Below are 288,358 nucleotides of genomic sequence, written 5' to 3'. Positions count from 1 at the left end.
ATAATACAATCATTAGAAGCTAGAGAGTGAAATACTAAAAAGGACTGAGACCAAAAGAATGCTAAATGGTTTGATTGGGTAGAAGCCTAATTTTTAGTCAAGTTGAAAAAGTGCAGATTGAGTAGGAGTTACATGAAAGGGAGTAATAACTAAAAAATGACTTGAAGAATCTACAAAACACCTTGGATCAGGAGTAGATAAAGTCTAGAGAAGGCATTTAAGGAGTTCAATTTAGTATTAATACAACTTTTAGATTGATCACTTGTACGTAAACTACTAGCTCTAGGAAGTGTTAGATAACTGAGGCAAGGGGTGAATCAGTTATGTCTAGTTATCACATAGTCCCTTCAAAACATTTTAGTACTAGCTAAACACCATAAACATCAACAGAAATCACTTGGTGTAGTCATCCAACTTAACAATTAACTCTTTCATTCACTTTATCCCAAAATATTAACTTTTTTTTTCTTGCAATACTGACTGACAATAAACTTTTAGTTATTACCTAGTGATTACTTAGTTATTACCAAGTTATACTAAATTGTAAAACATATAAAACAACTTGCAACACAAATAACATTCACACATTTGACACCAATATTTTAATGTGGAAATCTTATGAAGGGAAAAATCACCTAGGACTGGCAACCCAAAAATTTCACACTTCTGAAGTGAGCTTTGCTAGGATCCAACCTTGTTAAATGCTACATACACATTTTTAATGTGACCTTGTTAGAGGATTTCAACAAAAGATCATCTAGACCTCATCACTCCCTATTCTTGACTAAAAAGAGTGGCCTGATTTAAAGGACTTACAAATACCACTAATTTATGTTACCATATAGGATTTCATAGACTTGTTATGTCCACTTGGTACTTTTGAGATTTCTACTACAATTGTTAAATAGTAATAGTATAAATGATCTGTTAAGAATAGAAACTACCCCTTCTTGTTTAGATCTTTGTTCTTGCTCTTGTCTTTGAATGATCTCTCTGTTGGATCTTCTTTCACTTTGTTCTTTGACTTGGTAGAATAAAACTTTCTCTCTCCTTCCACTGCTCATTTCACCTAGCTCAACAATATTCTTTCACCTTCTTCACCTTCATACTTTGATCTCCTCTTAGCGATATGATCATAAAAAAACACAACAACATCAACTAGTAGCCCAAAACTATCTTGTTCTCCTCCTTAAATAATTTTCTCAATGCTTCCAAATCCTTCCATCTTCTGTCATTTGATCACCATCATCAATCTTAGGTTTACAACAAATTTCCTCTATACAATGAATTTAGACACTCAAAAAATATAAATTGCATAGAACTTTTTGCTCATCCTTATCTTCATTCAATTTCCATAATTAGATCCTTCTTGAACTTTCTCATCCATATATCTTGTAATAGATTTTGACTCGTGTCATAGACCATCTCAAACTTTCCATATTTTCATCAAATGTTGGCCTCAAATTCCAATTTTTCAAGTAACATATAAAGATAAAGATAATATTTACTCAAGCAACATATCACTCAGTTAATACTGACTCACTCAGGAAACATTGTGTTCCACTTTACTTTGGTCATCACTTGGATAATACTATAGTCACTCGGTGATTATAGTCTCCCTTAATTAACCTTGTATTCTTCAATCAATTGCAACAATATATGATTATAAAATAATCAAACCAATAATAAATTATCACTGTCCAACTCATTCAAGTACCCATTGAATACCTTACATATCACTTATATCTTCATCAAATATAATGATATAGTACTTTATTGAGTTAGAATAATATCTAGCCAAATAAGAATTTGACATCAATGAAAATATAACAATTGATATGACTCTCTTACATACATACATAGAATCATTAGCTAACGATCTCCCACTTATCAATTACATTATTAGTTGGGGCTAACAATCTCCCCCTTTGGCATTGATGGCAACACATAACATAAGATTTTACACTACAAAATATTACATAAGATAATCAAATGTATGCATTTTTAACAATATAACTTTAGAGTTTTGTGTCTTCAATTGCACAAACTTTGTAACTCAGAGTACACCTTCAGTAGCAACAATTTCTTCAATATAGCATTTCTCCGCTTGATATGATTTCTTCTAAAAGTAGCTTGCTCTAGGTATGTTCTCTCCCCCTTGGGTATACTTCTTTTCCTTTACTATTTCTCATACAACCTTTTCTTTTACTCATTCTCTCCAATATTCAATCTCTTTTTTGTACAGCTTCTTCTCCTTTAACATACATTTATCTTAATTGTTCTCTCCTTTCTACACTTCTCTCCACATTTGACAACAATGCCAAAGGTCTGTTAGAATATTTATAATAAATGAGAGGGGGCTGAATCATTTATCCTCAAGTTCAAATCTACCAATTCAACTTTTAACAACTTCAAACAACTTATTCAGACTCATAAAGTCACTCAACCAATATAGCAATTTATCAACAACTTAACTTATTCACTCATCACTAGCTCTTTGGTTAGTATATGTCAACTAATAGAAATAAACAATAGTAAATAACATGCATCACAAAATAACATTTATACATATATGACACCATGATTTAACATGGAAATCCAATTTGGGAAAAACCACCAAGTAACGTGCTACTTCTTTCCACTCTTCTGAAGTGAGCTTGATTAAGAACCAACATTGTTAAAGGTTACAAAACACATTTTTAGGTGTGATCCTGTTAAAGGATTTAATCACCCTATTAGGAGTGGTTTGGTAAGAGGACTTTGGATCATTCTATTAGAATATCACCTTGATCAAAGGATTTACAAATGATTGTTAGGTCAACCTTGATTAAAGGATTGTACTACCACAATGGTTAAAAAATAACAACTAGGTTTGGTTTGTCAAGATACAATCACTTTTAAAATTAAAATCTCCATTTGTCTCATTTTTTGGCTCATTGACTGGACTTTATTATACTCTCCATCTCTAATCTACTTAGCAACCCTTCAAACAATCATACTTCATCAATCTTCTAACTTTTCCTCTGCTACTCTATTCTTCATAGGTTCCTTACAAAATTTCCAATCAACAAAGAACCAACCCTAATGAATATCCCTTATGCATCCTTAAATATGTAGTAGTTTTGATCTTTTTCCACTTAAACATCACCGAATATCTTAGGGTTTGATCAAATTCATTGAATCTATCCATCATTTTTTCCTTCTTAGCCTTTCTTTAAATTACTAGAAACTTCACCTTAAATCTTTGCCTTTGATCACTTAAGAAGATCAATTCATGCATTAAATATGTCATCTCATCAATCCTTATCATTCTAACATTTTAACCAATCTAAAAATTCAATTATGTCAGCCTCAAAAACTTGATTCTTCACAAACTATCAAAATGTTGAGACTCGATCATCACTATGTTCTTTTTCTCAGTCATCACTTGATAGCTCGATCTCTATTATTATATCTTACTCATCTTACATTAGCCCACTTATTCTTCACTATGCTTAGTTGCTACTACATTTTTCCTTCTTCATATTTATTTTCCATAATTAACACTCAGCTAATACTATTTGCTTGACTATCTCTTAAGTTCCTTAATCTTAGGCTTCATTGACCTAGTGAAACTTTCACTCAATCAAGCTTAGTGCTTTACTTCACTTCTTTTCTTCTCTTTTATACATCAACTCAACTATCTTCTTCACTTAATATAATTATTAAACAACACATTATCTTATCAAAGACTAACTGATCAAGTGTCCATTGTAATTCCAACATATTTCCTCCTCTTTACTCAAAAACTTCACTAGTTCATCTAGTTATCTCTCTTTTCAAATCCTTTTCATCAATTAACTAATATGGTACTCTAAACTATTATAAAATGTCTCACTAGTAAGGTTTGACATCAATGACAACATAATAATTGTTCCAATTATAGTTTCCAACAATCTCCCTCTCTGGCATTGATGGAAACACCTCTAGTTACCATGCAAATGAAAAGGAATTTCACATGATTTGTCATTAACAACTCCCTATGTAATATATTAGATGTTCATTAATATCTTTAGTTTCATTATGATTCTCATCTTTGACACCAATTGTATTACCAATTATATTAGCTCCCTCTTTGACATCTCTCCTTGTAATTCAGCTTCTCCCTCTTTCACTGGATGGTAACTACATTCATATTCTCCCTCTTTGAAAATAATGCAAAATATATCATACTTTACATATACAAAATCCTCTTTTTCACTATCTTGATTGATCTTTCAATATCACTCCCTCTTTCATATTTTCATTGACTCCTTGCAACTTCATTTGCTCATGCTTCTTGTTCATCTTTTCACAACTTTAGGTAGCTCCTAAAGTGTGACCTTCTGCATCAATGTGTAATATATTCTAATCATAAAATTTGATTCAATGTTGCATCTCTTCTCATCTTTCTTTAGATAAGGGAATGGCCCTTAATTTACCTCTTAGATACTCAAATTCATCCTTAGGTAATACCTTAGTGAATATATCAGTTATCTACTCCTTTGTGTTCACATATTCTAATCTGACTTCTTTGTCTTGTACTAACTCTCTCAAATAATGATACTTGATTGCAATGTGCTTGGTCTTTTTATGCATCAAATTATTCTTAGATATATTTATATAACTTGTGTTATCACAATATATCAACATAGGTTCAGTAATCTCTTCCTTCATACCTATCAACAATTGCTTGATCCACACAATGTTTGAACAATTAATGCTGCAACAACATACTTAGCCTCTATTATAGATTAAGAAATACAATTTTTCTTCTTGTCTCTCCATGAAATAATTTTTTTTTCCTAGAAAGAAAACTCCTCCACTTGTACTCTTTATGTCATCAAAGTTTCCAACCCAATCAACATCTACATCTATGTAAACTTTCAGCTCAAACTTGTCATTCTTCTTGTACCATAATCCATAGTCTTTTGTTCCCTTTAGATATCTCAGTATCCATTTCACAACAATCATACGATTCTCCTTAGGATTAGAAAAAAATCTTGCAACAATACTAATAGCTAATACAATTTCAGGTCTTCTATGAACAACATATTGCAATTTTCCAATCATTGACTTGTACAATATTTGATTTATTTCAAAAAAGTCATTATTCTTTGAAAGTTTGTGACCATAGGTTTTCCAACTAGTCTTGAGTCTTCCATTCAAACATTCTTCAATATCTCCTTGATATATGTTGAGTGTGTTAGGATATATAGTCCACCAATATAACTAAGAGGGGGGGTGACTCAGTTATCCAACTATTATCACAAATATCAACCTTAATAGAACTTAACCATGTGAACAATATAATCAAAAGCCATAACAAGATACTCATGGACAATAACACTAGATATGTTAACTATGGAAACCCTTCATCAGAGGGAAAACCTCGATGGGGATGGTACCCACAAGATGATGTATTAATATAAATATTCCTTGTTAGAGGATGGACCCTATTAGGAGTCTATAATAATATTTAGTACATATTAGTCCCTATTAGGAGATTTTGAATTCTTGTTAGGAGATTCCAACCTAGTTGGGAGTTGTGCCAACCTTATTAGGAGTTATGGAAGGTAGATGGACCCACTGTTCAAACATCTTCAGGAGAAAGACCAATGAACCCACTATCCTAATGATCTCTATTTATTCATTTTAGAATAATAGAATTGAATTGCACTTCTTTCCTCTTTCTTTGTCCTATCAATCGGACCTCTACTCCTAATCTTAATACCAGATCACAAACTTTGCATCCAATAATCCCTTAGATCTCTTACTCACATTTATGGCCACAACATTTTGCTCTAATTCACACTTTCTTGATCACTTCGCATACTCCATTCACATTTCTTCTTTTACAAACAAAGAAAACATCTTTCCTTTATACCGTATCTTAAAAATAATTCCTTGAGTTGGTCTTCAGGCTTTCCCAATTAATTATAATAAGATAATTAATTAATTTGTAATTACAATAGCACTGTCAACTCACAGTCTATACAAAATTTTATATGTGTGACTTCAAGACCTATGCACTCACTGACATCACCATCAGACTATCCTCGATCATTGTCTAATTGTGTATCACAAAATTATATCTTTGATAGAAGATATAATAGGATCATCAAAAAATTCTTTCCATACACTATGTCTTTGCACTACTCTCTATAAATAACTTATAGCTTTCATACATCTTTGACTTAGACTCCACACATTTAACCTCATCATTAGGACACATAGTAAAACATGTCCTTAACCGTGCTTCACTTGTACATCAAAACATTGTATGTACAAGTATGATCTGTGTCTACTATTGTACCAATCTTCATAGAATTACTATCATGTTGACATCAATGACAAACATAGTCATTAATGCAACATGTCAATGCCCTCCAATGCTTAGGATACTCCCCCAAAGGAATACCATTAGCATTCATGCTAATCGAGTGATAATTTTGCACGATTCTAAAGACAAAAATTCTTTCAAATCTCTCTCTTGAAAAGTTGATCAATGACCAACTCCAAGGTTTCAGATGGTTTTTTTTAAACTTGTTGGGTAACTCAATTTAAGATAAATGAGAATGTTCACAAGAAGCCCTTTTCTGGTATCTACCAGTTCTACACAAGTTTGTTGAATCGTAACCACAAAAGCAACATATTTTTGTATTTTTTATTTTATGATGAATCCAATTTCTAATCAATGCAACTATATGAATTCCTATTTTAACCAAGTGTTTGAAAAGAAAATAACAAAGATAGAGTAACGAGAGATTTAAAGAAAAATGCTAAAAGGGAAATTCCTAACAAATATAAGCCAAAGTAAGAACATGTCTATGAATTAAATTATCAAAATGATTAGGTAGGAAACTAATGAAATTAGGAGAAGAACTTCCTTAACTCCATTGATGCAATTGTTGATGGGAACTTTAATGAAAATATAAAGGTGTTTCATGATTCATAAAATCATGTGGCCACAGAAAGTGTACTCACACAAGACAAAATGTTATGTAAGAACAATAGCGATCCTTTCTCCAATTCATTACCATAGCAAAAAAATTTAACATAAGAAAAACACCAAAATTAAAAGATCGCACCATTATAATAGTGCAATAAAACCATTAGCTACATTATCATTCATGAAAATTAATTTACAAAAATAACAAATTCTAGAAAGATTTACTACACTCAAAATGATAGCACCAATAGCATTTTTTATTGCATCAAAATATCAGCTTCTAGTACATTTTACATCCACATAGTTAAAAGAAATCCTCTCCTCCTTTTTTTGTTAGAAGTGAGAGCTCTTCTAATGCAAACATTATGCTAAAAACTAATAAAATAAAGTTAATTACATACAACTGACTCTCTAAATGGTGCTAGTAGGTCTCCACCTTTGTTTATATCAATTAATGGGTGCATGAGCCTTTACATGTCTTAAAAAAATAAAAGAAGAAGAAGATAAGAAACTATCATCAAAACATGTTTCTAGTGCATGAAATGCTCAAAAATAGAAACTAGTAGTTAACTATCGACACCCTACTTCATCTTCAAAATTGTCAGCACACCTCTTGATTTGGTACACCTTTTGAAAAGTGCACCTTGTAAAAAGCACACCCTCTGGAAAGCACACCTTCTAAAAAGTTTTCCTTTGGGCGAGAGGATCAAAATTGACAAAAAAATTCTAATTCCACAATTTTCCATGGTGAGAATTTTTCTAACTCAACAATTTTTCAAAGTGAGATTTTTTCTAACTCCACAATTTTCAGTTTCCATCATTTGGGACTTGTTGACCTTTAACCAAAATGATGTGTGGATGTCCCCCTTTGAACTTTTGGATGGAAGAGTTGATTTCTTGAGGAGCTACCAAGTATAAAGCTTCATAATTTTCCCTCACATCCCTATGTAAATCATGAAGTGTGACTCCTTGGGCATTCCTTGGAACTTGAAAGTCATGGGTTTGAGTGTGATCATAGTTGCTACAGAAGACGAGGAAATCATGGTAATGTTGGGGACCTTTGGGGCATTTGGATGTTTTAGATATGTGCACTTGTGCACCTTTAGAGATAATTCATTCACCAAATCTTCAAAATGTACACCTGCGCACTTGCGTAGCTTCAGGGAAGTGCGCAAGGTGCTCAATTCACCAAAAAACCAACCTTCTTAGTTTTGAAAATAGTTTCTAGGTTTTTCTCAAATGGGGTTTTAGACCACTTTTATATAATTATTTCTAATATTTTCAATGGTTTAGTCTCATTTGTGCACTTTTCCCACTTGTGCACCTTGCACTTATGTATATTCAAAATTGCAATGCGTAGCTACGTACCTTTAAGAGTCCTTCAACTTAGGAATTTTTAAACTTACAATGCACACCTTGTGCACTTGGACACCTTTTGAATAGTGCACCTTGTTAAAATAACACATTCTAAAAAGTGCACCTTGCACACTTACGCACCTTTGAGAAGTGTGCAAGGTGCTCAATTCACCCAAAAATCAAAGTTCCCAGTTTTGAAAATGGTTAGTTGGTTTTTCTCAAATGGGGTCTCTAAGCTCTCTGCTATACTTATTTCTAATTATTTTTATGATTCATTCCCTCTTTATAGTCCAACATTTTCATAGACTTGAACTCCTTCTGCTTCTTGTATATGAAATCCCAAGCTGCCTATTTTGAAAATGCACATGCAATACCATGGTAACTTTTTGTGCTATCGATTATGAAGATGCCATGATGACATATAAAAAAGATAAACATCAGAATACTAGTGCTAGGGGTTTAAAATGACACTAACTAACCAGTCTCCTAAACTTGAACTACAAAATTTCTACTCCCCGAGGCACCTTGGAAGATAACTTATTCTAAGGAACAAAATTTTGTTAACCAAAAAAAGGGGTCCCCATTTTTGAATTCAAAAATAGGGCATGTGTTCTGGAATCACAAAATTATTTTTTTATTATGTAATTTAAATACCTTTCTTCATCTTATAAACTTGTAAACCAACAAAGAATTTAATCTCTCCAAACATTGACATCTCAAATTCTTTATTCATCTCATTAGAAAATGATTTACATAAAAAATCGTGTCCTCAAATATGATATCAACAAAAAATATTTCAACTAGCAATATCTTGTTCTCAAATTCACTTTTCAAGTACATATTGCCATTGTCATTAATTCTTGCAAAACCAATTTTTACTAAATAAGTGTGTAGCCTTTCATATCATGCTCTAGGGGCTTGTTCCAAACCATATAATACTTTGTGTAGTTTTCATACCATGTTCCTCTTATCAAGGTCAACAAATCCTCCAAGTTGTTCAATGGAGACTTCTTCTTCTAAGATTTCATTCACAAATGTAGATTTCACATCCATTTGGTATAGCTTAAATCCTTTGTAAGTATTATATAAAAGAAAAGTTCTTACTCCTTCCAAACTTGCAACTAGGGAAAAAGTCTCTCCATAGTCAACTCATTCTTCTTGTGCATATCCCTTACAAACTAGTCTTGCTTTGTTCCTTGTGACTTCACCTTTCTCATTCAGCTTGTTTCTAAATACCCACATTGTTCCAATCACATACTTGTCCTTTAGCCTTGGTACCAATTTCCATGTCTTGTTCTTATCTATTTGATCAATTTCCTCATTCATTGCTTTAATCCAGTCTTCATTCTCTTGGGTATCTTTAAAAGATCTAGGTTCAAACTCACATAGTAAACATGTATCCTTTTTCAAATTTTTTATTTCCATGACTCCTGAATCTTTGTCTCCAATGATTTCATCTAGTGTATGGTGTCTTCTAACATATTTTTCTAAGATAGCTTGAAATCTTCTTTGCTCTTGTGGTAATTCACTTGGACATGCTTTCTCGTCTTCTTCAGGTATCCCTTGTTGTAACTTGGCATTGTCTATCTATTCATTAGCCTCCACTCTCTAACATTTGCTTCTTCTTTGTGTGACTCAGCTCCTACAACTTGATTCTCAAAATACTCTTTCTTTGGTTCAAGTAATGTACTAGGTTCTCCTTCATAAATGTAGAAAAAATTGTTAGAATTACTTTAGAATAACTAAGAAGGGCGGGGGGGTGGCGGGGGGCGGGGTAAATCAATTATTCAAGGTCTAGATGTCCTATTCAAACTTTTCTCTTGATATAGTGAACTAATCCAAGCATTCACTCTTCCAAACTTTAACTTGTCTAATTAGCAAGTTACTGTAAATTAACATGTAAGCACAATACATAAGAAATCAACACATAACACTGTGATTTATGTGGAAACCCAATTTGGGAAAAACTACCAGTAACATGCTACTCAATTCTCACCCTTCTGAAGTGATGCCCTATGAAATGCATGCCTTTTTAAAGGCTTATAGCACACACTACTAAATGTGACCTCGTTAGAGGATTCAACCACCCTATTAGAAGTGGGCCTGGTAAAAGGACTTTAGAACATTCACTTGGAATGTCACCATGTTAAAGGATTTACAAATGGCTATTAAGCCAACCTAAGTCCATAGGATTTTCATATCTAATACAATTGCTAGAGAGTATTAGAAAATCTTGACCTGACTACAACATACAACTTATCTTGTAGATTTCAAATCGCTTCTCAGCTCATATACTTGTCTGGCCTTCTATCTCTGTAACTCTTAACTGCTTGCCTTTTCTTTCAAGCTTTGTCTTTTGAGTCTCCATACTCAATGTACTAGTGAAATCATCTCTTCCTGACTACTCTTATAAGCAGAGCCTCTGTGCTCTTCCTTCTCCTAGATGTCTCCTTCTTGACACCCTTTTAATCACTTCACAAATTTTTGGCACTTCTGTAGCAACAGGATCAGCAGTTCTTTGCTTCTTGGTCTATGACTTCTTAAATAGAAGTCTTAGAGTTCCTTTTCCCACTCAATTCTTCCAATTTTCAATTTCAATTCACATGGATTAGGTAGGATACATTGTATCTATTCCATATTCTATTTCCTTTAGAAACTTCTTGAATAATCCTTTAGAATTCGCCCAAAAATGGTTCACATAAGATTTTGTGCCAACAACTCATCATCCTTATCTTCCAACTTGTTCAAAAAATTCAATGCAACCACTATCTCAGCTTAGATTTGGAAAATCTTCATCATTTGAAATAATGCAGCAACTCGGCACTATTGAAATACTGGTGCTCGGCACATACTATGTTACTCGGCATTAACTATGTTTTTCCTGATGCTTTGGACCTAAAGATTGCTCAGCACATACTAAAAAAAAATTTGATGCTTGGCACTTGATCTTTTACTTGGCACTTGAAGATCACTCAACATCAACTAAGAATTTTGTTACTCGGTTTCAACTGATTTGCTCGGCACCTTTTGATGATCGAAGTTAAAGCTTTGTAGTCAACATTGTTACAACTTCTTCCTCCAATTTATCTAAGTGTGACCAACTTTTATATCTTTGAATTTTTCATCAATACGTTACTTGACCATTGTCTTAATTGATTCTTGCATTTCATTACAATATCATAACTCAACCTTTCCCTTAGGTGCTCTTGTTACATCTTGTTGATCAAATCCTCTTCATCAATCAACTAAGTGATAGTGCATGAATCTTTTAAGTGAATATCATCCCTACATATATTAGGTTTGACATCAATGGAAAAACAATGATTAAAAACAATCTTTTACAACAATCTCCCTCTTTGATTTTCAACAACAATGAGCTTTTCAATCAAATTTCTAACAATCTCCCTCTTTGGCATTCATTGCAAACTAAACTGATCAGCCATCAGACTAAACTATTCTACCAAAAGCTTACTAGGTTAGAACAGCAAATCAAATGCCAAAAAGTAAGTTGTAACATCAAATCTTTATTTTACTTCTCCCTCTTTGTTGTTGTATCTTTTATCTTTATCTTTCTTCCTCTATATTATTCCTCTTTTGCTGTTATGATCAACCTCTAAAATCTCCCTCTTCTTCTTTGATCCTTTTTCTTCAACAATCTTGTTGATTAGTTATTCACTTCTCCCTCTTTGACAACAATGCCAAAGACATATTGGCATCTTTAATATACGGATGTAGCTCTTTGCAGATTTAGTCAATCTCTCCCTCTATTACTTCTATTACTCTAGGCATGAATCCCAAAGTAAACATCCTCTACATCAATGTGTAAAATCTTCAACATTTTGCTTATCTCATGCAAGGCATACTTTCTTTTTAGTTCATGTAGCTTTAGCTAAGGATATCACCCCTAACGTACCTCTAAGATACTCAAAAGCATCTTTAGGTAATGCTTGTGTGAAAATATCAGCAATCTATTCCTTTGAGCTGACATATTCTATCTTCACTTATTTGTCTTCCACCAATTCTCTTACATAATGATACTTGATTGCAATGTGCTTAGTTTTAGCATTCATAACTGGGTTCTTTGATATATTGATAGCACTTTTATTATCACAATAAAGTGTCACTGGCTCAATTACCTCTTCCTTCATACCTTGCAGTAAGTGTTTAATCCACAAAATATTAGTGCAATTTATAGTAGCTTCCACATATTCAGCTTCAGTAGTAGATCGCGAGGTGCAACTTTTTTTTTTCCCTGTCCATGTGATCAACCTCTTTCCTAAGAAAAGTGCTCCTCCACTGGTGCTTTTTCTATCATCAATGTTACCTCCCTAGTTTGCATCAGTATAAGCTCTCAATTCAAATTTCTCATTCCTTTTATAGTACAAGCCAAAGTCATCAGTTCCTTTTAGGTATCTCAATATTCCCTTTACTTCCATTAAGTGGTTTTCTCTTGGATTGGCAGAAAATCTAGCCACTTTTCCAACAATTAATGCAATATCTGGTCTACTATGTACAAAATATTGCAATTTTCCAATCATTGACATGTACAATGTCTTATTTACTTCAATAGATTCATCATTCTTTGATAGTTTATGACCTATTGCCATTGGTGTGTTGATTGGTTTTGAGTCTTCTAGCCCAAATGTTTTGAGTATTTCCTTGATGTATTTAGATTGGGTCACAAATATGCCATGCTTCAACTGATTTACTTGTAATCCAACAAAGAATTTGATTTCTCCAAACATTGACATCTCGAATTCATGCTTCATTTGGTCAGCAAAATCTTTTCATAAAACATCTTTTCCTCCAAATATTATGTCATCAATGAAGATTTCTGAAATAAAAATGTTTTTACCTTCTTCAGCTTTGATGTACAAGTTGTTGTTGTCATATGTTCTTTCAAATCCTATCTTCATAAGGTATTTGTGCAACCTTTCATACCATGCTTTGGGTGCTTGCTTCAATCCATAAAGTGCTTTATGTAGCTTGCAGACCATATCCTTGTTCTTTTCATCAAAAAATCCCTCTAGTTGTTCTATATAGACTTCCTCCTCTAGTATACCATTCAAAAAATTTGACTTCATGTCCATCTAATAGACTTTGAAACCTTTATATGTAGTATATGCAAGTAATGTTCTTACTCCTTCTATTCTTGCAACAAGAGCAAATGTCTCTCCATAATCCAATCATTCTTCTTATGCATAGCCTTTGCAAACTAATCTAGCTTTGTTTCTTATTATTTCACCGTTCTCATCAAGTTTTTTTCTAAACACCCACTTGGTACCAATTACATTCTTATCAGCTAGTCTAGGGACTAGAGACCAAGTTTTGTTCTTCTCAATCTAATCTATCTCTTCTTTCATGGCCTTATACCAGTCATCATCTTGCAGTGCATCTTTGACTATTTTGGGTTCAACCTTGCTTTGTAGAAATGATTCATTCCTGATTCAACTCCTTGTCATTGGTCCAACATCCTTATCACCAATGATTTGATTTGCAGGGTGATGTCTTCTTACATACTTAGCTAATCTAGGTTCAGTCTTTCTTTCTACATTTGATCCTTCAACTTCAAAGTCATTTCATTCTTCTTCATCAAGTAATTCATCATTCCTTTGATGTATACTATTTTCAAAATTAGAAAGTACATGTTCCATATTCTACAGCTCAACTTCTAAATGCAACTTGGCATTCACTGGTTGAGACTCAGTAGATACTAAAGTTTGTTGCTGATTCCTAACTTGGTTTGTAGTATTGTCTTCAAATGTCATTCCTTCATAGGAGTATACAAAGGATCTATAATCCTCTACTCGCTTTGACTCATCAATCTGAACTTTTGCATGCTTATCAAAATTTACATTTGCACTCTTCACAATTTTCTTAGTGTTAGTATTCAAACACTTATATGCTTTACTTCTAGTGGAGTATCCAAGAAATATACCTTCATTTCTTTTTGCATCAAACTTTCCATTTCTAGTGTCTTTTAGAATATAGAATTTACAACCAAACACTTTGAAATGTTTAACATTAGGTGAATGACCATACCATAATTCAAAAGGTGTTACATTTATACGTTTCTTGACTTGAACTCTATTTAGTGTGTAGACTGTAGTGCTTACAACTTCCCTCCAGTACTTAAGTGCAACATTTTTCTTCATCATCAAGGTTCTGGAATAGTCAATCACTGACCTATTTCTCCTTTCAGTAATACCATTCTATGGTGGAGTTCTTGGTGCTAACATTTGCCTTTTGATACCTCTGTCATTGCAAAATATTTCAAATTCTCTTGATGTAAACTCACCTCCTCTGTTTGACCTTAGGCATTTCAGGTTCTTTTTTGTTTCCTTCTCAACTCTAGCCAAATACCACTTGAACATTTGAAATGCATCAGATTTTTTTTTTAAGAACATAGCAGTCATCATTCTAGAATAATCATCTACAAATAGTATTATGTATCTATCTCCTATGTAGCTGTGTACTTCTATTGGACCACATAAATCTATATGAACTAACTCTAGAACTTCATCTAAGGTGTATGCTTTTCTTTTGAAACTAGATTTAGTCACTTTCCCTAGTTGACATTGTTCACACATTGTGTTTTTAGGTTTCTTTAACTTGGGTAGTCCTCTGACTTTGTTCTTTCTGCTAATACAAATCAGATTATCAAAATTAACATGACACAACCTTTTATGCCACAACCACATATCATCAAGTCTAACAACAAGACATGTTGCTTCTTCAATGTCTAGGTAAAATAGATTACTCCTAGTTTGTTTGCCTTTTCCTATCAAATTTCCATCAATATCATAGATCTTGGTTGTTTTGTTTCCAAATTCCACTTTGCAACCTACATTTCCTAACTGAGATACACCCAACAAGTTGTAGTTCAATCCTTGAACATAGTATGCAATTTCACATGAAATTTTCTCTGTAAATTTGATCAAGCATTTTCTTTTGATTTGACATGGGGCATCATTACCAAATCTAACACTATTTCCATTGTATTGAGTAAAGGTAATGAACTTACTTTTATCTCTTGTCATGTGATGTGAGCATCCACTGTCTATGATCCACTTTTCATTCTTGTTTACACAAGTAACCAATGTTGTTGCTTCATCTTCATATTTGTTTGATTCATCTTTCATGGCTACATAGATTACTTCATCATCATTTTCATCAAAATCTTCTTCAACAATGTAGCATCTCTTGCCTTTCTTGTTATAATCTTTGCTATCATCTTCTCTTTTGTTCTTGAACTTGCTTCCTTGTTTGAAGTTTTTCTTCTAAGGGCATCTTGCAACTATATGACCTACTTTATTGCAATTGAAACATATTATAGGAAGCTTACCTTTGAATTTACCTTTACCTCTATGAAATCTCATAGCAGGTAGTGCTTCTAACTCTTCCACATCTTCCTCATTTGAGCTGCTATCACTAGATGCATGTTTTCCTTTTCTTCTTCTTTTGCTTGATGTGTCCTCCTCAGTATCTTTTATTGACATTTTGGCCTTGAAAGAAGATTCAAATTTCTCAGGTCTATAGTTGTCAAAATTAGATAGATCAAATGTAGTCAGTCTTCCAACTATTCCTTCAAAATTTAGTGTGTTTCCTTGTACATACCTCAGATCTTGAATGGCTAAAACTCTTATAGCATAGATAGGAAGCAAAGTTCTCAAGTATTTGTTGATGGATGTTTCTTCTTCTAGTTGACCACCTAGACTCCTTATTGTACTCACTACTTCTTTTATTCTTGTAGCACACTAGGTAGCATTCTCACCTTCCTCCATCTTCATGTCATCAAACTTTCATCTTAAACTTTCTCTTTTTGTTTTCTGGACATTATGATCTCCTCCATAGATTTTTGATAGGGTTCTCCACATCTTGAATGTAGTGTCATAGTTTTTGACATCATCATATTCATCATAGCTAAGTACAGAGGCAATCTCCAACATTGCTCGATTCTGTTCCTTCTTCTTTTTTAAGTCATTTGTAGTAAGGGTTCTTGCTAGAGTTACATGCTTTGTTCCAATGGAAGTTTGTGCATAGTCACCTATTGATCCAAAGTGAAATTTCATCAAACTCTTCCATGCAGAATAGTTGTTTTTTTTAAGCTTGGGAACTTCTCTCTTGGACATCAATACCTCAAAACTAAATCAGCAACCTGGCTCTGATACCGATTGTTAGAATTTCTTTAGAATAACTGGGGGGGGTTTGAATCAGTTATTCAAGGTCTAGATGTCCTATTCAAACTTCTCTCTTGATACAGTGAACTAATCCAAGAATTCACTCTTCCAAACTTTAACTTGTCTAATTAGCAAGTTACTATAAATTAACATGCAAGCATGACACATAAGAAATCAACACATAACATAGTGATTTATGTGGAAACCCAATTTGAGAAAAACCACCAGTAACATGCTACTCAATTCTCACCCTTCTGAAGTGATGCCCTATGAAAGGCCTACCCTATTAAAGGCTTACAACACACACTATTAAATGTGACCTCATTAGAGGATTTAACCACCTTGTTAGAAGTGGGCCTAGTAAAAGGACTTTAGAACATTCACTTGGAATGTCACCCTGTTAAAGGATTTACAAATGGCTGTTAGGCCAACCTAAGTCCATAGGATTTTCAGATCTAATACAATTGCTAGAGAGTATTAGAAAATCTTGACCTGACTACAACATACAACTTATCTTGTAGATTTCAGATCACTTCTTAGCTCATATCCTTGCTTGGCCTTCTACCTCTACAACTCTTAACTACTTGTCTTTTCTTTCAAGCTTTGTCTTTTGAGTTTCCATACTCAATGTACTAGTGCAATCATCTCTTCATGACTACTCTTACAAGTAGAGCCTCTGTTCTCTTCCTTCTCCTAGATGTCTCCTTCTTGACACCCTTTTAATCACTTCATAGATTTTTGGCACTTCTGTAGCAACAAGATTAGTAGCTCTTTGGTTCTTGGTCTATGACTTCTTAAATAGAAGTCTTGGAGTTCCTTTTCCCACTCAATTCTTCCAATTTTCAATTTCAATTTGCATGGATTAGGTAGGATACATTATATCTATTCCATATTCTATCTCCTCTAGAAACTTCTTGAATAATCCTTTAGAATTCATCCAAAAATGGTTCACATAAGATTCTGTGCCAACAACTCATCATCCTTATCTTCCAACTTGTTCACAAATTTCAATGCAACCACTATATCAGCTCATATTTGGCAAATCTTCATCATTTGAAATAATGCAGTAGATCAGCTCTATTGAAATATTGGTGCTCAGCACATACTGTGTTACTCGGCATTAACTATGTTTTTCTTGATGCTCAGCACCTGAAGATTACTCGGCACATACTAAAAAAATTCTTGATGCTCAGAACTTGATCTTTTACTCGACACTTGAAGATCACTCGACATCAACTAAGAATTTTGTTACTCAAATTCAACTAACTTGCTTGGCACCTTCTGATGATCAAAGTTAAAGCTTTGCAGTCAACCTTGTTACAACTTCTTCCTCTAATTTATCTAAGTGTGACCAACCTTTATATCTTTAAATTTTTCATCAATACATTACTTAACCATTGTCTTCACTGATTCTTGCACTTCATTACAATATCATAACTCAACCTTTCCCTTAGGTGCTCTTGTTACATCTTGTTGATCAAATCCTCTTCATCAATCAACTAAGTGATAGTGCATGAATCTTTTAAGTGAATATCATCCCTACATATAGAAGGTTTGACATCAATGGAAAAATAATGATTGAAAACAATCTTTTACATCAATCTCCCTCTTTTATTTTCAACAACAATGATCTTTTCAATCAGATTTCCAACAAAAAAATTGTAATCTTCAGGTTCTTTCTTGCATTCCTCTTCATTCTTTTCTATAAATTCATGAACTCTAATATTTGTACTTTCCACAATTTTGTTACTTTCAGAATTCAAACACTTGTATGCCTTACTTTTGGTGGAATGTCCTAGGAATATGCCTACATCACTCTTTGCATCAAGCTTTCATCTCCTTGAATCTTTCAATATGTAAAAATTGCTTCCAAAGACTTTGAAATAATTTGCATTAGGTGCATAGCCATACCAAAGTTTAAATTGGGTTTTATTTGTACTTTTATTAACTTAAAATCCATTCATTATATAAACAACAATACTTACTACTTCTCTCCATTAATTTTGTGAGGCATCATTTTTCATCATTAGTGTTCTTTCATAATACATGATTGATATATTCCTTCTTTCAACTATCTCATCACAACAACATTTGGGGTCAAATTGAGATGGAAATTGTCAATTATTGAACTTTTTTTTCTTTATGTAATTGATAGATGGCTTAGAGAGTTCTTGGTTACACATACATTACCAACATTATCCAAGAATATATGTCCTTGGTCAATAATTAAATGAGCCTCTCTAGTTCAATGGGTAAGTGTAGGACTTTGAACTGCATTAAGCATGTGTACTAATATCTTTATTTATTTTTGGGAAGTATTATGATCAATGAGATTACATTTATAAAAAATGTCTTATTTTTACAATTCATGGTTTCGTGCTACAACATTTCTAGGTTAGATTGTCTAGAATTTTTTGCATCAATATTTTGTATCACACTTATGCTATACCATCATTAATATTATATCTCTTTAGGATGTCTTGTTTGAATAGTTTAGATACCATTATTCTTGTTCATGTCTATGTCTCTACACTTTGAGTACAAATCTATCAGGTCCATTTTTTTAGGATGTTCATTCATTGATTTAGAGCTTTCATGTCTTCTCTTTTGTATTTTCAAGCATGTCTTCTAGCCTTCTTGCAAGTATTAATTCTGAAAGTAGTTATAATAATTATTATATTGATTTACTTTTAGTTCATAGAAGATAGTATTTATTCTCAAAGTAGTTATAATAACTACTATCAAATCTCTAGCCATGGAACACAACTCATAACCTCACAAGTAGATTACAATTTCCTTTCATTGACATTTCAATGGAGTTAATAACTAACATCTGAGTACTTGGAATACTAGCATACCAATATCATTGATATTTTTATTGTGGTTATCAACTTCATTGAAAGGACCAATTAATGCTAAAGTAAACTTCGTTGTTAACTTGTGGAAAATTAATAACCACTACAAATTGTTCCCTATATTTTGATGATTAACCTTTTCTTCCATTCTTATTTCCTTGCATCTTGATTATAAAATCTATTTTCTTCATATTGAAGTTCAAAAGTTTTGCTACTTCCTCAAGCTTTGTGCATATACTAGAAAATTATTGAGTAGATGTAAAGCACTTCTCACTTTTCATTATCTTTTTCTCAAGGTACTCACACTTTTTCTCAGACATCTTTATAAATATCTCTAACATGAATCTCATACATCTATTCAATATATTGATTGACAGAAGGCAGGCAGGCCTATTAATTTGACATAAAGGGCCTACCCTTATCGTCCTTTCTCTTTTGTTGAAAGAGAACCACTTGAACATTCCATGTTATCTTTAATGTCTCCAACAATGTTTCATCTTGGGTTACAATTCTTTCTTTACCCCACTTTGAAAATTCATAGAAAATGAGGCATGGTCTCCTATAAACACCCAAGTCTCTACAAGAGTGGAATCACAAAGAGAATTTAAGCCATTTCTGAGTTGTTCAGCTCCATTCATGTTCTCTAACAAGGAAGATAAACACCACTAGTTTTTTTTTTTTTGTTCTTTGCCTTCTTTCCTCACCATAATATGGCCCAAACTTTTTTTTCTTCCTATTGTTGCTTGTTTTGTGACTTTGCTTCTCCTCAAAAATCTTCTCAATAGCAACAATCCATCTCTATTTCTTCACCTCCTCTCCAACAAAACATTACTGGCCATTCCCCCACCTCCTCACCTTCCAAAGAACCCACTAAAAATTTATAAATGTCTATAATAAAACTAATTGTTAGAGCCACTTTTCAAGTATGAATATTTATCTATCTAGCTTTATCTTTAGAGATGACATAGAAAGCAGCTTCACAATTTGAACTAGGGTAACAAAGAGTCTTAGATCGTGAGACAACAATATTAATGTTGACACTTGAAATATAAAACTGCACTTTCCTTGAATAGGGAAAAGCAAACTTCTAAAAGAAAAATGAAAAAGTTACTCAGATATACTTCAAAAAATTTTGCATGTGACCATATCTATTTATTTATACTTATAGATTGCATCTCAGATAGGAGTGAATGCCTCTAACAACTAGGATAGTCACTGGGATTGATGTAATAATGTGGTTTTGCATATTGTAGTTAGGCAAGAATAAACATCTCTAGTAGTTAGTTTAGTTTAAGGACTAGTGTTTAGTTTAATTTTAAAAATTATTATGCTAAACACTTTAGGTTTAAACTATATTAGATGTTAAGAGGATGTTGTAGAAAGATTTGTGTAATGTTTGCTTCAATTTTATGTTAAGAGGGTGTTGTAGAAAGATTCATGTAATACTTCAACTTTATGTTAAGAGGGTGTTGTAGAGACATTTGTGTAATACTTTCTTTAATTATATAGGGTTTGACTATTTTGTAATGTGGAAATGTGGATCGTGTTATAAATAGTTCCTAGGATGTTCATAAGAAAGCCCATTCAGGGCATTTGAGATGTTTTTCGAGGGAAACATTGAAGATATAGGCTCTAGAAAGAATATGGTTGTGTGTCAATCAAAAAAAAATACATGCACAAATAAATGAATATCTCTATGCTTCAGGAATGATGTCAATATTAATATATTGAATGACATGTGTATTAATAGGCTGAAATAAAACATTGTTTGGCTTTTCTTTTACCTACAATTTTCCTATATAAAGACAACCCAAATTGAGGGAATATTTCTATTTTTAGAAGTCCATATTATTTTCACAGTTTAAGTAAATAGGGAACATAATGTGTATGGTTTGTGATCATTTGGATCATTTGGGTTTGTTTTGAGATATGTCACTTGTATAGACTTTAGTATTGAATTTAATAGAGAAAATTAGCTAAAAAAATTTGAGATATTAATATACTAAATGACATGTGTATTAATAGGCTGAAATAAAACATTGTTTGGCTTTTCTTTTACCTACAGTTTTCTTATATAAAGACAACCCAAATTGAGGGAATATTTCTAATTTTAGAAGTCCATATTATTTTCACAATTTAAGTAAATAAGGAAGAGAATGTGTATGGCTTGTGATCATTTGGATCATTTGGGTTTGTTTTGAGAAATGTCACTTGTATAGACTTCAGTATTGAATTTAATAGAGAAAATTAGTTGAATTTGTTTCGAGATATGTCACTTCAACTTTAGTATTGATTTTAATAGAATTAAATAGTTGGTTAATGGAAAGGAAAATAAATATTTTAAAAATGATGATAAATAACTTTATTAATAGAAGTAGAAATGTAAAAATTTTACATGTAGATTTTAGTATTCTTTTAATAGAATAAATTCCTCATGTAATGGGTAGGAAAATTAATAAGTTATTTCATATAAATAAAAATAAAAATAGAAATTATTTATTATTTTATAATAATAATCAATTCATATTATATACGTGAGCACATGTTAATGTGTGTGTTTGTGTGTGTGTGCGTGTGTGTGTGTGTGTGTGCGTGCGCACGTGCGTGCATGCGTGCGTGCGTGCGTGTGTGTGTGTGTGTGCATGTATATTTCATATATTTATTTACTTATTGGCCCACAAGCTATTAATATTTATATGATTTGTAATCGAAGATAGCCACAAAGGCTGTCATTGAGAACCTTCCATCCATCTAAATGATTTAGACCTATATTTCATTCTTATCCATTAGATGTCAACCATAAAGTTTACTAGTCCAATAATCCACATATAATTAAGAGTTAGCATGTATCATTTAATTGAAAGGTTGAAACAAAGAAAAAGAAACATAAAAAATTGTCATGAAAGGCTCTCTCAAGGGGAAATGGAGATTAAAAGTCAAGTGTAAGTTCTAAAATCCCTTGTATCAGCTACTATTTTGGAAGATTTAAATGGAGTTCACAAATATCCAAAGTTAACAAGAGTACACCTACTTGGATAGCTCAATTTGGAGAGAGGGGAATGTGGATATTAATGTGGGGTTAGTGATTAAATTATAGAGAAAAAGAACTGAATAGAATAGTACTCACATAGTCCCATCTGTAGACACCTAAAAATCCTTTAAAAAATAAAGTATTTTTATTTTTTGAAAAAAATACCTGATGACATCATCATTTATTAATTAATTATTTAATTAATTAATTAATTAATTTTTATGCCATTAAATCCCTTTATCTTAATTAAAAATATTTAATTAAGGAATCCCTCCCAAAAATGTTTAAATCTTATTTAAACATTATTTCCTTATTTATTAATTATTTAATTAATAAATTGACCAAAAATCTTAAAATAAATAAAAAAAAAATTTTTGCCCAAAACTTGGCCAATTTCCTTATGACCAATAACCTCTTCCAAAATCTTCTAATCCTTGTTTAATTTTGATTAAAGGCTAATCCCATCATTTCCTACCCCTAATCCCAACTCAAAATATTTAATTAAGATTAAATATTAATCCTCATGTTTATTAAAAAAGTTTTAATAAATATCTCCTCAACCCAAACCCTTGAAATAAATACAACTTTATTTATTTCCTAAAAATCTAATTTATCCTCATCCTAAGAAGTTCTAGACTCTTCTAGAAAGTCTTCATCCTCATCCTAAGAAATTCTAGACTATTCTAGAAAGTCTTTATCCTCATCCAAAGTCTAGACTCTTCTAGAAGATGTCTTTAAACCTAATCCTAATCCCCTCCTAACCTTGTCAATTTCCCTAAACATGGGTTAAGACTTACTAACCCAAGCCAAAGTTAACAAATATCTCCTCCTTCACCCACCCTCATTAAATGCCATCCACTTGTCTATCCCTAAGCTAATCCTAAACCATCCTAATCCATCCTCTAATCATTTGCACAAGCCTAAGCAAGCTTAAAACCTTCCTAATCAAGTCCAAGTCGAAATTGCTCTCATCACCCTCAAAATATCTCAACCATAAAACTTTATGAAGTCCACTAGGCCATAAATGACTCTTCCAAGCCCTTTTATTGCTCTTACAAGTCATTATGAGGGTCTTTATGAAGATTTTATCCCTTGAACCTCCTTTGTTGACGCATCCTTCCCCTTTCTTCCATCCTCTCACCATGTGACATGTGTCACTCCTTGATTGGCTATAAGGAAGCACAATCCATGTGCTCTCTTCTCATGCAATCTGAGCCCTCCATGAGCTTTTTCTCATCCTTGCATCTTAGCCCTCAATCTCTCAAGCCTCTTGCCTATAAATTGGATCTTTCCCCTTTTCAAAAAAACACAATCCATGAAGTAAAGTCATAATGCCATTTTGAGAAGCCATTTTACATCAAAACCATACACTCACACCCAAATTCCAACTCCACTTGAAGCCCTTTTTGAAGCATAAGCTTGAGCATACATCCTATCTATTTAGACAAAGCTACTCAACAAGAGAGCTTCTCATTGAGAGAGCCCATTAATGGCTCATATTCTCAATTGAGAGCTCATCTTAGTCTATCTTGAAGTTTATGAATTTTTTTTAGTTTGTAGAAGCTTTATTTAAATTTGGTTTCTATTAGCATACTAACATTGCTCATATACATTTTGGCACGCCCGGTGGGACCCCGCATGGGTCATCTTCATTAGCTTTTTTAGTCAAGTTTTGTATGTCATTTTCTGATTTTGGCTAATTTTACTTGTTTTTGTGATTGGTAGGATTGTATAAATTGGTTTTGTAGATCCACATGAGCATGAAGAAGACAAAGGAACTCATAATCTATCTCATAGTGTTTGCAGATATTTCAAGCTTATAGGTGGACAAAGAACTTAAAATTCTTCTTCCTTTTCTTGTCTATATTCTTCTTATTCCATCTACTTCTTCTTCTTCTTCTTGTGGGAGATCTTGGCCACTTTTTTTAAGGAAGCAAAATCATACACACTTCTTTTTAGTGCTTAAAATGAACCCCCAAATCATACTTAAATCTATTGAAAAATTAAAAATTTGCAAAAAAGAAAAAATCTTTTAACAAGTGAAACTAAACCAATCTAATCATTTGCATCCTTGCAACATCAAGGTTTTAGATGCATTCATGCAAAATTAGGAATACTTCATTTTTGGGAATTTAAAAAGAACTTCAAGTTTCCATTTCAAAAGGTTCAAAATCAACACTAAGTGCACACTAAAGTTCTTTTTAAAAAATTTCATGAAAACTAAGAGTCCTAAATGGTTTCCAAAAATTTTCCTAAAAGCTTTGTTATTTGTTCCAAACAAATGTCTTATTGCAAAATCTTGAATGTTTCTTAGGTTTTTCATGCATCAAAACAATCTAGAAATATCATTTTTGGGCTTAAAATATGCAAACTAGAACACAAAATCTTGAATGAAAACCAAAGTCCAAAGAGTAATTTTTACTTTTGAATCAAAAAAAATCTTGAATGATCTAAGGTTAAAACAAAGCACTTCAAAGTTCTTAAAACAACACACAAAATCTCAATCTTGAATGCTCAAAAGAAAATACTTGAATGTTTAACCACTTGTCTTTGAATGCATGTTGCTAAAATCACTCTTGAATGCCATGGATTAAAATCAAATTTTCCTTGAATGCATGATTAAAACAAAAAATCCAATCTTGAATTCTAAGGATCAATTAACCATTGCAATATCAAACACTTCATTTGGAGCTTCTAAAAATTGAACAAAACAAATCTCTTTTCCACATGCAATCTAGGTAAAGTTTGATTTTTGGACATTTAAGAAACTTTGTTAAGTTAAAATACAAATTTGCAAAAATCAATTTGAGTAGTTCCTTGGACTCACCTCTTTTCTAATCACCCATCAAATATTAACCATTGGTTTCAATCTCAGCGCCATTTATGGGGATGGGTCTACTTGAAAAAGGTGTTAAATTTTCCACAATCTAACTCACTCACTTGGTCTTTGAATGTTTGCTTTAACTTTATCAAAATTCTTAAATGATCAAAACTCTAGATTAAATCGATCACACTTCAAGTTTGGGCACTAAAATTGAACAACAACTGACGTGGAGAGCCTCCGGGCACGTGCTTGAAATCGAATCTCACACACTTTTGTTTTGGGCTTAAAACAAACTCACACTCAATCTTGAATGCGTTAAAGAAAATTAATCGATACTTGACGTGGAGGGCCTCTGGGCACGCGAGTTTGCTTTTGTTGACACTAACTCTTCTTATTGTTTGCATTCTTCAATCAATTTACTTTTGTTGGCGCTTCAAGTTGGAATTGAACATTGTCTCTTAAACATGAGTGCTTGCAAAGTCTAGATTAGCACACATAAGAGTCATTTGGTAAAAGAACAAGCGTGTTTTTTAGCCCAAGGTCATCCAAGTCTTCTCTCCCATTGTCGTCTTTTGAGGCCATCTTGGGTGCATAAGATTAGGATCCAAAACCTTGTTTGTTTTTAGGAGGCCTGCTTGGGGATTTCATCACCCCTTGGACGACCTCAACTCCAGCGTTCTGGCGGAGTATAAGAATTAGGAGGTGAATCGAAAGACACCTCTCTTGGGATCAAGATTTTGTCACTCGGGCTAAGCCTCAAGGAACTTTATACCCTTGAGAAGTGAAAGAGGAGAAGTGGGTTACCGCTCCTCTCGGCTGTGTGACATCTTTTTGGTCTCATCTATAGATTTGGACCTCACGTACCTTGGGTATATCGAGGACTCCTTAGCTAAACCAACTATCAGCCTTGTAGACAACCATCTAGGATGTTAATGTGTTTGAGGTGACTGATCGAAACATTTTTAGAACATACACACTCCTTGGCACAAGTATCACTTTCTGAGAATCAAAAACTTCTATCTGGTTGTTTCTATCTATTGCTTGATCTTTTATTTGTTGAATGAATGTTTGCCAAACTTGATCAATCCTAGCTTAGGGCATACTTAGCGTAGTCACTGCCTATTCCAGAAGTTGAACGAGTTGAAGCAAAACAACCAAGATCTCTCAAAGCCAAGTAGATTCAGGAATTGATGTCAGAGCAACCTAAACCCAAACAGAAGTTCCACAAAGTTAAACTCAAACCATCTCTAGCATACCAAGAACTTTCAGCCAAGAGAAAAGAAATAACACCAAGCCCACGAATTGCCAAACTCCACAAAGCAGAGGACAAAGCTACCGACGAAGCACTTCAAGAGGCCTAGTTAGAGTGCAACATCAAATTTAGCCAACATCCAGGAGTTAATCCTACTTATGTCTTACCAACTAGGCATGATTTCTATGATTAGACACCCTTGTTTCTCCACATCTTCTTGGATAAGCTTCACTTTAGAGTCATATTTTTAGAAAAGCCAGCCATCTTAGGTTATCCCCTTAAGCATTATTAGCTCATCCATCTCATTTAGAATCAAACCATCTAGCCAGCAATCAAAACCTCACATCCAAGCTTTCAAAATTGTTGTCACTTTTGCCAAAAGTTTGCCACTCCTAAAATCTTCCAAATCCATCAATCTCACCAAGGTTATCCCTTTGACAGAGCTTTGTCTAGGGTAATCTAGCTTTGTCACTTGTTATCCCTCATCACCTTGAGCTAAAGGTTGGGATCCACAAGTGGTCAATCTCGTGTTCTTCCCAAAGGATCATCAGTCTATCCTTAAGTTGACACAATCACCACCAAGCTTGCACATAGGAAAGAAGACCTTTCATGCTTTGGCAACATATCTTTGAAGTTAGAATCTCCAACCCAATCCTCCTTAGGTTTTTTATATAGCTTTGCCTTAACCTAGGAAATCATTTGCATAGAGAAGCCTTCCCCCTTTTGCATCCATCAGCATTATTGCATCTCATCCCTAGGAGCATTTTTCATGCCACCCGTCACTCGCTTAGCCAAGAAGAAAGAAACAATGGAGCCCTATCATTTGGATCGAACAACCTCACCCCCCTTGAGCACTCAGCCATCCTTCAGCCCAGAGAAAGCTATGCCATCATGTACTGACATTGAAGCTTTCATGAACCAACCAGGAAATGCAGTATTGGTAAATGCCATTATAGACAAGAACAAAGAGACAATCATGGCTAATTTTTGAAGGGAAAATGTAGGAACCTTTGACTTTGGAAGACCCCCTCCATTATCAGATCCATCTCACCCATTGTTTGGGCAGCTACCACCACCCATAGGCTCTTATGATCCAAATTATCCTCAATATATGCCAAAAGAAGAGCCTCCAGCCAATCCATATGATCCAACAAACCCAAACATACCATCATCCACCCAAGTTGAAATCTCCATGCCGCAAGCCAACCCAGCCACCACCACTCCATCCTTGGTTCATACCTCTCCGCTCCAAACCCCATTTACCCAAAATAGCTCACCGTTCACCCCCTTCACTATTGCTATTGCTGCTCCCCAACCCAGCCTTCCAAATCCACCCATCTCCCAAATCAGTGCTAGCATCTTTGGCCAGCCTCAGCAATATACAATAGGGATGCCACCCATGGGGCCAAGTTATCAACCTTTCATCACCCCCAACTTGTTCACTGCAGCCCAAAGCACAATCCCATCATTTCCATTAGGTCTTGGGAGCTCAATACCATTAGCCACAAATCTACAAGCTACTACCCTCACTCCATAAAGCTATCAAATCCCACAAGCTACTACCAATTTTCTACCAAGTTCCCAAGTGACCCCAGCCCCTGCCACCACTCTACCAAGCTTCCAAATCCAACCACAAAGCTATCAAACCCCATCAGTTCCATTTCCAAGCTTTCAATTCCCACCACCTCCACCACCAATTAATCCATTACCTCCAATTAGCAACTACTTTTCAATTCCACTTCTAGGAGGTAATCCACCACCCCAGCCAACCACCAATTATTTGCAGATACCATCCCAAATGGGGGCACAACCCACATATATTGGTCAAACCCCACAAGCCCCCCGATCCTTTCCCCAAGCCTCTCAACCATCTTATACCTTACCTCCACAAAGCAATCCATTTATCCCACAGCCAGCTTATGTTCCTCAATCCCAACCTCAAATCCCATATCAATAGCAAGCCTTGCAGCACATGCAGCAATATGTGCCACCTCCCCCTCAACAACCTGTCATCCACCATGTAGCTGCCCAAACAATGTACAATCCCTATCAGAAAATCTCTCATATCCATCCATATTCAGTGGCCCCATCCAGCACATACCTACCTCAAGGCACTCCTACATTGGGGGCACCCCAGCCATCACCTATCAATTCAAAATGGGAGCAAATGAAGATAGCTCTGAAAGCCATCCAAGAAGGGAATGATCCGAAGGCATTCAAGTTTGAGAATGTGTGTCCTTACCCATTTGATAGAGCCATTACCATGACACCATTTCCCAAACACTTTGAGGTACCCAAATTTGACAAATTCAGAGGAAAAGGAGACCCTGTCACACATATCAAAGAATTTTACATGCACTGCCAGGACGTAGCATACAATGATGTCTTCCTCTTGTGCCTTTTTCCCAAAAGCTTGGCTGGACCAGCTCTTGAATGGTTTTATAGAATCCCCTATGGCACAATTAAAAACTTTTATGAATTATCTAAGGCATTTGTAGCCCAATATGCCCATCTTGTTGAAACAGAGCTATCAATAGTTGATCTTGTCCACACCAAGCAAAAAGGTGGAGAAAGCATTGTCGAATACCTACAAAGATGGCAAACCCTTACCACCCGCATATCCTGCACCTTGCCAGAACGCCATGTGGTGAAAATGTTTATTGATAATGCCCATCCTAGCTTGGCTCACCACATGACCATGAACTGTTTGCAGACCTACAAAGATATCAAAGAGAAAGGAATGATCCTTGAGCAAGGACTCATTAAAGATGGTGTGGTCAAGATTTACAAGGAAGCCAACCAAAATCAATCACATTCCAATGACAAGTCTAGGTATTGGAACAAAAACAATCATGTTGCAACAGATGGCGTCACTGACACTAGACATGTGAATATTGTTGGTCCTTCTCACAACCAGTCCAACCCACCATATCAACCAAACAATCAACAAGCTATCAACTACCAACAACAGAATAACCAAAGCTATCAAAACCACAATCCAAGACCCAACTTCCAAGGGTCTAGCAATCAAGCTAATGCCATCAATGTAGCTGCAGGACAAAAGCCTAGATTCCAACCTACACCTAGAAACTATACACCCCTTGGTGAGCCATTGGATGTCATTTTTGAGAAACTAGTCAAGGAAAACCTCATCAAATTTCCTCCTACCTAGCAAATTGACCCAAGCCAATCCAAAGCTGCATGGTACAAAGATAATGAGTACTACAAATTTCATAGGGTAAAAGGTCACACTACCCTCAGATGCATGAAACTGAAAGACTATGTGCAGGACCTCATTGATCGGAAGGAAATCACTGTTGGTGCCCAAACCTCTCCCTATGCAGGCTTACAGATCTATCAAAATGCTTTTCCTCCACACCACAACCAAAATCCTGGAAAAGCACCTATCCAAACCAACAACAACAACACCAACAACCGTCAGCCAAACCAACAACATGGGAAGAACAATTACCACACTTCATCCTATATAGACTATGGTATCCTTATAGGTTGTATATCCGAGAAAGAGACTTCTGTCAATGTTATCAATATCCAAGGACCAAACAATGAGTGTGCAGTCACCACTCGAAGAGAACGATTTAACATCGCAGGCCCACCTGTTACACCAACACCATCAGCTCCATCAAAAAGCCAGTACAATATCTTGGAACACCTTGGGAACATGCCAGCCCAAATCTCCATTTTAGACCTTCTTCGCACTAGTCCTATGTACAAGAACAACCTTGACAGTGCTCTCATAGAATCCTGTGTCCCTTCTGATATCAATGCTACTAATTTTTGTAATCTTGTTGGACACCTCTCATCCTCATGTGCCCTATCGTTCAAACCCACCGACATACCCGTGGTCGAGCCAAATCACACCCTTCCGCTTTGCATAGCCATCATGGTATCCAACTTTTCTATGAAAAGAGTAATGATAGATAATGGATCAGCCTTGAATATTTGCACCCTAAAATTCATAAAACAAGCTAGGTATACTGAGGCAAATATCATCAGTGAGGTTATCACCATCAAAGCTTATGACAACTTGGAAAGAACCACAGAAGGAACTATTTTGCTGCCAATCAAGGTTGGGCCAGTCATCCAAGAGACACTCTGCCATGTTATTGATCTAAACCTACCATTTAACATCCTCCTTGGTCACCCATGGATTCATGCCATGAAAGCCATTCCATCCACTTACCATCAGTGCGTCAAATTTTTTCATCAAGGCACTGAGGTAACCATCCATGCCGATCCAGAACCCTTTGCTTACTGCAATGCGGTTGAAGCTTCATATACAAACCATTCCCTTGGAATTGATATCGTCACATCCATTGCCAGCTCATCCCACACTTATAATGACCCAGAAACCATCCTTGCCTCTACCCTGTCTACCGTGAAGATCAATAACAAAGGTTGTGGAGAGTATAGTCTGTCAGATGCATTTGCTATCGGGGCACTCCCACTTGATCCACATGCCCATGGACGACCGACATATCACAAAGCTAAGGAGAGTCCACCTCCTCAATACAAATAGTTTGGCCCAACAACCTTTGTATCCTCGAAAATCCCTCTTCATGAGGAGCTCACTCCAGATATCAACAAATGGTTACATAAGGATGCACCTCAAAGAAATCAAGCACGCCTTGATCACTTCAGCCAAAAGTATCCCCAAGAACATAAGCTCATCACTGACAAATGGAACTATCAAGGTGGTGGTCTAGGACTAGAATAAAGAGGCATGCAGTGCCCCATCGACGCACAAAAGTGGGAATCAAAGTTAGGTCTTGGCTTTGGCATACCCACAACTGGGGGCACCAATGAGAACGGTCACGCTTTTTCGAACATTCACCGCAACCTTGTCGAAATCGAAGACATTCCTGAGGAAGTTAAAAAGAGAGCCTACGACGATATCCTAGACCAAATCTCCCTCAGAGATCCTGTTCTCCAAGAACTATCCATCCACCTCATTGACCTACCACTTGCCCATCCACAACTCATAGATTGGGACCAACCAAGTGTCATACACATCGATGAGTTCACATCAAAGGAGGCACTTCTAAGATTCATGGGAGCTGAAACTCCTCACAAGAAAACAAAGCTAGATTCTGCCTATATCTACAAGCTAGATCCCAAGGGGTATTTTGGAGAAAATCCCCAACCTAGTTTTGATACACCCAAAACTAGAACTAAGGTGAATCTGAGACTAGCTAAGGCAATGAAGAGAACCCCTCAGCAAGAAAATCCAGAGCCACAAGAAGAACATGAGGATTTAGCATTGCCTCCTCAAGATAATCAACCAGAGGTGTCTTCTATTCTAATTGAGGATACAGGAGAAGTCAACATTGGTTCTTCAGAGATCCCCAGACTTGTTCACATTGTTGCATCCCTATCACAAGACCAAGCTAACCTCCTCTTTGAGGTCTTAAGAGAGAACATTGGCCGATTTGCATGGTCATATCAGGACATGCCAGGACTTGATCCAAAGCTTGTAGTTCATCATCTTGCAGTTGATCCAAAGATCAAGCCCGTCAGACAAAAGCTTAGAAAAATGCACACCAAGGTGGCATTATTGGTCAAAGTTGAATTAGAAAGAATGTTAGTTGCTAAGGTTATCCGAACTATTGACTACTCAGAGTGGATCTCCAACATGGTCCTTGTCACTAAACCTTCTGGTGACATCAGAATCTGCACTGATTTTAGAGATCTTAACAAAGCTTGTCCAAAAGATGATTTTCCCTTGCCCAACATAGATATGATTGTAGATCTTATAGCTAGACATGAAATTTTGTCCCTCATGGATGGATTTTCTGGGTATAATCAAATCAAGATTGCAGAAGAGGATCAACATAAGACAGCATTCACTACCCCTTGGGGAACCTTTTGCTACAACATGATGCCTTTTGGCCTAAAGAATGCTGGGGCTACCTATCAAAGAGCTATGATAGCCATTTTTCATGATCTCATCCATAACATTTTGGAGGATTATGTGGATGATATCTTGGTCAAGTCTCATACCTTCCTGGATCATCTTGCTGACCTGGAGAAAGTCTTTGATAGGTTAGCCAAATATCATCTCATGCTGAATCCCAAGAAATGTGTCTTTGGGGTCACATCTGGCAAGCTTCTAGGCTTCATAGTTTCGAAACGAGGTATAAAGATCGACCCCAAGAAGGTTAAGGCTATCTTAGACATGCCTCCTCCCCAGACACTGCAACAACTTTGCTCTCTTCAAGGAAAGCTCCAATTTGTTCAGCGCTTCATCTCCCAGCTTGTAGATAAGTGTACACCATTTTCACATTTACTGAAGAAGGATGAGAACTTCAAGTGAGATCCTTTATGTCAGCACAGCTTTGACCATCTCAAGCAGTATCTCATCAATCCCCCTATCTTGGTTCCACCAGTTCCTGGTCATCCCCTGATTTTGTACATATCAGCAACACCTACTGCTCTAGGGGCACTTCTAGCATAGCTTGATGACTACAACAGAGAAAGAGCCATCTACTACATCAGTAGAACCCTAGTTGGTTATGAACTCAATTACACTCCTATGGAAAAAGCTTGTTTGGTAGTTTTTTTCTCAACTCAAAAGCTTCGCCATTACATGCTAAGTCATACCATCCAACTAGTCTCCAAGATTGACCCTCTCAAGTATATGCTCTCTAGAACAGCACTTACAAGCCGTTTGGCCAAATGGGTTATGCTCCTTAGTGAATTTGACATCCAGTATGTGGATAGAAAGGAAATCAAAGGGAAAGCTATAGCAGATCACCTAGTTGATGCACCTCTAATAGATGCTTATCCAATGATCACAGAATTTCCAAATGAGCATATTTGTCTAATTGAAGAACAACCCCCATGGAAACTTTATTTTGATGGCTCATACACATCTCATGGATCAGGGGCAGGAATATTGTTGGTCACACCTCAAGGAGATTACATTCCAAAAGCCTTCAAGCTACAATTCCCTAGCACCAACAATATAGCTGAATATGAGGCCCTCATAGCAGGATTAAAGATAGCTGCAGAATGGAACATTGTTGAGCTACAAATCTTTGGTGATTCTCAGCTCATCATCAAGCAAGCCCTAAATGAATATCAAACCAAAGATGAAAATCTATTACCCTACAAAGAGCTAGTTGATCAGCTAACCCAACATTTTACAAAGCTTCAGTTTACACAAGTGCCTCAAATACAGAACAAAGCAGCAGATGCTATGGCTACTATAGGCTCGCTCTTGGAAATTCCCCAAGTAGCTACACAGTATGAGTTTTTAGTGGAGCAGCTCCTCACACCCGCCTATGCGAATGAGAATTCAAACCATGTTTGTATCTTGGTTGGTCCCCAATCCCCTTGGTACCATGAGATTTATGCTTACCTTAACGATGGTATCATATCCCCTCACCTCACACGTACCCAACGCTAAAACCTCATCCGAAAATCATCCTACTATGTTATCATAGCCAATACCCTATATCGTTGGGGTTATCACGATACTCTCTCTCAATGTTTAGACCAAAATGAGGCCGCAATGGTGTTAAAGGAAGTACACTCTAGACTTTGCGGTGCCCACACGAGTGGTATTGTCCTAGCGCGACAAATCCTTAGAGTAGGCTACTATTGGCCTACCATTGAAGAAGACTCTTGTGACTTTGTCAGAAAGTGTCTCCCACGTTAGCAGCATGCAAATCTTGTGCACGCTCTAGCACAGGATCTACAGCCTATTGCACCACCTTGGCCTTTCGCTTGTTGGGGCCTTGATCTAGTTAGAACTATCACACCCCTCTCATCTGATGGACATAAATGGATAATAACAGCAACAGACTATTTCACTAAATGGGTGGAAGCAGTCCCCCTAGTCTCAGCTACAGGAGTTCAGGTCTCCAAGTTCATCTTGTACCACATTGTTTGCCGCTTCGACATCCCATCCACCATCTTCACCGACCACGGAGGTAACTTTGAAAATCTCAACATGGAAGAATTATGCACTTCCCTCCGCATCCATCACCACTTTTCTAGCCCATATTTCCCACAAGGTAACGGCCAGGCAGAGGCAACTAACAAAACCCTCCTCAAAATTCTAAAGAAAGTTGTCAATGATTTCGGCCGTGATTGGCACCTACAAATAAATCCAGCCCTATGGGCCTATCGAACTTCCTTTCATACATCCACAGGCACAACTTTATACTCCCTAGTCTATGGTGCCGAAGTAGTACTACCTATAGAGGTTGAACTTCCCTCCTTGCGCATATCTTTGCAAGGGAAAATATCAGATGAAGAATATAGAGTAGCTCGACTCACCCAGATAGATCTCTTAGACGAGAAGAGACAACAAGCCTATGATCATCTCACAGTCTATCAAACTTGTCTCAAAAGAAATTTCAACAAGAAGGTGCTTCCATGACACTTTCAACCAGGTGACATGGTCCTCAAAGAAAACATGAAAGTCCAAGTAGATTGAGAAAAGAAAGGAAAGTTTGAACCTACATGGCTTGGTCCTTATGTTGTCACTGCTTCCTTTGGCTCCGGAGCTTATCAGCTATCTACACTAGAAGGAGAACTCTTGAATGATCCTACTAACATCATTCATCTCAAGAAGTTCTATGCTTGAAGATCCTTGGTATACCCAACTTTTGAAAAATACAAAAGAAAAAAATAGTAAAGAAAAATAAGCATCCAATGGTGAAAACTTGGCAGTTCAAGCACCTTGGATAGGTACCTTGGTGAAAACCTAGTAATTTAGGCACCTTGTGTACTAAAGACTAATCCATTATCTATCACTATCATATCCCTCATCCATTCATCCACCATCCCATAAGACACACTTGCTTGTTCCCTTGGTGTTCCAACCAAATATCCAAAATCTGATGAAGCTTGTAAATACCTCCTGTACAGCTTGTAAATCTTGTACCAAAGCTTGTATTATACCTTGTAAATCTTGTACCATACCTTGTCTATCCGAATCTTGTCCAAGGTTTGTACCATATTCTAGCCTATAAATAATCCTATATCCTAGCTTGTACATCCTCTTAGCTTAGTACCATTGTATCTATCTAGTGTTCGTGTCAGTTCATCCTTGATCAGCATCTTGCACCCATCACACATCTTGGTTAGCTATTCCAACGCATCCTTTAGCTAGATTTCCTATCACCAAAGTGTTATCTTTCTTAGTTCAGCTTGCCAGATGCATCACTCATCCAGATCCACCAGCTTCGGTGCTCTTCGATAGGTCCTTGCAGGATATAGCTTTCCTCATGTCTGATCTTGGTCTGTTAGTACCTTGTCCTACCCATCTCGTTGGCAAATGGCTCTCTTTTGGATTTTCACTTTCTTTTGATTTGGGATCTTCCCTTTTGGGTCTTGAAGTATCTTTTCCAAGCAATCTCCTTGTTCCCTCCTCAAGGTTGCCACAATCTTCCATATCATGGTATGCTGCGAATGGGGCAATTAGAGTGTAAGGTCTTGATCAGGTCTTTCGTTTTTTTTTCTTTTCTGCTTGTGGGTTCTCCAGTGTCGTTTCCACGTTGCTTCCTCTAGGATTCATGTGTGATGTTGGGGCAATCCTTGTGTGTTTGTTTTGAGTTAGTTTGTCAGTCCTTTGGACGGTTGGTGAAAAGGCCATGATGTTCTTGGTAACCTTGGCAATTAACCAATAGTCCTATAGCAAATCTAGTGCTCAACTACATGGTGGTACTTCTCTTTGAAGTATCCCCCCACTCAAAAAGCTTCAATGATTTTCCTTCATCTCCATTATCCCCCATCCATATCCAGCATCCGTCTCTCCTACCCCAGCTGATGCATCAGTATCTCTTTGAATCACTCATCACTCTTAGCTTTAGGGATCCATAATCCCTAATCCAAATAAACCCACCAAGCCTCATCTTTAGAGATCCACAATCCTAGTCCTAGGGATCTCCGAAACCCATCTTCTGCCAATATAACTCTTTGAAATCCTGTTGCATCAGCTTTATAATCCCCTCATCCATCTCCCTATCCTAGATTCTTTTTTATAGCGCTCCACTCCTTCATCCTCTGCAATCCCTGAGGTCTTAAGCTTGCTTCCTCTTGTGCATCTGATTCTCCTTTATCATTCTCCCATAGTGAGAGTTTAAGTTAATTTAACCCCTTCTCTTTGCCAATCTGAGTTTGCTTGCTCATCTGAGATTCTTGTACTTTTCAAGAAGCCACCGAGCCTCACTTTCTCTCCCCGCTGCCTTCTTGAGGGGGCATCTCACAGTCCATTCTCTCCTCTTCTGCTCTAGCCTTGGGCATCTTATTTTCTTATCTTTGATGCCATGCCACTTGCGGTATCACATCAAAGAGGGGCAAAATGTAGACACCTAAAAATCTTTTTAAAAATAAAGTATTTTTATTTTTTGAAAAAAAACCTGATGACATCATCATTTATTAATTAATTATTTAATTAATTAATTAATTAATTTTTATGCCATTAAATCCCTTTATCTTAATTAAAAATATTTAATTAAGGAATCCCTCCCAAAAATGTTTAAATCTTATTTAAACATTATTTCCTTATTTATTAATTATTTAATTAATAAATTGACCAAAAATCCTAAAATAAATTAAAAATTTATTTTTTGCCCAAAACTTGGCCAATTTCCTTATGACCAATAACCTCTTCCAAAATCTTCTAATCCTTCTTTAATTTTGATTAAAGGCTAATCCCATCATTTCCTACCCCTAATCCCAACTCAAAATATTTAATTAAGATTAAATATTAATCCTCATGTTTATTAAAAAAGTTTTAATAAATATCTCCTCAACCCAAACCCTTGAAATAAATTCAACTTTATTTATTTCCTAAAAATCTAATTTATCCTCATCCTACGAAGTTCTAGACTCTTCTAGAAAGTCTTCATCCTCATCCTAGGAAATTCTAGACTATTCTAGAAAGTCTTTATCCTCATCCAAAGTCTAGACTCTTCTAGAAGATGTCTTTAAACCTAATCCTAATCCCCTCCTAACCTTGTCACATTCCCTAAACATGGGTTAAGACTTACTAACCCAAGCCAAAGTTAACAAATATCTCCTCCTTCACACACCCTCATTAAATGTCATCCACTTGCCTATCCCTAAGCTAATCCTAAACCATCCTAATCCATCCTCTAATCATTTGCACAAGCCTAAGCAAGCTTAAAACCTTCCTAATCAATTCCAAGTCGAAATTGCTCTCATCACCCTCAAAATATCTCAACCATAAAACTTTATGAAGTCCACTAGGCCATAAATGACTCTTCCAAGCCCTTTTATTGCTCTTACAAGTCATTATGAGGGTCTTTATGAAGATTTTATCCCTTGAGCCTCCTTTGTTGACTCATCCTTCCCCTTTCCTCCATCCTCTCACCATGTGACATGTGTCACTCCTTGATTGGCTATAAGGAAGCACAATCCATGTGCTCTCTTCTCATGCAATCTGAGCCCTCCATGAGCTTTTTCCCATCCTTGCATCTTAGCCCTCAATCTCTCAAGCCTCTTGCCTATAAATTGGATCCTTCCCCTTTGCAAAAAAACACAATCCATGAAGTAAAGTCATAATGCCATTTTGAGAAGCCATTTTACATCAAAACCATACACTCACACCCAAATTCCAACTCCACTTGAAGCCCTTTTTGAAGCATAAGCTTGAGCATACATCCTATCTATTTAGACAAAGCTACTCAACAAGAGAGCTTCTCATTGAGAGAGCCCATTAATGGCTCATATTCTCAATTGAGAGCTCATCTTAGTCTATCTTGAAGTTTATTAATTTTGTTTAGTTTTTAGAAGCTTTATTTAAATTTGGTTTCTATTAGCATACTAACATTGCTCATATACACCATCAAGGGAGGAAATTTCACAAGCTTTGCATGGATTATTCCCTACATGAATCATGATAGATAAATACATTTAGCATACTAAAATTGAGAAACGCAAGCACACTAAGATACTCACACAAAGAACTTCCAACACAAAATCTCTTATGATTCTATGAATGATTTGCACATTCAAAATCTCCAACAATAGAATTGAATAAGACCTTCCTCAAGAATAGAAGAAGGAATCAAATATTTTATTTTCTCAAATTATCAAATGTGTGAGGGGATATGAATGGGAGAAAGATAGTCCAAATAAGTAATCAATATGAAATGAGAGTTGTGTTGTGTTGGAATTATTTAGAATAACTAAGAGGGGGGTGAATCAGTTATCCAAGGTTCAGATGTACAAATAAAACTTTTCAAAGATTAGTGAACCAATATCCATAAAACATATCCATGCATGCACCCATTACATCATACAATCACTTAAACTTTTTAGGTTACTATCAATTCAACTTTGCAGAAATGTAAGCATGAAACATAACAAATTCAATAACATGTTTGACACAATGATTTTATGTGGAAATCCAATTTGGGAAAAACCACCAATAACATGCTACTCATTCTCACTCTTCTAAAGTAATACATTGTAAAAGTCCAACCCTATTAAAGGTTACAATGCACACTGTTAAATGTGACCTGGTTAGAGGATTTCAATCACTCTGTTAGGAGTGAGCCTTGTTAGAGGACTTTAGATCATTCACTTGGGATGTCACCAGATTAAAGGATTTACAAATGACAATTAGGTCAACCTTAATCCAAAGGATTTACCCCAGATCGGTACAATGATTAGAAAGTAATAGTAAGGCTTGATTTGATAACAACTTACAACACACTTGTAGATTACAAATCTTTGTTTTAGTCCTCCATTTTTTTTAGCTTTCACACACTTCATCTTTGATAGCTTGTTCACCCTTCAAGCATCCATACCCTTAAGCCTTCTTTCTTTTCTTTCCAATAGTAGTCTCTTATGTTTGGTCTATGAATGAAGCAATACCCTAGACTCCTTGTCTTCCTTAGGTTCTCGCACATGATGACTTTTACTTCTAACCAACCATCTCTATAAATATAAAATTAAGATATTTTGGCATTCATCCTCTATCATCCATTTTAGGGTTAGGTAGGATTAGGTAGGATTCAATGAATCTACCCATCTTTTCATTTTAGTCCCTTCTAAAAACTTATCCTTCAATCATCTTTGAATTTTCCTCAAAAATGGTTTACTATTAATTATGTGCCACCAACTCATCATAGTTATCTTCCACACCCTTCAAAAATTTTAAGAAAACAAAATAGTTGGCTTAGATTCATCAAATCTACAATTTAACATGAATACTGGCACTCGGCATCAATATGTTGTCACTCGGCTTCCATATTATTGTTTTACTCAGCATCAACTAGATAACTTGGAAAATACTAAAGTTTATTGGTGCTCAGCATCAACTAAACTTTACTTGGCTTACACTATATCACTTAGCATACACTAAAATTTGGCTTTGCTTGGATTTCACTACCTTTTCTCAGCACCTACTATCCACTCAGTCAAGCTTGGTAGACTCAATTCTTCTTACTTGTTCTTCTAGACTTAATTAGTGTATATCATCACTATCTTAACTTATCTTTGTACTCCTTTTCATACCATAACTCAACCTTTCCTCTAGGTGTTTTTGTTATATCATTTGACCAAAGCCTCCTTATCAATTAAACAAATGATAGTACTCAAGTCAACTAGGTAGTTATCTTACCAGCAAGTAGTAGGTTTGACATCAGTGATAAAAAAATGATTGAAACACATTCCCATACTTGTATCAATCTGTTTCCAACAATCTTTCTCTTTTGTATTGATGGAAAACTAGTACAAACCACAATAATACCAAAAAGAAAATAATTCCTTAAATTGAAATATCTCCTCTATCAGCAACTTTAATCTTCTATATAGGTTACAAAATTCTATTTTGGTCAACAAATAATCAATTCATCCTTATGACTCCCTCTTGATCACTTCTTCTTTACTAGATAGATGTAATCTTTTAACCATTTCTCTCTAGCAATCATTAGGTACACTATCTCCCTCTAAGTAGATATTCCATGTTTCGTCCTTTCTAAATTGTTAGATTTCTCCCTTTCTTTATCTTTCTCCCTCTTTGACAAAAATGCTAAAGAGTTGTCATCTTAATTTGCAGATATGAACTTTTTTAGTTTCTCCCTCTATTACCTAGCTTGTGACTGATCTATAATGCCAGCTCTTTGATTACTTTAGGTGGCTCTTGTTACCTATTTTTGCCCAGCCAAAATTTGAATTCAGACATTTGAGCCCATCCAATGGCCGTCTTCCATATTTAAGTATTATTTTTAATGTCCGAGAAATATCAAAAAAAAATGATAAAACCTTATGTTATTTTTTTATTTCCTAATTTATTCTACTTCCCCGCAACTTTCTGCACCATCAGATCTTGCACAGATCTATGGTGGGTGCTTCCCCACATTTTGAAAATGCACTACCTTTATGTAATGCAAGAAAGCCCCTTTGTGACATGTGGATCGATGGGTCCTTGTTGTTCTTGTTGGCCACAGAAGGGAGAGCTACAGGGTGAGTTGGTAGTTTGATTGGCGCCCGCTTTCCCACATTGTTTATTTTGTCAGACTTCCTGACAATGTAGGCAAGCGCCTTGGTGAAACTTGTCCCATGATGTCACATGTTCCCAGTTGTGCCTTCCACCATCAGATCTCCCAAGATTAATGGCTACCACATGCCTGCATTATAAAGTTGCAAGGAAATTAAGCAATGTAGGCATGCCCCTTTGTGACACGTGGCTAGAGTGATGTCATGGGCTCGCTTTTCTCAGAAGGTGATGATGGCTCATCCTTGGTGGTAGTTGTTAGGTGAGTCAGAGTATAATGAAGGCACCTCATTGGTCCGTCCAGCTAACCAAGTATATGGTCACATAAGATTTTTGATCGCCATAGATTCAAATGAAATTGAGGGTTGGTGCTTCCATATATTATGAAGATGCAAGGATTTTAAGGAATGCAGGAAAGCACCTTGTTACCACATGTCCTTGTGGGGCCAAGCTTGTTTCATATACCACAAGATGGTACCAATTGGATGCCAAGGTGTATGCTAAGTGTTTCATGGGCCCAAACTTTTTGAAGGGGCAAGTGCAGTATTATAAGGATCTTTCCCAATTGTTGATCTTGCAAAGATCAATGATCGGGGCTTTCCCGCAAGATGAAGATGCGAATAAATCAAACATTGCGAGGAAGTGCCTAAATAACACGTGTCCTACTGGGTTCATCTAAGGCATTAACTATTAGGGCTGATGGTTGGTAGTTACATCGCAGTCATGGTTTTGAGGAGGTGCTACAGTTAGTTGAAAAGATATGGTCAACCATATGGAGACTCTGCGGAGTGAGAAAAAAAAAATCATTGCTCTATGTGGTCTATTCTGGTTGTAGGATTTAGTTGACTTGCTGACCCTTCTGATTCATGAGCCAAAAATGAAGGGGGTCAAATTTTCTTGTGTGATCTAATCCCTATGATCAATGCCAACCACTCTTGGGTGAATGTTTAACTCAATGAACGAAGGGGAATGCTCCACCTCTAATCCTATGCATCTACCTCTGATCCTATGCATCTACCTAGTTAGAATAAGTTTAATGGCGTTGTTTCTATCTTCTCAGGGCCCTGTTTCAATAGAATATCAAATTTCATTGTACTTAGGTCTACACCAAGGTTGGATTTTCCCTAAATCTGCATAATTATTCTCTATAGGACTTAATGGCAGTGGTTGTGGAGTAACTTTAGTGAGAAAATATCTTAGTTATGCTTGAACTATAAAGGCATTTTTTGTAGATTTTGCACCGGTTGACTCTTATCTGACTTCTTTGATATTGCTCTACAATTTCACTGTAAATTTCTTTTGCCTCTGAAGTGTATGACATTCTGCCTTATCTCCTTTAGCCATGGATGTAAAGTGCAAGAGCTATTTGCCTCTCATTAGTGTTTTGTGGATATCTACAATCTTGGATGACTATATCTCTTTTGGCCTATGAATGGTATATAAGTGAATCCTTTCTTTCCTTGTGTCATTCATTTGGTTTTTCTGATCTGCATGTGGTTGTTAGATTAAAACAAGTCTGGATGTGTATATCTTTTGATGTCATGATGGTTCAATAGCACATGTATGGGTAGAGATTGGTTTGAACACTCTATTTTGGTGCAACACCCCTTTAGGTTAGAGTAGGTAGATTTTTTTTTCATGCATTCCTTCTCCCTTTTCCTCACTAAGAGTAGTTAGGTGCACCCTGATAGTAAAGGAAGTTGGCCTTCTCCAAAGACTCAACCTCATGGTTCAAGTCCCATAGCTTGGAGGTTGTTTCCATGCTTCACAAGGTTTTCCTTAGGTAAAAACTTTGAACGAGGGTGCAAAATTTTGTGACAACAGTTTTTGGCACACCCAGTGGGACACTATTCAAAAAATTTCAAGTCTACTAGTGTCAAAAGGAACATTTCAAGATTAACACTGAGGAGAAAGTACTGGATTTGGTGTCCAAGCCTTCAAGAGGCTCATTTTTCAAGAACTTGGTGACTTCGAGCTTCAAATACATCTGGTTCCAAACCAAAGTTGTAGTAATTCATGTCCAAAGCTAAAACAAGGGCATCTTCTAAAGGTAAATTTCAATACCAAGAGCTTTCATTTTCAAATCCCAGAAGAAGGAAGACTATAGTATCTTTATCACTAGTTAGGAGTGCAACAGCAACAAATACACCTGCAATATCTATCTCTACTCCTCCTGCTATTAGATCTCAATCTAGATTGCCATCAACACATATCAATAGATCACTTGTCTATATGGCACAGCCTAGAGCCCATGCTTTTGCCACCTTTAATGGTGGAAGTCCTATTTTATTGGCCCGAAGACATGACATACCAATAGCTGCACTCAAAAGTATACCAAAGTTTACTGGTGAAACTTCTATCTCTCCCTTAGAACACATTCAAGAAGTTGCAAACATCTACAATATCCATGGTATTACAGAGGATGATGTTGTAGTTAGGCTTCTAGCCTCATCCTTGAAAGGAAAAGCCCTACAATGGTATAGAGGTTTAGCTCATGGTTCTATAAAAAATTGGGATGGATTAGGAGCAGGACTATGTAAACACTTTGAGGACAAAAGTGACCATTTGTCACTTTTAGAACTTACCACTATAAAAAAGAGCCTCCCATGAATGTATGACTTATTTCATCTATATATTTCAAAAGACATGGGATAGAATACCTACTTTAGTAAAACCTACCCCTGGTAATGCCTTCTTGCATTACCTTAAAGCTTTTAACAGTGACATTGCCACTACAATCCAAACTATGGGAGGAGATACCTTACCTAATGCTTATGACATAGCAATAAAATCAAAAAATATCCTAATACAAGGAGGCAAGCTAGCTCCAAGGCCTCTCATGCCTTTCTTTCCTGATGTTCCAAATCATCAACCAGAAATGGCTCCTCTTCCCACAACTTCCACATCACAATCCTTTTCTCTAGTCCCTCAACCTTCCACATCTTCAAATGGAATAGATGAAATCAAGGAAATGATGCAATCTATGATGCTAAGCATAGATAAAAGATTGCAAGGCCAAGAGAAGAAGCTGGAGGATAGCTTCTCTATGATGCAAAAAGTGAGCAACAAGGTGGTGACTTTAGAGAGACAACAAGCTCAAGGTATTAAGGCTCATCAATTGCAACATCAAACTCTAAACAGTGGTAGGTCCCCAAATCAAAATTATGGGAACAATTCTTTTGATCAGAATAGGCAGAATAGCTACGCTTCAACCTCAAATTTAAACCAAAGTAGGGGCATAGTCCTCAAAACAACATGGCCCAAGATTAGGATTTCTATTCCTCCTATAACTACTCCTATGCTTGTTGCATGTGTTAGAAGGCTAAATCCTACTTGGCTTTGACCATCCAAGAGCCTGCAGCAGGACAATCATACAATGAGGACCAATTTAAAGAGGCCTCATATATGCAAGGACAAGGTGATTGCTCCTTTATGAATCATCAAGTGGAGGGACATTGTAATGTAAACTAGGATTCCATTGCTCACAATAGTAGGATCAAAAGAAGAGCTATCGAAGATGCTACCTCTCCTCCTCCCAATTAGGCCTCAGCTTCAAATGTAATACCTGGTGAACAAGCAGTAAATGATCAATCAAATACCTTCTAGCAGCAAAGGCAGAATAATGGTAGAAAGGATGTAAATGATCCTCAGGTTGCCCCACCTCAACCTCCTACAAGTGCAGCTCCCAAGGCTCCTACTAAAGCACCTACTACACCATTCAGTGTGGTAGAACAAATGAAGAAGACAAATGTGAATATTTCCATGTGGGATGATGTTGCTACTATACCCATGCAAAAGAGGTTGCTGCAGCAAGAATTGGAAAGTATTGAACCCAAGGATCAGCCACCTAGCATGGAAAGTGTCACAAGCCTAGTACAACCATCAAGGGAGGAAGAAATAAGTAAAAAGGTTAGACCCCCTCCATTTTATGTTTCTTTAATTATAGGGGATAAACTAGTCCACAATTGCATGATTGATTTAGGGGATAGTAGTTTAGTGATGCCTAGGTGTGTTGCCAATGCTTTGGGAATGAAATATGAGCCCATTGTTAGGGATGTGTTATAGTTGGATGGTAGTATAGTCAAGACTATAGGGATCCTTAGGAATGTGGAATTGGCCCTACATGCATGCCTTGGTTGTACTATAACTCAAGATATATCCATTGCTGAAGTCAAGCCACATTTTGCCATCTTTCTATCAAGAGACTTCACTACCCAAATTGGTGGTCACATATCTTCTAATTGGTCATATATGTTTGTTATAACAAGATATGGGGCCAAAGCTTCAATCAAAGTAGACCCTCTAGCCCTCCATCATACTGAACCCTATACCCCTAATCTCATCAACATGAATTGCACTATCCTATAAATGGATGAGAATGAGATAGTGAATGAGCCTACTACTTCCCTAGTTGAGATACCTAATTTTCTCTTAGATGAATGGGCTAATGCATATCAATTTGACTCTATGTCAAAAACCCTTGAGACAGGCCTCAGTACATATTGTATATTAGAGAAAGATGCTCTAGTTCCCAATCTTATGGAGACTAAGGAGGATGTGAATGGGATATGGAGTATGTACTTTGATGGCTCAAGCAATAAGAATGGATCAGGGACTAGTGTGATGTTGATTTCTCCTACACAAGTGAGGTACTACTTCTCCTTTAGGCTCCAGTTTAGTTGCACTAATAATGTGGCCGAGTATGAATCCTTGATTCAGGGTCTCCTACTTGCTCAAAAAAGAGGAATTCAAGCCTTAAGTGTATATGGAGCTAGTGATTTGGTGATTAATCAAGTGAGAAATCAGAATATCACAAAGAATAGTTTCCTCGAGTCTTATAAACATAGGGTATGGGATTTTCTTGAGGGTTTCAATGCATTTAATATTCAAAGTATCCCTAGAAAATAAAATAGACATGCTGATAGACTTGTAGCAATAGGTGTGTCTCATGATGTGTCAAGGGATCTTGAGGAGAAGAAGGAGCAAAAAATCAAAATGGTAGTAAGGCCTGCCATCCCTGACAACAACATCCATTGGCAAGTGTTTGAATCCAATGAATAAATTGTAAGCTTCTTGCAAAATGAAGAAAAATTTTCAGATAGAAACCAATCAAGACTGCAAGATCAGTATGGTGATCAAATCATTAACCTCAGTTCCAAGAAATTTCCTAAAGATCTCATTACCTTAGAGAGTTCTTTTAATCCTGATGACCAAGAAAGAGGCAGAATCATGAACTTGGTTGCTAACGAGGATGATCATACCCCAGTCACAATTGCTAATGGAAAATCCTTAAACATGGGGAAGGTATGTTCTGAGATTGAGGAAGAAAGTTTTATTCATCTATGTCAATAATTTAATGATATATTTTCCTAGACATATGATGATCTAAAGCGTTTTGACCCAAGGTTGTTTCAGCATACCATAGATTTAATTAATAGTGTCAAACCAGTAAGATAAAAAAAAAAGGCCTGTGAATCCCAAAATTGAACCCTTAACGAGGAAAGAACTATCCAAATTGATTGAGGCCAATATAATTTTCCCCATCAAGCACTGATCATGGGTAGCAAACCTTGTAATTAGATTATGTGTGGACTTTAGGGACCTTGACCAAGATTCCCTTAAGGATCACCATCCTCTCCCTTCCATGGAGCATATTTTTTCCAAGGTCAGTGGGTCAAAGAGGTTTTCATTTCTTGATGGATTTTCTAGCTATAATCAAGTGCTGGTCAAAGAGTCTGATAGGTACAAGAGTGCATTCACTACCAAATGGGGTACCTATGCTTATTGTAAGATGCCATTTGGGCTAACCAATGTAGGTGCTACATTTCAGAAGGCAATGGAGATGGCCTTTAAAAACATGATTGAAAAGTTGGTATTAGTTTACCTTGATGATATCATAGTATATTCAAAGAGTGTAGAAGATCATTTTGATCATTTAAGACAGATGTTCTCAAGGTGTAGAGAGTTTTGGGTATCCCTTAACTTGAGCAAGTGTGTCTTTGCTACCAATCAAGGAAAATTATTAGGACACATTATATCTGGGGATGGTTTAACCATTGATCCAGAAATTAAAAAAGCAATACTTGCTCTCCCTCTTCCTAAACATAAGAAAGGGTTGCAAAATTTCCTTGGTAAGATAAATTTTGTGAGCAGATTTATCCCTAATCTTGCTACCATGGTAAAACCCCTTATAGCTATGCTCAAGAAAAGTATGGTTTTTGCATGGACCAAGGAAGGGAAGGGAAGTTTTGAAGAGATCAAGGTAGCCATAGCCTCAGCCCCCACTCTCATTAATCCAAATTTTGAAAAGGATTTCATCCTTTATACCCTAGGTGGTGAGTCAAGCATTTCTACTATCTTGACTCAAAAAAATGATAAAGATGAAGAGAAACCCATAGCCTTCTTTAATGAAGGTCTTAAAGAGTATGAAGACAAATACAACTATGTAGAGAAGCAAGCCCTTGCAATCATCAGAGCTTTAAAGAAATTTAGACACCTCTGTCTCATAATAAAGTTCATTTGTTAGTACCCCATGCCAATGTGAAAGATTTCCTTTTGAGCAAAAATATTAGTGAGAAGAGAGCTGGTTGGATTACTAAAGTAATGGAATATGATATTGACATCCAAATCACTATGCTGGTAAGAGGGAGGGGGTTGTGTAAACAGATGATATCACCTCAAGGATCAGATGGGGAAGTTGCTATGATACTAATAGAGAAACAAGAAGCAAGAAATGATGACCCAACGAATTGGATGGATGATATGAAGAATTTCTTATTAGGCAATGGATATCCTCAAGGGTTAGATAGAACTAAAAAGAGACAGTATAGATTATAGTCAATCCCTTATGTCATAGTTGACGGTATCCTTTTCAAGAGAGATTTTAATGGAGCCCTATTAAGATGCATTAACATAGAACAAGCTGAAAGAACAATCAAAGGGCTTCATGATGGTCCTGATGGTGGTCACTTCTCAGCAAGGATAACTACAATGAAGGTTATGAGGGCTAGTTAATACTGGTCGTCCCTATTCCATGATTGTCATAGGTATGTGAGGAAATGTGAAAAATGTGCTTTCTTTTTTGGTAAGTAGAAGCTTGTCGCTATTCCTCTTCATCCCATTCAAGTGGACCAACCTTTTTCTCAATGGGGATTAGATTTCATAAGCCCTATCAATCCTCCTAGTTTTGGTCACAAATGGATTTTAGCTACTACAGATTACCTTACTAGATGAACAAAGGTGGTTGCATTAAAGGATGCCATAGAATCTTCAATTGTTGAGTTCCTTGATAGAATTGTGACTAGGTTTGATGCCCCTTCAACCATTATTTCAGATAATGCAAAATCTTTTGTGGGAGCTCAAACTTGTGCATGGGCAGTTGACCATTATATCTACTTGAGCACATCCTCAAACTACTATCCTCAAGGAAATGGTTTGGTTGAATCCTTCAACAAAAACCTTATTGGGATCATGAAAAGAACTATAGAGGATAACCAGAGGTGTTGGCATCAAAAGTTAAGGACTGCACTATGGGCTAACAGAATAACACCTAAGAGATCAATAGGAAATTCACCATTTATGTTGATATATGGAAGAGAAGCAAGGCTTCCAATATCATTAGAATTCCCATCCCTAGAACTAGCTCATTAGCTGGAGCTAATTGAAAATGATGCCATGACAGTGAGAATGGCAAAGCTGATGGAGTTGGAAGAGAAAATAGGTTAGACAATGCAAACCCTAGGAACACATCAGCAACAGGTGAAAAGGAGCTTTGACAGGAAGTCTAGGGTCAGAATCTTCAAGGAGGGTGATTTGGTTTTGAAATGGGATGCAGACAGGGAAAAACTAGGGAGGCACTCAAAATTTGATGCGCTGTGAAGTGGTCCCTATTTGATTATTAGTTGCAAGCAGGCCAATGATTTTCAATTAAGAAGGCTAGTCAATGGGATCTATCTCAAACCATGTTTCTGACAGGGCTTGAAGTTTCTTGTACATATTAGAGTAGTGTTCTTTCTGTTGGTTTCTTGCTTTCCAAGAAGTACATGAGCACATATGTTTTGTTGAGGTTGTAGAGTTACAAAGATAGAGTTTTGGTGTTTTGCTATTGTAGAGGTAGGGTTAGGGTTTCACGATACACTAATCCACATTGTTTCAACTCTGTAACCCAATGGATGCATAGGGTCACTAGTCATATGCATAGCTAGATTGCATCCCCTCTGAGTCACCAGAAATGTTACCTATTTTTGCCCTGCCAAGATTTGAATTTAGACATTTGAGCCCATCCAACAGTCATCTTCCATATTTAAGTATTATTTTTAATGTCTAAGAAATATCAAAAAAATAAAAATGATAAAACCTTATGGTATTTCTTTATTTCCTAATTTATTCTACTTCCCCACAACTTTTTGCGTCGTCAAATCTTGAACAGATCTATGGTGGGTGCTTCTCCACATTTTTAAAATGCACTAACTTTATGTAATGTGGGAAAGCCCCTTTGCGACATGTGGATCAGTGGGTCCTTGTTGTTCTTGTGGGCCGTAGAAGGGAGAGCTACAGGGTGAGTTGGCAATTTGATTGGCACCCACTTTCCCACATTATTTATTTTGTTAGACTTCCTTATAATGTAGGCAAGCACCCCAGTAACACTTGTCTCAGGATGTCACATGTTCTTAGTTGTGCCTTCCACCATTAGATCTCCCAAGATCAATGGCTGGCACATGCCTGCATTATAAAGTTGCAAGGAAATTAAGCAATGCGGGCATGCTCCTTTGTGACACATGGCTAGAGTGACATCATGGGCCCACCTTTCTTAGAAGGTGATGATGGCTCATCCTTAGTGGCAGTTGTCAAGCGAGTTAGGGTATAATGAAGGAACCTCATTAGTCCATCTAGGTGACTAGGTATATGTCATGTAAGATTTTTGATCGCCGTAGATTCAAATGAAATCGAGGGCTAGTGCTTCCTCACATTATGAAGATGCAAGGATTTTAAGGAATGTAGGAAAGCACCTTGTTTTTGTGTGTCCTTGTGGGGCCAAGATTGTTTCATATATCGCAAGATGGTGCTAGTTAGATGTTGAGGTGTATGCTAAGTGTTTTGTGGGCCCAAAATTTTCAAAGGGGCAAGTGCAATAGTATAAGGATCTTTCCCAATCGTTGATCTTGTGAAAATCAACGATTGGCAATTTTTGGCAAGATGAAGATGCAAAGAAATTAAACATTGTAGGGAAGCATCTAAACAACACATGTCCCAGTGGGTTCAACTAAGGCATTACTAGTTAGGGCTGACAGTTGGCAGTTACATCACGGTCAGGGTTTTGAGGAGGTGGCGCAGTTAGTTGAAAAGATATGGTTAATCGCGTGGAGACTATGCAGAGTGGAAAAATGAAATAAAATCATTGGTCCACATGGTCTATTCTGGTTGCAAGGTTTAGTTGACTTGCTAACCCTACTGATTCATGAGCCAAAAACGAAGGGATTCAAATTTTCCTGTATGATCTGATCCCTGTGATCAATGCCAGCCACTCTTGGGTGAATGCTGAACTCGGTGAACAAAGGGGAACACTCCACCATCTCTGATCCTATCCATCTACCTGGTCAAAATAAGTTTAATGGCATTGTTTCTATCTTCTTAGGGCCCTATTTCAACAGAATATCAGATTTCATTGTACTTAGGTCTGCGCCAAGGTTGGATTTGCCCTAAATATGCATAATTATTCTCTGTAAGACTTAATGGTAGTGGTTGTGGATTAACTTCAATGAGAAAATATCTTAGTTATTCTTGAACTATAAAGGCAATTTTTGTAGATTTTGTACCGGTTGAATCTTCTCTAACTTCTCTGATATTGCACTGCAATTTCACTGTAAATTCCTTTTCCCTCTAAACTATATCACATTCTTCCTTATCTCCTTTAGCCATGGATGTAAAGTGCAAGAGCTATTTGCCTCTCATTGGTGTTTTGTGGATATCTGCAATCTTGCATGATTGTATCTCTTTTGGCCTATGAATGGTATATAAGTGAATCCTTTCTTTCCTTGTTTCATTCATTTTGGTTTTCTAATCTACATGTGGTTGTTAGATTAAAATAAGTCTAGATGTGTATATCTTTTGATTTCATGATGATTCAATAGTGCATGTATGGGCAGAGATTGGTTTGAACACTCTATTTTGGTGCATCACCCCTTTAGGTTAGAGTAGGTAGATTTTCTTTTCATGCATTCCTTCTCCCTTTTCCTCTCCAAGAGTAGTTAGGTGCACCTTGATAGTAAAGGAAGTTGGCCTTCTCTAGAGACTCAACCTCACAGTTCAAGTCCCATAGCTTGGAGGTTGTTTCCATGTTTCACAAGGTTATCGTTAGGTAAAAACTTTGGACGAGAGTGCAAACTTTTGTGACAACAGCTCCTAAAATAAGATCCACTGTATCAATGTGTAGCATATGTTAATCATCTCATTTGATGCAGGGCACTTTTGATGATTCTTAATGTTGGTCAAATAAACAGTATTGACAAATGAGTGTCAACACACTTAACCATTTTCACTATGTATACTGAGTACACAATAGATTTCTTACCAAAATTTTAATAGGTGTTGAGTCATAGTTAGTGCCAAGCAAACCACAGTGTAGTATGTGCTCAGAAATATAGGAAATCTTCATGTGCCGAGTGATCCAGAATTGTTCATGTGCTGAGTAACAGAATCATTTAGATGCTAACCAATTCAGAACAACATATGCCAAGCAATACAGGATATAACAGGTGTGGAGCAAACCAAAAAATGTAGTTGATGCTAAGCATCAATAATTCTTCATGTGCCAAGCAATGTAGGATCAGCATAATAGTTTGTATTTGCACAAACTAAGATGTGAACCATTTTTGGAGCTAACTTTGAGAAATTTTGAAGGATAAAAAGGATAAGGATGAATCATTTACATTCCCTATGCAATCTACATGAAACCAATTAGAAAAATGGTGAAGGCATGCAACCAATAAGAAAAATGCAGAGTATGAGTGGGAATTTGAGATTCAATATGGATCATAGTTCCATACCTAACCCTAAGTCTTCACATTCTTTATAACGAGAATGAATGCACCATTGCATGTGTGGAAAAAAACCACATAAGGGGAGATTATAGAAAAAATTTAGTGTGAAGAGAAAAGACTTAAAGGAACAGAGCAGTAGTTTCATATTAAGTTGATCAGAATAGCACAAGGGACAAAGAGTACATATAGAGATCAAATCAAGCAAGGATTAGAACAAGAAGAGAAGATCTAGTACCTCAACCCAATAATTTGAGGTTGCATTCAATTAGGTAAAATGTTCTAATACTCTCTCACAATTGTATTAGAGGTTGAAATCATATGGTGATAGGTTAGCTTAATAGCTAGGTAGGAAAGCCTTTGGAGAAGGTCATGAAAATCCTATGTGTTAGGTGGGTTTAACAACCTATTGTAAATCCTTTAACAGGGTGACACTTCATGTAAGTGTTTGTAAATCCTCTAACCAGGTCACTATTAACACAGTGTAAAGCCTTTGACAGGGTAGGCCTTTAATAGGGAAAACCATTAGAAGTGGTTGAACTCATTGCTATAGTAATTTTTTGTAGGTGTCATCCCCATGCCAGTTTTACCTTCTTATTCCTGGAGGGTTTTTGGGTTACCAAATATTTGTGTTATGTGTTGATGCATGTTTTCATTTCATGATTTTTTATATGTTTACATGTATGTAAATTGTTTTTCAGATGTGTTAATAAGGGTTTGAAAGGATTAAAAAATTGGTCTCTTTTGATTCACCCCTCAGCCCCCCCCCCCCCAACCTCTCAAAAGAACTATTCCCATTTGGACATTCCAACAATTGGTATCAGAGCCAAGTTCTCTCAAGAAGAAGCCTAACAGCTTGGAGAAAAAGGTTAGAAGATGGAAGTTTCCAAACTCTGGAAGATTATTGACAATCAAGTGATTGATGTGCAACTAGCTCTACACAAAGTAGAGGAAACGAGGGAGGAACTGAGAAAATATTTGAGAAGAAGAAAGGAGATAGTCATAGCTAAAAATGACATACACTACAAGGAGAATAACACCTCACAAGGGTTTTCCAATGGAGATTGCAAGGAGTTTGATGCAGCAATAGCAAAATTAATCTGAAGAAATTATATTACTCGAGCTTGAACAAGAATCACAAGCCATAATGCTTTGTGAAATGACTAAAAAAAAGAAAAGAGCTATTGAATACAAGGACATGGTAGAAGAAAACAACAGAAATCTCATCAATAGGCTGGAAGAGAAGACAATTGAATTTGAAAAGATTTCAAACATGCAATTAGACACCTTAAGCTAGATGATGAGTGCTCATCATGAGCTAAACATGAAGGATATTGAGATCTCCGCCTTGAAGATACAGAATGAACAATTGTAAAATGAATTGAAGAGAGAAAAGGAAATAGAAAAAAGTTACAATAAACCCAATGAGGCCATCAAGTACTTTGAGCAATTGCTGAAATCACCAAGGGCTAGTAATGATACTTCAGGACTTGGCTACATCAGCACTGAACAAGGAGAATCATCCAAGGCTGCAGAAGAAAGAAGCAACAAAGGTAAGAACACTAAACCTACTTTTCATTTCTATGGTAAAAAGGGACATTCCTCTAATGTGTGCAGAAGCAATAATAGTGATTAGCATGATAAGCCTACAAATGCAAATATCCATCACAAGTGAAAAAAGTAAGGACATTTAACATAAGACTATAGAAACAAGACCATGAGGACACCAAGATTTGAGGGTCACTACTACAACTACAAAAAATATGGACATAGAGAATTTGAATGTAGATCAAAGCCTATGTGGACACCTAATTAGCTTGCAAAAGGAATCAATCATGCACACCACTACAATTGGGACTGCAATACCAGGTATAGCTATCACTATTGTCAAGAGTATGGACAAATCCCTAAAAATTGCGTAAGGACACATTTCAAGGGAAGTTACAGTAGGTGGCTAAACCAAACCACATGTTAGTTGCTTGAAGATTGGACATGTTAGCAGGAATTATCCAACAAAGGTCAAGGCACCCAAGATTGAAGTTAACACAGGCAAAGAAAAAGTTGATGTGGAACACATCAAGGAAGATATGAAGAAGACATGGCAAAAGAAAGGTGAGTGCAGCACATCAAATGGAGAGATCACTTCATCCAAGAGGTCAAGTGATCACACCTCATCAAATTAAGCACTAGAAAGGCACATGGGGCAGATACATATAGAGATGTATCATAGATCAGCCCAAAAGAACATAGGAACACTGCAAAGAAGAAATTTGCATAATTTAAGATGTAAAGATAAGAGTTGGAAGATGATGTCAAGTTACCTTTGGTTGCTTAGTAAAACTCTGGTACATGCTGAGTTGAACAGTCTAGTAGTTGCCAAGTAAGACTTAATAGTGGCTACTAAGCAATTAACAAGGTCAGTAGATGCCGAGTGAAACAAGATAGTAGCTATCGAGTGAATGAAATAGAGTTGATGTCAAGTTGGAAAATCCTTTAGAAGTTGAGTGTATAGCTGTAAGATTGAATGAAATAAATGCTAGGTTTCAAGCCTAATAAAAGTGAAAATCATTCTTTTTTTTTATCATTTGAATAAAGAACAAAGGTGAGTAGAGAAATTGAGCGATTTCCTAGCGATCAAAAGAAAATTTGTAGTGATTCAACAACAATCCAACTCAGTTTCATCAATTTACTAGGTATTTCATTCAAGTGCCAAGTTACATAGTTTGAAAAGTTTGTTTAAACAGTAAACCCTAGTTCAATTAGAAATGACATCTGGTTCTAAGTTTGCAAAGGGAAAGGAAGGTTTGGAAATTCAATTAGTTACCAATGAAGTTAAACAACTTGAGTTCAAGCCAATCGCAGAGGTTGTCTACAAAAATGATCCCATCGATGCCCTATCCGTGATTCCTTATAAAGTAGTAATGGTTTAGGATGTACACAAATGCTACAATTGTAAGATATGAGCAATAGGAGATTTGGAAATTTTTAATTCATTTGATAAACTCTATGAAAATGGGAAACTTAAAGATGAATTCTCCATAGTTGAGAAGAAGGGTCTAACCAAAGCCCTAGTTTTCCCTATTGTCTTCAAAATAGAATGGATACGCATTGTCGTGAGCAGAATCCATGATGGAGCTTTTTGGTTAGAAATAGGACTAGTAAAGTTTACAAAGAAAATTATACATAGGGTTGCTGGTATTCCAACCCTAGATCAGCCAAAGACCTTTAGAAGTGACAAAAAGGAAGCCATAAAGAAGAATACAGGGGCAAAATGGAATAATAAGGGAATGACAATAGACAGCATCACAAAACCCCTACTAGATTTTTCTATGAGAGTCATATCACACAAATTATATCAGTCAAGTAGGTTGAATAGTGTACCTTGCATAGCAGTAGATGTTGCCTATAAGCTAGTGAAAAAGGATCATACTTATGATCTTGTAGAGTTGATGATGCAGCAAATTAATGAAAACTTGGGAGCCATAAGGAAATCAAAAAGGGCTCAATGAAAATTTGGCTCAGTTTTGGTTTGCATATTTTTCTACATTATGAAAGAATTCCCTTCAATAGGCAAGGTGAGATGGGATCCAAATGAGACAATTGTTGACCAAATAGATGGATTCAATGATCAAATGGGTGAAAATTTTGATGCCCAAATGACCAGTTATTTTGAGGACTTCAAACAATCCATGAAACAAAGAATGAGAATTTCAGTCTTATTGGTGGAGCAACATGAAAAAGACATTTGTTTTCTAGTGGATATTGACTATACTTACATACAAGCACTCATCGCTAGAGTCAAATGGCTTAGACCACTGGGCTATAAACTTGATGTGGATCAGGCTTTAGCAGCTATTACAACATTGCATGCAGAGCAAACTGATAAAACTATAAATCACTTTGGGACATATGATGTTGTCAAATCAAGCATGGTTATAGACCTTAAGATAGCAACAGTAGTCAAGAAGAAGGAAAAGCTTGTAAAGAAGCTTAAGAAGAAATTTGGGGAAGATATTGGAGAGACAAGTACTACAGAAGAAGCAAAGGAAATAAGTGATGATGAAGAAGAGGATGACAATGAGAAAGATGGGGATGAGCTAGAGCAAGGGCCACTTTAGTAAACCCAAGGCCTAGGTGAAGATGAGGATGAGAGTTCCAAGGAAGAAAAAGCTAAGGAAACATCCATTCAAACTAAGGTCACCAAAAGAAAGTCAAAAGCACCACTTGCTCCTTAGCCCAAGCCAAAGAAAGTGGTAGAGCCTACACCTAAGAAGCCTACTACTAGAGCTACTACACAAAAGGCAAATGAAGAGGTAGCAAAGAGGAAGAAATCCACTGAGAAGATTGTAGATGAGCCAAAGAAAAGAAGAAAATTTGTGGCTCAACCTAATTCAGATGAAGAAAGGACAAAATTAGAAGACAGTAGTCAGTTTAAAGTGGTAATTTTTCGACCTAAGTCTTCAATTGATAGATTATGTGCTAAGATTAGGAATGGTGACTTGAATGATTTAAAGAATGTAGATTTTACAAAGCTCATAAAGGATGAGTAAAATGAAATAGAGAAATCTGTCTATAGTATGATGGCAGAATATAAACATACACCTCTTGAATTGGATAGCTCATTGCCAAAGGAATTATATAAGATTGTAGAAGATAAATGGTATTTTTGTCTACAAACTGAGAAGGAAATAAGGGACTCTACCTTAGCAAGAATGTTTCCTGATTTGACTAAAAGCCAAATAAAAAATGCAGTGAAGAGGTACAACAATAAATTTACTCCCAAATATAGGGCATTTAGTATTCTACAAAACAAAATTGAAGAGGTTGTGAGAAAATCCACAAAAGTGTGGAAGATTGTTTACAAGAAAATTAATGATGTATATGATGAAGAATACAAGATAGAAGCAAGTGACAAAACAAAGGAAATAAAAGAAGGAAGAAGGAAGAAAGTAGAGGAGAAGAAGCTAGAAGAGAAGAAAGTGGAGGAAGAAAAGAAGGATGAAGAAGAAAAGGAGGAGGAAATGAGTAAAGAAGAGGAGAAGGGGATAAATGAGCAACAAGAATAGAGTGTACAAGACACACAACTGCCACCTCCTAGCCCTCCTCATTCTACCATCACACCTACAGAGATAATCAAGATAAAGGATGTTGTTGACACTTCTTTTCAAAACATTAATCCATTAACTATAGAGGATCTAACAAAGATCCTTGACCAATCAACACAAGTAGCTAGACTATGTTCAAGTCCAATACTAGTCAATGTTGATGAGTTGCAAAAGGTAGTAGTGAAATCAAAAGAAGTCAAGGTGCAAACACAAGAACCACCTATGACCACACAATCTATTGGACTTCTACTCCTTCCACCTCCATCTCCACCAAAAGAAATCTCTCAAGAACTTCAGGAGCTGAGTGCAGTAGCAAGGGATGATAAAGGAAAATTAGTTCAATCAACAAGTATACCCCTAGCCAAAATGATAGTAGAAGTTAAACAAGCTGAAGAGAAAGAAGAGACAAAAGATAAGGAGCAATTTTCAATACAAACTTTGGTTAAACTACCCAAAATAGGTACTCCTACAAAAACTCTTTAGCAGCTGAGCCCTAAAATGCTAGCATTGCAAATTAGAACACTAGGCTCGAGCTCAACTAGGGTAGCTAGGATAATTCATTATGGAATTCTTGAGCTTGATGAAGAAATAAAGATACCCTATTATGAATCCAGTACTCTCACAAAAGAAAAGATGAATGAGATACAAAGTGAATTGGATAGAAGAAGGAGACAAGAGGCACTTAGAAAGGATTATAAATATAGGAAAGCATTAAATGAAATCAAAGACATATTCATGGATGCCTTTAGCCTATAGTCTCTAGATGAGTCAAGACTAATTATAGAGAAACTATCAAATATAATTGATCAGGTGACAAATGAGGACCATGACACCAATGCCAAACTAATGGAATGGTTAGAGAAGAAGTTCCAAGGTAAGGCCAATTAGAAGATATCAAATGACACCTTTTTGGGACAAGTTGACCTGGCTAAGAAAATAGATAAAGTCAAAATTGTACTTGGGAATATATTCTCCCTTTAAAATAAATTATGTGATTTTTCCAATTTCACACAAGAAATTGGCCAGAAGATATTGAGCTTGGAAAGAAATCTAAAGATTTCTAGCATGCAGCTTCCAACCAGTCCAGCTCAAAGTGAGAAGCATTTTGCTCAGATGCTTCACACTCAAAGGGAATTAATTGTATTAACAGTAGAGGAGGCTAATATAAAATCCAAGCTAATGCAAATTCAATCCCCCATCACCCCTCACTTGGAGGTACTCCATAAGGAGCAGATGTATGCAAAGATAGTTCTAAAGAAAGATCCCAATCTTTCTACACATGAAGAACTTGTAGACCTAGCAGCAGAGCTTGCAATCCAACACAAGTCATTGGATATTACATTAAACAACTAGGATGCAGCTCTCAAGATACTACTAGAAGTTAACAGCTCATTTTTGGTTAAACATGGTATTACTCCATAGAACCCTTTGACATCAATGTTGAAAAGGGGGAGATATATTATAGGGGGAGTAATAAGAAAAGGAGGAGATATGTAGATACTATGGATAATTACCAAATTTTGACAAATTTTGATCATTTTGATTACATTCTTTCACTCCATTCTCTCATTCATTTTGAGAATAAAGTGGAATGATTGTAAATAGCCAAAAAGGGGGAGACAAGGAATAAAGGAGTGAAGGAGAGATGTGAAATTTTGGTAATCACATGGCACATAGGGACATCACATAGATCAAATATAGCATACAGGCTCAGAATGCATAAACAAGTCAAAGGACAGAGAGGATTAGGCACATTAGCACAGAATTTCAATTTCAATAAGGTATATTGCTACTCACAATTTTTGAAATTTTGCGTGTAAGCTGAGAAAGTAAAGAATGTACTCAATAAGGTTAGGATCACCAATGCTTAGTTAAGTGTTTTTGACACTCATGTCAAAGGGGGAGATTGTTGGTCAAATAAATAGTATTGACAAATGAGTGTCAACACACTTAACCATTTTCACTATGTATGTCGAGTACTCAATAGATGCTAAGCCAGAATTTTAATAGGTGTTGAGTCACAGTTAGTACTAAGCAGATCATAGTGTAGTATGTGCCGAGCAATATAGGAAATGTTCATGTGCCGAGTGATCCAGAATTGTTCATATGTCAAGTAATAGAATCATTCAGATGCCAAACAATATAAGATATAATAGGTGTCGAGAAAACTAGAAAACATAGTTGATGCTGAGCAATCTAGAAATAGTTTGTGTCAAGTATCAGTAATACTTCATGTGCCAAGCAACGCAGGATCAACATAAGAGTTTGTATTTGCACAAACTAAGATGTGAACCATTTTTGGAGCTGAATTTGAGAAATTTTGAAGGAGAAAAAGGATAAGGAAAAATCATTTACATTCCCTATATAATCTACATGCAACCAATCAGAACAATGGTGAAGGCATGCAACCAATAAGAAAAATGCAGAGTATGAGTGGGAATTTGAGATTCACTATGGATCATAGATCCATACCTAACCTTAAGTCTTCACATTCTTTATAAGGAGAATGAATGCACCATTGCATGTGTGGAACAAAATAGCATAAGGGGAGATTATAGCAAAATTTCAGTGTGAAGAGAAAAGACTTAGAGGAACAGAGCAACAATTTCATATTAAGTTGATCAAAATAGCACAAGGGACAAATAGCACATACAAAGATCAGATCAAGCAAGGATCAAAATAGGAAGAGCAAATCTAGTACCCCAACCCAGAAATTTGAGATTGTATTCAATTAGGTCAAATTTTCTAATACTCTCTCACAATTGTATTAGAGGTTGAAATCCTATGGTGATAGGTTAGCTTAATAGGTAGGTAGGAGAGCCTTTGGAGAAGGTCATGAAAATCCTATGTATTAGGTGGGTTTAACAACCTATTGTAAATCCTTTAATAGGGTGACACTTCATGTAAGTGTTCTTAAATCTTCTAACCAGGTCACTATTGACATAGTGTAAAGCCTTTAATAGGGTAGGTCTTTAACAGGGCAAAACATCAAAAGTGGTTGAACTCATTGCTGCAGTAATTTTTTGTGGGTGTCATCCCCATCCCAGTTTTACCTTCTTATTCTTGGAGGGTTTCTAGGTTACCAAATTTTTGTGTTATGTGTTGATGCATGCTTTCATTTCATATTTGTTTATATGTTTGCATGCATGCAAATTGTTTTTCAGATATGTGTTAATAAGGGTTTATAAGGATAAAAAAAGTGGTTTCTTCTGATTCACCCCTCCCCCCCCCCCCCCCTCAGAAGAACTCTTCCCATTTGTACATTCCAATAGTTAAATAGTTGTGGATAAGGGTATCACCCCTAGTTTATCTCTTACATACTCATGAGCATCCTTATGTAATGATTTTGTGAAGATATCAGCTATTTTTTGTTTTGTATTCAAATGTTCATCTTGATCTAACTCTCTCAAGTAATGATACTTGATTGCAATGTGCTTAGTCTCTATATGCATCATAGGGTTCTTTGATATATTTATAGCACTTGTATTATCACAATAAAGTATCATAGGTTCAATGATTTCCTCCTTCATACCTTTGAGTAGTTGTTTGATCCATACAATGTTTGTACAATTTACTACAATAGCAACATATTCAACTTCAGTAGTAGATTGAGATATACATTTTTATTTTCTTGTTAGTCCATGTAACTAGCCTTTTTCCTAAGAAAAATGTTCCTGTACTAGTTCTCTTTTTTTCATCAATATTTCAAGCCCAATCAGCATCAGTGTAGGCTCTTAACTCAAACTTCTCATTTTTCTTGTAGTATAGGCCATAGTCTTCTATTCCTTTCAAATATCTCATTATTCTCTTAATAGCCATCAAATGATTCTCCCTAGGATTAGCAAAGAATCTTGCAACTATCCCAATAGATAATGCAATATCAATTCTACTATGTACTACATATTTTAGTTTGCCAGTCATAGACCTATACAGTGTTTGATTCACCTCGATCGAATCATCATTCTTAGACAATTTGTGCCTTGTCATCATAGGTGTGCTTATTGGCTTGGAATCTTCCAATCTAAAAAATTTGAGTGTCTCCTTTATATATTTTGACAGAGTGATGTATATACCATATTTCAACTAATGTACTTGCAAACCCACAAAGAACTTGATCTCTCCAAACATAGACATCTCAAATTCTTTCTTCATTTCATTTGAAAAAGCTTTACATAAGTATCTTGATCTCAAAATATGATATCATCAACAAAAATTTCAAATAGTAAAATACCTTTTCCTTTTTATGTTTTCAAGTACAGATTGTTGTTATCATTAGTCCTCTCAAATCCAATTTTCACATGATAATTATGAAGCCTTTCAAGCACCCATACTCTTAAGCCTTCTTGATTTTATTGCCAATAGCAGTCTCTTTTGTTTGGTCTCTGAATGAAGCAATACCCTAGACTCCTTGTCTTCCTTAGGTTCACACACATGACAACCTTTGCTTCTAACTAGCCATCTCTATAAATAGAAAATTAAGATCTTTTGTCATTCATCCTCTATCATCCATTTTAGGGCTAGGTAGGATTAGGTAGGATTCAATGAATCTACTCATCTTTTCATTTTAGTCCCTTCTAGAAACTTCTCCTTCAATCCTCTTTGAATTCACCTAAAAAATGGTTTACCATAAATTCTGTACCACCAACTCATCATAGTTATCTTCCACATGCTTCACAAAATTCAAGAAAATAAAATAGCAAAATTAGATTCATCAAATCCATGATTTAACATGAATATTGGTACTTAGCATATTTTGTTGTCACTCAGCTTCCATAGTATTCTTTCACTTGGCATCAACTAGATAACTCAGCAAATACTAAAGTTTACTTGTGCTCAACATCAACTAAACTTTACTCGGCTTACACTATATCACTCGGCATACACTGAACTTTGAATTTTCTTAGCTCTAACTGATTTTTTTCTCGGCTTGCACTAACTTTTCTTAGTACCTAGTGTCTATTTTTTCAAGCTTGGAAGACTCAATTCTTCTTACTTATTCTTCTAGACTTAATCAGTGTATCCAACCATTGCAGCCTTAAGTAGATAATCAATGAACTATATTATCACTGTCTTTACTTATCTTTGTACTCCTTTTTCATACCATAACTCAACCTTTCCTCTAAGTTCTTTTGTTATCTCATTTGATCAAAACCTCCTCATCAATCAAACAAATGATAGTACTCAAATCAACTAGGTAGTTGTCTTACCGGAAAGTAGTAGGTTTGACATTAGTGACAAAACAATGATTGAAACACATTCTCATACTTGTATCAATCTGTTTTCAATAGTGTTGATGTAATAGATGGAGATATAAATGGAGCATATTTATAGGGGTGAGATGGGATCATTGGGTGAGAAATGTGAAGAAAAAAGAGTGATAAAATAGATAATTCTTTGTGTTTGATCACACTCTATGATCAGGAAGAAAGAGTTCTTAAGAAGAAGAAAAATGAAAAATGATAGTTTTTCTAGTTATCATTTATTTATTGCAAACAATGTATATAGTGTTTACACAAAATATATTTCATCTTTATATCAAGTTTTCTAAGTTACTTATTGGGATTCACAAAAATAGCATATATTTAGAACAAAAAGTACTCAAATGATATCGTATGGTTCAATTGTATTTATATGTCAGGTGCTCTACAACCCGTAGGCACATTTTAATGCAATTTACTAAAGAAATACATGGTGATTACCATATGTGTAGATATAAACATTTGTAAGGAAACTCAAGTACGAAAATAGCTTCCTACACTAATCCCTTAAGGAAAGTATTGAGAAAATTCTATTTAAATCCTTACAATTTTAGATTCAATATTATGTAAACAACAATATTGCAGTAAACCATGAATACAGAAAATAGATAGAGAAAGAAAACACAAACACAAAGATATTTCAGTGGGGAAAATCCTTTTGGTAAAACAAGCCCACCCCTCCAAAACCTACACAATGTATTATCTTCAACATAAACGTTACAACACACTTGCAATGCAAGTTCTTTCAAGACACAGAAGACAAATTCAGTCGCAAAAAAAACTAGCAACAATACACTTTCACTCTCACCTATCTACAACGATAAAGTTGTTCATATCATGCATTTTCCATTTTAGGGCAACTTCCAAAGAAGAACCATATTAGGGTTTTACCATTCTCTAGAAAAGTAGGAACCCAAGAAAAATTTTAGGGTGATGCCCCTGACCCTGCGTACTAGATGGAGACTTGAGTGTATAGTACTCAATGATCAATTACCACATGTCTTCATATCTTCACCCATCATCATATCTTTCAAAGATAGCTCTTACACATCATAGGAATCCATCATAACTAGTTTAGTCATGATCTCCTTACATACAATTCAAGATGCCAACACATGCAAGTGGAGTGACACATCAACGTGCCAACTAGACATGTACACTCACACTTAATTACATTATTTGCAAAAAATACATTTACAAAAAAAAAAAATAAGAATAGGAATTATCCAATATTGAGACACCTTATTCCTAACAACATTAAGTACAACATGTCCAATATTTTTGAAGATATACACATTAATTACACCAATTTTGTCTTTCAAAACCATATGTGCAGATATAAACATTAAGTAGGTGTCCAATATTTTTGTAGATATACACATTAGTTACACCATTTTTTTCTTTAAAAACCATATGTGCATATATAAACACTAAGTACAACATGTCCAATATTTTTGCAGATATACACATTAATTACACCAATTTTGTCTTTCAAAACCATATGTGCTGATATAAACATTAAATACAACATGTCCAATATTTTTGCAGATATACACATTAATTACACCAATTTTTTCTTTCAAAACCATATGTGCATATATAAACACTAAGTACAACATGTCCAATATTTTTGTAGATATACACATTAACTACACCAATTTTTTCTTTCAAAACCATATGTGCAAATATCAACATTAACTACAACATGTCTAATATTTTTGCAGATATACATATTAATTACACCAATTTTTTCTTTCAAAACCATATGTGCAAATATAAACATTAAGTACAATATCTCCAATTTTTTTGCAGATATACACCTTAAGTACACCAAAAAATTTCTTTCAAAACCAACTCAATAAGGGTACAAGCATAAGTTATTCCTGTAAAGAAGGATCATGTCATATAATACAAGGTAATTTGGTCAAAATAAGGAAAAAATTACTAGATTGTTGTCTAACTTTCAAAGAGAAGGCGATGACAAATGATTTTATCCTTGCAAGAGTTGTAACAACTTAAAGACAAGAAGAATCAAAATCAAAATAGCTAAGAGACATTGTAGGGAGAATGGTCACATTGAAGGGGGGTTTGATTATCATCCATTGTTATGTTGTTTGTTATATTATTTTCAAAATTAATAAACATATGAACCATAGAATGGGGGTTTGATTATCACATTGAAGGTGGGTTTGATTGTTAAGATTTTTATATAGGTTGATCTCCCCAAGGTAGTACATGATATGGACCACCATATCTCAGAGGAACATGGAGGTGTGAATATGGAGGAACATGGAGGTGTGATTATAGAGGAACATGGAGGTGTGAGTATTGAAAGATAATATCATAATCCCATAAAAGATGAATATCATGATCCCATGGAAGATGATGATCATGCACCAGAAAACACATTTGAAGATGATGGTATGAATGCATTGATCCATGACACATTTGGTATTGGTGTTGTTGCTATTGATAATGATGATGATGAAAATTATGATGAGGATAACATTGAGATTGTCCATGATATACCTCTACTTGAGAAGGAAAACATGGCCCTTTACGAAGGATCCCAATCAACTATTCTCTTCATTGTATTGTTGTTGGTGAATTTGAAGATTATGAATGGTTTATCCAACATAACAATGGCACATATACTAAGGTTTTTCATATACATCATTATAGTCTATAAAAGGTGAAACATGTAACATTAAAATTGTTTATAATAAAGAATTATATTTTTTCTGGTAGATTGATAGGTGATTATTTGTGACCACCATCAAATGTTCTCCCTCACTGATACCAGGAATTATGTACCACTATGAAACATATTGGAATGGAGTATCAAGCAATAGATGCTTATCCTGAAAATCATGTTATTTATCATAAAGAACATGAAAATGCAATAGAATGCCCCAAATGTCATATGAATAGATATCAAGATGATCAAGTGACGTAAAAGGTGCCTCACAAGGTTCCTTATTATATCCCCATTATTCCACATCTTATATGATTATTTTGGTGTAGTAGCTTGGCACAATTTATGGATTACCATGCACGAAATAGAAGATGAGATGAAATTATTAGAATTCCTTCAAATGGGTTAGCATTTATGGACATAGAGGAAAAGTAGCCACACTTTAAAGAAGAACCTTGAAATCTTACACTTTCTCTGGCAACTAACAGTGTCAATCCATTTGGAGAGATGAGATATGTTTCCTTGGTGTAACTTTTTTTTGTTATCAACAATAACCTTCCTCCATGAATGTCAATAAAGAGGGAGCACATTATGTTGGAAATGATTTTTCTAGGTATCTTATGAATTTATTTTTATCTACATGTAATTATAAGTCTTGGAGTGAAATGACCATAATACTTATCTAATGTTGTTCATTCAACTAAGTACCAAGTGAAAGATATGAATGTATATATTGTGCCTCTTATCAATGAGTTGTTGGTGTTATGGAATGGTTTCACTATGTATGATATCTCTAGACCAATTGGACAAAATTAATTTCAATTCCATGCAATGCTTGTGTGGACAATTCATGACGCCCCAAGGTTGACACATTTCTGTGGTATATTGATCTGGGGGATACTTTCGTCAAAATTGAAGTATCTCCAAAACTCCAACAATCAGCATTAGATTAAACTCCTTGAAATTCTGGACCCAACGCAATTTGAACGGGTGAGAAAGGAGTCCGTACACAAAAGTTACGACCAGTCAAAGGTTGGTCAAATTCAGGTACAGAGGCTATTAAAAAGAAAAAAAATCAAACTCTCCAAATTTGGTCAAATTTGGCATCAAATCAAAGGTCTCGTCAAGAGCTCTCCAACGATGTTCGTTTTGTCAAAAACGGAGATCGTATGTGAAAATGGCACTCGATTGAAGTCCAAGGTGGTGTGGCATTAAATATAAATATATTTTTTAAAAAAAAATTAAAAATGCCATTCAAAAAAAAAATAGGTGATGGTCGGGGGGGTCGAACCCGTGACTTTCTAGTCCTAAGACTCCACCGATGACCGTTGGAGCGTTCATTGCGTTTGAAATATATAAAGCGCAGTTTTTATATAGCCCCTTCCCGCCGGAAATTGGGGAGAAAGGAAGCCGCCGGCGGGCTTGGAACCCCGACCGGCGCCTTTTTTAAAATGTTCAACTGCCAATGCACTATTTTGGCGCTTTAACATATATTTAGCGCAGTTTTTAATTATCCTTTATCTCACCCGCCAGCCTTATGTTAAATAAGGTATATAGTTAATTTGTTACCCTTAAATTGCCATAAAGCCAAATTTAAAAAATGGCTAAAGGGGGATAATCGAATATGGATCAGTTAAGGGTCCTATATTTATATCATTTTGTTATAGCCTTATTTTGGCTAATTTTGTGTATAAAATGGGGGGGTTAGGAGGCTATAAGGCATTCAGAAAGTGGAGAGAACGTCCAAGTGCTGAGAGTAAGGGAGATGTGATCAGTCCTGTACTTTGGAATAGCGTTATGCTGTTGTACTTGAAAGGAGTGATTTTGTAAACAATTGTACCTGATATTGGAGTTAATCGGATCGGTCCCCCTATTGGAGCAGGACCCGGAGATGTAGTCCATACGGATGAACTCCGAGATCAAATTGTTTGCGTCTTCTTTCTCTCATTGTCTCTTTTATCAGCTTAATCTTGATGTTCTTTTATTTCATTTATGTTAATTTGATTCGTTAAAAGTTTTAAATTAATTCTATGTGATAAATTAGCATTCCTCTGTAATAGTCCTAGATCCTAATCAGATCATATATTATGTTGAAATCTAATTCCAAAAATGAATATATTTAATCCAATTGTATCATTATCTTTTAGGTCTTCAAAAAAAGGAAAAATTTGCATGTCCAATGTGTGGTCCAAGGATGAAATCTCATTATTCCAAAATTTTAACAAAGTACGTGCTTGATGAGTATAGGCATTTCCTCCATAGAAATCATAAGTATCAAAGTGTCGAAAAAGATCTTTTCAATGAGAAAGAAGAGACTACATCAAAGCCATGAAGAATGACACCTCACCTATGAAAGTTGGAATATAACAAAATTTGAGGTACTATCTCTCCACCTAATGGTTTATGTTTGAAAATTATATATTTTGATTGTGTTTTGTTGGCTAATTATATAATTGATGATCGTGAAGGTCATTAAGGTAGCACTAACTATTGGAATTACAAGTGGGAAAGAAGTAAACTTCTAAGAGGAGGGTGATGAATCAAGAGTTTGAACTTGGACCCATAAAACTTTTCACCTCACATCCACTTTATGCATTCAATAGATAAACTGAAATAACATGTAAAGTAAATACATCTAAAAAATGTAAGCAATTAAACACACACACTTTGACACCAGATATGATTACCTAGAAACCCTCCAAATGAGAAGGTAAAATTGGGGTGGGGATGACACCCATAAATCTTTACTACTGCAGCAATAAAGTGTAGCCAATTAAGTTTATAATGGTTTGACCATGAATCATGATCTTCCCTATGAAAGGTTTGCCCTGTTAAAGGATTAAAAAGACTATTAAGTCCCACCTCATTAGAGGATTTCAACACCCTGTTAGAAGTGTGCCTGGTTAAAGGACTTTAGAACATCCACTTGGAATGTCACCCTATTAAAGGATTTGATAAGGGCTATTAGGACCACTTTTCTTAGGAGATTTAACTAAAATCACCTATTAAGATGTTTCAGCATAGATCTTGTGATTAGCTCTAGTTGCCTAATTAAAGATTAAATTTGTACAATTTCCTTGATCCTCTTTGATTCGATATAACAATTGTTGTATCCTTCTATTCTTTGTTCTCCTCCAATTGATTCAACAATTCACTCGCACTACTAAGTCGCCTTGAATGCTCTATGAACAAATTTGATTATTCACCCCTTGTTACCTCTTGTAACATGATCTTTTTCACTCTCTTGATTCTTCTTAATTTTTGGGGCTTCATCTTCTTTATAAAGACTTTGGTCATTTAGGGTTAGGTATGAATCTACGGCTGAGATTCATCCTTTTTTCCACTTAATCCTTCCTATTTTCTGATTGGTTGCATGCAAATACATATGGGTTCTACAAATAGATTCATCCTTATTTCTAAAGAATCAAAATCTATCCTTAAGTCATCTAGGAAACAGTTTACATAGTTGTTTGTGTAATTAAAAATGAGTATGTCAAATCTGTGTTACTCAGCACTTGAAGTTACTGGTGCTCGGCACATACTGTAATTTTTGTTTTTGACTCGACACCTAAACTACTCAACATCTACTTTTTACTCGACACTTGAATCACTCAACATGGTCTATCTACTTGACACTTGAGTGACTCGTCACTTATTGCAACTTGGCATGGTCTTGTATTTACATATTATACTCAACATGCATTACAAGTTCACCATGAACTAAGTAAATGTCTTAAGTGTGTTGACACTCAATTGTCAAAACCAATCTGAGATCAACACTAACCACCTTTCAAAGGGACTAAAATGTTATCCCAAAGAATTTAGTAGGTTTCCCTGATACAAGCAGTTACAAATTGTGCATTTGTTTTATACTATGCATATTGGAAAGAATGTAATAGAGACACTATGGAAAATATTAGATGGAAGATGTGACAAAGAAAAACTTTCCAAAATTTGTAGTGACATTCATGATTCCAATCATGCAATGAAAAATTTCATTGAATCAAATATCAATTGAGACTGGATTAATGTAAGTGCCCTTCCTTGTTTATTAATGAAGTAGCAAAGTAATGTCATAAAAGAATTCATACAAAAAAATTGATTCCTATAGGATTTTCTATGAATATAAGAAATCTCTTATCAAAGAAAAGTGAATTTGGGCCAAGGCTGAAAATGCATGATTGGCATACCTTCATCAATATAAGTCATTGTCTTTTGTATTTACAATATATTTGTGAAACTGCATTCAATTTTCATTGTATTACATTAGAAATAATGAAATGATCAGTTGACAATTGTTGCAGTATATGCTACCCCTATCACTCCCAAACAACTTTGACAATAATATCAAACAAGTGATATGTGATCTTGAAAAATTCATGAGGTAAGCAATGATATTTGTTCAATATATCAAGTAAGTAATATATTGTAAAGTCTTGTATTTAAATTTTTTTGTGTCTTCAATCCCTTGTAGGTGGTTCTCATCTAAAGAAATCCATAAAGAAGATATAAAATATTGGAAGAAAAGAATTCATCTACTAATGTGTGAAATGGAAAAGTATTTACCTTTAACTTTTTTCAATGCACAAGAACACTACCTCATTCACCAATTTGAGGAAATTGAATTGTATGGACCTATATAGCTTAGTCAATGTGGATGGTTGAGAGACACTTGAAATTTTTGATGGGTTTGGTTTGACAAAGAGCATGTCCTAAGGGATCTATAGTTGAGGGATATATGGTATACCATATGATGGCTACTCAATATCTTCCTAATCTTGCAGCAAAGACCTATATTGGTTGCATTTGGGATCTCGACTCCATTAAAAAATTGAAGGGGAGTACTTGGTGGGGAATAATAGATTTAGGAAAGTGAATGGTAATAAATTATGAGATATAATTCTATTAAATTAATTCATAATCTTCAAAATAAATTTGTTGTAAGTTGTCTATTTAATTTTTTACAGTTGCTAAAGATTGGGATGCAATACATTTGTTTATTGCAAACAATCGAGATTGGATGATGGTATGGATTGAATGATGTCAACATTTTGGTCATATATTAAAATGGGAAATTGTTTCTTCATTGATTATAAAAGATCATTGTAATGGAGATCCCAATGTTACACAAAAGGAAATAGACTTAACATATGGTTGAATTAACCATATGCTTCTGAACTCGTGTTGCAATAATTTATACATGTTTGACACTATTGTAGGTGAAACACCACAAGACTATGTTATGTAATGGTTATAATTTTTGCATCAAATATTTTGATGACATGAAGAGAACTTGTGATTCTAGGATAAGTGTAGTATTCCAAGTGACCAATATTTTATCTAGAAATGACTTACATCCTTGAGAATATCAAAATTGATACTATGGCATTTTGGTTGATATACTTGACTGTGACTTTAATTCCTTCAAATTAGTTCTCTTCATCATCAAATGGTATAGACTATGACTTAATTAAAATGATCCTAATAGAACTATTATTAAGTATGAGAATGGATTTCCAATGATTAATACAAGGTTGTTTGAGCTAGTTGGGGATGAGCCCTATATTCTTCCAAGATAATGTGAGTAGGTATTTTACTCAAAGGTTCCACATAAATTGGGTTGGTCATTTTTTTTATATGTGATCCAGTAGGAAGGTTGATAAAGTATAATTTGATGGAAGAAGAAGATACTGATGAAGAAGAAGAAGTGGATCATGATCATGAGTTAGTCGATGATTCTCCTAATACAAATGGTGTTGCTACTGATCATGATGATGATATTTATACTGATCATGAGGAGGAGGAGGAGGAGGATGGTGATGATGATGATGATGATGATAATAATGACCATGAACATGATAGTGGTGTTGATGATGTCGATGATGATGATGATCCTGATGATGAGATGGATGAAGAATAATATCAATGATGGGGGGGGGGGGGGGGGGGGTTGATTATCAGTAACAAGAATGAAATGTATAGTTATGTGATCAATGCCTATGCTATTCAATATTGAGTTCTTGATAGATCAATGATTAATTTGATTAAATTATCATGTACCTTTTACTACTTATAATTCATATGTATATGTATCATGAATTTTTTAGCTAACATAAGACAAATGATTTACATATGCAAAAACCTAAAGCCCTTTCACAAGCATCCCACACAATCTCATGGATCATCAGGTATAAGTCAATACACCCCATAGAGATTAATGTCTTTTACCATTTATAAAATATCTCTCTCATTGCCACCTATCTCTCTTATTTTGTGGAGTGCAGGTACCATCGAATAGGTATTTGTCTTCCTTGAGTGAGGAAAATGTAGGAATGGAAGAAGGAAGTGAGACATTTAGTATGTCTAAATCAAGGAGATTAACTCGAGGTCAAAATATCATAAAGTTAGTCATTAAGCGCATGAATTTTTTCCTTTCTCAAGAGGGCTCATGTTCTTGTGATGATGAGAGTGAAGGAGACTCTAATGTGCCCTTCAAACATCTACAAAAATAATGGGTCCCCAATGAGCTTCCTCCAATAAACACTAATTTTTGTGTTGGAGAGAGAATATATCACCTAGCACCATCCTTATTACATGGTTTGGGCCTATTTTCCATGGATGGCACAAAATTCTCTTACAACAAGGTTGTTGAATTGATGGAGGATGTCAAACCTTGCTATGATTATAGTAGTTGGACACATATTATTATTATTATTATTATTATTATTATTATTATTATATAGATATATATATATATATATATATATATACATACATACATACATACATACATACATACATACATATAAAGTATGTGTAGGTATGCACTCATGGAAAATTATATACAGCAAAAAGTTAGTGAACAAAGTAAAACAATAGCTATATACATTGATGGAACGCGAAAAGCATCAGGGAATATTGAAAGTTTTATAAATAGTACACAACCTGTGTCAACTAAGAAGTGACCCAATTGCTTATTTGAGGTGTATGAGGGAAATCATGTATTGGTATGTGTGATAAAAAAAATACGTGCAGGTGAAGAGCTTCTTATTGATTACAATTTGAATTGCATAGATACAAATAAAGCCACTATCATGGGCGAGCTGGTATGTACTATGCACATTTAAAATCAACTATAATCAATGAATCTAACACACAATTTAATTTTTTATATTTTTTTGCTAACTTAGAATAATAACACATGTGTTTTAAAATATCTCAATGATTAATATTGCAAATACAAGGCTATAGTATGGATCCACAACCATAGGATATACACGATGGTGATGTTTCTCACAGGACTTCTTCCCGATAGGTAAAACTCATTGTTGTTGTACAAATTAGATACAATAAATATGTTAATGTGTATTTTTTATTATGTTTTATTCTTCACTACTAATTTGGATTGATTTTAAATGCAGTGCTAATTGTTCTCACAAACGAGTGTTGATCATGAAAAGGGAAAGGAAAAAGTAGTCCACAAGGATTCGCACAATGAGCATGATGAATTCATTATTGATTTTTCCTCATTCAATAATCCTATGGCTGTAGTGCAAAAGGTGCTTCATGATTTAGCAAGAAGGTTAAAGAAATTGGCATCAATTCGACCTCAGACTCCTGAAATACAACAAAGGGAGGATGAGTTGACACACTTAGTTGAGACATATAAAGTAAGTATTAATGTAGATTTTTATTATAACAAAAGTTCAATAATGGTTTTTATAGTATACTCTTTTATTTATGTCATTAAATAAAATGCATATGTGTTATTTTTACAGAGGCTGTTGAAGAGATTCAAGGGTGATGCCCCAAAGGATGATACTTCAGGTGGTTCAAGTACATCACATGTTCTATCCTACACTTGTGTTTTGCTTGAACAATATTTTTTTTAATAGCTCTAATAATTTTGTTTTATTGTTCTATAAAAATCTCATTTTTTAGCTCCTACCATTGATCCTATGTTCACTATGTTTCCTGTGACAAGGAATAGAACCGAAGAGGTAATGTCAACTACAAATTTGGCGACACGTAGCATGGCCACAGATGCAATGACAAGATTCCTCTTTTCCTCTCTCACTTTTCATGTATTTATTTCACTTGAACTATTATTTCTTAGGGGGCATTTCGTAATATTGGATTCATTTTATGCAGGAGGTGATGAAGACATTCCTGGGTGTACTAGTGTTAGATGTACGAGAACACTAAAGAATTATGATCAATTTCTCATGAGCAATGAAGATGGTCTTTCCCTAAGAGTGGCCCAACTTCTAGGTACTTTAAAGATTGATCATTTATTTTACTAGACAATCCTATACTTATAATCAAATGCACTAACCTCACGTTTAGTTCCTTGCAATAACTACTAATCTCATTATTATTTTGTAGGGACTAATCTATCTTATGGAAAACTTAATGATGAGTGTTTGTGCATATTTGGGCCAACCATACGCACAGGGTATTATATTTTGATTTCATTCCTAGATCATGTTTCCTTTGATCAATTTCTTCAAGTAAATTAAAATGTAGCTTCAATTCATTTATGAATCTAACAATTTTTTTCTTTTATTAAAAGGTGGAATTTACAAACTAAAGAGTTAAAGGATAAACTCATTGATGCCATGACAACACTTTTTGGACCCAGCGTCTTTCAAAGACTTAGGATCCTTGAGAAAGTAGGCCAAGCTTTGAAGTATATTAGGTACAACTATAGGACCCAAATGAAAAACAATCCTTTTTATGAGCGGCCCCCTATATTCCTATTATTGAGTGAGAGAATCTTAAAAAGGATGTCACTGAGAAAAAAGAAATACATGGTGGAGAAATAGTACCACTAAAGAAGGTATGTCATAATATTAAGAATGGAATTATATACTAATTACTCTTAATACTTATGTGATCTAACATATTTCAAACTTTTCATAGGCTTCCTAACACATCAAAGACAACCGAAGCAAGAAAATAGAAGCATGGCCAGCACAAGCTCGGCTTAGGTGGATATTCAAAAGTTGTTGCATGAATTATAAGTATAAGTAAATGAAAAATTATGTGAAAATATTTATAAATTGTAAAAAGAATGGTCATGATGAAATTTATTACAAAAATAATTCATGATACAAAGCAAAAATGTAGGTCATGGAGTTTTAAAAAACAACTTCTTAAGAGGACAAGAAATTAGCCTACAAATGAGGCTATACAACTATGGTTGAATGACACTAAGAAATGAGTGCGCAAGGTTCTTTTTTTGGATCTATCAATGAGATAAATAAGTCAATTTTTATTTAAAATTGAATACTTTAGCAATAATTGTATTTGATATTAAGTTCCAAAAATATAAGTCATTATATTTGTTTTAAGTAAGGAAACAATGATTATATATTTGTTTAAGACTTTAAAGTGAATATATTTATATGTATTCAAATGAATGATTAATATTTCTTAGTATTTTTCTTGTATTTATATGTATATATTATTGATATATGCACTAATAATTTACATTGGATTGCAACTTGCCAATGCTAATACACTAATCGAGCACCATGGAAGCGTCGATTCAAATGTGGATCATAGTACTGAAGCTATATATTTTCCATTTGATTTTTATTTCTAAATTATTAATACAAGTAAAAAATTTTAATTGAATTTGGTGTAGTAATACAAATTTAACTACGATATGTGTTGGGATTAAGAAAACATCTTGTATTACTATTGCAGGGGATATATAGGTTGTTCCTGATGAGTGTGTTGAGGTTCAAGTTGGTGGACAAGATGATGTGGTTGGACAAGGTAAAGAGCACTATTGTAATGTTCTTTAAAATCTTTAAAGTCTCAAATCTTTTAAATTTAACCCTTTTATATTTTATTGCAGAGGACCCACCTTTGCAAAGGACAACAAGATCACATCCATGGGTGAGAAGAAATATCGATGATGACATGGATATGCCTCTGTAACAATATAAAGAAGGGAAAAAAAAGAAAAAAAGAAAAAAGAAATGATTCATTTGAACTTATGTAACTTATTTGATAATGATTGATGTTTATGTCTAGATGTTTTATTTATATTCTATTGAATGTTCATGTAAATATTCTAATGAATCTTATGTTTTGATGTTAATGTGAATTTTCTAATGAAAATTATGTGTTAATGAATGTTATCATGTGATAATTCATGAATGTTGTATTTTATTAATAGAATGAATGAATTTTAGATGTTAATGGGGAATTTAGATGTTGGGGGGTGGGGAGGTGGGTGGGGCCTAATGAGCTTCCACCTTCATGTGGTTGGCGCTAATTAGTAGAGAATATTAAACTATTCATGAAACCAAGTGAAGATCAACATTAACCTATGATTGCATGACAACTAACTATGTGAATCTCTTGGTTTTAGGCAATGTAGAAGGAGGCCATAGCTCAATATGAAATCTCAATTCATATGCATACAACATCAGGTGGAGCTGAAAAAATGCAAGAGCTTTGCATTTTTGTTAGAGGTCTTTAATTAGGTATTTAATTCTAAAATTCATGATGGTCTATAATTTTACAAACTTAATAGATCTATTAAATAAATGTAAACATGGTGGATTTTTTCAGCTCCACCTATTGTCCATGCATATAGATCATAGTTGAGCGTACATTCTGGATTCAGAGTGGCATTTAGAGTAGGGTGGGCACCTACAACTTGACATATGATCCCTCTATGGGGGATATGGTATTATTGGTTGAACCCTAAAGCTTGGACACTCTATGGCCTTTTTTATTTGCAATACAAAGATGTGGAGACCAATTTAAGCATGACTTGAAAAAGAAATGGTTAAGTGTATACATTTTCTATAACCTATGTCAACTTTTTTAATTATGGAAGTTTTCTAACATTAGATTTTGCTACTCCAGTGCTTATTGATGATGTTAAATGGATTGTGCTTGCCAGATATAATGTAAACAAGTTTACTAGGATTGCATCAAAATATTAAGTGAGGTATGTAGTATTTGGTACTTTTCTAATCTATATAGATAATGAAAGCTATAGATAGAATTTAAGAGTTCATTATGTTGAAATATGGGTTACTTTAGCTAAGAGATCATAAGGTTATTGCTTTCAAGCGAGGTCTTGAATGTTTGGTAAACTATACTTATGACTTATGGTATATGTGTATTCTAGTCTAAATAACTTAAGGAAGATTATTTTTCCTTCCACAAGAATCTCTAATTACATAAATAAGGGACTAGAATAATCAATTTAGCACATATGGACAACTCATAAGTTTTAAGACCTCCATCTTTGCAATATATTTATGAAGATTTATATTTAGTTCTAGTCTACCATTGAAAATCAGATTTTTCTGCTCCAGTACTTGTTCATGGGGATAAATGGATTGTGCTTGCCAAATTTAATGAAATTTTTTTTACTAGGATTGCATCAAAATATGAAGTGAGGTATGTAGTATTTTTTACTCTCGTAATCTATATAGATGATGAATTCTATAGATAGAATTCAAGAGTTCATTATGTTGAAAATAAGAAAGATTAGATTTTGGTAATTTGTTGAATCAGTACATGTCTTTATTCTTATCTAATTGGTTGTGTCCCTTTGGAAAATAGCCTTAACACCTTATAAAGCTTACAAATAACCAAGTTGACACAAGGAACAAACTAAGTGAATCCATCAAGACTAGATATCACTTTCAATTCTTTGATTGTAGTTCTGTCCCAACAATGATGATGAAGAAACATCAAAAGATTTGAGATCTAAATGTATGATTTAAAGATATTTTATCAATTAAGAATCTAAGATGTGAGACCTTTTGTCACATTGGTAGAAGTTACATTCCCTGAAGCATACAAATATCATTAAATGCAAGAGGTAAGAAGGTTTTAAATATCAACCAATGCACATGTGATATGCTTAAATTTTGCATATTTTTTTTATTAGCTAAGATGTTCTACTACTATCTACTGTGTACTATTTCAGTGAATGACTTGATGATGTGTTAATGTTACTTGTGATTCTAAGGTTATATCTCCTTAAGAAATGACCACTTGAGGCAATGCAATTCTCTTGTAGTTAGTTTCATTTAATTAAGCAATAGTTAGAATTTTTATTTTCTTCCATTAAATAACTAGTATACTTATGATTCTTAAGTGATATAATTTAGTAATGAAGTTAGTGGTTAGAATTAGAGATTAACTATAATACATTCATTTTCTCATCTCTACTTGTAGCCACTATTGTGTAGACAGACTTCATATTTTAACATTTTTCTATCTTAGTCAACTATTGAACTTGGTTTTCTTTATGTAATTGATAGGTGGCTTAAAGAGTTATTAGTTGCACATACAATACCAACATCATCCAAGAATATATGTCCTTGGTCAATAATTAAATGAGCCTCTCTAGTTCATTGGGTAAGTGTAGGACTTTTAACCACATTAAGCATGTGTACTAATGTCTTTATTTATTTTTTGGGAAGTATTATGATCAATGAGATTAAATTTCTTAAAAATATCTAATTTTTTAAATTCATGGTTTTGTGCTACAACATTTTTGGGTTAGATTGTCTAGAAGTTTTTGCATCAATATTATGTATCACACTTCATGTTATATCGTCATTAATATTACATCTCTTTAGGGTGTCTTGTTTGAATAGTTTAGATACCATTATTCTTGTTCATGTCTACGTCTCTATACTTTGAGTACAAATCTATCAAGTCCATTTTTTTAGGATGTCCATTCATTGATTCAAAGCTTTCATGTCTTCTCTTTTGTATTTGCAAGAATGTGTTCTAGCCTTCTTGAAAGTATTAATTATGAAAGTAGTTATAATTATTATTATATTAATTTACTTTCAGCTCTTAGAAGATAGTATTTATTCTTAAAGTAGTTATAATAACTACTATCAAATCTCTAGCCATGGAATACAATTCATAACCTCACAAGTAGATTACAATTTCTCTTCATTAACATTTTAGTGGAGTTAATAACTAACATCTAAGTACTAGGAATACTAGCACACCAATATCATCGATATTTTTATTGTGGTTATCAACTTCTTTGAAAGGGCCATTTAATGTTAAAGTAAACTTCATTGTTAACTAGTGAAACATTAATAACCACTACCGCTATGATTTTGATGATTAACCTTTTCTTCCATTTATATTTCCTTGCGTCTTAATTAAAAAGTCTATTTTCTTCATATTGAAGTTCAAAAGTTTAGTTGCTTCCTCAAGCTTTGTGCATATACTAGAAAATGATTGAGTAGATGTAAAACGCTTCTCACTTTTTGCTATGTTTTTTTCTCAAGGCACTCACTCTTTTTCTCAGACATCTTTATAAATCTCTCCAACATGGACCCCATACATCTATTCAATATATTGATTAACAGAAGGCAAGTGGGCCTAGTAATTTGATATAAGGGTATGCCCTTATCATCCTTTCTCTTTTGTTGAAGAAGAACCACTTGAACATTCCATGTTATCTTTAATGTTTCCAACAAAATTTTGTCTTGGGTTCAATTCTATCTTTACACCACTTTAATAATTAATAGAAAATGAGGCTTGGTCTCCTATAAACAACCAAGTCTCTACAAGATTGGAATCACAGAGAGAATTTAAACCATTTCTTTTTTTTTTAGCTCCATTCAGCTTCTCTAATGAGGAAGATAAAAATTACTAGGATTTCTTATGTTCTTTTCCTTCTTTCCTAACCATAATATGGCCCAAGAATTTTGTGCTTCTTATTGTTTCTCATTCTACGGCTCTGATTCTCCTGAACAATCTTCACAATAGCAATAACCCATCTCTATTTCTACACCTCCTCCCCAAAAAATCATTACTACCCATTTCCCCACCTCCTCACCTTCAAAAGAACTCACTCCCAATATCACTAATTTTAGGAAATTATTACACAAGTTTAATTATATAAGTTATATAGACACACTAATTTCATTTTTAGAAGAGCTTGTGAAGATCGCTATAAGTTATATGCACCTATGTTTTATTTATGCAGTTCATATAATAACTCTTTATTGCCTTCTATAAATTTAAGGCTATACTAAATATAGATATGTTCTTGTCCAATACAGTCAAGGTAGAAGAGTGATGAAGGATCTAATTCAGTGGTAGCATCTCATATCAATGATGGTCAGACAATCCTGGAGATGCTCAATACATGCTTTTGAAAGCATCCTATAACAGTATACTTTCCCATTTCCATTTCAGAACTATATGAAATTAATAAATAATGACAATATTATTCCTCTATCATTTACTCTAGCCAATTATTGAATGTCATATCTTATATATTCTTTGATAATTTGTGTACAACAAAACTTTGTGAATAGCACAATTTTAGAGATTGAAAAAGTTTGTATAGAACAATTGAAAGGCTCTAAGAAAATTTCTCAAGTAGGAATAGCACTTTGTATGTTGGGATCTGTGTTGGAGAGATTTATAAAAATGTCTAAGAAAAAGAGTGAGTTCCTTGATGTTGGGATGCTTGACCAATCTAATCCTAATGTATGACTTTTCATTTTTCTTGTAAGTATATTTAAAAGAGTTGTTTTACATGACTAGTAGATGATAAAATGAAGTGTTAAAATGAATAGTGATAATTTTGTTATCATAGTCACGAGTCATGGAAGACTATGAGCAGCAGTAGAGAAGGACAACCAAATAATGAGAAAGATTATGATTTTTCTAGTTACAAAATGAAGTGACAATGTAAATAAAACTAAAAATGGTGATCAATCACTATTGCAGGATAGCAGTATCACATGAAGTTCAAAGCTAAATTAGAAAATGATTTCAAATAAGGGCATGTAAGTGATTCAAAGGAATCCCTGTTACACTAAGAGAAGTCAACAATTAATGGAAAAGATATTTTATTCAATGCATTAAAAATAGTGAATGCATATGATAAAACACAAACTACTTTCTTAGAATCTGACAAGATTTTACCTATTATAACTTATGTCACTGCTTGTTTTTTATGAACTAATGGAATAAATTATTTCACATTGCATAATATTTTATTTGGTTTCTAAATTATCCTTGGTGAAATTTGGCTTGCAAAGTTGCTACCAATTCTCACATTGGGTGTTTTTAAATCCTTCTTTCTAACTGGTGAACCATATTTGTTGTGTAACTCACTTATATTTTCCTTTACAAAGGCCTGCCCTCCAAGATTTTTAGAATTAATAACTCACTTATATTTTCCTTTACAGAGGCCTACCCTCCAAGATTTGTAGAATTAAATTTGGGGCTTGCCAAAGCTTTCGTTTTTAACAAATCTAGTATTTTTTCTATGGGGCTGGTGACAATCCTTTTAAAGAAACTTCCAATTGGAGGAGTACCTATGCATGAATTATGTTTTGTTGAGTCTATTAGAATACTCTTGGTACTAAGAACATTTTTTTTATTTAGTGAGCTAAATCCTTTTTGAGTTGCATTCATTACAGTATGATAATCCATATTCTCCTCCTTAATTAGGTTTTCCTCCTCAATACGAGAACTCTGAGACATAGTTCCATGTGAGAAAGAGCTTGAAGCCTCTCTAAAAATAGAATTAGCCTAGGCATTACAAGAAAAAAACAAAAAATTAATAATTAGACTAGTCATCATAATAGCAACAGCTTGTTTTGATAGCTAGCCATCACTTGTACAACACAGCTATCATAAGAGTGTCACAACTATGATGGCTAGTCCCAATGGATGGAGATTGCTTCCACAACATAGTTATTAGATTGATATCACAATTGTGATGGAAAAGTGGAACCTTATGATGTCACAATTATGACAAAGTATTGTCACAATTTTTTTGCTTAACAATTTGTTCTCCTATTAGATTTGATAATCTTGACTCTTTGATACCCAATGTTTGGAGAAACAAAAAGATGTTTACCAATGGGTCAATGTATATACTCTATCACTGCCCTCAAAATTGGATTAGGTACAACTCCCTATGATATGCAATGAATATGTTTTTATTAGATCAAAAGTCTTGACATTATAAGCTCTTAACCTGATAGTAGTAGAGGATAACCAAGTTGTTTGTAGGCACAAACAACTCAGGAAAGATGTATATGAATAACCTTTCAAACCCAATGGAATGATTGTAGTAGATTATCTTGATGTCTTTTGACTTTTAATTATGTTCTAAATGCAAATTACTCATCTAAATGCAGAAGCAAGAAAGAAAAGATCATACATATGAGGGCAAGTGGAATTGCATTGGCTATTAGCCTTGACTAAAATGGAATTCAACAAGTATCTAATAGATTTGCATACATTATCCTCTAATTCCCAATGAATTATCTAACATATATGAAACTATCTAGAGAAGAAACAGAACCATATATGAAGTAGCAAATGGAATTATTGTACTGCAAATATCAAAACGAAGTGCAATCCATCTTATTATTTATAGGATCACACGCAATTGTCTTTCAACTCTAAGTGCAATGATATCTAATGCATGGACCACAAAACATGAAAAGAAAATAATGCAAAAGGAATTATATAACCATTCATTCTCAAGTTTTTTGACCCTTGTTATGTCAAATGAGATTACATTTATAGTTTATTGTTATCTTTTTCTAATTCTAGTAGAGCAACAATCATAATATAAAAGAGAATAAATGTGAAAATATTTAGTCATATGAACACATAGCATCTTCTCCATAAGTGATTTTGGATCCATGGTGTTTCTAAAAAACTTGACAACCATTTGTCCTCCTACAATATCATAAAAATTTGTGAAATATCATGACATTATGACTTTCCTTTATAACTTCCTTCATGGGTCCACCATTCCACATGTTGAATTTTTGCTTTCCTGCATTGTCTAAACTTCATGCAACTTTGAAAAGTGGGCAAGCACCCACTGTGGATCTTACAAGATCTGATGATTGTGATTACTCTAATGAGTGAGTTTTAGAGTAGATCCATTTTCTAGCTAGATACATCATTGCATACATGTGACATCATTTCATTGCATGAAGGATCTGACATGGACTAACTTTGGTTTGTGGTTAAGTTCTGACTATACCTTATGAAAGGTGATGGCCCACCAGACACGTCCCTCATTGTCACTTGCCCACGTTGTTTATTTCTCAAGAACTTCTAGAATGCGAGGAAGTATCATGCATTGATCTTTCAAGATATGACAATTGGGAACATGCATGATCTTATGTTTAAAAAAAGGGGGCCCAACTGATACACAATACTATGACATTTTCAATGACCAATGAAATGCATTATTTTGCTTGTTTGACTTGTCAATTTTAGTCTTCGCCACCTTTGACCATGTTCTTCGCCATTTCTACATTCCTGAACATTCATTTTGTATTGAATTGAATTGATCTTCCTTTTGATTTGTGTGTGTGATCTTTATATTAATCCTTGTCCTCAATCTTTGATGTCCTCTACTATATTTTCTCTATATATGCTTGTGATAATGTATCCTTCTTTAGATATAGATCTTTGACCATAGAATTTGGAAAATTTTAGAAACAAAGAACTACTTCTCAACATGAATCTTTGTCTTAGACATAATTAGGAGTGAGGAATTATGAATCATTAGAAACATCTGGAACTTCTTCTCATCACAAAAATTTTTAACATACCCTCCCAAAACCTAATCACCTAGCCAAGAAATAATGTATTTATCATATGATTTCTAACATTAGGTTAACTCAAAGGTAGATGAGAAGAAAGACCATCCTAAGGGAAATCTAGACCTAGACTCAAGACTTTAACCTTTGACTTGACTGAAAAACCCTAGAGCAAGGATATAGAATGAAACTTGGGAAAAAATTTGTTCTATTTAGGGATTAAGCATGATAATGCTTGAAAGAATCCAAGCAATCTCTGGTTTTGCAAAAAGGGTGACAACTTGGAAACAAAAAGAATAGGCTAAACTAAGAAAGTAGCAAGGAACTACCTAAGGAAAACAAGAAACTAAACTAAGAAAATACATGAAAAGGAAAATCTACCTAGTTAAAACCTATGCAGGGGTTACCTGCTTCCAATTTTGCATTTGATACAACTACAAATCCTATCAATTATAAGAACATGGTAGGATTTCTCCAGTAGGATATGCCAATTTGAAAGAATTATTTTGGTTCACCAGTATGATCTGAAAAGGTCCTTTCCATAAATACTAGAACTTGGAATGCATACATCTTGGCTCATGTATCTTATCCCATAACAACACCAAGTCACCTTCCATAAATTTTCTAGGCCTTACTCTTCTATCAAACATTTTTTTTATCCTTCCCTAATGTTCAGTAATCTTCTCAACCATCTCTTCTCTCTCTTCTTGTAGTTTAGTAAGATACAAGATCCTCTTCACTAACCCCTCTTGGAAGACATCATCTTCAATTATAGTTTTCAATTTACAAGCAGCTAGTTCTAATAGCAGTGGCAAATTAGCTTCTACTCCATATACCAATTCAAAAGGTGATATCCCAATAGCCCTTTTAGGTGTGGCCCTATCAGCTCATAAAGCATCATGAATTTTCTTATGCCAGCCTTTCTAATTGTTTGAGACCAATTTCTACAAAATATTAATTAGGTTATTATTACTTGACTCAACTTGCCCATTTCCTTGAGGGAAATAATCAGAAGAATGCCCAACTTGAATACCATGATCATAACAAAATTCAAAGATCTCTAAGGAGGAAAAGTAAGATGCACTATCCATTACTAACTTCATAGGGACTCCAAACCTTACTAGACTATGTTCTTTGATAAATTCACATACCACTTGTGAGGAAGTCTTCTTCATTAGCTTTGTCTCTATCCATTTGCTGAAATAATCTATGGCAGTCAGTATATAAGAGTGTCCTTGACTAGAAGGAGGATTAATTGGGCCTATAAAATCTAAACCCCATTGATGAAAAGGAGCTTCAATTACCACCAGTCTAAGAGGTAAGGTAGTAAGTTGAGGTTTACTCGTAAACATCTTACACTTCTCACAATTAGCTACTCACTTATATGCATCTTTAAACATACTGGTCCAATAATAATATTGTCTCAAAATTTTGAAAGCAGTAATAGTAGAAGAAAAGTGCCCTCCACATGCTTCATAATGAAAAGATGTCAACAACTTTACCTACTGCTCTTTATCTACACATCGCATAAATGTTTCATCAATGGATCTTTTTTATAAGACATCATCATGGATCACATATTTCAAGGCCTTTGTTTTGAGATCCCTTCTTTGTTTAGTAGTCAATCCTTCAGGGTACTCACCATATGTTAGAAAATAGGCAATGTTTGAGAACCAGGGATCTTGAAGACTTACCATAAGAACCTTTAGAGTATATTCTTCTTTGCATTGTTGATCCTCTACTAATAAGTCTTTAAAAAGTGCATTCCTCTCACAAGTTTGGTTGGCTTAATCTCTATATCATATTCTTGAACTTTGGCTATCCACACTCCTCTATTATTGCAACCAACATCTTGTTGTTTCAAAATACTTTTCACTCTAGGATCTGACACATATATTATTGAATGAGAATGTAATACATAAAATCTAAAATTCTTGATGGCTCTCACCACTACATATGCATGTTTTTTCATTTGAGAGTATCTCAATTCTTGATATTTCAATGGTATACTGATGAAAGCTATTGGAGCTTTTATTTTCTCTTTGTTCTCTTGCATCAATGTAGCTGGCATGGTATATTCTAAGGCATAACAGTAAATGATGAATTCCTTAGTGTAATCAGGATGGACAAGTACAAGGGCTTTATCAATGGCATCCTTGATATCTTGAAAAGCCCTTTTCCCAACATCACTCCATTTGAAATTTTTATTTCCTTTCATCATATCAACTATGCATTTCACTATTTTAGATAAATCAAGAAATTTAACTGATCAAAGAAGGACTTCACTCTAGTTTTTCTCAATGGTGGGCTTAATTATTGAATAGCTTTAACCCTATCTAGATCAATCTTTACTCCTTGAGATACAATATGACCAAGCAACTTGCCTTCTTTAAAAATCTTCTCAAGAAATTTACCTGGCCAAAGAAGGACTTCACTCCAATTTTCTCAATGGTGGGCTTAATTGTTGAATAGCTTTAACCCTATCTAGATCAATCTGTACTCCTTCTTGAGATACAATATGACCAAGCAACTTGCCTTCTGTAACACAAAATACTAATTTCTTTGGGTTCAAAGCAATACCATGCTCTTTGCATCTTTGTAACACCTTTTCTAGATCTCTAATATGATATTTTCTCTTCTTGGAAAAGACTATCAAATAATCAAGATATATGACAATAATTCTATCTTTTAAACCTTCAAAAGCCAAATTTATTCCATGCTAAAAATTTGCTCCTACATTGATTAGACCAAAAGGCATTCTATTGTATGCAACTGTGCCCAATGGTGTGGTAAATGTAGTCTTGAACTAATCTTCTTCATTTACCTAAATTTGGTTGTACCTAAAAATACATCCAACATGGACATCATTTTTTATCCTGCAATAGTCTACAAAAGATAATCCATTTTAGGGAGAGAAAAGTTATCCTTCAGTGAGGCTTCATTCAAGTTTCTAGAATCTACACAAACTCTTATTTCTCCATTCTTCCTTACTGGTACAATAATGGCCACCCAAGTGGAATGATGAATAGGATATATAATCCTAGCCTACAACATTTTATCAATTTCCTTGAAGATTCCCCCTTCAAATATAGGATTATAATTTCTCTACTTCTATCTAAATGATGTTGCATCAAGTTTAAGAGGGATTTCATGCTTAAACCTCCCACCCATGAAATTCTTTAGGGCTTCATAACTCCAAGCAAAAACATCCTAAAATTCAATAAGTAATTTCTTGATCTCTACCCTCTCTTCTGGTGTACAACATTTTCCTATGTTTATCATCTTGGGTCCAACTTATGTCCCTATGTTAATTCCATCATATTCACCATAGGTCTTTCCCTTCTTATCTCTTTCCCTATTTATGTATGCATCGTGCCTATCAAAAAAAAAAAATCTAAGGAGACTAGATGAGGTGGAATCATGTTACCTTTCAACTGAATCACATTAGATCTTGTCTTCTTTTTATCTCCTACCACTAAATCATCACCTTCTGCATTAGTGCTTCCTTCAAAAATAAAAATATTCAAAAGGATCTTCTCCTTCAATGAATTTGAGTATTTCTTTATCATCTTCAATACTTGCCACATGTGAACTTTCATTATCAAGGACATTAGGCCTGAATAGAACTTTTACGTTATAAGTTTGATCTTTAAAATCAAGGTGTAGTAAGAGAAATGATGCAGAGACTGCCAAATAATCAGCTCTTGAATTGAATTCTCTAAGTACCGATGTAATTGAGAAGGCATAAAAATCCTCAATTTCATAGCACACTTTATTACGGTAGCTTCTCAATCTTGAGTTCTTGACTGCATACTGATTTCGAACTTGTCTTACCACCAACTCTACATCTCCTTGAGATTTAAGCATCTTAACATCTTTTTGTTTTGCTTCCATTAAACCAAGGAGAAGGGCTTCATACTCTACAATATTGTCAGTATTCTTAAAATCTAACCTATAAGACAAGCAAGTCATCTCCCCACTAGGTGATGTCAACACTACCCCTACACCTGAACCAGCATTAGCACAACTACTCTCAAACTCTAAGGTCCATAACTGATCACCTTTTATTTATTCTAATTATTCTAAAATATCAAGGGTAGTGGAGAATAACATATAATTTTCAATTTTCATTTCATGATACAAGATTTGAGATCTAGGATCATCTGATTTCAAAATAGCTAATTTTGCTTTCACTTTTGGTTCTAGTTTCACCATCTTATCTCCCACTTGGATGGTAGCACAAGACCAATCTAGTTTAATCTCCCCACCATGTCTTTGCAAAAACTTCTACTTAGGAGCATTCCATAGCTTGCAAGGATGTCTACCACTAGAATAGTGAGTTTTAATCTTTTGGAAGGATAAGCAGCAAGGGCAACTTGAGCATCTTTTATCTATCCAAGCAAGGGCACCTTTTTTGCATCCATCGAGTAGCATCTACCAAAAGTTTTAGTCAATGGAAGGCCTAAAGCTTTGGCTACAGAGGTGGGAATTACATTGTCTGAAGCTCTCAAATCTATAATGCACTTACTCAATCTATTTCCATTAATGAACAAAGAAATATAGAAGGGATCTAGATTTTGATTTGGGTAGGTAGTTAAAATAGTAGATTCTTCTTCTTGAAACAATCTAGGAATTGCAAAATCTTCATTTTCCAAAGAAGCTTCTCTAGCCTTATTATGATGTTCAACATTGACATTAATATTAATATGACTTGGATCTTTATTACTATAATGTTCAACTAATCTTTGAAGTTGATCAGGATTAGACTTCAAGTAATCTGATGGAGATATCTGAATTCTTACTTCTTCACAATATTATATTATGTCAAAGGAATTAGTAGACTTACCTTTGTACTCCTTTTGTGAAGTTGAAGTTACTATGCCATTGTCTTTATCAACTTTATTTGATGGTGATATTCTTTACAAGAATTGAGTTGTTGTTATGATTTCTATTTTTTTGACCTCTAGTCGTTATTGTTAACTGAGTTCCATCTAGAGTAGAAAAACAATCACCTCCTGCTTTTGAATTTGACTCATACTCTAAGAAATAACTTTCAAATTCACCATGAGGAGCGTAGCCATCCTCACTTTCAGGATATTCAATTGTTTATTCTTTATTATCCACCATCTGTCTATATCTTATCATATCAATACATGTATCTCCATCATGATCTTCTCTTAGGTGAAAAGCACACAAATTTTGTCTTTTTGGAGCAAGTTCAATTGCTAATCTCTATTGAATAGGTGGCATTTGCAATTATTTACCTCCATTTTTATTTCCATAACCTTCTTGATGAGGTTGATAAGTAGGCCTATTGATTTTTTTCTCAATGACATGAGCTCATTAGACAACTTTTGAAGCATGGATTTTGTAGCATTGGAAGTACTAGTTGTACTACTCATAGTTCCAGATTGAAACTCTCTTTTCCACTTACCAGAGGTTAACATGTCATCTTCCATCTCTTTAGCTAGTGTTTGAGAAGATTGCAAGTTGGCTACATTTTTTCTTCTAATCAGGTATCCTAGATCAATTGGCATGGAGATAATGTAGAAAAAAAAATTATTATCATCAGTAGGTGCACTTGCAACAGGAATTCTTTTGAGAATTTTGCACTAAAATCTATCAAAGAAACTGAGGATTTTTTCTTTATTTGTGTCAATTGTAACAACAAGGTTTGTGCATCTTCTATGCGTTTGTATCTTTCCTCAAACCTTTTTTTCATGGTGTTCCAATTTGTGATGCATCCTATAGGTTAGTCTTGAAACCAATTAGTAGCATTATCCACCAATGTGTCAACAAACATTCTGATAGCTACATCCTCATGTTGAGGATTTACTACACCACAAGCCTTATGGAAAGCACCAAGTGTTGTTCTATAGAATTAGATCCATCTCCATTGACTCTTGGAAATTTCTTCCTTGATGCTCTTGGAAAATCATTATTAGCTCCAAGGGCAAGAGGACCAAGAGCATTTTCTCATGGTTGTGCCATAGCTAGTGGTACAATGATTTTATTTGTCTAAAAAGTAACAGAAAGTGGAATTATTGCACCAATCAATAGCAAAGCATCAAAAATAGGAGGAATAGAATTTTTGACAATAGGAGGAGCATAAGATTGACTTATTTGTATTCTATTTGGAGGTAGAATTATAGACAATAGAGTATCCTAAAGTTATTTGGTTATAAATTCCCTTGTACGTGTACTTCCTATTTAGCAAAGGTCTTCTAGGATAGGAAAGTTAGCCTTCTTGAGCTCTTCGTATATTGGGTCAATCTTTCCTTTCTCCTTGGCACTCCTAGTATATTTGGAATCCAGAGTGTATCAAATGTTCAAATAAATAGTGTTTTTCAAATTTAACTTACCAATCTTCAACTTTGAATTTGCTACACTTCTTCAACAGGTTGAGGCTGTGAACTGGTATTAAGTTCTTATGGAAAACACTTAAATACCACAAGTCTTTTCTTGCAACTCAAATATATACTTAGAGTGTAACTAATTATGAAGGGAAATTCTTCAAAACTTTCATTTGAATTCTTCCCAGCAGAGTCGCCAAAACTTTTTGCTTAACAATTTGTTCTCCTATTAGATTTGATAATCTTGACACTTTGATACCCAATGTTTCGAGAAACAAAAGGATGTTTACCAAAAAATGGGTTAGTGTATGTACTCTATCACTACCCTTTGAATTATATTAGGTGCATCTCCCAATGATTTGTAATGATATGCAATGAATATGTTTTTATGAGATCAGAAGTCTTGACATTATAAGCTCTTAACTTGAGATCAGTAAAGGATAACCAAGTTGTTTTTCGGCACAAACAACTCAAGTAATATGTATATGAATAACCTATCACACTCAATGGAATGATTTTAGTAGATTATCTTGATACCTTCTAACTTTTAATTCTATTCTAAATACAAATTACTCATCTAAATGCAGAAGCAGGAAAGAAAGGATTATACATATGTGGGCCAGTCGAATTGCTTTGGCTATTAGCCTTGACTAAAATGGAATTCAACAAGTATCTAATAGATTCACATACATTATCCTTTAATTCCCAATGAATTATCTAACATGTATGAAACTATCAAAAGAAGAAATAGAACCATATATGAAGCAACAAATGGAATTATTGTACTGCAAATATCAATATGAAGTGGAATCTATTTGATTATTTATAGGATCATACACAACTATCTTTCAACTCTAAGTCCAAATCTATCTAATGCATGGACCACAGAAAATGAAAATAAAATACTGCAAATGGAATTACAAAACCATTCACTTTCAAGTTTTTCGACCCTTGTTATGTTAAATGAAATTACATTTATAGTCTATTGTTATCTTTTTATAATTATGGCAAAGAAAAAATCATAATATAAAAGAGAATAAATGTAAAAATATTCAATCATATGGACACATAGCATCTTCTCCATAAGTGATTATGGATCCATGGTGTTTCTAAACTCGATGAATATTTGGCTTCCTACAATATCAAAAAACTCTACGAAATATCACTATTCTTGCATCTTTTGTTATTTCATACCAAATCCATATATTTCATATTGTAACAGTCACCGCATTTTCAAATTCTAGCCATCAATCTTAAATCAACAATTATGATTAAAATTTCATGACTTTCCTTTATAACTTCCTCCATGGGTCCACCATTCCACATGTTGAATTGTTGATTTCCCACATTTTCTAAACTTCATGCAACTTCAGAAAGTGGGCAAGTGCCCACCATGGATCTTATAAGATCTAATGACTATGATTAATTTAGTGATTGAGTTGTAGAGTGGGTCCATTTTCTAGCTAGATACATCATGGCAATCATGTGACATCATTTCATTGTGTGAAGGATCTGACATGGACTAGTTTTGGTTTGCAGCTAAGTTCTAACTATACCTTATGAAAGGTGATGGCCCACTAGACACGTGCCTCATTTTCGCTTGCCTATATTGTTAATTTCTTGAGCACTTCTAAAATTTGAGGAAGTGTCATGCATTGATATTTCAAGATTTGACGGCTGGGAAAATCGACCTTATGTTATAGAAAAAGGGGGGCCAGCTGACACACAAGACTATGACTTTTTCAACTAACCAATGAAATGCATTATTTCACTCATTTGACTTTTCAATTTTAGTCTTTTCCACCTTCGACCATGTTCTTTTCCATCTCCTCATTCATGAACTTTCATTCTGTATTAAATTGAACTGATCTTGCTTTTGATTTGTGTGCATGATCTGTATATTAATCCTTGGCCTTAGTCTTCGATGTCCTCTACTATATTTTCTCTATATATGCTCATGATAATGTATCATTCTTTAGATATAGATCTTTGACCATGGAATTTAGAAACTTTTAGAGATGAATAATTGTTTCTCAACATGAATCTTTATCTTAGACATGATTAGGAGCAAGGAATTATCAATCATTAGAAATATCCAGATCTTCTCATTAGGAAAATGCATAACAAACCCTCTCAAAACCTAATCACCTAGCTAAGAAATAATGTATTGCTCATATGATTTCCCACATTAGGCTAACTCAAAGGGAGATGAGAAGAAATACCATCCTAAGGGAAATCTAGATTCAAACTCAAGATTTTAACTATTGACTTGACTCAAAAACCCTAGAGCAAAGATATAGATTGAAACTTGGGCAACCAATTGCGACATCATGAAGATGAACTCTTGTCCCTTCCTTCTTCCAAGTTACAACAATTTGTTCCATCACTATTGTGATAAATATCCTCACCATTTCAATTTTCAATAACAAAATTCTGACAACCATCTGACGGGAGCCAATTCATGGTTATGTCACTTGGTTGATGGGTAGATTTTGCAATTGCAATGGGTAGACATGGCGATTGTGATGTCCTACCATCGCAATTTGGGTCCAAATGTAGTAGTGCATTTTATGGTGGAGTCCTTGATGAACTCATTTTTCTCTTGATTCCTTTTTCATTGCAAAATATATTAAACTCATCTTATATGGATTCACCTCCTCTATCTAATCTCAAGAACTTTATACTATTACCTATTTCTTAAATGCCACTTAAACTTTTGAGATGCATCAGATTTCTCTCTAGGAAACATCACAGTCATCATTCTAGAGAAATCATCAAAAAATAGAATAAAATATTTTTCATGACCATTATATCTTTACACTCCAATAGGACCACATAAATCAGTATGAGCCAACTTTAAAATATCATAAGAAGAATAGGTCTTTCTCTTGAAACTAGATTTTATCATTTTTCCCATTTGACATTGTTTGCACATCACTTTATCAAGTTTTCTCAATCTTGGTAATCTTCTTACTATTTTCATCTTACTAATGCTTACCAAATTATCAAAATTCACGTGACATAGCCTCTTATGCCATAACCAAACATCTTCAAATTGTGAAAATAGAAAAGTATCTTCAGGTCTTGATAAAATAAGTTACCTCTTGTTTGCTCTCTACTTCTAGTTAGTTCACTAGTAGTATCATAAATCTTTTCCTTCTTGTTTTGGAATTCAACTCGATAGTCTAAACTATTTAACTATGACACACTCAACAAGTTATATTTCAAACCATCAACCCAATATGCATTGTCACATCTTGTCTTTTCATTCAATATTATTGATCCTTTACATTTCACATAACATGGTGCATCATTTCAAAACTTAACACTACTCCCATTATAATGTTCTATATTTTCAAACTTACTTGTATTACTAGTCATATGATGTGAACAACCACTATCAATTATCCATCTATCATTCTTATTCACATGTGAAATTAAAAAATTTTTCTCATCTTCATTAGATTCATCTTTCATTGCAACATAAACAAATTCTTCATCATTCTCATTAGTATCACTATCAGAACCATCTTCTTTAGCAATGTAACTAAATTTCTTACATTTTCCTTTGTAGTCTTTGTTACCTTGGTTGTCTCTGTTGGCTCTCCTTCCTTGGTACTCTTTGCCTTTCCTTTCTTCTTTCGCATCTCTGTTAGGACATCTTGCAGCAATATGACCAACTTTTTTACATGTAAAACAAATAATAGGAAGTTTACCTTTGTATTTTCCCTTTCCTCTAGGTAGCCTTCTTGCTAATAATACTTAAAGATCATCAAGATCATCATCTGATTCACTATCTCTATCCATAGGCTTATTTATTTATTTTATTTAAGATATATCAAGGGTTAGTTGAGACTTGAAAGTACTTTCAATAGTAGAAGGTGTATAGTCTTCAAAATTTGACCATTCAAATGTAGTGAGTCTACCAATCAGACTATCGAAGGTCAGATCATTACCAGGTGTACATCTCATTTCTTGAATTGTAGATACTCTAATTGCATAGATAGGATGTAAATTCATCAATACATTGCTTATCACAATCTTATCATATATTTCTACTCTAGCATCTCCTCTAATAGTATTCACAACCTCCTTGATTTGGCCATAATAATATGCAATAGTCTCTCCTCCTTTCATTCTCATATCATCAAACTTGCCTCTCAAACTTTATGCTTTAGCCCTTAACACATTGTTGTCCCCTCCATGGATTTGTTTCAACTTATTCCACATTTTCTTTGTAGTAGTGCAATCTTTCACATCATCAAATTTAACATAACTCAAGGAAGATGCCAAATCTATCATCATTTGATTGTGCTCTCGCTTATCCTTTATTTATTCAATAGTCATGGGTCTAGGTACTTCAATATATTCCTTTTCCAGGTAGTATAGTGCAGAATCTCCAACTCCAAAGAGATGCAATCTCACTAATCATTTCCATGCTAGGAAGTTCTCTTTGTTTAGATTAGGTACCTCTCTCTTGTACATCTTTATCTTCAGCTTAAGCCTCTTCAAAATTTCCTTACAAAAACAAAAGCTCTGATACCAATTGTTAGAATATTTAAGATAATTGAGAGGGGTATTGAATCAGTTATCCTCAGGTTTAGATGTACCAATTCAACTTTTAACAACTTATTCAAACTCATAAATTCACTCAGCCAATATAGCAACTTATCAACAACTTAACTTATTCGCTCATCACTAGCTCTTTGTTCAGTAAATCTTGACTAACAAAAATTAACAATAGTAAATAGCATGCATCACAAAAAAAAAAAAAATCATGCATATATGACACCAAGATTTAATAGGGAAACCCAATTTGGGAAAAACCACCAAGTAACATGCTACCACTTTTCACTCTAAAGTGAGCTCGGTTAAGAGCCAACCCTATTAAAGGTTACAAAACACACTATTAGGTGTGACCCTATTAAAGGATTTAATCACCTAGTTAAGAGCGGCTTGATTAGAGGACTTTGGATCATTCCATTAGAATGTCACCTTGATTAAAGGATTTACAAATGATTTTTAGGTCAACCTTGATTAAGAAATTTTGCTGCCACAATGGTTAGAAAGTAACAAATAAGTTTGATCTATCAAAATAAAACTCACTTTGAAAATTTTGATCTCCATTTGGTTCATTTGTTGGTTCATTGACTAGACTTCATTATACTCTCCATCTATAATTAGCTTGAAAACCTTTCAAGCAATTGCACTTCACCAATCTTCTCATTTTTCCTCTACTACTTTTTTTCTTTACAAGTTCTTTAGAAAATCACCAATCAACAAAGAACCAACTCTAATAAACATCCCTTCTGCCTCCTTAAATATGTAGCTTTGATATTTTTCTACTTAAAAATAATCGTAGATCTTAGGGTTTATCAAATTCATTGAATCTATCCATCATTTTTTCCTTCTCCTTTCTTGAAATTACTAGAAACTTCTCTTTAAATCCTTGCCTTTGATCACTTAACAAACTCAATTCACACATTAAATATGTGATCTCATCAATCCTTGTCATTCACATGGTTTGAGAAATCTAAAAATTCAACTATGTCAGCCTCAAAAACTTGATTCTTCACAAATTGTTAAAATAATGACACTTGACCATCACTATGTTCTTTTGCTTGATTATCAGTCAGTAGCTTGGTCTCTACTATTTTATCTCACTCAACTTACACTGGACTGCTTGATCTTCACTATGCTCATTCGCTACTACATTTTTCCTTCTTCATCTTTCTTTTTCATAACTAACACTTGGATAATACTATTTTCTTGGTTATCTCTTAAGTTCCTTAATATTCAACTTCATTGACCTAGTGAGACTGTCACACAGTCAAGCTTAGTGCTTTACTCAACTTCTTCTCTTCTCTTCTATACATCAACTCAGTTGTCTTCTTCACTTCATATAATGATTAAATAACACATTATCTTGTCAAAGACTAACTAATTGAATGCCCATTGTAACTCCAACATACTTGCTCCTCTTTACTTAATAACTTTACTAGTTCATCTAGTTATCTCTCTTTTCAAATCCTCTTCATCAATCAACTGATATGGAACTCTACACTATTAGCACATGTCTCACTAGTAAGGTTTGATATCAATGACAACATAACAATTGTTCCAATTGTAGTTTCCAACAAGGCCATAATAAATTTCATCATGGAGCTTATAAAACCTTGTAGTTATCTATGTACCTTGCATGTATTGTATACATCAATTTCATCACAGTCAACTTCACAACTTCAGAAATGCTCCTAAAGTGTGAACAATTCTACATGAACTCCATAAATATATTATAATTCAATCCATGAATTCATGGAGCATGCATCTTCACCTAGTGAATTTGAGATAGGGGAAGGACCCTCGATTTACCTCTTAGATACTCAAAAGAATCCTTAGGTAATGGCTTAGTAAATATGTCAACAGTTTGTTCCTTAGACTTCACATATTCAAGCCTCACTTGTTTCTCTTGTACTTGCTCCCTCAAATAATGATATTTGATTGATATATGCTTTACTTTTGCATGCATCACCAGATTTTTTGAAATATTTATGGTACTTGTATTATCATAGTAAATAGTAATAGGTTGGGTTACCTATTTTTGCATTCCTTCCAACAATTTTTTGATCCATAAAATATTTGAATAGTTGATTGTAGCATAAACATATTTAGCTTTAGCAGTAGATTGTGAAATACAACTTTGGTTCTTTCTTATCCATGTTATCATTCTTTCTCTTAGAAACAAAGCTCCACCACTTGTTCTTTTTTGTCATCAATATTAGCATCCCAATCAACATCAATGTAGACTTTAATATTAAATTCATCATATTGTTTATTCCATAGGCCATAATCTTCAATTCACTTAAGATATCTGAATATCCTTTTCACAACAATAATATGAGTCTCCTTTGAATTAGATGATAACCTTGCAACAATTCCAATAGCTAGTGTAATATCCAATCTACCATGTACAACATATTGTATCTTTCCAATCGTAGATCTATATTGTGTTTGATCAACCTCATTAGTAGTGTCTTCTTTTGATAATTTCACTTCAGTTAACATAGGTGTACCAACTGACTTAGACTCATCCATCACAAATGTCTTCAATATTTCTTCCACATACTTAGACTAGGTGACATAGATACCTTTCTTTGTTTGGTAGACTTGCAATCCAACGAAAAAAATTATCTCTCCAAACATTGACATTTCAAATTTAGTACTCATTTGTTCAACAAATGTCTTACTCAACATATCATTCTACCAAATATTATAATAGCAACAAATATTTCAAAAATCAACGCCATATTTTCATATTCATTCTTTAAACACAAATTATTATTTTTTAGTTTTTTCTAGAAAATCCAATCTTAATCATATAAGAGTGTAATCTTTCATACCATACTCTAGGACTTGTTTTAGTCAATATAATTTTTGTTTAACTCGCAAACCATGTTCTTTTTTCATCAATATAATTTTTTGTTTAACTCGTAGACCATGTTCTTTTTTCAAGTTTAATGAATCCTTTAGTTTGTTCAATATAGACTTCTTCAAATATTTCATTCATAAAAGAATATTTTACATCCATTTAATCACTACAACATTTGGGGTCAAATTGCAATGGTGGTGTAATTTGTGGTGATTTTCATTTTTATTTTATTTTTACAATTTTCTCCAACACCGTTGCAATACCAACTTTGATATCATAATTGTGATGTCCATGTAAGCATTAAAAAAAAAAAAAAAAACATGACATAAATCATTCCCCTTTTTTTATTGTGGAGAGTTGCCCGTGAAAGAGGTGGAGAGCTCTAAACGAGGGTGGAGAGCTATGAATTTTATCGTACCCTTGTGATCAGTGCATTTCGTTGTTGTGCCCTTGTGATCTTTGCATTTTGTTGTCATGCCCTTGATGTGTGATTTCATTGTCATGTCATGCTCTTGTGATCTATGTGGCCTTTCTCTATGATTTTCATCAAAGGAAAGAAGAGGTCCTATGAAAATTTTCTTTTCTTTTCCTTCTAAACATGTATGTCTTTATATTTCCTTCTAAACATGTATCTCTTTATATATTTAGAGATATTTGTTTTAAGGTGCTTATTACATATTAGCTCACAATGGAAAAATTGATCTAGTTGCATAAATATTTCAAAATCCAAATAATAAAACAATAAAACTCACTCAACCCATGCTAAGTGACTTACCTCAAGATCTTGTACAAAAATAAAGTAGACCACAAAAAATGGGCAAAGTTTGCTAGAAATTTTACAAAAATGTGTCAAAGAAAATATTTTTAAAAAGAAACAAGACATAACCCAGTTAAATTGGTCTAGTTGTTGATTAGCTAGGTTGATTACAAATTCTTCTAGAATTGTCATCAGATTAGGTACAATAAAATGAACAATCAATTGTTCCCACCTAGCAGGATCAAATACAGTTTTTAAAGGTGATAAAATTGCATATGTAGATGCATCACTTGCATTCTAGGCATGAAGTACATTCCCCAACTTATAGCGAATGGTTGGATATAAAGGCTCCATACACTAGCCCAACAATGGAAGCCAAGGATGTAACCATGCATGTATTGGAGTCTCCCTGCAAGGATCCCAAGTATCTATTGTTGCTATTAATTTGGGCATCGCTATATTATCACGAATGTTATGAAGTACTAAAGCCTATAGTAACTTCTCCCATGTCTCCAAAAAATTTAACATAGGTTCAGGGTCCCTTAGCTCCCAAGAATTTGTAGCAGCTATTGTCACTGCTAGAAGAATAACTTTAGTGAAGATTTGAGTGTAAGGAGTTGAATAAGCAAGTTATGCTTATGTGTATAAATCTCATAATCATGAGGCTCATTCCCTTGTAGAAGCCTCTTCCAAAATGACATTACCTATAAATCATGCAAAGGATGTTGAATTGGTGCCCAACCTTGAAACACTCTTATAAGCAATGGCAAAGAAAATGCAGATGTAATACATGACAAATTGCACAACTTGTAGTATTTATATATAGAGAGAGATCTTTTTGAAGGTGCTTATTACATATTAGCATAATAGAAAAATTGATGCAGCTGCATACATATTCTAGAATCTAAATAATAAAACAATAAAACTCACTCAACCTATGCTAAGTGACTTACTCAAGATCCTACAAAAAAAATATTGCAGACCACAAAAAATGGGTAGAGTTTACAAGAAATTTTACAAAAACATATCATAGTAGATATTTTTAGAAATAAACAAGAAATAACCTAGATAAATTGATCTAGTTTCTGATTAGTTGGGTTGATTACAAATTCTTATAGAATTGTCATCAGATTAGGTACAATAAAATGAACAATCAGCTATTCCTAGCTAGCAAGATCAAATACAGTTTTTCAAGGTGATAAAATTGCATATGTAGATGCATCACTTGCATGTCAGGCATGAAGTACATTTCCCAACTTATAATGAATGGTTGGATATAAAGGCTCCTTTATGTTGGCCCAATAATAGAAGCCAAGGATGTAACCATGCATGTATTGGCATAGTCTCCCTGCGAGGATCCCAAATATCTATTGTTTCTATTAATTTGGGCATCACTATATGATCTAGAATGTTATGAAGTATTGAATTTGGTAGTAACTTCTCTCGTGTCTCCAAAAAATGTAGCATAGGTTCAAGGTCCTTTGGCTCCCAGGAATTTGTAGCATCTATTCTCACTACTAGAAGAATAACTTTAGTGAAGAGTTGAGTCAAAGAAGTTGAAGAAGCAAGTTTTTCTTTTGTGTAAATGCCATAATCATGAGGCTCATTCCCTTGTAGAAGCCTCAACCACAATGACATTACCTTTAAACCATGCAAAGGATGTTGAAGTGGTTCCCAACCTTGAAACACTCTTATAAGAAATAGCAAAGCAAATACAGATGCAATACATGACAAATTCCAAGGTGATCAGATGTCATTTCCAAGGTGATCATGATAAATCCTAATAGCTTAATATCTTAAATGCAATGAATTAGAGGGTAAAAATCTTGTGAGAAGTGTATTTTCTTTAAAAATCCTATGCATGCAAAATTTTAAAGGAGAAACCAAATAAAGAATGTACACAAAAACCAGCAAAATGTTTCAAATGAACAAATTTGACCATACCTCTCTCTAACTAGAGAAAAACTTCATGAGTTGGGTAAGGGAAGGTAGGGCATATTAAAATAGAATAATATGGAAAAATCAAACTATAGACTTGAGACCAAGCTTACACACATATTTTTCTCTTGTCATGCATCTATCTATATAGTCATATTTTCTTTATAAAAAAATTGTAGATGAGAGAATGCAAAAGATTAGCCTAAAAAGCCATTGCTTTCAGGAATTTTTGCTGAATTTTTTTGTGTAGAAAATGAAAATGATCCCTAGGAAAATACCCAGTACATAGGACATTGCAGAAACTTATGTAGCTATGTACACTGATATTTTTCTAATATTTTGAAATGGTGGATAGATGAGACCCTCCTCTAAATGATCTTTATTAACCTATTGAGCTAAAGCCTCATTTGTTAAATAATAAAATACCAATGTCAATATTTATGCTATTCATATGAGAAATGTATAGAAAAATCATGGTTATAATTTATATAAAATGAAAAAAGGCTTACAAGGTGCTAATGGCATATCATCATAGACGCAGATTGTCCCTACATGATCAAGCCCAAGCCAAATCCAAGAAAGAGCATTGTTTGACTACAAATAATTAGAGAACACATATAAGTTCAAAATTTTCAAGAGAGTATGTTAACAATTAGTATGAATGAAAGTAGTGGTCAACTATAGAAGCAACTCATATAGTTGAATTACTATACCCTCCAATTTATTGCATTTAAGATATTAGGATATGCTAGTTTAAGTAAATATAGATGTTATTTCCAAGGTGATCATGACACAACAAGAAAGAATGTAATTCCTACTATAGATTGGTCGAACAAAGATGAAGTTTGAAGATGCATATTCTGGATTTGATTGTGTGCCATATTTTTGCATCAATGTTTCGAATCACACTCTGTGATCCATTTTTCTCCTCCAACTATTCATATCTTGATGATGGATCACAGAGTGTGAATCAAAATGTTGATGCAAAAATATGGCACGCAATCGAATCCAGAATACGCATCTTCATACTTTATCTGATTGTGGAAATCTATTCTTGTCAAAGATGAAGTTTTGACACAATAATGATTCATGTTTAACACCATTCATTGGCACATGGATAATCCAATAGATGGCTAAGTTGAAGGGGAAAAAATTCCATTGAAATATGAACTAATGAAAGATGTAGAAGAACCAAATGAGCAATCATCTGAAAAAATCCTTTAATGTTCAAGAAAATAAGAAGGCCAAATCAAGAAGAAGAATGGAGGGAGTGACAAGGAGTTACAAACAAGAGGAATGAAGAGGAAGGGGATAGAGGACAAGGATCCACCTCAAAAGAAGAAAAGGTCACCCTTATGTCCAAGAAAGCAAGAGACAAATTCCCCCTCTAATGAAAATAAAAAATAACATATTGAGAGACATTTTATAGCCAACAGTGAGGCCCTTTTAAATGATGATCAAATAGGGCCCTAAGATGCAAATGTCTTGGACATTAATTTGAGCACCCGAGATCATAGTTAAGAAATTCAAAGTCATGAGGATGAACTAGGTGAGATCACCTCCCTAACATGGTTATCAAATTGAATGCGATGGGGACAAATAATAATAGCCCAACCCATTAGGAGTTAGCAAGGTAGATCTAATATCTACCTTTGGATTTGGTTTTCTTCACACAATCGTGTTTACTACAATACTTTCATGGATTCTATCTAGTGCTCCCATAATATCCTCTATGTTGTCTAGTTGTTTATTGTGTCATGCAGTCTCTTTTTGAAGTTGCTCCTTCTCCTTTTGGTATATTGCCACAGACTCTCTCTTGTGCCTTAAATTTTGATCAAACTTTCGAATATCTACCTCTACCATATCTAAAATCAATTTCATATTGTGTTGTAATGCTGGCATAGGTGTTTGATCCTCGATAACTTTAATTTCAGCATTCAAGTTTTTAAGATTGGTCAACACCCTCACTTGCAGACCTCTCATGTGAAGCACTTTAAGTATTTTTTAAACACCATGTTCTTGCTTCTAACCTAATAGCTCTTTAGGTGCATTTTCTTGTAAAACATTAATTTTAAAAAAAAGTTGTAAACTCTTAGAAAATGCATTATTTTTTTCTATTACCATTGATGGGCTTCCCTTGAAAAAAATAAAAATGAAGAAGCATAAATACATAAAAAATTCTTTCAAAACCATATGTGCAGATATAAACATTAAGTACAACATGCCCAATATTTTTGTAGATATACACATTAATTACACCAAATTTTTCTTTTGAAACCATATGTATAGATATAAACATTAAGTACAACCAACTAAATAAGGGTACAAGAATAAATTGTTCTCGTGAAGAAGGATCATGTTAGATAATACAAGGGAATTTGATCAAAATAGGGAGACAATCACTAGACAACACTTTTTGGACCCAATGTCTTTCAAAGACTTAGGCTCCTTGAGAAAGCGGGCTAAGATTTGAAGTATATTAGGTGCAACTATAGGACCTAAATTAATAACAATCCTTGTTATGAGTGTCCCCCTTATATTCATATTATTGGGTGGGAGAATCTTAATAAGGATGCCACTGAGAAAAAAGCAATAGCTAATGGAGAAATGGTACCACCCGAGGAAAGAAGGTATGTCATAATATTAAGAATGAAATTATGTATTGATTTCTCTTAATACTTATGTGATCTAACATATTTAAAACTTTACATAGGTTTCCTGAAACATAAAAGGTAACTAAAGCAAGAAAATAGAAGCCTGGCCAACACAAGCTTGGGTCAAGTGGATATTCAAAACTTGCTACACAAATGGTAAGTAGAGTAAATGAAAAATTATATGCAAATGTTTATAAATTATAAAAAAATTGGTATTCATGAAATTGATTAGAAAAAAAATTCATGATACCAAGCAAAAATGTAGGCCATGGAGTTTTAAAAAACAACTTCTCAAGAGGACAAGAAATTAGGCTACACAAAAGGCTATACAATCATGGCTGAACAACTCCGAGCAATGAGTGTGCAAGATTCTTCTGTTGGATCTATCGATGAGGTAAATAATTCAATTGATTTTTATTTCAAATTTCATACATTAACAATTATTATATTTCATATTAAGTTCCAAAAATATAAGTCATTATATTTTTTTTACGTAAGGAAACAATGATTATATATTTGTTTAAAACTTTAAAGTGAATATATTTATATGTATTCAAATGAATGATTAACATTTCTCAGTATTTTTCTTGTATTTATATGTATATATTTTTTATAAATGCACTAATTATTTACATTGGATTGCACCCTGCCAATCTTAATACATCAACCAAGCACTGTGGAGGTGGCAATTCGAACGTGGATCTTAGTACTTGAGGTATATATTTTCTATTTGATTTTTTATTTCTGAATTATTAACACAAGTAAACATTTTAAATTCAATTTGGTGTAGTAATACAAATTTAACTATAACATGTGTTGGGATTAAGAAAACATCTTGTATTGTAGCTGCAGGAGATGCAGAGGTTGTTCCTGATGAGCGTGTTGAGGTCCAAGCTAACGAGCAAGATAATGTGGTTGGACAAGGTAAAGAGCGCCACAATGTTCTTTAAAAAATTTCAATTATCATTTTTTTTCCTTTAACCCTTTTATTTGTTATTGCAAATGACTTTCCTCCGCAAAGGACAACAAGTACACGTCCATGGATGAGAAGAAATATCAATGACGAAATGGATATGCCTCGTCGACAATATAGGGAAAGAAAAAAAAAGGAAAAAAGAAAAAGAAAAAAGAAATGATTCATGTGAACTTATGTAACTTATTTGATAATGACTAATATTTATGTCTAGATGTTTTATTTATGTTCTATTGAATGTTCATGTGAATATTCTAATGAATCTTATGTTTTAATGTTAACGTGAATGTTGTAATGAAACTTATGTGTTAATTAATGTTATCATGTGATAATTCATGAATGTTACATTTTATTAATAGAATGAATGGATTTTAGATGTTAATGGGGAATTTATATTGTGGGGGAGGGGGTGCCAAATGATCTTCCACCTTCACATGGTTGGCCATAATTAGTAGAGAATATTAAACTATTCTCGAAACCAAGTGAAGCTCAGCATTAAACTATAATTGCATGACAACTAATTGTGTGAATCTCTTGGTTTCAGGAAATGCAAAAGGATGCCATAGTCAAACTCATTGATTTATGAAATTTAGTTGCAGTGTATGAATTATTCAAAAGAATGGCTTTCTTTGGGATTGGCTTAAATTATTCCTCTCTAAGGTATTCTATTATTTCTATTTATCTGCAATCATGTTTGATTGTGTTGTTATTTTTGCATCAACATCTTGGATCACATTCTATGATAAATCATATAAATAAGAGAAAGATATTAGAAATCATAATCCAATGTAAATAACATAATTAAAGTATTCAGCTTGATTTCTTCTAAATTGCTTGCAAAATTGATGTTGTTGGGATTTATCTCACTTCTACTTATTGTTGGGCAAACAAGAATTCCAAAGATTTGCATATCTAAGAGCTTAGGAGACTCTTTCCTTCCATGTCCAAAGGAGGAGGCCTCAGAAGAAGAAGATAGTAGTGTTGAGGAGACTGAAAAATTTTCAATACATATAAATCTCATGTTTGTAGCTTCTCATGAAACACCATTAAGGCAAAGCTTGGCAACAGATGAGGTTGCAACTAGTCATTGTGCTTCAAAGGTAGAATCTTTTTGTTTTCTATTCATATCGAAATGAGCTATTTTTCTAATGGAAAGAAAATTAAATGATCTTGGCCTTTGTTATTTTGATGTAGGGGAAGGTTCCTTTTATAACACAAGATGGACTCCATCAACTACATATCTTCATTTTTGTATTGGAAGTTTATCATGTCTTGTCTTGCATTTAATTATGACACTAGGATGGGCAAAGGTATGAGTCACTAGGTTTTCCTCCTCTTATTGTTATATGCAAAAGAAATTTGTGATCATGGTTAAATATTAAAATACTTTGTAGATGAAGAAATGGAAATCATGGGAGGAAGAGATTAAAACGTTGGGTTGTGAATTTTCAACTGGTTAGTCTAATATTTTTCATTTTCTCGTTGAATGATTGCATTTGATAAGTTTTGTTGTAAATTGGGAGATGTGAAGAAGAATTTGAATAGTGGAAACAAATTATAGTAGATCAGTCTAAAGTATACATTGATTCATGATATATTTTTTTAATTCTTAAATGAATCTTGTCATATAAATTGACTTGATATGTTGGGAGGTAGTAGACTTAAAGGATGAAACAAATATTCTAGGGTATATGGATACACCATAATTAATGTGCTTGTGCATTCTATTGTTTCACAGTGTTCTCATAAACTATTCTCATTATTTCTTTTGAGTGTGGTGATATGTTGAATAATATTACAGGGAGGAAGCAAAGGATCCTAAAGTTTGGTCAAAGATTTGTCTTCAAAGCATGGTAAAATTAGCAAAGGAGGCCACCACAATACGATGTGTACTTGAACCTATGTTTCATTTTTTTGATAGTGGGAAACACTACTCCCTTCATAATGGACTTGCACTATGTGTTCTATATGACATGCAATGATTATGGAGAAAGCAGGTAACATTTATAATTTCATAATTTATAATCCTTGTTATAAATTACAATATGCAAAAGTCAAACTTCATTGGCTACATCTCTAGGTTTATATATGATATCTACTAATTTGAATTTTGAATTTTACTTTCAAAATACTTTGGTTAAATTATAATTTATACATGAATATTTCAGTTACTATTTCCAAATGCCAAGTTCACCTTTTCATTTTAATATTTTATGATATTTCATGTTTTTTTGTTAGTTAATTTGCAGGTCATTCTACTTATTTTCTATTATCCATGCTCATTAAACATGTTGATCACAAGAATGTGGTGCAGCAACCTCAAATGCAAATTAATATAATTGAAATTTATAATATCCTTGCACAATAGTCAAGATCACAAGCTTCTATAGCAATGGTTGGTGTCATGTCTAATCTAGCAAGGAATTTGCACAAGAGCATGCATTGTACTTATGAGGCTTTTGATCTTAGTGATGATATAAACAATTGGAACATGTCTTTTTAGGTTGCAATTGAAGAATGTTTGGTGCAATTTGCAAAAAAGGTGATAAATTTAATAGTTCTTTTCCATTCTTGAATGCACATGATGTTAGACATTTATGAAATTAGTATTAAATATCAACTAATATGTAAAGTTGGTCAATATAATTGCAAAGTTTAGCTTGTTTAGATACAATCCTAAAGAGGTGCCAAGAAATTGTCTAAAATAATAAGAAATGCCTATAGACAAGGAAAGTGGAGCTTTTCCTAGCAAAACATAGATGTTAGATAGTAAAGGAGTTTCATCACAATAAATTATTGCATTTTTTCTCAACACGAACCTACCATGACATCTTTGATTAACTTTTGGGTTTTTAGGTTGGTGATGTTGGTCCAATTCTTAACAAGATGGTTGTCTCATTGGAAAATCTTTCTACAACCACTATCATAGCCAGAACAACAATTGCAGAAACATATCTTATTTCATATATCATATCATCTATACCAAATTATTCATATTATACTAAGGCATTTTTTTGTTCCTTATATTCCTCACTATTGCTAGCATCACTAGATAATTACTCAAATTTTTGGGCTTTTCTTTTTTTAGCATTTGACACTAGTAGATTTAAGCTCAATTTTCAACCTTTATTGGTCAAAATTTTGACCTAGGTTGGTCAAAATTTGGACCAACCAATTGGTCAAAAAAATTTGCGTCAAAATTTCAACCAACATACTAGTTGGTCAAAAACCTTCCAGAGCCATGGTGTAAGTTCTACCAGGCAGTGGTCAAAATTTTGACCAATGATGGTAGAAAACACCCAGGCTTTGGTCAAAATTTTGACTAATGAAGGTAGCAAACACCCAAGCATTGGTCAAAATTTTGATCAATGAAGGTAGAAATTTCAACCAATGAAGGTAGAAATTTTGACCAATAAAGGTAGAAAACACCCAGGCATTGGTCAACATTTTGACCAATGAAGGTAGAAATTTTGACCAATGCCTAGGTGTAAATTTTTTTCAAGCATTCTATAAAACAGTTCACATGCCTTGTGTATTATTTGGCATTTTGCATGCATCTTGCACTCTCTCATCTGCTTGATGACATGCATAAGTTGTAATTGTCCTATAGACATGCATCCAAAATTAACAATATCAGATTTCCACAATCCATTTGTAATGCAAGTTCATTTTGGATTTGATTGTGTGTGTTTTGTAGCATCATGGTTTCAGATCACTCTCTGTAATCCATCATCAGCCAGATGAGAGAGTGTAGGATGCATGCAAAATGTCAAATCTTACACAAGGCAGGTGAACTATTTTATAGAATGCCTGAAAAACACTGGCAGTAACTAATCAAACTATCTTAAACATTGACAGTAACTAATATGCTTCTTCATTAATATGCTCGATACAATAAGTGAACTCGGCAACTATGCACAGCAAGTTATATGCTAAAAGGAAAACATTTAGGAGATATAGAATATGGGGAGAGTGGGACAATCCCTATCTGACACTTGCTCCGGAGTATGAAGCTACACAGATTGAAGTATTTGGGGAAATATTTTTTCAGAACCACATTTATAGAGGTTGGAAATTGATTCATTAGAGTCCCTCATTTGGCATGGCTTTGGCTAAGGTTGAGTTGGACTATCTAGAGGGACACATATCAAGAAGTGTTGTGGGTGGAGATTACATAATGATAGAATCTAGAACAAGGTCGGTTCATACTGCTCTAGGCCATAGCCAAGAAGATTTTTTGACTAGCATGAAATATAAGCTCCCCATCTCTTGTCACAACAAGACAGGGACTATCTCCACATGCTATTTGCTTGATCTTGAGTCCAAATAATAACTTGATTGAATGTGGAATAAATAAATTAGTGGAGTTTCCATGTCCAAGTCTTCCAAAATCTCCCCTAAAGACAAGGTACAAAATAAAAATATTTATCAAATAATGTTACAATTAATTCATAAGTCAAATTTAGTCTGGTTGAAGGCACTCATGACTTGATTTAAATTTATTTGTCATATTCTACTAATTACATTTTCAGTCGAAAGCCTTACCAACCCCAACTGTAAACAATAAAATTTTCAATGGGTGGATTTTACTAAATAATGATACAATTAATTCATATATCATGTCTTCAGCCTGGCTGAAGACACTCATGACTTGATTCAAATGTATTTATCATATTCTAGCAACTATATTTCTGGTCTAAAGCCTTACCAACCCCAACTATAAACCACTAGCTTGGTATCTGAATATGTTGTTGTATGATCAGCACTACAAATTACATATGTTATTTCACAACCATCAAGATCACTTATTATTGTTGGCTTATTGTGATCCTCTGCATCCTCATGGCCTAACTGTCCATCTTCTCCACGACCCCAAGAGCACACAACATTTCTAGCTGCATCTCCATAAAACAAAATAGCACAGTAAGAGCAGCATTACACATGAAAATCTAACATAAGAAAGACATTGAATCTAATTAAAGTATAAGGTTCATTAGGGAAGCTCTCAGCAATTTACACAAAATGTGGTACAAAAGAAAAAGTAACCATTACTCAATATCCCATAGCTCTGAAGATTATATATCCCACATAATATATCAGGGAGCATTTCAATTGGGGCATCATTAAAAGTAAATAATCAAGTGAAGAATCATTAGGACAAAAAACTTAGAAGATTGGCGTCCTTCTAAATGAATGAGATGGCTAGAACTAAATTTCCAGTGTACAATCTCTTCAAAAATACAATGCCCTCCAGAAACAATTGATGCAACCAAATTGAATGAATTTCCATACTAATCAAGACAAGCCTTTTTAAATGATAAATGTTGTTACAACCAGTAGAAAATTAAAAATTCAATTCACCAACAGAGTTAATCATCATTTTAAGTGTTCAATATCAAAGCATTCAACTTTACATCTATCTAGATTCTACAGTAATAGTTCAACATTTCTAATTGTTAACAATTATTTTCTTATCCCAAGCATCAAAATAGCATGATTCGAAACTATTTTCATTGCAAGCCTCAAAAGAACAATCATTCATCAAAAAAGTAGAGAAAATATCTAAAGAATCACATAAAGTACACCAAAAGGCTATACAAGGTTTCACATATGCTGAAAAGAACTAAATATGACATAATTTCTCTTAAACAAGTAACTTGTATAGTAAATTGAAAGAAGCTTTGAGAAAACACCTAACCAAACCGTTCAAATTATTTCCAATGCAGTTTCTCTAGCAAACATTAAACATTTTTTCATGAGATCAATAAAAAAATGTCAAATGCATTTGAGGTACAGAACATGATCAACAAACCAAAGGATTGATGAGGATATGTTGATGTAATAATTTACACTAATCTCTTTTCTTTATGTTTATCAAAATAAGTTTTATAGTAGGCAGCTAAAATACATATGTACTTCCTTAATTGAAAGCATTAGGTATCACCACAACTACTTCAAGTGCACCGCTCACCTTTGTTGTCAAGTTAGCACTTTCCCTACATTGTTACACCTCTTATTTTCATTAACTCATCTCCTCTTGGGCACCAATCACAATGAAAAATTTGTGCAAGAGGCTATATAATTGTGTGTTCTTAATACTTATTGACAATTAGCAATGAGAGAATTGATTTCTAAGATTGTATATATAAATAGAAAATTAATAAATAGCCTGATTACCAAAACCCTAAGTAAAGAAAGCATCTTTCACGTTGCTTATTTTCTCATTCACTTTAATTTGCAATTTCATGACATCTCCACAGGTGGGATTACCCACCAAGCCTGTGCCTACATCTGGATTGTTTTTTGTTGAAAGAGATCATGTTTCGTGGACTGTTATAAAGATTGACCACTCTCTTGTGGTATGCTTGAACACCAACAGTCAGATGTCCTTCACTCAATGCCCCTTCACCATTGCTTCCACAGAGAACCCTCCCCACGTTTCCAAAAACATTGCTCAACATGATTAAACAATGTGCAATATTGAGTCCATACAATCACCTTGCTTCTACCAATCTAAGCATTGTTCATATTCTTAGCATCTTAGTCAAGCCAGAATAGTGCTAATCAACCACCTAAATAGAAAATTCAAAATATTGTTCTACTTTACCTCTAAATTACTACATCATAACAATGAAAATAGAATAGCCAAAGCATCAAGAAGGATTTTTAATTTTTTTTAATCAGGAAAGATTTACTTCAATTTGAATAACCATATGTTAAGATTCTACATTTTGTATCACTTGCCTGAGTCTGACAGTTGAGAATAAGTTCATCACCCTCCCTAAAGTATGTTTTGATGGCCTACACATCCACAAAAGTTCCAATGTCTCGAATTTGTAAAATATGAATTGTTTGTTAGCGAATTGAAATGATTGACAATAAATTTGGATGAATTTTAGAGGCATATTAGCTCAATAAGTTTAAAGAATCATACTAAAGAGAAAAGGGACTATGCCCAAAAGGGCTTGATGAAATCATATATCCAAATTCAACTCCATGTACATTATGTTTAAACATTCAACACACCGAAAAATAGTATCTCTATAGAACCCATTAACATATTCAATAGCAAACTGAAAGATAAAACATGTTTCAATACCAACGAGATCAAACAAGTAAATATGATGCCACTACATCTATAATGTTGACTTTCCAATGGTTTTCTTTTTTGTTTTGCAAGTAACTTCCTAACAACTATAATCAACAATTTTAAATTTTAAAAACATAAGAAGATAGTTCACAAAAAAAAAAGATGAGCATCTCCATATAAGACTCACTCAAAGCTCGTTTCAGCAAAGAACATACCAGTATCATAAATGTTGCAATACCAAGGTTTTTACTCTACAATAATTATACACATGCCTGTGTAGCAGATGTTGTTTCCACCACAATAAAGTCAAGCCCTCCACAAGCAATGGATATAGCAACACCATATTTCGCTGCAAACCAGACCAAATATTTGTTAATCTGGTATTCCTTTAATGTCGTACAAACAATAATTATTGAACCAAATTTAGACAACATAGAAATAAAAGATCAACAACATTTTTTTTAAATGGACCAAAAATTATCAACTATTGCAATAGAAACAGAAACATCATATTTTTTTGCAAATAAACATTCAGTTTGTCAATCTAGAATTCATGTAGCTATCAAACAAGAAAGGATTCAAGAGCCAGCAATTACATGGAAATAAATGGGGATCTGACAAGATTGATACCATATAAATACTGCAAACAGATCTGTGGCCTACTGCTAAAGAGGAAATGCACCATCAGACCAAAGAGAGTGGATTCCATGTGGAATCATCCAAGGAGAACTAGGCGGATTTCCTAAAGCGTCTAAGTGCATTCAAGAAATGTGCAACAAGGATGTCTCTTTAGGATAGATGAAGGAGCTATGGCACTTGCGTACCTTTACATAGCATAAAATGCACCACTAGATTGCCAATTCAAAGCACAACAATCAATACATTTTGCAGCATATGGATAATTAACAAAGTAGTCAGCAACTACAAAAATAATGAAATATGAAGACTGGAATTTGGAATTTGACAAGCTAACCTCAATGAGTGAGACAAAAGTAGCAGCCATCATTGAAAATGCTTGTCTATGCACTAGATACCTCTCCCATGGAAAGTATTTCAAGAGCCTCTTTATATTGTGACTTTTCAATTAAATGTTGACCTTTTGCATGAAGCATTAGTCCCATCATAGCAGCCCTGTTCAAGGAAAAACATCCTTTAATTCAATATGGTTCACAAGAAAAGACTTATACAAGTTTATACAATTAGGATGAAAAACATTAGTAATGGACATTGATTGCGAGCACAACAAATATATTGTTCACAGAAATGGTAGTGAAACTGACATTTGTATTTGTGCCAAGTACAATTAATTATGTTATGTATCACCACATGGGTACCATATGCAAAAGAAACATTAAAAGCCATCATAAAATACTAAATTTGATCAGTCTCTGAAATAGATGACATCTTTTCCCCATGCTGATTCTCGAGTTTCCTCGAGTTTGATACTGAACTAATCAATTGGGAATGAATCATTAGTGTGTCTCTTGGTCATTTCATCTACTGCAGCTCTATACAACACATAAGAAATATATGTTTTTCAAGCAAACCAATGACAAAACTTGAATCCTAAATAAACTTGTACAAGCTAGCACTTACAAATCTATGACAAACAATATTTGAATCCCACTTGTAGGAGACATATTGATTTGAAATATACAACTTTATCTTCCCACATAGTATTTAGTTGGTCCTAAATGTTGCAGATAAGCTATGCAAGTTTTTCCACTTGGGAAAGTATTGTTTTGCATTTGATATTAAGGGAAATATAGCATAGCATGACAGTTATCAATATAATCATTTCTTCCAAGGGTCCCTTAGAGAAAAATATTCTTTTACTGAATGAACACTTTTAGTCAAAATATCGCTAAATCACCCTAATTGGGGTTGGTATGCACCAATCTAATATAGTAATTGCTCTCTTTTGTTTAGGGAAGAATTGTCCGAAATCTAAACTTTGAAGGTGTGTTTATTTTGAAGTAATATGTTAAAACTTAAGACACATAAATCATTGATAATTAGGAAATATTTTCCACATCAAGTCAAATTCTAATATTGCTATCAAGATTCAATAGTGTAGTTTTTGAGTCAAACTCATTGAACCATGATTCATGCATAGTAGTTCACACAAACTCATTTCTCATGAGAATGAATGGAACACTTAGAACTCATTGCATCTAGGTAGTGCTCACAAAGGTGAAGCACCACGACTTCCTCAAAGGTTCACCCATTCTAGTACCACTCCAGCTCAAGAAGGCTTAACTATGGAGTTTCCTCCATGGTTTAAACTACTCTACTTGAAATCCCATTTGCAAAACCTACAACAAGTGTTGTGCTTTATGAACCATTCATTAGAAATCCCCTTGAGCTCATCAATAGATAAGCCTAAGATATTTTCCACAGCAAGTCAAATTGTGATATTGTTATCAGAATTCAACTGTACATTTTTTGAGTCAAACTCATTGACCCATGAATATATAATATATGACCCAAGAAAGAGGGTGAAATTTTAAATGTAATGGGTGCTAGACATACAATCATAAGTTCTAATTTCTTAGAGGGTGTGTCACTAGTATAACACCAATCCAAATGTTCATCTGATACACTACAGATTATAGAGGACCGCCCTATTCCTACAATCTTTTAAAAATAAATTAACTAGATCATATATCAATACTCAAATTCCTAATAGCCAGTACAGGAAACATAGCTCTCTCCATAAATGACCACCAATGCTTATTCGTCACATGAAAACTGCTTGTACATTTTTGAGATTGGAGGAAAAGGCAGCCATTAGTTTCCCTGCATATGACCAAAAGAAATATCAGTGCTATAGTTCCAAATCTTATATTTCATTACATTATTGTGCAATAATCAGAAAGCTATGTCAGTTATGTAGTTGCTAAAAGCAATACTATGATTACTTATGTTAATCAGTTTCATCCAAGGTAAAGCCAGAGATTGAAACCCCTATAACTAAATGTAGTATCATAAGAAAATGTATATCCCAATGCTGAATGGTATTTTTAGGTAATCATTAACAGTCAGTCCCAATCTGTAACTTAAAGCAAATTGTCATGGTATAAGAGATACATGTGGAAACTATACCACATCTAAGCCTAGCTAAGCTAGGAGCCCAAGTAGTTTATAGAATGGCTGATATGATAAGAAATATAAGTGATAGCTGAAATAAAGATTTACTAATCCTATCAAGCCAGTAGCTCCCTCGATAGAGCACTCTAGCAACAACAAAAGATTCTAGATTCAAATCTTAACCATTCCATAAAAAACTCAAACTCTAATTTGATAAGACATTCAGCTATCAAACTACTATAAATCTATACTATCGAGTAATGAACGTGCATATGAAGTTGGATAGACCCAAATGTGCTCTTTTTCAATTTTCATTCCTCAAAGTACTATGGTTAAAAAACTTAAGTCATTGGGATTGTGAAATTAAGGCATTGTCAGAAATTTATCATGGGATTTTGGAGTTCTACTTTGATTTCTGCTCTTACAGAATCTAATTTTCATTCATGTTAATGTAGCTAGATCAAAAGGGTACTTATCAAACAAATATTTTTGGAATTTGAAAGGGGTTTCAATACATCAAAAGTCATTACTCTGGGGGTGTATTGGACATGAATTTCTGGGTTCCTGTTTTCAAGAAGAAGCAGGCAAAATCACTCGTCTTTTCCTATTGAAAAATGCCCAGATAGTTTAGTAGTAGTTTTGGTACTAAGAATTGATCAGAGACCTGCAGTAGCACCAAATTGAATGTAATTTTTTTCTTTTCTTCTCCAGAATAGATCAAGAACACGATCAGTACTGCTGACATATTAAATTAGTAATTCAAAGTGAAGCATTTTAGCCATGCCCATGCAGATGGATATGATTGCTGAAAGATAAAACTAAATATCTCTATACGTCAAGAAACATCTGGTTCCTTCAAAATGTTTGTAATCTGCTAACTATATTGTGATATGAATCTAAACAATTTACATTGATCCATTCAAAGCTAAATTTCATATGGACTTAGCCGAAACAATTTGCAAAGTACTACAAGAACATGATCTGAACTATGTTTCTCCTCAAAATAAGACATTTCCAGTGATTTTTGTAGATAGGTCAATGTTAGAATGTTAAATGAAGACTAGCATACGTGATTTATCACTAGTGATTCGTAGGATGTATCAGATAGGCACCTGATTTTCTGAGCATAATGTTTCCACTACCAAAGAAGCTTGAAATTTGGTTTCTAAAGACTTGCCACTTGAGAAAAGTATATATTTTGCAGACTAGAAGCTTCAATACAAAAGACTAAGAATTGAGACTAAGACTAGCATAGCTGTAGGTTTAAAAATTAAAAGCAGCAATCCACCTCCTAAACAACAATTGATTAAAGACTTCAAGCTTCTGAGATCTATAATAAAGAAAGAATCTTATAGAGGAATGCAATAAGAATTCAAAGAATCAACAATGCAAACCAAAAAACAATAGAATAATTGATAAAACACTAGGACTAGCATAGATGTACAATTTAAAATTTAAAGCATAACCCTCCACCTCCTAAATAGTAAATAATTAGAGACTTCAAGACTGTGCGGACCAAAAGAGTTAAAAGCACACTGACAAAAACTAAATTACAGGTAGTAATTCAAAAGAGACACTTTGGACTGCAAAGAAAGAGTAAGTGACATTTAGTCTCGAATTAGTATACAACTTAGAAGAAACCATGCACCTCATAAACAATAAATGGTTAAGGTTTAAAATTTTTGCAATCCGCAATGTTATATTAAAAATCTTCCTTAAGAATTCCTTCATTGGCATAAATACAGAAAGAAAGAAAATCAATTAACTTTAACCCGGGGTAGCTGTGCAGAGATAAGGAATTAGTCAAAAGAGTTCGTAGAAAATAGAATTGAGAGATATAAAAACTAATTAAAAAAGAAATGGTCAATAAAAAACACAATTTGGTAAAATAATCAGACAAAATATGAAAATAGAGGACAAATTTTAAATAAAAATAGCAATTACAAACATTCTCAACTATATTGGGAAAAATTTAAGTAGAAATGGCAATTACCGAAAAACTTTGAACGGGAAGTATTTTGAGTGATTCTATTGAAAAAATTAAATTATAACAAAAATTCTTAAGAAAATTTGGCAATAACATTAAAAAATCTGAGCTATGAAGAAAGAAGAATTGGCAATCATTTGAAAAATCTAAATTATGGGGAAAATCTTGAGCAGAATTAGCAATTTAGTAGAAATTCCAAATTAAAGTCATCAGCTAAAATATGAAAATAGAGGACAAATTTTATATAAAAATAGCAATTACAAACATTCTCAGCTATATTGGGAAAAAATTAAGCAGAAATGGCAATTACCTGAAAACTCTGAACTGGAAGAATTTTGAGCAATTCTATTGAAAAAAATTGAATTAGTATAAAAATTCTTAAGCAAATTTGGCAATAACATTAAAAAATATGAGCTATGAAGAAAGAAGAATTGGCAATCATATGAAAAATCTAAATTATGGGGAAAACCTTGAGCAAAATTGGCAATCATATGAAAAAACTAAATTATGGGGAAAACCTTGAGCAAAATTGGCAATCATATGAAAAATCTAAATTATGGTTATGTAAAAGCAGGTTTGGAGTTTCAAAGGATAGTTTCTATGGCCTATAGGGAGTCGGATTCCAGCCTTGTGGCACTTGTTGGAGCCATTGATACCTTGTTTAAATTCATGGTGGATTGTAGGGAGGGTTTCTTCCCCAGCTTTAATTTGGTTAATGTCTAGCAAACATTTAGAGCACCTTCCCTGCATTTTGATAGGGAGAAGGCAGAAAGAGAAAAGTAGGTTGTGAAATACCTCCATTATACTAGCTTAGATGGTGTTGACAGTGGGGCTGCCAATTCACACACTATTCAAGGAACTAAGGAAATGCTTGTGTTGGGTGATAAGTAGTGGTTTTCTATTGTTATTCATTCATGTTTTAGTTTCAGAGCGGGCTACTCAATTAGGACCTCTGATTTTCAAGCAGAGCCCTTTAGGTCAAGTTTTCCAGTGTTGTTTATCAGCTTTCCTATTCAAGGGGTGCTTTCATACTTCAAACATAATTTTTTTTTTTGAAATAAATACAAAGAGATGGGCTCAAGTTTTTTAATTTACATAATGAAAAAAAAAAACTATCTCTATACTCCAACAAACATCCAGTTCCTTCAAAATGTTTGTTAATCTGGTAACTATATTGTGATATGAATCTAAACAATTTACATCAATCCATTCAAAGCTAAATTTCATATGGACTTAGCCGAAACAATTTGCAAAGTACTACAAGAACATTAGTTGAACTATGTTTATCCTCAAAATAAGACATTTGTAGTAATTGCTACAGATAGCTCAGTGTTAGAATGTTAAATGAAGACTAGCATATGTGATTTATCACCAGTGATTCGTAGGATGTATTAGATAGGTACCTGATTTTTCGAAAATAATATTTCCACTACTAAAGAATCTTGAAATTAGGTTTCTAAAGACTTGCCACTTGAGAAAAGTTTATGTTTTGTAGATTAAAAGCTTCAATACAAAAGACTAAGAATTGAGACTAAGACTAACATAGTTGTAGGTTTAAAAGTTAAAAGCAACGATCCACCTCCTAAACAACAATTGATTAAAGACTTCAAGCTTTTGAGATCTATAATAAGGAAAGAATCTTTCAAAGGAATGCAATAAGAATTCAAAGAATCAACAATACAGACCACAAAACAATAGAATAATTGATAAAACACTAGGACTAGCATAGATGTACAGTTTAAAATGTAAAGCATAACCCTCCACCTCCTAAATAGTAAATAATTAGAGACTTCAAGATTGTGCAGACAATTAAAAGCACACTGACAAGGATAAATCATAGGTAGTAATTCAAAAGAGACACTTCAGACTGCAAAGAAAGAGTAAGTGACATTTAGTCTCAAATTAGTATACAACTTAGAAGAAACCATGCATGTCATAAACAAAAAAGAGTTAAGGCTTAAAATTTCTACAATCCACAATGTTATATTAAAAATCTTCCTTAAGAATTCCTTCATTGGCATAAATAAAGAAAGAAAGAAAATCAATTAACTTTAACCTGGGGTAGCTATATGAAGAGTATTTAGATTTGACAAAATCCCTTTGTCTCATATGAAGATTATTTTTGCTTGTCTGCACTGGCCCAGTAGGTGGGTGAAGTGATCACATCCCATTTTAAGGCCAAATCAAGCATATATGATTAGATGCATATGATTAAAGGGTTGGTCTAATGTTCAACTCTTGTAAGAGGGTATTTCTTCTCAGGCCATTGGCTGCTTTCATGAAACAGGTAACACTTCAAAATCTCAGGTGGGTTTATCACATTTTCATCTAAATAACGAATTCTTGAACTTACAAACTAAAAACTCACCTAGAGAAGAAAGCTTGTAATGCCCCTGTTAGGCTATGAAAAACCCATCTACTCGAACCCAAGACAATAGGAAATTTCTTCATTCAACTGGTTGAACTGGTCCCTTCTTAACCCATGCAGTGGGAGCTCCTATCCCCATCTTTGTTCCTAAGTTACATACCCCTTTCACCTATTCCTCCTCCCCGATCGAGAAGCAGCAAAAATTTGTATGAGAAAACAACCCAAACATTTTACCTCAAAATTTTCTCTTTTTTTTTGTTATCCGACTTGGTCAAAATTTTGACCAACTTGGGCATAAAACCCTAGTTTGGTCAAAATTTTGACCAACACGGGGATAAAAAAAATTTAAAAATGAAATCATAGGCCAATATGGCCTTTGGTCAAAAATTGTGGTAGAAAAATAGGGGTAAATGTACTAGTGTGAGGTACAAGGGTTCTCAAGACATAGGATCACTCTTATCTAGGATTTTCCAGAGGCTCTATTTCATCAGGTATTGCAAGCTATGGCACATCCAGATAATGAAAAAATGGTTGGAGCCCATCAAAATCTTTCAATTATCCTTGTGCCATCTTCTACTTGTCCTCAACTTGAGTCTCATGTCAAGGTAATCTATGTTTTAACTTTTGAGTTATATGCCTAACTTGCTCTTTAATTGCATCAGTGCTTTATTTGAGGAATATTGCTTACTTAAAATGCTCATGTAATCCTTTACAAGTTATTGCCTTGGTATATTATGCATTTCTTTACTTGGACATAAAATTTAGATTGTGGAAAATGCTTTCCTTAGGAGTTACATTATTTATCACAACCTTGTAAAGGCAAGATCAAATTTGGCAAGTCGAAGAAAATGGATATCTATTTTTTTATGCTAATTGATGGTAGATTCTAAATGTGTGACAATGATTACAATGGGTGGGATTCATTAATAAAGCTATACTTATGTTCTTGTTTACTTGTAACTTCAGTACAACATATATGTATAAGCATGAAGAAGAGATGCACATCATTGTACTTGTGCCCTTTCCATGTGATAATTTAGACTTTTTCAGTCCTTGGGATACCACTTTCTCCATCGGCACAATTAAGTATTGAAATAAGAGTACTACATTCTGTTTAATTTTTGTGATTTGATTTCAATTAACCTCTATTGAATATTAGTTTGACCTGTGTTCATTCACTAGGGCAAAGACATTTTTTATATTTTATTAATGAGGTGTGGATGTAGATGGAACTATTTTGAAGAGGGTAGGATTCCTTATTTGTCAACATGACTGTTGCATCTTATCAATGAGCCTTGACACAACATACTAATTCAAAGATGGAATATACATGCTTGCAAAGTTCAAATCATAGTACACTAATTTGAAGTTTCCAGCCTGCTTTCACATTAAGGAGCATTTCTCTTGATCATGAAAGTAATTATTTATTTCTAAACTAGTTTAGTTATTTGAGGACCTTCTGTATGAACCTAATACATGTCATTTCCAATGGACTTAATCAGCACAAATAATTGTCTATGATATGTTTGACATGTTTATCTCAAAGTATGTCATCCAATGGCTTAGTGAACAGAAATAGCATGCAACTCCAAATACATTTATGATCTATGTATTAAATATGTGTTTTTTAATTCAAAAAAAATACAAAAATTATGTTTGGCTTTATTTGAGAAATCTTGTATGTTTAAGTGGTAGACAATGTGATCCAAAGGATGTGATCATTGCACTGATGTGGTCCTTGTTTTGCTTAAGACTTAAGTCACCCTTTTCTTTTTAAAATGTTGACGTAATTTTGTTAGGCATTGTTTGAATCTCCAATATGATCCATATTGTTTCAATGACTTCAATCATGCTCTAAAAGATATTAAAATTTTGATTCAAGGCTTGTCCTTTGGCCCATGGGTTGGAAGGAGATTTAGGATATATCTGCCTACATGGAGACCTCAACCAAGGTGGAGAAAATGTAAGAGGTGGTAGGATAAAACTTTATTCACTTTGTGCACTTTCCTATAATTTAGCCTTGCATCTAAAATAACTGCTCACAAGACACTTTATCAAACAGTCTAGTACCTCGTTCCTACCGCAACTAGAATGGAGAGAAGACATTTTAAGTGAGAGATCTACATATGCTGCACACATGGTATTTATAATTTGTTCTACCAACTTCTTCATTTTGTCACTACCAAAAACTTACAATTGAAGCCCACGATGATAGATGAAATAGAAAATTGAAACCATGTGGAAGTATGTTAAAGATGGTTGTGTCAATTTGGGGTATTCAACTAAAATGGTATGCAAGCCAAATTTATGATTCCATATTTTGGATGAATGCCTACAAGAACACAATCATGAGGTACTGGCTCAAATAATTCACATACAATCTTTAAATGGGTACATTGATCATAGTTTTTCCATCCTGACCAATGGGATTATAAACATTTGCAAAGCTCAACGATACTTGGTCATTCATCCCATGTGCACATTTAAATCTTTCATCCATTGTTGATCGTACCTGAACATGCAGAGCATCCACTCTTTGTCTCGGGATGCCTACACCTCTAGAGTTCTCTGTCATGGTAGGAACTAACAATAGAATACCAAAATGACCAATTTTTTTAATATAATTTAGCAAGTCTCACAATTGCAATAGATTATCCAATGGGTAGTCGTCACTCCAATGACATTATCGTCACATACCATTGTAGTTGTGATGGCCACTTTTGACAGATGACCTTCACTCCAACACCATTTTCATTGCATACTATCATCGTTGTGATGTCCCCATCCATTGAATGGTCATCACACTTGTGAAAGTGTACTAAAAATGTAAGTCATTGTAATTACAACAGTAGACCATCGCAATATCTACGGTGTGAAGAAGAACTCTTTCCCTTGCTTTCTTCCAAATTATAATGGCTTTAGGCATCCCAATTGTGATGGAAGATCTTTTCATCACAATTTGCAACTACAAAAGTCTGACGCCCATTCGATGGGAGCCAATTTGTGGTACTATTGCTTGGGTGATGGGTTGTTGTCGCAATTGTGATGGCATGCCATCACAATTAGAGCCCAAATGTAGTAGTGAATATGTAAGGAAACTTGCAAGAAATAATATAACCATTTCCACGTAACCCATAAAAGATATGAAATAAACATGAAATTAAAATCTACATGCAAGAGAATAGACAACATACCCATAAAAATGTGACACAAGATATACCCTAGGAAACCCTCATTGAGGAAAAAAACCCAGCCTCTAAAAGCATCCATCACCATGTATTATTCAACAAAAAACACCATTACAATACAACCATGGAAGCCATCAAATCCATAGCCACAATTGAGCAATCTATGTGAACAAGCAAGAATCCACACATCCCATGTCATGCTTCCAACCTTTACAAATGCTCCTTTGGCTAACCTATCAAGCCTTGTACCGCTTGACCCTTTCTATTTTTTTTCTTCTCACTCATACCAAAAAACTACCCTTGTGGCTACTTATATAGTAGCAAGTCCCAAAAAACCACCAAGTGGTATTACATAAACCATGTGCTACCTAACCCATTGAGCCTACATTTAATATTGAAAATTTAATTATTTTCTCCAATATTAAATAATTACATAAAATATTATCACAATGTTACAATACAACTCATCAAGTATATCCCATGGGAATCTTTACATGTTGCACATCCATCTAGGTGCAACATTACATAATAATATAAAATAATACAATATAATAATATTATGCAATGTGTGCAACACCCATTATCTCAACAATCTCCCACTTGTTATATAAATTGCATAGGGTCAATCTGTAGCCACATAAATGAATAAGGAAACAATCCCTCCCAGTACATCCACCCTTATGAATCAAAGTATATGAAGTACTCCATCCTGGTACCCACAACAAAATCAAATTATCTAGCGTCTCAAACATGAATGATCTCACCTCCTATTATTTCACTATCACTAGACATACATAGAAGCCATCCAAAGAGAAGGCCACCCAACCTGTCGCATTAGAAGATCATAAAATCTTGTACCAACTAAAAAATGGCAAGCACAAAAAACTTGATCCAAAGGTAATCACATGTATCTATAGTTGTCAAAACATCCATAGCTGAAATAACACCCACAGCAAATGCCAAACTCATCCAACTATTCATACCTCCAATGGTATACTAAGGGAATCTCACATCATCAACATATCCAATCTATAACCTACAATCACAAGCCTCAAGAGCAACACTTGCCACATATATACCAAGAAGCTCCCACTACAAAAGATAATGTCAAATCTATAACCAATCCACTCACAACATCTCAAAGTGTAAGGAAACTTGGCAATAAAGAATATAACCGTTTCCACATAACCCATAATAGATTTGAAATAAACACAGAATTAAAAATCCACATGCAAGAGAATAGAAAACATACCCATAAAATGTGACACAAGATATACCCTGGGAAACCCTCATTGAGGGAAAAACCCAACCTCCAAAAGCATCCATCATCATGTATTATTCAGCAAAAATACCATTGTCATACAACCATGGCAGCCTTCATGGCCATAGCCACAACCGAGCAAACTATGTGAACAAGCATGAATCCACACATCCCATGCCATGCTTTCAACCTTCACAAACGCTCCCTTGGCTAACCTGTCAAGCCTTGTCCCACTCGAATCTTGCCTTTTGTCTTCTCCTTGTCACTCTCTTTCACTCTATACAAAAACTACCCTTGTGGCTGCTTATATAGTAGCAAGTCCCACAAAACCACCAAGTGGTATTACATAAACCATGTGCTACCTAACCCACTGACCCCACATTTAATATTGGGCATTTAATTCTTTTCCCCCAATATTAAATAATTACATCAAATATTATCACAATGTTACAATACAACTCATCAAGAATATTTCATGGGAATCTTTACATTTTGCACGTCCATCTAGGTACAACATTACATAATAAAATAAAATAATAAAATAATAATATTATGCAATGTGTGCAACACCCATTATCTCAACACAAAGAAGTGAATCCATGTAGTATCAAAGACATCCACAACACATAAACCAATAACCTACAAGAACAATTCTCATAACAAGTCTACAATGCTCTCCCAAGTTCTCCACAACCAACAAAGGAAAGAGATAAAGGAATAACCATGTCATCTCTCACATGACATACATGAGAAAAAACCAGTGATCATAATCTCTAACCAATATCAAATCCAGTGTAAGAAAAATTGAACATCCAGGAAGATAACCAAGACCAAAGAGAAACCATGCAAATCATAACATGTATCATGTCCTTCTACACATACCTCTAGATGTAAATTGTGCAAGTATGATCTCCTCCATAAAAATCCAACAAGAAGCCACAATAACACCCAAAACATACCATATAATTAATAATGGATGTAAGCCTCTCACAAGAAGATCAAACTCATAAACCATTCCTAATCTAAGGAATATGCCCAATATAAAACCATCTCCCAAACTTAACCAACATAACAACATATGCATATGGAGATAACCAATGCTAAACCATCTCTCAAATGAACCCTCCAAAACTAACTCATTTACCATAGCTCAAGATCCATATCCATGAAAGACAAGCATAAACATAATGCACTTGAGAGAAAGAGTGAGATATACCTCTAGAGTAGCAAACCACCGAGTAGACCAAGAGTGGGGAATTAGAATGCTCATCAAGATATCCAATTCTTCAACCAAGAATCATCTAAGAACAATCTCCTCTTAAGTCCATATCAGGTGAATGCCCCTTGGAATTCTTGCTAAAACCATCAACCATCCCAACAAATATTTCTCTAATCCAAGATAAATCAGCATCACCACCATCTTTAAGTATCCATGAGCACCTGTAACCAATCAATCCATGTCAACTCTAAATGAAACATAGCAATATCATGAAGTATTTAGCTTTTGATAAATGTACTCAATACCAAGAAACTAAACCAAGATCAATGTCAAAGTTCCAACCATGGCCTTAGGAACATAAATATGACAACATGATCTTACCATCTCAACCAAAAAGATAACATACTCCATATGAACATACTATAACATGTCAAAACTCTAAATGCATATCAAGATTATACCATGACATAGTAATGAAACCATCCTCACACCAAGGATAATATGTCAAATGGAAGCATAAACCACACTTTTACCAAGAACCCCATAAGTCCTCAAGATGCAACCATCTCCACACACCATGAAGAAAATCATCTCCACACATCATGAAGAACCATCTCCACACACCATGAAGATAACCAAGAACACCATGAGTTTTCAAGATCTAACCATGCAAATGTCAAAGACACTTCTACAACAATAGGTTCTAAGACAAACCTCCAACATTTGCAAACACTCAATAAATATATCAATGCCAAAAAACTCCCAATCAACCATGGTACCAAATCACCCATGGCATCATAAAATCCATCTCCTATATGAAGATCTTCCAAGTCTACACTCACACAATCAAAGTGTCAATACCAAGTGAAACCAAGATCTTCAAACCTAAGAAGATACAAACCAAACCAAGAACTAATCCTACACTGTCACCCTATCACTTTCACAAGCTCTCACTAAACCATTTATCCAAGCTATCCATGACATTATGATGAAAAATAAAATCATCCTCTAACCATGAGAATCAATCAAGGCATCAAACCATCAAAGAACTCAAAGTGCACATCATGAGCTCCTCAAAAGAAACCAAATAACCAAGAAGATATACCACCATAACCAAATCAGGAATCCAAGCCAATAAACATCAAGGATGTACTTGTATATCCAATCATGTCATGCCAAAATTTATGGCACCATGATCACATCCATGAACTGAGCATCTAACTCTCAATATGTCCAACCTATCAGCATAAAATAGTCAACCACAATCCTCCACCATGATTGTACCTAGTAACAACATCTCATCCCTTCTACATGAAGAAAAAATTAGCAAATCATGTGACTAAGGGCATAGACAACTCATTTTCAAGCCACCAATCTGAAATGCATCAATAATGAAAAATCAATAGGCAAAGACAACCCATAACCAAGCTATAAATGTAACTTGTAAGTATAGATCGCTTACAACATTGCACAACTTGTAGACCCAACAAGTCATCATACATATCCAAACCAAAATACCAATAACCATATCATCATGAGACCAATCTAAAATATTAACAGAGTATACAATGACATCAAATCTTAAATCTCCAAACATACAATGTCATAAACTCACAATGCTACCATAGTCAATATATACCATAAAATATTCAAATTAATATATCACCAAATAAATCATGCCAAACCTACACCAAATCTAAACCAATATGTAGAGCTCTCCAAGAGCTTTCCGTTCACTACTCAAAGTCCAAAATCTAATTCGGTATGCCCAAGTTATGCCCTAATTTGTGCTCAAAATAAATAACATATGACTTTCAGGCTCTTGAAACCTGAAAAAATGTCAAAATCATAGAACCAAACCTATACCAATTTGTAGTGCTCTAAATTAGCTCTCCAACACCTATAAGAAATCTAAAATCCAATATCCTAAGAGAAAGTTATGGTGGTTTTACTAAGACAGTCTTTTTACCATTTTCACTGCAATTTTTTTTTTGTGATGAAAATTCTAACGAGTTTAATTTGATGGCCATCATGAGCTAAAACTAAAAAATTCTTTCATTTCCTCTTAACATGGCCAAACTAGGGCATATTATATATCAAAATTTATAGAAACGTCTACCCAGATCCAATGGTGGGGTCTATTTTTGCCTAGGAGGTCATTTCTACAAGCTCCCCCCTAAAACCCTCATTTAAATGAAACATCCAAAAAAATATTTTGTCCAAAAATTTCACATGCCCAAAATCTACCAACATCTCATCATAATAGCAAACCCAAAACCCTCAAATCTGTAATAAAAATTCATATATCTTGCCCTTTCTTTTATCCTCTCATACATTCCCATGGATTCAATCTAGAGTTACAATAATAAAACCATAGCTCTGATACCACTTGTAAGGAAACTTGCAAGAAATAATATAATTGTTCCACATAACCCATAATAGATCTGAAATAAACATGGAATTAAAATTCACATGCAAGAGAAGAGACAACATACCCACAAAAATGTGACATGAGATATACCCTAGGAAACCCTCGTTGAGGGAAAAGCCCAGCCTCCAAAAGAATCCATCACCATGTATTATTCAATAAAAAATACCATTGCAATACAACCATGGAAGCCTTCAAAGCCATAGCCACAACCGAGAAATCTATGTGAACAAGCATGAATCTACACATCCCATGTCATGCTTCCAACCTTCACAAATGCTCCCTCGGTTGACCTGTCAAGCCTTGTCTCACTCGACTCTTTCCTCTTTTTTTCTTCTCACTCACACCAAAAAACTACCCTTTTGGTTGATCATATAGTAGCAAGTCCCACAAAACCACCAAGTGGTATTACATAATCCATGTGCTAAAACCATGTGCTACCTAACTCATTGACCCCACATTTAATATTAGGAATTTAATTGTTTTTCCCAATATTAAATAATTACATAAAATATTATCATAATGTTACAATACAACCCATCAAGTATATCCCATGGGAATCTTTACATGTTTCACATCCATCTAGGTGCAACATTACATAATAAAATAAAATAATACAATACAATATTATGTAATGTGTACAAAACCCATTATCTCAATAGAATATACGTTGAACTTCCTGTATGTAGCATAAGCCAACAGTGTTCTTACTCCTTCCAATATTTCCAAAAGGGCAAAAGTTTCACCATAATCAATTCCTTCTTCTTGTGTATATCCTTTGTAAACTAATCTCACCTTATTTCTTACCACTTCTCCATTTTGTTTTAGCTTATTTCTAAAGTTCTACTATGTTCCAATCACATTCTTTTTAGTAGGTCTTGGTACTAGTGTCCAAGTATTCTTCTTTTCAATTTGATCAATCTCCTCATTCATAGCATTAATCCAACATTCATCATCCAATGCATCTTTTACTATGCTAGGTTCAAAATAAGCTATTAGGTGAGTACCTTCTCTTATCTTGCTTCTTGTTTTAACTATAGCACTTCTATTTCCAAGTATTGTTTAGGTGAATGGATCTTCCTCATATTTTTGACCAATTCAGGTTCAATTCTTTGATTCTCAAAATTTCCTTCACTCTGTATAGGTTTTGCTTCCTGCTTAGGTGCCCAAGTATAGCTATATGTGACTCAGTAGTAACTGTTTGGTTCTTGATAGCTCTATGATATAACTTGGGTAGAGTGTCAAGTGCCTCTTCATAAACATATACAAACTTGTTGTAATCTTGAGGTACTTTCTTTCTATCCACATCATTTCTTTTTGCAAACTCATCAAATCTCACATTTGCACTTTCAATCATCTTGTTTGCAACCTTGTTTAGATATTTATAAGCTTTACTCTTAGATGAATAGCCTAGGAATATAACTTCATCTCCTTTAGCATCAATTTCACCATTCCTAGAATCTTTGTGAATGTAACACCTTCTTCCAAATATTTTGAAATAATTTACATTTGGTCTATGACAATACCATAGTTCATAGGTTGTCTTGTTTCTTTATTTCTTCAATTGAACTCAATTGAGATATTTTCTCTCTAGAATATCTAAGAGACCTCCTTCTCAATCATTGGTGTACTTGCACAATCCATGATAGATATATTTCTCCTTTCAACAATACCATTCTATTGTGGTGTCCTTGGTGTAGATAGCTATCTTTTAATATCTTTCTGAACACACAATTTGGTGAACTTAGTAGACCTAAACTCACCACTTCTATCATTTCTCAAACATTTCAAATATTTACCAATTTTCTTTTCAACTCTATCTTTATACCATTTTATCATATCAAAAGCATGTGATTTCACCTTAATGGACATTAGAGTCATCATCCTTGAATAATCATCCACAAACAATATGAAATATCTATCACCATAATAACTTCAATGCCAATTGGACCACATAAATCAATATGAACCAATTCTAGAATATCATTTGTTGAAGTGTGTGCCTTGATAGAAAAGGTAGACTTTTTCATCTTGCCAAGTTGACATTCCTTACACATAGCATTTTTAGGTTTTTTGCAGATTGGGTAAGCCTCTTACTATTTTCTTTCTACTGATTTTCAACATGTTCACAAAGTTCACATGACACAACCTTTTATGCCATAACCACACATCCTCAATTATAGAAAATAAGCATGTTTCAATTGTAGGATCAAGGTAGAATAAGTTACCTTTTATTTTCATATATGTTCTAATCAGGGTACCTTCATCATCAAAGATCTTGACCTTCCTTTTCTCAAACTCCAACTTATGACATGAGTTATTCAATTGGACAACACTCAAAAGATTATATTTAAGTCCTTGAACCTAATATGCATCATTACATCTGATCTTATCATTCAACATTAGTGATCCTTTACCTTTCACTGAGAATGGAACATCATTACCAAACTTAAATGTTCCACTGTCATCAATTTCTTCAAATTTATCAAACTTACTTAGATCACCAGTCATGTGATGTGAGTAACCACTATCAATAATCTATGAGTTATTCTTACTAACATGTGAAATAAGGATAGTTTCACTTTCATACCTTTCACTATTTGAATCTTCCTTGATTGCAACATAAACCATTTCAACTACTTCCTTGGCATCATTAGAAGTAAAATTAGTATGCTCTTCCTTAGCAATGTAGCATAAATTCTTTCCTTTATCTTTATAATCTTTGTTCTTCCTATACTTGAAATATTTCTTGGCTTTCTTATCATTTCTACTAAACTTATTTATGTTAGGACATTTAGCACAAAAGTGACCAATTTCATTACATTTGGAATAGATCAAGGGCAATTTACCTTTGTATTTTCCTTTACCTCTTGATAACCTTCTTACAAGAAATGTTTCAAGCTCATCCAGATCATCTTCGGTTCTATTTTCATTCTTTGAATTGTTGATGGTTAGTGAAGATTTAAAAGCATTTCCCATTATAGCCATATTGTTATCATAATTATCCACTAAAATGTAGTCAACCGACAAACTAGATCATCAAGTGTTAGATCATTTCCTGGCATAACTCTTACTTCTTGAATTGTAGAAATTTTGATGGCATAAACAAGTAGAAGAGACCTAAAAACTTTACTTACAATTTCATAATGAACAATAGTTCCTCCACCATCTCTAATTTGAGAAATCCTAAGAGTGCATCATTCTCACCTTCTTTCATTCTCGTGTCATCATTCTTGCCTCTTAGGCTTTCAGCTTTGGCTCTCCTTACATTATCATCTCCTCCATGTACTAAATTTATTTTATCCCACATTTTCTTAGCATTTGCATAGTTCTTGATATCATCAAACTTGACACAATTGAGAGAAGATGCAATCTCAATAATTAGACATTCATTCTCACTCATTTTCTCCATGGTAAGGGGAGCAATAGGTGTAGTATATTCATTCTCCAACCTGCAATGTGTGACATTATCTCCAGTGCTAGAAAGATACAACTTCATTCAATCTTTCCACGAGGAAACTTTCTCCTTCTTTATCTTTAGTACCTTTCTCTTATACATCTTCAATCTTTAGCTCAAGTTCCTTTAAACTTCTTTCTCTAAGCACTCAACTCCAATACCAAATTGTTAGTTAATTGAGAAGGGGGTGAATCAATTATGTCCAGTTATCATATAGTCCCTTTAAAACATTTTAGTACCAACTAAAAATCAACAACCTTCACTTGGTGTAGTCATCCAACTTAACACTTAACTCTTTCATTCACTTTATCCCAAACTATTAACTTTTTGTTCCTTGCATTACCGAGTGACAGTAAACTTTTAGTTATTACCTACTAATTACTTAGTTATTACCGAGTTGCAGTAAATTGTAAAACATGTAAAACAACTTGCAACACAAATAACATTCACGCATTTGACACCTATAGCTTAACATGGAAACTATGTGAAGGGAAAAACCACCTAGGACTATCAACCCAAATATTTCAATCTTCTGAAGTGAGCTTTGCTAGGAGCCAACCATGTAAAAAGTTACATACACATTATTAATGTGACCTTGTTAGGATTTCACCAAAGGATCATCTACACCTTACTACTCCCTGTTCTTGACTAAAAAGAAAAACCTAATTTAAAGGACTTACAAACACCACTAATCAATATTACCTTATAGGATTTCATAGACTTGTTAGGTCCACTTGGTACTTCCAAGATTTTTTGCCACAATGTTTAAATAGTAATAGTATAAATGATTTGTTAAGAATATAAACTACCTTTTCTTGTTCAGATCTCTATATTTTTTCTTTTCTCTGACTGATATCTCTCTTGGATCTTTTTTCACTCTATTCTTTGACTTTGCTAAATAAAAATTTCTCTCTCCTTCTGCTAGTCAGTTCACCTGGCTCAACAATCTCCTTTCACCTTCACACTTTGATCTCCTCTTAGTAATATGATCAGCAACAAACACAACAACATAATCCAGTAACCTAAAATTGTCATATTCTCCTCCTTAAATAATTTTCTCAATGCTTCTATATCCTTCCATCTTTTTTTCGCTTAATCACCATCGTTGATCTTAGGTTTACGATAAATTTCCTTCACACAATGAATTTAGACACTTAGGAAAAAAAAACTTGCATAAAACTTTGTGTTCATTCTTATCTTCATTCAATTTCCATCATTAGATCCTTCTTGAATTTTCCCAACCATAGATCTTGTAACAAACTTTGACTTGTACCTTAGACCATCTCAAATTTTGCATATTTTCATCAAAAGTCGTCCTCAAATTCCAATTTTCCAAAAACTTCATCCAACTATCACTTGGTAAATATAACATTTACTTGGGCAACATATCACTTAGTTGATACTAACTTGCTTGATCAACACTGCGTTCCTCTTTACTCTGTCCATTTCTTGGGCAATATTGTAGTCACTTAATGAATGCAATCTCCCTTCATTAACCTTGTAAATCAATTAATCTTGTATTCTTCAATTCATTGTAACAATATATGATTGTAAAACAATCAAACCAATAATACATTATCATTCTCTAACTCAATCAAGTACCCATTGAATACCTTACATATCACTTCTGTCTTCATCATACTTTCTTCAAATCCTCTTCATTAATCTAATGATATAGTACTTTATTGAGTTAGCATAATTTCTATCCAATAAAGACTTTAGCATCAATTTCAATATAATAACTAATACGACTCTCTTACATTTATTCATAGCATCATTAGCTAACAATCTCTCACTTATCAATTACATCATCAGTTGGGGCTAATAGGAAGTTATTAAGAAACAAGAAGAGTAGATAAAACCATTGTGATTCATAGGATTTCCCAAAACTCTATGAGTTGTACACTCTTAGTGCAATACTCCTACACATCCTTATGGGATGAAATTAAGGTTCTTGCACTCTATTTAATGTTGACCTTAACTTTTGTGGCTAAGTTTTTTGAATAAATAAATGAAGTGTAAGTTGCCTTAAAGGCTATCCAAAAACAAATTACTCTAAACATAAATGAGGAAAGGATCCTAATTGAGAATATTATGAAGATGATGCCTGTTGGGATCATGGATAACTAACTTGCAATAGTAAGGGACAATGAATTCATTAAGTGTGGAGAAGAAATTGCACACACTATGGAGTACCTAGAGAGACTTAAAGTCTCAATCAAATCAAAGAAGACAAAGATACAAACATTATTATAGGTCACACTTACATCACCTTTCAAAGTAGATGGATCAAGTCTCAATGAGCAGCGGGTTAAGGAGATGATGGAATTAAAATGGCAAGATCATTCTTTTTAGAAAACTCTAGGTCCCAACCCCAAAGATTCTTGGGTTAGGGAAATATTAGATATGTTCACCTTCCTATAGTTCAATTTGGGAAATATGTCATGAAGAAATTTGATTGGTCTTACCTTTAGGGAGGATATTTCCACGTAAATTCCTTATGCAACTTTTGGCTTCACAACTTTCCAAGTGCAAAAGAATGAGATCCCTTGCAATCCACCCTAGCAAAACCTAAATAGGTCCTCTTCTCACCATCTTTATTTTTTTTGTGAAAACCATTTTTTTGGGGTGTTAAACATTGCAAGAAAGTTTCTCAAGAGTCATTGATTTTGTATATTTCTATATAGACCATCTCACCTTTGCACATTGGTGTTCTTTTGATGAAGTTTTAAGTGTTCTTTTTTATTGGGCCTTTTCTTCTTGATTATGAATACAATCAATCCCTAGACATGTGTCATACTCTCATAGTTTTGAGAAGTGTGTGAGGAATCTCTCTAGCAAGAGACTTTTTTGTGTGTCTGCATGTCCTGGTATCTTTTTGAATAAACTAATTCTCATTGGAGGGAATGTAGAATGATTATGACTACTAGTTTTTTATTCTTCCAAGACATGTGTCAAGAATATCAAATTTTTTAGATGAAAACACATCACAGTTGCTCCTTCAACAACCTTGGGTAATAATTTATCCTAGTGGTGGTTTAGACTTGAGGGGATTTTGGTTAGAAAGGAATATTTTTTGTTGTATTTTAAGGCTTAATAAGGTTTTTTCCCTCATTTTAACAGTTAATTTTTTTTTTGAAGCAAATTGATAATTTGACCAAATGGACATTTTCTACTGGTATAATTATTTGATGCGATACATGAAGGATTCCTTTTTTATTACTTTCATGTTAATTAGAATTTGAATATGTCTGATTGAGCCTCTTTAGTATTGTTTGATATGAATATATTGGTGCTCTATGTCAATTTGAGTATTCATTATCTTATAAGCCGCTGGCATTTTTTTGTTAAAATTTATTTTAATGATGGATCATATTAAAAACTAACTTTGTATTCATTATCTTATATGGCTCTAGCATTTTGGTGTTAAGATTGATTTTAGTGATGGATTGTATTGAAAACTAACTTTTCTAGTTGATAGTAGTTGAGGTGAAAAGGTGTTTTGTGTTTGTAAGGTTGTCAAAAGTAAATAGATGAATATATATTTGTGAATGTTTTATTGTTTCTCAAAATTTATAGATGCACCCTTGAAATGATATGAATGTTTAGATCTATCTCTAGGATATCATCTTTGTGTTCTCCTTTTGACAATAAAGGGATTTTGGTATATTGTGCCAAATTATAGGACAATATTTGTATTCAAATTTTATTGCTCTATATTTTATTGAAAAATGATTGCAAGTATGAAAATTATTTGGTGCATCACTTCCAATTAATTTTTTTTTCATGTTATTCTCTCTCCATTCACCATGTTCATGGAGAATAACTCCTCAATCGTGGAGATTATCTAAGTATTAACAAATTTGGTCCCACAATTTTTAGACTTTCTCTAAGCATTGTTAACATTTTTAAAGTACAAAATTTAGGATCAGCACCTTTCAACACAAAAAAGAATAAACTATCACTTCTATAATGCATTATTGGGAATGATTGAAACAATCATAAGAACAATTGTTGGAATAATATATGGAACTGGTAAAGAATGTCCTCAATCATTGTTTTTTCATTGATGTCAAACTTGCTACTTGCAGGAATGACAATTGCTTTAGTGATCCAAATACTATCAATTAGTTGATTGTCAAGGTGGAGCCAATCAATAAGATGTAACTAGAACACCTAGAGAAAGGTTGAAGTTATGATGTTGTAATGAAGTACAAGGATCAGTCAAGCCATTAATGAAACAGTGTATTGGATGACATACTAAAAGATACAAAGAATGAGCACACTAAAGATCTAAGGTTTTAGCTAAGTTTTTTGTAAAGCTCAAACTAAGTTTATTAGAGAGAAGGTGTCGAGCAAGCTAGTAAGAGCTGAGAAAATTCCTAGTTAAGTGCCGAGCAAGTTCAAGTGCCGAGCAAGTTCAAGTGCTGAGCAGAATCAAGTACTGAGCAAAACCAAGTGTCGAGCAAGTTCAAGTACCGAGCAGAATCAAGTGTCGAGCAGGTATAGGTGTTGAGTAACACAAAGGTGTTGAGCACCAGTAACTCAATAATGCAGAGTAACATAGAGGTTTCGAGCACCAGTAACTCAATAATGTCGAGTTGTTGCATTATTTAGGAAATCAAAGATTCGTCATATCTAAGCCAACAAAGTTGTTATCTAGAAATCTGTGAATTAAAAGGAAGGTAAGAATGATGAGTTGGTGGTACAGAACACCATGTAGAACATTTTTAAGATACAATTGGTGAAGTTTCAAGAAGAAAACAAGATATGGGGTAGATACATTGTATCCTACCTAATCCATTTTGAAACCCTAAAATTGGAGAGGGAGAATTAAGCGGCAAAGACAAATCAGACTTGTATATAAGAAGACATAAGTTAATGGAAAAATAGAGTGGAATAGAGGGGATAGTGAGAGAGAGAGCCGTGGTCAAGCATAAAAGCATGAAATGTTGAAGAATGAGCTAAGGAGAAGATAACACAGGAACTCTGTTTGGATGGACGACCACAAGGATGATTGCATTGGCAAAATGAGTAAGAAGACTCAAGGGGACAAAGCTTGAGAGGGAGACAAGCAGTCAGAGCTCAAGTGATTGAAGCCAAGCATAAGGATTGAACTGAAAGAGTGATCTGAAATCTGCAAAGTATGTTGTAAGTTATGTCAGATCAAAAGACCATTATCGTTACTTTCTAGCAATTGTAACAATAAGATAAATCCTATGGACTTAGGTTGGTTTAACAGCCATTAGATAAATCCTTTAATAGGGTGACATTCCAAGTGGATGTTCTAAAGACCTTTAACCAGGCTCATTCCTAACAGTTTGGTGAAATCCTCTAACAAGGTCACATTTAACAGTGTGTTGTAAGCCTTTAACAGGGCAGGCTTTTAATAGGGCATCACTTTAGAAGAGTGAGAATCAAGTAGCATGTTACTGGTGGTTTTTCCCAAATTGGGTTTCCACATAAATCATTGTGTCATGTGTTGATCTTGAATGTTTTATCTTTGCATGTTGATTTACAGTAATTTGCTTATATGACTGATTTAAGTTTGAACAGATAAAAAGGGTATGAATTCATTAAAAGGTATTAAAAAGGGTATTAATAGGGCATTTGGACCTTGAATAACTGATTCACCCCCCCAACCCCCCCCCACACCCCCCCCCCCCCTCTCAGTTATTCTAAAGAATTCTAACAATTGGTATCAGAGCCTGACTGCTGATTCAGTTTAAAGGGACTACTAGCAGAAAAGATCAAAATGCCAAGCAGAGAAGTTCTCAAGCTCAAAAAAGACAAATTTGTTGCATGGAAAAGTTTGATGAAGCTACATCTTGGATCCATAGGAGATTATGCCCAAAATTCAATTGTCACTGAACATGTAGATCCAACAGGTGCTCCTACTGCCGAAGACATGAAAAACAAACAAGAACACAACCAGACAATGCTGGAAATTGCCTCTGCACTTAGCTATGCTGAATTTGATGATATCAAAGGATGTGACACTGCATTCAAAATGTGGAAAGCCCTATCAGACATCTATGGAGGAGATCAGAATGTACAAAGAGCAAAAAGAGAAAGTCTCAGAGGAAAATTTGATGACATGAAAATGGAAGAAAATGAGAATGTTGCTTAGTATGGTGCAAGAATAAAGGAAGTGGTAAGTGAAATAAGATACTTGAATGGTCAACTGGATGAAGATATTTTTAATAGTAAGTTCTTAAGAACCTTGCTCCCTATCTATGCTATTACAGTATCAGCAATACAAGAGCTAAGATGTATACTAGGAAATAATCTAAGCTTTGAATGTATAATTGGTAGACTCACTGCATTTGAGTTATCTAACTTTGACAACTACAAACCTAAAAATGTTGAATCTACTTTTAAGGCCAAGTTATCACTAAAAGATGTCGAACAGGTGAAATCAAGGAAAGTAAGATAAATGAAGTATGTATCTAGTGACAGTAGCACTAATGAGAAAGATGTGGAACAATTGGAAGCATTGCTCACTAAAAGATTTCACAAGGGCAAAGGAAAATTCAAAGGTAAGATGCCTATCATTTGTTTCAATTGCAATGAAGTGGGTCATATTGCTGCAAGATGTCCATAGAAAAAAGATTCCAAGGAAGGCAACAAATACAAGAACAAAAGAGATGATGACAAGAGAGATTACAAAGAAAAAGGTAAGAAGTGTTATATTGTTGAAGAAAATTCTGATGACAATGATGATGAAGTTGTTTATGTAGCCATGAAGGACCAATCTGATGAAGAAGAAGCCACAGCACTGGTGACATGTATAAACAAGAATGACAGATGGATCATAGACAGTGGATACTCACATCACATGACAGGAGACAAAAGTAAGTTTGTTAACTTTACTCAATATGATGGAAATAGTGTTAGATTTGGTAATGATGCTCCATGTCAAATCAGAGGAAAAGGTTCCATTAAGCTCACAGACCAAATTTCATGTGATAATGCATACTATGTTGAAGGATTAAACTACAATTTATTGAGTGTCTCACAATTAGGCAATATAGGTTGCAAAGTGGAATTTGAAAACAAAACTGCAAAAATCTATGACAATGATGGTAAACTAATAGGAAAAGGAGATCAAACAAAGAGTAATTTTTTTTACCTTGATATGGATGATGCTTCTTGTCTATTTGCAAAATTTGATGATGAATGGTTATGGCATAGAAGATTATGTCATGTCAACTTTGACAATCTAGTCAAAATTAGTAAAATGAAGAAAGTCAAAGGTCTACCAAAATTGAAGAAGCCTGATAATGTCATGTGTAAACAATGTCAGCTAGGAAAGATGACAAAGTCAAGTTTCAAAAGCAAAAACTATACATCTAAAGAGATACTTGAGTTAGTTCACACTGACTTATGTGGTCCAATGGAAATACAAAGCTATAGAGGAGATAAATACATAATGTTATTTGCTGACGACTATTCCAGGATGATGACTGTTATGTTCTTAAAACAAAAATTTGATGCTTTTCAAATGTTTAAGTGGTATGTGGCCAGAGTTGAAAAGGAAACTGGAAAAAGGTTGAAATGTCTAAGATCAGATAGAGGTGGTGAATTTACATCAAATGAATTCGAGATATTCTGTAATGACAATGGAATCAAAAGACAGACGTCAGCTCCTAGAACTCCCCCACAGAATGGAATTGTTGAAAGAAGAAATAGATCTGTAATTGACTATGCTAGAACATTAATGATGGAAAAGAATGTTGCTCTAAAATACTGGAGAGAAGTTGTAAGTGTAGCTATTCATACATTCAACCGAGTACAAGTCAAGAAAGGTACAAATACAACACCTTTTGAATTATGGTATGGTTACTCACCAAATGTAAAACATTTCAAAGTGTTTGGTTGCAAATGTTTTATCCTTAAAGATGTTAGAAATGGAAAATTTGATGCAAAAAGTGATGAAGGTATATTTCTTGGTTACTCCAAAAGAAGTAAGGCATATAAGTGTTTGAATATTAACACTAACAAAATTGTGGAAAGTGCAAATGTAAATTTTGATGAGCACACAGAAGTCCAAGCTAAAGAACCAAAGAAAATGGAAGAATACAGAACCTTTGTATATTCTTATGAAGGAATGACTGCTAATGAGGATGATGTCAATCAAATTGAAAGTCAACAACAAGTGTCAATTTCAGTCGATTCACAACCAGTGAATGTCAAGTTGCATTCAAAAGCTGAGTTACAGAATGAAGAAAATGCACAATCTGATTTTGAAGACAGCATACATGATGAAGAACAACCTGACAATGAAGAGCATAGTGATCCTGAATTCGAAAGATCAAACATGGAAACAAGGACAGAGCCAAGATTATCCAAATATGTAAAAAGACATCACCCTGATGAACAAATAATTGATGACAAAGGTGCAAGACCAATGACCAGGAATAGACTAAGACATGAATCATGTCTGATTAGCAAATCTGAACCCAAGACAATATACGGTGCATTACAAGATGGCGACTGGTATAAAACTATGGAAGAAGAAATTGATCAAATAAGAAAAAATAAAACCTAGAGTTTAGTTCCCAAACCAACTGACAAGAATATGATTGGCATCAAATGGGTATTTAGAAATAAACTAGATGAGAATGGTGAGATTACCAAAAATAAAACCAAATAAGTATGCAAGGGTTATGCTCAAGAAGAAGGAATAGATTATGGAGAAACATTCGCTCCTATTGCTAGAATGGAAGGAGTAAGAACTTTACTTGCATATGCTACCTACAAAGATTTCAAAGTCTATCAGATGGATGTAAAATCTACCTTCTTAAATGGTATACTAGAAGAAGAAGTCTACATTGAACAACTAGAAGGATTTTTTGATGAAAACAATAGGGATATGGTGTGTAAGTTACATAAAGCACTCTATAGTTTGAAACAAGCACCTAGAGCATGGTATGAGAGACTTCACAAGTATCTAGTGCAAATTGGATTTGAAAGAACTGATGATAATAGCAACATGTACATAAAAGTTGAAGAAGGTAAAGACATTATTGTATCTGAAATTTTTGTGGATGACATAGTATTTGGTGGTAAGGAAGTACTTTGCAAAGGCTTTGCTGACAAAATGAAGCATGAATTTGAGATGTCTATGTTTGGAGAAATCAATTTTTTTTTGGATTGCAAGTTCATCAACTCAAACATGGAATATTTATTACACAATCAAAATACATCAAATAAATTCTTAAAACATTTGGATTGGAGGAATCCAAACCAGTCAGCACACCAATGGCCACAGGAAATAAGCTATCCAAAAATAATGAGTCAGCTGAAGTCAATCAAACAATGTACAGATCCATGATTGGAAAACTACAATATGTTGTACATAGTAGACCAGACATAGCATTAGCAGTTGGAATAGTGGCTAGGTTCTCTGCTAATCCTAAAGAAAATCATCTCATAACAGTAAAAAGAATAATGAGATATCTCAAAGGGACTGATGATTTTGGTCTATACTACAAAAAGAATGGAAAATTTGAACTCAATGCATATACAGATGCAGACTAGGGAGGAAACATTGATGACAGAAAAAGCACAAGTGGAGGTACATTATTTCTAGGCAAAAGGCTAGTTACCTGGACTAGCAAGAAACAAACATGTATATCCCAGTCCACTGCAGAATCAGAATATGTGGCAGCTACAGTCAATTGTACAAACATTGTATGGCTCACACATCTATTGAATGGAATGAAAGAAGTAACAAAACTGGTGATATTGTATTGTGATAATACAAGTGCTATAAACATATCCAAAAATCCAATGATGCATGCAAAAACCAAGCATATTGCAATCAAGTATCATTATGTCAAAGAATTGGTAGAAGACAAACAAGTGAAGTTGGAATACATTCACACAAAGGAACAAACTACAGATATCTTCACCAAACCATTGCCCAAGGATGCCTATGAATATCTTAGAGGCAAGCTGGGGGTTATACCCCTAAGTTATACCCCTAAGTCAAGCAGTTTAAGGTGACAAGGAAGCTGCCTTGCATCAACAAGAATAAATCATTGAAATATTAACAGGTTGATGCTAAGGATGACAGCAGGAATAGAAACTCTAAATCAGTCACAAGCATGGTGACAGAGGGAGAAAGACAACAAGAAGCCAAAGCTTATATTTTGCATGATAAAGATGCTACATCTTTGGCATTTATGTCAAAGAGGGAGAAATATGTTGAAAACTGATCAATGCAAAGAAAGAGGGAGATATATATGAAAGAGGGAGACATATGTGATCAGTAGTGAAAATGCAGCAAATCAATACAATCTTGGTGGTAACTGAATTGATTACTTGATTAGTTTGGTTTGCCATCAATGCCAAAGAGGGAGATTGTTGGAAATGATTGAAATGATCATAAGAACAATTGTTGAAATAATATATAGAATTGGTAAAGAATGCCCTCAATCATTATTTTGTCATTGATGTCAAACTTGCTACTTGTAGGAATGACAATTGCTTTAGTGATCCACATACTATCAATTAGTTGATTGTCAAGGTGGAGGCAATCAATAAGATGTAACTAGAACACCTAGAGAAAGGTTGAAGTTATGATGTTGTAATGAAGTACAAGGATCAGTCAAGCCATTAATGAAACAGTGTATTGGATGACATACTAAAAGATACAAAGAATGAGCACACTAAAGATCTAAGGTTTTAGCTAAGTCTTTTGTAAAGCTCAAACTAATTTTATTAGAGAGAAGGTGCCAAGCAAGCTAGTAAGAGCCGAGAAAATTTCTAGTTAAGTGTCGAGCAAGTTCAAGTGCCAAGTAGAATCAAGTACTGAGCAAAACCAAGTGTCGAGCAAGTTCAAGTGTTGAGCAGAATCATGTGTTGAGCAGGTATAGGTGCCGAGTAACACAGAGGTGTCGAGTACCAGTAACTCAATAATGCAAAGTAACACAAAGGTGTCGAGCACCAGTAACTCAATAATGTCGAGTTGCTGCATTATTTAGGAAATCGAAGATTCGTCAAATCTAAGCTGACAAAGTTGTTATCTAAAAATTTTTGAATTAAAAGGAAGGTAAGAATGATGAGTTGGTGGCACAGAACACCATGTAGAACATTTTTAAGATACAATTGGCGAAGTTTCAAGAAGAAAACAAGATATGGGGTAGATACATTGTATCCTACCTAATCCATTTTGAAACCCTAAAATTGGAGAGGGAGAATTAAGCGGCAAAGACAAATCATACTTGTATATAAGAAGACATAAGTGAATGGAAAAATAGAGTGGAATAGAGGGGATAGTGAGAGAGAGAGAGAGAGTCATGGTCAAGCATAAAAGCATGAAATGCTAAAGAATGAGCTAAGGAGAAGATAACATAGGAACTCTATTTGGATAGACGACCACAAGGATGATTGCATTGGTAGAATGAGTAAGAAGACTCAAGGGGACAAAGCTTGAGAGGGAGACAAGCAGTCAGAGCTAAAGTGATTGAAGCCAAACATAAGGATTGAACTGAAAGAGTGATCTGAAATCTGTAAAGTATGTTGTAAGTTATGTCAGATCAAAAGACCATTATCGTTACTTTCTAGCAATTGTAACAGTAAGATAAATCCTATGGACTTAGGTTGGTTTAACAACCATTAGATAAATCCTTTAACAGGGTGACATTCCAAGTGGATGTTCTAAAGACCTTTAACCAGGCCCATTCCTAGCAGTTTGGTGAAATCCTCTAACAAGGTCACATTTAACAGTGTGTTGTAAGCCTTTAACAGGGCAGGCTTTTAACAGGGCATCACTTCAGAAGAGTGAGAATCAAGTAGCATGTTACTGGTGGTTTTTCCCAAATTGGGTTTCCACGTAAATCATTGTGTCATGTGTTGATCTTGAATGTTTTATCTTTGCATGTTGATTTACAGTAATTTGCTTATATGACTAATTTAAGTTTGAAGAGATGAAAAGGGTATGAATTCATTAAAAGGTATTAAAAATGGTATTAATAGGGCATTTGGACCTTGAATAACTGATTCACCCCCCCCCCCCCCCCCCCCCCACCCCCCCTCTCAGTTATTCTAAAGAATTCTAACATGCATAATATCCAAAGTCATATCATAAAGCATAATCATCTCAATCAGAAAACCACTAGAGTCCAACATAGTATTGTGTGTGTGGAATGCAGGCCTCAAATCCTCACATACACTTCAACATGGTCATTATATGCAAGATCATCCTAGAATGAACATTGAATTGTTCATCTGAAATAGTTTAACAAATTGACTTGTTGCCTTCTAACTAGAAGGATTATGCCTTTGCTCTTAGAACGAGAAGCAAGCAACCAAACCTCTAGAATGAAGGACTTTAAGCTATATGAGATATGCAAGATTAATCTAGATGAGAATGCATTGTTAAGCTAAGAAATGAAGAAACATATTATGCTAAATGAATACATTTTAAGCTAATATGAGATTGCAATATAAGAATTTAAGCTAAGAATACAAGAGAAAATTTAGTAGATATTTCAGCATAAGTTCAATGTAAATTCCAATTTTCAACCTTTGTAGTGAGGAATGGAGAGCTTCTTTTATAGAATCCAAGAGATAATCGACAGTTGAGATTAACTAGAATGGACAATCAAGATTGAAGAGGAGAGCCAGTCATAAAGGAAACTTCCTCATGAAAAGGGAGTTAACGGGTTGCCTCTAAGTGATAGAAGGAGTTAACTGAGTCTTTTTTTGAGTGATAAAAGGAGTTAACTGATTCCTTTTTGAGTGATAAAAGGAGTTAATTGGTTGCCTTTTGAGTGATAAAAGGAGTTAACTAATTGCTTTTTGAGTGATAAAAAGAGTTAACTTATTGCCTTTTGAGTGATAAAAGTAGTTAATCCCTTTTCTAGAATATTTAATTTAATAAAATAGAACATGACCTCATAAATAGATAAACTTTAATTATTTGAATAATTAAATTAAATAATTAAAAAGGAGAGATATTGTATTAAATTAAATTTATTTAATTCCTTTGTACATTAGCTAAAAGAGGTAATTTTAATTTAATTAAAGTAGAACACTTATAATAAAATTAAATTAAATCAATAGGTTTATGTAGCTAATTTGAGTCAATACTTTAGGAATTAAATAAATAATGTGATTAATGCAGATTAGGGTTTTTTGCATTTGACACCTAGGTCAAGTGGTGATTATCAGAATTAGAATTGCCTAATAAAATAGGACTTAGGAATAATTGAATAAACCAAAGTTGGTTAATATGGCAATGTGCCAATTTTGGGGTATTACATTTGCCCCTCTTTGAATGAATGTGTGAGTAGCACGTTTGATTCAAAGAAATTCAAAAGTATGAAGCCTAAATCAAGAAATGAGATTGGTTCGAAAATTGATAATATGGGGACCAACTGATAAGATTTTTAAGATTATCTTCAGAATGAAGCTTAACCTTAGGGAATCCAAATAGAATACCTAGATACCAAGATTGATAAGCTTTTAAAGGTTATCTCTAGAATGAAGTTTAACCTTAGGGAATCCAAATAGAACACCTAGATACCAAAGTTAATAGCACAAAGATTATCAAATCTTATAGAATTGTTCCCAAAATGAGACTCAACTCTTAGGACTCAGGGTTTAGACTATCCTGATACCTGCCCATTAGAAGATGACAAGATTAAAGATGATTTATAGAATTATCCCTAGAATGAGGCTTAATCCTCAATAAAAGTTAGGATTATCTCTAGATTGAAGTTTAATCCTTAGCAAGAATTTGGAATTATCTCCAGAACAAAGCTTAATCCCCCATAGTCTAGATAGAACTCGTGAATACTAGTCCACAAAAGATAGTAAGATCTAATCATGAGTCATAGAATCATCCCCAAAATGAGGCTTAATCCTTAGGAATCAGGATTTAGATTGTCTCGATATCTATCCATCAAACTTTGACTAGAAATGTTATAGATACGATCAGTTGATCAAAAGATGACATAGATGCCAGATAGAAAGGAGAAAGATGCCCCAAGTAATGAGGACATAAGATTTAAATTGAGTTGAATTTCATATTCAATAATGTGATCATCCTGCCCCCTCAAGAGTGAAATTGAAAGATGACACACCAGAAATGTGATGTCAAAGACAGAACAGGTTCCATTTGATATTCACCCATTCCAGTTTCTTTCACCTTAAGTGACTACTTGATTTGCTTCAGCTTGTTATCATGGAAATCTATAGACTCTCTATTAGCAGGTACAAATTTTGCAACATATTTTAGCATGTTACAAGTATAGCTAGTACTTGTAGGTATAGTGACTTTAAAGCCATGAAATGGGAACTTTATGCATTGATGATAAGTAGAAGTCATAGCCTGCATCTCATGTATACATGGCCTTCCTAGCAGAATATTGTAAGATAAGGGAATGTCCAAGACTTGACAAGTGACATCCCTTTCGACAAGACCACCCTTGTGGCAGGGGTCAAGCGCATATACCACCCTCAATAGATGAATATGCTATTTTTTTAACTAAGGAAAGATTAACATTTTCCTATGGTATTTAAATTGGTGTTTTGGCTACCTTCTTTAGAAGTTCCTAAAAATGACTACTATCGCATGTTTACTTTAAAGATTGCACAAGCATATAATAGGGCCATCTTTATTATCAAAAGAAAACATTATCTAAGGAATGTAAGATTTTAAATTAATACACCAATGTCATGTTATGTATGTCATCAAAAGGTTTCTATAAATGATACGAAGCATTTTAGTCACATGGATTCATCATAGAAATAAACATTGTATATATATAAGAAACTTTCAATGGATTTCAAATACACATATATAGATAGATAGAGAGGGGGGGGGGGGGGGTGTTGGTTCTATTAGTTTGATCAATCTATAAATTAGTATTCTTGTTATGATTCAATAAATAGAATTTTAAGTTCCACTTTACTAAAAATTAATAAGACTTAGTGTAACTAACTCATATAAGGAACATTTCAAATCAAACGTTAATGAATCCATGTACATGTGTTGTGCCTTGACTTTTCCATTTGTATCTATACCAATATTCTTTTGCTTTAAATAGTTTATCAATCACTTCTTCGTGGAAAATTGTAAAGCATTGGTGTAGGTACAGTGATGTTAAGTGTGGGTTGTTGATTACATTCTCCAACTGTTGGCATCATGTATGTTGGGACATGTTGCTATCTCTGGAAATGATCTTTTGTAAATCTGGCCATTTTGTATCAACAGCATTGAGTGTGAAGATGAGAGTAGGAGAGCCAAGTTGATGAATCATGTTTGAGAGTTCTTTATATCTTATGCTCTAGTATGGGCATGTTCCTCTCATCGTACCTCCATAGTGCAAAAGCTCCTCAGCTAGTTGGGTGTTAGCAAGGGTGTTCATATGGGCTCGTAGATCATCCATGTGTAGTGGAATACTCTCTTCAACATTTCTCTTTACAAATATTGTTGCTAATCTTTGGTTGTGATGTCTCGTCATTAGGTTGAATACAAAATAACAAAATCTTGGATGTCTCCCAAACCATTGGTCATGGAATTTTAGCAGATGTACTATATACTCGTGCATTTTGACTCTTTTCAACCTAGGTTGCATTTGCAAAGCTATACCATTTGGGAACAATGTTCGGAATGCCATATCAAGCAATCCGTCCATGTCATATTCATTGATTGGTGATAATGATATGGTTGGCCAATCAATTTTTTGGCTATTTGTATTGGTAATATCCAACATTTCTTTGATGAGATCAAGTTCTCACTGCTTATTGTGTGGTGCTACTACAAAGGATGATGTATTTTTGTAGACATTGTTTTTGGATTCTTCTTCACTTTGTTCCTCTAATTCATTATGTATTACATTGTCTACTATTTTGACTATATGAATGATGTTTGCTACATTGGTTCTTTTATCTAGAAGCTCTACTAGGTGGTGAATACTGATAATTACATCATGATATAATGGGTCATGTCTAATTTTGTATTCTAATGCCTCTTGTACATGATTCCTTCTTACATAACACTCATAAGAATGACCCTTTCCATCTGACCTACTAACGATGAGGACATCTAGATCTTGAATTTTGTGGGGTAACTCTTTTTCTATCTAACTAATATCTTGGGGGAAACTTATTGTATGTTTGTGGTACTTATATTGGCCTCATATGCCATGTGTAACCTGCAAGATTGGGTTGACCCTACGACGAGCATTTCTTCTACTTGTGTCAACCTTGCCAGAATAGCTAGCTGCTCTCCTGGATCCATGTTATTCAGATGTGTGAATTGATGTATACCATTTTCACATTGGCATCTTTTGCATGTGACTATTTAGTTCATGGAGTCGACAGGCATGCCTGGGTATGATTCCTTGCAAATGGTGCATGTTTTCAAGGTACCCAAGGCATCTATTTGGTGGCAAAATCTTTTTAGTGCTTCCTTGAACCTAGGGTTGTTAGTAAAATTGTTGGATGTGTTGACCTTTGTTTGTGGAATTTGATCTAATTTTTTTGGTTTTTTTTGAGTTTTTTACGTGCACATATGTCTTCATTATGGCATTCATAGTATTCTCTACTCCTTTGTTTGCATTGTTGCTGCCTTAGCTTAATGTTGTCCGGTATATCCATCCTGCAATTACATACAAAATTCTGGATGAAACATTAGGAATGGAAGATTCATAGTATAACCAATGCTTTAGTTAGAAATTTGTTGTCTTATTTAGGCTAAAATATATACTAGCTCAAACATCCAAATTACAAGTGCCATGCAAAAAAATATACTGCAAACAACATGCTACTTTTTTTATCTTAAAAGAGCATAAATGAAACATATGTCATAGTGGAAAGTAATGGTAAATTTATTTTTTTAACTATGATTATAAAAATGCTTTAGAGGAAATATATTGTAGGAAACCTGTTCAATGTGGTTATTTCTTTATGAATGTTACAGCGAGAATAAGAGATCAGTCCATTAGTATATACTAATAGTGAAGCAAGCCACGGTACTTGATCAACATTGGTAATTAATAAAATGTAGAAACACAAAAAAATTATGAACACAATGCTTTTTCTGGTATGTTTATGACATAAATTGGGCTAATATATTGACTAATATATAAGTGCAAGATGTAGGTGAATATTACAGTATATTATTGTGATATTTTGTATAGTGATATGATGGTATTCGGTTGTAGCAATATTTCAACGAATATAAATGCACAAAGATGAGGTAAATCTCTAAGCTGCAACATATAACTGGAGCAACATTTCTAAGTATGAACATTGTTTGTACATTGAGCAAGCATGCTCCTAACTGCTTCTTGTGCTTATTTATTTTCGTGGGCTATTTTTTGTTTCAACAATCATTTGAAGGATCTATTCAAGGAGTTTATTACTCTTTGTTACATAGTCCACTAGTTCAACTCATATGATGGTTGCATTTAGCTATTCTTCATTATTGTATGTCACTACCTGATATGTCAAGGTAATTATGAATTGCTTGTTTTGTACATCCCTAATAACTTATTGTGCTTTGTCTTCTACATCATCTTCAACTGCTAGTTCTAGCAATGTATTCATAGTCATGTCAAGCAGTTGTGTTGCTCCTTCATCAAATGTGGTTGCCCATAGATCCCTAGTGTAATCTTGTAATTGTATGCAGAGCATGTAGCTATAATTGCATTCTGTAAATTTCTTGTCGCATCTTTCACAATACCATTCTTCATTTGCATTTTCAAACATTTTTTTCTTGCACTACTTTCCTGCCACTTGGTTGGGGCGAGCTAGGTAGGATAGCTTGTCTATGTTGATCTCTATAATGGTTTCTTTCATGATGCACTTTATAGCACGAGTAGAATGCCCAATTTGATCATGTATGTCATGAATTGTCATTCTTAATACTGGAGGAGGTTGTGGGGCGTAGCTAACTGATGGCTCACCATTGTCCTTAACATTGTTATCGAACCATGATTTCAACTGCTTTATCTCTGGAATTTGAACATTGATCATCAGTTGTGTATTACCTATGGTGTTGAGTACTCTTTCATTGAACTTGGTAACACGGCCCCCCTTGACCACTAGAATTTTAGTGTCTTGCAAGTAGTATCTTTGTTGCAATTCGCTACCTACTTGCTTGGCTACTGACCCCCAGAGCATTAGATCAATGGGCATGCAAGTCATATCAAGCAGTTGTATGGTGCACTGAGAAACTTCTGTTCCATTTTCTCTTCTTATCATAGAGGTTGGTTGTACACATATAACAACCCCTATGGCATCAATCATAGAGTTATCAGGTAGGGTGGTAATTGTCTCTAGTGGTATGAATGAGAATGTATGGCATGGAACATTTTTGTCATCTTCACAAGCTACTAGTCTTGAGCTTTCTTACAACGTTACTTCCAATCCACTATTCAATTTATTATACAATTTTTTCGTAGGTTTTATTGTTCCTCTAGATAAGAGATACATAGAACCAACTTGTACTTTCTTGTAGTAGTTATTTGCTAATTCATTAAAGCAACACACAAGTTTTTGTTTTTTCGTTGTCTATTACATCGAAGCTAAACATTTTCCCTGCTCCCCTTTGTGTCTTATAGTGATGAACCTCCTTTTTTGCAGTTACCCAAACCTTAATGTTCTACCATGGTTGGTATGGATTTATATTCTTTATCAATGTAGTTATATCTAGCAACTCTTTGAGAGGACGTGGAAGTGTTAGGGAAAAATGGTTCTTTTGTTGTTCACACATATTTGGCAGCAATAGAGTCATTCTTGCTTTATCTGTGTGTTCTAGTGTGAGCTTTGTTGGTGATCTAATTATGTCATTCGATGTAGATATCAATTCCAGTGTGAGAATGATAATCCACCTTCATATGGACATTTTATAACAACGCTAATGTTAGAATGCTAACTATCATAGGTATCAAAGGCCATAAGAATGAAACATAACTATTCTAATTTGTATGACTTCTATTGTCTTACCGTGCTTTGTTTGTTGTAGAGTAATTGTATTCTATCAGTTGTATTATTGAGCCCACTTTGATTTTTCCAAGGGTAATATTCTCATTGTACTTTGTAGGTAGTAAAGCTTGGTGCACATGCATACCATCAAAAATGCCTAAGTTGTAGCAGATTGCTTCACCTCAGCCTTCTTAGAGTGTACTGATTGAACATACTTGCATGATAGGCAAAGTGACATTTTGTCCAGCAATCAATTGATGTATAGCATCTAGTGTAAGTTTATCCATAATGTGTGATACTTTGGTTGCACTGGAATGCAGAGTGGATGTAAAGGCACAGTTAAGATTATGTTAAATCCCACTTTATTGTTGAAATCATAATGAATATAACATATATTATGTTCTAATCATTATTATATATCACAATGAGTAGTATCGAAAGGTATCTTTGTTCATTGTACAAACATAGTATTTGAAGTGCACAACAGTCATTTGCATAGTATGCAAGATTAATGTGTGTACTATATATGGATATGCTCTTAATTTGATGTTTTGTTTCTAATTTTTGAAAGACTCAAAAGTATAGGAAACCGAGTAGAAATTATAGCTGATACTTTCAGTTGGCTTGGGCCACACAAAATATCAACATTAAGCAACCTATAGAAGATGAATGAAAAATTGTTGATCTCAACTACAACGTAAAGGATTTGCATGAGGTCTATCCTAGGTTTTTTTAGATAATCTAAAATATAAAATTGACTACATATTGCTTGTTGTACTAATTTTAAATACTAAGAGCTGAAACTAAATTATCTAAACTCAAGCATGTGTGATGTGGAAAAAAAATGGTGTTGATTGGAGAGATGATGTAAGAGAGAAGCTACTAATTTGGTTAACACCAATATGATCTTTCACACATCTATATGGCTCTGAGTTTTAAAAGTGGAGCTAACCTCAAATATCAAGAGTGGATTTTGAAGCTGAAAATAAGCCATAGACAACAACAAATGGTGCTGAATAGAGAGATGATGTAAGAAATAAGTTGCTAACTTGGCTGGCACCAATATGATCTTTCACACATTTATATGGCTCTGAGTTTTATAAGTGCAATAAATGTTGTAGAAAAGAGAGAATCTTGGGTATTAAATTTTATAGGCAGAATCCCATAGACAACAATATAAATACCCCTTGGTACATCCAAAGCATAGGACCAATGTGTAAATGGAATCAATGGAAGCTAAAAACACCACTGAGAAGTTTATAATGACAATATAAATACCCCTTGGAACATCCAAAGCACAAGACCAATGTGTAAATAGAATTAATGGAAGCCAAAAACATCACTGGGAAGTTTATACTTTTGAGTATTTACAGAAATTCAAGCCAAGAACTTAAGTACAGAATCCTTTTCCAAAGAAAATCATTTCAAAATCGTTTACAAATAGAAGAAGCTAATGTATATAATAGAGTTGTACATTACTCTTCGTAAACTTGATTAACACTTGCTATGTATTTAAATACTTGTATGTATGTCATATGGCTAGTTAACTCACATTTGCTATGCCTTTACATATTTGCACATATGTGCTATCACTATTTCAAGGATTCACCAATAGAAGACGACACAAAATTGTTTTTGCATTTCTTGCATATTCATACAATTATCCTTACATCTGTCTACAATTATGTTCATAAGCAAACAAATCTGGGGGTGCCAGCATTCTAGGTTATAGTATCCTAGCCATCATTAAGTGACCATTTTTTATTCACATAATGGTTAAATGCTTGTCTCCATATGCTGGAGACATCCATGTCATACAACTTTGCATGTATAATTTGACATGATGACTTATAGAAGGCATCTACCACATTGCACATTGCTTCTTTTGTATCTATAGCATGTTCCATTCTTTCGACACTAATGGTGGTAGCGATCTCCATTATGTTGGACACATGCCTTATGTCTTGAACAACATCTTCACAATATTGCACAATGTTGTGGCAAACTTCATCAATTTCATCATTGCTCTATGGACATTCGTGTACGGGTGTAGAGACTACCTCTGATTCTGCATTGTTATTGTTTTCCTATGCCCTATTGTCACTCTCTTGACTGGTGTTGGAGATGGTAATGACATCGTCTAGATCGTCTAATGCCATTACGTGGCTAGATTATTCCACATATGAAAGTAGATTAGGCCACTAAATGTAGTTCAACATTTGAGAAAAGCATAATTACTGAGATTTTTTACTATCAAATGCTCTCAAGAGATTCTAGAAAACCAAATGTTGATGACTATATGTAGTTCAATATTTTAGCAAAGCATAATTACTAAGATGTTTTACTATAAAATGAGATTTGATGCAAGAAAAAGAGCTTATAATTATCTACACCTGATGAAATCAACGAGGAAGAGTCTTGATAGAATGATTTTCAACAACAAAAAGACTTAAGCATGTCCATAAGAAGTTGTTATTAGGGAATATCAGAACAATGTTATGGAGAATTAAAGATCACCAATTAGTAAATGAACAACAGCGATGTTGCAAAAGCAATGACACGATAAACAAAGTTCCAAATGGCTGATAGTCATGATGCCAAAGAATTGGTATTTTGCTGACTACATAATACATAAGAACAGGGGTTACAAGAATTTTAAAAATAATTAGCAATGCTTGTGAATCTGTACATCACAAAATTATCACGAATTGATTTCTTAAGAAAAATACAAAAAATAAATTTGAAAGGATAGATCGCCTGTGTAGACATTCTGCCAAAAAATGTAACCAATAGAATCATAATAGCAAGTAGACGAGGGATGTAGGGATATTGATGCACAAGCTTGGAGTGTGCATATTGCTGCCCATACAATTTGGATGATACACATTTTCCTCCATTATTAATGGGATAAAAATAATTTTTCTGATGTTATTGTGTACAAAATGATATTTCTTCTTGGCCCTTTAGAAGCATTGTTGAAACTTGTCTCTGTATTATTTACCAATAAATTATAATAACACCCTTCACAAGTTGTACTTGACTCCATATTATTTTTTTCAACCTTGAACCATTTTTGTCTTACTCATCAAGGCTAGACTCTGATGAAATGTATCAACAAGTTTGAAGTGCTTGAATTCATTTATGTTTCCATGTTTTGCAATCAAATTATTTTTTACGTGTACTACTTGCATTAAGATTGTTTATTTCTCTAACCAAAAGTTGTACAATCATAAGTTTCTACTATCCCACAATATACTTGATTTCGTCTTTGTTCTAGTGATTCTACTAATTTTCACCAACAATTCACTAAAAGAGATTTTTCCTTTAAACTAGAGGCATATAGCATATTGATGATATGTTTTACTTTGCCTTTGTTCAGCTTCACAGATACCTATCTTGAGCCTTCTTTGTTATTAGAACAATGGTTCCTCCTAAAAAACTTATTCAGATCCCACTTTTATTTTTAAGATTTTTAAAAGCCACCTTAGTTTCCTTTTAAATAACCCTTGAATAACTACATTGAAAAATCTTAGAAGCCACCTTAGTTTCCTTTTAACTATTCCTTGAATCACTACACTGCCAAATATTTACATGGCTCTAGTGAAGATAATCAAGTGCTACATTTCCCTTGTAAGAACTTTATTTTCTTTAGGTTTGCACTTGAAAAAGAACATATGTTAACTTGAACTTGAACTTGAAAAAGAAGGCATGTTCACTTGAACTTGAATCTTCTTTTATTTTATGTAGTTTTTAAATACTATATATGAGTGTCCTATTACTTTGATGTTAGTGCAATTACAATCTATACAAAATTAATGAAAATGGTGAGCCAATCTGCTAGAATGAATTGGTGAGGACATTTGATATTTCCCAAACACAATGCCGGAGATATTGAATGCATAAGGAGGTCTCTAGATGCTGCAATTTTCCCAAAATTTGTAATGAGGCTAATAGGATTATCAACCATCAATGGCTTGATGGTACTATGCTACAATAGATTAAAGCCAAATATATATATAGCCTTCTCACCCATAAGTTGGACATCATTGAGTGGATCAGGTTAAATCTTAAGCAAAAGAAAATACAATGATTTATTCTGGTCCACCCTTTCTGTTTAGACTCTTTTAGGTTACATTAACACTCAAACTAATGGAGAAGATCTTGCAGTTGATGCAGAGTGGGAGACAACTATAGATATGACTATTTTACAATCTGCCCCTATAGCGAAGCTCATTTTTATAAAATAGATTGAATATAGTAAAAATTCCAGCAGTAGTTGTTAGTTCAATGTTTCTTGGGTCTCAATAACTACTAATACTTTTAATAAAACACACTAAATATAGTAATAATTCCAACAGTAGTTGCCAGTTCAATGTCTTTAGATTTACATTAGATATGAAACATTTCCTTTTTAATAAAAATTGGAGTTATATTTTGAAGCTTGGTACAGTCCCGTCTTTATACATTTAATAAACTATATCTATTGGAAATGATTGAAAAGATCTTTGAATGAAGAATGATGGAATTGGTAAAGAATGCTTTCAATCATTATTTTTTCATTGACATCAAACTTCCTAACCACAGGAATGACAATTTCTTAAGTGATCCAAATACTATCACTTAGTTGATTGACAAGGAAAAGTTAATCAACAAGATGTAACTACAACATCTAGAGAAAGGTTGAAGTTATGATGTTGTAATGAAGTATAACGATCAGCTAAGCCATTGATAAAATAGTGTATTGATGACATACTCTAAGACACAGGGAATGGACACACTAAGACACATCAAAGATGCAAGGTTTAACTAAGTCATTTGTAAAGCATAACTAAGTTCATTCGTGAGAGTCAAGCAAGCTAGTTAAAGCCGAGAAAATTCTCAGTTGAAGCCGAGCAAGTTCAACTTCAATGTGTGTCGACAAATTCTTCAAGTGCCGAGTGATTCAATAAAATAGTAGAAGCTGAGCAATACAGGAAAGCTTCAAGTGTTGAGTAACACAGTAATCCTTTAGGTGCCGAGTAAAGTAGAAACACAGTGGATGCCAAGCAATCCAGAACTAGATAGTGTCAAGCATCAGTAAATGAAGTAGAAGCTAAGTAACATAGAAGGAGCCAAGCATCAGTAAATATAGTAGAAGTCGAGTAACACAAAAGGTGTCGAGCATCAGTAAACCAATGATGCCAAGTTGCTGCATTATTTGTTAAGTCAAAAGCTTCACCAGATCTGTAATGATAAGTTTGTTACATTGAATTCTATGAATTAGTTGGATGATAAGGATGATGAGTAGATGTCATAGAATTTTATGTAAACCATGCAAACCAATTCAAGTTGAATACTAATGAAGTTTCTGGAAGAAACAATTTGGACGAAAAACAATATCATTTTCTCAGATCAATTCAAATTGATGAGCGGGAAATGAAGAATAGAATTTCTTTATAAGGAGTCATGGGTTAGAGATCAAAGTAGGGGGAGACAGAGTGAGTTGGTCATAAGTGTGGTCATGTGAAGAAGCCAAGAGAAGGCTAGTGTGAATTTTCAGGAAGAGGACACAGTGAGGAGTAAGCACAAAGCATCAAGACTCTGAGTTGATCAAGTAACCATAGAGTGCATTGGCATAACAAGTGAAAGAACTCAAGGAGATAGATCTTGAAGGGTGGACAAGCTGTTAGCACTAAAAGGAGGAAAAGCCAAGAAAAGAAAAGAACTGAAGAGTGATTTGAAATCTGCAAGGTTAGAGTTGCAATCTTTATCAGGTCAAAATATTTCTAATACTTTCTTACCATTGTATTAGACATTGAAATTCTACATTGCTAGGTTAGCTTAATAGCTAGGTGGATAAGCCTCAGGAAAAGGAGAGAAGATCCCCAAGAGAAGGATAAGAGATCCTTAGGAGAAGGATAGGAGATCCTTAGAGAGGGATAAAAGATTCTTTTGAGAAGGTGACTGTAAATCCCATGGACTTGGGTGGACCTAATAGCTCTATGTAAATCCTTTAATAAGGTGGCATTCTAAGTTGAATTTTCTTAAGTCCTCTAACAGGGAACACTCCTAACAGGGTGTAGAAATCCATTAACAAGGTCACATCTGACAGTGTGTAAAGCCTTTAATAGGGCAGGCCTTTAACAGGGCAAACCATCAAAAGTGGTTGAAATCAACTGCACAATTATTTTGTGGGTTTCATCCCCACCCCAATTTTACCTTCTTATTCCTGGAGGGTTTCTAGGTCACCAAAATCCTTTGTGTTATGTGGTGATGCATGTTTACTTTTCATGATTGTTTAATGTTTAATTGCATGCATGATAATTTCAATTATATGCCATTAAAGATTTGACAAAAAAAATTGTATTGGACATTATTGGACCTTGGATAACTAATTCACCCCCCCCCCCCCTCTCAGTTATTCTAAAAGAATTCTAACAATTGGTATCAGAGCCCACTGCAGATTTGTTTCAAGGTACTAGTAGTAGGAAGATCAAGATGTCCAAGAGAGAAGTTCCCAAGCTAAACAAAGACAACTTTGTTGCATAGCAAAGTCTGATGAAGTTGCACCTTGGATCCATAGGTGACTATGCACAGACCTCAATCACAGTTGATCATGTAGACCCTGCAGAACCCCTCACTGTAGAAGACATGAGCAAGAAGAAGGAGCACAATCAAGTGATGTTAGAGATTGCTTCAACACTAAGCTATGCCGAGTATGATGACATCAAAGCATGTGGTACTGCACATCAGATGTGCAAAACATTATCAAGCATCTATGGAGGAGATGATAATGTCAAGAGAGCCAAAAGAGAGAGCCTAAGAGGAAAGTTTGATGACATGAAAATGGAAGAAGGAGAGAATGCTACTCAATACGGTGCAAGGATGAAAGAAGTGGTAAGTGCTATAAGATGCCTAAAAGGATAGTTATCAAAAGAAATAGTATGTAGCAAATACTTGAGAACTTTTCTTCCTATCTATGCTATAAGAGTATCAGCCATCCAAGAGCTAAGGTGTGTACCAGGCAACACATTGTCATTTGAAGGAATAATTGGAAGACTCACTACCTTTGAGCTATCCAACTTTGACAACTACAAGCTAGAAAACTTTGAATCTGCATTCAAAGCCAAGACAACAATAAAAGACAACGAAGAGGTGGAAAAAAAGAAAAAGAGTGGAAAAGGAAAGTATGTATCTAGTGACAGCAGTACTGATGAAGATGATGTAGACCAATTGGAGGTATTACTAGCAAAAATATTTCACAGAGGAAGAGGAAAATTCAAAGGTAAGCTACCAATAATTTGTTTCAATTGTAATGAAGTTGGTCATACACACAAAAGAAAAATTACAAGGATGGAGGCAACCTCAAGAGCAAGAAAGAGGAAAACAAGGACTATAGAGGTAAAGGAAAAAGATGCTACATTGTTGAAGAAGACTCTGACAAGAATGATGATGAAGTAGTCTATTTGGCTATGAAAGATGAATCAGATGAAGATGAAGCAACTACCCTGGTAACCTGCATGAACAAGAATGACAAAAGGATCATAGATAGCAGAGGCTCTTATCACATGACTGGAGACAAAAGTAAGTTCATTACCTTTATTCAATATGAAGGAAACAGTGTTAGATTTGGTAACAATGCACCATGTCAGATCAAAGGGAAAGGTAGTATCAAGTTTACTGAAAGGATATCATGTGATAATGTATACTATGTTGAAGGCCTAAATTATAACTTGTTAAGTGTCTCACAGTTAGGCAACATAGGATGCTAGGTTGAATTTGAAAATGGAGTTGCCAAGATCTATGATTCTTAAAGAAGTCTAATAGGAAAAGGTGACCAGACTAGAGTAATTTGTTCTACCTAGACATGGAAGATGCTTCTTGTCTCATTGTTCAAACTGATGATGTATGGTTGTGGCACAAGAGGCTATGTCATGTAAATTTTGACAATCTGATAAGCATCAGCAAAATGAAGAAAGTCAGAGGTCTACCAAAGTTGAAGAAACTTGATAACACCATGTGCAAATAATGCCAACTAGGGAAGATGACCAAGTCAACTTTCAAAAGCAACAATTATACTTCTAATGAAGCATTAGAGCTAGTTCATACTAACTTGTGTGGTCCTATTGAAGTGTAAAGCTACAAAGGTGACAGATACATAATGCTATTTGTAGATGACTATTCAAGGATGATGACAGTCATGTTCCTGAAGCAAAAATTAGATGTGTTCAAAATGTTCAAATGGTACTTGGCCAGAGTTGAGAAAGAGACTAGGAAGAGCCTAAAATGTCTCAGATCTAATAGAGGAGGTGAATTCACATGAAGATAATTTGAAGAATTTTGCAATGAAAGAGGAATCAAAAGGCAGACATCAGCACCTAGGACTCCACCTCAGAATGGTATAGCAAAAAGAAGGAATAGATTAGTTATTGACTGTGCCAGGACCTTAATGATGGAGAAAAATGTTGCACTCAAGTATTTTGAGAGAAGCTGTAAGTACTGCCATCTGCACACTCAACAGAGTTCAAGTCAAGAAAGGTACAAATGCAACACCTTTTGAATTATGGTATGGGCATTCTCCTAATGTAAAACATTTCAAAATATTTGGATGCAAATGCTATATATATAAAGAGTCTAGAAATGGAAAGTTTGATGCAAAGAGTGAGGAAGGCACATTTCTTGGTTATTCTACTAGAAGCAAAGCTTATAAGTGCTTCAATGTTAACACTAACAAAGTAGTAGAAAACACAAATGTGAAATTTTATGAGCTTATAGAAGTTCAAAGTGTTGAGAACACCAAGAAAGTAGAAGAATACAAGACCTTTGTATAGTTTTATGAAGGTATACCTAATAATGGTGAAATTGCAACTCGGAATGTCAATCAAAAACAAAATCCAGTAGCTGTTGAGTCACAGATAGTGAATGCCAAGCATCAAACACATTCAGAAGCCGAGCTGTAGAATATAGAGAATGTTCATTCAGATTCTGAGAACTATCAACATGAAAGAAATGAAGAAATATCTGATGAAAATACACATGAAGATTCAGATTCTGAAAGAGACAACATGCAAACAAGGAAAGAACCAGTGTTGGAAAAGTATGTAAGAAGACATCATCCTGCAGATCAAATTATTGGAAACAAAGAGGCAGGGCCAATGACAAGGAATAGACTCAGAAGTGAGACATGTCTACTGAGAAAAATGGAACCAAAGATAGTAAGTGAAGCCATAAAAGATGATGACTGGTACAATGCTATGAAAGAAGAAATAGAACAAATTGAAAAGAACAAGACATGGACCTTAGTCTCAAGACCAGCTGACAAGAATGTAATTGGAACCAAGTGGGTGTTTCGAAACAAGTTAGATGAGAATGGTGAAATCATAAGGAACAAGGCAAGACTAATCTATAAAGGGTATGCACAAGAAGAAGGACTAGACTATGGAGAAACTTTTGCTCCAGTTGCTAGAATGGAAGGAGTAAGGACCTTACTGTCATATGCAGCCTTCAAAGGATTTAAAGTCTATCAAATGGATGTTACATCCACATTTATGAATGGTATACTTGAAGAGGAAGTCTACATAGAGCAACCTGAAGGATTGTTGATGAAAATAACAAAAACAAGGTATGCAAATTGCATAAGGCTCTATATGGATTAAAGCAAGCCCCTAGAGCTTGGTATGAGAGACTTCACAAGTATTTACCACAAATAGGATTTGAAAGAACTGATGATAATAGAAACATGTACATCAAATCAGAAGAAGGTAAGGATATCCTTGTATCTGAAATCTTTGTGGATGACATAATTTTTGGAGGAAAGGAAGCGCTTTGCAAAAGTTTTGGTGACAAAATGAAACATGAGTTTGAGATGTCTATGTTTGGAGAAATCAAGTTATTTGTTGGATTGCAAGTACATCAACTAAAACATGGTATATTCTTGACACAATCAAATTACATCAAAGAGATACTCAAGACATTTGGATTGGAAGACTCCAAACCTATCAGGACACCAATGGCAACAAGACATAAGCTATCCAAAAATGATGAATCAGCTAAAGTCAATTAAACAATGTATAGATCCATGATTGGAAAACTACAATATGTTGTACATAGCAGACTAGACATAGCATTAGCAGTTGGAATAGTGGCTAGATTCTCTACTAATCCTAGAGAAAATCATCTCATGGCACTAAAAAGGATAATGAGGTATCTCAAAGGAACTGATGATTTTGGCCTATACTACAAAAAGAATGAGAAGTTTGAGCTCAATGCATACACAGACGTAGATTGGGGAGGCAACATTGATGAAAAGAAAAGCACAAGTAGAGGAGCATTATTCTTAGGTAAAAGGCTAGTTACTTGGACTAGCAAGAAACAAACATGCACATCTCAGTCCACTGCAAAAGCATAATATGTGGCAGTAGCAGTCAATTGCACAAGCATTATGTGGCTCAAACATCTATTGAAAGGAATGAAAGAAGAGGTAACCAAACCTATGATACTATATTATGATAATATAAGTGCTATAAACATATCCAAGAATCCAGTAATGCATGCAAAAACCAAGCATATTGCAATCAAGTATCACTATGTCAGAGAATTGGTGGAAGACAAACAAGTGAAGATGGAGTACATTCACACAAAAGAACAAATTGTAGATATCTTCACCAAACCATTGCCCAAGGATGATTATGAATATCTTAGAGGCAAGTTGGGGGTATAGCCCCTAACTCAAGCAGTCTAAAGCAACAAAGAAGCTTCCCTACATCAACAGCAGTAGATCATTAAAATATCAGAAGAATGATACAAAGGATGACAACAGGAATAGAAATTCTAGATTAGTCACCAGCATGGTGACAGAGGAAAAATACATGTGATGCAAAGCTTACACCAAGCATGTTGAAGATGCTACACCTTTTGCATTTATGTCAAAGAGGGAGATTTATGAGAAACTAATCAATAAAAGATAGGTAAGAGGGAGATGTATGACGATGTATGAGATCAATAGTAGACCAAAAAAAAAAGAGATGAAAGAGGGAGGTTCGGAAGAGATAAGAATCAGCAAGCAGCTATAAAGGATCAAGAATACAAAGTAAAGATGCAGCAGTCAAGAGGGAGAAGCAAAACAAAGGATTCAGTTTGTATCAGCAAAAGAGGGAGACATGATACAAAAATGATGATATGTAATGACAAAAAGTTTTCTATTTGGTATATAATTTTGGTGGTAACTAAGTTGATCAGTTTGGTTTTCCATCAATGCCAAAGAGGGAGATTGTTGGAAATTATTGAAAAGATCTTTGAATGAAGAATGATGGAATTGGTAAAGAATGCTTTCAATCATTTTTTTGTGATTGATTTCAAACTTGCTAACTATAGGAATGACAATTTCTTAAGTGATCCAAATACTATCACTTAGTTGATTGACAAGGAGGAGTTAATCAAAAAGATATAACTAGAACACCTAGAGAAAGGTTGAAGTTATGATGTTGTAATGAAGTATAAGGATCAGCTAAGCCATTGATGAAATAGTGTATTGATGACATACTCTAAGACACAAGGAATGGACACACTAAGACACATCAAAGATGCAAGGTTTAACTAAGTCATTTGTGAAGCATAACTAAGTTCATTTGTGAGAGCCAAGCAAGCTAGTTAGAGTCGAGAAAATTCTCAGTTGAAGCTAAACAAGTTCATCTTCAGTGTGTACTGAGAAATTCTTTAGGTGTCGAGTGATTCAAGAAAATAGTAGAATCTGAGCAATATAGGAAAGCTTCAGGTGCCGGGTAACACAGTAATCCTTTAGGTGCCAAGTAAAGTAGAAACACAGTGGACGTTGAGTAATCCAGAACTAGATAGTGCCAAGCATCAGTAAATGTAGTAGAAGTCGAGTAACACAGAAGGAGCCAAGCATCAGTAAATATAGTAGAAGTCGAGTAACACAAAAGGTGTTGAGCATCAATAAACCAATGATGTCGAGTTGCTGCATTATTTGTTAAGTCAAAAGATTTATCAGATCAGTAACGATAAGTTTGTTACATTGAATTCTATGAATTAGTTGAATGATAAGGATGATGATTAGATGTCATAGAATTTTATGTAAACCATGCAAACCAATTCAAGGGGAATACTAATGAAGTTTCTGGAAGAAACAATTTGGAGGGAAAATAATATCATTTTTTTAGATAAATTCAAATTGATGAGTGGGAAGACTTGAGCGGGAAATGAAGAATAGAACTTCTTTATAAGGAGTCACAGGTCAGAGATCAAAGTAGGGGGAGAGAGAGTGAGGTGGTCATAAGTGTGGTCGTGTGAAGAAGCCAAGAGAAGGCTAGTGTGAAGTGTCAGGAAGAGGACACAATGAGGAGTAAGCACAAAGCATCAAGACTCTAAGTTGATCAAGTGACCATAAAGTGCATTAGCATAATGAGTGGAAGAACTCAAGGAGACAGATCTTGAAGGGTGGACAAGTTGTTAGCATTGCAAGGAGGAAAAGCCAAGCAAAGAAAAGAACTGAAGAGTGATCTAAAATTTGCAAGGTTAGAGTTGCAATCTTTATCAGGTCAAAACCTTTCTAATACTTTCTTACCATTGTATTAGACATTGAAATCCTACATTACTAGGTCAGCTTAACAGCTACGTGGATAAGCCTCAAGAAAAGGATAGAAGATCCTCAGGAGAAGGATAAGAGATCCTTAGGAGAAGGATAGGAGATCCTTAGAGAGGGATAAAAGATTCTTTTGAGAAGGTGACTGTAAATCCCATGGACTTGGGTGGGCCTAACAGCTCTATGTAAATCCTTTAACAAGGTAGCATTCTAAGTTGAATGTTTTTAAGTCCTCTAACAAGGCACACTCCTAACAGGGTGTAGAAATCCTTTAACAAGGTCACATCTAACAGTTTGTAAAGCTTTTAACAGGGCAGGCCTTTAATTGGGCAAACCATCAAAAGTGGTTGAAATCGATTGCGTAGTTATTTTGTGGGTGTCATCCCCACCCCAATTTTACCTTCTTATTCTTGGAGGGTTTCTGGTTCACCAAAATCCTTTGTGTTATGTGGTGATGCATGTTTACTTTTCATGATTGTTTAATGTTTAATTGCATGCATGGTAATTTCAATTATATGCCATTAAGGATTTGACAAAAAAAATTATATTGGACATTTATGGACCTTGGATAACTGATTCACCCCCCCTCTCAGTTATTCTAAAAGAATTCTAACAATATCTAATATACTTTAAAATCAAGAAATAATATTATGAAGACTATTGATCCCAGGAAGATTGTTTCACATTCCTATCTAATATAGTATTAATACATCCAAGCAACCATATTTGCCTCACAGAATGCATCCAAAAGATTACAGCTGGAGAATGCTATGTACTTTTTATATTTCATTCAGGCAGTCGCGTAGTTACATATAGATTATCTTTGCACAATGTAGTACAATAATTACATAGACATAGTATTATCTAAAACGTTATATCGTAGAGCTAATTAATGTAGCAGTTGTGACAAACATGTGCTAATAATTTTCGTAATGATAATTTTCCTCAAATTAGGGATGTACAAATTCTTCGGACGTTGGGTACAACTCATCAAGACAATAAAGATGTTCAAATCTACAGTGTTTCAGCCCCCAGTTGCCCATGGTAGGATGCAATATTAAAGAGAAGATACAAACCATTTGTGTCCATGTTGATATTTTCTTAGTAGTGATTGTTCTGATCCTTTCTTCGATTGGAACTGTTAAGTACACCCCTTATGGCCCCCACCTTTCTACCAAATTTTGATTCCATATAGTGCTTGAGACAGAGCCAAATTGCAATCTAAATATATTGCCATGGTAGTGCAAACACCCTAAACTCGAGCTGTTCATCTGCAGCCTCCACAACATCTATTCTATCCACAATTGGGTAGTTCCAACTAGTAAACATTCATTCTCTAGATCACTTGCTACTAGAAAGTGGAACCAAATTTTAGTTGGAATGTAATGTATCTGCATCAAAATACAGGTACAACAGTTGATTAATTCTGAAATATGTGGGTCTGTAAAGAGTACCCTTAGCTCTACCTCATCTAGGTCTTTGGGGATAAAACACATTTCCACTTCTTGTTGCCATAGTCACAGACAAGGACAAAAAGTGAAAGCTTAAACAAGGACCACACTAGAACATAGTCAGGTAGGTGCAAGAAGTTGGGTCTCACTTTTGGGCAAAAAGTGGAAGTGTTTTTTCTATTTTTGAAATTTCTTGTCAATTGATGTCAAAAATAAATGCATTTAGAGATTGAATATAGAAAAACTTCAGAAATAAAAATTTTAGTGTTTGGAATCTACCTTTTGAATATGTAATTTATTTGTGTACCCATGTGATAGCTTTTGTTTTTGGTATGGATCTTTAAAAACCACTTTTTCAAAATGCCTGTTTCAGGACCATACCACACTCATGTACGAACACCATAATTTGACACAAATAAATAAATTTTCATAAATCCTTTTAAAGGGAGTTACCTAATACACCTAAGATTGATGACAATATTTTTCCTTAATTTTTTATTGAATAATTTTATTATTATTAAACCTCTTGTATATGGACACTAGCAATTGATCAAAATTTCATTTTTTTCAAAAAAAAAAAAATTTTAACCTCAAAAGAATTGTATGTAGATTGATGACATATTAATTAATTTGAGAAAGATTATAAAATTAAAAAGTTATTAAATTTGTAGTGAACTTCACTATTTTACATTTAGGTACCACCTTTCATTAAAACATAATGCAAAAATAGTAAATAAGATCATAGCATTATAAAATTTATATTTCTGAAATCAAGATGGTGGGAGCTCTAATGGGTTTTTATTTCAAAAAAAAAATTGATCGGGAAGACCCTCTAAAAATTATGGCAAGGCATGAATTTGTTAGTTTAATGCCTTTGCCAAATCTTGAGAGGTCAAGGCATAGGCTTGGTCTCACCAAGCTTATCCCAAACCAAAATCTAAGGTAGGAGGAAAAAATCCTACCCAATGTTCTAAGAAACAAGCACCCGTTATTTAAATTCAAAAAATGGGTACCCATTTTGAAAATGTCAAATTGGCACATAAAATCCCCCCCCCCCCCCCCAAAAAAAAAAAAAATGAATTTTTAGAAATGGGTACCCGTTTTTGAAAAAAATAAGTACCCATTTTTTACTTTTCAAAAATGGCTACCTGTTTCTAAAAAGTACAATCTTTTTTGTTTTCAAAAATGGGTACCCGTTTTTTGAAAATAAAAATGGGTGCCCATTTTTTTAAATTAGGATCAGGCACCCAAGCCTAAAATGGGTACCCGTTTCTAAAAGAGTGCGAGCTCAATTCACAGACTTTTGCAGAATTGAGACCCAACTTCTTGCTTCTACCTAGTCTCAAAAAGAAAGATAAGCATATTGTATACTAAGGCATGAGTTTTCTAAGTAATGGCTAGAATAGCCAAAGATTATGACTATCGTGACATGAAGTATGACAAGCACAAAAGATGAAGGATAAAGTAAACAAGAGACAAGACTAGTTTGTGTATAAGTCACAAGTCATTAGCTAAGCAAGAAGTTGTTGTTTGACATTGTTCACAGATAGAGAAGAGGTAAAATGATGTAGATAACAGACTAGATTTAGATCATTTGTAGTTCTGATAGAAAATTTTGACAGTTCATAGGCACAATTTTGCACGAGGATTCCCAAGAAACTACATGAAAAGACCCAGAGACCTAGGTGAAGATTCAAAATAGCAGATTTTACAAAGTTTTCATGCACAAGGACTTATTGGCAACCCTTCAAGCAATCACCCTTCACTTCTTCTCAACTCAATTAAGCGTTCTTCTTAGATTAACAAGTCAACAACATTAGTAATAGCTCCAACTCTCTAGAAATTCTTCACACACGTACCCTCTCTTCTCATATAAAAAATTGACCCCTGTACCTCCTTAAATAGGTAATTCTAATCTTTTTTCTCTTAATCAACATCATAGATCTTAGGGTTCATGATTCAATCCATAAAATTCAATGAATCTTATTATCATTCGACTTATCTCTTATTTTCTAGAAACTTCTCCTTGAATTCATCTCTTAGGTTGATTACCTAATCTCTTCTAGGAATTAAATAATCCAACTCATTGATCCTTATCCTGAACATGCTTTCCATATCCCAAGAAATCAACTTAGTCAACTAGAAATTACAATTCCTTGCAAATAGTTAAAATATTGTTCCTCGACCAACACTAAGTTCTGACACTCAGTCATCACTAGGTTACTCGGTTGCTATAAAACTTCTTTCTGAACATCAACACTATCACTTGGTCGATACTGATGCTCGGTCCACACTAAATTTTCTTGGGACTTGATATGGCTCAGTTGACACTAGCATCACTCGATATGTTCATCAAGATTCCTTAGTCTTTTACTTTCTTACTCAGTCAAGCCTACACATTTGATCTATCTTTTCTCACACTTTCAAGATATGAACATTAATATCTTCTCCTCTTGCAACATGATTTAAATAATCACTTTATATTGTCAAAGTCTAACTAATCAAATGTCCATTTGTAGTTTCCTCTTCACAACTCAACCTTTCCTCTAGATGCTTTTGTTATGAACAACTTCTCAAATCCTCTTCATCAATCAAATAGATATGACATTTAGATCAAATAGCAATTTGTCTCACCAATAGATTTGACATCAATGACAAAATAACAATTGTTCCAATTGTAGTTTCCAACAAATGTATGATAGTAGTTTAATTTATCAAAAGTATGACAATCAAATTTTGGAAAGGTTTAGAATGTTGAATAGTAAGGCAGCCCCAACACCAATAGCTCTAGGTCTTAAATTAGGTAAGGAAGATTGTAGTAGCATTGTGAATATAACTAGGCCTAACATAAAGCATGGAATAAGTTTGATTTCTAGGTTTATTGAAAGATCAATGGACACCCATTGGAATGAGGAAAAGACAATCCTTCAAGGTATATGAATGGCAGCAAAGGATATGGTATTTTATATTCTTCTGATAATTATTCTAGGCTGGTTGGTTTTACAGATAGTGATTAGGCAAGAAGTCTACATGATAAAAGGAGTACTTCTGATTATGTTTTTTATATGGGTTTAGGTGTGATTTCTTGGGCTGAACTAGGAAGGAACCCATTGTTTCCCAATCTATAGATGAGACTGAATATATAGCAGAAAATGTACTAGTACAACATGTCAAGTTGTTTGGCTAAGAAGGATCTTGGTCAATTTGAAGTAAGGATAAGTGGAAGCAACCACCATATTTTTTGATAATATTTTTTTCCATTTCTTTAACAAAGAATCTTATTTTTCATGGTAGAAGTAAGCATATAGAAATCATATATCATTTTATTTGCGAGTGGGATGAAAATGGTGAAATAGATATGGAGTTTTCTAGGGATAAGCAACAACTAGTAGACATTTTTACCAAGCCTTGAAGTATTGGAAGTGTTCAACATCTAAGGAAGAATTTAGGCATTTTTTATTTGAATAAAGCATGATACTTTATTTTTTGTCAACTTAAGACAAAGGAGGAGTGTTGGAATTCATAAAATGAATCAAATTATCTAATCTTGCATAAAGTGCTTATTAATTTTGAGGTGCATCCTGTAGCTTTGAGAAGTTAAATTTTAATATCTTCTTAATCCAATATTATATCATCCTTCCCATAACTTGTTGATTAAGTTTTGAAGCTCCTCACTATTTACCTTATGGTTAAGCCTCCAAATTAATAAATAGAGGAGAATGTTTTTTTAGTTTGATTTGTATATGCAAGTTGTATTCTTGCTTTTTACTTAAAACTAAAAGAAAATAATACATTTGAAAACTCTGTAATAGACTTCTAAAAGTAAAATTTCTATTGTTATTACATATCTAAATTGTAGTAGTACACAGTTGTGTATAAACTAGCCTTTCCTAGAGCAATCATTTCTTTACTAGGAAATACAATCAAACAAACTTAATGCTGAAATTTCTTTCTTAAAATAAAGTATAGAATAAATCAATTTTCTACTTTAGATTTGATGAATAGTGTAGAAATAGAGTTAATAGCTTATTTAGATTTGATGAATATAGATGACTCTACATATTCTCACAATTTTTTTTTCTGGGGAGTCCAATGATTTCATTTAATTGAGTTGCATTTCTTCTAACTATTTTATGTCTATTGTTGTTTACTATTCATGCTAGTTTGGCACTTTTCACTTTCTCAATATAGGTAGTATATCATAAATATGGTGCAATGTATAGGATATGAAAGAAATAGAGTTTTCTTTAGTTCTTTTCATATTTTAGATATGACTAGAATAATCACTTTCTCGATTAAAATTTACGATAATTGTCTCAAAGTCAATAGTTAATATTCTCCAATTGCCAAAACCAATTTTTCATAACCCAAATAAAATAATCTTGTGTTTCCATGTGCATTTAGTGGAATTGGTTCTTTTGAAAATTCCAAGTAGTGAATGGAGAGCTTCTTTTATAGAATCCAAGAGATGATCGACGATCGAGATTAACCAGAATGGAGGATCAAGATTGAAGAGGAGAGCCAGTCATATAGGAAACTTCCTCATGAAAAGGGAGTTAACTGGTTGCCTTTGAGTGATAAAAGGAGTTAATTTACTATCTTTTGAGTGATAAAAGGAGTTGACTGAGTCCTTTTTGTGTGGTAAAAGGAATTAACTGATTCCTAAATTTTGAAGAGATTTTTGCAAGTTTCAAATAGTTCTAGATATATTGTTGGTTGTTTGAAAAATTTTAGATGAGTAGTAAGACCATTTTCAAGTTTTGGATAGCATTTTGGTTATTTCGAACAAGACAGTTGGTTTTCAGATAAACACGAGAAGCAAGCAGTAGTTTCAAACAACCCAACTGAGGACAAAGCAACTTAGAGGGGTAGGGGAGTCTTGACCCTTTAGTTTTTTTGACAAGTTTGGACAATGTTTAAAGACTCAATAAGAAACACGCTTGTATCCCTAAAATAGAAAATTGGTAGAGAAGGCAAAACCTTTGTCCCACAACTTATGTGCATGCGTGCACCTCACACAGTTGTGTCACCCCATAGAGGGCATCTGTGTTTTTGGTGTATTTAAAGGGCTCAATAACATATACATTGAATGAACACCATTTTGGCAAGGGTCAAGCATGTATACCACCTTCCAATACCCAGTTGCATGCCTATGGTGACTTCTATAGGAGAGATTATTCCCCCTCCTTGCACAAAGATTATGCCTCCTTTTGGAGGTGAATTAGGTAGCAACTAACTAAGAAGGTTTTACCTGGATTCCATTCATATTAACCTTCGGTGGCTTCACAAGTGAAGTTGAGGCCAGCAGCCCACACCAGCATCTATAAGTGCACACACTTGACTAGCAAGACTAGGGTCGACGTTGACCAGTGTAGTTTACAGAGCCTCTTCTTGATATGTGATATCAAAATGAAGAAGAGTAAATTAATATCGCTTTGAAGTCTTTCTCTCAACAAAGCTTCTTTATTAGAGTGAGGTAGAATCTCCAGAGAAAGGAGTGTACTCACTTGGGTCATTCCCGAAGGTTGGATCGCACTGGCAGGCCCTCTAAAGGTTGACTCACACTGGTGGTTCAGATCTAAGAGTCTAAGTTTCTAATTTCCCTCAAGGGGAAAGAGCATACTCCTCTACCTCATTTTCTTTCCCAAACACCCAAGACATGTTAATCAAGGAGTTAGCTTAATCAATCCCACCTTGGCCTATTCCAAGACTTTGATCTCCTAAAAGGAAATAATCATCTCTTCATTAAAGGCTTCATTTGGGAGAACCAATAACTTTCTTGCCTCCCTCGAATGTCCTCTTTCAGAGGCTTCAAGGTTTTTGATTCACCCTTGGTCATGACCTCCAAGTGGTAAAGATCATACTCCCCTATTCCCCTGTCTTGCACCCTACAAAGTTCACAAGCCCTATTTATACTATGTGTGAAAAGCAATATAAGAAGACACAACGTTTAAGTGGGTTTGAAATAAGTCTTCCTCATCCGTATCCTTGACAAGCATCCTACATTCACATAGTCAGTACAAGTTTGAAATGTTTGGATAAAAAGCGTATTAATCAAGCATCCTACAAACCACGGTTATGTTGCAGAAAAATAGAAATCTAAAACAAAATTGCTTTAGAAAACATTGTTAGTCAAATGGAAGCTTAACTATGGGAAAATAAAATTTAACTTTTTTTGTTCTTTTTTATACCCATAAAATAGCTTAGAAAATGTTAAAATGTATGAAAACATCAAAAGTCAAAAAAAAATTATACTTCTTCTTTTTTAAAAATTTTAAATTTCCTGCAAACCACTGTTATGTTGCAGAAAAAAAGAAATCTGAAAGATTATATGCTTGAAAGAAAAATTGTTAGTCAAACATCATTAAAAAATGTAATCTAGAAAATTGTGTTGTTGCAGAATTTCATGCAAAATCTTCCACAAACCCACGCAAGGAAATGGAGTGCACCATGTAAGAAAATACACATTTATGCACTTCTTCATGTGATGAAGTGTAGAGGAAGACATGAAATCTTCAAGTCTTTAATGAGATTTCTCGTGTGAAAATCTAGAAACTTGTACAGACGAATGCGATAGAACAATGAAAAATGTAGAAAAAATAGAAAATGATGCTAGAAAAATTTATTTTTTCTTGCCCCACGGTGGGCACCAAAAATGTATATGTGGAAAGTAGGCCTCAAATCCTCACATACACTTCAACATGGTCATTATATGCAAGACCATCCCATAATGAACATTGAATTGTTCATTTGAAATAGTTTAACCAATCGACATGTGGCCTTCTAACTAGAAGAATTATGCCTTTGCTCTTAGAATGAGAAGCGGGCAACCAGACCTCTAGAACGAAGGATTTTAAGCTATATGATATATGCAAGATTAATCTAGATGAGAATGCATTGTTAAGCTAAGAAATGAAGAAACATATTATGCTAAATGAATGCATTTTAAGATAATATGAGGTTGCAATATAAGAATTTAAGCTAAGAATGCAAGAGCAAATTGAGTAGATTTTTCAGCATAAGTTCAATGAAAATTCCAATTTTCTACCTACGTAATGATGAATAGAAAGCTTCTTTTATAGAATCCAAGAGATGATTGACGGTCAAGATTAACCAGAATGGACGATCAAGATTGAAGAGTAGAGCCAGTCATAAAGGAAACTTCCTCATGAAAAGGGAGTTAACTCATTGTCGTTGAGTGATAAAAGGAGTTAGTTGACTACCTTTTGAGTGATAAAAGGAGTTAATTGAGTCCTTTTTTAGTGATAAAAGGAGTTAAAACTAATTTCTTTTTGAGTGATAAAAGGAGTTAACTGGTTCCTTTTTTAGTGATAAAAGGAGATAACTTATTCCTTTTTGAGTGATAATTTGAGTTAATCCTTTTTTAAGAATATTTAATTTAATAAAATAGAATATGACCTCATAACTGAATAACTTTAATTAATTGAATAATTAAATTCAATAATTAAGAAGAGGAGATATCTTATTAAATTAAATGGATTTAATTCCTTTGTATATTAGCTAAATAGGTAATTTTAATTTAATTAAATTAGAACACTCATAATTAAATTAATATTAAATCAATAGGTTTATATAGCTAATTTGAGTTGATACTTTAGGAATTAAATAAATAATGTGATAAATGAAAATCATGGTTTTCTGCATTTGACACCTAGGTCAAGTAGTGAGTATCAGAATTAGAATTGCCTAATAAAATAGGATTTAGGAATAATTGAATAAACCAAAGTTGGTTAATATGGCAATGTGCCAATTTTGGGGTATTACAAGTATCAAATACAGTAATACTAAAAAATTATAACCAAGACCACTTAGGGTCGTAACCAACAATACTGAAAGTACTTGTAAAAAATAAACTAAGTAAAACCAAGCATAATAGAGGAGCGTCATGTAGTCCAAAGTAAGCCAAATCATAGAAATTGGAGGGAGGACTATGTCCTAGTTCATTTTCCTTTTCCATTTGTTGGTCATCATCATGGTCACCTAGTCTTCCGTTAAGGAATTCGATGGGCTCCTTACAATCCTCCTCATCATTTTTATCTTTTCTACTATTATACTGGAGTATACACAATGTGGAAGGAGAGTTTTGCATCACCTTCAAAGCCAACTGAGGCACATTTTATATCCTTTAAACCACCTCCATGAATCTTTCATCTACCTTTTCCAATCTATTTTTCAAATTATTGACCTTCTCCTAAACTTGGTCTCTTGCTACTACCAGCTTCCAGCTAAGCCTTGCCTCTATTGATGACCACGGGCACTATCTTGGTCTCGTTTTCTTAAATACGAGGGGACTTCCTTTGATCTAAATTTATACTAGTAGAGACATGGTATAGTCTTCTTTTAATAGGTAGAAAGGGTTGCATCGTCATCACCATTATTCCAAGTGGCCTTGTTTCCACTTTCACCCGCTTTATCCAAGTTCAGGGTCTCTTTTAAAGTAGTCAATTTTTTAAGTTTAACCACAAGTATGCTGGACCTAGAAGGGGTACTATCCTCCTTATAATTTTCCACATCATAGTCAATTTTGAATTTTTCTTTTTTGGAAGATTTACCATTTGATTTAGGAGGTGGGACAACCTTCTTTCCTTTTTCCTACTTACCCTTGTATGAATCAGGAGAGGTGTCCTGCTAGATCTTGAGACCAGGGTTTTTGAGGCATTATTTTTTGTTAGGTCTAGGGATGTCCATTATGCAATTAGAAGAGAGGGTTGTAAGAATTATACACTTCAAGAATAATTTGTTGGGGAGGGAAAAGGGTCAAGTGAAATTAGTAAAGACAAAACATAAGGCCTTGGATGAAGAATGGTAAAGTCTTTTCTATGATTTTTGGCCTCAGTCACATCCTTAATAGTGATTTTAATCAAATATAGAAGATAAAATGAAATAGAAATAGAAACATGATTTCTAAATTAATTTTAAAAGGGAAGGTGGTAATAATAGTACACATCAAATCGTTCCTCCAACATAAAACACTTTATTACAACCAGTCAAATATAGTCCTATGACTCTGACAATTTTTCATGACCATAATCACCCCTTGGCTTGACAAATTTTTCACCAACTCAAAAGAACTAGTTAAGGATGGCTATATGTCTCTAGGCCATAGTCATTCATGTAATTTTTCATAACCATAGTCACCCCTTATCTTAAAAAATTGTTCACCAACTCATAGGAACAAATTGGTAGGCCATAATGATTACCATGGCTAGAATATCTTTCGAGATTAGAAAAGAGGTGATCCTACTATTGGCTAATAGTATTCTTCCTTGATATATTAGTTTATACCTTGACTCTTTAATTTCCCAAAGGCTTATGGAAAATACAAAGTTAACAATAGAATGGGTTAGTGTAGTAATGTATCAAAGACCCTTGAATTGAAAGGTACAGCTCCCTTATGAGTGCAAGATATGCAATGAATTTGTCTTTCAAGTTTTGGGGTTTGCTCTTAACCAAAGAGAAGAAGTGGAAAAACCAAGTTTCTCAACACCTTAAACAACCTAGGCAAAGAAGGGTGACTATCTCATAATAAGCAATCTACTAAAACTAACAATGTAGAGAAATGGAAACATGCAAGACTAATTATGGCAGCAGGAAGAAAATAAAGATAGTGAAGTAAGTAAGTCATAGATTAAAAAGTTATCCAATGCTTTGACAATACCTAGATTTTCTATTTCTTAGTTGCTTCCTACACTAGCTTCCAGCTTCCTTATGCAACGAACTAAACTAGACACACAGACTACGGTGAATAGCAGACATGCTTATGTTGGATAGAGTAAAGCATGCAATCTATTGAATGAAGGAAATAAAGCCAAGTTCATTCACATTCATTCAACTTTCAACATTAACACATTCATTCCACAAACTCCACTTAAACTAAATGAATAGAAAAACTTAAAATAAACTCAAAGTCTCACACTGCAATCCTAGCTATAGGGGTTTGCCTAAGGTAAATTTTGTTGATCTTATTTACATCTTAAAAGGTTACAATTATAGACCTTCTCAAAATGACCAATTACATTGGATGATTTCTCATCAAAGCATCTCTGAATAGAAAAATTTTAAAATAAGACAATCTCAAATCCTTGTCTGTTATAGAGATTAGCAAAATGCCAAGAATGGCTACAAAAAGAAAGAGAAGGGAAGAATGACAGATATCTAGAAAAGCATCAGAATCATCATGCCTTCTTAGAAGTAACTTATTTAGCACTCTATTCTTTCATAGATTTGATTACCTTATCTAGCTCTTCAACACCTGGAATAAGGATATTGTCAGCTTGGATCATCCAGTAATCATGCATCTCCATTAGTTCATCAATTCTTTCCACTCTCGATTGGAACTTCTCCATTTGTCTTTTGATGACCACATCCACTGCTGACATTTCCTAGATCTTTGCCACTTGGAAGTTGAGCGGGCCAATAGCTTAATCAATGAATGCCAAGAAATTGGACTTCATTCTTTTAATGTCCACCAACTTCAATAAAGAAGCAAAGGTGAATGGATTATAGTATTCAATAAAGAAACTACAAAAAAGTCATCTTCAATGACCCCAAATCCCAAACCCAAAGCAGTCACAGCAAGCAAGTCATGTATTGGATTCAAATAAGGTTTCAGTGGGAGGAACCATTAACAACAATTCAAGGGTATATCCAAAGTACAACTCCACCTAGGAGATGAAGTCTAAACTCTTAGAATAAAAAGAATGTGGCTATCTTCTTTATAAATTGTATCATTGACTAAATTTCAAAAAAATGAAAGCACAGTGAATTTTTTTGAAATTTCAGCTTTCTTAAGAAAATTAACAACAATTTTTTTGAGAAAATTTCACTATGTTTTCGAACGTGAATATGAAAAAGAATCATGTTTGAACTTTTTATGTCTTTGGTGCATTTTGTCTAGAGATTAGCAAGCGTTGAATAAAAAGCATGCACTGATTTATATAATATTCCCCATAGACAAGCAGAAATCACCTCAAATCAAAATAAAGGGGCTTCTTTCAACATTGGGCAAAAACCTATACTTAGACAAACAACAAGTAGTTCTGATAAAGGGTCTAGGGTTTTTGGCCTACATGAAGAAAATATAGTTGATGAGAAAGAAATACTTCAAGGTCCCACGATACCAATAATAATGTCATGAATACCCACAAATATTTAGAAAACATTCTAATTATAAGCAATACACACAATTTAAGTAGATGGTTTGAGTGCCAAGACCTAGGCATTTTTGCCTTCTAGAATGGGCCCAAAGCTACGAACCCCCACCTGTCAAAATGGTTGAATGGCTTATGCAATGAAAAGGTAAGTATTTCTACTATCTCTAATTTCTTGATAGCATAGTCATAATACATTGTCTACTATTAGGGTCATTATGCTTTTAACAAGGTCGTAGCATTAATTTTATTAGACAAGTTCCTAATTTTACTAAGAAGTCTATTAGCAAGTCACATTTACCAACATGCATACTCATTAAATCCCTGCAAGGTAAACTAATTCAATTTCAAAACATTTAAAAAATAGGACATTCAATAGGTGAATTCATAGGGATCAAAGCTAGCTATAAAAAAATCTAGCAACATCAAGATCTTAGTAAACATAGAAACAGACTGGAAAGAATTAAACACAGGAAAATAATAAGAAACATATCTTTATACAATATAGAATGCTCCAAGTATGAGGGGTAGATACAAGAAATTATACTCATGGAACCATAAGGAGATTCATATAAACCAAGCATTAAATATATTGAAGGTAACTCAATTTTAAAAACAATTTTTCCAAAAGCCTCAAAACAAACTAAAGAAAAGAGGAAGACCCAATCATCATATTTGAGGGATAATCGGAAAAATTTATCAACTAATCACCCTAACCAAATTAGTAGTAGCATATACAGACCTTGAATTGCTAGTATTATCTACTATTCAAAATGGGAGACAGAGGAAGGGGAGATGATAGATGAAGATAAGGGTATTCAGACAAGCCTCATCAAGAATACAACTCAATAAAAAGAGCAACAAATGAACAGAGGTCAAAAGGGGGATATAAACAACCTCACAAATAGGGATAGCACAAATGAATTAGAAAATAACCGCATTAAGGAAAATTTAAATAATCTCCAACAATATAAACATTGCATGCAACATAATCTGTATTTGGAAGATATTAGAGAAAATCTAATCAAACATTGACAATTGGCCAACAAGTTAATATTGATCAAGAATGACTTAAGTGATCAATTAATCCTATTAGAGAAAGTGCACGAAGTCCATTTAAATAAGAACTACCAACTTTCAACATCAGAGCATAGCAAAGGGCAAAAGAACAAGAACATACCCAAAAATCACAATCATCAAGCAATAAAGGATGATCATGGCCAAAAATGAATTATGGAGGAAAACTCTCCTCACAACAAGAAGGATGGAGAAACTTAACCAATATATATAGGATTGGTGACTATAGAGAATCTAAAAGATGTAAATGATTCACAAGCAAATCCTCAAAATAAAAAAGATAGCAGCAACTCCATATCTAGGAAAAGAAATAGATTAGAGTAATCCATAAGAAAAGGATATCACACAAGACACAAAAACAAACTTAGAAAACAAGGCAACTAGTATCAGCATAGAAAAGTCAACAAAAGACACAACAATAGAAAATGTATACGCACCAACTCCATCATAAAAAAAAATGCAGAAAATCAAAACAATAAATTAAAAAAGAAAGAGAGAAAAAGATTTTAAGCATAAATCCTATAAGTTTTGGCAAACTCCACCAAATAGAAAGAGCATTTTTTAGGATGACGATACATATCAAGAAATGAAAGAGTTATAAGAAAAGAAATTAGAAAACATCCCCATAGAAGTAGAGACTATCATGAGGAAAGCAAACTTAATCAGTCAAAAAAATAGATATTTCCAAGGATAATGGTAGTCAAAAGGAAAATCAACCAGACCCAAATCAATTCTAGAAAGAATTTGGAGTACAAGTTTCAAAAAAATGGTTACAAGATGAAAATAATGGTAAAAGAAACAATGTTATGGTAGATTCAATGGATTCCATAACTAATGACAATAGAAATCTAGATCCAAGTATTAGTAAATTAATAAATGACCATGAGGAACTAGAAAAAAATGAATCAATAGCTAATAGTGGTCAAAATGCAAATTGCAACCTCAACAATCTAGGTATGTTAGAAAAATTGGAAGTCATAGATAAACATAAATGTGGCGAACAAAAGAAAAAATGAGGGAGGAAATCCCTAGCAGAGCTTAGAACAACAATAGGCAATGTAAGAAACCAAAAGAAGATTAGTGTATTACTCCAAGAAGGGAAGGGGAAGAACCTTCCCACAAAGCCATAAAGCTAACAACATTGAATGTTAGGGGATTAAACGCCCCTAACAAAAAATGCTCGTTAAAGCACAACTTGTCTTTATTTGAATTTCAAATTATACTAATATTGGAAACTAAACTAAGAAAAGAAGAGAGAGATAAGTAATAAATTGGAACATTAGAAAATAGAGATGATTGAATCAGCAGGGGCCTCAGGAGGAATTGGATTAATCTAGGATCCAAGAAAAGTAGATTTTTCATCCTAAACATCATATACAAGTTGGATGGGAGGGAAAATCAAAATCTTTAGAAACAACATACTAAACACTCTTATAAATGTATGCGAACCTATTCCTACAACAAAGAAGAGAAGAGTTTGCAAAAAAAATTAGTAGTTACATGGAGACATCTCCAATAGAGAATTTTGTCATAGGGGGAGATTTTAATCCTATAACCAACTTAGAAGAGAAACACAAAGCTTCTCATATAGTCTCGCAGGCAATGACAGATTTAAGAGTTTGGTTCGTAAAGAATAATCTTATCGACATCCCCACCACAAATGGGGTTTCACTTGGAACAAAAAAAGGATAGGCTTCTACCACATAGGCAAATGTTTGGATTGATTTGTATACAAAGGAGATCTAAGCACATTTGAATTCACTTTCAATTCATTCATTCTTCCAAATGTAGCCTCGGACCACTTTTCGATAAGATTGGAAATAGAATAACGACTAAAACCTGCTAGAAACCCTTTCAAATGTGAAAAATGTGGTTTCTAAATGAAAATTACTGCAAACACATTAAGCAATGGTGGCAAGAAGATGAATTTGAAGGATAAAATATGTTATGCTTTATAGCCAAATTGAAAGCTTTAAAAGAAAAAAAATTATATTTTAACATATTTCAAGAAAAATTACATAATGAAAAAAAAAAATTAAATTTAAATCAAGATGTCATTAAACACAAAATAGATAATGATAGGTATATCAAAGAAAGGATATCCTAGCCAAAGAAGAAATTTATTGGAAACAAAAAATCACACGATTCACAGTTAACAGAAGAAGATCGTAACACAAAGTTCTTTTGTAACAACACCCTAACCAGAAGAAACATTAATAGGATCTAGATAATTTATCAAAGATAGCATAGGCCACATAATAGAGAACCCCAACAAAATAGTAGAAGATTTCATTAATTATTGCACTGACACATTAAACAATTTTGAATATTCAAACTTAACAACCCAAATTAAGATGTTAAACACAATACCTAAGATATGAACAACGAAAGATAATAATGAACTAAATAAAAAATTATATTTAGAAGAAATAAAAGAATCTCTATTCAACATGAATCTAGATAAACTTTGGGGCCAGATGATTTTCAACCTTTCTTCTTTCAGAAATGTTGGGATATTATAGGTTATGATTTATGGGAAGCTATCGAGGCTACTAGAAACTTAGGTTCTCTATTAACTAAAATTAATAACACCTTCATAGCCTTAATCCCTAAGAAAATCAATCTTGAAAATCCAGGGGACTTTAGGCCCATAGAACTGTGTAACACAATTTATAAGATTTTAACCAAAGTGTTAGCAAATAGAGTTTTAAAAGTTCTCTATAAACTAATCTCGAAAGAATAAACTGGTTTTGTTCCCAATAGAGCCATTCTTGATGGTATAATAATTATCAAATAATTAATAAATTCAACCCAAAGCAGCAAAGTCCCTAGTATGTTTATGAAATTAGACATTAAAAAAGCTTATGACAAACTACACTAGAGATTTCTATGGAAAACCATGGAAGCCTTTTTTTTTCATGCCAATGGATAAAACTAATTTATAACTACATATCAATGCCAAAAATATATTTATTAATTAATGATTCACACAAAGTCTATTTGGAGGAGGCCCTATTTCCCCTTTTTTGTTCATTATTGTGGCAGAAGCTTTTGGAAGATCCATTACAAAAGCATATGAAGAAAGGCGAGTCAAAAGACTCATAGCCACAAATGCTCTACCTAAAATTACACTCCAACAATTTTCAGATGATACAATATTACTTGGGGAGATCATGATAGAAGAGGCCCAAAACTATAAACAAATTATTAACACATACATGAAAGCCTCGGGACAAAAGTTAACCCTAAAAAATTAGAAATTTTCTTCATCGATACTCACCCAAACTTAGAGAGAAACATTTGTAACATGATGGGATACAAGAAGGGATCACTCACTTGCAAATATTTGGGTATCCAATTGAATAAATGGAATAGAGATAGAAAAACATGGAATGCAATTTCAAAAAAATTTGATAAAAAGATGGAAAATTGGAAAGGAAAATGGTTAACTAAGGATGGAAAAACCACTATGATTAAAGTAATATTATCTATCATTCTGACATACCAGATCTCATTGTTGGTTACAATTTTCCAATTGAGTGTTTTCTTTTATGTTACACAAATGTCATGTCATTCAGTTGATAGAGTCTTAAGTAATTTCAAAGTCTACCAGGCGGTGGAAAAAGTTCCTACCGAGCTCACTTGCATGTTGAAGGATTTTGTGGCAGAAGTTAGTGGTAACTTAGCTCACAAGGTTAGCGAAGGAGAGTCAGTGTTTACTAAGTTCACTTGATCTCTGAAGGATTTTGCAGAGTTGTCAATGTTCACCGAGCTTCAATCGATTAGCACTAGAAATCATTTTTGGAGTAGTGTTTATCGAGCTTGGTCGGCTATTGAAGGATTTCATTGTTTTGGGAATAAAGTTCAATTGTTTTATGTAATAATTGTAGTCGACAATGGTAATTTTTATTGGTGATTGTAACTTGTAATTGAGCTGACTTGATAATTTGTAAGGTATATATGAAAGATCACGTTGTGAATTCTAAGTAATGAATGAGGGAGCATTAAAGTGTCTTGATTATGTGAAGAGGAAAGTGTGAGAAAATTTTGGAGAAGGATCAGATATCCTTGAGGAGCAGCAAAGTTATATTTGATCAGAGAGGATCTAGTGAAGTAGAATAGATATCTATATCAGAAATTCAATTGCATCTCATTCAGGTCAAGTCATTGTTACTTTCTTATCATTATAGCAGTGATTTCTAAATGTCCTAACAAATTTGGTTTAGCAACCATTTTGTAAATCCTCTAACAAGGTGACAGTTCTAGTGAATTTTTCTAAAGTCCTCTAGCAAGGCCACTCCTAGTAGGGTGATTAAATCCTCTAACAAGGTCACACCTAATAGTGTGTTTTGTAACCTTTAACTAGGTTGACTCCTAATAGAGCTCGCGTCAAAAGAGTGAAAATCAGTAGCTAGTTACTTGGTGGTTTTTCCCATATTGGGTTTCCACGTTAAATATGGTGTCTCTTGTGTTCATTTTATTTCTTTTATGCATGCATGTTTAAAAGATCAATAATAAGATAACATGCACTACATTTACCGAGTTACAGCATTTTGTATGGTTACCAAGTAACATCAATAACTAGTTTTTAAGACATCTAAGGGATTAGTGGATTTTTTTTGTGGTAACTGATTCACCCACCCTCTCAGTTACTCCATCTATATTTCCAACAATTGGTATCATAGCTTTTGGTGTTTGCAAGAAGATTTCAAAGATCTAAGCTAAAGATTGGGATGTCTTACAAGAGAGAAATTCCAAGGCTTAACAGGGATAACTTTTCAGCATGGCAGGGACTAATGAGACTTCATCTGGCTTCCATTGGAGATTTAGGATTGAAATACCTTGACCAAGAGTACTCAACACCTTCTAGAAAATTATCTATCAATGACATTGTTGAGAAAAAGATTCATAACACCATGATGATAGATCTTGCATCTGCTCTAAGCTATGAAGAATTTGATGATATCAAGGACTACTTGATGACAAAGAAAAGCTGATTGGATTAGGCATACAAACAAAAGGTAACTTGTTCTATCTTGAACTAGGTGGATGTTCATGTTTTATTGCTCAAGTTGAAGAAATTTGGTTATGGCATAGAAGGTTATGTCATGTAAATTTTGATAATGTGGTGAAAATAAGGAAATTTAGGAAAGTTAGAAGCATTCCTAGTATAAAGAAAATTGATATTGGTCTATGTAAGAATTGTCAGATTGGTAAGATGGGAAAGACTAGTTTTAAAAGTAAGAACTATCAATCTAAAAAAATTTTGGAAATTGTGCATACTGATTTGTGTGGACCTATTGGAATTGAAAGTTATACTGGAGAAAAGTTCTTTATTCTCTTTGTTGATGATTACTCGAGAATGATGACTGTTATGTATCTGAAAGAGAAATCAAAAGCATTTGAGAAGTTCAAATTGTATTTGGCCAGAGTAGAAAAGGAAACAGGGAAAAGATTGAAATGTTTAAGGTTAGACAGAGGTGGTGAATTCATTTCCCATGAATTCAATAACTTTTGCATTGAAAGAGGAATTAAAAGACAGGTATCAGCACAGGAAACTCTCGAGCAAAATGGAATAGCTAAAAGGAGGAGCAGATCTATTATGGATTGTGCAAGAACTCTAATGATTGAAAAGAACATTGCTATCAAATACTAGAAGGAAGCCATCAGCACTGTAGTTCATACCTTGAGTCGAGTACAGTTGAAGAAAGACTCATTCAAAACCCCCTATGAGTTATGGTATGGCTATAAACCCAATGTAAGTTACCTAATAGTATTTGGAAGAAAATGTTATATTTTGAAAGAATCTAAAAAAGGAAAATTTGATGTGAAGGGTGATGAAGGCATATTTTTGGGATATTCTTGCAAAAGTAAGGCATATAGATGTTTGAATTTTTCTACTCACAAAATCATAGAAAGTGCACATGTGAAAGTTGATGAGTTTGCAGAAAGGACTAAAGAAGAAGCAAAAAGGAACCAGAAGATTACAAGAGATTTTTTTTCATTGAACCTGATACAGTGCCAGATACATCTGTCAATCAGGAAACTTCTACTCCTGAGTCTTCAGTCACCGAGTTGCAAGAAGTTCAAATCGAGTTGTAGGTACCTGAGTCACATTCTAATGATACCGAGCCAATGTCTACCGAGCTAATGTCTATCGAGCAAAAATAGCCAGAACCTAAAGTTGAAGTGCAAAAGGATAGCAATGCAATTCATTCAAAAGGCAAGGACCCTATATTGGCAAAGTATGTTAGGAGGCATCATGCACTAGATCAGATTATTGGAGATAAATCAAATGGTACTATGACAAGAAGTAAGTTAAAAGGTACTTGTTTACTTGCTGATTTTGAACCTAGAAATGTCAAAGATGCATTGGAGAATGAAAATTGGATTGAGGCTATGAATGAAGAGATAGAGAAAATAGAGAAGAACAATACATAGACTCTTGTACCTAGGCCTAAAGATAAAAATGTGATTCGAACCAAGTGGGTATTCAAAAATAAGTTGAATGAAGATGGTAAAGTATTAAGGAACAAAGCAAGACTAGTATGTAAAGGATACTCTCAAGAAGAAGGAATAGACTATCGAGAGACTTTTGCTCCTATTGCAAGATTAGAAGGTGTCAGGACCTTACTTGCATATGCTACACACAAAGGATTTAAGGTATATCAGATGGATGTCAAAACTGGATTTCTTAATGGTAATCTAGATGAAGAAGTTTACATTGAACAACTTGAAGGTTTTGTTGATCTAGACAAGGACATGGTATGCAAATTACACAAAGCATTGTATGGTCTAAAACAAGCCCCTAGAGCATGGTATGAAAGATTGCATAACTATCTTATTCAAATTGGTTTTTAGAAAACTAATAATAATAGTAGCATGTATATCAAGGAAGGACCAGATAACAAGATTGTTTTGATAGAAATATTTGTGGATAATACTTTGTTCACAGGGAATGATGATCTATGCAAAGAATTTTTAGAGTAAATGAACAAGGAATTTGAGATATCAATGTTTGATGAGATTAAATTATTTGTTGGTCTTCAGATTTAGCAAAGCAAGAATGGTATCTACATTACTCAATCTAAATACATTAAGGAGATACTTAAGAATTTTGGTATGGAAGATTGTAAACCAGTTGGAACTCTCATGTGTACCAGACTAAAGCTTACCAAGGATGATGAATCAAAAGAGCTAGATCAGACCTTATATAGATCAGTGATTGGAAAGTTGTAATATGTGGTTCATACAAGACCTAATATTGCTCTTACAAATGGTATAGTGGCAAGATTTTTAGAAAAACCCAGAGAAAATCACATGATGGCAATCAAGAGGATTTTGAGATGCTTGAAAGGCACTGAAGATTATGGATTATGGTACAAATTTGGAGGTAATCTGGATTTGAAAATGTTTACTGATGTTGATTGGGTAGGAAACATTGATGATAGAAAAAGTACAAGTGGTGGAGCATTCTTTCTTGGAAAGAGGTTGACCTATCTTGGACAAGTAAAAACAAAAATTGTACATCCCAATCTACAGCAGAAGCAGAGTATGTTGTAGTAGCAATAAACTGTTCTAATATTATTTGGTTCAAGCAATTATTGGAAGGCATGAAGGTTGAGATAAAAGAACCTATTGTTATGTTTTTTGACAATACAAGTGAAATTAACATATCAAAGAATCCAATGATGCATTCTAAAACCAAGCAAATTGCAATAAAGTATCACTTTGTCAAAGAATTGGTACAAGACAAGGAGATCATATTAGAATATGTCCATACAAAAGAAAAAATTGTTGACATATTCACCAAGTAATTACCTAAGGATGCATTATTGTATCTAAGAGGTAAATTAGGGGTCATTCCCCTATCTAAAGCTCACTAAAATAAAGATTTAGTGATGCATCAATAGGAACCAAGTAGAAAATCTATCAGTTGATGCAGCATAGTCATGGGAACATTGCATATGAATCAGTACTCAAGGTACATTGTTATTTATTTGGTATGTGTTGTCTTTGGCATGTAATATCAAAGAGGGAGAAGTTTACTATCATATCTCTTAAGGAAATTTCTCTTAGAGGGAGAAGTTTGTAGTAAGAAGGAATGGTTTGTAGTATCTGCTATCAAATGGAGTTCAAATGATTGGATGAGAATCGGAATGAAACTAAGGATATTATCTTTTGAAATTTCTTTGTGCTATGACATGTTGTATTGCCATAAATTCCAAAGAGGGAGATTTTTTTATACAATTGTCCAATTGAGTGTTGTCTTTGATGTTACACAAATTTCATGTCAATCAGTTGATAGAGTCTACCAAGTTTAGTCGGTTAGCTAAGTAATTTTAGAGTCTACCAAGCAGTGGAAGCAGTTTCTATCGAGCTCACTTGAGAATTGAAGGATTCTATTGTAGAAGTCAGTGGCAACCAAGCTCGCAAAGTTAGCAAAGGAGAGTCAATGTTTATCGAGTTCACTCGGTCTCTGAAGGATTTTGTAGAGTTGTCAGTGTTCACTGAGCTTCAGTCGGTTCGCACTAGAAATTATTTTTGGAGCAGTGTTTATCGAGCTTGGTCAGTTATTGAAGGATTTCATTATTTTGGGAATAAAGTTCAATTTTTTTATTTAATAATTGTAGCCGATAGTGGTAATGTTTATTGGTGATTGTAACTTGTAATTGAGCCGACTTGATAATTTGTAAGGTATATATGAAAGATTAAGTTAAGAATTCTAAGTAATGAATGCACGAGCATAAAAGTGTCTTGATTATGTGATGAGGAAAGTGTGAGAAAATTTTGGAGAAGGATCAAATATCCTTAAGGAGTAGCAAAGTTATATTTGATCAGAGAGGATCTAGTGAAGCAGAATAGAGATCTGTATCAGCAATTTAGTTGCATCTCATTCAGGTCAAGTCATTATTACTTTCTCATCATTGTAGCAGTGATTTCTAAATCTCCTAATAGAATTGGTTTAGCAGCCATTTTGTAAATCCTCTAACAAGGTGACAGTTTTATTAAATTGTTCTAAAGTCCTCTAGCAAGGCCACTCCTAGCAGGGTGATTAAATCCTCTAACAAGGTCACACCTAACAGTGTGTTTTTTAACCTTTAACCAGGTTGACTCCTAACAAAGCTCACTTCAGAAGAGTAAAAATTAGTAGCTAGTTACTTGGTGGTTTTTCCCATATTGGGTTTCCACGTTAAATCTGGTGTCTCTTGTGTTCATTTTATTTCTTTTATACATGCATGTTTAAAAGATTAGTAATAAGATAACATACACTGCATTTATCGAGTTATAGCATTTTGTATGGTTACTGAGTAATAGAAGTAACTAGTTTTTAAGACATCTAAGGGATCAGTGGATTTATTTTTGTGGTAACTGATTCACCCCCCCTCCCAGTTACTCCATCTATATTTCCAACACTCATGCCTCTTGCTTTCCAGGGAAATAAAAAGAAACATGCACAAAAAACTAAGAAACTTCTTTTGGCAAGGCACAGATGACAAAAATAAATAAGCATTAATTAAATGGGATCAAATATGTAACCCAAAGAACACAGAGGTTTAGGCATTAAAAATAGGAGCTAGAAAAATGAAGCATTAGGGGTAAAACTTATATGGAGAATGTACCTAGAAAATTAGAGTAAATGGGAAAAAATTTTATGCCACAAGTATCTAAAAAACTTGAACCCTCTATCCTTGTTTTGAACTAAAACTTCTCAAAAAGGGTCAAGAACATTGAATTTCATGTTGCAGATTCATCCCCTGATAAGTAAAAACCTTATTTGGGACATAGGTGAATGCAAGGAGGCACTCTTTTGGGAAGACTCATAGGATGGGCTTCCATCACCTAACAATTTCAATTTACCATTAAATATTAAGAATACTTTACCAAATTTATGGGGTCAGCTCATAAGTGACTACAAAAAGAGTTTTAAAGATGATCAATTTGGAGGTTCGAAATAGAAATTTGTGGAGAAGACTCGTTTGTTAAAAGAGGAAAAACAAATATTTGGTCAATTCCTAAAAAGTAGACTAGCAACACACAAAGATAGGAAGGATAAAATAATTTGGGGAGCATCTCAAAATGGAAAATATAGTGTTAAGAAAGGGTACTAAATGATTGTAAATTCACAATGATGGGAAAAGATAGATACTCCCTTAAATCTTTGTTGGGATGTTCAATGCTTTCCTAAGACATGCATCTTCTTATGAGTAGCCCTACAAAATAGAATACTTATAGATGATAGATTCATCAAGATGGGATATTCTAGGCCATCAAGATGATCTCTTTGCAAAAACAACTCCAAAATAGTGAAGCATTTGCTATATCAATGTCCTTTTGCCAATAAATGGTAGAAATGATTATGTCATCAACTTAATTGGAAAACAACATTTCCTAAAAATCTAGCCCAAATATGTGAATTCTAATATTTTCAACAACTAATGGAAAACATCCTCCTCCATACTCATATGGGAACTATGGAGAGAGTGAAACAAAAGAATTTTCTGAGATTAAAAAATTGGAAATATAATCTTTCCTTAATAAAGTGGAGGCAAATATAAAAGAAGTAGCAAATAATAACTTAATAAATAGCCACAAAGAGGAAGGATCCTTCTTAGACTAGGATGGTGAAATACGAAAAAACTAGATAAATTTAATAAACTCACCTTTGATGTATACTAAATCAAGTAAAAAAGCTTGAGAAAAATGTAAATGGACTCCCCCTCCAATGGGATGGTCAAAATTAAACTTTGATGGAGCCTCATGAGGCAATCCAAGACTTGCAACATTAGGATGCATTATTCACTGAGACAAAGGTTTGTGGCTAATAATAAGAGCCAAATTCTTAGGGACAATGTCTAATAACCTAACAAAGCTATTAGCCATTATTGAAGGTTTAAAGTTATGTTTGGAGGTCAGCATTAGAAAAGTAGTGATCGAAGGCGACTCACAAATAATTCTTAATGCGCTAAGGGTAAAAAGTATGCCAAATTGGAAACTTAACTCCAAATTGGAAGATGCACTAAAACTAGTTGACAAGTTACGAGAAATTAAAATCAATCATATACTTAGAGAAGAAAATAAATATTAAAGATGCAGGCCTTTTAGCCAACAAAGGTGTAGACAGAGAAGATTATATACTAAAACAAAATGAAAACCTAAGATTCTTGAGATTTTTAGACCAGTACAATTATTTCAAAAACTTACAATACATGACTAAGTAGGTATCTTACACAAATTAGGAAGTATGTTTAACTAAATTTAGGTAATAAGAATTATCTTTTCATCTACTTAAATCATAAATAAGTGGATGACAACCATCTTAATACAATAGTTATAATTTTGCACAAATTATAGTTTAGAGAGCTTTTTTAGGATCTTCATATTATTATTTTTCCTAGCTATAGTGAACAAAGAAATAGTAAAATCATTGATTATTAAATCCAACTATTCATTAGTTGTTATTTTCAAAGTTATAGATATCAACCTATTACCAAATTAAACTTTGAATAATTTTCTAATCAAGTAGAATTTAAATTAATAAATCAAATAATTGCATATGAGTTGAGGAAGCCTATGGGAAAGAAGCTACCTTAAAATTAGATTAAAACTTTAAGACGACACAGTCCTAAGCTAGATCTTAAAAATTCTCTACAAAATAGTATACAAAATGGGATGTAAGAACAATCTTCAAGTTTTTATGAACTATAAAACTCCAACTATTCCTCTAAAGAACTAGACATAAATGGAAAAGACAGAAATAATACAATTTACCAAATAGATTAAAATAATTTTGAATGCATTAATAAAACTAACATAGAAATTAAAAAATTGTTGACAATAAATTTCACTCAATAGAAACTTCACCCTAAGAATATGGAAACAAAAAAAAAAAAAACCCAATTTTAAAATAACAATAAGATTACATGCTACACAATAGAAGTTTTTCTAAACACATGACACTTCACCCTAATTTTTTAGAAAATGAGTCATTATACTAACTTTCAAATGTGAGATTGGAGTGTATATGAAGTTGCAAGTTTTAATAATATGAAAGGTGATTGAAAATGCAACATTAAAGCTGACGAATCAACATGAAATATTGGAAAAGAGAGAAGTTCAAAATAAGAGTTAATTGACTATCTTTTGAGTGATAAAAGGAGTTAACTGAGTCCTTTTTGAGTGATAAAAGGAATTAACTGATTCCTGAATTTTGAAGAGATTATTGCAAGTTTTAGATAGTTCTGGACAAATTGTTGGTTTTTTTGACAAATGTTAGACGAGTAGTAAGACCATTTTCAAGTTTTGGAAAGCATTTTGGTTATTTCAAAGAAGATAGTTGGTTTTTAGATAAACACGAGAAGAAAGTCATAGTTTCAAACAACCCAACCGAGGACAAAGCAACTCAGAGGGGTAGGGGAGTCTTGACCTTTTAGTTTGTTTGATAGGTTTGGACAATGTTTAAAGACTCAATAATAAACACACTTTTATTCTTAAAATAGAAAATTTGTAGAGAAGGAAAAACCTTTGTCCCACAACTTATGTGCATGCGTGCACCTCACACAGTCATGTCACCCCCTAGAGGGTGCCTATGTTTTTGGTGTATTCAAAGGGCTCAATAACATATACTCTAAATGAACACCCCTATAGCAACTAACTAAGAATTTTTTACTTGGCTTTCATTCATATTAACCCCTAGTGGCTTCGCAAGCAAAGTTGAGGCCAGTAGCCCACACCAACATCTGTAAGTGCACACACTTGACTAGCAAGACTAGGGTCAACACTGACCAGTGCAGTTTATACAGCCTCTACTTGATAAGTGATGTTAGAATGAAGAGGAAATTAATATGGCTTTGGAGTCTTTCTCTGAAAAAAGCTTCTTTATTAGAGTGAGGTAGAATCTATGGCGAAAGGAGTGTGCTCACTTGGGTCATTCTCGGAGGTTGGATCGCTTCAACAGGCCCTCTAAAGGTTGACTCACACTGGTGGTTTGGATCTAAGGGTCTAAATTTCTAATTTCCCTCAAGGGAAAAGAGCATACTCCTCTACCTCATTTCCTTTTCCAAACACACAAGACATGTTAATCACTGAGTTAGTTTAATAAATCCCACCTTGGCCTATTCTAAGACTTTGATCTCCTAAAAGGAAATCATCATCTCTTCATTAAACACTTCATTTGGGAGAACCACTAACTTGCTTGCCTCCCTCGGATGTCCTCTTTTAGAGGCTTCTAGGTTTCTAATTTACCCTTGGTCGTGACCTCCAAGTGGTAAAGAGCATACTTCCCTATTCCCCTATCTTGCACACTACGAAGTTCACAAGTCCGATTTATACTATGTGTGAAAAGCAATAAAATAAGACACAATGTTTAAGTGGGTTTAAAATAATTCTTCTTCATGCATATCTTTGACAAGCGTCCTACATTCACATAGTCAATACAAGTTTGAAATGTTTAGATAAAAGGTGTCTTCGTCAAGCATCCTGCAAACCACAGTTATGCTACAGAAAAATAGAAATCTAAAACAAAATTGTTTTAAAAAACATCGTTAGTCAAATGGAAGCTTAACTATGGGAAAAAAAAAATTAACTTTTTTTGTTCTTTTTTATGCCCATAAAATAGCTTTAAAAATATCAAAACGTATGAAAACATCAAAAGTCAAAATTTGTTTTATACTTCTTTTGTTTTCTTAATTTTAAATTTCCTACAAACCATTGTTATGGTGTAGAAAAATAGAAATCTAAAAGATTATATGCTTCAGAGAAAAATTGTTAGTCAAACATCATTAAAAATTGTAATCTAGAAAAATGTGTTCTTGCAAAATTTTATGTGAAATCTTGCACAGACTCGCATGAGGAAATGGAGTGCACCGTGTGATAAAATATGTATTTATGCACTTCTTCACTTGAGAAAGTGTAGAGGAAGATGCGAAATCTTTAGGTCTTTGCACAAAAATGAGATTTCTTGTCCAAAAATCTAGAAACCTATACGGATGAATGTGACAGAACAATGAAAAATGCAGAAAAAATAGAAAATTATGCCAAAATTTTTTATTTTTCTTGCCCCACAGTGGGCACCAAAAATGTATATGTGGAATGTGGGCCTCAAATCCTCACATACACTTCAACATGGTCATTATATGCAAGACCATCCCAGAATGAACATTGAATTGTTCATCTGAAATAGTTTAACAAATTGACCTATTGCCTTCTAACTAGAAGGATTATGCCTTTGCTCTCAAAATGAGAAGTGGGCATCTAGACCTCTAGAATGAAGGATTTTAAGCTATATGAGATATGCAAGATTAATATCTAGATGAGAATGCATTGTTAAGCTAAGAAATGAAGAAACATATTATGCTAAATGAATGCATTTTAAGCTAATATGAGGTTGCAATATAAGAATTTAAGCTAAGAATACAAGAGCAAATTGAATAGATATTTCAGCATAAGTTCCATGAAAATTCCAATTTTATACCTATGTAATGATGAATAGAGAGCTTCTTTTATAGAATCCAAGAGATGATTGACGGTCAAGATTAACTAGAATGGACGATCAAGATTGAAGAGGAGAGCCAGTCATAAAGGAAACTTACTCATGAAAAGGGAGTTAACTCGTTGCCTTTGAGTGATAAAAGCAGTTAATTGGCTTCCTTTTGAGTGATAAAAGGAGTTAATTGAGTCCTTTTTTACTGATAAAAGGAGTTAACTGATTCCTTTTTTAGTGATAAAAGGAGTTAACTAGTTCCTTTTTGAGTGATAAAAGGAGTTAACTAGTTCCTTTTTTAGTGATAAAAGGAGTTAACTAATTCCTTTTTGAGTGATAATTTTAGTTAATCCCTTTTTGAGAATATTTAATTTAATAAAATAGAATATGACCTCATAACTGAATAACTTTAATTGATTGAATAATTAAATTCAATAATTAAGAAGAGGAGATATCTTATTAAATTGAATGCATTTAATTCCTTTGTATATTAGCTAAAGAGGTCATTTTAATTTAATTAAAGTAGAACACTCATAATTAAATTAATATTAAATCAATAGGTTTATATAGCTAATTTGAGTCAATACTTTAGGAATTAAATAAATAACGTGATTAATGCAGATTAGGGTCTTCTGCATTTGACACCTAGGTCAAGTAGCGATTATCAAAATTAGAACTGCCTAATAAAATAGGACTTAGGAATAATTGAATAAACCAAAGTTGGTTAATATGGCAATGTGCCAATTTTAGGGTATTACAAGTATCAAATATAGTAATACTAAAATTTTATAACCAAGACCACTTAGGGTCATAACCAACAATACTCAAAGTACTAGTAAAAACTAAACTAACTAAAACCAAGCATAATAGAGGAAGGTCATGTAGTCCAAAGTAAGCCAAATCATAGAAATTAGAGGGGGGACTATGTCCTAGTTCATTTTCCTTTTCCACTTTTTGGTCATCATCATGGTCACCTAGTCTTTTGTCAGGAATTGGACGGGCTCCTTATAATCCATCTCATCATTTTTATCTTTTCTACTATTATATTGCAGCATACACAATATGGAAGGAGAGTTTTGCATCACCTTCAAAGCCAAGTGAGGTACATTTTATATCCTTTCAACCACCTCCATGAATCTTTCATCTACCTTTTCCAATCTATTTTTCAAATTATTGATCTCCTCCTAAACTTGGTCTCTTGCTACTACCACCTTCCAGCTAAGCCTTGCCTCTATTGATGACCACAGGCACTATCTTGATCTCTTTTTATTGAATACGAGTGCACTTCCTTTTATCTAAATTTATACTAGTAGAGACATGGTATAGTCTTCTTTTAAGAGGTAGAAAGGGTTGCATCTTCATCACCATTATTCCAAGTGGCCTTGTTTCCACTTTCACCCGCTTTATCCGAGTTCAGGGTCTCTTTTAAAGTAGTCAATTTTATAAGTTTAACCACAAGTATGCTGGACCTAGAAGGGATACTATCCTCCTTATAATTTTCCACATCATAGTCAATTTTGAATTTTTCTTTTTTGTAAGATTTACCATTTGATTTAGGAGTTGGGACAACCTTCTTTCCTTTTTCCTACTTACCCTTGTATGAATCAGGAGAGGTGTCCTGCTAGATCTTGAGACCAGGGTTTTTGAGGCATTATTTTTTGTTAGGTCTAGGGATGTCCATTATGCAATTAGAAGAGAGGGCTGTAAGAATTATACACTTCAAGAATAATTTGGTGGGGAGGGCAAAGGGTCAAGTGAAATTAGTAAAGACAAAACATAAGGCCTTGGATGAAGAATGGTAAAGTCTTTTCTATGATTTTTTGCCTCAGTCACATCCTTAATAGTGATTTTAATCAAATATAGAAGATAAAATGAAATAGAAATAGAAACATGATTTCTAAATTAATTTTAAAGGGAAGGTGGTAATAATAGTACACACCAAATCATTCCTCCAACATAAAACACTTTATTACAACCAGTCAAATATAGTCCTATGACTCTGACAATTTTTCATGACCATAATCACCCCTTGGCTTGACAAATTGTTCACCAACTCAAAAGAACTAGTTAAGGATGGCTATATGTCTCTAGGCCATAGTCATTCATTTAATTTTTCATAACCATAGTCACCCCTTATCTTAAAAAATTGTTCACCAACTCATAGGAACAAATTGGTAGGCCATAATGATTACCATGGCTAGAATATCTTTCGAGATTAGAAAAGAGGTGATCCTACTATTGGTTAACAATTTTCTTCCTTGATATATTAGTTTATACCTTGACTCTTTACTTGTCCAAAGGCTTATCGAAAATACAAAGTTAACAATAGAATGGGTTAGTGTAGTAATGTATCAAAGACCCTTGAATTGAAAGGTACAGCTCCCTTATGAGTGCAAGATATGCAATGAATTTGTCTTTCAGGTTTTTTCGGTATGCTCTTAACCAAAGAGAAGAAGTGGGAAAACCAAGTTTCTCAACACCTTAAACAACCTAGGCAAAGAAGGGTGACTATCTCATAATAAGCAATCTACTCAAACTAACAATGCAGAGAAATGGAAATATGCAGGACTAACTATGGCAGCAGGAAGAAAAGAAAGATAGTGAAGTAAGTAATTCATAGATTAAAAATTTATCCAATGCTTTGACAATACCTAGATTTTCTATTTCTTAGTTGCTCCCTACACTAGCTTCTAGCTTCCTTATGCAAGGAACTAAACTAGACACACAGACTACGGTGAATAGAAGACATGCTTATGTTGGATAGAGTAAAGCATGCAATCTATTGAACGAAGGAAATAAAGCCAAGTTCATTCACATTCATTCAACTTTCAACATTAACACATTCATTCCACAAACTCCACTTAAACTAAATGAATAGAAAAACTTAAAATAAACTCAGAGTCTCACACTGCAATCCCAGCTATAGGGGTTTGCCCAAGGTAAATTTTTTTGATCTTATTTACATCTTAAAAGGTTACATTTAAAGGCCTTCTCAAAATGGATAGTTACATTGGATGATTTCTCATCAAGGCATATATAAACAAAAAAAAAAATTAAAATAAAACAAGCTTGAATACTTGTCTGTTATAGAGATTAGCAAAATGCCAAGAATGGCTACAAAAAGAAAGAGAATGGAAGAACGACAGATGTCTGGAAAAGCATCAGAATCATCATGCCTTCTTAGAACTAACTTATTTAGCCCTATATGCTTTCATAGTTTTGGTTACCTTATCTAGCTCTTCAACACCTGGAATAAGGATATTGCCAGGTCGGATCATCCAATAATCATGTATCTCCATAAGTTAATCAATTATGGCCACTCTTGATTGGAACTTCTCCATTTTTCTTTTGATGATCGCATCTGCTGCTAACATTTCCTGGATCTTGGCCACTTGGAAGTTGAGCGGACCAACACTTTTGTCAATGAATGCCAAGAAATTGGACTTCATTCTTTTGATGTCCACCAACGTGCCATTAGTAGACATAAAGGACTTTGTGTGCAAGATCTTCAAGTATTAGAACAACTTGTCAATGATATTCTACACTAGGTCATGCACATCCTTGATTTCATTTGTAGATCTCATAGATTTTTCTATGACAAACTCCAAGGATTGCTTCCAATGGAACAATGACTCTTGGCCAATCTTTAGAATCCCATGAGCAATCGACAGATTGGTCTTCATATCTATCACTTCCTATAGAAGGGAAAATTTCTCTGTTAGCTTGTCTATTGCCTTTTGTATGGTTGTTTGATGATCTAAGGTAACCTCTCTAAGCTTGTGAGTGTCCAATACCAAGCTTCCCAAATTCTCAACCAGTTGGGAACCTTGGGCCTTTATCTGATCTACCCGTGCTTGGCCTACATGCCCAAATTATCTTTCTTGTTGTAGCTTGAGTAGTAAGTTCTTATACTCTTCTGCATTTGGGTCAAATTGACTAGAAGAAGTACTCCAAAGTGTTGACTTTATGTACTCTACTAGATCTTTATTGGAGGCCTTCAATATCTCCTTCTTTGCTCTTAACCCCTCCATCTTGTCCCCAATCTTCTAATTGGTTGACTTCCACATATTCACCATGGATTCATGAACTATAATGCCAAGATCCGGTGTTCTAATTTGGAATTCATCTTTTGAGAACTTGTGAAATCTTCCTTCCTTTTGAGGCTCTGCAATTTCAACTAGCATATGGTCAGTTGTTGAATCTGTAGACAGGGCATCGATTGTCTTCTGCTTCTTTATCTTCTTTCATGGCTGAGAGGAGGTGACTTGTGTGACCAATTCCTTTGATGAGGTTGCATCCTCATATCTCCTTTTCTTCCTATCAATGGTCTCTTTGAGCCAAGACTCTACAGAGAGCACATTGATAGAAGATTGTAGTGTAGATGGGTCGAATAGCTTCCTCAAAATCAATGGAGTTGGCTTGCTCTAGGAAGCAACAAGGAAGGAAGCTATCTTGGTTACCGAAAGGGCTAATGTATCCCCTTGCTGAGATGCTTCCTATTCCTAGCCATCCATGGGATTCACATCACCATCTAAATTAATGACTTGAATAGGGGAGGATGGCTTAGCCACTGAATTCTCTTGTTCCTTCCCCTTATCCTTGTCATCTTCCTTCTCTCCCATCTTCCCAATGTTTGAAAGAGGGCCAGCTCTGCAAGTGGGAGTAAGTGGCACATTCTTTTCTAGAGGCTGGTCTCCTCCTTGGCCAATGGATTGTTATGGCCCAACAAATGTTATTGTAGTGGTTGTTGTGGTCATAGCTACAACTAACTAGGTAGTTCCAGTTGATACTCCATCTATTGAAGTGGCAACTCCAGTTCTTTTCTTCCTCACTTGGGTCCACTCCACCCATTTTTCTATTCTTTTAATTATCACTCACATGAGAACCTCCATTGTATCAATGACTGGCTCAGTAGGTGGAGAAGATAGAATTGGTGTATTCTTGATCTTCTCATAAGATGTGGGGTGCATGTAGGCTCCATCATTTGCAAGATCAGAGACATCAACAGAATCATTATACAACCTTATTTCATCAATAGTTATTCTTGACCAAAATATCTCCCAAGATTGGTACTCATTGAGACACCCAGACCAAAAATCTTCAATATCTAGGACATGCCTATAAGCATACCCCAACTTCAAATGATCCCTTACAAAATTTATTAGATCATATTGAGCCCCGAGCACCTCATAGTCTATCAACTTGATCTTACTTTCAAAACTCTTTACTAGGTTCTAAGCATTTGATCTGGAGGCACATGAATACGGGCCAACCATAATAGGGAATGGAATCATGGCAATTTTCTTAACATTTGAACACAGGATGTTCACCTCCAAAATTTGTTCACACAACTCAACAAGAATGACCTTGTCCTCTAGATATCTGGGCAATCTTTTGGGAAATCCATCATAGGCTCCTATTTGCAAATAGGAGAAGCTCAGAAATTGGATGAACGAGCATCCAAACTGGCTTATAGCCAAAATTGCCTTGGGTGATCATGCAATTCCCAGCACAATGTCATCGTAAAAGCACTATTGACAGCTACATACTCCTCATAGCTCCTTTGCTAGTTCAGATGTGGGTAAACCAATGACCTCAAGCTTTAAAGGGGAAGACTAAAACTTGGCAACACCTACAATCCATAAGCATCTCCATCATCCAAAATAGATTGAATTATATGGTATCGTAGCTATATGTGTTTTATTTTTAATGTAAAGCATAATTCTTTGCAAGATGACTGACACTTTGTCTATCTCTATATAAATAATTTTTACTTTGTTGTGTCCCAGCTCTTCTATGATAAATTTTAGCCATATCATCTCCTTGTTTGCCTCTATAGTAGCACCATGCTCTGCCTCTGTAGTAGATAAAGCATTCAACCTCCAAAATTGATAAATCCAACTCACTAGTGTCCTACCAAGAGTAAATACATATTATGTAGTACTTCGCTTGGTATCTAGATCCCCTACCAAATCTGAGTCAACATAGCCTTGGAAATCAATATAGAGCCCCCAAAATCTAAATATTTGTTGGATGTGCCACCAAGTATCTAAGAATCCATCTAAGTGCATTCCAATGCTCAATTTAAGGATGAATCATACACCTACTAACGACTCCCACAACATGTACTATATCTAGTCTAATGCATACCATGGCACACATTAAAATACATGATGTTGAAGCATAAGGTACCTTGGACCATTTTTTCCTCTTCTTGTGTCTTTGGACACATCTCCTTTGCCAATTTCAAATGACTAGGAAAAGGTGTGTTGACAACTTTTGCATTTTTCATACAAAATGTTTGAAACAACTTTTCAACATAAGCATCCTGAGATAGCTTCAATTTTATGTTCTTCCTATCTCTACAAAGTTTTATACCAAGGATTTATTTTGCTATTTCCAAATCCTTCATTACAAAATAATTTTCCAACTATTGTTTCAACCCCTTAAGGTGATCCAAGTTAGACCCTACAACAAGTATATCATCAATATATAAATATAAAATAATGTATCTATCATCATCCAAGCTCTTAGAATAAACAAAATGGTCTAAATGACACCAACTGTATCCATGCTCAGTTATAAAACTATCAAATTTAATATACCATTGTTGAGGTGCTTGCTTTAGGTCATATAAACTTTCCTTCAATCTGCACACTAAATCCTCCTTACATTTGACCTCAAATCCTTGTGGTTGTTCCATATATATTTCTTCTTCCAAATCACCATTGAGAAAGTTTGTTTTAACATCAAGTTATTCTAGATGAAAATCTCCAATAGCCACGGTATTCAAAATAATATGAACAGAAGTCAATTTAGCAACAGGAGAAAAGATCTCATCAAAATCAATGTCATTTTTCTATGTAAATCATTTTACATCTAAACTAGATTTAAATCTTTTCTTACCTCCGTCCTCCTCTTTTGTCCTATAAACCCATTTATTTTGTAAAGATCTTTTACCTACTAGTAACTTACATAATTCCCAAGTCTATTTTTCAGCAATGGGTCCATTTCTATTGTCATTGTAGACTCCCATTGAATTGGTATATCCACCGGCATAAATTTTTCATATCCTCCTAGTTCACTAGCATTCGTTAATAAAAAAAAGTACAAAGATGGAGAGAATATTTCAAGATGCCTACTTAGCCTTGTTGACTATCTAAAATTCACTAAAGTTTGTAAGGATTTTTGTCTCTATAGTTGCAAAGCATGAGGAACTAGTAGAAAATCATATTTTGAAATATCATCAAGCACTACAAAATCATGTTCTTTCTTCTCATGCTATTGCAACAAATCTGTGTTCAACACTTTCTCATTGAATATGACATCCCTATTTAGAATTATGTGATTTTCAAAATCTAAAAGTCTAAATCCAAATTCATCAATTCCAATATCCAAAAAATACACATTTATTTGACTTAGATTCTAGCTTTGCCCTATTTTAATAATATACATGTGCAAAAGCTTCACAACTAAAGGTTATTAGAAAAGAATAACTTTCCTTCTTGTTTTTCCATGCTTCCTTTGGAATACCACTACTGAAGGGAGTAGAGGGACCTGTATTAATTAAATAAACAACAATGTTTACAACCTCTTTCCAAATGTTTAAGGACATCTGAACATGCAACTGCATACTACTTACACACTCCATTATTGTCTTATTCATGTGTTCAGCCATTCCATTTTCTAGTGGAGTCCTTGGACTAATTTTCTACCTATGAATACTATTAGTGAATCAATAATCTTAAAATCCTTGTTGCAATACTCACCACCATTATTTGATTTGGGACATTTTAGTCTTTTGCGAGTCTCATTGTCAACCAAGCTTTTCCATTTTTTTAAAGATCAAAGTACATCATATTTTTGTCTAAAAAAATAAATCCATACTTTTTTAGTTGTATCATCAGTGAATGTAACATAATACAAAGAGCCACCCAGGGATGATACCCGAGTTGGTTCCTATACATCTATATGTACAAGCTCTAATTTCTCATTTTTATTTTCCTTCCCACTCTTTAGAAAACTAGATCTCTTTTTCTTTCTATACAAGTTTAACAGAAATCCATATTGACACATTTTAGACCAGGTAAAACTTTCTTTGAATGAATTTATTTCATAACTTTTGCACCCAAGTGCCAAAGTTTGTTGTGTCATAGTGTTGTTTCAAAATCTATAATGTATTTATGATGCTCTTCTTGCTAAATTGTAGCAATTGTTCCTGAAGATTCATTTTTCTCTCAAATAATTAAAGAAGGAACAATATGACCTATACAAAGATTTAAGGTGCCTACTTTCACACCATTTATTACTACTAAGGAACCTTTTAAGACCTTCCAATTGTTATCATTAAAAGTAACTGTACAATCTCCATCACCCAATTTCCTTGGCGAGATTTAATTCCTACTCAACCTTGGAACAATCCTTACCTCTTATATAGTCAATGATTCTCATTCTATAAATTAATCTTAATTCTTCCCTTTCCAACATTTGACACGGTTCATTATCTCCCAAATAGACTAGATCAAAATCTCCTTGGACATAATATATAAAATAACTTATATGGGGTGTAGCATGAAATAAAGCCCCTAAATCTAAAACCCTTAAATCATCTACATTTTCTAGGGAAAGAAGAAAAGAACCCTCTTCAGATTTATTACTTACCACATTTGCCTCTTTGTTTTCCTTCTTGTTAATATCCTTCATTGCTCTTTTGAGACCGCCAACCTTTCTTCTTATGACCTAGTTTCCTACAATACCAACAATCTCTCGATCCTCTAGATTGAGAACTCTTACCCTTTGATTTTCCTCTTGATTTCCCAAGATTTCTAAAATTGTTTCCTCTCTATGTCATTATACCCCTACTTTTTGCATTCAAAACACTACCTGATGTAGATCTACCTGAGATTTTCCTAAGAATTTTTACACTCAAAATAACACCAACAACATCATCAAATTTTAGGGTATGTGAACTAAAATTAGAGTTACTAATAACTATTGCCAAGCCATTCCAACTTTTAGGCAAAGAACATAGAATTAAGAGAGCCCTAATTTATTCATCAAAATTAACATTTATAGAAGATAATTGAATGGTTTCTATATTCAATTCATTTAAAATGATCAACAATAAATCTACCTTCTATTGTCTTCATATTAAATAAAAGTTTTGTGAGAAATACCTTATTCAAAGCAAAAGGCTTTCATAGAACTTTGCTAGGGTTTTCATCAACTCTTTAATTGTCTTCACTTTTGTAATATTAAGTGTCACTGATTATGTTGGTCGTAAGTGAATACTTTCAAGTGTCTTTATGTCCAAAATATAATAATCCTCATTTGATATATATGGGTATTTCTTAGATCTTCCTCCCAATGGTCACCATAATTCCTTCTGATAAAGATAATCCTCCATTTGCATTTTTCATAACTAAAATGTCTTCCCATTAAACTTCTCAACCTTCAAATTACATTCATCTGTCATTACTCCTACTCAACTATGAGACCTTTTTTACAAAGGAGAACTAAAATAACTTAGCTCTGATACCACTTGTTAGGATTATTTTGATAGAAAATAATAGTTACATGCAAATATAACCAATAACACAAAGCAATAAAGCACACATAAATGGATAGGATGTTGGATCTCTAGTTTTTGCAAAATTTAGAGATCTCAAAACCATGCCAAGAAGTGAGTTTCTCCATAAAATCATATCCAATACCTATGATCAAGTATATTCTTCCATTTCCATCTCCGAGAAACTCTATTTGATACAAGAATCAATTGGTCAATTTCTAGGTATGTAGATATTTGTAGATGTAAAATCATTCCAGGAAAATATTTGTGGATCATAATTTCTTTCACGTCAAGCATTCTTATGCAATTCAATTATTCCTATAATTTTGTATACCACAAAGATGTTCTATGCCAATTTTCATCCCCTCGTGATCTAATTTTTAATGTATTTTAATTTTTCCTTCACATTGTAATATTAGAGTCAAATAGTCATTTTCACATGTTTATATCTTGCGAGGTAAAGTGATCAATCCTTATGATTATGCACATCACAATTACACACTATGCCAAGTCCCTAGTCTCTAGGAGTTCATTTGGTATTTTTTTCTCAACTAATGTGAAATGCAATTTATATAAGTATGACGTATGCAGGTTGAAAAAAATTAGTCATTAGCCAATTTTGAATATTTAAATTTTTCAATCAAACATACATCTAATTTGATAAACTAATTATTATGATTCTCTATATGAAATCAAACATGTATTTCAAGCCACATGTCTTCATCAAGTCATTTGATAGGATTTTGAGCCCAAAAGCAAATGTGATTTTTAATAATTTGTTAAAGAGATTTTCAAAAACATAAAGTTGGCAAATTTGACAATTAAAATCTCACTGCTCTTAAATGATCTTGCAAATCATTTGTTGGAAAGTTTCTTGGCATATGAGACTATGTTCCTATGCAATTTCATGAAGATTGGAAATGTTTTGATAGGCTTTTTAATTATTTTTTGAAGGTTCCAAAGCTAAATTTGGCATCTAAAAAATATACAAAATTTTTTAATTTGAGTATTTCTTGAGTCTTGGGATTGTTGTAGGAGTCTTCATTTCCAATTTTATCAAGATCCGAGCTCATTTGGTATGTTATTTTAAAATTTACGATGCTGAGATTGATCACTTTACAAAGGAGGTATCTTAATTTGACAGACTACTCAAAATATGAGACTAAACCCATGTTTCATTCTAGTTATCATAAACTTTTTCAAAGTTTCATAGCTTCAGGTTGCCAAGTTTAATAATAGTGAAATTACTCCAAAATGACGGAATGAAAAATTAAAATTATCTCATTTATCTATAGTTTTTTAGGCAAAGATATATGAGGTGGTAGGCCTTGCACAATAAATTTCTAGAGATCGTATGAATAGTTTACAATCACAATATAATAAGGTAGGAAAAGAAGGACTTACAAATTAGTGAAAAATAAAAGCATGTGATATGGTAAAAGTCACATATAGCCTTAAATTTGGTAATTGACAACTAGAAATAAAGAGGAAGAATCAATCACCATCAAGACAAGGGAAACAAAAGACCAGCATTAGATGGTGGAGAAGTCAATATTTAGAAATCAATTGACAGATTTATTAAAGCATTCATGAAGGTAGATATGATTATATATAGTGGGGGAACAACTCAACTCTCCTACACAATAAATCAGAACACCAAATGGAAAGCCTACAACAATTCTGAGACAATAGAATGAAAAGGAATAAAATAAATCTTTTTGGAAAATTATCATGTTTTTCTTATTAAGGCTTAATTTTGGGTCTAAACATACACTTTAAATGTTGATATTTGTGTCCTAATAGCTTCCCAGACCATATATATTACCTTGGAGGATATTTTTACAAACATTTTGACATTTTTTGGAGTGTCAATAAGCTAAGAAACAATCCAAATTTATAAATGACGACGATAATTTATCTTCTAGAAAATAAGTGATGATGGAAATATAAGACATTAAAATGAATGAACAGATTATTTGAAAATAATTGACATCCATCAAACAAAATTGCTACCCTAAAGAAGTTAAATCAAATCAATATTTTTTACTTTGATATCACGGAAGATAGAAGAATGCAAGTCAAAAAGGAATTATATTTCAAAAATGATAAGAAATATAATAGATTCATGAATGGAAATAATCTTGTATAACAAGAACTTAATAAAAACTACATCAAAACCCATATGAGAGCATTTTTTCAAAGGTTTCAAAATTATTTTCCTTCAACACATTAAAATGAAAGCTTTTATCAATAATTTATAGTGGGAAACACGAAAATAGAAGAAGTTGAACGATAAGTAGGAAATTTCTATCGAAGTAATATACTTAAAAATATTATTTCACAAAATAGATTGAAATGAAACAATGATAAATAATCGACATCCATCAAACAAATTTTTTGATCATGAAGATCAAATGCTAAAACCGTCCCCAAAACAGCACACGAATTAAAGGTTATCATTATTTCTCAAAGTTAAAAGTATTTGATTTTTGGAATGACAATGAAACATTGAAAAAAGATTATTTGCAAAAACAGGGGTAAAAATTTATTAAGACAGAAAGGAATACAACAAGGAGAGCTCAACAAGGAGCTCGATCTTGAGCAAAAAGATCATCAAATTCTTGCACCATCTCAAAGGACAGTTGCCTCCTATCCCTAATATTCCAACTGGGATCATGACTAGATGCCCATTTGGCTAAACAATCAACAGTTCTATTCCATTCATGAGGAATATATGTGAACCTAATGAACTGAAAAGAGGAAGAGAAGAAAAGAATCTGCTTAACAACAATGGCTAGTTGCCAACTAACATCCTCAAGCTCTTGCGAAGAAAGCATGTTCACCACCACCTGGGAATCAGACTCACAGATAATCTTACTCCAACCTCGCAAGCAACACTGTTCCATAGCATATAAAATAGCCTGAGCTTCCATGAGATTGTTAGTATAATCACCCTTATGAACTGAGAAGAAAAATTTAACATCCCCAGAACTACAACGAGCCACTCCGCCAATACCAGTCGGACCAGGATTCCCATGCGAAGAACCATCAGTGTTAATTTTCAAAACTCCACAGGGAGGAGGAGTCCACTGCCCATCCCGGTTAACCTGACCCTTCCTCTGATGGTGAAGCTGCCTGGACATAGAAGAAAACCTATGAGCTGCAGCCCCATCCTGCAGATGAAAATTAAGGCGATTACAGATAGCAAGATCAACCGAAACCATACCCCCATCAAGCTCACACTTCACAAGAATAGTTTCTTGAAGAGAATGTGATATTTTCCACCAAAGATGCAAAACACCAAGATGAACATTTTGGAATATGCGACGATTCCTCTCCAACCAGATATGCCAAAGCATGAAAGATGGGCCAACAATCCAAGTAGCATGGAGAAAAGAAGACTTGGAGGGAGCAGTACCCAAGCGGGCCCAGAACTCAGGCAAAGAGGAAGCATGCCGACAAGAGCAACCCCAAGCGCTCAACCAAAGGTGCCATATCTGAGTAGAATAGGAGCAATGGAAGAACAGATGGGAGACAGACTCCTCTCCATTACCACACAAAACACAATAAGAGGGACCCTGAAATCCACGTTTACAAAGATTATCCCAGGTAAGAAAATAGTTGTGAGCCACTAGCCACATGAAAAAATTGCACTTGGACCAAGAAACTTTATTCCAAACTTGCTTCCACCAAGGGACCTCAGCATCCCCAAATAATTGTCTAGTTATCTCCTGATACCTAGTAGAGACATGATATTTACCAGACAAGGTATCGCCCCAAGCCAAAAAATCTGGACCAAGCAAAGAAGAACACTCTCTAGAGGCCAGAATTTGAGAAAGCTCCTGACGATCCATGTTTGTACCTCCAGGAGGCCAATCAGAAGAATGCTTCCATCTGTAACCAATAATAGGTCCCAATTGATAAGGAGTCTTGTAATGAGCCACTTTATCCCATCCAGCGGCAAGAAAAGAGTCACAAAGAGGCTGAAGATGAGGGTATATGGATAAAATGGAAGGGAATCTATCCCAAGCATCAAACCAAATCAAAGCCTGAGAACCTCCTTTACATATCCAAAATAGACCCCTCTTAACCAACATCACACCTGTCTTCAAAGTATGCCAAACCATTGAGCCACGACCTTCAAGAGGAAGTGTAGAAATAGAGCAAGGATCAGCACCATGAAAATATTTATGAGTGATAATATGAGCCCAAAGTTGATGTTGTCCAGAGCACCATCGCCAATAAAGTTTAGCAGCCAAAGCTTGACTACTCAATAGAGCAGATCGAAGACCAAGACCACCCTCCTTTTTAGGCCTACAAATAGTTGCCCAATTAACCAAGCTCCATTTAGTACTATGCAAATTACCACTCCAAAGGAATTGTCAAGAAAGAGCATCAAACTCTTTGAGAAAGTAAATAGGTGCAGCGTGAACCATGCTTCGATAAGTAGGAAGAGCTTGGATAACAGCTTGAAGAAGAGTAACCCGGGCAGCAGTAGAAAGCCATCTATGAGTCCAATGATTTACCTTATCCTGAAGCTTGGTAATCAAATTTTTCCAGAAGAGACATGGCTACCTGGAAATAGCAATAGGGATGCCAAGATAAGTCAAAGGAAGTGATCCTATCTAAAACCGTAGGAGACCAACAATCCTGTGCTAAATAGAATCAGGAGTGTTAAAAAAGTAAATGGAAGATTTGTGCTCATTAACTTTCTGGCCTGAAGTTGCCAAATAAACTTCCAAAGCATGTCGAAAGGCTTCAGCTTCCTTGATCCTAGCAAGACCAACAAGAGCAGAATCATCAACAAATTGAAGATGGGAAAGAGAAGGTAAGCCATTACCCCACTGCCAGCCTTGAATAGAATTCTGGGATACTTGATTCTTAATGAATCTGCCCAAGCCTTTAGCCATGATGATGAATAGATATGGGGACAGAGGGTCACCCTAGTGGAGGCCTCTAGAAGCACCAAATAGTTGAGAAGGTTGACCATTAATAAGAACAGAAAAAGAGGCAGAAGTAACACAACTCATAATCCAACTCACCCAATCAGAGCTAAATCCAAAAGAAAGAAGAATACTCCTTAGGAAGCTCCATTTAACTCTATCATAGGCCTTAGCCATATCCAGCTTAACAAACATGGCTCTCTCCCTTGAAGTAGCCATAGAGTGAATAGCCTCACTAGCAATAACCACCCCATCCAAAATTTGTCTGCCAGCAACAAAACCACCTTGTTCTTCTGAGATAATAATGGGAAGCCACCTTTTCAATCTCTCAGCAATCAACTTAGTAATAACTTTGTAAACCACATTACATAAGGCAATTGGTCTAAAAAACTCCAATTGATTAGCACCCTCTCTCTTAGGAATAAGAATCAAGAATGTAGAGTTCAAAGCTCGAAGCATCTACTTGCTAGCATAGGATTCTTTAACCACCTCCAACAAATCATGATTAATGATGTCCCAAAAGTCCTGAAAGAATTCAACTGGAAAGCCATCAGGACCAAGAGCCTTCCCCTTAGGCATGCCAAAGACCACCTCCTCTAGCTCTTCCAAAGAAATAGGATGCATGAGATAATCATTCATTTCCTGAGTGATAAGGGAAGGAATATAGGACAAAATAAGATTTTCTTCATTATCAGCAGGAGGAGAGTCCTTAGAGAAGAGGGTAGAGAAGTACCAAATAGCCTCCTGGAACAAAGCTGGCAAGGAATTCAGTTGGATACCTTGAGAATTAACCAAAGAAGAGATAGTGCTCTGATTCTGGCGAGATTGCACTGTTTTATGGAAAAAGGCAGTGTTACGATCACCTTCCTGGAGCCAATCAACTCTAGCCTTTTGCTTCCAAAAAATTTCCTCTCGAAGTTCCCATTCTTCTAGAGCTCTAGAAGCAAGGGATTCAGCCTTGCCAAGATCCTCTGAGAAACCTCGATCTCTAATCTCCCTTGTGATGACATCAAGATCTTCTTGAGCAAGCCTCTTCATAAAGTGAAGGTTCCCAAAGCATTCCCTATTCCATATCTTGAGCCGCCTTTTAACATATTGAAGCCTTTTAGAAAATGAGAACATTGCAGTACCATATGCAGGAGCACCATCTTTCCACCAACAGAAAACACAATCATGAAGAGAGGAGTTCTGAAGCCACATCAACTGGAACTTAAAAGGAGGATGCTTCGGAACATAAGCCCCTATAGAAGAAAATTTAATTGGCCAATGATTTGAACCCCTCCAATCAAGGATTTTTGAAGAGATAGTAAGGGTGCCACTAACCCAGAAGCAAGAAATAAGAAATCTATCCAGACATTCTGAGATAGCAGCAACACTAGTCCTGCGATTATTCCAAGTATAGAGACCATTAGAAGGCTTTACATCAGAGAGATGCAAAAGAGATATATGTTGCCAAAGAAGAGTAGAAGAAGGCCCCAATCTATCCAAACCACCATGCTTCTCCTCCAGACTTAAAATTGAATTGAAGTCCCCTGCTAACACCCAAGGATGATAAGGATGACAATTTCTAACATATTGAATATGTTCCCAAAGTTCCTCCTTTCCCACAAGATCAAAAGGTGCATATACATTAGTAACCATGATTACCTCCCCTGAGTCTAGAGAAGAAGCTACCATAGAGAGAGCTAAGCGAGAAGACATCCAACCAAGAGGAGAAATTTTTTGAGGATCCCAAAATATAGCTAAACCACCCGCACTGCTTGTTGCCCCAACACACTGGCATTGGCCATGAGACCAAATACTAGAGGCATGGTGGACCATAGACTCCACAGAGAGCTTAGTCTCTTGGATACAAAAAACATCAGGGCTATGATCGACCACCAAGTTATGAATAGCCTTTTGTCTAGGGATGATATTCAACCCCCTTACATTCCATGAGAGAATAATCATCATTCGGTAGAATTGGGAAAATGAGAATCCAAAGGTTTCACTGAACCAAACTCAATCAATATATCTCTTGTGAGTTTAATCTTCTCTTGGTCTGTTTTGCACCCACTCCTTAGAGGAGGAGTAGAAGAAGCCCACTTAAAGGGTCGAGACATCAACCCCAAGGGGAGAGGAGAACCCTTTCCCTTACCTGATGGTAGCACATCCTTAACCAAGTTAGCTAAAACAACATCATTATCCTCCAACACTGCAGGAGTCACCAGAGCCTCTGTCACAGGAGCTACAGGGACCTGACAGTTCTGATATACTACAACTTGGGATGCCCCACAAGCATCATTAGGAACAGATCTCTCATCTAGGCAAACTAGATCAGAAGAGATAGGAGGAGGAATACCCTCCTCTAGAACCATACTATCCAGCACCTCAAAGCAGTTAAAACCTGAATCAGATAATCTTTCTTTCAAAGGCCTCTTTTGACCACAGCCCTTAGCACGAGGGCGAATAGGGGTAAATCCATCCTTATCCTACATTTGAGCCTTACCCTTACCTGTAGCATCTTGCGGATTCATCCCCTTGGTAGTATTAGCCATTTGAGATTGTCCTTTCCCTATAGTATCTGCCAAACCACCAGTATTGCCAGCTGTAGAACCATCCACTCCTTTGAAACTTGAGTTACGGGGGCACTGACATAGTAAATGACCATACTCATGATAAATCTGAGAACAGAAAGGGAGAGATTCATAATCTAACTGCTGCACCCAAGAAAAATCCCCCATACAAATTTCCAAAGAATCTGGTAATGGGTTATTCAAATTAATTTCAACACAAATTCTAGCATAAGAAATAACCTTTTTATCGAGGGATTGATGTGCGATCGTAGTCGGCTTCCCCAAAAAAGCAGCAATTTGTCGAAGGATGTCTTCATGCCAAAATTCCAAGGGAAGACGAGGCAAGCGAACCCAAACTGGCACTATTGAAGGGAGATCCTCAGCAGAATTAAAACCTGAATGCCAAGGTTTGACAAATAACCCCACATGGTTGTAGAAATAAGGGCCTCCTTCAAAAACATGATCTTGATCAGACATGCAAGAGAATACAACAACAAAAATAACTATTCCCCGCCAACATAATCTCCATATCGCCTTCCACCTACCATGAGCGGTGAATCCATGCCTCAAGAGCGGATAGGGAAATCTGGATTCCAAGAAATTTGCATATCAAAGCATGCTTGGTCCAATAATCAATGTCCTCCATTACAGCCATTGGAGGAATAACCAGAACAGGGCGATCATGGCTACGCGAAAAACAACCATTAACTTTTTTCAGCTTGGAGCTCTCCCTTGAATAAAATGATTCAGATCGCATTGCATACATAGTTAGAGAAGAACCATCTATTCTCACCAACGAAGAAGAAATTCCAGGCCCTGCCATGCAAAAATAAAACCCCAATCCAAAATTGACTGCAGAAGATTTCCAAAAACACCGACGCAAAATTATGTCCAGTAGCTAGCAATCCAAACAGAACAAAAAAATAGTAAAGATCAAACACTAAGAACAAGCTAGGGGAAAATGCTAGCCCAGTCGGCAGCCAACGCTTCTCCCAAATCTGCTTCATACTTTTCCAAAATAAAGTATGCATCCACGATCTCCTTCCCGATAGAAAATCGTTTTGCTATCTTAAAAAATTACAGACTTGACTTCAGCAGAAAATAGAGTCAAGAAGAACTCAAATCTGGCAAAAATAAATCCATACCAAATAAGGTCATAGATCCAGCACTCACAAGAAACAATAGGGTTTCTTTTCAAAAACAAGGAATGGACCAAACTAATCATTCTCCAAGAAGGACAAGGAAAATTCCATTTCTCTCATCACAAGAAAATGATACAAAATCAAAATAACCCTAATTGCAATGCACTGGTTGATAAGATGAACAAAGGCGAATGGACTAAGGTATTCAATAAAGAAACTACAAAAAAATCATCTTCAATGGTCCCATAACCTAAATCCAAAGTAGTGAGCGACCAAGTCATATATCGAATTCGAATAAGGTTCCAGTTGGAGGAACCATTAGCGATAATTCAAGGGTATATCCAAAGTACAGCTCCACCTAGGAGATGAAGTCTAAACCTTTGAATAAAAAGAACATGGTTATCCTCCCTACAAATTGTACCATTGACTAAATTTCAAAAGAGCGAAAATACAATGAATTTTTTTGAAATTTCAGATCTTCATGATTTCTATATTTTGTGATGGAAAACAACAATTTTTTTGAAAAAATTTCACTGTGTTTTCATGAATATGAAAAAGAATCATGTTTGACTTTTTTATGTCTTTGGTGCATATTATCTAGAGATTAGCCACTGCCGAATAAAAATGCCTGCACTAATTTATATAATTTCCCCCATAGATAAGAAGAAATCACCTCCTCAAACCAAAATAAAGGGGCTTCTTTCAACATTGGTCAGAAACCTATACTTACACGAATAATGAGTAATTATGATAAAGGATCCAGGGTTTTTGGGCTACATGAAGAAAATATAGCTAATGACAATCACTGTCCCATGATACCAATAATAATGTTGTGAATACCCACAAATATTTAGAAAATAAGCAATACACACAATTTAAGTAGATGGTTTGAGTGCCAAGACCTAGGCATTTTTGCCTTCTGGAATGGACCCAAAGCTACGAACCCCCACTTGTCAAAATGGTTGAATGGCTTATGCAATGACCAGGTAAGTACTTCCACTATCTCTAATCACTTGATAGCACAGTCATAAGAGATTATCTACTATTAGGGTCATTATGCTTTTACAAAGGTCGTAGCATTAATTTTATTAGATAGGTTCCTAATTTTACTAAGAAGTCTATCAACAAGTCACATTTACCAACATGCATAGTCGTTAAATCCTTGCAAGGTAAACTAATTCAATTTCAAAACATGAAACAAATAGGACATTCAATAGGTGAATTCATAGGGATTGAAGCTAGCTATAAAAAATCTAGCAACGTCAAGATCTTAGTAAACATAGAAACAAACTGGAAAGAATTTAAACACAGGAAAATAATAACAAACATATCTTTATACAATATAGAATACTCCAAGTATGAGGGGTAGATACAAGAAATTATACTCATGGAACCACAAGGAGATTCATATAAACCAAGCATTAAATATATTGAAGGTAACTCAAATTTTAAAAAAATTATTCCAAAAGCCTCAAAACAAACTAAAGAGAAGAGGAAGAACCAGTCATCAAATATTAGGGAGAATCACCAAACTTTATCAAGTGATCAACCTAATCAAATTAGCAATAGCATATGCAGACCTTGAATTGCTAGTATTATCTGCTATTCAAAATGGGAGATAGAGGAAGGGGAGATGATAGATGAAGATAAGGTTATTAAGACAAGCCTCATCAAGAATACAACTCAAGAAAAAGAGCAACAAATGAACAGAGATCAAAAGGGGGATATAAACAACCTCACAAATAGGGATAGCACAAATGAGTTAGAAAATAACTGCATTGAGGAAAATTTAAATAATCTCCAACAATATGAAAATTGCATGCAACATAATTTGTATTTGGAAGATATTAGAGAAAATCTAATCAAACATTGATAGTTGATCAACGAGTTGATATTGATCAAGAATGACTTAAGTGATCAACTAATCCTATTGCAAAAAGTGCATGAAGTCCATTTAAATAAGAACAACCAACTTTCAACATCAGAACATAGCAAAGGGCAAGAGAACAAGAACATACCCAAAATTCACAATCATCAAGCAATAGAGGATGATCATGGCCGAAATGAATTACAAAGGAAAACTCTCCTCACGACAAGAAGAATGGAGCAACTTAACCATTGGATATAGGATTGGTAACTATAGAGAATCTAAAAGATATAAATGATTCACAAGCAAATCCTTAGAATCAAAAAGATAGCAGCAACTCCATAACTAGAAAAAGAAATAGATTGGAGTAATCCATAGGAAAATGATATCACACAAGACACAAAAATAAACTCAAAAAATAAGGCAACTAGTAGCAGCATAGAAAGGTCAACAAAAGACACAACAGTAGAAAATGTATACACACCAATTGCATCATAAAAAACAAAGCAGGAAATCAAAATAATAAATGAAAAAAGAAAGAGAGAAAAAGAGTTAAAGCATAAATCCTATAAGTTTTGGCAAACTCCACCAAATGGAAAGAGCATTTTTTAGGATGACAATAGATATCAAGAAATGAAAGAGTTAGAGGAAAAGAAATTAGAAAACATCCCCATAGAAGTAGAGGCTATCATGAGGAAAGCAAACTTAATCATTCAAACAAAAATAGATATTTCTAGGGATAATGGTAGTCAAAGGGAAAACCAGCCAAACTCAAATCAATTCTAGAAAGAATTTGGAGTACAAGTTTCAGCAAAATGGTTACAAGATGAAAATAATGGTAAAAGAAACAATGCTATGGTAGATTCAATGGCTTTTGATGAAGGGCCACACCACCCTACCAACTCATAACCAAAAATGCAACAATATGGAGACAAAGAGAGACAAAATGCTTCCCAAGCAATTTTATTATACTTGAAAATCCAATAGTAATTACAATAACATTTCTGCAAGATCTCTCAAGATCCAATCCAAACTCAACCTAGTCTAGATCCACACTCTAGTAGAAACCTCCAAGATCTCAACTTGTGCTCACAAGCCACCAAGCAACCTCCTTGTTTCTAAACTGCAGCCACTAGCTCTTCTCACAAACTCACAACTCCACCACAATTCTGTTGTAAACTGCCTCACATTTGGTGCTTTGTCCACAGACTCAAGAAAACTCACTCCTCACTCCCTCCTTTTCTCCAAGCTTCTACTAAGAAGAGATCACACCTTGAAGCCTTCACACCTTCCAGCTTGATTAGAAATGCTCATATGCCTTGCTTAAATAGGCACTTACCATCCAATGCATGATTTATCTACAACCTTCTAAAATTCCACCTACACAATATCCACAACCTTCTAGGATTCCACTTACACAATATCCACAACCTTCTAGAATTCTACCTACACACCTCGATAAATGGAATGACAACCATTTTTATGTTATTTTTCTATTATGCCACCTATGCACCTTGAAAATAGAAATTCATTTTTTTCTTTTCTCCTTTTTCCCTTTTTTTTTCCTTTTATTTTTGTCACTTTCTCTCTCCTCCAAAAATTTTTCATTATTATTTATTATAAATTTTCCCATGCAAGATGCTTCTACATTAGATTCCATAACTAATGATGATAGAAATCTAGATCCAAGTACCAGTAAATTAATAAATGACCATGAGGAAGAAAAAAATGAATCAATAACTAATAGTGTTCAAAATGCAAATTGCAACCTTGACAATCTAGATGTGTTAGAAAAATTGGAAGTCATAGATAAACCTAAATGTGGCAAACAAAAGAAAAAATGAGGGAGGAAATCCCTAGCAAGACTTAGAACAACAATAGGCAATGCAGGAAACCAAAAGAAGATTAGTGTATAAAAAATGTTATGCTTTGTAGCCAAACTAAAAGCTTTAAAAGAAAAAAATTATAAAATGGAACAAGAATATTTTAACAACATATTTCAAGAAAAATTACATAATGAAGAAATTTTTTAAAAAGTTAAGTGAGGATGTCATTAAACACGAAATAGATAATGATAAGTATATTGATGAAAGGATATCCTAGCCAAAGAAGAGATTTATTGGAAACAAAAATCACACAATTCATGGTTAACAGAAGAAGATTGTAACAAAAAGTTCTTTGTTAAAAACACCCTAAACAAAAGAAACATTAATAGGATCTCTAATTTATCAAAGATAGCACAAGCCGCATAATAGAGTGTAAGGAAACTCAGGTGCAGAAATAGCTTCCTACACTAATCTCAAGGAAAGTATGATGCAAATACTATTAAAATCATCTACACTTACAGATTCAATATCATGTAAACAACAATATTGCAGCCAACCATGCATACAGAAAATAGATAGAGAAAGGAACACATAACACAAGTATTTTCTGGTGGGGAAAAACCTTTCGCTAAAACAACCCCACCCCTTCAGAACCTGCAAAATGTATTATCTTCAACACAAGGTTACAATACACTTGCAATGAAAGTTCAACATCGACAACTAAAGACTCCAATAGCAAATCACAGTACCAACAATACACTCTTTCGCATTGCATCTCTTCGCAACCCTAAAAATGTTTATAACATGTGTTTCACTTTAGGGCTACTCCCAAAGGTAAACCGTATTAGGGTTTTACCATTCTCCGAGAAAATAGGAATCCCAAAAAAAATTTGGGTAGAGTGTACAGTACTCAAATATCTTAGTTGCCACATGTCTTCACCTATCATTGAATCTTCCTAACATAGCTCTTACGTGTCATAGGAATCCGTCATAACCGTTTTAGTCATGATCTCCTTATACACAATTCAAGATGTCGACACATCAACATTATTTGCAAGAAATACATTTTACAAAACAAATAATAAGAATAGGAATTATACAAGGTTGAGACACCTTATTGCTAACATTCTCCCACTTGTCAAACACCTTGTAAGAGCAACAGGAACATAATAGGAACTAACCGCTATAGGTCGAAAGGCCCATAGACTCCGAACACCATTTGAACTTCTCAATGCCTACTAGTTTTGTTAATGCATCTGCAACATTCTTCATAGTATCTACCTTTTCCAAATTTACCTTTCCATCTTCCACCATATCTCTCACAAAGTGATACTGCACATCAATGTGCTTCGTTCTAGCATGGAAAGTTGGATTCTTTGCAAGGCAAATAGCACTCTGACTGTCACACCAAATAGTAATATGTTCTGCATCAACACCAACATCAGAACACAATCTCTTAAGCCAAATGGCTTCCTTACAAGCATGAGTAGCAGCCATGTACTCAGTTTCTATAGTGGACAAAGCAACCACAGGTTGTCACTTGCTCATCCAACTGATGGCACCACCAAACATAGTGAACACATAAGCACTGGTGGATCTCCTGCAGTCAATATCACCTACCCAATCTGAATCCACAAACCCATGAATAAAAACTAAATGCAGAGATCCAGAAGAGTTACCATGATAACATATGGAGTAATCTGATGTACACCTCAAATATCTAAATACTCGCTTAACTGCATCCCAATTTATCTGTCCAGGATTAGCAATAAATCGACTCAGGACTCCCACTGCTTGGGCAATGTCTGGTCTAGTACAGACCATAGCATACATAAGACTTCCAACTGCACTAGCATAAGGTACTCTACTCATGTCCTCCACCTCACTAGGAGATTTTGGAAAATCATCTACAGATAACTTTGTTCCCACAGGAATAGGAACACATAGTGGTCTACAATCTGCCATGTTGAACCTGTCCAACATAGACTTCACATACTTACTCTGACTCAACCAAAGTTTTTTGTTAGACCTATCTCTACTGATTTCCATACCCAAGATGTACCTAGCTGCCCCAAGATCTTTCATCTCCAACTATGCTAACAACTGAGATTTAAAATCAGAAATCATACCCTTACCCTTCCCAAATAGCAACATATCATCAACATATAATGCAACAATAAGAAGGCAATCATTTTCAATTCTGAAATAAACACAATGATCTGATTTTGATCTTACAAATCCAATTGACAACACAAAGGCATCAAACTTAAGGTACCACATCCTAGGAGATTGCTTCAAACCATATAGAGATTTCTTTAATCTGCAAACTAAGGATTCTTTACCTTTAACAATGTAGTGCTCAGGCTGTGACATATAAATCTCCTCCTCCAAATCACCATGAAGGAAAGCTCTCTTCACATCCATCTGTTCTATCTCTAAATCATATGATGCAGCAAGAGATAATAGAAATCTAATGGATGTCAACTTTACAACAGGAGAGAATATTTCACCATAATCTATTCCCTCTACCTGTGAATACCCCTTTGCAACCAATCTAGCTTTGTACCTTTCAACACTGCCATCTACACAAAATTTCTTCTTGAACACCCATTTACAGCCAACAGATTTTCTCCCTTTAGGAAAAGGTACAAGGTTCCATGTTTTTTTTTTCTCTAATGAAGCCATCTAATCATCCATAGCCTCAATCCAGGAACCTGCATCTTCCATGCCCAAAGCCTCTTTCACAGATCTAGGCTCATCAGTGTTCGTAATCAAAGCAAAAGCACAACTGGAATCTAACATAGAATAACCAAACCTTTTTGGTTGCTTTCTTTCTCTCATGGATCTCCTCAAGGGTCGAGGTTGAGGTTATTCTTCCTCTTCTTCTGAACTATCAGAGCTACAAGAGCTCTCCTCATCATTAGACCCAACATGGTCTCTCTATTCAGTATTCTCAGGGGTAGGAGGCAACTGAAAAAAATCTTTTTCCTTTTCTTTTTCATCTGGTTGTAGCACAATAGGAGAAGATGTTAGCTCTCTAAAAATAACATTTCTACTATACAACACCTTACTAGTCACAGGATCCCAAAGCTTGTATCCTTTCACACCAGCATTGTACCCGATGAAAATACATTTAACAGCTTTGTTTTCCAACTTAGATCTTTTCTCCATTGGAAAATGTGCATAAGCTTCACAACCAAAAATAAGAAGATGTCTAATTGAAGGCTTCTTACCAGACCACACCTCCATGGGTGTCTTACCAACAAGGGCTGATGTAGGAGATCTGTTAACTAGATAGCAAGCAGTGGCCACAGCTTCGGCCCAAAACCTTTGTTCTAAACCAGCTCCACTAAGCATACTCCTAGCCTTCTCCATCAGTGTCCTATTCATTCTCTCTACAACTCCATTTTGTTGTGGGGTATACGGAGTTGTCTTATGCCTCTTGATACCTTATTCTTTACAAAATTGTTCAAACTTTGCTGAGAAAAACTCACCACCATTGTCAGTTCTCACATACTTAATCTTCTTACTAGTCTGATTCTCTACAAGGGCTTTAAATTCCTTGAATTGACTAAAGACTTGTTTCTTACTTTTAAGGAAATAAATCAATGTCCTTCTACTGTAATCATCTATGAAAGATACAAAAAAATATAGACTTGGAGATTGAAGGAACTTTTACAGGACCAAATATATCAGAATGAATAAGATCCAAAACATCAGAAGATTTGTGAGAACTAGAGTAAAACTGAACACGATTTTTTTTACCATATACACAGTGTTCACAGAAGTCAAACTTGAGATTGCAATCATTTAACCCCTCAATGAGGATTTTATTTTTCAGGGTTCTGAGACCCTTATCACCAATGTGGCCAAATCTCATATGCCACAACATTGTCTTTTCTGCAGGAAGCTTTCCTTCCAAAGTATTTGCATTGCCATCAGAACCAATAACCACAGTATTCTTCACTGCTCGTTCAGATGGTGAGGATGAAGAACTATTACATAGAGGAATACATGCATCTAGCTGAAATAAGGTACCTCTCCTAGTACCCCTTGCAAGCACTATCGATCCTCTTATCATCTTGCATCCTTCTTTCAAAAAAACAACTTGCACACCTACATCATTCAGCATACTTACAGATAGTAGATTTTGTGCCAAACCTGGAATGTGCATAACTCCATTGATTCCCTTTACTCATCCATCAGGAAATTTGATAGTGACCCTTTCACGTGCACTATCTTTAGGTGAGAATCATCACCCAAGTACACCTTTCCACCATCGAACTTTTCATATCTTGAGAACCAGTTTCGATGAGAGGTCATGTAAAAAGATGCACCTGAGTCAACCAACCACACATCATCAGATGCATGGGCTGCCAAAGCTACGATGAATGCATTGCCATCTTCTTGAGATTTTTCAGAACCAGAATCTGAGGCTTTCTTCTTCTTCTTAGGCTCTTTATAGTCTTTACGGAAGTGCCTAGTCTTATCAAAATTCCAACATTTTTCCTTGGACTTATTGGAAGTCTTTGACTTCCCACGAGATTTGGATCTACCCTTATTGTCAGACTTATTGTCATTTTTCTTCCCTCTTTCCGTGGATCTCCCATGAACAGCAAGGGCTTCTTTTTCCAAAATAGAAGCCTTTCTCTGCATCTCCTCTAATAGCAGCGAAGACCCCACATCATCCATTTTGAAGGTGACTAATGTGCTTCCGAGATCCATCACAAGATGGTCCCATGAATTCAGTAAAGAACACAAAAGTGTGTAGCAATGATCCTCCTCCTCTAACTTGACACCAGCTGATGTCAACTATGCAGCCAACAAATTAAATGCATTTAAATGATCCATTAAGGATCCACCTTCCTCCATTCACAGAGAATACAACTTCTTCCTTATGAACAACTTGTTCACCAAAGATTTTGCCTAATACATGGCCCAAGTCTCTCCCACAAACTATATGCAGTTTTCTCATCTAGAACATTCAGGACTGCATCAGTTAAACAGAGTCTTATGAGACCCTTAGCTTTATGGTCTTTGATATCCCAATCTGCTTGAGCTATAGTTGCTGGTCTTGTAGCGCTTGTAGTCGCTTCCCATAGGTCATGATCTTCCAACATGTCTTCCATCTTGAGTTTCCACAACTCGAAATTAGTGCCATTAAATTTCTCCACCTCCATTCTTCCATATGATGAACTCACCATCTCAATCTATGAATAAGATTCAGGATGCTCTGCACAAGACTCCCACTCAACTTGAGATTAGCTCAAAAAACCCTACCCAACAACTAGGATCAAAAGTTGATCAAGCTCTAATACCACTTGTAAGGAAACTCAGGTGCGGAAACAGCTTCCTACACTAATCTCATAAGGAAAGTATGATGCAAATCCTATTAAAATATTCTACACTTACATATTCAATACAATGTAAACAACAATATTGCAGCCAACCATGCATACAGAAAATAGACAGAGAAAGGAACACATAACACAAGGATTTGCCAGTGGGGAAAAACCTTTCGGTAAAACAACCCCACCCCTTCAGAACCTGCACAATGTATTATCTTCAACACAAGGTTACAATACACTTGCAATGCAAGTTCAACATTGACAACTGAAGACTCCAATAGCAACTCACAGTACCAACAATACACTCTTTCGCATCGCATCTCTTTGCAACACTAAAAATGTTTATAACATGCGCTTCACTTTAGGGCTACTCCCAAAGGTAAAATGTATTAGGGTTTTACCATTCTTCGAGAAAATAGGAACCCCAAAAAAATTTCACCCCACTATTGGGGTAGAGTGTATAGTACTCAAATATCTTAGTTGTCACATGTCTTCACCTGTCATTGAATCTTCCTAACATAGCTCTTACGTGTCATAGGAATCTGTCATAACCATTTTAGTCATGATCTCCTTATACACAATTCAAGATGTCGACACATCAACATTATTTGCAAGAAATACATTTTACAAAACAAATAATAAGAATAGGAATTATACAAGGTTGAGACACCTTAACAACACCCTAAACAAAAGAAACATTAATAGGATCTCTAATTTATCAAAGATAGCACAAGCCACATAATAGAGAACCCCAAAAAAATAGTAGAAGTTTTCATTAATTATTACACTAAAATATTAAGCAATTTTGAATATTCTAACTTAACAGTCCAAATTAAGATGTTAAACACAATACCTAAGATATGAACAATGGAAGATAATAAAGAAATAAATAAAAGATTATCTTTAGAAGAAATAAAAGAAGCTCTATTCAACATGAATCCAAATAAATATTTGAGGCCAAATGGCTTTCAACCTTTCTTCTTTGAGAAATGTTGGGATATTATAGGTTATGATTTATGGGAAGATATCGAGGCTACTAGAAACTTAGGTTCTCTATTAATTAAAATTAATAACACCTTCATAGCCTTAATCCCTAAGAAAATCAATCATGAAAAGCTAGGGGACTTTAGGCCCATAGAACTATGTAACACAATTCATAAGATTTTAACCAAAGTGTTAGAAAATAGAGTTTTAAAAGTTCTCTATAAACTAATCTTGGAAGAATAAACTAGTTTTGTTCCCAATTGAGCCATACTTGATGGTATAGTAATCATCAAAGAATTAATAAATTCAACCCAAAGTAGCAAAGTCCCTAGTATGTTTATGAAATTAGACATTCAAAAAGCTTACGACAAACTAGATTGGAGATTTATATGCAAAACCATGGAAGCCTTTTGTTTTTTATGCCAATGGATAAACCTAATTTATAACTACATATCAATGCCAAAATTATATTTATTAATTAATGGTTCACACGAAGGATATTTCAACATAATAAGAGGTATTAGGGGAGGAGGCCCTATTTCCCCTTTTTTGTCCATTATCATCACAGAAGCTTTTGGCAGATCCATTACAAAAGTACAAGAAGAAGGGAGAGTCAAAGGCCTCATAGCCACAAAGGCTTTACCTAGAATTAGACTCCAACAATTTTCAGATGATACAATATTACTTGGGGAGATCATGATAGAAGAGGCCCAAAACTGTAAGCAAATTATTAACACATACATGAAAGCCTTGGGCCAAAAGTTAACATTGAAAAATCAGAAATTTTCTTCATCAATACTCACCTAGACTTAGAGAGAAACATTTGTAACATGATGGGATACAAGAAGGGATCATTCACTTGTAAATATTTGCGTATCTAGTTGGATAAATCGAATAGAGATAGAAAAACATGGAATGCAATTTCAAAAAAACTTGATAAAAAGATGGAAAATTGAAAAGGAAAATGGTTAACTGAGGATGGAAAATTAACTATGTTTAAAGTAATATTATCTATCATTTTGACATACCAGATCTCATCCCTCCTACTTCCTAAGGCAATAAAAAGAAACGTGGACAAAAAACTAAGAAACTTCTTTTGGCAAGGCACGAATGACAAAATTAAATAAGCATTAATTAAATGGGATCAAATATTCAGACCCAAAGAACATAGAGGTTTAAGCATTAAAAATAGGAGCTAGAAAAATGAAGCATTAGGGGCAAAACTTATATGGAGAATGTACCCAGAACATTAGAGTAAATGGGAAAAACTTTTATATCGGAAGTATCTAAACAACTTGGACTCTCTATCCTTGTTTCGAACTAAAAATCCTCCAAAAGGGTCAAGAAAATGGAATTTCATGTTGTGATTTCATCCCCTGATAAGTAAAAACCTTACTTGGGACATAGGTGAATGTAAGGAGGCACTCTTTTGGGAAGACTCTTAGGATGGGCTTCCATCACCTGATAGTTTCAATTTACCATTAAATATTAAGAATACCTTATCAAATTTATGGGGTCAACTTATAAGCGACTACAAAGAGAGTGTTAAAGATGATCAATTTGGAGGTTGGAAATAGAAATTTGTGGAGAAGACTCATTTGTTAAAAGAGGAAAAACAAATCTTTGGTGAATTCCTAAAAAGCAGACTAGCAACACACAAAGATAGGAAGGATAAACTAATTTGGGGAGCATCTTAAAATGCAAAATATAGTGTTAAGAAAGGGTACTAAATGATTGTAAATTCACAATGATGGGAAAAGATAAATACTCCCTTAAATCTTTGTTGGGATGTTGCATTCTTGCCTAAGACATGCATCTTCTTCTCAGCAGCCCTGCAAAATAAAATATGTATAGATGATAGATTCATCAAAATGGGATTTTCTAGGCCAAAAAAATGCTCTCTTTGCAAAAACAACTCCAAATGGTGGAGCACTTGCTATATCAATGTCCTTTTGCCAATAAATGTTGGTGATGGTTATGTCATCAACTTAATTGGCAAACAACACTTCCTAATAATCTATAGGATTTTCTAAAAAGCTAGCCCAAATATGTGAATTCTAAGATTTTCAACAACTAATGGAAAATGTCCTCCTCCATACTCATATGGGAACTATGGAAAGAGTGAAACAAAAGAATTTTCACAAACAAAAAAATTGGAAATATCATCTTTCCTTTTTAAAGTGGAGGCAAATATAATAGAAGTGGCAAATAATAACTTAAGAAATAGTCACAAAGAGGAAGGATCCTTCTTAGACTGGGGTGGTGTAATATGAAAAAACTAGATAAATTTAATAAACTCGCCTTTGGTGTATACTAAATCAAGTAAAAAAGCTCGAGCCTAATGCAAATGGACTCCCCCTCCAATGATATGGTCAAAATTAAACTTTGATGGAGCCTCATGAGGCAATCTAGGACCTACAATATTAGGGTGCATTATTCACTTAGTCAAAGGTTTGTGGCTAATAAAAAGAGCCAAATTCTTAGGGACAATGTTTAATAACCTAACAAAGCAATAAGCCCTTATCGAAGGTTTAAATTTATGTTTGGAGGTCAACATTAGCAAATTAGTGATCAAAGGCGACTCACAAATAATTCTTAATGTGCTAAAGGTAAAAAGTATACCAAACTAGAAACTTAACTCCATATTGGAAGATGCACTAAAACTAGTTGACAAGTTACGAGAAATTAAAATCAATCATATACTCAGAGAAGGAAATAAATATTAAAGATGCAGGCCTTTTGGCTAACAAAGGTGCAAATGGAGAAGATTATATACTAAAACAAAATGAAAACCTATGATTCTAGAAATTTTTAGACCAATAGAATTATTTCAAAAACTTATAATACATGACTAAGTAGGTATCTTACACAAATTAGGAAGTATGTTTAAATAAATTTAGTTAATAAGAATTATCTTTTCATCTACTTAAATCATAAATAAGTGGATGACAACCATCTTAATACAATAGTTGTAATTTTGCACAGATCGTGGTTTAGAGAGCTTTTTTAGGATCTTCATATTATTTCTTTTCCTAGCTATAGTGAACAAAGCAATATTAATATCATTGATTATTAAATCCAACTATTTATTAGTTGTTATTTTCAAAGTTATAGATATCAACCTAATAGCACATTAAACTTTGAACAATTTCCTAATCAAGCAAAATTCAAATTAATAAATCAGATAATTGGGTATGAGTTGAGGAAGCCTACGGGAAAGAAGCTACCTTAAAATTAAATTAATGCTTTAAGATGACACAGTCCTAAGCTAGATCTTAAAAATTCTCTACAAAATAGTATACAAAATGGGATGTAAGAACAATCTTCAAGTTTTTCCGAACTATAAAACTCCAAGTATTCCTATAAAGAACTAGACATAAATGGAAAAGATAGAAATAATACAATTTACCAAATAGATTAAAATAATCTCTAATGCATTAATAAAACTAACATAGAAATTACAAAATTGTTGACAACAAATTTCAGTCAATAGAAACTTCACCCTAAGAATATGGAAACAAAAAACAAAACCCAATTTTAAAATAATGATAAGATTACATGCTACACACTAGAAGTTTTTCTAAACACATGACACTTCACCCTAATTTTTTAGAAAATGAGTCATTATACTAACTTTCAAATGTGAGATTAGAGTGTATATGAAGTTGTGGGTTTTAATAATATGAAAGGTGATTGAACACGCAACATCAAAGATGACTGATCAACATGTAATATTGGAAAAGAGAGACGTTCAAACTAAGAGCTAAAGTTATGTAAACAAATGTAATTAATTTATTGTAAAATTTCTTAAGAACGTAGCTTCAAAATGTTCTATAATTTGAATTGTAAATAGAAGGTATGTCTTCTAAATACCCCAAATATTAAAGAGTGCATGTACTCTATAGATCGGCACTTCGGTCCCGGGTAATATTAGGGGTTATCTTTCCTATTATTTTCCCTCCAGTGCCCACACATTGAATGGGGAAAAACAAATTGTAAAATGATTTTAAAATATTAATATATAGGGCATTTTCCTTTTTACCAATAAAATAATATATATAGAGAAAGATTTTTTTTTAAATTCAAATAGAGTAATAAATTTGGATATTAATAATATTTAACCAAAATATAAAAAGTAAAATATTTCACAAAAGCTTAAAATTTAATGGGAAAAGTAATTTTTATTACAGAGCAAAGAATTATGTGATCACCATATCATGAGAGAGAAAAATTCTACCCTATGATGGCGATAGCTATCGTTACTTTGTGGGAAAAAGAAAATTGAAGTTTCTATATGGCGATAGATATGGAAATCAAAAACCCTAATGTAAGGAAAAACACAATAAAAAATAGAAAATATTAATGATTTTGGTGACCACTGATCTAAAGAAAAATTAAGTTGAATATTGCAAAGTAATTGTATGAATTTTTCATACTAGAAAATTAGGATGGAAATATTTTTACATTATAATTCTCTTGAGGACTAATATTCGATAAAGTATTTCCACGAGATATAAAAGGGAAGTACTAGTTTGAAAAATAAACTATTTGGAAAAGAATAAGTGGATTGGGGTAAACTATTTTTGTGGTGTTTAAGGGAAAGTGAAATATTTGGAGAAGAATTTTCATTTCGAAGAGTATTTTTAAGGAGGTAATTTTATTTGAAATATTAAGTAAATTGTGATGGGAGAGGTGAATTTTTTTTTATAAGCATTCACCTTATAGAATAAAATGATGGAGGATGTTCATTGTTCTAACCAAAAAGGTAAATATTTTCACAAGAAGAAGTTCTTTGCGTCATTAAATTTTATTATGATAAATGTTTTATTATTATATCAAAGAAGAAAATCATTTTTTTAATAATACTAAAAGGAAATATATATATATTCTCACTCAAGAAGGAAACAAAGTAAATATAAAAGTGAGTGTGTTCTTGAAAATAAATTATTTTTCATAAAGGGTATAAAATTGTACAAAGGAACCCTTCACATGAAAATGAAATATAAGAGAATGAGTATGTGGCATATTTTTTTCAAGAGGAAAAAATACAACTCAAAGAAGAAGTAATTACCCTTTGAAAATAAATTTTTGGACAATTAATATGCTTTTAGAGAAAAGAGGTTATTTCTTTGAAGGAATATAATATATTTATATAATACATTATCAACAAGATAAAGCCATAAAATGATGATTAATGACAAAAAACTTCTATATAAGGAAATATTTCTTACCCTAACTATCCCAAAATGATATTTTGATTTATAATTTTATTTTTAATTATCGTTTCTAATATTGAAATGTTTTACATATAAATATTACTTACGAAAGTAATGAATGCATAAATATTTGAACCTGATCAAAATGACTTTTTCGGAAGAGAAATAGGTATTCAAGGAAGAGGATTGGCAGAAGACCGTATTAGGACTTGAACTTGTTTATTTAAATAAATTATTTTGAAATATATTTTTATCATATTGTGTTAAATTTGTTTCAGTTGTTGATTTTAGGTTTAGGTTCTAGTTAGGAAGAGACACAACGGTCTAAAGCTTGTTGCTTCCCTTTATTTTCTATCAAATGGAAACTAGGATTGTACAAATGATACAATAATAATACAATAAGAACATAGATATATAGATAGATTTTCAATAACTAAAAACATTAACTCAATTGTACCATTCTTTGAAATAAATAAAATGAGCAGACCCTTTTTCTTCAAGATGGTGTTACAAGTGTTAGCTTTTATGAAATTAAGTCCTTTGTGATTATTAAATTTCTGAATTCAATTTCTATTTTAAAAAACTTGTGTGGAGATGTTATTTTTCTTGCATATACACTTCATTATACCAAGGATATAACAAAGTTATTGTCTTATCACTTTATGTTTAATTGGTTTCTTGAATAGGAATTGAATTCAATTAAACTAGTTGTATGTGGTGTACTTAACATATTTGCATTGATAAGATTAAATAGTTGATCATTTGAGAGTGAAACAAACTATCTTGTGAAGTTGCACATGAGGATTTGGTGAAGCATGGCTCCATAGCCAATTGAGATAAGGGATTGGCCTTGCATTATTTCATTGAGTGGTAAGATTATCATACACTATCCAAGTTTTTTTTAATTTTTTCAAGCAAGTAATAGTTATTAGCTTTTAGAGTAAAAAGAAAAAAAAAAAGTAGCAATATGATCGTTTCCAATTTATGTGCCAAGTTGGGAATATCTTTCAATTTTGACTATTAAATTTTCCCAAGGATATTGAATTAGTTATTTGAAAAGGACAGTTAAAAGAAGATTTCCCCCACCTTGGTGTGGTAGAGCTAAAAGTGCAAAGGAATTTGATCGCATTGAGCATGGATGTTCATTGGCCAGAGTCCTTGCTTAACCTTGTCATAAGAATTGGCAGTCCTTTAGGGTTTACGCAATCTATGGTTTTGGGAACCAACATAGCAGACACAAAGATTTAATGTGCTTCACACAATCTCAGGCTACATCTACCAACCAAAGAGTCCAAAATTATTATCCAATAACTTCAACTTATTACAATCTATAATCTCTCTTATAGCTTAATACTGATACACTGAGTTGGATTTACCCTAACCCTAAGCTAATAGTACATGACTTATGTTAGCTTAACAATTTAATCCTAAACATACTTGATGAGTCAACCTTAGGTACAAGTCAACTTTAAAATGATTGACGATATAACCAAAGAGAAAATCAAGTCATTGCCCCAAACCCCACACCTTATGAAAAATGTATAGTATTTTCATGATCAATCGCAACAAATCAACAATGAGATCTAACTCAACAAAATCTAAATGGTCAAAAACAATGTTACCTTGTCATTAAATATATTGTATGTTGCATTCATTATATACATTTATAAGGCCATGGATGTCATTTATTATGCCTTAAATAGACCAACAAGGGGAATAGGTCCCTTTGTTAGCTTCAATATTTAACTGGGAACATCCCTCAATCAGAAGAGTTCATATGACTTTTGGGACTAAAAATTGCATGCTTCATTTTAGTCACATTTTTTGAAAATTTTGAGAAATCAAGCCGCCAGTTGTAGACAAACGAACAGGGAGAAAATCTTGTTTTAAAAGCATTTAAATAAAGCCCACGGTGTGAAGGCAAAACGATGGTCAGAACCATGCAGGCAAAGAAGGCGCAGGAGCATGATAAGAAGAAGTCAACACATGGAGAGGGGGATTTACACCAATAACAAGCAAGGAGCCTCATTGCGGTAGAAGATGGCACATTAAAGCAGCCCATGCATGAGAAAGGGTGCCACAAAATTTTATGTTTGCAGAAGAAGCGTTAGCGCAGAGATGGCTTACCATGTAAATCCCACATGCATTGTGGTGGGTTTTTCTCATTTTCTTAAATACAACTATTCACAAATGGGAAGCTATCATGCTTTTCAAAGATAGAGTTTTACGTGTGGAGGGGCCCACGGTGTTCATTGACTGGCTTTTGACTCGCCCAAGCATTGGAGCGGAGATTGGTTTGAGAACACTTACATTCCTTCGGTTAACCTGTATGCCCGAAGAGAGAACTTAAAACTTCTTCGGTGCTACGGGTTTCGCCATAAGCCCGAAGATCAAATTCCAAAGATCTCCACCACTCCGACTACCCTGTATGGTTGGGAGATGGATGTTAAGTGTATTACGATGCTACGGTAGTTGATGCTTCCAATGATACACTAAAGAGGTGAACGTAAGAGCATAAGAAAAATTTGTAAGACCTCCGGTGTTACGCTCAGCTTGTCAAAACCTGAAGAAAATTCATGCTCATAAGAGCATGAAACAAATTCTGAAGCTCTTCAGTGCTACGTTGGAAGTCGTATGAGCGTAAAGGAGACTCATACCCATAAGAACGTAAGAGAAATTTTCAAGGCTCCCAATGTTATGCAGATGAAGACTGAGCCCGTATGCACGTAAATGGAAATGTGAAGAGGCTCTAGGGCTACGTGATAAGGGAAATTAGAATGTAAAGAGATCATAAGAGCGAAGGATAAATTTTTAGAGGTCCTGATTCTACGGGAAAGGCAAGCGCATATACACGTAAAAGAATTCTTCAAGGTTCCTAGTGGTACGTTGGTGACCGTAAGCACATAAATCAAATTTTTGAAAGCTTCAGGGTTATGCTTAAGCGTGAGAACGTAAATGGCATCCCTCAGCGTATGAGCGTGAAACCAAATTCAAAAGGGTCCTAAGGCTATGAGGAAGAAATTAAGAGAATTAATTAATATTTAAATATTAATTAATTTAAAGGTCTCAATCAATCAGAGTTTGGCACATGGCGATGGCAGATTGAAGGAGATAATGAAGTAAAAATAAAATTCAAAGGATCTTCAAATGCATCAAATGAAAAATTTCAAACATTTAAAAGTTTATATAGTGCAAACTATATAATTTTTTAAAAAAATCATTTTAATGTTCTGTTCTCGGTCTAGGGGCTTGTTTTTCAAATTGCTCTAACAGGGGCATTTTTTATCAGAAATAGGCAGTGCAGTATACCGTTGGAACCGAGAGAATCCAAATTTTTTGAATTTGGGGTCATATTTTGTACAGGTCATCGTTGGTTCATTCTATAATTAGATTTTCAATTTTTAGGAGCCTTCTCAGTGCAATGACCAGATTTCATCATGAAGCATCAAGATCAGTTGCAGGGCAGTTTTGAAGGCCTAGTAAGGTCTGAATATGAAGAAAATCAAGTGTAGAAGATTTTCTTGGCTTTTAGAAGTCAAATTTTAAATTGCTTTTCATTTTAATTATGAGTAAAAATCAAGAATAAAATCAGTTGTTTGTTCAATCATAGTTTCAGATATTTGATGCTTTTGGAGCCATAACTGAAAAGGATTTGATTCACCAGTTGAGGAGAGAAGAAAGAGGTTGTTCAGTTGCTAAGAGAGGGAATTTCAAGTGGAAAGATGTCAGTTGGATATCAAATCTTGGAATTCACCTTTTTCTATATCTTTCTTTCTCTCATCTTTTGTAGTGGTTGGAAAATTGGGAAAGTTTCTCTAGTATGAAGGCAATTAGTAGAATTGGCCTTGGAATTGATGAACTCTGAATGGAAGACCTAGGATGTGCTGGTTCCAGACCATGAAGCTATGCTTTGGCTGTGATACCCCCTTCCCATCCCATCAGCTTCTCATTCCTGCCATTTTCTCTCTTGTATGACAGCATATGTTATTGTATAGTCTAGTTTATTAGGTGATTTGTGAGTTAATTTCATGCATTTTCATGTATTATTTCAAGGAAATAAATATAAAGAACAGCAAGGGTTTAGTTTCAGTTTAAATCTTATCTCCATTCTCAGTTGATCTGTGATGTTTTATGATCTTTGAACAAAGAGCTTAGGTCATTTTTGCAGTCCCTTAAGGCTATATGTTGTTTCATTGTTGCTAATGATTCAAGGAATTATGTAAATGCTTCAGAGATTCAACAGGGTTGCAGGTTTATTGAGAAGGATATCAAGTAAAAATGAGATTTGAAATGAACATTGATGTCTATTAGCAAGGTTAATGGATAAGATCATATATCTGAATATATGAATAAGTATCAGATATCAAAATGCATAAGGGAGATTCATGAATTTGCCCAATGGATCAGGCATTGATCAGATATAGGGTCATTAAGTTGTTAATTCATACTTGATTTTCATCCACTTTCCCCCACCCACATAAAATCAAATCAAATTCAAATCATCTTTGCATTTTATGTTGAAGAGCTAGAATGGTCAAACCCTCACTCAGCTTGTGCATTCCATAGATTTTCATTCAACTATTGTAGATCTCTATTATTGCATTAAGTCTTTAGGAGATATAAGGGCTTGTATCTGCTTAATATTTAGGGATATGTTTTGCACTAGTACGGTATCAATTGAATCTTAGGTCCACCCGCCTAGGTTTAGTAGAGCCTGAAGTAGAAGAAGGGTCATGCCTTATAGTTGGCCCTGTGTCTAAAATGATATGTTGATAATGGGAGTTAGTTGCCCCTAGATGTGTCATATTCTCATGGGGATAATTGAAAACCCTCCAACATTTTCAAACACCAACGTGTCAATTGAGAGGAAAATATTTGATTCCCCATAATAAGGGCATACCCTCTGTTGGAAATATTCAAGACTAACCTAAGTTACTAAGAGGGGAGGGGTGAATCAATAACTTCTAAAACTTCAACAATTTCAACCTTTAATCCAAACATTCAATTAGCATTTAATCCATCATATAAATTATGATCTAATTGCATCCATAAGAAGCTAAAAGCATTCATAACACTGAGACACTAAGATTTGGTGACCCAAAAACCTTCCAAATAGAAAGTAAAATTGGGATGGGGATGATACCCACAACTTTAGTACTACAGTATAAAGTTAGCCTATTAAAGCTTACATTGATCACTTTTGATGATCTACCCTATTAGGAGCAATAAGGACTGCTAAGTCCACCTTGTGAAAGGATTTACAAACATACAATTAAGTATGCACTCAACAAAGAGATTTACAAAAGACTGTTAGGTCTACCTTGTAAAAGGATTTGACTGAGCCACCTTTTAGGATGAAATAGTAGATGATCTCTGATTTACAACTTGGCTTTCTGAAGAGATTCCTTTGTGTATTGATCACCTTTCTATGATAGATATGTCTCTGTTGCTCCTTATCTTGTTATGGCCTTTACAATTCGCTCTTCTTCTGCTCTTCTTTGATTAATTCCATGCATACACACACACACTTAGATATGAAAAAATGAATTACATATATATATATATCAATCCAATTATACAAATTACAAAGTTGGCCATCATACAAGTTTACACAAATGTTACAAAGTCGGCCCATATGAAGACATTCAAGTTCTAAAGACTGACTCAGTGAGGTTCTGATACACGACATCCACTGTCATTTCTCGGCATCATCATGCACTCGATAGATGTAGAAGCTCGGTCCATACTTCTCACTTCTAAGTAGTCTTGAACTTGGTTTGCATTGGTGATTCGGTAGACATTGTGAAACTCATCATATAAACTGAGTCTCTTGATTTACATTGTATGACTTGGTAAACATTCTCACCTCGAGCTTAGTATAAACTGAGTCATTTGGTTATCACTGGGAAGCTCGGTTAACACTGGACTCTCATCACATACACTATGAGCTTGGTGAACACTACACTGCTCGGTAACCACTAATAAACTTAGCATTAACTAAAATGCACAAATTACACTGCTGGTCTTCACATTAACCGAATCTGCTTGGTAACCACCTAGATTTGTCCAAAGGACTCGGTAGCAACTGTAGAACTTAGTGACAACTAAAATACATGGAAAACATTGTGAACTATACAATGAGCTCAGTAGCTATATACAATCTGAATAAGTGTGTCACTAATAACAAACTTGACTGATATGTCAACAATCTCCCCCTTTGGCATTACTAACAAAAATACTTATCAGCCAAAACTAAATACTTCATATCCATCACCACGTGGTACTAGTTTGGTAGAGTACACTATTTTTTGGGATTTTTCAAAATTGATTTTGTAAGGTATATATAGTATACTATACATCTACTTGATATATACAACATGTCTTTCTATTTATTTTTTACTTATTGCAAGTTCTCCCCCATAGCATATTTCCCCCCCATACTATGTGTCTCTTTCCCCCTTTTTGATAGTAATGCCAGAGATTTATTCTATTTTATTTACATAGAGACACCAAAATGAGATAAAAATTTAGAATGTAACTTGAGAATGACTGCCAAGGTTTTATCCCAATTTTCGTGCAGAACCTTACATGTATGAAGTGTAATTTGTACCTCTATTGATAATTCTATCATATGGTATGCAATAGAGAAGTTATTTTCATGGATTAGAGTTTTTGAATATGTAAATCAGAGATAATCTATTGTTTCATCCTAACAGGTGGATCAATAAAATCCTTTTACAAGGTAGACCTAACAGTCTTTTGTAAATCTCTTTATCAAGTGCATACTTAATTGTATGTTTGTAAATCCTTTCACAAGGTGGATCTAACAGTTCTTATTTCTCCTAACAAGGTAGATCATCAGAAGTGATCAATGTAAGCTTTAACAAGCTAACTTTATACTACAATATAAAGTTAGCATGTTAAAGTATAAAGTTAGCCTATTAAAGCTTACATTGATCACTTCTGATGATATGCCTTGTTAGGAACAATAAGGACTCTTAGGTCCACCTTGTGAAAGGATTTATAAACATACAATTAAGTATGCACTCGGTAAAGAGATTTATAAAAGACTATTAGGTCTACCTTGTAAAAGGATTTGACTGATCCACCTGTTAGGATGAAATAATAGATAATCTCTAATTTACAACTTGGCTTGGTGAAGAGATTCCTTTGTGTATTAATCACCTTTCTATGATAGATATGTCTCTACTACTCCTTATGTTGTTATGGCCTTTACAATTCACTCTTCTTTTGCTCTTCTCTAATTAATTTCACACATACACACACACTTGGATATGAAACAATGAATTACATATATATCAATCCAATTATACAAATTACAAAGTCGGCCATCATACAAGTTTACACAAATGTTATAAAGTCAGCCCATATGAAGACATTCAGGTTCTAAAGACTAACTTGGTGAGGTTTTGATACACGGCATCCACTATCATTTCTCAGCATTGTCATGCACTCGGTAGACGTAGAAGCTTAGTCCATACTGATCACTTCTAAGTAGTCTTGAACTCGGTCTACACTGGTGACTCGGTAAACATTGTGAAACTCATCATATAAACTGAGTCTCTTGATTTACATTGTATGACTTGGTAAACATTCTCACCTCGAGCTCAGTACAAACTCAGTCACTTGGTTATCACTAGGAAACTCGGTTAACACTGGACTCTCAACACATACACTGCAAACTTGGTGAACACTGCACTGCTCGGTAACCAAGGATAAACTCGACATCAACTGAAATGCAAGGTTTACACTGCTAGTCTTCACATTAACTAAATATGCTTGATAACCATTGAGATTTGTCCAAATGAGTCGATAGTAACTGTAGAACTCGGTGACAACTAAAATACATGGAAAACACTATAAACTGTACAATGAGCTCGATAGCTATATACAATCTGAATAATTGTGTGTTATTAATAATAAACTTGACTGATATGTCAACAATATCCCCCTTTCGCATTAGTGACAAAAACACTTATCAACCAAAACTAAATACCTTATATCCATCACCATGTGGTACTAGCTCGATAGAGTACACTATTTTTGGGATTTTTCAAATTTGATTTTGTAAGGTATATATAGTATACTATAAATCTTCTTGCTATATACAACATGTCTTTCTATTTATTTCTTACTTATTGAAAGTTCTCCCCCATAGCATATTTCTCCCCCATACTATGTGTCTCTTTCTCCCTTTTTGACAGTAATGCCAAAGATTTATTCTATTTTATTTACATAGAGACACCAAAATGAGATAAAAATTTAGAATGTACCTTGAGAATGATTGCCATGGTTTTATCCCGATTTTCCTACAGGACCTTACATGTATGAAGTGCAATTTGTACCTTTACTGATAATTCTATCATATGGTCCGCAATAGAGAAGTTATTGTCATGGATTAGAGTTTTTGAATATGTAAATCATAGATCATCTATTGTTTCATCCTAACAGATGGATTAGTCAAATCTTTTTACAAGGTGGACCTAGTAGTCCTTATTGCTCTTAACAGGGCAAATCATCAAAAGTGATCAATGTAAGCTTTAACAGGCTAACTTTATACTGCACTATCACCCACTATCATCATCCATTAATGCTCAACAACCAGCTCACTCGTTAACGATCAACAACCAACTCACCCACTATCATCCACTCACCATCCCTTCTCCCCCTCGTACCATGTCTCTGCAAACCACATCCTCAAAAGACCCCTCACCCTCTATCCATAAACAATTACTTTAGTACTTCTATACAAAAGGTACTTCTATACAAAAGGTACTTATATACATAAGGTACTTCTATACAAAAGTATAAGGATTTTAAAATATACAAGTTACCGATTTAGCCTGTTAAAGCTTACATTGATCACTTATGATGATCTGCCTTGTTAGGAGCAATAAGGACTTCTAGGTCCACCTTGTGAAAGGATTTACAAATATACAATTAAGTATGCACTCGGTAAAGAGATTTACAAAAGATTGTTAGGTCTACCTTGTAAAAGGATTTGGTTGATCCACCTATTAGGATGAAATAGTATATGATCTCTGATTTACAACTTGGCTTGCTGAAGAGATTCCTTTGTGTATTAATCACTTTTCTATGATAGATATGTCTCTGTTGCTCCTTATGTTGTTATGGCCTTTACAATTCATTGTTCTTCTGCTCTTCTTTGATTAATTCCATGCATACACACACACTTGGATATGAAACAATGAATTACATATATATCAATCCAATTATACAAATTACAAAGCCGGCCATCATACAAGTTTACACAAATGTTACAAAGTCGGCCCATATGAAGACATTCGGGTTTTGAAGAGTGACTCGGTGAGGTTCTGATACACGACATCCACTATCATTGCTTGGCATCATCATGCACTTGGTAGATGTAGAAGCTTGATCCATACTGATCACTTCTAAGTAGTCTTGAACTTGGTCTGCACTGGTGACTTGGTAGACACTGTGAAACTCATCATATAAACTGAGTCTCTTGATTTACATTGTATGACTCGATAAACATTCTCACCTCTAGCTTGGTATAAATTGAGTCACTTGGATATCACTAGGAAGCTCAGTTAACACTGGACTCTCATCACATACACTGCAAACACGATGAACATTGTACTGCTCGGTAACCATTGATAAACTCAACATCAACTGAAATGTATGGTTTGCACTACTGGTCTTCACATTAACTGAATCTACTTGGTAAGCACTGATATTTGTCCAAAGGACTCGATAGTAATTGTAGAACTCGATGACAACTAAAATACATGGCAAACATTGTGAACTATAAAATAAGCTCGGTAGCTATATACAATCTAAATAATTGTGTGTCACTAATAACAAACTTGACTGATATGTCAACAACCCTCAACCTAGTAACTAGAAAACTCGTGCAGATGAACTAAATGAGAAGAAATGAGTGAACCATTATGATTTTTAATGACACCACCGGCAGAAGTCAAACCATTTATAGAAACACTATTAAAATTAGGTTTACATTAAGGAAATAGAGGTATTTCCAAATAGTGTTCACTCTTTCTATCTTCTTAGATTTATCATGCTTCTTAAAATCCTCTAGGAGCTTCCAAGAATTTTCCATCAAGTAGTCCCACCGTGAAGGAAGCTCATAAGGGGTTTTCTATATGTTGATATAGACATTTTTTAGCGAGAGTTCGTTCAAAATAATCAACACATTGTTAACACTTTGCTTATTGTCTCTAAACATTATGTTGTTTCTCTCTTTCCATAGATACCAACATATATGCTAACAACATGCATCCACTCTAATTTTTATCTATATACTTTATATGTGCATGTGATTTTTACTTTCTTATTGAATACTTATTTACTTTTGTATGGATAACTTATAATAGGTCACATGTGTTTTACTTAAAAACCGTAAGGAATTTGAAGATAATGTAAACTAGTGATCTGTAGCATATTCTTTCTAATTTCTAACAATGTTTAAAATAAAATAAAAACTGAAGTGATTGAAGTCCATTTTTTTTCTCCTTCAAGAAGTGGTATATATGATAAAATAATATTTTTAAAGAGTGATGGTTTTTTTGATCAACATAACTTTTTTTAAAATAGGATAATGATGAAATTCTTTCAAGACTAGAATAGTAACATCAATACCTAGAAACTTTAGTTGGTTTTGTTCAATATCATTAAAAAAATATAGATTATATTCAATGGTAAAGTGGCATTAATGATAAATTAAACATAGGCTGATTTTGATCAATATAATTTATTTTGTATAAATCGAAATGGATTTTTCTTGTTTTGTCAGAAAGGTAACACGCATACCTTTGTAGGACATATTTTTCAAAAATTATTTTCTCTTTTTTCTATTTTTCTTGAAGCTTCAAATAGAGACTTGTGAAATGGAAAAATAACCTAAATTTAATAAAATTAAAATAAAAATCACAATAAAACACAATGTATATTAAAAGTATAGTCATTGGCAAGCTTATTCAAAGCATAACAATCTGATATATTTAGTTGTAAAAAATAGACCTATTTTACCCTTGTTTGAGCCCTCAAAAGGAAAAATTTTGACAAAATTTAAGAAATTTGTAAAATTTGGTATTTTGGGGGCTTCTAATGAAGCCCTTGGAGAGGCTTTGAATGAAGCCCCCTTCATTCAAAGCCCCTAGTTGTAAAATCTGCGGCATAAAGGGGGCTTCAAATGAAGCCCCCTATGTACTTTCTAACAAATTTTAGGCTTCGAATGAAGCATGGGGCTTCATTAGAAGCCTCTATCCTAGGCTTCAAATGAAGCCCCTAAGGACCTTCATTCGAAGGTTAGGTTTTATTCAAAGGTTATGTTTCATTCGAAGCCTCTTAAAAATGGAATCTGCACTTTCCATCTAATTTCTTTGTAATGGAAAGTGGGAACCATTATTGTGGCCTCACCCCCCCTCAAATTGACACTTATTATCAACTTTATTAAGGTGTAATAATTAAGATACATGTGAGTTTTTCGATGTAAAAGTTGACAAATTAACCTCATCAATAATCAAACCTTATTCCATGAATCTTAAGAATTCAATCTTGAACTTCAATTTTCTCATCCATTATCATGAGTTGAATTCATAGGTGTAAATTTAGAACTAATTTAAATCTATAAACATAATTTAATATTTTCTGATTGGCAAGATGAATTTGACTTCCCAAATCTATAAATTCAATTTACAACTCAATCAAGAAAATTCCCATCTTTATATTAGCCTTCTAAATAATAACTTAGTAGCCACGTTAGCTTAGTCCAAAGTTAACCCCCTTCAAATTGGTTGTTATTTTCTAACTTGAGTGAAAAGTATTTAAAATTGCATTCAAGATTTTTGTATAAGAGGGAAACCTCTAAAATAATGTTAGAGAATAATTAGAAAGTGTAAGAATTTTCCTCTAGCTCTGATATCATGTAAGAATCTATTGGACTAATGGTTGATGTTTCCCTTTGTGATTCATGGTGTGGATTGACCTCCTTTTATGTTCTATAAGTCATGTGGTTGTATAAGATGTTAACAGGTCGATCTTTTGATGTAGCAACAAACATGATAGCTTTCAAGTTTCTAACAATTGGTATCAAAGCTTGGTACCAGGTTCGAATCCCTTGGTTAATGTTGAGGGGGGATTGTTGGACTAATGACCAACGTTACCCTTTAAGATTCATGATATGGATTAACATCCTCTTGTGTTCTATAATTTGTGTGGTTGTATTAGATGTTAACAAGTCAATATTTTGACATAGCAACAAATACAACAATTTTCAAGTTTCTAACAATATCTACCTCAAGCTCTTATACCATGTAGAAATTTTCCTAAGAAAAGAATAAAATTCCAAAATCTAGAAGCTCAAGAGATAGCATAAGAGAGATAGGTAGTATAATGACCAATTGATTCAGTCAATAATGATCAATAATATAATGTAGAATACCCAATGTTTAGATTCGGATTCAGATATAATACATGTAGAATTTCCTCAATATATAGGAAATCAAGATGACTAGGAGTTATGAAAGTGATAAGTATCATGACTAAGCACATGTCCACAAAAGGTGGATTATCCTCCACTAAGCATGAAAGTATGTGAAACAATGAGAGGATAAGAATGCAAAGGTGTATCACACAAAGAGAGGTGTGAGACAACATGTGCAAACTCCTATTTTTCTATATAACAACTAATATGCAAATGCATTATCCAAAGTAAACTTAAGTAAAGTGTAATTATTAATATTAAATTACACTAACACCCCTCTTTAAGTCCAACTTAGGGGAATGCACTTAAGCTCACAAAAGTTAGATGACAATGCAAGATGGGTCTCAACTACTAGACCATGTTACTTACCCATGTATAAACTACATATGCAAAAAGATATGCAATGCAATCTCTCATAAAGAGAAGAAAGAGGGAAAACCACGTGAAAAACCCTCCCCAAAAGCAAGAGATAGAAAAAATAATAATAATAATAAAAAGGCAACATGTATGCATGAATGGAGTAGTAAAGACCCCCCTATTCTGACATACATAATGCATATACAACATAGAATCACTTCATAGGAAGGAAATAAGGAGAAATGAAATCCCCCCATAGTGAATAATTTCCTCCAAGCATGGCAAGTGTTTGAAGAAAAAAGGTGGTCCAATATCTACAAACAACATTTCTCCCCTTCGGAAGAAGATAGACCAAATACAAATGCAAGAAGACTTCCCATTATGGATTGGACTATGGAAGGGGAATCCATATGAAGTATGAAGTCTCTCAGCTATGATGATGTGTCCCTATGTCCTTGATGGATGAAGATTCCATGAACTAATCGAGATCGAGCCCAAAAGAAGAAGGTACTGACAAATTTTTGGTATCTCTAACTATTGTTGTCTATTAGTGTCAAACACTTAGTCATTTACAAGGTAGAGTTAGGCAATCATTACTATGACTGAGCTACTCTATAAAGGCTAAGTCATGTACATAAGCAAGTATGTAGTGAGCTCTATAGGATCTGAGGAAGTATATGGTCATTGAGAATTTTCTATATGAGTCGAGCTCAACAACGACCGAGCAAGTTTCAAGAATACATGTGTCGAGTTACATAGTATGTATTGAACACTATACAGACCGAGCAACAATAATGTCAAGTGTCATAAAACAATAAAGGTCAAGAAATGCAGAGTTTACATGAAAGTCAGGAATGGAATAAATTTTGAAGTAAAACATTTTCAAGCCAACTTGGAAAGAACATTTAATATATGTAGAGGTTGTTATAGAGAGATTTATGTGTTAATGATGTGGATCACAGATCTCTATGTTTTGTGATCAACAATTCAGATAAAGAGGCAAAATATGGAAGAATTGAGAAAACTCTTTACAGAACTCTTTTTAAAAAAAAGATATTAACCTAGATCGTGTTGTGTGGTATAGCATGAAGAAGATAAGTATATGCATGCAAACAAGGAGTAATATGAAAATAGTGAAGTGAAGGACAGAGATCATATCAGAATTTAGTGAAAAGTTTTGTCATCACTTAACAGAGCAAGTGACCTAATCAGAGTAGTGAAAGGGAAGACAAGTATTATAGATCAAAGGAGAGGATCAATTATCAAGGAGAAGACTTGAAATCAACTTATAGAGCATACTAAGATTCAGGTATTGAATGAGTTCTAACCAACTTAAATTAGGGTAAATATCTTAACAAAGTGGTCTTAACATATCTTTGTAAATATCCTAATAGAGTCCTTACTTTTTTGTAACTATTAAATCCTCTAGCAAGGTGAGACCTATAAGTCTCTTAAGCTTTTAACAAGACAGAGCCCTGATAGGGTAGATCATATCTTATGATCAAACATTGTAACCACACTAATACATTAGGGGTGCATTTGCGACGTCAATTTGCAACGACGAGCAAATGTAATGTGTTTTTGGCTTCTTCTTTTTTCAATTATAACCTGACAACATCGTAATTGCGATGTTAACGAGATATAAGAAAAAAAAACAAAAAGTGCATTGGTCATTTGGGTAATTTGTATTTTCAAAATGCATCTCTGTGGTTTGTGTCATGAAACCAAGGCATTGTACATTTAGAATCCATCTCTGCGATCTGCGGCAAAAGGTATGGATAGAAAATTTATGAAGTTAAAATCTTCTTGTGCGAATTTGCTGGTCAAACTCTCTAAAGATGCACCAACATAACAGGTAATAAACCCTAGTCACTAGCAATTAAGGGAATGCAGTCGTTGCTTTTCACATAGGTCACTCACTATAAGTAGAAGAAGTCTAAGGCTTCAAGTTACAAACAATTCGAACATCCAAGTTGTTTCTTTCCTCTCTGAATAGGTAGAGCAAACATCTATTTTGATTCTTTACAAGTTTGTGAACTGCGAATACAATGGATAGGTCATTCATTAAGGAATTGATAGTCCTCTTCATTTTCATGTCTTATGTTCTAAATATTTCTAGCAACCGCAATCTCGACACCCATTTGGTGGATAAGAATAATCATGTAAAGTTGAGTGCCCTAAGGGTGGATGATATAGAGTCACAGTGTGCATCATCACATCCAAATTGCAAAGGCCAATTTCTAGAGAAAAGATGTTGTCGACACAATAAGAAGGCTTATAAATTGACTGCATTGTTCTCTGCAACTCAACTTTGGGTTCAATTCATAGGTACCTTTGTTTATTAATGTATATCTGATACATCACTATGTTTTCCCAAGCCTTTAAGAGGGATGCGTAAAAGACCTTTTACTAACTTTGTTTTTAAAAAAATTCCATGTTTTTCTTAAGAGGTTTTCCATTCCAAGCTTTGGCATTTCAAACATTTCCTAGACATTTTATAATTATTTTTTCTCTAACAATCTCAACAACGAATTTTAGTATCATATGAATTATTTATACCTAAAATCATAGATTGTCCTGCAGAATCTATCGTCTGCATAGCCTGCAATTCTTGGACATTATTTTTGAACTATTTTCTCTCCGAGATAAAATAGTTTCATTTATTCACAAGAATTCTAATTTTACCAATTCACTTATTTTTCTCTTAAAGGTTATCATTTCGATTTATGCAATCCCAACACAGTGAGAGAATTTCATCAAAACATGTTTAAGAGTTGTGATATTGCTATCAGGATTTAACTGTGTGATTTGACTTGCTGTGGAAATTATCTCTTACTTATCAAGTGTTTAAGAGTTCTCATAAACTCTTCACAGATTTCCTTCAAGTGGGGTCTCTTTGCAGCAGATACATTTTGTAAAACAATCTGTGGTAGATGACACTACAAACTTGAAAATTTGTAGTTATCCTCTCTTTATTAAAGCTCTTAGGTATCACACCTACTCCCTGCTCTATTCCCCACCTCAATGCAACCTACAAAGAACATGCAAGGCATTATAATAAGAATGTGCAAGAAGAAAATATATGGACTGACATTCAAAAAAAAAATTTTAAAATTAGTTATTATGGATCTTTGGTTTATTTGTAAAGTTAAATGTTTTTTAAAGAATCTATTTGAAATCAAGTCTTGCTAAGTATAAGACTCCAACATAAAAAATGAGGCAATTTGACTTTATTGATAAAATATCCTACAAAAGACATAAGAACTATATACCTATGCTATAGACTTTCCATGCTTTTGAGCAATTTCTTGAACAACAAGATTGTCCATCATCGCTTTGGTTCCCCATACGGTGTTGGAGCTCCAAGAGGAGAATATGTTGATACGTGGATTTTCATCTCACTACAATACTTTCTTAACTTTTTCTACTGCCACATTGGGTGCATCTCTACCTGCCATGTATTCCACCACTTTTGGTCAATTACTTATATATTTTGAACAAACTGAAGATAATTAAACTTGGAGAAAATATATATAAGAAAACTTCGAGAAAAACTATAGTAGAAAAAACTGAAAATAGTGCAACATTACTTGATTCACAGCATAAGGAATTTTGGCATATTACAACAAATCTTCAATCTTTTTAGAGGAAAAATTGCTCAACCCAATAGCTTTGGTGAGACCCAATTCAAAACATTTTTCCATACCTTGCCATGTAGATTTGATATCCAGAGGCAAAAAGTCTTCCTCCCTTGGCGGATGGGTATGTCCTTTCATTAGCCTTACAGTCTCATGTATCAGATATAAGCGTATAAGGAGCAGTACATCAGCAAATAAACATATACAACAATGTTTATATTATGATCAGAGAGATAAAGAAGAATGAGTGCAGCATATAAGGAGCACTACATTAGAAAATAAACATATGATACTGTCAACATTTCCTTTATAGAAATCTTTAGATTTCTAATGATGTAAAATTTGTCTCAAGCACCTTTTACCAAATAAACTTTGAAAACACAATAAAATAATCAAATAAAAGCTACATAAGTATGCATTGATCACATGAGAATAATTATAAGATTTTGATCACATATTAACTCTATTGAGGGTACTACTAGCTTCCAATTCCACTTGGAAGAAGTTTTGTTAAAGTTCCTAATGGTCTTGACATTGTTTATCACCACACTTATCATTTTTCTTTATGGTACCTCTAGTTCTTGTGTTGAGACCAACATCCCCCTTAGTAGTCATCATAGAACCAAAATCAATTGCGACATGTATGCAAAATGTGGAAACATAGATGAGGCACATGAACTCTTTGAATAAATTCATCTAAAAAATGTGGTATCATGGAATGCCATGATTGCATGATATGTACAAAATGGATTTTTTGAAAAGGCTTTAGAAACTTTCAAGCAAATACTATTGCTAATGATTTATCGCTGCTCTATTTTGGTATTTGATGATTGTCCATGCTTAAACATTTAATGTCATTATGGTTATATGAATGGATTCTTTGCCTTAGAACACTATCATCTTCAAAATCCTATATGAAATCTATATGACCATTTCATTTCTTCAATATGCCCTATGGATGTCCCTATCTAACTATATATCTTTTAATTGCATATAATAACTAATTTATGTGCTTTTTCATGACTATGTTTGACTCATATAATTGTGATCTCTCTAGCACTATGATGTCGTTTAATATGTCTTGCTAAAGCTTGTAAATTTTTTTCCTTTTTCCATGTCATGTAATATGTCTTGCCTTGTAGCTTATATGTTTTGAAATTTTTGTTAGGCCTTGTAGCTTGTATAATTTGATTGTTGGAGAGCTTCTACAGATAAGCAAGAAGGTCGTTGCACGAGTTATAGTCGTGCACTTGGGTATGAAAATTGTATATTTTTTAATCTAATGTATATTTTAACTAGACTTTTAGCTTATATGTTTTGAATTTCTTTTAGTGGCTTAATGTTGTAAGGTCTCTTGAAATAAGACCTTCAGGCGGTTGGTCAAAGTTTTACAAATAATCTTATCCACAAATTTGACTAGAGCAATTGACTGAATGTTATAAAAGGTGATTGGGTTAAATGTCTTAGGAATAAAGTCAAAGAAAGTATTTTTAAAATATTAAAGTATTTAGCTAGGTCTAAGAAGATTTGTGTACTTTTGACAGTTTTGCTTAGTTTGTGAAAGTTGTAGACCAAAATTTTCATAGCCTGATTTTTGCTTCCTATGAAGAATGATCATGTCAGATAATATAAGTGAAGAACAAAATAGGGAGGCAATCGCTAGGTTGTGGTCTAACTTGAAAAGAAAAGGTGATGGAAAATGTTATTGTCCTTGCAAAATTTGTAAGGGCTTAAACCGTAGAAGACTGCTAATCAAAACAGTTAAGAGACATTGTAGGGAGAATGGTCACATTGAAGGGGGGCATGACTATCATCCACTGGTAAGTTGTTCATTATATCATTTTAACAATTTATATACATATGAAATCACTTGATGATGAGTTGATGATCATGGTTTATTTATGTTAATCAATTTTATATAGGTTGATTCCCCCAGGGAAGTACATGATATGAACCACAATAGTTCAAAGAATATGGTTTTTGAAGTGGAGGAACATGGAGGTGCGAATATCCAAGGTGAAGATAATGATCCCATGGAAGATGACGATTATGCGCTAGAAAACACAATTGAAGATGATGGTATAAATACATTGATCCATGACACATTTAGTCCAAGCATATATGATGATGATGATGATGATGATGATAGCCTCGATGTACCTCTACTTGAGGAGGCATACAAACCCCTATACAAAGACTCCCAAACAACTCTTCTCTCTATTGTATTGTTGACTTGAAGGTTATGAATGGTTTATCCAACATAACAATGTCACGTATGTTAAGGTATGTCATATATGTCTTTATAGTTAACAAAGGGTGAATAATGTACCACTAATATTGTTTATATTAACAACTTATATTTTTTGCTATAGATTGATAGGCGAGTTTTTGTTACCACCATCAAATATTCTACCTCGCTCATATCGAGAATTATCTGCTGTTATGAAAGATATTGGAATGGAGTATGAAGCAATACATGCTTGTCCCAATGATCATATTATATATTATAAAGAACATGAATTTGCAACACAATGCCCTGCATGTCATACGAGTAGATATCAAACAGATCGACTAACAAAAAAGGTGCCTCAAAAGGTTCTTCGTTACATCCCCATTATTACACAGATGCGAGAATTATTCAGGTGTAGTAGCTTGGCTCAATTTATGGATTATCATGCACACAATAGAAGTCGACATCACATTATTTGAATCCCTGCGGATGGTTTGGCATTTATGCACATAGAGGAAAAGTGGCAACACTTCAAAGAAGAACCTCGTCACCTTAGGCTTTCATTAGCAGCGGACGGTGTCAATCCATTTGGAGAGATGAGATCTGTTTACTCTGTGTGGCCTGTTTTTGTTATCAACAATAACGTTCCTCCGTGGATGTCAATAAAGAGGGAGCACATTTTGTTGGCAATGATTGTTCCAAGTATCTTATCATTTGATAGTTATTAATTTACATGTACTTACAAATCTTGCAGTAAAACGGTCACAATAATTATGTAATGTTACTGTTCATTCAAGTAGGTAAATATCAAGTAAAAGATATGAATGTATATATTGAGCCTCTTATTGATGAGTTGGTGGAGTTATGGAACGGTGTCACTATGTATGACGTTTCTAGACCAATAGGACAAAGATAATTTCAATTCCATGCAATACTTGCATGGACAATACATGATGCCCTAGGGCTAACACATTTTTATGGTATGTTATAGTGAATTCAAGTTGCGCAGGATAATTCTAATTATAAAAGTCAACATATTTAATAATCCAATTATATCATTATCTTGTAGGTCTTCAAACAAAGGGAAAATTTGCATGTCCAATTTTTGGTCCAAAGATGAAATCTCGTCATTCAAAAAGTTTAGGAAAGCAGGTGTTTGATGAGTGTAGACACTTCCTCCACAGTAATCATAAGTATCGAAGTACGAAAAAACATCTTTTCAATGGGAAAGAAGAGACTACATCAAAGACACAAAGAATGACACCTCACTTATGGAAGTTGGAATATAATAGAATTAATCGTCGAGGTAATATCGTTCCACCTAATGGTTTATGTTTGTAATTTATATATTTCTATTGTGATTTTTGTTTACTAATTATGTAATTGATGATCATGAAGGTCGTCAAGGCAGTACTGACAACCTTCCAAAGGGACTAAAAAGCTATCCCAGACAATTTAGTAGGTTGCCCTACTACAAGCACTTACAAATTGTGCATTTGTTTGATACTATGCATATTGGAAAGAATATAACAGAGACATTATGGAAAATATTGGATGGAAGGCGTGACAAAGAAAAAATTGTCAAAATTTATAATGACATTCATGAATCCAATCATGCATTGAAGAATTTCATTCACTCAAATAGAAACAGAGATCAGATTAATATAAGTGCCCTTCCTTGGTTATTAACGAAGCAATAAAGTGATGCCATAAAAGAAGTCATACGAAAAAATTGATTTCCCACAGGATTTGTTGCGAACATAAACAATCTCATATCAAAAAAAAGTGAATTTGGGCCAAGGCTCAAAACACATGATTGGCATACTTTCACCAAGGTAAGTTATGTTCTTTTGTATTTACAATATATTCATAAACTATGTGTATTGTTCATTATGTTATGTTAGAAAACAATGAAATGATTGGTTTATAATTACTGCAGTACGTGCTTCCTCTATCTCTCCCAGAGCACTTCAACAATAACATCAAACAAGTGATATACAATCTTGGAAAATACATGAGGTAAGTAGTAATATCTATTCAATTTTTTGTATATATTTATTATATTCACAATTTGTTTTTCTTGCTATGTAATCTATTGTATATTATTTTGTAAAGTCTCGTATCTATATATTTTTTGTGATTTGGATCTCTTAATGTAGGTGGTTTTCATCTAAAGAAATCCATAAAGAAGATATAAACTATTGGAAGAGAAGAATTCCTCATTTATTGTGTGAAATGCAAAAGTGTCTACCTCCAACTTTTTTCAATGCACAGGAACACTACCTCATACACCTAGTTGAGGAGATTGAATTGTGTGGACATGTACACACTAGGTCAATGTGGATGGTTGAGAGGCACTTGAAATCTTTGAAGGCTTTGGTTCGACAAAGAGCACATCCTGAGGGTTCTATGGTAGAGGGATATATGGTATACCAAACTATGGTGTACATTACTGAATATATTCCTAAGTTTGCATCAAATATCCATGTAGATCACATTTGGGATCTCGAGCCTTTTAAAAAATTAGAAGGGGAGTACTTGATTGGGAAAGGTACATTGAGGAAAGTGAGAGGTAATAAATTATAAGATGTTATTGTAATAAATTATTTCTTAATCTTCAAAATAAATTAGTTGTAAGTTGCCTATATTTTTTTTGTACAGGTGCTCGAGAGTGGGATGCACTACATTTGTATATTGCAAACAATCTTGATTGGATGACGGTATGGATTGAACGATGTCAACATTCTGGTCACACATTAACATGGGAAGGTGTATCTTCATTGGTTAAAGAAGCTCATCGTAATGGAGATTCTAATGTTACGCAAAGGGAAATAGATTTAGCACGTGGTTTAAGAGATTTCTAGGTACGTAAAAATTTATTAATCACCTGTATTTTTATCAACTCACAATACAATAATTTTGACATGTTTCACATATTATTGCAGGTTAAACACCACAAGGCTATGTTCTGTAATGGTCAAAAATTTCACGTCAAAGTGTTGGATGACACGAAGAAAACTTGTGATTCAGGAATAACTGCAGTCTTTCAATTGACTAATATTTCATCTAGAAATGACTTACATCCTCAAGAGTCTAAAAATTGATACTATGGCATTTTGGATGATATACTTGAGTGTGACTTTAGTTCCTTCAAATTAGTACTCTTTGTTATCAAATGGTACAAGCTACAACTTAATCCAAATGATACTGATAGAACTATTATTGAACATGATAATGGATTTACAATGGTTAATACAAGGTCGTTTGAGCCAGTTGGGGATGAGCCCTATGTTCTTCCGAGCCAATGTGAGCAAGTATTTTACTCAGAGGTTCCACATAAACCGGGTTGGTCATTTTTTGTTAGACATGAATCGAGAGGAAGGCCAATAAAGTATAATGTGATGGAAGAAGAAGATATAGAAGAAATAGAAGATGATGTAGATGGTGATCATGATCAACAGTTATTGGATGATGTTCTTGACACAAATTTTCATGAAGATGATGACGATGATGCTGCTACTGATGATGATGATGAAGATGATGTTGATGTTGATGATGATGATATTGATGATGATGACGACGATGACGATGATGACGATGATGATGACGACGGTGACGATGATGATGATGATGACGATGATGATGATGATGAGGAAGATGATGATGATGATGATGATGATGATGATGATGATGATGATGATGATGATGATGATGATGATGATGATGATGATGATGATGATGATGATGACGACGACGATGAGGATGATGATGATGAAATTTAGAGGTATGCCATCAATCCTTAATCTATTTAATATTCATTTCTTGATAGAAATATATTTGTCTTATATATATGGTTACATAGTTTATTCATTATCTTAAAAGCTACAAGTTTCAACTACAAAACTATTTAAAACACATATTGATGTGTGAATGTATTGAGCGTTATTTTCTTTCAGGTCAAAAGCATTTGTAAGTGTTTAGTTTAGAAAAGGGAATTCATTAAATATCTATAAAAGGGAGTTGTACCTAGAATAAAATTCATAGGGAAAACATAATATAAGTCCTTACCTAGTTTGTTGGTTAATAATTCTACCTCTATAGGTGATGCAGATACCCTAGGTGGACTTGCAATCATTCATAACAAGAGGGATTTCCATAGTGTTCTCACAACACCAACCAAGCATCTTTATAAGATCCCTCTCCTTGATCCAAGCCAACTCCATAACCTAGCAGAGTGCACACCAAATCCTTATGCCACCTTAGGTTCTACATCTTTGGAATAATCCCATGAATGTCCCTCAATCCATCCAATGGATTCATCCAAGCAATCTAATCAACAAACTATCAAATGCTCACAATGCCTCAATAGGCGCCAAACTTGACTTTACCTTAACTAGGTGTTTCCTCCACCTCCACACACATCAAAAAACTTCAAATAGCATGTCCCCAAGGTGACTAAGCCCTCAACTCATCAACTGATACAAAAACCCAGTTTTAGCCCTTCACTAGGCCTACTTCCCTAGTAGGCTTATAATGTGAGCCTAATTTAAGTGTTATATTGTGTACCTTTTAATTTTTTTAATTTTTATGTGATGCTTATGATGGATGTGATTATGATTATGATGTGATTATGCTCACGATAATTGAAGTACATTTGCAGGAAACTGAACCCCTTTCAGGAGCATCTCGCACAGTCTCATGGATCGACAGGTATAAGTCAATACTCCTTATAGACAATCTATTTAATACACTTATCAATAGTAAGATTGATGTCTTCTAAGATCTCTTCCATTTTCAAGTACCAGCGAATAGGTATTTGTCAGAAGTGTCTTCCTCGAGTGAGGGAAATATAGGAATAGACGAGGAAAGTGAGACATGCAGTTTATCTAGAATAGGGAGATTAACTAGAGGTCAAAGGACTAGAAGGAAATATAATAAATGCATGAAATTTTTCCTTACTCAAGGGGGTTCATGTTCTTATGATGATGAGACAGAAGGCAACATCAAGGTGCCCTTGAGGTACCAACATCTACAGAAACATTGGGTACCCAAGGAACTTCCTCTAATAAACACTGATTTTTGTGTTAACAAGAGGATATATCACATAGCACCATCATCATTACATGGTTTGGGCCTATTTTATATGGACGGCATAAAGGCGTCTTACAACAAAAATTTTGAATTGATGGAGTATGTTGGACCATGTTACGATTACAAAAGTTGGATGCATATTGTTCAATATAAAAAAAGTATGCATAGGTATGCCCTCTCAACAAATTATATACAACAACAAGACAATAATCAAAGTAAAAGTGTGGCTATATACATTGATGGAAGGCCCAAAGCAACAGGGAATATTGTGGGTTTTATAAATAGTACACGACCTGGGTCAACTATAAAGCAACCTAATTGCATTTTTGAGGTGCACGAGGGAAATTGTGTATTCATATGTGCGATAAAATCAATACATGCAAGGGAAGAGCTTCTTATTGATTACAATTTGAACCACATAGATACAAACAAGGCTACTATCATGGGGGTGGTACATACTATTAAACCAACTTCTAATCAATGACTCCAACATACCATTTAGTCAATAAATTTTTGGCTAACATCTTTATACTTGATCTTTGACACAGGGACACAATATGGAGCAACCACCTAGAGGGGATGTTGGCGATGTTCCCGGCTCATCTACACATGAGCAGGTAAAATTCATTGTAATTGTGCAAACAAGATAGAAGCAAAATGTTATTTTTTTAATTTTGTTTTCTTCATTGTTTTGGAGTAATTTTGATAATACTAATACTATTGTTGTCAGAAAGGGCCAGTAGTCAAAGGGAGGGAAAGGAACCTGCAGTCCCTCAGCAGCCCCCCCCCCTAAGGAGGACCCTTTCTATATTAATTTAGCAGAGATCGATGATCCAATATGTTCGATTAAAAAGTTGCTAAAGAAAATTGGTAGAGAAATTATACGTTTGGCAACCATAAAGACTACTACTCAGGAAATAAAAGATAGGGGATCTGAATTATTGCACACCTCTGAAACCTTAAAAGTAAGTATTAATGAAATTTTTAATTATAACAAGACTTCAATAATGGTTTTTATGTTATGCTCTTTTATGGAATTAATTAAAATATGGATGCATTGTTTTTACAGAGTTTTTTGCGTGATTTTGAGCCCCATTCCCATGATGAGGATGTTGCAGGTGGTTCAGGTAGATCGCATGTTCCATTCCCCACTTGTGTTTTCCACTGAATATATATAGGAATTATCATAATCATTGACAACACATGCTCGAACAATCCTTTTTTTTAATGCTCTAACAATCTTGTCCATGGTAGTCCATGTGTTCTATATTTATGCATGCTCTAACAATTTTATTCTTCAACTTCAAATCAATTGAATCCTATGACGACGCCGCCTCCATCTAGGACAACCACAAATCTCTTTCTGACTGCTGAGTCGACAACATGCAACTTATAGGCATTGACTGTTGCACCATCTACTAGTACACAAATCCCTCTTTTTCTCTCTTATGACAGCAACAAACAGTTTTTTTTTACAACTTTTTAACATCAATTATCATTTGTTCTTTTATACTTCATGACAAAGACTTATGAAACTTTTTGCAATAAGAGTTGCAGCATCATTTCCTGGATGTTCCTATGTTCCTAGTACAGGAATGGTGAAGGATTTTATATTGATTGTCAACGACGATGAAGGCATTCCATTAAAAGTAGCCAAAATTCTAGGTACTTTAAAGTTATTATTATTCTATAGTGATATAATAGTAATTTAGTTTTTGATCACTCTTCATCGACTAATGATCCCATGATTGTTTTGTAGGGAATGATATTTTTTGGAGAAAACTTGGTGATGAGTGTTTGCGAATATTCGGGCCCACCCTGCATACCTAGTGGAACATCATATCCTAACTAAAACCCCAAACCACTATTTTGATTTCATATTATTGCTAGAATAGTTTTCCTTTTCATCCATTTCTTGAACTATATTAAAGGTAGCTTCACTTCATTTATGAGTCTAACATGTTTTTTTTTTACTTAAAAGGTGGAATAACCAAGACAAACTGTTGAAGGATGATCTTATAGAGAGCATGACCCAACTCTTTGGACCTCGTGCATTCGAGAGAAACAAGCTCCTTGAAAAATTTGGTTTATGTTTGAAGTATATTAGGGACTAGTACAGAAAAAATTTACAGGATAACCCCAAGTATGAGCGTCTACCCTATGTTCTTGAGGCTGAGTGGTAGGCTCTGATTTTGGATGGAAAGTATAAAGCTGACAATAAAAATAATATTACACTAGTAGAGAGTAAGGTATGTGATACTATTGAGAATGTAATCACGTACTAATTAACCTCTATATTTATACTATCTAACATATTTCAAACTTTTCATAGATTGCCTGACGCATCAAAGGCAACAAAGGCAAGACTAGAAAAGCACGAGACACACAAGCTCGACTCTGGTGGTTTTTAAAAACTTCAAGCACGAGTTGTAAGTATTAGTAAATGAAAAATTGTATCAAATTTTTAATATATTATGATGGGAAATGTTAGGATAGACTAGCTTGTCTATGCTCCTGATCCTCAACTTGGATCTCAGTGTTCCTCCACACCAATATATGATGTAGAGTAACACGCTTTAGAAGAACCAACAAACTCCTAGCACCTTGGAACAACTAAGCAATTCAAGTTATCACCCCAATCCTCTGTTCTCCACAAGAACATTCAAGGCTTGATTCACCTTCAAACAAGGAACTAATCTGTTGTTACAACTGCTCATTTAATTCATGGACCCAACTCATCACATAAGGTTGCATACTAGTTACTTCTCCCTTGTACCATTCAAGGCCTCATACACCCAACCTTGACACCAAGTGTTTTGGACAACTCCAACCCTCTAACATAAATGGAAACCAAAACAAACATCAACACAACCCAAAACAAATCAGGTCTAAGGAAAACTTGATGTTACCAGTCACAGGGCAGATTATAGCACTTGACCTTTATTCTACACACCCAACCAAGAGTGCAATTGGATCCTCTAGGACTCCCAAACACCAAAGATAGTTTAGAACAACTCCAACATGACCAAAATAAGGTGTAACAAGGGTCGAAAACCCTGCTAACTATTTACCATTTCCTTTTGATATTTTAACTACCCTCCATTGGTTGATGAAACAATGCAAGTAAAATTCACCATACCATGAAAAAATGCAGGGCTCAGAGTTCAAGAGATGCCTCATAGAAGAGGATAAGAGAATTGACTTCCAACAAGGCTATAGAGCCGTGGCTAAATGGCTACGAGCTGAAACCAGTGTGGAAGGTTCTAATAATGATGCATCTGAGCCATAGGTAAATAAGCTAAATGAAATTTATTTCAAATTGAATGCTTTACGAATTATTCTATTTGATGTTAAGTTCCAATATAAAGTGAGTATATCTATTTTAAGCAAGTAATGATAACAATGCGTAAGATGTTGGAATGCAGCCTGACAATCCTTCTACACAATCTGTGGATGCTGAAGGTTCGCATGATGTGCATCCCAGTGGTGGAGGTATACAATTTCTATTAAAAATTTTATATGTAATTGCAATTGGTGTTTGGATTAACATAACATTTTGTATAGCAGTTGTAGAGGATCGAGGGGTCGATGTTCATGAGTGTGTTGACGTTAAGTCCAGACAAAATGATGTGGTCAGATCAGGTAAAGAGCACCACATTTATGTTATTTAAAATAATTAAATACTTGTAACAATTATAATAAATTATTTTTAATTTAACTCTTTTATTTGTTATTGCAGAGGACCCCCCTTTGCAACAACATAGGAATTTGAGATCATCAAGAAAAGAGAACAGAACAACTGATGAGGGGGGAATTGATGATGACACTAATGCTCCTCTTAGAGCTTACCTAGAAAAAAGAAATAGAAAGAAAAAAAAGAAATGATTGTCATCTACATACCTTAATTGATAATGACTGAATTTTATGTCTCAATAAATTTAATTATGTGCTAATGAATGTTCATGAATTATGTGTTAATGCAGAATATTGATGAATGTTGCATGTTAACGAATCTAATGTGTTAATGAATGTTATCATGTGATATTGATTGAATGTTACATTTTATTAATGGTTGAAAGAATGAATGAATGTTAGATGTTAACGAGGAATGTAGAGTGATGTTAGGGGGAGGGGGGTGGGGCCAAATGAGCTTCCACTTTCACGTGGTTGGCCCTATTTAGTAGAGAATATTAAACTATTCTCGAAACAAAGTGAAGCTCAATAAGCTACTAAATATTTCTCTATTTTGTCCTATGTTTAGACTGTTTTCCTATGCATGTAAGGCTTCATGCTTTGAACTGTCATGAAGTTCTAAACTTGTAGCTTTTTTATTGCATCCTTGGATCTCAGCACTGTCTTGGGACTGTATTATCACCAATGATACAACAGTTGACATTCATGAGAGAGATCTAATGCACAATCCCTGGATAGCAACATAATAAGATCTTCTGGCCTATTAGAAAAGCTTCCTCATAGATCCATGGAAGAAATTGATCATGTTTAAATTCCCATAGTTTGGTTACCCAAAGATAGTTATAACTGAACATTCATGATAGGCAGAAAAGGAATGTGAAAGAAGCTTTGGGATTGAATATTATGTGTAAAGTAAATGCTTGAAAGGAATGCTTTGAACCTCAACAAGATCAACAAACATTTCATGACTATTCTAATAGTTATCCAAATATGTACGGGAGCTTTAGAAAACATTAAATGATGGATAGGACTGATGAAAAGCATCACAAGAAGGCAAAAAAATGAGGCTCTTTGAACAACATATAAAGCTACATGAGTTTGAATAGAAAATGATGCTGATGTAGAATAAAAGTCTCGAGATGCATTCTATATGTCCTGATTGGAATAAATTTTGTACTCCCAGTATTAAATGGTTCAGGATCTTTTAGAGTGTATTCTGAGATAAAACAGAGAAGTGTATCAAAGAAGGAAAATAATTACAATTGCCCAGGACATGAACTTTACAATCTTGTTTAGACATATGTCTACAATGATATACCCAAATGCCTCAAAAAGAACCCCCCAAAAATGTCACTAAATAGTAGATGACCTACAACTTAGAAGCATAGATGATATCACATTTGTTTCATTTATTCATAGATGCTCTTATACAAAAGCTAGAATAAGGGAACAATCTTTAACATGTGGTCTCTTCCCTTGAGTACAAAGGTGCTATATAAATTCAACGGTTCCAAGGTAACTACTATTGACAACTATAGTTCTTTTCATGTAACTACCACAAGCTAATGATATATAAATTATGTTATCTACAAACAGGTCCTCTATGTAACAATTGTACTTATTTAACATGCATTATGTTTGAAAATTTTGATATGTTTCTAGTTTTTCTACCATTAAATAGAAATCTAAGAGATACAATTAGCTTTGATTATGTGTTTTTAATTGTTATTTTTAACATTGAAAGTTTCCTGATGTTGCCATATGGAATGTGATGTGCAGGTTGGGGCTTGTTGCAACTATAAAGGTATCTAGTTTTAATCTTTCCATCTTGAGCTTGCATTGCAGAAACATATTACAAACATTTGTAATTATGTTGTTTTAAGGAATTTATACTATGCTATCTTGAAAACCCCTATTTCAATAAGCCTTTATTAAATGCTAATGTTTCTCAGTTTAAAATTGTGTTAAAAATAGTAGGTTGACTTTGAGTTTATTAAGTATTATAGTTTTGTATTTATGTATATCTATATTGTGCTTTGCTCTTTCTGACTGCTTCTTTGCTTTCTGTCTGTATTCAGTGTTGTTGCAAATTTTAGTATTTGTAATGTCCCATTCAAGATTCCTAATTCAAAGTTATCTTTATGCGATCTAAATGTGTGCCTATACCCCACCGATTTTTGACCAATTGTCTTATTCATCTTAAACTTTTATTAACTATTGATTATAATGAAGCAAATAGATATATGAAAGATAAACTCATCAAGTCCATGTTTTATGTATTTAAAATGATATATCTAAGAGGAATCTTGGTAGACATTGCTAGAGAAGATAAAGTGCGGTAACCTCTAGAATATATATAACTGTTATTATTTCTACTTTGTGCTATCCAAATAAAAAAGAATGCCACACGCTAGCTTTTACTTCCAAAGCAAAGATACAAAATCATATGTTATCTGATAATTACCAATTGGTAAAACTACAAGCCATTTGAATGAGAAATAGTATGGGACAAATTTTCAAAGACACATAGCAACATGAACATGGGCTTAGCTCTTGAGATGCCTCCAGAGGGAAAGGTTAAAATTAAGTTATTTGCATCACACAAACACACAAGCACACTCTAATTATTAGCCATTCCTAGATCCCCAGAATCATATAACTTCTTTTCCTATCCCTATAGGGGACAAGATTTGATGAAATATTGTAATTTGGAGTTGAATTAAATATCAAATTTCTTTGGATACCTGCAACTAGATTGTTTTTTTGGGTCACATTTTAAATTGACACATGCTTAAGAAAAAATAACTTTCATCAGGCCTGGACAAAAACCAGAATCTAATTACCAAAATTGTAAAGGTCATCTAAAAGAAGCCAGCAAATTTTTTTTTAAAGGAGACAAGAGAACAAAATTTCAGTATTGCAGTTTCTTAGGAAGTCATTAAACCTATCAAGCAAAGTTGAAGAACTTAATGTTAAAGCTAAAGGATTCTTTTAATGTTAAAATTTGTCTACCTGCAAGCAAAGCCGAATAACTTAAAGAAGAAAACTGAAAATAAATTACCAAGCCAATTCTAGAGTTGAAGACACTAAACCTTTTCAACTGGAAACTACCACTAACTATGCTATTATTTATTAATTTATTTATGGTCATGACTTGTATGTAATGGAAGTATCTCTCAGGAATGACTGTTGTGTGATCACTCATGATGCCTAGTTCTATATTTTTGAAGGAGTCCTGAAGATAATTAGTACCCAGATTGCTAGTTGATCTGGTTAGATAGATGTAAACACAAATATTGTAAATCTAGTATTTAGAAAAACCAAAGAAGAGGTCAGAGAGAGATGTAATAGAAGTATGGTAAATCTGATTTTCAGAATGGCATTTCTCTTTAAAAACATTTTGATTGTAACATACAATGAAATTTTTTGTTAAAATGTCTTCTCTCGAGGTAGAATGTCTATATCAAAAAACGTAAGCTAATTCATATAGATTTGAATAGGTTCAAAGTAATGCAAATACCAATCATTATTCTATCCGTAACTTCTCCTCCTATATTTACATTTCCCTGTTTCTTGATTTTTATTTATATATTTGTATTTTTCTACTCCTATTGTGATCCAAAATTTTCTATCAAACCTATCTCTATTTCTCATGTTTTTTCTTTTGAGCTTACTTCATTAGTAATTGAAATTATTTAAATGGCAATGCATAGACAACGCTTACTTCATTAGCAATTGAAATTATTGAAATGGACTCTAGTCATAACTTCAAGGTAAGCTTCCTTCTGGCATAGGGGTTTCCAAAGCCTAAAATTAAAAAGAAGCTGAGTACATCAACATTCTTAACAATAGTATCTCACCAACTATGAGAATTTACCAAAGGAACCATTTGTTCAAGCTACCCTATTTTTGCTAGTGGCTCCTTGCAAATCAATCTCAGGAAATCAAACATGTTGATCACACCATCTTATATAACCTGCATGAACTTTTAAATCTTTATTTCAATGATTTATTGATGACAAATTTTATTTACAGTCATTAGCTTGTGGATTAGATTGTATTTATATTTTTAATATTAACATTTTGAATCACATTCAATGATCTCTCTTTCATTCTGATGATAGGTTATTGTAATTCAAAAACTAATCATTATAATTGTAATGAGTAATGCTAAAGATGCAAAGACAATCTAATTCAGAAACTAATCATTGTAATTGTAATTGTAATGGATTGTGGAAATCTGATATTTCTAAAAGATTCCATATCATCATATTTGACCCATACAGAAAAATGATTATATGTTGTTTCAATCTTAACAATTTTATAATTAATTTTTATAAATGTAAACAAGGTTGTCCACCCACAAAGCGGTTCTCTAGCTAGGTACAGGGAGGTCAAAATCTAGAGGGGGTGGCTTTTGGAAGGGATGGTGAGCTTTTGAAAGGAACACTTGGATTATTTGTTTTTCAGGGCTCCCTTCATAGAACTTGGTTGGTTGTTTTTCCATGTGGAATATTTCTTGCCTCTTGAGGAAGCATATATTGTCGTGGCGTACCCATCTGTGCATAAATAGACATTGGCGAGAAAGAGTTTGGGGTAAGAATTGACATGTTAGCTAAGGTGAAGGGATTGATGATTGTAGACCTTGGGTAATCATTGTAACTCATTTTCTTGTGCCTAACTAAGAATTTTAATTTCACCCACAGGTTTTCATTGCATTGTAGGATGTATTGCACAGAGCATTTTACCACAGCGAGTCAAAGATGGGCAGCAAGTAATTTCTTCAAAAGGGGGGCTTCAAAGTTTCTTCACAAGTAATTTGAAATCTATGTAAGACTTAATTGAATCTCATTCTTATTTGAGCAGTGTTAATTGGCAATATTTGGGCATTGGATTAGTCTATCTGTGCTATTTCTAATACCAACATCTAGAATAGCCCATTTGAAAGTAATTAGAGAGGTTACATGAGAGTACCAAAATCTAATTAAAGATTTGATCACTCATGATGCATAGTTCTATATTTCTGAAGAAGGTTGAAGATAAATCTAGTATGAAGATGGATTGAAGATAATAAGTACCCAAATTGCTAGTTGATTAGGAAGAAATGAAAAATCAAAAGAGTCCATAAAGAGGTTGACCTTATCAATGATATTTAGTAGGAGTCTAGTTAGATACATGTAAACCCAAATATGGCAAATCTAGTATTTAGAATGGCATTTCTCTTTCAAAAATGTTATGACTGGATATCTAATTATCATACATTTAAAATCTCTCTAGAAATGTAAAACATCAGAAATTGAAGAAATTGAAAAAGCAAAACTAACATGGGATTTGTGTTTCTGATCTGCTACTGTTGGCTCAGTATGGGCAGGTATTGACCCATTTAGGAATCTTATATTTGATTTAATTTATTATAATTTGTTGACCAAATTTCTACCTAGGAAGAATAGGGGTGGTCATTATGGGCAGGTATTGACAACTGAATATAACTGAGGAATTTTTATTTTTTGTTTTACTTTGTATCTATCACAATTGCGACGTCAACCACAAGCATTGCGACGGGGTTGTTGTAGCGGCAACGCCATCTATTGTTGCAATTGCCAGGGTGTCCGTCGCAATTGCAATATTCACCACAAGAATTGCGACGTGGTTGTTGTAGCTGCGACACCAACTGTTGTCACAATTGCTCGAGTTTCTATCGTAATTGCGATGTCGGCCACAAGAATTGTGGCAAGGTTGATGTCACAATAAAGTGGTTGCATAGAGATGGATAGGTGTCATAATTGCGATGGTATAAGATAGACGTCATAATTTGTGACTAAAAAATAATGACATCCATTTCTGTCGTAGTGGTCACACATAGCCATCGCAAATCGTTGCCAAATGTATTAGTGCCATAACAAGTTAACTTCATTATTGTAGTAGTGAAGATTTGTGGGTGTCATCCCCACCCCATTTTTACCTTCATCTTGGAGGGTTTTTGGGCAACAAATATTGTGTTATGTGTTTATTTTCATTCATGTGATAGATCATATTTACATGATACAACAAGTTTTACATGTATAGGTTAATTGATAGATGTGAATGAATTGGTGAAAAGTCAAAGTGCTTAAGATTTTGATTCACCCGCCGCCCCCCCCTCCCCACACCCCCTTAGTATCTTGTTCATCCTGTTTATAACTCCATCAATCAACAATTGGTATCAGAGCATTGGTTCTCTGAGAGAAGGTTAATCGCTTAGAGATTACATCTTGGAGATGGAGGCTTTTAAACTAGACAAGGTTATTGATAATAAAGTGATTGGCATCCAACTCATACTACATAAACTTGAGAAAGAAAGACAAGATCTGAAGGATTCCTTAAAAAGGAGAAAGGAAACTGTTATCCAGATAAAACAATTTTCTTATGAAGAAGTTGAGACTAAAGGGTTGTTTGAATAAATCAATCCAAATGACAAAGCATATGTAGATCTACTTGAAAAGAACAAACTTCTGAATGAAAAAATAAGAGGACTCAAAAAAGAACATGAAATCCAATTAGTGATATTATGTAAAATGACTGAAGAAAAGAAGAAAGTTGAAGAAGATAGGACTATGGCTAAGGAAGACAAAAGAGTAATGGCTACAAGAATTGAAGAAAGGATATCAGATGTGCATAAGCTCACAAACACTCAAATGGACATGATGAATCAACTAATGCTTGCAAATCAGGAAATGAATCACAAGGATGTGGAAATTGCAAATCTCAAATCACAATGGGACTTACTAAAAAATGAGTTGAAAATTGAAAAATAATCTATGGATAGATTCAACAAACCTAAAGAGGCAATGAATTACTTTGAAGAACTTATGAAGTCATCTAGTTGTTGTGATGGGTCAAGACATTCATGTACTGAGCAAGGAGAATCATCCAGGAATGGATAGCTGAGGAATGAGAAGTCAAAGGACAAACCAACATGCTACAACTATAGAAAACTTGGTCATACTACAAATATTTATCGAAGCAAACATGGTATGCAAAATTCTAAACCTGAATTTACTGGTTACTATTTTTACTACAAGAAACAAGGTCATCAAATACATGAGTGTAGGTCAAGAATAAGGAATGCATCTACTACACCTAGATTTGAAGGATACTGCTATAACTATAAAAAATATGGGCATAGAGCATATAAATGTAGATCATAGACAAAACCTTACTGGACAAATCAGAGGAAGAATTATGTACCTAACAATGCATGCTTCAAATTTCACAAGTTTGGATATCTAAGCAAGAATTGTAGGACTCAAGTACATTCAGAAAATCAAACAAAAGACGAAGGCAAAGGCAAAGTAGACATTGAGAAAATCAAGAAGGAAATGAATCAAAAATGGAAAAAGAGACTAGAAGATGGAAATGGTGGAGCAATTGAAGGTGAGGTCACCCAATCCAATGGAGAAGGTGATTATGTCATCTCAAACTAAGCAAGAGAGGTATGTATGGAACTGTAGATTCAATTGATATATCATACATTAGTTCCTTGCATGTAATGTGCCAAAGTTCATACTTGCATATATGAAGATGCATAAGAATAGATTTATGGAGGGTTGTTGAGTGTCAATAAAATTATCTATGTTGATCAAGCATTGCAACATAGACCGAGCATTTCAAAAATGAAATGGCAGAAACTGAGTGAAATGATAGAGACCAAGTGATAAGGAAGAAATTGAGCTGTAAATAAAAGACCTAGTTAAAAGACATCAATGTCGAATGAGACAATTGGCTTCCACCTACCTAAGTACATAGTATTTATGGAGACCCTAAATTGATCAAAAGAAGGTATATATCAAATTTCAAAGACATTATCTCATACCTTGCACATAGATTTCAAGAGCACATAGAGATTTGGTGATTTGAGTGACGAGTAAAATATCTCAAGAGCAATTTGGATGAGAAGCTTGAACAAGTGAAAATCTGAACTATGTAGAGTAATTCAGAGAAGAAAGGACTTCAAACCCTAACAGTGAACATGGCAACTTCATCTACTATTGGAATGAGACAAGAGGTTAGTAAAATTCAACTGGTGAAGAGTGATGCTTGTCCTCCACAAAAGTTTCATGCTATTCCAAAAATTATGATGAAAGGAGATTCAATGGGTGTGTTATACTTAATACTACCCAAAGTTAATATGATCCATGATGTTAGAAATTGTTACATGTGTAAAATCAAAGTAGGAGCCTATGAGATCAGAGAAGCATATGAGAAGTTATGTAATGGAGAAATCTTGAAGGATGAATTCAAAGTTGTTGAAAGGAAAGGGTTAACTCATGTCCTAGAATTCCAAAGCAATTTGAAGATTGAATGGCTTAAAGTTGTTTTGAGCAGAATCTATGATATGAAGTATTGGTTATAGAATGGACCTATGGAGATTACAAAGAGAATGATTCATAGGGTTACAAACTATCCAACCCTAGACAAGAAGAAAACCATGTGATGCCTAGGTTGAGAGGAAATTGAGGTAAACACAAGAGCCAAGTGGAATGGATAACATTTGTCCATTGCAAACATTTATAATCCACTAATCAAATTTGTAGTGAGGGTTATAGCTGACAAATTCTACCAATCAAGCATATTGAATAGTGTCTTGTGTATGGTAGCGGATCAATCATGGAAGATAGTGATGAAAGATCATGAGTATGATCTTGTCAAGCTGTAAAGACTACAACTAGTAGAGAATATATCATCTATAAGAAAAGAAAAGAATTCAATGTGTAAGTTTGGATCTCTCATTGTATTCATTTTATTTTATATCCAAAAGCTTTTTCTTGGTATTGGTGATGTTGTTTGGGAACTAAGCAAACTAGTGACTATACAAATTAACATATACATCACTCAATTAGGAGCAAATTTTGAGAATGTTATGATGCTTATTTTGAGGAATTTAAGACAAGAATGAAGATGAAGATGAGTATACCTAAAGAGTTAGTCACAAGGTATTACAGTGACATATGTTTTCTTGTAGATATAGACAAGACATTTTTACATATAGTGAAGCCGAGGAAGGCTTGGTTACAAATTTTTGACTACGAAATAAATAGTGATTTAGTGAGTGTAAACATTGTTGAATGAAGAGACAAACACTGAGGCTAAACCTTTTGGTAAATATGACGAAGCTAATGCAAGAATAACTATAAATATCAAGATAGCTTCTAAGGAGAAGAAAAGGAAAAGAATTATTGAAGACCTAGAAGCAAAATTGGGCACCCTAGGCAAGGGAAAGGGACCATTATAGTTAACACAAGATCTTGGAGAAGATGAAGAAAAAAATAGTGGTGATGAGGAAGAGGAAGAAGCAAAAGGTGATAAGGGTGAAGCTCTCTTTGTTGTCACTCCACCAAGAAAGAAGGCTCAAGGAACCAAGAAAAAGCCAGTAGTGACACCCCTCTCACCTCCACCCCAAACAAGCCAACAACCAGGGCAGCTACTAGTGCCGAATAGACTGCAAAGCATAGAGTAGCAGAGACTACAAAGCCTAGTGCCCATAAAACTAAGAGAAGGAGATTGGTTAGAGGACCACCCATAAGGCACACAAAGTGATGCAGGAGCATCCAAAGGTATAAGAGCAATCTTGTGTCACCAAAAAAAATATACTTAGACTTAGTTTCTGTTTCATGTGTTTTCATTTTTTGACACCCATTTGGGTCAAATAAAGGTTCCAACTCTCACAGTTCCACTATCAGTGTTCGTGTAAATCCCAAAAAAATAGGAGTATGTAATCGAGCCATCATTTTGGTGAACTAGGAACTGTAAATTGGCCAAATGAATGTAATTGTGATTTAGAGCATTCCAAAAAAAGAATCAGGTCAAAAGGCCCCACGGTTTGAAAGTTATTGCAATTTTTCGGGTTCTCGAGACCTCCTAAGAATGCTTCAAAGTCAGGTTAGCGGCATTAAATGACCTCAAAAAGGCCCAAAAAATGGGGGATGATTGAATCTTGTCCATAGGGCTATAGAGAACTTCAAGATCTTTCCAGAAATGTAAACAGTTTGTCAATCGGAGCTATGGTTCAAAAGTTATGCCTCCCGAAAGTTCGGTGACCGTTTCTGGATTCTTCTAGATTTGCACCGACTTCTAACACAGCTTTTGGAACCTTCTATTTGGTCGGTGGATGCCTACTAGAACTTTCTAGAATGTACTCCTAGTCCTTAACCCTCCAGGGTCTATTTAAGGAGATTTCTAACATTGTAAAAGACAGTTCGGAGTGGAGTTTGAGAGGAGGTACTGAAAGGAGAAATTATCTCTAGATTTATGCTATTGTAAGCCCTTAGGGCATGTTTTGAAGTTTATTTTCTTTGTACTATTTGTACTAGCTTATTTTCTCAGTTAATATAATTTCCCCTTTTCTGTTGTGTCCATTCTATTCTTGGGTTGTGTCCCCATCACAAAGTCCATTGAAGAGGAATTTGCTAATCTAAGAAGATATATATGATTATCCAGCTTTAGATTTGTTAAGTATGATACATTGGATAATATTGATAGAACCAAAGTTGAGGAGGCTATGATAGATATTATTTCAAAATTAGAAGCTAGACCCTAGTGAAATTGAGAAGAAGATACCCAAAGATTTATTTGAGAGACTAGAAAGGAGATGGCAGTAGGCAGAAGAAGAAGAGAAAAAGATAGGAACTGACACATTAGTCAGAGTTATGCCTGATCTATCCCAGGATCAACCGGACACATTTTTGGTAAAGTACAATAGCATATTTGTTCCTAAGTATAAAATGTGATTTATCTTACAAAAATAAATGGAAGATATAGAACAATAGGATGAGTTTCTTTTGAAAAAAAAATTGGGCTATCAACCAAGGGAGCAGAAAATGACACTGTAAACATTGAAGATGATTATAGTAGTGGAGAAAGTTCAAGTGTGCTAAATTTGCAAGGCAGCATGTCAGTAGTACATGTCAACACCCCTAACACTCTAGAGGTTGAGCAATCAAGGCTCATAGGTATAGAGGCAAAAGGCGAAGTGAAAGAAACAATTGTAGATAGTAAGATTGTTTAAGAACCTCATATATAGGAAAATAAAGAGTCAAGTAGAGATGAACCAAGTGTGACCATTGTTGTCTCTAGCACTGATGCACAAGCATGATTAAGTGGTAAAACTTTTTCACGTACTCTCAAAGCAATGTCGAGCAGCAACACTCCATCGAGAAAAAAGAGAACAATAATGGATATTTCACCAGATATTGAAGTCAGTTTGGAAATAATTAAGATGCCACAATTAGACTTGGAAAATCTCACCTTAGAGTAAACAATTTTGCTACAAGAAGTTTTAGCAAAGAAGAAACAATAAGAAGAGCTAAAGAGAGAGATAAAGCAAAAGCATGTATTTTACGATGTAAAACATATTTTTGTTGATGCTTTTGACATACAAAATTTTGATGAAGAAGCTCCAATCATCACCCAACTTATAGAAATAGTTGATCAAGTCAATGTTGGTAATATAGAATCAAATAAGAAATTGATGGATTGGTCTATAAGAACATTTGAGAATAAGGTGTTAAAATTTGACAAATCTAGAATAATATAAGAATAAATAGTTATATACAAACAGAAGAAGAATACAAAATGAACATAGATAACACACAGGTTTAACATGGTTAACCCCAAAACTTGGGCTACATCCACCTACACAGCCTTCAGCCTTTCTATCATCCAACAAAAATGTACACCAACATTACAATGAATTATGCATCTCAACCACTTATAACAATTTTTTAGGGAAACCTCTAAAATCAACCATTTTAGGGTTTTACAACATCAACACCCACTACATGATTAGTCGCCATAATATCAACAATCTCCCACTTGGAGATTGATCAGGCTCCACACTAAACAATCTCCCACTTAGAGACTAAAACCAAATGACAATGTAGTATGTGCAACTCCCACTAGATAAAAGACTTTTTTGTGTATTACCTCCATGATCATCAGTCAAGAAGCCCAATAGAAGCTAAGCAAGAAACTAGCTTCTCCTTGGGGATTGCCTTCATGAACATGTCTGCAGGATTTTCACTTGTGTGAATCTTTTCAAGATGAAATTGGACATCCTAAAAAATAGACCTTATAAAATGGTACCTAAGTTGTATGTGCTTTGTCCTTGAATGAAAAGAATAATTCTTTGCAAGATGAATGGCACTCTAGCTATCACTGTACAATGGGAGATCTTCCTGCTTCCGACCCAATTCCTCCAGAAAAAATTGCAACCAAATCATCGCCTTGCTAGCTTTCCTAGCAGATACATACTCAGCTTTAGTGGTTGAAAGTGCATTAACCTTTTGCAATCTAGAAATCCAACTAATTGTAGTGCCCCCTATAGTGCAAACATATCCTGTAGTACTCCTCCTTATAATAATATCTCCTAACAGATTAGAGTAAACAAATCCACTCAAAGTAGAATTGGATCCTGTAAAACATAATCCCTTTGTAGTAGTACCTTTCAAATATCGAAGAATCCATTTGACAGCATTCCAATGTTCCATACTCGGATTGCTCATATACCTGCTAACAACTCCCATTGCATGAGCAATATTTGGTTGTGTGTATACCATTGCATACATTAGACTACCAACAACTGATGAATACATGATGTTAGACATTTTATCTACCTCTTCATGTGCCTTTGGGCACATTTCCTTAGTCAATTTGAAATGACTAGCTAAAGGTGTACAATCTGCTTTTGCATCCTGCATATTAAATATTTTCAACACTTTCTTTACATACCCACTTTGGGAAAAATTCAAGGTTCTATTTTTCTTGTTTCGTGTAATCCTCATACCAAGGATTTGCTTAGTAGCACCCAAATCCTTCATATAAAATGACCTTGCTAATTTCTATTTAAGTTCATTTATTTGTTACAAATTAGACCCAACAACAAGCATGTCATCAACATAGAGTAACAAGATAATATAACTCCCATTATCCAATCTCTTAAAATATACACAGTGATCAAAATGACATCTATTGCAACCTTGTTTAGCCATGAAACTATTAAATTTAAAATACCATTGTTGAGGTGTTTGCTTTAGGCCATACAGATTTTTCCTTAACCTGCACACCAAATTCTCCTTACCCTTGACCTCATATCCCTCTAGTTTCTACATGTAAATTTCTTCCTCTAAGTCTCCATGGAGAAAAGTTGTCTTGGCATCTAGTTGTTCAAGATGCAAGTCATCTACAGCCATAAGACTTTGTATGGTTCTAATTGAAGTCATTTTTATAATAGTGGAGAATATTTCATCAAAATCTATACCCTTTTTCTATGCAAAACCCTTTACCACAAGTCTAACCTTATACCTTTTCTTTCCTCCATCTTCCTCCTTCAGCCTATAAACCCATGTGTTAAGCAATGCTATTTTTCCTTCAGGTAAAGGGAGCAAGTCCTAAGTAGTCCATCTCCTCTTTTGTGCCCAGCTTCAACTGTTGTTTGGCATCCACCTACATTGCTTCTTCATATTCTTCATATTCTTTTGGTTCATGGAATTAGTCAATAAAATGGAATAGAAAGAAGGAGAAAACCTTCCAGGAGCTCTACTTGACCTTGTAGAATGTCTAACACTGAAAATAATTTGTGGGATAACTTGTTCTTGTTGAGCATCAAGTACTAGTGGTTTTTCATTTTTAGGAGTCTCATCCAACACTACATATTCTTGTTTGACCTCTTCATGCTTCTTTGCCTACAACTATTCTTTATACATGACCTTCTCATTGAATATAACATCTCTAATTCTACTTATTTTAAGATTTTCAAAATCCCATAATCAATAATCATAGGCATCTACTCCATATCCAATGAAGGTACATTTTAGAGATTTAGCATCAAGCTTGGTTCTATTTTCTTTATCAACATGGACAAAAGCTTCACAACCAAAAGTTTTTAGAAATGAATTATTTATCTTTTTTTCTAGCCCATGCTTCCTCTAGAATACCACCATCCAAAGGGGTTGAAGGTCCTCTATTTATCAAATAGACATCAGTGTTTACAACATCTTCCCAGAAATGAAGGGGCAGACCAGTATGCAATCTCATGCTCCTTGCACGTTCCATGGTTATCCTATTCATTCTTTCTGACACCCCCTTTTCTTGTGGGGTTCCTAGAACTATCTTCTACCTTCAAATTCTATTAATAGAACAGTAATCTTCAAAGGTTGTGCTACAATACTCACCTCCATTATCAAATCTGAGACACTTCAACTTCTTTTCTGTCTCATTCTCAACCAAAGCTTTCCATTTCTCAAATCTTTCAAAAACATCAGATTATTGTTTTAGGAAATATACCCATGTTTTATTGGTTGAATCATCTATAAACATAACATAATACCAAGAGCCACCAAGAGATGATACATGATTTGGTCCCCATACATCTGAATCCACTAGCTCTAACTGCTCACTCTTCTTTCCCAACTCTAAGAAATCTGACTCTTTTTTGTTTGCCATAAACACAATTTTCACAGAACTCTAAATCAAAAAAAATTAGTCCTAGAAATTGATTTTTAGACTGAAGGATTTTCATCCCTTTCTCACTCATGTGTCCAAGCCTATGGTGCCACATTTTTTAACCTGTTCTTGCATCATCTATAGTAGCTTTCCCTGCATTAACGTTATTAGTAGCAACTAAGGTAGAATAAGTGTTACTAGTACATAGATATAATGTGCCTAGCTTCACACCTTTAGCTACTACTAATGAACCTTTAGTGACCTTCCATATATTGTCTGAAAACATGGCTATGCAACCTTCACTATCCAGCTATCCTACAAAAATTATATTTCTTCTTACATTAAGGACATGCCTTACTTCCTACAGTATCCAATCATTTCCATTTGGCAACTTGATCTTTATTTTTCCTTTCCCAACAATAGGACAAGGCTCATCATCACCCAAATATGCCTGTCCAAAATCACCTTGAAAATAATCTTGAAAATATTTTCTATGGGGTGTAGCATGGAATGAAGCCCCCAAATCTATTATCCAATAATCATTAACATTGTCAAAACATAAGATTAAAGCATCTTGTATAGTCTTACTTGCAACATTATCTTCCTTACTGTCATCTTCATTTTTTGTCTCATTTTTTTTTGAGACCAAGAGTCTTTCTTTAGGTGACCAAACTTTCCACAGTACCAGCAATCTTTCTTTCCTATAGATTGAGAGTGTCCTTTCTTTGACTTCCCTCATGACTTGTCATGCGAAGGCCTTTTTCCTTTTTCCATTGATCTTCCTTTGTTCTCCACATTTAAAGAGGAACCTAATGAGGTCAAAGTTTCACCTATGCTTTTCTATTACATTTCCTCACTTAGGATAATACCAACAACTTCATCAAATTTCAAAGTATTTGAACTAGAGACAAAGTTACTTACAGTCATAACCAAGCTATTCCATCTTTCTAGCAAAGAACATAAGATTAAGATAACCCTGACCTCTTCATCAAATGAAATTTATATGGATGATAATTGACTAGTGACTATGTTAAATTTATTTAAATGATTTTTTATAGATCCTCCCCCACCCATGTTCATATTAAACAAATGTTTCATAAGAAATACCTTATTTGAAGCTGAGGATTTCTTGTATAACATAGACAATGTCTCCATCAACTCTACTATCATTTTTGCCTTTGATATGTTGAAAGTTATAGACCGTGCAAGGCACAGTCAAATAGATCCCAATGCCTTCCTATCCAAGATCTCCCAATCTTCATTTGTGATAGTTCCATGTTTCTTGGATTTTCCTTCTAATGGCTTCCACAGATCCTTTTGATACAAATAATCTTCCATCTGCATTTTCCATTACTAGAAATCCTAGCTATTGAATTTTTCAATCTTGAATCTAGAATCCTTTGTTGCTCCTACTCAAATCTGAAAGGGCTATCAATCTATAGCAACAAACCTTGCTCTGATACCAATTGTCAGGGTTTAACAGATCCTGAACAATATAAGAATAAATAGTTATATAAAGAACTAGAAGAAGAATACAAAATGAACACAAATAATGTTGAAGTTGATGAAAGATCAACCCTATAGCTCGCAAGAATCATGTCAAACAAAGAGAGAAACAAAAGCTATTGAGGTTGGAATTCCCAGATCCACAGATGAGACATTCTTGATGAGAAAAAGGAGAAATTTCTATAATCAAAAGTGAATTAATAACTTACAAAGATATCAATCCTTATAAAGGGAGATCAAAACCCTAATAGGTAACTAACCTAGGTTGCATTATAATAATTAATAAAAGAATTAATTATTATAAGCCCAAAGTTTAGCTTACGTAAACTAGAGATAATAAGTGGATTAATAATTAAATCAATATGAAAATACTTTATTACTCTAACACCCTTCCTTAAGATAAATTTAGGGAGTAGCTAAAAATCTAGAAACTACTACTGAAAGTAAATTTGGCTCCTAGAAAAAAAGGCTTGATGAGGTACCCAAGCACAACCAAATCTCTGAAAAGAGGAGAAATAGAGAAAACCACATGGGAAAAACCCTACTCCAAAAAGAGATGGAAATAATGCTAAAAAGAACTAGTGAAGAACTGCAGAAGCCTCCAAACTAGGGAATTTCCTAGAAGATAAGAACACAAGATGATCATGAAGAACACCACTGAAGAATGAAGTTGCAAACAATACCAAACTTTTGATATGAAGAATCTCCACTATATAGAACATGACTAGGTAGAGAATACTAAGTTTGAAGAGTTGAATAATTGAAGATGGAAGGTATCTTCATGGCCTCCAAAAACATGAATGAAAGAATGTGTATATAGTAAATGATCCATCTCACTAAAATGCATAGGTATCCAACCACTACAATCACCTAGTACATAAGATCAAATACTGAATATATAGCTCACTCCATCAAACCAAGAAAGTAATAGAACCAATATAACCCCCTTATAATGCTAAGAGGTAAGACATGAACACTGAAATTGAATGCAATATCTCCTGCAGAAAGAAGAACTAGGAACATCAAGAGTGCAAAAGAAGTACAAACACCTATAATGGCAAGTGTCATCGACACAACATGAGGCTTATGTCATGGAAGGAACACTCACTTGAAAAAGAAAGATGGCAAATATGGAAAATATAAAACCCTTGAAGGCACTTTATAATGTAGTGTGAGTACAATAAAACACAAAGATGTGCGAGATCCCAAAATGCAATAGAGTGACACTTAGTCTTAGTTCATTTGCAAAAAAACTACAAAAGGATGTAAAAAAAATATCAAAAGAGACATAAGGTTGATACAAGAGATAGTAAAACTGATGAAAAATCATCTAAAACAATAAAATCGATCTCTAGCCCTAAAATAACCAAGATATCCACCAGAGTGCAAAAAAGAAAAAAAGAAAATGGAATGTGCCTAAAGAAAAATATGGAAAAATAGAATGTATCAAAATATGTCTCCTAGAGTGTGAAATAGAACCTCTAACTTTGACTACATAAATAGGAAACCAAAGGACATAAAAAATCCAAATAAACTGCACCATCGTGATGGGCTTGGAACCAGCCTTCCAGTAATATTTCATTTGTGAAAAATGAAGTTTGGATAAGCAAGTTACGACCAAAAAACTATAGGCATGTCAAAAAAGTGTTGGAAAAGCAAAAAAAATTGATGCATCAAGATCTGTGCTAGAATACTTCGGGTAGCATGTCCACTAGTACTAGAAATTACCTCATGAATCGTGCCAAAATATTTTTATTACCATACCAAATTGCCTCAATTTGCATGCAAAAATCTTGGTTTTCACATCCAAAAAATCTCAGAATGCATGCCAAAAAATCTTGATTTGCATGCCAAAAATCTTGATTTTCGCAAAAATCCTGATTTGTGCACAAAAAATCCCAATTTGCGTGCCCAAAAATCTCAATTTTTGTGCAAAAATCCTAATTTTTAACAAAAAAATCTCAATTTGTGTGCTGAAAAATCTTTATTTTCGTGTTGGAAAATTAGAAAATCACTGCCTTAGGAAACGTGCCAAATCTAAGAGCAATATTTTTTAGCCACAAATTCCAACTATGTCCAAATTGGACAAATTTTATATGAAAATGGGGGTTTTTAGGCACTATGAGCTCAACTATGATGTATGTTTGGTCTCAAAGTGCACCAAAAAATGGTGAACCCCAAATTCAATACAAAATAACTCTGAAAAATGAAACCTTTTGAAAGAAAAAACACAGATCTGAAAGCCAAGCAAAATTTCTCATAAATAGAGCGGGGCATGAAGATATGGAGCTCTGATACCATGTTGAAGTTGATGAAAGATCAACCCCATAGCTACCAAGAATCACCTACATGCAAACACCTATCACAGAAAGAGAGAAACAAAAGCTATGGAGGTTGGAATTCCTAGATCCATGGATGGGACATTCTTGATGAGCAAAAGGAGAAATTGTTATAATCAAAAGTGAATTAATAAATTACAAAGAGATCAATCCTTATAAAAGGAGATCAAAACCCTAACAAGTAACTAACCTAGGCTGCATTATAATAATTAATAAAATAATTAATTATTATATGTCCAAAGTTTAGCTTAAGTAAACTAGAGATAATAAGTGGCTTAATAATTAAATCAATATGATTTAATTATTAAGAAAATACTTTATTACTTTAAAAAATAATACAGAGATTTAATGTGGTTCACCACAAAACTTGGGCTACATCCACCTATATAGCCTTCAACCTTTCTATTATCGAGCAAAAATGTACACCAACATTACAATGCATTATGCATCTTAGCCAGTTATAATAGTGTTTTACGGAAACCTCTAAAATCAACCATTTTAGGGTTTTACAACATCAACATCCACTACATGATTAGTCACCACAATATCAACATAAGGTTGTGGACAAAGTTTCCATAACCATTACCGAGAAGAAAGTGCAATTGCAAGAGTGAAAATAGATTATGATAGAACTGATACACAAGGTACAACATTTTTTCAGATGTTCCAATATTCACAAATGATATTTTGGCACAATTAAACCAAATTCAAGCTAAGATGAAGAGATCTAGCAATATTATTTCATAGTTTATAGGATCTAGCATTGATCAGTACAACAATTCACTAAATATTCAAGGCACTTTGGCCGAGCTTCAGTTAGTTGATAGCAATATGAGATCCAAATTGATCTTTATACAAGAAATGGTGATACCTCAGTTAGAGTTCATGCAGAGGGAAATTAAATCAACCTAGGATCTTATCAAAGAGTATCATAATATTTAGTAGCTGATAACTTAATTGATTTAGCTACAAATTTACAGTTGCAAAATCATATTTTTGACATAGCAAGAACCACATGGGATCATGCCCTATCCATGATCACCTGAGTTCATAAGGAATTCATTGGGCAATATGGTTTACTTCCACCTATTCAACCCTAGAAGTCGTAACATAAGTGTTAAAAAAAAAGGGGGGAATAGATTCGAAAGCAGGGAATGAATTTGTTATCATATTCATTGTTTATTCATTATTCATTGGCATAAGTCATAATACTTAGGGGGAGAGCTTATTATTAGATTGTATTGTAAAGATGTAAATATGACAAAGTGCTTTTTCCACTAATGTCAAAGGGGGAGATTGTTGGTATCTCTAACTATTGTTGTCTGTTAATGTCAAACACTTAGTCATTTACAAGGTAGAGTCATACGGTCATCACTGTGACCAAGCTACTCTATAAAGGTTGATTCATGTACATAAGAAAGTATGTACTGAGCTCTATAGGAGCCAAGTAAGTGTATGGTCACCGAGCATTTTCTATACGAGCCGAGCTCAACAGTGACCAAGCATGTTTCAAGCATATATGTGCTGAGTTACATAGTATGTATTGAGCACTATACAGATTGAGTAACAACAATGTTGAGTGTCAAAAAATAGTAAAGGCTGAACAATGCAAAGTTTACATGAAAGTCAAGAATAGAACAAATTTTGAGGTAAAACATTTTCAAGCCAACTTGGAAAGAACATTTAATATATGTAGAGGTTGTTATAGAGAGATTTATGCATTAATGATATGGATTACAGATCTCTATGTTTTGCATCAATGATTTAGATGAAGAGGAAAAATATGGAAGAATCTAGAAAAATCTTTGCAAAACTCTTTAAAAAGAGAAGATCTCAACCTAGAACGTGTTGGTATGAAGAAGAGAAGTGTATGCATGTGAACAAGGAGTAATATGCAAATAGTGAAGTGAAGTATTGAGATCATATCAAAAGTCAGTTAAAAGGTTATATGTTATCACTTAATAGAGAAAGTGACCTAATCATAGCAGTGAAAGGGAAGACAAGTGTTATCAAATCAGAGGAGAGGATCAGTTAGCAAGGAGAAGACTCAAAATTAGCTTACAGAGCATGTCGAGAGTCAGATACTAAATCAGTTCTAACTAACTTGAATTAGGGTAAATCTCTTAACAAAGTGGTCTTAACATATCTTTATAAATCTCCTATCAGAGTCCTTACTTTTTTGTAAGTGTTAAATCCTCTAACAAGATGAGACCTATTAGCCTCTTAAGCTTTTAATAGGGCAGACCTCTCACAGGGTAGATCATATCTTATGATCAAACATTGTAACCATAATAAGTTAACTTTATTACTACAGTATTGAAGATTTGTGGGTGTCATCCCCACCCCATTTTTACCTTCACCTTGGAGGGTTTTTGGGTAACAAATATTGTGTTATGTGTTTATTTTCATGCATAAGATAGATCAGATATACATGATATGGTAAGTTTATTATTACAAGTTTTATATGCATGGGTTATCTAATAGATGTGAATGAATTGGTGAAAAGTCAATTAAGTGCTTAAGATTCTGATTCACACAACCCTCCCCCCCCCCCCCCCCCCTCGCCTCTCGGTAACTTGTTATCCTGTTTATAACTCCATCAATCAACATAAACAAGGAACCAATGGTAACTAATCCATGTAAGAATGTGGATCAAACTCCAAAGAAAATGATGTCTCCTCAAGATAAGAAGTGAGAAGAGAAACAAATAAGCCCTCCCTCAATATAGAATCTACATGCATGAAATATTCTTCTGGATCAATGTGGAAGTTGTACTAATAAAACTAAATAATGTCCCTTTTGTTAGTTCCTCAAATTATTGGTTGGAAAACCTATGAGCCTTGCTTGCTCAATGTTGGGTAATCCAACACAATTTGGCCAACAGCTAGGATTAATACTTAATGATCAAATCCTCTTCACTTAAGGATCTACTAACCTAGGTTGGTATCCCTTATGAAAACTATTTTAGTATAACTTATGCAAATTTTATTAATTGATGCTCTTGAGCTAGCAAGTTATTCTCAAGGAGAAATAAAATTTTATTTATTGTTTAGAATGATTTTTAATGTTTTGAATGAGTGTAAATTTAGGAGTTGCAAAGCACTAGAGTATGCCAAATAATTCCAACAACTTCAATTGATTATAAGCTTTATTGAGATTAAATTAGACTAGTTCCGTATTCCAGTTGAGAAAAATAGAGTTGATAAAAACTTCAAGATCATCAAAAATTTTCAAAGACAATACGTGCATACCATCAATCACCGGACAAATAACTTTAACATAAACCCTAGTTCAATTGTTTTCAACTTCAATCTTCGAAGACCAATTAAATAAAAAACACAATGCTTGTGAATTCTAATTATCAAAGGATTATATTATATTTCAATCTATTAATGGAAATATAGATCTAAGAGGACAATCTATTAGATGTAAATAAGCTATTATTTTATACAATTTATTGGAAAGAAATGGGGTATTTTAATTTAACTTCAAATAGAGCACAATAGAGCAGTGGTTGGTTGCAATATCCACTCAAAATTTGCACAGATTATTTATTTTTGATCTATGCCCTGATTTTTATATTAATTATATCCTTCTATAAGTAAAAAATCTGATGATATTCTCATATATTCATATGTTTCTAGTACCTCTTCTTATAGAAAGTTAAGAGGTGTGATGAAAGCTTTAGACTCTTTCTAACTAATTTTAATCAAGCATAATCTTTATCTATTAAGAAAAAATATATTCATAATCATATTATGGAAGGAGGCCACAAAAAATATCCAACATATCATTGAGGTAGGCACGATCTCCTAGCTGCTCTCCTTGCTCTGCCAATATCAGTTTGATCTTGGCCTTGTCCTCCTCTGCTTTGAGCTCATGGCAATCACTTACGTAGCTAGCATAATTTCTCCTGAGATCCCATGCAACTACATATATATTGAAATGATATCAAATTGATCTTCTTCCTCAAGTGAAAGATCAAGCTAAGATAATGGTTTGGACTCTTGTCTTATTGGATGCTCTTAAATTGGAAAACCCATCTTCACACCTATAATCCAAAATTATACAAGACTTTATCAAAGAATGCATGCCCAAACTTTTCTTGAGAATTCAACTTGCATTGAGGTCTTAATAAAATAGTTGCATTTAATGACCCATTAGTTCAAAAATCTTGTCGACCACATTTCACACATGTTTTGCTTGCGTATGTACAATATTAATGTCTTTTCCAATTAAAATTTAAAAAATTTGATCTGTACTTCTCAAGATATTTTGACAATGGTCATTTTCCTTTTTGCATGCTTATCTGGCTACCTCCTCTAAAACTATGATGGTCATAAATGCAATAGAAAAACTTTTTCACCATTTTGAGGCACATTAAGAATATCATCTATGATTTGGTGAGAAATCACCATTTCGCACTACACCCTTTGCATGCTCCCTAAAACCTCAAAAATTGTCAATTCGCAAGGTCTTGCCAACACCCTTTATGAAGTTCTGAAAACTTGCTATTCTTTATCATTTCTCATGATAAATTGATACTTTGCATTGTCCATGTAAAAAAAATGCATTTTCGGACTACATCTTGTTCATACCTTGTGATCACGTGAAATTTTGCCATTTTGCACTACCTTTCATATCATACTTACAAATTTTTGATTTTTGTTGTTTCACAAACCCCATACACATATCCTTTTGAAATAGAAAAAATGAAACTTTAGTATCAATTTTCATCATAAAATTGAGGGTTCCACCGACGGCTCTTTCTAGGGATGCATATTACTTCAAAATATGACAAGAATCTAGCTATTTCTGGTAAAATATAATACAAGGAATTTTTTTTTTAAACCATCTAGTGATACAAAAATGGAAGAGCCCATTCAAGCTTAGGAGAAAAAGGTCTTAAGGAATTGTATGTGCATAGGAAATTCCTGGATTCTTCCATCTATTTCCTATAAGAAATAAGAATTTTCCCCTACCATGTCATAAATAACAAATGGTCCAAGCCATAAGGCATCAAATTTGCCATGTTTGTCTTTGTGTTGATTCTTGACATTCCACTTAAGTACCCAATCTCCAATTTTAAATGATCTCTTAGTTGCTAGTTTGTCATGAAGGAATTTGATCTATTTTGCTTCAATATTATGTTCTAATGTTGACCTTCTGATCTCATCCAACTCTACTAATGCATTAATCCTTTCCTCCATGAAGTCAATATATTCAAGTTGTTCTTCTATCATAAACTAGTATAATGGTAATAAATCATTCAAAGGAAGCCTTGACTCCTTACCATAAACAAGATTCAAAGGGGAATACCCTATGTATTTCTTTACTCTAGTTCTATCAGTCCATACTGCCAAGTTTAATTTAGTATCCCAAGCCTTTTTATTGTTGTCAAGCATTCTCTTGATAATTTTTACTAGGTTCGCATTACTTGATTCTACCTAACCATTTCCTTGAGGATGATATGGAGAGAAATATGAGGTAGCTATACCATATTTGTGGAAAAATTCAAAGAATTCATATAATCTAAAGCACATACCATTATCCATAATAAGTTTATGAGGGACTCCAAACTTAGTTATAATGTTTTCCGGTAAGAACTTGATCACAACCTTTCTAGTGGACTACTTTGTAGGTATAGCTTCCACCCACTTAGTAAAATAATCAGTAGCCACAAGGATCCAACTATGTCCTCCACTTGACTTGTTAGAAATATCCCCTATGAAGTCAATTACCCCCATCTAAAAAGGTTCTTGAGATTGCATGGTTCTTAAAGGGAGGGCTCCATTATACTTCAAATTTCCAGAGAACTTTTGGCATGCTTCACCTTCTCTAGCATAGGTATGACAATCTCTAAATATATATGGCTAGTAGTATCTTGCACACAATATCTTATGGGTTGTATTCTTAGCTGAAAAATGACCTCCACAAATTCCTTCATGGAACTCCTTCAAGGTAACTTTTGCTTGATATGTGTCCAAATAGAATAGTAGCATACCATCCTTATTTCTCCAATAAATATCTCCTTGTATTAAAACATATTTTGATTCTTGCAATTTTATAGTCCTCTTTTGATTCTCATCCAAATCATCATGACATTTCATGTGTCTTAAGTAGTAAACAACTTCTAAAAACCAAGGGCAATGATCAATACTAGCAACTTCTTTTTCCAAGTCTACTTGATTTACTTGTATTGCCTCTAAATTAGCATCATCCATAATCTTTTCCAAGCCTTGACCTCTTACCAATTTTGTAATCTAGATATTGATGTTAAATTCTTGAATTTGGTTGATCCATTTGCATCTTCTCCCAGTAGTTTGTGTCTATTTGAAGATATCTTTAACAATAACATTTGGTACATATGAAATAACTTTAGCACCAACTAAATAGGGCCTAAAAGTTTTTATAATATTTACTAATGCATAGGCTTTCATTTCATTTATGTCATAATTTAATTAAGATCTTTGCAAACTTTTATTAAAGAATGCAATAGGTTTCTCATTTTCCTCCTCATTCTTTTGCAACATGACAACAACTATAGTATGATATGAAGCAATGGAAATATTTGAAAAGGTTTCTTGAAATCAAGAGCCTTTAGTACTGGTGTGTCTTTAATTTCCCCTTTTATATCAGAGAAATCTTGAAATGCTTCATCATTTCATATTATCTTAGCTCCTTTCTTCAACATTTTGGAAATACGTTTGACTGTCTCAACAAAATTTGAAACAAACTTTCTTACAAAGTTAATCTGCCCAAAAAATGCATGGATAGCTTTAACAATTTTAGAGGCCTTTATATTATCAATTGTTTCTACCCTTTCTAGATCTATTCTGACATCATCCTTGGATATAATATGCCCAAGGATTTTACCTTTTGTGACTCCAAACTAACACTTCTTTGAATTTAGGGACACTCCATTCTCAAGAGCCCTTTTGAAAATCTTTTCTAAATGATTACAATGATCCTCTTCTTTCTTTGAGTAAGTAGTGAGATCATCCTGATATACTACAAGAATGATATTAACTAGAGCTTCAAAAAAAACATTCATATCTTTATGAAAAGTGAACCCCATATTGGTTAAACCAAAGGGGAATACTTGCATATACATACATACATATACATACATACATATATATATATACATATACATACATACATACATATACATACATATGTATATATATGTATGTATATGTATGTATGTATGTATGTATATATATATATATGTATGTATGTATGTATGTATGTATGTATATGTATGTATGTATGTATGTATGTATGTATATATATGTAAGTATATATATACATATGTATATATATATGTATGTATGTAGATACATATGTATGTATGTATATACATATGTATGTATGTAGATACATATGTATGTATGTATATACATATGTATGTATGTATGTATGTATGTATGTATGTATGTATGTATATATATGTATGTATATGTATGTATATATGTATATATATGTATGTATATATATACATATGTATATATATACATACATATACATACATATATATATATGTATATACATGTACATATATATATATATGTATATACATGTACATATATATATATGTATATATGTATACATATATATATATGTACATGTATATACATATATATATATATACATATATATATGTATACATATATATATATGTACATGTATATACATACATATATATATATGTATATATATATATATGTATATACATGTACATATATATATATGTATACATATATATATGTATATATATATATATATGTATATACATATGTGTATATATATATATATGTATGTACATGTATATATATATATATGTATGTACATGTACATATATATATGTATACATATATATATATATATGTATATACATATATATATATATGTATATATATATACATACATATATATATGTACATGTATATACATGTACATATATACATATATATATGTATATGTATGTACATGTATATACATATATATATATATGTATATACATGTACATACATATACATATATATATGTATATATGTACATGTATATACATGTACATATATATATGTATGTATATGTATATACATACATATATATATGTATGTACATGTATATACATATATATATATATGTACATGTATGTATATATGTATATATGTATATATGTACATGTATGTATATATGTATATATGTATATATGTATATACATATATACATATATACATACATGTACATATATATATATGTATTTACATGTACATATATATATATATATGTATGTATGTACATGTACATATATATATGTATATACATATATATATATGTACATGTATATACATGTACATATATATATATATGTATATACATGTACATATATATATGTATACATATGTATACATGTATATATATGTACACACACACACACACACACACACACACACACACACACACACACACACACACACATATATATATATATGTATATACATGTACATATATATATATATATATATATATATATATATATATATATATATATATATATATATATATATACATATATATATGTATACACATATATATACATATATATATGTATACACATATATATACATATATATATGTATACACATATATATACATATATATATGTATACACATATATATACATATATATATGTATACACATATATATACATATATATATGTATACACATATATATACATATATATATGTATACACATATATATACATATATATATGTATACACATATATATACATATATATATGTATACACATATATATACATATATATATGTATACACATATATATACATATATATATGTATACATATATATATATATGTACATGTATATACATATATATATATATATGTGTATACATATATATATATGTGTGTGTGTATACATATATATATGTGTGTATACATATATATATATGTATGTACATGTATATACATATATATATGTTTCCCATGGAGTAGTGAAAGCATTATTATATTATTCTGATTCCCTTACTTTGACTTGATTATATGCAAAGAAGTCTATTGGAAATATAAGAGGAGTAACTGAGAGGGGAAGGGTGAATTAGTTACCACAAAAATAAATCTTAGATCCCTTAGATGTCAATGCAAAACAAGCTCTGTGACAATAACCCTATTGAAACTCGGCAAACACACAAAAAAATGTTGTAACTTGGTAAACACTAAAATAGCTCAGCATATGCTTAACATGAAAATCTTTAAGATATTAACTGTGATTAATATTACTTTATCTTAGTTGCAAACACATAAAAGAAATAACATGAACACATTTGACACGCAGATTTAATGTGGAAACCCAATTTGGGAAAAATCACCAATTGCAACTAGTTACTAATTTTCACTATTTTGAAGTAAGCCTTGTTAGGAGCCAACCTTATTAAAGGTTACAAAACACATTTTTAGGTGTGATCCTATTAGAGGATTTAATCACCATTTTAGGAGTGGCCTTGTTAGAGGTCTTTAGACAATTCAATAGAAATGCCACCTTGCTAGAGGATTTACAAATAGCTATTAAGCTAACTCTGTTAAGAGATTTAGATCACTGCTAGAATGGTTAGAGAGTAGCAATGAGATGACCTAATTTCTGATGCAACTGAATTGCTGATTACAGATCTCAATTATGGCTTGTATACTTTATCCTTCTTGAACGAATGTATTTTTGCATCACAATAAGGATATTCTGCTTATCCTTCTAATTCGCTTCCTCTTGGCATCATCAAATATTCAATTATGTTCCAGTCACTCTTCTTCTAATCCTCAACTTGACCTTATATTTATATCTTTTACGTTGTCAAGTCGGCTAGAATATAACTTAGAATAATTAATGTTCATCTCCTCAGTCGGCTAGAACCTACAAACAATTCAATTGAACTCAATATGCCAAAACAAGAAAATCCTCCATTAGCCAACCTTGCTTGGTGGACACTAACTCAGAAATGATTTTCTTGTGTTAACCAAGTGAACTCAATCAATAGTTCATATTCACAAAGTTCCTTTGGTAATCAATTGAGCTCGGTTAACATTGGTTCTATCCAACATTTCCTTCATTAACCGAGTGAGCTTGGTTAACTCTCAACTTCTGCAACTTTCCTTTGTCATCCAAGTAAACTCGATAGACATTATCTTCTAAACTACGCAAACTCTAGAATGCTCAACAGAAACATAAAACTATCTTCAATGCCCAAGTGAGCTCAGCATACACTGGCTAGCAATGATATGACATTTTGTCTAACATCAAAGATGACACACAATTAATCAATTGTTCCAACAAAGTCATCCATCATAGAGAGGAGTTCATTCCCTATGACCTTCTGTAATAATGCCTCCATGTTGGGAAGAGAATACTTATCCTTCAGTGATGAAATGTTTAGATTTATGAAATCAACACACAACTTGATATCTCCATTATTTTTTCTTATAAGAACAAGGTTGGAAACCCATGTTGAGTGTCTAATAGGTTAAATGATCCTTGCATCTCTCATCTTGATTAGTTCTTCCTTCATTTTTGGGGCCAACATTGGATTTATAAGTCTTTGCTTTTTTTTGAAAGGCTTAGCATCTAACTTTAAAGATATCTCATGCTAGAAAAAAACATCTCTATAAGCTTTCAGTTCATCATAAGACCATGCAAATAGATGCTTGCACTTTCTCAACAAAGGGATGATGTTTGATCTGACTTTAGGTTTTAGGAGTTGAGTTTTTACCAATGAAGATTTCCTTTGGGAAATTTTCATTCCCAATATTTCTTTCTTAATTTCCCCTGGTATAGAAATAGGTTTGTAAGTTTTGAGATTCTCATGTTCATCAAAGATTATTTCTAATGCGACCAATCCTTTAGGTATTTTATTAGATTTGAGCTGAACAATTTCTTCCCTAAATAATGTCTCCCTATCATCTTGATTCTCCACAAATCCATTCCAATCAATAATTTGATCTTGGTAATGTCCTTCACATGTCAATAAGGCAAGTAAGTCCCTGTCATCATCAAAAACTTTCCAATTGTGTACATTGTTTGGTACAAATGGCCTGTTTTTCATTTCAACTTGCGTAATCTCTTGTAGTGGGATATCTATTTGTTTGATAGATAGGTTGGACATCATCTCAACTAGAAATTTTTTACTCCTACCAATCCATTTTGTTGAAAATACCTCAAATATTTCAATAAGTCCCTTACAAAATTTTTGTATTGCTTCAATCTTGAATTCTCAGTAGTAAACTAACTTTTAATTTGAGATAATAGTAGTTCATAGTCTCCCAAGACTAATAGAATCTTGATCTTGTGCAACTTAGTCATATTTAATCCCAATATTAATACTTCATATTGAACAATGTTATTGGTACATTCAAAATATAGCAAAAAGGAATATGTGGAGATTCTTTTAGAAGGGGATGTAAGAATTACTCTTGCAACATTACCTTCCCTACCACAAGCTCTATCAAAATTCATCCACCATAATTCATTTCTTTCTTCTTGTAAATAGTCTTCATTGGATTCATCAATATATTGAACTAGTTTACCCAAATTTACTTTAAAATTATTTGTATTAGTTTGACAAAAATTAACTCCATAATTAGGACTGAAAATTTGCACCATATATGTGAATCTTGATTCCCTATCAATCCTGAAATATCTCCCATTAATAAGAATTGATTGCATAGGATATATCTAACTATATTTTCCCTCCAACCAAGTTAGACCATTGTCTTGAAAGTAAAATACCATAATAAGATGGTATCTCCACCACAAAAACATCCATTTTGTATGATATAACAAGAGAAGACAAATATTTGAATTCAATTCCTTTCATGATTCCTACCACAAGTATTGACTAATTTTCCATTACATAAAATTTCCCATAAGGCGTCTCCACATTTAAACCCAATTCTTTCATGACAACAGCAGGCATAGTATTCACTACAACACCTGAATCCATCATACATTAACAATTTATTATTTATTGATAAAGTTAGATAAAAAGGGATCCACATGTGGTGAATTTTCATTTATGTTGGTACCAAATAGATAATTGGAGCATCATTAGCTTTTTGTGAATTATCTTCCTTGTTTTCTTTAGACAAAAGATCTAGGACCTCTTTTCCATACTTTAGGATTTTAACAATTTCAAAGAATGGAATGAGAGTCTTAATTTGGGACTAAGCATTTGAAATAAATGAATTAGCATTTATTGTTTTCTTACTCACTAGTTTCTTAGGATGAATTTCCCTTGCTTATTGTTAACTCGGTACTATATTTTCATTATCCCTTTTATGTAAACAATATGTGGTCTATTGACACTTACTCCTAGTGATTTTTCATTTTTAAGCTTTATAGTCATGTTCTTTAATCTATAACTACTTCTAGCTTGTTCCATTGCTGCAATGGTGTAAACTCTTCTTTCCTCTTTAGTTGACTATCTTATCCTTGGATTTTATTTTTCATTAGATAAAATTTTTTGTGAGCATTTTTGTCTTTCCCTCATCATGTTAACATTAGGGATGTATTCATCTTCCGAAGAATCATCATCTCCCTAGAGTGGTTTTGATGATAGAGTGTTAATGGTTGGTGGATCTTCCTATTGTCCTTCTTCTAGAACATTATGAGCAATCAAGCATTAATTAGGAGCATGTGAAAACTTGCAAATTTTACACCAAGGATTTTCAACACAATTATTGTTTCTCTTTAGAGGGTCATGAGTCTCATTGTTTCTTATGGGTTTTTCATCCTTCCAATTTGTATTATATGGCATATCCTACAATCTAAATTTGTAAGGTTGATCATTTCAATTAGATCTAAAAGTAACATTATTCTTTTTCTTAACTTGTAAATCCTTAATCATACTCAACAACTTGTCAATTTTTTCCACATCCTTATTTTGTTTTGAGGCTTTGGGATTGAACAATCTAGCGTCTTCTCTCTTTCTAGTCTTACCAGTAGATTTCTTATTATTTTAATAGTTGTTGCAACTTTGAAGGCTTCTTGCAATGTGTTAGGTCTATCAGATCTTATCTCATGGTGAATTTTGTTGTCAAAGGCACTTAAATAAACATTAATCAGAAAATAATCTTCTAGTTGGATATCTCTTGGTATCCTATTCAAGACCTTGCTAATTTTTTTGTTGAACTCTACCAATGATTCATTAGAATTCTTCTTTATACTAGTTAACTCGTGAGATGCAAAGGATGTATCACTAAGGTCTCTGAATTGTTCAATGAAAAAATCAACAAATTCATACCAACTTGAAATAGCACCATTAGGGAGTCCTCTATACCATTCAACAATGTTATCAGTAAGGATTGTACAAACATATTCATAAATACATCCTCATGATTCTCTTCCAATTCTTCAATAGCACTTTTTAAATTGATATCACGTGCTTCAATAGACTAGGTTTCTTCTACAAAGAATTTTGGGATTGCAATTCTCAGCTCATTTGCTATAGGGTTTGGGTACCCCATAATTCCTATGAAATCAATTATTCTGTTCCTCTCAATTACCATAGGAGCTCTAACCCTATTATTTAGTTTTCAGATGATGTTAATTATGTCCCCTCTGATTATTTGCTATGCCTAATTGCTCTGAAGATTATTCCTACTTTTTTTTCTATTCATTCCATTGTAATTTTCATTTTGGTGACATTCATTTCCCTTATTTTGGTCCTATCTCCAATGCCCATTTGTATATTCTCTTCTACTTCTTTCAGACAAGGGGTTTCTATCTAAATTATTGTAGATGAAGTCCTCAATTTTATAAGTTGTATTGTATTTAGTGGCTTTACTAGCTTCTTGATTTTTTTTATCATCAGTCCTTTTAGGAGTAATAATATCATCTTGTTTTATACCAATTCTTTCAAGCATCTCACTAGGAACCTGCTTCAAATCCTTAGCTACCTTTCTAGGTGAAACTATAAACAATATTTGAAAAGCTACATCTAATTTGTGAGCATCTTATTCATTTTCCTCTTCATCATCTTCTCCTTCTTCTTCATCAACATGATGAATTTATGTTTGATTGTTATTATCAAGGTTTCTTATGTTGTAGAAAGGATTCTTTCCTTTTTTGAAGTCTTATCACTGGATGTCTTACCTTCTTCATTAAAAGGCATGTTTTCCCTATCAACATATCTTTTGTACCCTATATACAACATGTCAAATGATTGGTTCTTCTTACTCCTATTTCTTTTCTTTGAAGTCCACTCTAGAAACTCTTTTCCTTTATGGATAGATCTCCTACCCCACATACACTTTATAGACCAATGTCTATAACTTTTCTTTGTTTCAAAGTAATAAAATTGATCATTCTTAAAAAATTACATAGAGTTTTTGCCTCTATTTTTTAGAATATTTTGGTACATATTATGGGTTCCTTCTAGCAGAGTGCACTTCAAATTTCTTCTGGTCTTGCAAAACTAGAAATTTGAGGCAACTTCACAATGTTAATTGTGAACAATCCTCCCTAGAGGAGTTGTTAATCAGTTGGTTCCTCAAATTGTTGGTCAGAAAGCCTATGAGCCTTGCTTGCTCAATGCTAGGTAATCTAACACAATTTGGCCAATGACTAGGATTGGTACTTAATGATCAAATCCTATTTACTTCATGATTTGCTAACCTAGATGGGCATCCCTTATGAAAATTGTTTAGTATAACTTATGCAGATTTTATAAATTGATGCTCCTAAGATAGCAAGTTATTCTCAAGGAGAAATCAAACCTTACTGGTTGTTTAGAATGCTTTTTAATATTTTGAATGAGTGTAAATTTAGGAGTTGTAGAGTACTTGAGTTTGACAAAGAATTTCACCAATTTCAATTGATTATAAGCTTTATTGAGATTAAATTAGACTAGTTCCTTATTCCAATTGGGAAAATAAAGTTAACTTGATAAGAACTTCAAGATCATCAAAAGACTTTAGAGACAACATGTGCATACCATCAATCACTAGATAGAGAACACAAACTCCAATTTAGTTGTTTTTAAATACAATCTTGGAAGACCAATTAAATAAAAAACACAATATCACAGGATTGTATTAGATTCCAATCTATCAATGTCGATATAGATCCGAGAGGACAATCTATTAAATGTAAATAAGAGATTATTGTGCACAATTTCTTGGAAAGAAATAGATTGTTTTTATTTAACTTCAAAAAGAGTACAATAGAGTAGTGGTTGGTTGTAGTATCCACTCAAAATTTGCACAGACTATTCGATTATATGATATGCCTTAATTTTTATATTACGTATATCCTTCTATAAGTTAAAATATGATGAAATTCCCATATATTCATAGGGTCCTAGTACCTCTTCTTATAGAAAGTGAAGAGGTGCAATAAAAGCTTCAGACCCCTTCAAAAATTGTTCAACCTAACTAATTTTGATTAACCATAATATTTACATATTAACCCCAAAGAAGGTTTTCATAATCGTATTATGGAAGGAGGTCATGGAACATATCCATCATATCATTGAGGTAGGCATGATTTCCTAGATTCTCTCCTTGCTCTGCCAATATCAATTTGATCTCAGTCTTGTCCTCCTCTACTTCAAGCTCGTGGCAATCACTTACATAGCTAGCATAATTTCTTTTGAGATCCCATATAGCTACATATGTACTTGTTAGTGAACAGATTGTCCTTTGAGAAAATGCATGCAAATCTAACCCCGAATGCCCAAATGAAAGAACAAACTAGCACCAACAGTTGGATAGGTTATTATTAGATTAATAACCTTCCTCTAAATTTTATCAGGTACAGCTCCCCGTGCAAGATTTAAAATGAATCAATTATAGGTACTTTTAACCAAAAAGCACGAAAGGATACCAAGCATCTATCCGTAAACACAAAGTAGATTCGAAACCTAGGAATTGAAAAGAAAGGAAACAGAATACAACATATTACACAAAGTTAATTTGCTATACACTGTATCACATAATGTAAATGAATACCTAACCTCTACTCTCTTGAGAGAATTAAAATCAGAGCTCTAAAAGATGTTTGGAACGTCAACGTAATAAAGAAACAATGACAACAAACTATAATTTCAGCAAAAAATTGGAAATGACTCAAAGTCCAAATTCAGTGGAAGGAAAAATACATTATCAAAAAAGTATAATATGTTTAACCTTCAACCTCCCTTCCCTGACTGTAAAAGAACACAAGGACTCCTTTACATATTACAATCAGACCATTATTTAAAGAAAAACATAAACTTCTTTCACAATATTACATCAATCACCAAAACCTTTTCTCTATCTCAGACACACAATTCAGAAACAGAAAAATCTACCCATGCTCTGCCTCTCCTTGTCTCCCAAAGAGATAAAAAATGATTTTGCAAGATCTCCTCCCTGCCTGAAGCTCAAAGTCTGCAGTCTGGAAGAAGTCAGAATCGAACAGGAAAAAGAATGAGACCTCCTGTAGCACAAAGTCTCAAAGAAATCCAATCTTCCCTCCTATCACTGTATTCACAGCCTCTGTTCTGCTGTAGCCCAAAGTCTCCCAACCAAAACTCCGAAAATTGGAACCCCTTCTAAATCCCTCTATCCTTTATTTATTCTTCTCTTTGTTTGTCTCCATTCCCTTTCCCGTTACTGATTCTTGGAAATCAATATTATTTCTAAAGTCATTCCCATGGAAACTTTTTAATTTTCCTCTACCATTGGTTTTTCTTGATAAACCTTATTTAAAGTTTATGTTTTTCCACTTTCTTCCTTTTTCTCTCATTTATGTTTTGATAATCTTATAAAACATTGATGTAAATGTTTTATAAGAATAATTTGAAATATTAAATGAGACTTGGACAAGTGGCACATTATTATATTATTCCAATATGAAAATACTCTTGATTCTGGGCGGATTCGAAATAACTTTATCTGAAAAAATGGTTCTCGGTGTGGGAGCCATAACTATTTATCCCACCGTTGGATCTTGCTGAATTTTGGATATGTTATCCAAATCCTAGTTCTCCACATTATCACCAAGGCGATTTTGAAAATAATGCCTGAGTCAAAAGTTACAGATCTCTGTTTGAGGGTCTATATGACTGTCAGAAAATCCGACTCGCTGAACTTGATCCAAAAAGCAAGCTTCTCTCCTTGATTTTCCATGTGGCACACGATGATACTGATGTCACATTGTATTTATTTAAATCAATAGCTGACAAGTTTTTTGTTTCCACATAATGAAAAATGTTCCTCCACCATGGCTGAGTTCGGGCCGTTAGTTTTGCCTTGTGAATTCTCCTCATGCATCTAATTACCGTCAGCAACTTGGGAGTCTCACATGTAGATGTAATGTGGGTCAAAAATATTCTTGGTGGAACATAAACATCTGCAATATTCATTGAGTTACACCCATATTCTTTTATGTTAACCACATCTACTTAATATACCCAATTATCATTATGGGCCCCTATATCTACGAGCTGAAGGTGATGAATATTGATTTGCTTTATGTTAAACTATGGCTTTCAACATACTTCCTTATGATGAAATCCAAGCTGCCTCAGATATAGTCATGATGCCCTGTTGAACATATTCTTCCATAGGTGAGTGATCTTGTAGGAGCTTGACTTGAGCTCTATATTTTTATTATTAGATGCTCAAAATGTGTTCTTTTGAATTTAAACTACCACCTCCATATTTACAAACTTTTGAATCATAGCACACGAGGTTTTGACAATAATCCTGCACATTCTAGAACAACCATCTGAACTTGAAAATAATGATCTCTGAACTTCTATACTGAAAGGTTGAACTTGACAATTTAAGCCAGGATCTGAATCTGCAAATTGAACCAATGAACCACCTTGAACTTCTGAAACACTTCGAACCACCGCCCTTGAACTCCATCTTAATCTGCACCTCTGCACTTTCTTGAAGTCATGGAACTAACAAACTAAACCTGGTGAATGCATTGGGATAGAATTCTGAACTTTCTAACCAATCTGCATTTTGAACCCATTTGAACTGCTTTGAAGTACTTTGAACTACTTCGAACTTTAGTTCGAAGTGGTTCGAAAACTCTGAACTTGAGGTTTTAAATGTGTGACCACATTAGGTACTAACAGTACTATTAATGATATCAAATTGATCTTCTTCCTCAGGGAAAAGATTAGACTAAGATACTGGTTTGGGCTCTTGTCTTGTTGGATGCTCTTGAATTGGAAAACCCATCTTCATGCCTTCAATCCAAAATTCTACAACCTTGAAGACTTTATCAAAGAATGCACACAAAAGTAATGCTTGAGAAATGAACTTGCATTGAAGTCTTAATAAAATGGTGGCATTTAATGACCTATCAATTCAAAAAAATTGTCGACCATGTTCCAGACATGTTTGGCTTGTGTATGTACAATATTTATATCTTTTCCAATTAAAATTTGTAAAATTCGATCTGTAGTTCTCAAGATATTCTAATTACAGTTATTTTTCTTTTTTTGCATTCTTATTTGACTAACTCCTCCTAAACTACAATAATCATAAATGCAATGAAAACCCCTTTTTGCCACTCTAAGACACATAAAAAACATCACCTACGATTTGGTGAAAATTCATCATTTCGCACTGCACCCTCTACATGCTCCCAAAAACCTCAAAATCATCAATTTGCAAGGTCTTGCCAACACCCTTTGCGAAGTTCCAAAAACTTTCCATTTCACATCATTCCTCATGAGAAATTACTACTTTGCATTGCCCATGTAAAACTCCTCCTGAAATAGCAAAAAATTGTATTTTCAAACTATATCTTGCTCATACCTTGTGATTCGGTAAATTTTTTCCATTTTACACTACCTTTCATATAATACTTGCAAATTTCTAATTTTTTTGTTTTGCAAACCCCATATACATATCCTTTTGAAATAACAAAATTGAAGCTTTAGTATCAATTTTCATCATAAAATTGAGGGTTCCACCACCTCCCTTTAGGAAGAGATGGTACCATAGGTGTATCAAAGAATATTCCCCAATTAATAGGAAGAACCCTCAAGAATTAGAATGTCTCTTAAAACTGCATAGGAATCTCCAACACATGAGTATAATCAACCATGCAATGTGACATCTCAAGTGAAGTGTGAGATTCATGAAAACCAATCTTCGACTTAATTATCTTCTTTAAAGTGAATGAGACCTCCTCCAAATGTTGTAAGAAAGTATTTACTATCATGTCAAACTCAAAAGAAGGATCAAGTGGAGAATCATGAGGGTCAAAGTCTTTCCTTGCAACAACTAAAGAGGGATCACCCCCAATAGAGAGAAGATGAATGCCATTAATGTAGTCTCCCAGATCCTCAATTTAGAACTCCATAAATAAATGTGAAATGTTTTTCAAGAAGTCATCCCAAGGAGCTATAACTAGAAGACATGGAATGTCTTGCTACTCTAAATCAGAATCATCACCATCATCATATTCGTATTCTTCTTCTTCTTCTTCTTCTGCATTAGGATCATGATGCCAATCATGTAGCAATTGTAAGATTTCTTCATCAAAGGGAATATCATCTGCATCATCAAGTGGAAGGAGATAATCTACAAATGGATCATCTGGGAACAAAGGAATATGTGGATCTCCAAAATGCTCTTGATACTTTATCTAAATTTTATGTGGGCATTGAATACCCATGATCTTGGGGACAAAGGCATGAAATAGAGATACACTCATGGTTCCACTAAGTATAATTTTGATATTTTTATTTTAATCTTGTGAAACATATTGACCACACTCTCCTTATGGCTTAGGAATGGGTCTATAGAGATGACCCAAAAGATTAATCTATCTACAATGTGCGATGATGCCCTTCTCCCATAATGTATAATTGTTCCTAGTGAAATGTATGATACTAGATTGCAATGATAGCTTCATGATTACATCAATAATGCGCCCAAAAAATGCAACGAATCAAAGAAACCCCCCTAAAGAGATGATGTGGCACTTTATATGTAGCGCAAGTACAATTGACACTTCTTCAATTGGCCAAAGTGGACTACTCATTTTGATTATTATAATGTAAATTATGAAGCAATACCAAACTAAATACAATTAGGACAACAAATCACTAAAGGATTTACAAAGTACAAGTACCCAATAGGCCAAAATAGACAAAATGTTGAAAGTGTAATTTTCATCCAAATAAGACTATCTTAGGATAGTAAATCTAGATTGATCTCTAAAAATGATGAACTTCAAAAAAAAAATGGCACCTGAAAATGTATCTGTATGAGTCTTAACAAAGCCTCTGAAATTGCAAAATCAAGAATTGAATAGGTACATTCTTCAAAATCTTCAAATTTTGGAAAATCTATCCACCAAAATAAAAAAATAGCTACACCAATGAAAAGCTTAGGAAATTTAGGCCAAAAAAAATTCATCTGATTTGGAGTTAGTGTGACCAAGTTATGGTTGTGAAAAATTTGGACTAT

Source organism: Cupressus sempervirens, chromosome 9 (assembly GCF_028749045.1).
Source record: "Cupressus sempervirens isolate cs-2001-9-10 chromosome 9, ASM2874904v1, whole genome shotgun sequence".
In the NCBI taxonomy this organism is placed as follows: Eukaryota; Viridiplantae; Streptophyta; class Pinopsida; order Cupressales; family Cupressaceae; genus Cupressus; species Cupressus sempervirens.
This window is presented reverse-complemented; position numbering follows the sequence as displayed.